This window comes from Notamacropus eugenii, chromosome 5 (genome assembly GCF_028372415.1).
Source record: "Notamacropus eugenii isolate mMacEug1 chromosome 5, mMacEug1.pri_v2, whole genome shotgun sequence".
NCBI classification, from domain to species: domain Eukaryota; kingdom Metazoa; phylum Chordata; class Mammalia; order Diprotodontia; family Macropodidae; genus Notamacropus; species Notamacropus eugenii.
Genome location: NC_092876.1, coordinates 58,225,878 through 58,514,235, shown reverse-complemented (window position 1 = coordinate 58,514,235; position 288,358 = coordinate 58,225,878). Strand labels below are relative to the sequence as shown.

At 44.2% G+C, this 288,358-nt stretch overlaps 1 protein-coding gene across 3 annotated transcripts; it reads right to left on the bottom strand.

Moving 5' to 3' along the window:
- Positions 1-71,612: 71,612 nt before the first annotated feature.
- On the bottom strand, positions 71,613-226,399 carry PAX7 (paired box 7). Of its 3 annotated transcripts, none has more exons than XM_072609087.1 (9): positions 226,016-226,399; positions 222,737-222,972; positions 221,350-221,479; positions 219,841-219,975; positions 146,791-146,990; positions 133,371-133,536; positions 132,197-132,399; positions 80,765-81,011; positions 71,613-71,908 (listed from the first exon to the last, which is right to left on the bottom strand). In XM_072609087.1, the coding sequence occupies exons 1-9, from the start codon at positions 226,098-226,100 to the stop codon at positions 71,793-71,795; spliced, it is 1,518 nt and encodes a 505-aa protein (XP_072465188.1). In that variant the 5' UTR covers positions 226,101-226,399; the 3' UTR covers positions 71,613-71,792. The 3 variants fall into 3 exon arrangements, with proteins under 3 accessions (XP_072465188.1, XP_072465190.1, XP_072465189.1); XM_072609089.1 differs by having other exon boundaries at positions 219,841-219,969; XM_072609088.1 differs by having other exon boundaries at positions 221,350-221,476; positions 226,016-226,180.
- Positions 226,400-288,358: the final 61,959 nt, after the last annotated feature.

Below are 288,358 nucleotides of genomic sequence, written 5' to 3'. Positions count from 1 at the left end.
TTCTGCTGCTCTAGAATTTGTTTAGAGCTATTTTTTTTGCAAGTATTTTATGGACTATGAGGATAGAGCTAGAGCAGGTCTGTCCTTCTACTCTGCCATCTTGGCTCCATCTCCTCCTTTCCTCTTTGTCCCATATTGAATTCTTACTATGGTGTTTAATAAATGCTTGTTGACTTCACTGCCTTTCCAGAGAGTGTACCCTGGAAGACTTAACTCTTTCACCTCTCAAACTGCTACTCCTGAGACTCTACTGTGCTGATCTGTGAGTGTCTTGTGAGGTCCACCCAGCCATATGCTTCCCTTTAGTTCCCAATCATCTTTTATCCATTCCCCACTTCTTGACTGCAACAATAATCTAGTCAGTCCTACCACAGCTACTGGAATGAATGTGTCAGTCTATTGCTCTCTGGCTCCCTTGTCATCTTCCAAACTAACAATCCCTTCTTGAGCTTCACTTTCCAATTTGCATTGTCTCCCTCTTTAGAGTATAAGTTCCATGAGATCAGAGACTGTCTTTGCTTTTATATTTCTTATATTTCTATCTCCAGCATTGGACACATAGTTAAGTGCTTAACAAATACTTTTTTCATCCATTCATCCATTTATCTATTTGTTCATTCTTCCATTCATTCTTTCACTCTTTGCTCTTGGGGCTCTAACCAGCCCTGAGAAGAAATGCCCATCCTCAGTGTGGGTTGGAATTGTCTGTAGGAATGGAAGCAGTCTGAAACATCCATCAGTGATGGCTGGTGTTGAAGGGGTTACAAAGAAGCTACCATTAACAGTTTGCATGACTATAACATGAAGCAGACTGGTCTTGTTGTAAGGTTGAGGGATTGGGAATCTAAGCCCCTGATTCAAATCCTATAGGTCACTTAACCTCTCTGGACCTCAGTCTCCTCATCTTTAAAATGAGGGAGTTGGATTTGTTCTTACTGTTGTACAGTCATGTCCAACACTTCATGATCTCATTTGAGATTTTTTTTTTTTTGGCAAAGATACTGGAATAGTTTGCCATTTCCTTCTCCAGTTCATTTTACAGATGAGAAAACTGATGTCCCTTCCAGCTGAAGTTCTATGATCCTGTGACAGCTGGGTGTTGTTCTGATCTATAAGAAAGGTTAAGAGGAAGACCTCTTTCTGAATAAGTTGGGTAGATCAGTTCTAGACAATATATGGAAAGATCATAGGTGTGCATACTTATCTAGTACATGTTCTATGTACTTCTATGGGAAATACATGGATCTAAGTGTCATGCAGTGAGAAAAGAATGGAAAGACCTTAGGCTTTAGAGCTGAAAAAAATCCTTATAGATTCATCTAGGCCTATCTCATCATTTTTTTTTTTACAGATGAGAAAACCGAAGCATGAGCATTGAAGAAACATACTTAAGATGACATAGGTAGGAAGTAGCCAAATCAGGATTTACATTCAGGCATTTTGTCTTCAAATCTAGTGCACTTTCTCCTAGACCAGGGATTCTTAACTTTTTTTTCTGTCATTGATCCCTTGATTCTGTATCCTTCCCCTCACTTTGGCATTCTATTTTTAAGTCTATGTTTTTAAACACATGAAAAATATAAGGGATGACAAAAAGGAACTAATTATATTGAAATACAGCTACCAAAATATTTTTTAAAAACAAATCCCAGGTTGTTTAGACTCTGAAACCATCTCAATGGGTTATGAGGGGCAACCCCTTTACCAATAAGATAATGAATCTACAGAAGTAAGAACATAGGCAGGTCCTCATAGGCTAGACATGCCAGTATGGTGGGGTAGAAGAAGCATAGCTAGAGTTAGAATCCAAAGACCTGAGCTGAACTCTAGCTCAGCCTCTTGCTAGCTGGGTAACTTTGGGTCACTTCCTTAACCTCTCTGGTTTTCCATTTCCTCCTCTTTAAAATAGACAATTTGAATTTGATAGTCTCGGAGGTCCCCTCCAGCTCTCAGACTTCTATGGTCACTCAACCAAAACATTTATTTTGTACTTACTATGTTCTGGGCACTGTGTTCCTATTACCTTTGATCTTAAATCCAGCTGAAAACCCTAACCCTCTGAACCAGGTCTGCTAAGAGGAAGGGAGGTGACCCACTTCAAAGGCAGGGGTAGTTGGAAGACCCTAGAAATTGAAACTGGGGGAGTTTGGAGGACCTCAGAGGCCAAGAATGGACTATTGACAGCCACAGCCACAGCCACAGTAAACTGGATGGAGCTACTTTCCAAAGAGTCTGGGATCAGTGAAGTCATAAGATCATAGAACTTATATCTGGGAAGAAGTTCAATGTCCATTGATTCCAACCTCCTCCTTTTACAAAGGAAGAAACTGAGGCCTGGGGAGGCTGAGTGATTTGCCAACATCCAATTGAAGATGATAGGACCCCAGATTTAGAATTGGAAAGAACTTTATAGATCATGTATGCCAAGTCCCTCATTTGACAGAGGATACACCGTAGAAGAAACCCCCTGGAAAGTCAAGGTTTGGCTAGTTTCCTCCCTGCCTGGTTTTCACTTCCTGCTAGCTTCCCTGCTTGCTCCAGCCCCTTCCTTAGCCTCAGAGTTCCTTGGGAAGAAGGCATTCAGTAGTCTGCTTGCCTCCTCATCTTTCCCCATATCTACATGTTTAAAATGTATCTAGGGCCGCATCTCCATCTCATCCTTCCCATCCCCGGGTGATAAGCCATCTGTGTGCATGCTTGAAGCCTGGGGAAAGTGCTTCCGATCTAAGCCCTGATCCTCCTCTATAACAGTGTTCCTTTCCCTCCCCAAATCAATTATTCATATTATCACAGTCTCAGGCCAGCCTCAGTGTTGGTTCCATCTAAGGTTTTCCTTTTTTCATCCCTTCTCTCTTTCCAGGCTGTGTGCATGTGAGCTGGCGAGGGCTGGTTGCCAATTTAAGATCACACACTTGACATTTCAGTGTCTGCTTCATCATGCCAGGCGGGCACCCAGCTCGAACAATCAATTCTCTCTGCATAATCTATCAGTGCCATCCGAAACATTTAATCAACCCAGATCAGCCCTTCTGGCTGCTTTCTCTTTCTTATGGCTCATGCTGGCTGTCTCACTTTCTCTCATTGACTCAGTCCACATTTATTGGGCACCTATTGTGTTCAGAGTCCTGTCCCTACCCTCATGGAGCTTACACAGAGGTAACTTGGATGGATCTATGATCGTGTTAATGTGAGTTCTCAAAATGGCCCCCATCTGAACCCATTCATATCTTGCCCATGACCTCTCATAAAGCTTTCATGGTGGGCTCACCTAGTGTTGGGGGGCGGGGGCAAGAATTCTCTCTGCATCTCTTGACATTTCATGGGCACTGAAATAGCCCATGGCTGACTGTTGCTCTCTTATCCTTTACTTTTGCTTCATGACCATCCCACTTCCTCTTGGCTTCCTTCAACAAATCCCAGATGAAGACCCACCTTCATCTACCTTCAGTCCCATCCTCCTTAGTGCTAGCTCTTACTCTCTGTTGATTATCTCAATTTATCCTGTTTTTAGATTGTATGGACATAGTTGTTTGCATGTTGACTCCCCCCATTAGACAGGGAGCTCCTTGGGAGCAGGGACTGCCTTTTGCCTTTCTTTGTATCTCTAGCATTTAGCACCGTGCCTGGCACATAATCCCTACTTAATCAATTCTCATTGATTCTCTGACTCGTGCTAATATTTCTCTTTGATGGTATAATTTTATAAATTTAATTTTTTTCAATTAGCATACACTTATTTTCTCTCATCCTCCCCCACAGGGGGACAAGGAGAAAAAAACCCTCTTAAAAACGTGCACAACAAATTCCCACATTTGTGATATCCAAAAATATTTGACTTATTCTGCATCTTGAGTCCCGATGACATCTTTTCATTGGTAATATGCTATGACCTACTTTTAAAGGTCATCAGAAGGATCCATGATTTTATCAGGACAGGGAACTTCTGGTGTGGGAATTCTCTTTTCTCCCATCAATGATATTTTATATATACAAATTGGGCAGCAAGGTGATGCAATGGATAGAGCACTGGGCCTGCAGTCGGGAAGGCATGAGTTCAGATATGGTTAACTGAAAAAAATAGAATTTATAAAATTATATCACTAAAGAGAAATTAACAGAAAAGGAACCAGTGAGTCAATGAGAAAGGATTAAGGAGGGACTATGTTCCAGGCGCTGTGGGATACAAAGAAAGGCAAAAGACAGCCCCTTGCTCTCTTGTATGTAAGGCTCTATGCAAGGGCTTGAAGAAATTCCTGAGATGAAATAAGACACTGGTTCCTATTTTCAAGTAGCATACAGACGAGATAGGGTTTATACACAGGTAAACATAATCTGCAGAGGGATGCAATAAATACCCCAGGTCCCATGAAAACATATTCATTAAGTGAACCCAAAAAAGGGAATGTGTTTGGGGGAAGTTCCACGGAGAAGGGACTTTTGCTCTTTCTGCTACACTGCATTAACTCTGAAACCCTTTCTGGTCCAAAAGTATAGACTACTTGAGCATAGTACAGTGCATGCTGATTTGCTTAAGGGCAGGAATCCATGGAACAGAGCACCTTACAAATAGCTGTTGCTTGAACAAACACACAAATGAATGAGAGGCAATGTGATGGAGGAAATAATGTACAGGATTGAGATTGGGAGACCTCAATTCAAATCCCATCTCAGTCACTTACTGTATGGTCAAAACTTCCATTTTCCTCATCTGTAAAATGGACTCAGCAGTACTTGTAACTACCTACTCCAAAAAAGTTATTCTGAGAGGACTATGGTACTGGATTTTAAATTTTATCTGAGGGGGGGGGAGGGTGGGACAACTAGGTAAATTTTTTTTAACATGAAGACAAAAACAGATGTTGGGTGTGTGTGTGTGCATAAAGTCTGGGATGTGGCAATGACAGATCAGATGTGTGTGTGTGTATGTGTGTGTGTGTGTGTATGAATAGTCTGACCACAAGTGCTGAGAATCCAGGGTAGAAGGTGATCTGTCTCCCCTCTCTCTTCCCCAATCCATCAATCAAGAATTATTTATGTCACCCCCTGCATGACAGGCACAGTGTTATCTATTGATACAAAGACTTAAATGAAACATTCCCCCATCTTCCACTAGATTGGGTCTTCTCTCCTTTGCCTTCCCTCTTCCCAATACCCCTAGAGGTACAGGCCTGTAGAGGACCAGGAGATGCAGGGACCACTATGAAAAAGATGTAGGCATTCAGGGAAAATGGCCTGGCCACCTTTCCTTAGTTGCAGGCAAGAGCAAGATTTTCAAGACATTTCAAATGCTTCTTTGATTGCCTTCCCCATGGATTACTCAGTAATTACAACCATAAGAAGAGGACCTCCCATTCCTTGTCTCATCACACCCTCACCATAATCCCTGTGGGTAAGTCAGGACAGTTTCATTATCTGGATTTTACAGATGGAGAAACTGAGGTTCAGAAAGGGAAGGGGACTTATCAAGATTCACACAGCTGGTTAATGGTGAAGTCGAGATTAGAACCCAGATATCTTGACTCCTAGACTAGTGGTCTGTAGTAAAAAGGGAATACTGTAGGTGACAGGATAATGCTTAACTTGGGATAAAATGAAGGGACTCACACAGTGATCCCAAGATATTTCTCCAGGATTCCAGGGATCTAGAGGGTTGGTGACAGGAAAGTTTGATGGGAAAAATTGGAAGTCTAGCCGAGAGAAATGAGGGCTCTCGGTGGGAAGAGTGCATGGGACAGACTGATATCTAATAGTAAGAAGAAACAGTTCCAGAATGGTAGAAATGGGACATTGGTGGGGGGAAATTGAGAGATCTCTGCGGGAGAAATTTGCAGGGGGTTGGGGAGAGAAGTGATAAGGGGACTAGGGGAGACTGAGAGAAGTAAGGGATAAAAGGGATGTTGAGGTCCTCTTGTGGGAGAAATGGGCAAGGGCCTTGGGGAAAAGTGGGGTGCCTGGAGGGAGAAGTGGAGGGAATTCTTGAGGGACAAGATGGGGAGGACTGGAGAAATTCGAGTGTCCTGGGGAAGGATGAAGGGGTTCTTGGGGAGAAGTGGGGGACTAAGGACAGAGGGGAGAGGGGGGAGGGAGGGAGGCTGGAGAGAGTGGAATGAGGGCGGGAGCCAAGCTGACATAAGGTCCTGAAGAATGCGCCAACCCCCTGGAGGGAGCCCTGTAATCCCGGTGAGGTCTGGGGATGTATGGAGACAGCTGTGCTGATCCAGCTCGGGCTGACTGGCTGACATCACAGACCTGCTATGAGAGGCCACTCCGGGAGCCTGGGCTCTGCTTCCTTCTCTTGCCTTTCCAGGGAGAGATGGCAGCCAACGGAGGGGGAGGACACGGAGGGAACAGAGTCATGCTATTAACTCCAACTTGGCCATGGTGTGAAGACAGAGGATGGCATTTTGAGGGCAATGAGCCAAGGGGCAGAAATGAGGAGGAGACGTCCCTTGAAAGTGGAAAGATGTGGAGCTTGAGTGTCTTCCACTGGTTTGTCTATGGGCTCAGAGGCTCACCTAGCCTCACACTTTCCCCAGGAGCAATCTAGCTCCAGGAAAGGGCTCAGGAACACATGTAGATGTTAGACAATTGGTCTGAGAGGCCCGTGGGGTAGCAGGGACCAGAAGCTATGGATTGGAACCTCCGATCTGTAACTGTAGGAGAGTGTTGACTTTGGGCAAGCCACTTCATATGGGGCTTCATTTCTTTATCTGTAAGTTGAAGAACTTGCAGTAGAAGACTTCTGAAGGCCCCTTAAGTTCTAGAGCTTTGATCCAACCCTCTGTAACTCACTACTTATGCTAAGCACGAGTCAGTAAGTCATTTAACTTCCTGAGTTGTGATTTCCTCCTTTGTAAAGAGAGAGAGAGTCTGATTCTAAAGCCTTCAATATTCCTTTAAGCTCTAAAGCTATGATCCCATGTAGTAAAAAGTAGAAGCACTTCTTCCTTCATCTCTCTTTCCACCCTAGAAGGAGAGACAAGAAAAAGAAAGGAAAGGAGGAGACTGAAGGGAAAGAAAATTAGGATGAGGAAGAGAGAGTTAAGACAGGAAGAAAGGAGAAAGAGGAGAAGGGATGGGCCAGGAGAAGAAAAGAGAGAGGAGGAAAGAAAAAGAGAGGAAAGGAGAGAAGGAGGAGAGAGGTGTGGAATAGGGGAGAAAAGAGAATAAGGAAAGAAGGAAACGAAGGAAAATGAGTGGTAAAAAGAAGGAAAAGATATTAGAAAAGGAGGACCGATTCAGAGAAGGAAATGGTGATGAGAGAAGAAGGCTAAAAGACAAGGAGGGAACTCTAGAGGACCATACAAAGCTATTTTCATCTCTTTAGCATCGTCGATTCAGAGCCAGAGGGGACCTAGAGATGGTGGTGAGGGTTTGCTGGTCCAATGCCCTCATTTTATAGAGGAAAAATGGAGACCTTGAGAGAGGGTGTGACCTGCACAAGGTCACACAGACAGGATGTAAGGAGCAGAGCTGGGGTTTGGTGGAGATGCTCTGACTCTAAGTTCAGTGCTCACACTAGGTTTCTTTCGTCTCTCTGCTCTCCCAAGCCTCCTGAAGTGTTGCAGCTGGAAAGAAAGAGAGCTCCCTCCCTCCATGGAGCCTGTGGCTAGTGGCCAGAGAATTTGCTAGTGTTTCTGGGCCACCCAGGCCAGAGAATGAAGACTCTCCTCTTTTCCCAAGGCCAGACAGGGCTATATGGCCCTCTCTTCACACCGAAGAGATATTGGATCCCTCTGCTCTAATTCTTTCTCCTTCCTGGGAAAAAGAGAAGTTTTGAAGTGCACCAAGTAGCCCCAGACACCGAACATGTATGTGAATTCTGAGGGGAAAGATTGGTCTGAGCTGCTGTGAAGTCGGAATGAGAGAAGCTGTAGAGTAATAAATACAGAATGTCAGAGCAAGGGGCAACTTAGAACCCAGAATGTCAGGGCTGGGAGGGATCCTAGAATAGAGAATGTTAGACCAAGAAAGGACTTTAGAACTAGAATTCCACAACTGGGAGGAACCATAGAACAAAGAATGTTGGGGCTGCTGAGGAGGCTCTTAGATCCAGAGCCACAGGTAGAGTCACTTTATTTAGAGGATTTCAATTAAGTCTAATTTAGAGGACTCAAAATTCAACACTTGTACTCCTTCAGAAAAAAACAACTGAACTTAGCATTTAGTTCACAAGAATAAATAGTTAAAACAAGCAGGCACCTCATTGGAGCATTGTTAGTGACACCCGTTATGATACCCTTTGTCTCAGTTATTTCTTTCATTGCTTTCATATCATGATTCAGCAAGCTGATTTGGTGGTATGCGTGCTCCTTGCCCCAGGCACCAAAATGTCTGGTTATGGTCCTGCTTAGAGCAGAGCTGGAAGTAAGCAGAGGCTCATAGATTTGTTTCTGGAAGGGGCCTTAGAGACTATCTAACTCATTTTACATATGTGGGAACTGAGGCTAAGAGAGGAGAAATGGATTGTATCGGAACACATAGTTAATCAAGGCAGTAAAAATATAATTTAATGCCTTTCAAGTACCACAACTGAGCATAGTCACTCAATTGAAGTTTGTGAGTCTTTGCCTAGTCCTTAATTCTAATGAATGTACTTTAGTGATCTGATAAGAAATAATTTTTCGTGAATATATAAACAGTTTGTAAACTGATATTTCTGGAGAGCTTGAAAAGCTTAGCTTGGGGAAGAAATTATGCTGTTGTGGAAAAGAGAGAACAATTTGGAATGAAAAGACCTGAGTTCAAATTCCAGCTCTTCTACGTATTTCTGGGTGACTTTGGTCAAGTCATTTCCAAGTCCCAAGTATTTTGGCATTCCTCCTGAAATCTTCTGTATACTATTAACTTCCCTATTTTTGAGGAAAGGGGTTGTTAAGCAAAGGTCAATCTTTAGTTTAACCTCTTTCTGAGACCAGATGGCTGTTGGCATCTCTTTCAACTCTCAAACTTTGTAATGTTTTGAGTCCTTGAATTATTAGAACTTCTAAAAGAATAGGTCCAGATCAAGACAGTTAAACTGCATTGTTTATCCAGAGTACAGATCTTTCAAGTGAATTCAATTCAGCCATCACCTAATAATAGACTACTGTGTGCCGGGCCCTGTGCTGAGGCATGCAGACACAAATACACAAATGAAGAGGCAGCCGCTTAATTAAGTAATGGTACGTGGATAAATAAATTCCCCTAAAATGCAAATTAAATACAGCCCAATTTTTGGAGGTGGGGATGGGATGGCACTAACCACTAAGGTCAGAATATGGCTCTTATAAACCCAAGGTGGTAAGAGGTTATTTCAGTACCCAGGCAGAGCCTCAGGTTAAGAGGTGGGACTTTCTTTCCCAGCTCCGCCACTCTCTTTAAGTGTTCGTTGGCTCAAGCCCCTTAATCTTTCTGGATCTCTGTTTCCCCACAGGTGAACTGAGGGGACCTTTAGAGGTCAGAGTGTGATCAATGTCAGAGCTCAGTCTGGGCCAAGGTTTAGTAAAAGGGAAGGAAAGCAAGGGATCTCAGCATCAATTTTTTCTTTCTTTTCCTGAGAAGCATTGTCTGGAGGTCCACCCTTTCATCTCTCCCTCCTCTCCCCCCAACCAAAGGAGGGGCTCCCTAGGGCAGCTACAGGGATCCTCCCTTTTTCCCCCTGCCACTAAATAAGAGCCTCTGTGTCTCACGGGCCACTCTGACCAGGCTCCAAGGCCAGCGGGGAGATTTATCAGGTAATGCATGTCAGCAGCAAGGAGCCTGGGTTGGGGGAGCAAGGTGCTGGCTGAATACAAAGCATTATTATCACAGACAAGGAAAATAGCCAACTCAGTATGAGCCCAAGGCTTGTGATTTCTAGTCTCTTATTATCACCAAGGCTCAGGGTACCCAGAGATGAATGTTCCAAAGCTGAAATGTCCCTGTCACTTTCCAATGAAGACACTACATGTGTCTTGTGGACGGGAGTCCTAAAGACATTTTGTCTGAAGTGGGGGGAGGGTGAAACCAAGCCTCCCTTTTAGAGATTCTGCCAAAGCCAATGTCCCTTGGAGGTAAGGAGAAAGGGCAAGCTGAGAATGTCTTCCATTACGCTTGCCATCCTTTGCCCTGGAGGCCAAGTCTCTGGGCCTCTACCCTCTGGGCTGATCACTCCTCCCCATGAAAGAGTCATCTGGCTAGGACTGATGGATTACCCCTTACAGATATAGATACTCATGTCATACGGAGTCATGAGCTATTAAACCTGAGAGGGACCTTAGAGTTGGGAGCCTAGTGGCCAGCTATAGCATCCCCCTGACCCTCGGACTGAAAAGCAGACAAAAATCTGGCTTGGGGAAGACCATGGAGCAGCTCTGTGCACTACCACAGCAGTAACAAAATCAAACAGAAATGGATTTCTGTTGGCTGCATATTGACTTAGAAAACCACAAATTGTCATTCTCTATGTTGTATTCCTATTTATTTTGCTGAACATTTCCCAGTTACATTTTAATGTGATTTGTTTGGACCCGTGAGTTTGACACATCTGGACTAGTATATGGGACAATAGGCTGATTGTATGTCATTGTTTATTCAAGAGGTGTGAAAAATATGGCGGAAATAGAATCTTTTTCAGTGCCCCTACAAGGATGGGTTGGTAAGAAAACCAGTCTGCAAGGCCATGGTATCAGATGGTTGAAGGATTAGCTCCTTCAGAAAGATTTTTCTTCATTGTCATAGAGCTTAGAACTTTAGAACTAGAAGGTACTCTTCGGTTCATTCAGTCTAATCTCTTCACTTTACAGTTGGGGAAATGGAGTCCCAGAGTGGGACAGGTGGTTGCCCAAAGTCTTAGAGCTTGTCAGTGGTAAGGCTGGGACTTGAATCCAGGTCTCCTGACTCTCTAGCCCAGGGCTTCTTCTGGCAAGAAGGAAAGCCTTTCAGGGAGGAGGAAAGAGTTGTGAGTTTCCTGTCTCTGGAGGATTAGGGCCTGAATCTCATTCTATTCTCATTGGAAGGCTGTAGTTAGTACCTCGGTGCATATTTTCTACCTCTGTCTCAGATCCTGGGAACAATAAAAAACTCTAATCTGCTGTTGACATTCTACGGGTGTTTGAGGCTGTGGGGATAGCTAGGGTTTCATTCCAGCCCATGTGATCATCGGGAGGCCCCATTACAGCCGACTCTGGGAAGAGCACTTGTTCTGTGTCACTCCGAAGTGGATTAGGCTCCATTGAGCAGGGGGGATTTGGTTTGGAGAAAGGAGGAATCAGATGGAGAATGTTCCAGGGCTGGGCGCTGGGTAAGGGCACAGGGCCAGAGTCCAACCTAACTCTCTTTCCTCCTCCTCTTATTCTGTGGCTATTTGAAGCATCAGCAAGGAGAAATCAGTGGAAAGGATGCCAGCTTTGAATTCAGTAGATCTGGGCTCATCTTGGAGAAATCATCACCCCTTCTCTGGACCTCAGTTTCCTTATTTGTAAAATGAGGGAGTTGATTTATAGCTCTGATATTATTAGCCCCTGTCCAGTGCTGACATTCTATGTTGTGGGTTTCTGACATTTTATGACCTAGGGCCTCTTCCAGCACTGACATTCTGTGTTCTAAGTTCTCTCTTTACTCTGACATTCTGGGTCCTAAGGCCCCTTCCAGCGCTGACATTCTCCATTCTCAGCTACATTGCAGCTCTAACATTCAACATTTTAAGGCCTCTCCCAATCCAATATTCTTTGATTCTGAGGCTCTGATTTTATCTGCATCCTACTGTGAAATGTGGAATGTGGTTGGATGAGGTGGATGGTTTAGATTGGCTCTAAACCTTGCTGGATCTCAGCTCCAGGGCTGGTCCACTCAGAGATGGCCATGCCACTCTGGTCACCTAAGCCTAGCTTGCTTCTGTGTCTCGTGCCCCAGATTGTGTCCTGGCTGCTGTTCTGCTGGTATGGTGGCTTCATGATGGGCTGGCTGCAGGTTTCTGCTGGGGGGGCGGGCTGGTGTCTAGCCATTCAACCCTTGAAAATCTGATCTTGCTGGGCCCATCGCCCTGATGGTTTCCCCAAGACCATCAATCAGCAGTGGAGACATGATCATATTTTATAGCTAGAAGGGAGGGTGAAACCTAAGCCCTGGGCTCAGGGTTCTGCTTGCTCAGGGGGATCAAGGCAAAGCTCCAGCTTGGTTTTTAACCCTTTGTGGTCAGACATTCCTCTCCTGACCCCACTGACTTTCTGCCATAGTTCTTCTGTATGAAGGGAATGGCCAGTGAAGCCAGGGGAGCACTTTAGGAATTGGGCCACTAGCAGCTTAATCTAGATGAGAGGGACCCAGCTCCCCTTGACTACCAGTCTTTGTAGCCTCCTTTCAGATAAAAACGTCAAGTGTTCCACATTGTTCCACATTCTGTGTTTTAGTATCCTTTGGAAACAGCAATTGGGGTGCCATAAAGGACAGTGGATTCTCTGCTACTGACTGGAGGTGGGTTGGGGCAAATCCTTCCTCTCTAGGCTTCAGTTTGCTCATTTGCAAAATGAAGGGGCTACTCTAGAAGAATTATAAGGTCCCTTCCAGTTCTAAGAGTCTATGGCTCCAGGGATCCGGTTTGGCTTCCTGGGAGAAGGTTCTTTATATCCTTGGGCTATGCTGAGGGTGTGGACCCTGTGGTTATGGCTGCTAAGAGTGAGAATATGTCATGGAAGGGCCCAGTCCTGGAATATCTAGAGTGCTTCAGCAGAAAACATTTTAAAATGCTCCATGGATCCAGTTGACTCTCTTCCGGGGTCAGACTTTCAGATCCCCAAAGGCAGTGATGGCAGGCTGCTCTGAGAGGGACTGGCAGCATTTAGACAGAGGCTAGATGTTCTCTCTCTCTCTCTCTCTCTCTCTCTCTCTCTCTCTCTCTCTCTCTCTCTCTCTCTCTCTCTCTCTCTTTTTTGTAAATTTTATTATTTATTTTAAACTTAAATGCAAAATGAGGAAAGAAAAAAATTGCCCTGTACACAGCAGGACATAAGAGAGGATTCAATATAAAACAACAAATTTCCATTTCAAGAAAGCCTATATAATAAATACTACACATTGTTTTCAAAGCTTCCCAGTTTCTTTGCTTCCTTGTAAGTTTTCCTCTGTTCTCTGCTGTGCACTTTGTACTCTGTTTTTTCCCTCCTTTCCTCACCCCCAAAGAATGCTACAATTAAGGGTGGAGATATATATGTACACTATATATACATACACATATACATAGATATCTATAAACATACACACAAACACTCATATACATATATGTAAGACCAAACTATGCTTACTTCCATCTGTCATCTGTTTCCCTGAAAGTGGATAGCATCTTCCTTCACAAGTCCAAGTCTTTCCATGTTTTTCTAAATCAACCAGCTCATCATTTCCTACATCACAACACTATTCCAACCCAATCACATCCTGTCTGAAAGACTGTCTATGAAAGTTTTCCTCCAATTTTCTGTGTTCCCATTCTTGGCTGGATAGGTTTTATTTATACAAGGAAATTTTAATTTAAAATAATCCACTTTATACTTCAACAATGCTCTCACCTTGTCATATAGCTTAGGGTCTAATATTGCTAACTGCTTCCTTTATATCTTTCCCCCTTTTCTTTGAAGTCCTTGACATTTTGTTCTTCCATGTGAACTTTGTTAATATTTTTTCTAACTCAGTAAGATAACTTTTTGGTAATTTAATGAGGATTGCATTGAATAAATAGATTAGTTGGGTAAAATTGCTTTTTTTGTTATATTGACTTTACCTACCCATGAATAATAAATATTACTTAAATATTTAGATCTGACTTTATTTGTATAAAAAGTGTTTTATGTTTACGTTCATATAGTTCCTCTGTCTGTTTTGGCAGGTATACTCTTAAGTATTTTATATTGTATAGTTATTTTAAATGGTCTAAAACAACATTAAATAATATTGCTGACACATAGTATAATTTCCTATTGTTCTCTTTTGATTAGATCTATTTTAGTTTTAACTTTGTCCTGAGATCATGATTACCACCCCTGCTTTTTTTTTACATAAAACTCTACTCCTGACCTTTATTTTATTTATGTGTGTATCTCTCATTTTTACAACATTTCCTGAAAGCAACATACTGTTGAATTCAAATTTTTAATCTGCTATCAGTTTCCATTTTATGGGTAAATCTATCCCATTCACATTCTAAACTAAATTTACTGGTGTATTTTCCTCCTTCATATTTTTTTTACTAGCCTTCTCATTCTCCTCACACTTCTGCTTTACTTCTGTCTGCTACCTTGCCCTCCTATTCCTTCACCTACTCACCTCTCTTTTACCCTCCCCCCTACCCTATCCCCTTGCCCTCTTATTTCTTTCTGTATTTAGAAGACTTACATATATGAGTGTGTGTATACCCTCCCCCTACTAGCTTTTTCTGTACAACTTTTTTCCTTTTATGCCTCATCTGAGATAATTACTTCTTTTTATCTCTCCTGACACAATTTTATTTTTTTTAGTTACCTCATCATACACAGCTCAGCCCAAGACTTTTTTTCAAACTACCCAAATAAAGATAGTCATAAGAGTACTGATAATATTTTCACACATAAAAAGTAAACAATTTGACCTCATTGTGTCTCTTATATAGGTCTCTGAGTCTTTAATATTCATCTCATATTTCTCCTGGATGTTATGTGTTGGATTTTCTCTTAAGTTCTGCTGTTTTTGTCACAAATACCTGAAAGTCAGTTCACTAAATGTCCTTTTTAAAATTCAGGATTATAGTTAAATTTGCTGGGTAAGTTATCCTTGATCATAACTCCAGCTCTTTTGCTTTATGAAATATATTATTCCAAGACCTATGGTACTTCAACATGGTAGCTGCTAGGTCTTATGTAATCCTTATTGCAGCTCCATGATATTTAAATTATTTTTTTGTTGTTTCCAATATTTTCTCCTTAACCTGGAAGCTATGAAGCTTGGCTATGCTATTCCTGTAAGTTTTCCTCTTGGGATCTCTTTCAGGTGGTGATTGGTGGATTTTTTCTGTTTCTCCTTTGCCTTTGTGTTTCTAGAAATTCAGGTCAATTTTCTTGGATAATTTCTTGTAATATTGTATCAAGATTTTTTAGAAGTAATTTTCAGGTAGTCTGACTATTCTTACATCATTTCTCCTTGATTGATTCTTCAGATCAGTTGTTTTTGTGATGAGATGTTTCACATTCTCTTCTATTTTTCCATTCCTTTGATTTTGTTTTAATATTTCTTGGTGTCTTATAAGGTCATTAGCTTCCTTTTGCCCAATTCTAGTTTTCAGAGAATCATTTTCTTAAGTTTCTGATTCTCTATTTCAAATTGGTTGATTTTCTTTTCATAATTTTCTTGATTTTTCTTGGATTTCTCTTATTTTTTTCTAATTTTTCCTCAATCTCTCAATTTGATTTTAAAGTCCTTTATAAGTTCCTCCAAGAACTTTTTTTGTGATTGGGGTCATTTGATGTTTCTCATTGAAATGAGCTTTTGCTCCATTATCTTCCTTTGAATATGAAAGCAGATCTTCTCTGTCCCCACAGTATCTATTTGTGGTTGAGTTCTTTCTCCTTTGATTACTCATTGTTTATTCACTCATTCATTCATTCATTTATTCGTTTGTCTGTATATCTATTCGTTCTTTTGTTTGTTTATGGCAGCTTTTAGTGTAGTCAAGTTGCAATCCCAAGGTGTGGGGAATGATGCCTCAAGCCTCTGGTCCTTCTTACTGTTATTTTCTGAGTTCTGTCTCAGGGGCTCTCCCCTCCACTCCTAAAGTCATGGCTAGGGCTCAAGGCCACACTGTCCCACAAATGATCTTGCTCCCTTCAGTCCCTCCCTCCCTTCAGGCTGAAGACTACCGCTGTACTCTCTGCCCTGGCCCTGAAACCAGGGACTCTGCTTTCCTGTAAATGCCTAGCTACTGCTGCTGCACTCACCATGTTTATGCTAGCTCCTTCTCCCTGTCAGCCACAGCCTGGGACGTGACTGGTCAGCACAGCTGTGCTTGGCGTCCCTTGACAGTGGAAGGTACTTCAATCTTCTCCTCCTTAGCCATCAGACCTCCCCACCCTGTCTGTGAGATGATAGTTTCTAAGACTGAGGCTGCCTCCCAACCCACCTGCCCCCAGGACTTGTTGTTTGATGATTTGGCTCTGGAGGTGTTTGCACTGGGCTGAAGAGATAGGGTTTTTCCTGGGGTCTTCTTAGGTTGTTTTGGAGCAGGGGTGGGGAACCTGTGGCTTCGAGGCCACATGTGACCTTATAGGTCCTCAGATGTGGCCCTTTGACTGAATCCAACCCTCACAGAACAAATTCCCTTAATAAAAGGATTCTCCTAAGACTTAGGAGAACAACTGCTTAACTTTCATTTTTGTTTATTTCCACTGCTCTACATTCCCTCTGAAGCAATGTTCTCTTTTTGTGTCGAGGAAATTTTTCTGATCTACTCTGCCATCTTTCCAGAATCATCTCCCCTATATATCTCTTTCTCAGGAATGGTGTAAGCAGAGGTGACCCTTGAATTGGAGGCTGGCTTAGATGGCCTTTAAGACCTAACAGTCTATTCTAGAATGTTCCTTCTAGCTCTGATAGTCTGTGTTTTCAAGTCACTGGTACCCATTTCTCCCCACACCAACCCCAGCTCTGACATTGTATGTTCTAAGCTCTTGGGGCCCAAGGTTGTGCATCCTCCCAATGTCTAATTTTCTCCTTGCCAATTTTCTCTTTCCTTAAATGACAATGATTATGGTAATTAGCAATCAATCAGATGCTGTGAAGCCCTCTTATTTGCCCCACCCCCCCCCAAGGCATTTTGCAGTCCCCTGGGGTCTCTAGCTTGAGAGTCCTGTTCTGTTCCCAATGGGCATTTCCATGCTTGAGACACCTTCCTCACCATAATCCAGGGAGCCTTCCCTGGACCCTTTAACCCTGACTCGTCCCCAGCCTCATGACTGGTTTCTGCTGGACCAAAGAACCATCAGTTACACTTAGACCTTCAAGGCCCTTATCTTTCAATAACCTCAGTTTATCCTCACACTCCTCACCTGAGACCTGGAAGGGCAGGCAGGAGTCTAGGCTCCTCATTTGACAGCTGGGCCCTTCTGATAGGGAGGAGGAGGGAATGGGTCCAAGGTCTCATGTTGACTTGATGGCCATTTGGCATGACAAGAACTTACCCTGACTCCTATCCCAGTGCTAGAACCCCTCCTCTCCTCTCTTCCCTTTCTTCACTCACATTACCCTCCAAATATCCTGCATATGGGGATCTCAGATTAATAGTAATAATAGCTCATATTTCCATAAAGTTTAGAAAGCATGACCTTGGGAGGCACAAAGGACAAGGATCTGATGGAATCCCATCTAATGGTTCTTCCTGCCTCTAGACTGTCCCCTTTCTGATCCATCCTCTACTCCACCACCACGGTGATCTTTTGGAAGTATAGGCTTAACCATGTCACTCCCCCTTGCTCAAGTTATCTCGTGTCGCTCCCTAGTACCACCAGGATCCAACAGAAAGTCCTTTGCTTGGCATTTAAAGTTCATAACCTGAAGGCCACTTTTCCGCTGTCCTTATTTTTTCTTGGTTCCCCATACACTGACCTCCTGGCTGTTCCTCACATAGGACAGACACTATCGTATTTGTGCTATTGATTCCCCACGCCATCAATACTCTCCTGTCTCACTTCTCTCTTAGCTTCCCCCTGAAATTCAAATCCCACCTTCTGTAGAAGGTTTTTCCAGGTCATTCCCCTCCTCACCCACTGCTAGAGCCTTCTCTCTGAGATGACCTCCCATCTACTCTCTATATATCTTGTACACCACTCATTATTTACATGAGGACAGGGATCAGTTTTTTGCCTTTCTTTGTAACCTCATTGTTTGGCACTTAGCAAAATGTTTAATAAATGCTTACAGACTGACTAGCAACACAGAAGAAGAAACTGAGTCTGAGAGTGATTTACCCATAGCCAGGAAGTGTCAGACAGGGCTAGGGCTTGGATCCAGATCTCCTGTCTCCAAGTTCAGGTAGAAGAAAAGATCCCTATTGATGAAGGCAAAGATGGAGGGGAGCAGATGCCCAGATGAAGTCTCTGGGCACTCATTTTCTAGTTCTTGTGTTATATCTTGGGTGTTGAACATCATTCCCCCTACCTAACCCTTCCTGCATTTGGGGCAGCCCTGAGTAGGAGAGTTCAAATTCCAAAGATGTGGATCCAGGTGGGGCATGAGCTCACAGTCATGATTTCATGGGATTCACAGCTAGAAAGATCCTTAGAGATCAATAGAGCATAGGATCTAAAGTTTGATTGAAATCCAGTTTCCTGACTTCAGAACCAATACTCTTTCCGTTCTTCCATCTTACCTCCCTATAATTGACAGTCTAGCCCTGCTATTTTACAAATAAGAAAACTGAGGCCCAAAGTGGTTAAAGGTCTTACTCCAGGTAGTAAGTAGCAGAATCAGAATTCAAACACAGGTCCTTTGATATCAAATCCAGTATCTTCCCCCTTGCTAGGCTGTCCAGGAAGAAGCTGCTGGATTGGTTATCCCCTTTTAGGGTCATCTAGTTGCCATGCTCCAAGAACCAAAGGGAACTTTCTTTTCTTTTTCTTTTTTTTTTAAATTTTTATTTTTTATTATTATTTTTAATGGTTTACAATCACTGCCATAAAATTAAGATTTTATCCCCCCCCACTACCCCCCTCCCCCTCCGCGACCACATACAATTCTGTATAGGTTCTACATATACTTTCCTATTGAGTACATTTTCACTATAGTCATGCTATGTAGTCGAACTAAAATAAATGGAAGAAATCATATAACAAATCAAAACATGATACACAAAAACATGCATACACACAAATATGATCTGCTACATTCTGCGAATGACTTCCATATTTCTTTCTCTGAGTGTGGAAGGCATTTTGCCTTAGAAATCCACCATTGGGATTTTTTTTTTTAAATAAGTTCTTGCATTTTTACGAAATTCCAAATCTACCAGAAAAAACTCTCACACACTATGGTCATTGTTGTGCACAAAGTTCTCCTGGTTCTGCTCCTTTCACTCAGCATCAGATCATATATGTCCTTCCAGGCCTCTCTGAAGTCTTCTTGTTCATCATTTCTTATGGCACAATAGTATTCCATTACATTCATATACCATAATTTATTCAGCCATTCCCCAATTGATGGGCATCCCCTTGACTTCCAGTTTTTGGCAACTACAAAGAGTGCTGCTATAAATATTTTTGTACATGTGGGACCCTTTCCCATTTTTATGATCTCTTGGGGATACAGTCCTAGTAGTGATATTGCTGGGTCAAAGGGTATGCACATTTTTGTAGCCCTTTGGGCATAGTTCCAAATTGCTCTCCAGAATGGTTGGATGAGCTCACAGCTCCACCAACAATGAATTAGTGTTCCAACTCTCCCACATCCTCTCCAGCATTTATCATTTTCTTGTTCTGTCATGTTTGCCAATCTTATAGGTTGAAGTGGTACCTCAGAGTTGTTTTGATTTGCATCTCTCTAATCAAAAGTGATTTAGAGCATTTTTTTCATATGATTATAGATATCTTTAATTTCTTCTTCCGAAAATTGCCTGTTCATATCCTTTGACCATTTATCAATTGGGGAATGACTTGTATGATTATACATTTGAGTCAGTTCTCTATATATTCTAGAAATGAGGCCTTTATCCCCGAGCTTAGCCATAAAAATTCTTTCCCAATTTACTACATTCCCTCCGAATTTTGCAAAGGGAACTTTCAAGAAGCAGGGCTTGCTAGAGGTAAGTTTCCCAGGCAGAAAATGGTCTTGTGGCATCTGGGAATCTTTGAACAACTCCATCACGCTGGACTGATGGATATCTGTTGGCCAGTCAAGAAATGTTTATTAAACATTTTAAAATTTTAAATTGTTTTAAATTTTTACATTAAATTTTCAATTAAATTAAATTTTAAAATTAAGCATTATTAAACATTTACTATCTACAGATGCTGGGCTAAGTATTGGAGATACAGAGAAAGGCAAAAACAAGAATGACAAGAGAGCCATTCTAATGCCATGTAAACAACCATGTACATACAAGATATATACATAGGGTAAATGTTGGTGATCTTGGAAGGAAGACACCAGCAGGGGTGTGACCTGGGAAATGCCTCCTACCTTAGAAAGATAGAAACTGAGTCTCAAGGATGTTTTGGACCTTAATAGTTTAATGGTTTCTCACATGTGCTATGTATAAAAATACTTCCATCACCCAAAGACCATAGGTTGTCAGAGCTGGTAGGGACCTGGAACACAAAATTTCAGGGTTGAGAAAGGCCTTTGAATATAGAACTTCAGAGCTGAAAGTTCTGAAGTTCTAGAAAGTGTCTAGAAAGACAGCGCTGGACTGAATCTTGGAACACACAATACCAGGGATGGGAGGAACCTCAGAACACAATCAGTTAGAAGGATTCTTAGAACCTAGTCAGAGCTAGGCTGCCTCTAGAGAAGATTTTCTGTTCTTGGAGATCATCTAATTTCACTTCCTAATTGATTTACAAATCTCTCATTTGATGATATGACAAATGAAATTCAAGAGAGAGGAAGGGCCTGTTCAGAGTCACATGACTAGCCAGTGAAGTTAATATTCATATCCAGGTTGCTGACTGCCAGACAGGGATCTTTGAATCTTTCAGTACCTAGCACAGAGCTGGGCACATAGTAGGTACCCAGCAAATACTTTTGCCTCATTTTCTTCCTCTCTCCTTCCTTTTTATCCATCCTTTGCAATGGAATTTTTAGAAACTATTAATGTTTTGCTTTTGATGATTTTAAAACACTTTAATAAATAGAAAATAGTAAATTTTCAGAACTCGAAAATTATTGGTTATTTTTGAAGGTCACTTCCAGCTCATTTTTGCAGATGTGGAAACTGGAGTCCAGAGAGTAAAGTAATTTGTCTAAGGCAACCCAGCACGCTAATTGCTCCACTGGGCTTAGAATAAAGCTGTTAACTCTGTCAAAGGGCCAACTATACCCTGTTGGCTCTTGGAATGGAAGGCGAGAAGAGGTTAGGGACAGCCGGGCTATGGGGATTTGGGCTGGTTTCTCACCATTTGAAAAATCCCTAGAATTCTCAGTCTGACTCTACAATTTGTTTATAGCTTCTTTCTTTCTTTCTTTTTTCCCTTTGGCTCAGGATGTAAAGTGCTCAGGGACAGAAGCCCTGGCTGAAGTCCTTCCCATTTATCTTATCCCAGCTGGAGGGCTCCACATGGGAACTGCTGACAGCCCTGGAGGGACGAGTCCACCTGTTACTCTCACTCACTCATGGATTTAGGGCACCGAAGGGCCATTCCAGTGCTGAGCCAGGAAATAGAGATCAGTCTAAATGTATTTGTAGATTTATGATATACTATTGTTATGGTATATGATATATTATAGAAAATATTGTAACATATGGTATATATCATATAATCAATATGGAATATATTTATATAGCATATTATTTTATACTGGTATACATCGAATATATTTAGACTATTATTTAGACTATTACACCTGATATATTTCTAATATATTTATACTACATCTATATAGAGTACCTATATCTATATACTATATCTCTATACACTATATATTATATCAAATATAATTTCTACTATTATTATATAATTATTTAGACTTATATCTAACATATTTTCTACTATAATATTTTACACTATAATATGTCTAATGCATAGTTAATTTGTCATATGTGAATGCATACGTGAGTATGTGTGCATGTATATTAGAATTATATTGCTGGGAGGACCTTTATAATCTAGAATGTTAGAACATGGGAGAGACCTTAGAACAATGACTGATCCTAGAGAGGCAGGATTTGATATCAGGAGACCGGGGCCTAAAATGTTACAGCTGAAGTTGAAAATCTGAGAACACAGGCTGTAAAAATGTTAGGCTACAGAACGGCGGATCTGGAAGGGGCCTTGGAGCATGTCAGATCTAGGAAGAACCTTAGAACACAGAATGTCTGAGGTGGGAAGGGTTTCAGAACATAGAACGTCAGAGAAAGATCTTCCATCTCAAGATTAATCCTCTCCTTTCATAGACTTCAGAGAAGTGACATAAAGCTGGAGGAGATGTGGAATCAAAGCCTTGGGCCTTAATGAACACAATCTGTCCATCATAACATAGCCTTCCCTTGTTTCTCGTCTAGCTCAAGGACCTCCCCTTCCAGGAAGCCTTTTGAGATTTATTTATCCCATTCTCTGAACCTACCCCCTTTCCCCTCTTTACTTTAAAAAATTTCATTGATTTTTTTCAGATTGTCAATTTTATTTATTTTTGTAAGTAGAGCATTACATAATTACATTTTCTCACTTTCTGACCTATAGATACCCTAAACAGAAATTTTTTTTCAAAATTATGTACATCCAAAATGCAACCATCACAGACAACAGTAATTCATAAAGTATCATTTACTAGGCCATATCCTAAAAATTTCAGAACAGTCAGTCAAGAGAAAATCCGACCAGTTTAGCAATCAAATATTAACATTTTCCAAAACAAACATGTCGATTATCTAAACTCCCAAGTCAGAAGCTTAGAAGATTAAAAAATTTTTTTCAGTGAATCAGTAGTTTGTCTGGGTTTCTGCCCTGCTCCCTGGGACCTAGGTTGGTCTTTTACATATGACAATCCTTCAGTAAATATATAGAGATGGTGATCCTGGCTCCTCTAACTTTTCTCATCTCCAAGCCTTATAATAACAAATTTAATATGGCATTTTAAAGTTCCCAAAATGATGTAAATGTTACCTCATTTGATCCTCAAACAGCATCTAAATGCTGGTATTGTCTCCAATTTACTGAAACTGAGGCTGAGTGACTTGCCTAGGGTCACACAACTAGAGTCTGCAGCAGCATTTGAATCCAGGTCTTCCTGATTCTAAGTATAATAGTCTATTCACGATACCATCATGGTAATATCAGCTGATTTTATGGAGTGTTTAATGTAGATTTTCTTCTTTGATCCTCACAATAACATTCCATTTTACAGAGAAGGAAACTGAGGCTCTAAAGTTAAGCAACTTGTCCAAGGTCATTCAGCCTCATGTCTAGATCCTTCAAAACTTATGCTTTTCCCATGTTGAGTCACTGGTGCCTTGTTCCATTTCCTTTCCCTAATACCTTCGAACCCTGAGCAGCCTCTTCGCTTAGATGGTAACCTACATGGGAGCCTATTTAGTAGCCCATTGATGCAACCTTTATGGTTCCGTCTTAGGGTTACAACACTTTCCATCCATTATCCCATTTGATATCTGCAGCAGCCCTGCAAGAGAGAGGCAGAATGGGAATGGTCCTCATTTTTTTTTATAGAAAGGGAAACTGAGGGTGAAAGTCAGGAGGATTAATGCTTCACCCAGGGTCTGATGCCTCATACAGAGCTCTTCCCACTGTGCTGTCAGGGTTCCTTATGCCCCCCTCAACCCCAGAACAAACCCAAAGAGACTTGTGGCAGGGGGTGGTTTGGGTTTTTGGCCACAGCAAGAGCAGCTGTACAGGCGGTGAGGTGTCATCTTTCGAGGCTGGGTCGGGAGGATCCTGTCATAACCTCTGAAGCCTTCGTTCTCATTCCCAGGACTAAGACTTTGGCACCACTTCAGACTTTCTCCCCTTTCCCTGGGAGAGATGGGCGCCAGCTGCGTGCCTGCTTTCAGCCTGGCCTGGGAAAATGCTTCGACATTTCCCAGAGACTCTGAAACCTGAGTGGCCCCTGAAGTAGCCCCCCCACCCAAACCCTGCCTCAAAAAAAACCTCACCCACAATTTTCTTCTCTCCCTCCTGTTCACCTTCTGTCTCTTCTCTTGCCTCTCTTTGTTTTTTCCTTTCTTTTCTTCTCCTTTTCCCTTTCCTCCCTTCTCTCTTTCTCCCTTTCCTCTCTATTTCTCTGTATTTAAAGTGAGGCACCTGAATTCAAATTTCTGGGCTGTCACTTACTTTTTGTGTCACCTTAGCCAAATGATTTTCCTCAGTTTCATCGTCTGCAAAATGGGTTGGACAAGATCATGTCTAAGGTCCTTTCCAACTCTAAAATTATGATCCTATGATTCCTCTTTCTTCTTCTTTACATCTCTCTCTTTCTTTCTTTCCTTCTCTCCCTCTTCATTTTCTTCCTCATCAATTTGAGGCCTTTATTTCCCAACAATTTACAGAGGAAGGGGATCTGTTGTTAATAACTGGAATTTTGAGAAACAGGCAGCAAGTCAAGTCAACAGACATTTAAAAAAATTATTTTTCTTTTCAGATCCAAATTGTCTTTCTCCCCCTGCTCCTCTTCCACCCATTGAGAAGGTAAGAAATATGATACCCACTATACATATACAATCATGCAAAACATATTTCTTCATTAACCACATTTAAAAAAACACAAAGAAAAATAAAGGGAAAAAACCTACATGCCTGAATCTGTACTTAGAGGCCATCAGTATTTTCTCTGGAGATAGCATGTTTCATCACGAGTCCTTTGAAACTGTCTTGGACCATTGGTAGCTGTCTTTCTAGTTGTTCATTGCTACAATATTTCTGTTACTATGTACAATATTCTCCTTGTTCTTCTCGATTCACTTTGTATCAGTTCATATAACTCTTCCCAGGTTTTTCTGAAACGAACTTCATCTTTCCTTACAGCATAATGATATTCCAACCCATTCATATTCCATGACTTATTCAGCCATTCTCCAATCAATGGACATTCCCCTCAGTTTCCAATTCTTTACCATCATAAGAAGAGCTGCTATAAATATTTTCCAATATATAAGTCCTGTTCCTTTTTCTCTTGATATATGGTGTGAGATGTTGGTCTGTACCTAGTTTCTTCCAGACAGCTTTCCAGTTTTCCTAACAACATAAGCATCTTAAACACTTAACTTTGTTCTGGGCAGTCAGGAAGACCTGAAATGGATTCCAGCCTTAGATATTTACTAGCTGTGTGACTCTATGCAAGTTACTTAATCTCTGACTGCCTCAATTTCCTCAGCTGTAAAGGGGTTAACATTGAAGAGTTGTTGTAAAGATAAAATGAGAAAATATTTGTAAAGTGCTTAGTTTACTTACTCTTTTCCTCCTTTTCTTCACTGGGAATACAACTATTAACAATAGAAGAAAGACAGCCCCAGCCCTCAAGGAGCTCATATTTTAATGACTGAGGACAATACATAAAAAAAGATGAAAATAAAGTGGGGAGAGGTACTGGTCCTGGGCAGGGTGAAGAAGGTGAGAGGGTCTGAGAGGTGAGAGTAGAATTAGGAAAAGAATGAAGGATGAATAGATTATTACTGTCAAAAGTCTGCCAAAGAATTCCCACTTATTTGACTTTCCACTGAAGTGAGAATGTTACTTGTACATCTATGAGGCCCTCCAGCTGGCATCTCCCATAGAAGACATTAAGTGGATGTTCTGTAGTCAAAAGACCTGGTCAACCCTGGTTAGCTGTGACATTGGTTGACTTATTTTTTTCTGCCTGGGCCTCAGTTTCTCATTTGTGAAGCAAAGGGACAGTCTTTGAGGACTCTGACATTCTATATTCTAAGGTTCCTTCTGGCTACTAGATTCTATAATCTTCTCTGTTCTAATATTCCTTTCTGTTCAGACATTGTATGCCCTAACAATCTGTATTCTGAGGTCTTCTCCAGTTCTGATAGTCTATGCTCTAAATTCTCTTATAGTTCTAAGGTTCTCTGTTCTGTCTGTGATTATCTTGCCCCACCCTAAGCCTTCCTCCAGTTAGCCTCTAGGAAACAGCTTACTGGACAGCTGCCAAGAGGCACCATTGGCGGAGGACATTCCTATACTTCTATACCTTGTCCTTCTGTCCCAAAGAGGTCTGTGGGATACAGGATTGCTTGGTATTTCAAGAGAGACCAGGAAATGGGTGTGAGCACAGCATTTTTGTCACACATACTGGGTCTGGGACATCTGGTCCTGCCTGCTGCCCTATTTCCTGGTCCTGGCTGTCAGAGTAGCGGCCAGTTAAGTCAATTTGATCCTCTCACCAGCTGCCTCCCTGAGTCACTGCCCAGCCAGGACAGTTTGTGTGTATGTGTGTATGTGTGTGTGTGTATGTTGTGTGTATACACTACATATGTATAACACTTGACAATTTAACGGGCTCACTGACATTATTTTATGACATCTTCACCTTAGCACCATAAAACAGGAAGGGCAGGAGTAATTATTTGACCTTTACAAGTGGGTAAACTGAAGCTCAGGGAATGAAGTCATTTGCCCTAAATCACACAGGGGATAGAGCTGGGACTTGGTTCCAATATCCTGTTGTTGTTCAGTTGTGTCCTACTCTTTGCTACTCCATTTGGGGTTTTCTTGGCAGAGATACTAGGGTGGTTTGCCATTTCCTTCTCCAGATCATTTTACAGGTGAGGAAATTGAGGTAAACAGGTTTAAGTGACTTTCCTAGGGTCACATAGCTAGTAAGTGATTGAGGCTGGATTTGAACTCAGGAAGATGAGTCTTCCCGACTCCAGGCTTGGTGCTCTATCCACTATGGCACTCCCTAGCTGCCCTGTCCAACTTATCAAGTTCCAGTTTCTCATCTCAGTCTTGTCCTCATCCTGAAAGTCAATTCTGTTCACCAGTATTGTTGAAATGCCTCCTACATCACACCCTCCACACACACATACTCAATAAACTTCAGTGGCTCCCTATTAGTTCAGATCAATTTTAAAATTGTGTTTGATAATTAGAACCCTGCACAGTCTACTTCCTTTCTCTTTCCAGGCTTCTCATACTTTGCTCCCTTTCATGTACTCTTCAGATCCACTGACACAGGTCTTCTCACCATCCCTCACGTATGACCCTCCATCCTGGATGTTGACCTGGGATGTTCTCCTTCCTACCGCTGACTCCTAGCTCCCCCCTGCTTCCTTCAAGACTCCGTGCCAATTCTCCCTTCTTTCTTTCCCCGACACCTTTAATGCTCATGCCTGTCCTCTGCTGATTATCTCCAATTTACCCCGCCTATCTCTTATATGTACATAATTGTTTTCATTGAACTAGGCGCTCCCTGAAGGCAGGGACTGTCTTTTGCCTTCCTTCACATCCCCCGCCCTTAGCTTGAGACTTGGTGTATGACAGGAGCTTAATGAATGTTTACTGACTGACTGCATTACATGCAAGTCACTGTGCTTGCAGGTGAGTTTGCAAAGATAAACTATTACCCACTTTGAGCCCTTAAAGGACTACAGGACTCTATTTAGCCCTAATACTAGGGAGATTCCTGCTTTGTTTGGTGATTTGGGCCAGAGAAGGAATTTTTTTCTTAATGCCTAGACCTAGGACGTACTTTAGAGACATGTAGCCCAACTCCTGACCTCTACGTGGAAAATGAGACTGAGACCCCAAGGGGCCAAGGAACTTAGAGCCTTAGGATTTAGAGTTGAAAGGGACCCTAGAGCTGGTTAAGCCTAATCTTTGGTTTCCATATATAGGACCCCTGGGGTCCAAAGAGGTTGAGATCACATTGCGAGTAAGGAAGTCCAGCTGTGCTCATGTCTAGGATCTTGGACCCCAAATCTGCCACAAATCTTTCCACTCTACGCCATGTTTCCATTTGTCCATTCATCTTCCTGATCCCTGCCCACCTTCTCCTGACAGACTTCCCATGTCCCATTTCCCATGCCCACTCTTGTTTGACTTTTCTTCCATGGTCTCTGAAATGGATGTTACATCTGGGACTTGGGCCCTTCCTTGAGGTATTAAGTCCCCTCCCTCCCACCTCTTCTCCCCTTAGCTGGCGCAGGGTTCTCCTCTAAGCCCCAGGCCTGGGAATGGCCCCTCTGGCCAGGGCAAGGACTTGCTACAGGCCCCAGCTGGCAAGGGGCTGGCCTAGCCTGGCAGGGGAACCTCGCAGGGGATTGATGGGAACACCACTTCCCTGCTTGGGCCCCAGTGTTGGAGCCAAGGACTGGCTGCCATGGGGCTGGGCTGTTCCCCAGCGCTTTCCAGGGGGAATAGAGGGTCTAGTGAGGAGGGGCAGTCAGCCAAGGTGGAATAAATAGCGAAACAGGAGACTAGAGAGGTTGGGACCATTTCTGGGAAACACCCTTTGAAAATCAATTCACAGTGTAAAGAACAAACACACAAAACCTTGGCCCTTTGGCTCTTGTGGCTTCTGATGCATTTCCCGCTTTGTACAAGCTGGTGTAAGAGAAAGAATACTGGATCTGGAGTCAAATGGCTTCAGTTTAAAGCTGAGTTTTGAGCTGTGTGACCCAGGGCTGGTCATTTTCTCTCTCTGGGTCTCATTCAGTTTCCTCATCTGGTTCCTTACAGAGGACATTCTATGCCCAAAAGTCTATGTAGTAGTTTTGACCTCCATTGTTCTAAGGTTCCTCTGCAGCTCTGACAGTGTGTTGTAAGAACTCTCCCATGTCTGACTTCCTGTGTTCTAAGGCCCCAGCTCTGACATTCTGTGTTCTAAGGGCCTTCCTAGCTCTGACATTCCCTGTTCTGATACCCCTCTCAACTCTGACATCCTGTATTCTAAGGTTCCTCCCCAGCTCTGATATTCTGTGCTCTAAGGCCTCTTCCAGTTCTGATATTCTGTGATCCCTCTCAGCTCTAAATCCGGTTAATCTAAACGTAAAAAAGATGTCCAGACAATGTGATTTTTAAAAACATCAAGGAAGGAAGAGGTTACTTTCTCTTAAAGTCATCTCAATTAATAAGCAGTTGTTGCATTCCTTCCTAGATGCTGGGCACAAGGATACAGCTGGAGCTAAGTTGCAGGTCTGACTGTCATTTCCCTACTCAAACCTTCGTCTTGCCACTAGGATAGAAATATATGCGCTTTAAGCCTGGCATTCAAGGCCCTCAATAATCTGGCTTCAAACTATTTTTCCAGCTTTATTCACCATCTTTCTCTGCACACCCATGATGTTCTAGGGAAACTGAGATTCTAACCAGTTCTCAAAGACCATGCACCACTTCTGTGTATTTATATGGGATCATTTCCTATGGACTTCCTTTTCCTCTGTGCCTTTCACCATTCTTAGCTTTCTTCAAGGCTCTGTTCATGAGCCTCCTCTACCACAAAACTTCCCCTGATTTCTCCCAATGGAAGCGCCCTCTTCCTTCTCAAATTTCCCTAGAGCTCTTAGTCTGCATTTGTCTTTTGGCCAATCACAGTCTCTCTTTTCTCAAACTTACCTGGATGGACTTGTGTAGTACTCTCTCTTACCCCAGCTAGTTTCCATAAGGGCAGATACCACAGAATGCCTTGTACATCAATTAACCAATCAACAAACATTTATCAGGTTTATTTATTAAGGCCTACTATGTGCCAGGCACTTTGCTAAATGTTGGGGATACAAAAAGAGTTCAAAGACAGGCCCTGCCTTCAAAGAACTTATAATCTGATGGGGGAGACAACATGCAAGGGAACACATACAAGGCAAGCTACATCCAGGATAAATAGGAAATAATTAAGAGAGGGAAGACGCTAGAAGAAGGGTTGGGGAAGGCTTCCAGGAGAAGGTGGGATTTTATTGATTGATTGATCATTTATATAAATATTATTTATTATTTATTATTTATTTTATTTGGGCCCCAAAGGAAACCATGGAGGTCAGTAGTTGGAGTGGAGGATATTCCAGGCATGAGGGACAGCTCTGGGTGCTTACTATTAGTTAAATTAAGTTGAACGGAAACTGGCTCCCAGAGAAGTTAAATGACCTACCCAAGATCATACAGCTAGTGAGTAGGTAAGTTGGGATTGGAATCCCAGTCTTATTGTAAATTTAGTGCTTTTTCTGATAAATAAGCCATTTACAAAGGGGAAAGGGCCTGTACTTGGGATTTTGTGAGAATGGGAAACTCCAGCGGAAAATAATGCAGATTGGCAACTTTTGGTCTTAAAAAGTTGCCCAGGGCACAGAGAACTTAAGCAATTTGTCCAAAGTCACAGCAAGTGTGTATCAAAGGCAGAACTCAAACCCAGGTCTTCCCAGCTCTTTTAGTCCTGTGATTTTAGTAGTTTTGGTGTCCCTTATGATCTTGGAGAACTGCCTCCAGGTTAAGTGACTTGTCCTGCGATACACAGTAAATAGGTGTCAGAAGCTGGATTTGAACCCAGGCCTTCTTGATTCTGAGGCTGGCTCTCTGTCCGCCAGACAGCGCTCTCCTCTGGCTTTTGGCTTTGTATACTCAGAGAAGACAAGGCAAAAGATGTGGACTGGGGGGCGGGGTTTGAGGAAGGACCTGGAAGGTAAGAATGGCAGTTTCTTCCACCCTCCACTCCTCAGATCCTATCTATAACTCTAGAGCTTCTGGAGGCCACACCGCCTCCTCCCTGTCACCATCTCATCCCTTCCAGCCAGCCACCTCCTTGGCAGTCATCCAAAGCTCTCCTCCCCACTCATTGATGACCCTAATGAAGGCTGATGGCTGAAAGGCCTGTCCATTAATTGGGGCTTAATGGGCGAACAGCTGGCCGGCAGCATAGGAGACATCAGCAGCCAAGGTCAGCTGGGGCATTCCACCCTGCCTCTGAGTCTCCCCCATTCCCTTAACCTTCCTTCAAGGACCCGAGTGGTCTTAGTTACTCCTCTCTCTTTCCTTGTGATGAAAGGTATGCAGGTGGGATGGTGGGGTCAGAAGGATGTCAGGAAACCTGGGTTCGGTCTTGCCTCTGTCCCTAACTTGGACTGACTTTGAATAGACCACCTCTCTCTCTGGGCCTTAGTTTCCTCATCTGTAAAAGGAAGGGCTGGGTCAAGGTTGCTTTCAGCTTGGCTAGTCTGTGATTCCAGCAGGTGAGGGTGGGGAGAAAGGTTGGAAGGACCTGGGGGAAGGCTTGGGTTTCATCTTTCCCCAGCTGGCTGGCTGCTAAGGAGGTGTGAAAAATATATCCGGAAGCCCCGTGGACTGCAAACATAGAAAACACTGGGGAGAAGGGGGGGAATGAGGCTTTCACACCTTCTGGCTAATTGAATTTATACCCGAACTGCTGTAGCCAATAAGCCCCTAGGCCGGAAGGACGTTTTTCATACAACGCTGTGCGCTGCCGAATGTTATAATAACTTTAGCAAAGTATTATATTTCCCGGGAGAGGGGAGCTAACCAGAGGTCCTGGAAAGGCCACTGTCAGGTGGGAGGGAGACAGAGGATCTGGGAAGGGACTGAACATTGGTGAAGAAATTGTGTGGGGGGGAAGGGAAGGGGGAAACTGAGCACATCCTGTGGGCACTACATACTATACTACACTTCCTTTTCCTCTACCTCTCCTTTAGCTCCTATTATCAGGGGACCCCAAATCTATGAAGGAAGACAAGGGTCTCTGCTCTCAGGACTCTCTCAACTTTTTGGATCTAGCACTGGAAGAGACAAGAGCCCTGCTTCTCAGAGTGCTCTGGGTCTGATCATGTCATCTCTTAACTCCTTAAACTCCAGAGACTTCCCATCATCTCTATAATCAAAAACTCTTCTGTTTTGCTTTTAAAATTCTTTCTAACCCAGCTCCCTCTTCATTTTCCTGCTCCCAGAAGCTCTATTGTCCAGCCAAATGGGCCAGCTTGCTATATCTCACATATCAGTGGTGGTGTGCTGGTGAATGTTTAACAGGCAGTTCTCTGAAAAAAAAGTATGACATGCTTTTAAGTTTGATTTCCATTATTAACATTTTCTCCATCACTTTCTTACTTCTAGAAGTCAACAATACAATAAATTAGCCCCTTATTTGTAATGTTTGCTGATTTCTGAGGTCAAAATTTAACAATCAGCTCTCCAAAGTCAGGTGGAGCTAGTTCCAGCACACATGCTTAAGACTATACAACTCTTCATCACATGCTTTTGCATAGGTTTTCTCTCATGCCTGGAAAGCTCTTCCCTCATCGCCTCCATCAAGAATCCCTGGTTTCCTTCAATACTCAGTTCAAATGCCTCCCTGTTGACCCAGATGCTGGTGTCTTTTCCCCAAGATTGTCATGATCTATTTTGCATGCTTAAATATAATTGTGTGGTAGTATATGGTTGTGATGGAATACTACTGTGCTATAAGAAATGATGAGCAGAAAAACCTGGGAAGACTTCAATGAACTGATGCAAAGCAAAAGGGTAGAACCAGGAGAACACAGGACCAGCATTATTGTATGACGATCAACTATGAAAGACAGCTATTCTCAGCAATATAATGATCCAAGGCAATTCCAAAGGATGCATGATAAAAAATACTATCTTCCTACAGAGAAAGAACTCATGGAGGCTAAATGCAGATTGAAGCATATTTTTTTCACTTTGTTAATTTTTCTTATTTTTGTTTTTGCAGCATAGCTAATATGGAAATATGTTCTGCATGACTTTGCTTATATAATGCATATCATATAGCTTGCCTTTTCAATGGGTAGGGGAGGGGCTGGGAGGAGGGAGAGAATTTGGAACTCAAATTTTTAAAAATTAATTTAAAAAATGTAACTATACGTATGTTGTTTTCAGCCTTACTGCCTAGACCCAGGACCCAGACTTCACAGGGCAGCCAAAGAGCAAAATGTCTGCTCATACTGCACAACATGGGTGGGAGTCATCAACTCTAATCCTTCAGGTGAGGTGATTGACCACCAGGCCTTACCTTCTGCCTTGACAGTGTATTATGAGCATCCTTCAGGCCTTCTCATCTTCTGAGATATTACACCCACATGCCCTGGGACATGGTCATCTGACCTTATGATATTCCCTAAGTAATGGGATTTTCATTCAGCCCTTTGCTCTACTCTCAGGACTTCTAGGCCTTTCCATTAACCCTGATGCCAATCTGTCTTTTATGTGTTGCCTCCCCAAGTGGAGTGTGGGCTTCTTGAGACACAGTGCTTAATAAATGCTTGTGATTGATTGGTCCCTCCCAGCTCTGACATCCTGCGTTCTAAGTGCCCTCACCTCTGACATCCTGTATTCTAAAGGTCTTCCCAGCTCTGACATTTTATGTCTTAAGTCCTTTCCAGATCTGACATTCTGTGTTCTAAGGTCCCTTCCAACTCTAACATTTTATGCTCTAAGGCCCTCTTAAGTTCTGACATTCTGTGTTCTAAGTCCTTTTCAGCTCTGACATTCCATGTTCTAAGACCCTCTTAGCTCTGACTTTCTGTGTTCTAAGGCCCTCCCAGCTCTGATATTCTATACTCTAAGTCCTTTCCAATTTGGTGATTCTAAAATTCTACTCATCGTTGAACCCAAGTCTTGTCCCTAGACATCATTTACATGGCAACCATTCTGTGTCCTTGCTGTAGGAGTGTGTGCATGTGTGTGTGTGCATGTGTGTGTGTGCTTGTCCCAGGGTCTGAGGTTTTGTAGGCCTCCACACCTGGCTCAGGGATCCAGGGCAGGGGAAAGATAACAAACACAGCAGAACAATGTATGTGACGTCCTGTGAATTAATCAGAGCTCAGGGCCAGCGCTCTGGGCAAACACGAGTTGGAATTGTATCTCTAACCTTGATTAAATTAGAAAGCTCTCCGGCGATGAACACAAACACCCGTCAGCAAACAGCCTGGAGTGGGGCTAATGAAGTGGATAAGTGGAGGGTTGACAAGTGAGGGGTGGTGGTAGGGAACAGACCCAAGGAGGGGGATGTGACTACAGAGACACAAGGCACAGAGAGGGGATGAAAGGCTCTTGTAGCTGGAAGAAGCCATGGGATGGTGGGTGTGTGTGTGTGTGTGTGTGTGTGTGTGTGTGTGTGTGTGTGCGTAGCGAGCAACAGCCCATCTTTGGCTACTATGTTCCCATCTGGGAAATGGGGACATTTGGTGAGAATTAGGTTCTTTCATGGAATGGAGCTCATGGCTTGGTTTTAGAGCTGGGAGGGATTGTAAGAAGATCTCCACCCTTTGTTAATTTAGAAAGCTTTCTATTGTTGAACACATCCATCAGTACAACCATTTCATTTTTCGGATAAGGAAACTGAGTCCCAGAGGGAAATTGTGCCTTACCCAAGATCAAACCAGGAATAAGCAACAAAGTCAGGATCTGAATCCTGGTGCTCTTATATGAAATCCTGTGTTTTTCCTACTATACATTCTTTATTATAGAATGTTACAGTCAGAGGGACCTAGGATACGAGAGTTGGAAGTGGCATTAGAACACAGAATGTCAGGGCTGGCAGGGCCTTAGAACACAAATTGTCAGAGCTGGGAGGTCCCTTAGAACACAGGATGACAGAGCTGGAAGGGCCCTTAGAACACAGAATATCATGGCTTAGAACTGTCAGAGCCAGACTTAAGAGATCATCTTACCGGTGATCCCAGAGAGGGAAAGTGTTTTTTTTTCAAAGTTACTCAGTGAGTCAGTAACTAAGCTGATTCTTTGTCATTGCCAAGGTTACTTAGCCTTTGTCTCTGGGTTCCTTAGGGGATCAGTTCCTACTGTGACTTTCAGTTGTCAGTTGTACTTTTCGGGTGTGGGATAAACAAAGATCCCCAAAAGCTGGATCCATCTTTCAAGGTGAATTGCCTTGGAGACAGTGGGATCATCCTGACCACAGCTGACCCTTGGGATAATCCTTTATTCACTGACCATGCAGATGTAGCCTTAGTATCATTGGTGTGCTTGACAAAATGCAGAGAACTTAGGCAGATGAGTCTTTCTGACTCCAGGCTCCTTAAGCTATTCATGGAGCCACCTAGCTGTTCTGATGTGGCAGCTAGGGGGTAGCACAGTGCTCAAAGCCCTGGCCCTGGAGTCAGGAAAACCCGAGTTCAAATCTAGCCTCAGACACGTTAGTTGCATGAACTCTGGGCAAGTTTGTTGTAGTTTAGTTGTTCAGTCACATCTGACTTTTCCTGACCTCATTTGGCATTTTCTTGGCAAAGATAATGAGTGATTAGCCATTACCTTTTACAGTTTATTTTGCAGATAAAGAACCTGAGAAAAACAGGGATAAGTGACTTGCCCAGGGTCACACAGTTAGTGTCTAAGGTTGTATTTGAACTCAGATTTTCCTGATTCCAGGCCCAGCACTCTATCTACTTCACTACCTACTGCCCCTGGGCAAGTTACTGAATGACTATTTGCCTCAGTTCCCTCAACTGTAAAATGAGGGTAACAATAACATGTACATCTCAGGGTTGTTGTGAGGATCAAATGAGATAACATTCATTTTATTATTTAGTTATGTACTTAGTCCAGTACTTAACACATAGTAGGTGATTAATAAATGCTTAAAAAATACCCAAGCTAATTCAATCTTAGGCTATATTCATAGATGTTTAATATCAGAAACAAGCGAGGTGACAGTCCCAGCATTCTCTGTGTTAGTCAAACCACAGCTAATGTGTGCTGTTCTGGATATCATATCTTTAAATTAATTTTATATCTTTCAAATAAAGATTTGGGTATCTGTCATATTGTAAAAGGGATTTTGTAAAGTTAAAGCATAGCCCTAGTTTGAGGACAGTGAACAAATGGGCCTTCAATCCACATCATTATAGGAATAGTTGAGAGAAATGTGTTTATACATATCCAAGAGAAAAAAATAAGATCTCCTTCTTCCTTACTGTAGTCTCAGGAAGATATCCTTATGCGTGACTGCAGAGTTATCTAGTAAAAGGGAAGGCAACAAGAATTTATTAAGCACTTACTGTATACCCATACAAATAAAGCAAAAAGAACAAGACAGAATTCCATTCTAATAGGGGAAGATGGCACATAAAAGGGAATGGAGGAGTTGGGTGGGGAGGTAACTGGCAGGGAGCATGGTGGTAAAGTATGGAAAGTCAGATGCTTAGTAAGAGGGGAATGAATCGTGACCTGCCTGAGTCCCTCCTCAAAATGGAGGCCCTTGGAAAGAACTCACCAGTGGGGAAAGGAGGAAGATGGGATGGCCTGCCATTACAGGGTGAAAAGACCCAAAGCACTGAGGAAAATTCCAAGGGGAGAAGGTACATGAGTCTTGGTGATTAAGTCTCGGACAGTGAGAGAATCAGAAATACAGCCAGGAGGGGAAGAAGAGGGACTGGAATAGTTAGGCTTGACCTATAAGGCCTAACTGGGAAGAAAATGTAGGAAATGAGAGAGAAGCAGATTTTAGTATGATATAAAGAATTTCTTATCTGAAAATGGAGAAATTCAGCTTGTCAGGAATTGAGTTCCCCATCTTTGAGAGTGTTCAAGAAGAGCATAGATGGGGGCAGTTAGGTGGCACAGTGGATAGAGTGCCAGCTTTGGAGTCAGGAAGACTTACCTGTGTTCAAATCTGGCCTTGGATGCTTACTAACTATGTGACCTTGGGCAAGCCACTTAACCCCAATTGCCTCCAAAAATAAAAGAAAGCTTAAATGGGTATCTGGTAGGAATGCTAGAGATTCCATCTTTGATAAGCAAATTCAGCCTTGATATAAGGAAATGTCTCCTATGAGAACTGTCCCAAAGTGGAGCAGGCTTCCTCAGGAGCCAGTGGCTTCTCCATCACTGGAGATCTCCTAGCAAAGGCTGAGTGGCCACTTGTTTAGACTATGGAAGAGGGTACTTTTTAAAAAAATTCAGGCATGAATTGAACCAGATGTCATCTAGGTCCCTTCTTATTTTGAAAATCTGTGCTTGCCAGGGTAGATCAAGAAACTGAGGTCTGGGAGGGGCACAAGAAAATATTCTGGGGTTATTGGGTCAGACAAGAACTGTTAGAGATTCAGGCTACCTCTCCTAATTATTAAAATAATTCTTATTTCTCTCAAATCCCAGTCAAATGAAAGAGGCACAATTCTTTCTTCCTGGAAGGCTATAGTCTGATTGAGAGACAGAACACATGTATCAGAAATTATAGGTTAATGGGAGATGGCAGAGGATGGCAGAATCGACTTGGGTTCAAATCCTGATTCTGGGACTTCTTAACTGTATGCGCCTGGCAAGTCACTCACCTCTCAGTTTCCTCATCTGTAAAATGGGGATAAGACTGTAGAGTTTGTCTTACAAGGTGGCTGGGAGACCCAAATGACATAACAACATATGTAGAGCAAACCTTGAAAAGCTACATCAATGTCAGTTGTCATAACTACATGAAATAGAAATATTCAACTGTTATCAAGAAGAACAGATTGAAAGACATCACGTGAGTGGCCTGGAGGTGGAGTTCTGCAACAGGCAAGTTAGGATTTGGAGAAGCAGAGGATTTAGAGTTAGTTACACAATTCTAAGACTCATCTTCCTGAGTTCAAATCCGGCTCTAGACACTTCCTAACTGTGTGACCCTAGGCAAGTCACTTAATCCTGTTTGCCTCTTCTGTAAAATGAATTGGAGAAGGAAATGGCAAACCACCCCAGGATCTTTGACACACACACAAACACACACACACACACACACACACACACACACACACTCCGCAAACCCAAATGGGTAGAACATGACTAAACAGCAAATAGCAACAGAGACACCATCTAGTCCATTTTACAGATGAGCAAACTGAGGCTAAGAAAACTGACTTACCCAAGGCCACATAACTCCTAAGTATGTAACAGAGTCAGTTATTCAATCAACTTTTATTAAGTGCCTACTATGTGCCAGATACTGAGCTAAGCACTGAGAATACAAAAAGAGACAAAAAACTAAAACCCCAAATCAGTCCCCGCCCTCAAGGAACTTACAATCTAATGAACTAGAATTTAAACCCTATGTCTTGGGACCATATAAATGGAACCAGGGGTGTGCTATTAAACTATTAACTTTTCAATGCGAATGCTTCCACTTTGGAAATCAGCCAGTGCTACAAATCAGGTCTTGATCTATTGTTTGTTGACTGTCTAGTCTTAAGAAAGTGTTGCAGAAAGTGTTAATAATGCATCTTAAACTTAAATCTTGAGTGACTTCTATGGATATTTTTTCTTTTCGGGAGAGGGGGTAGAGCTTGTTGCTAAACATTTATCAGCACACCTCTGAAGGGGGACCTTAAAGACCATTGAGTCCACACTGTCATTTTACAAATGAGGAAACTGAGGCTCACAGATGTTTAGCAATTAGCCCAAGGTCTTACCATTTATAACCCTGTTTAAGACAAGATTTGAATCTCAGTCTTCCGACTCCAAGCTGAGGGATTGCACTGTCCGATGTACTATCCTACTTTCTGACCACCCGTCCCCCTCAGGCCTGCCCTTCTTCCCCCCTTCATCCAATATTCATTTGATATGTCATGGAACTGAAATGTTGGTGTTGAGGAAGAGGAGACAGGACACTAGCAAGAGGAAGAGTACATGTGAAGGCTGGACCAGGCTTGGCTGAGGCCGAGTTTGGACCACAGATTAAGGAGCACCAGAGTGGGAGGAGTCAGAAGACAGACCAGCATAGTGAGGTGAGCTGGGGAAGCCAGGCTAGGATTGCCCATTTTCAGTGGCTGCAGCTTTCAAAGGTCTCCAGGCCTTAGGCTTGGCATCACTCACCTGGGCCTCCAGAGACATCTCCACCAGAATGGGGAGGGAGTCTCATTTTCTGTAATGGCTAGAGAAATCAACTATAGTCTGTCCCCTGACCCCTCCAAACTGGACCCTTTGACCCCAATTCATTCCTATGGCCATATTTACCCAGAATCTCAAGTCTAGTTTCCCAGTGGCTAAGGATGGCAGAGTTTTACAGCCCTTTACTAGCCTGATCTATGGCCAATTCTATGGTCATTTTCCCACACAAGGACTGGAAGCTACATCACTCTTTTCCTTCCATCCATCCTTCCTTCCTTCCTCCCTTCCTTTCCCTCCCTTCTTCTCTTCTTTCCTTTTCCCTTCCCCTCCCTCTCTTTCTTCCTGTCTTTCTTTCCTTCCTCCCTCCCTCCCTTCTTCCTTTCCTTTCTCTCTTTCATTTATTCATTCAGCTACTCATTTATTAACACATTCAATATTAATTCACTTATTCACAGCCATTCATTCATTCGTTTACCAATTTGTTCACCAATTTGTTCACCAATTCCCTCCCTTATCCTTTTGTTCCCTCATTTACTCATAAAAACAATGGATGTCGGTGCTAGAAGGGATTTTACCAGTGGCTATCTGACCTGGTTTCCTACGCTTGGACACTTCCAGTGACAAGAAGCTCACTCTCTGTTGAAGCAACCCTGAAATGGCTCTAGAAACCTACGATCCTGTAACTCCCAACCATGGTTCCTCATTCAGCCTTCTGGGCCAAGCAGAACAAATCTACCTCCTCCCTGCAACAGCCCTCTAGGTACTGGGAGACTGCCAAGATGTCTCTACCTCCTTCCTCCAACCCCCTTCTCTCTTTCTCTGTCTCTGTCTTTCTCCCTTTCTCTGTCTCTGTCTTTCTCCCTGGGTCTTTTTCTCTCCTCTCTGTGTCTCTCTGTCTCTGTGTCTGTCTCACTCTGTGTCTATGTCCCTCTGTCTCTGTCTGTCTGCCTGTCCTTTCCTTTCTCTTTCCCTCCCTCTCTTCCTCTCCTCTGAACCCCTTGTCTGTCCCTTTGCTCTCTAATTTCCCGGGACTCTTCGGCCCCCCCCCCCCAATCCTTCTTCTCCGCCGCCGCTCGCTCTACGGGGGCCTGGCCAGTATGGGGAGCTAGCCAGCACCCCCCTTCCATCCCAGCCTATTTCCCCGCCCCCCCGCCGGCCACGCTGCTGAATTTCCAATTTTCAGCTAATCTGGAGGTCGTGACAGAGGCACAGAGGCCCTGGTCGGACATAATGGCAGAAGAATTGTAAATGTCGCCTTTAGTGAATCCCCAATGAGGACGGACGGGGAGGGGAAATTTTCCATCCGAGGCTGAGCCCTGAATCAGGGAATACATTTTCTCTCGGAGTGTGTCGCATTAGATTTCCAGAGGTGGTAGGCACCAGGTACATGTCATTAGTAACAGTTTGGGGGATAATGAATCCTTTTATTTCTCATCCTCACAGCTCATGAATACATAAAGAGACCCAGCTCAGGAGCATCTGGTTCGACTGTAGGAGCCTCACATAACTTAATCTCATCGCCTCTCCAATATTGCAGCAGCCCAGCTGGGGCCCTCCTTAAAGGGGCCAGGAGCCCTTTTCCTGCCCTGCCAGGGGGTGGTCAAAGAAGGGGAACTGGAGTGGGGAGGCTCATAGGTATGGAAGGTACAGTCAGAAGGAAACTTGAAGATAGACTCCAAGTCCCTTATTTGGCAGAGGAGGAGACTGAGATCCAGAAAGGCAAATGAACTTGCCAAGGACATGGTGAGTGGCACAGCCAAGATCTGACCTTAATACCGTAGAAAGAAAACTGCCTTTGTAGTAAAAGGTCCCAAACTCAAATTCCATCTCTGACACCTACTACCTATGTAACTCTGGGGAAGTCATTAAACTTCTCTGGCCTCAGTTTCCTCATCTATAAAACGAGAGGGTTGTATTAGATGGCCTCTGAGGTCCCTTTTAGCTCTAGACTGTGAAGTCATTCTATGACTCCAAATTCAGGACCTTTTTCAATACTAGAACCCCACTGGATACTATGATGTCTTGCATGGTCAGTGACTCTATGATCCCATTCTGCTCCCCACTCCTCCAAGGCCAGGGGCAGAAAGGCTGGCAGGAAGAGTTGGTGAGACACAAAACTGAAGAGATGGTGAAAAAGGACGTAGTTGTGCTTAATGGACCATGGATGTTTCTTAAATGCTGCTTCTGACTTTGAAGCACCCAATGCTCTTTGATGTTTGGTGCCAGGTCCCAATGACCACTGATGGCAAGGGTCCCATGACCTCAGACACAGACCTATCCTAGAGAAATAAGATTGGACAGAAGGTGTTAAGGATTTAGTCTTTGTGACTCAGAATCATCACTGCCCAGCTTCCTGTCTGACTCTTAGCCCAAGCACAGTTTGATGGGGTTCCCTATAGGTATACCTGGAACAAAGAAAGGTAAACAGAAGAGATGCAGGAAAGCTACCCACATAGCCAGCCTGTCCAAGACTGCTGGCTTGGTCACAATGAGATCTCTTCTGTCAACACACTCAGGGCTATAGTCAAAATATGAAAGTCATCTTAGGGAATGTTAGTTCAAAAGCATAGAGCACCTCTGATGTTATAGCCTGCTTACAGACAACAAGAGAAAGGGGTAATTGATGGTAACTGATGATTTCACATCTCAATAGCCATATTTCCAAGGCTGAGATAACATTTGGGATCCAACTTAGAGCCCCTAAGGTGGGCCAATCATCACAGCTACCACCATCACCATCACTGGTCATCATCATCATCATTACCATCAACTCTGACCTATCCAGGAACCCAGGTGCATTCAGCCTGCTGGGAAAGAATTTAACTGTTCAGTGACCCAGAGATGATGTACCAATCCTGAGGTCTGTAGGCTACAGGACCAGGTTTCAACCACAGGTTTATTAGGTTATCACCATCTCCATCACCCTCTGCACCATTATTCTAATTGTCACCATGACTGTATTTCTGTCTTTAAGTATTTGGAGGGCTGTCATGTGGAAGAGCGATTATATGTGTCCTGTGTGGCCCTAGGAACAAAGAGGAGGATTTGTTGAATTCATTCATTTTCAGTCATGTCCAACTCTTTTTGACCGACCCTATTTGGGTTTTTCTTGGCAAAGATACAGGAGTGGTTGGCCGTTTCCTTCTCCAGAACATTTTACAGATGAGGAAACTGAGGCAAACAGGGTGAAGTGACTTGCCTAGGCTAGTAAGTGTCTGAGGCTGGATTTGAACTCAAGTCTTCCTGACTCCAGGCCTGGAGTTCTATTGACTGTACCATCTGGCTGTCCAAAAGGAAAGGTAGGGGGACAGAAGTGGGGAAATAACAAAGAGAACAACTGGGGGTCCATATAAGGGGAAAACTATAGTATTTAGGATTAGAAGGAACCTTAAAGATCATATAATCTAGTGCCCTAATTTTATACATGAGAAGTGAGATGGGATAATGGAAAAGGCTCTGACTTAGAATCCAGGGAGATGAGCTCAAATCCTGCCTCCAGTTCTTGCTAGCAGGATGACTCTGGGCAAGTCCATTAATTGCTCTGAACCTCAGTTTCCTCATTTGTAAAATGACTATGTGATCTGAACTGCAGCCCTGATCAGACAGGGTAGCTGGTGAGATAACATATGTTAAACAATTTATAAATTGTAAAGGAATATAGAAATACCTGTTATAATTGCTATTATAATTCCATTTGTTTTAGAAGGCAACTAAATGGTTCAGTGGATAGAGTGCTAAGCCTGGATTCAGGAAGATCTGAATCAAATCTGGCCTCAGACACTAACACTGTGACCCTGGGCAAGTCATTTCATCTCTGCCTGCCTCAGTTTCCCCCATTGCAAAATAGGGATAATAATAGCACCTACCTCCTAGAGTTGTTGTGAAGATCAAAGGAGATAATATTTGTACAGTGTTTAGCACAATGACTGGCACATGGTATGTATTATATAAATGTTAGATATAATAATAGTAACATTATTATTACTTTTCCAAAGTCATAAATAGAGGTAGTAAGTACCAGAATCAGCATCCCAAGCACAAAGTTCTCAGCCTCACTTTCTCTTCCTCAGTCATCCAAGTCCAGTGGCAAGATAAAGGTTAGGACAACTAGGAATGGCCCGGAATGCAGTGAATGACCTTGGTTTCTTTGATGTCTGACCAAGCTCTGAGCACTCTGCAGCTCCAGCTTCAGCCACCTTCTTGGCCATTGGAACAAATTGTTCTCATCTGCCTGTTCTGCTGGGGGAAGTCTTTACATGCTTGAGTAGACATCCCCCTAACTCACTGATGGGTTTGAGGCCTTGTTTGTAGGTTACTTTTAACCTGATGAAGCCCATCTGTCAAGATGGATTTTACCAGAGTGTGGCCACTGAGCATGTTACAGCTTCTTGGAGTCACGGATGAGAGATGGGTGACAAATGAACACCAAAAGTGGATGGGCAGTCTTGTACAGAGCCCAGGGCCCTTACACCAGAGATCCTGGTCCTCTCAGAACATCCCATCTGCCCCAAGCTGAGACTGGATGGCTGCTGTTCAGGGATGCTGTAGATAAGGTTCATGTCTGGGATATGAGTTTAACTATATAGATCTTAGACCTCATCTTAGATCTCTTTCAACTCTGAGATTCTGGGTTTTGAGGTCAAAGATGACCACCACCCTTAACATTACCACCATCATCCCAATTGTCACATTCTCTATCAATTATCATTATGGCCATCATCACACCATTATCACTGTTCGATGAAAATGATTCAAAGCATTTATGAAGTATCTCCTGTTGCTAGGTTCTGTTCTGGGGCTCGAGGATAAAATGACACAGAAAGGAAACATCCACTGACTTCAAGGAATGGATATCCTTATAGGGGAAGCAATATGTACCCAGATAAATGTAGAGAGTCAATACAAAATAATGTCAGGGTGTGTGTGTATGGGAGGACACTAATTACTGAGGAGATTAGGAAGGGCTTCCTATAGGAGATGGTACCTAAGCTGTGCTTTGGGAGAAGACACGAATTCTATGAAGTAGCAATGAAAGGGAGGGCAATGCTGTGTGCAAACAGCAACAAGTGAGCCTCTCTGGTCAAAACTAAGACTAGGACAGATGGATTGGAGCCAGACTGTGAAAGACATTTAATGCCAGACAGAAATTGATATCAAACCCTATAAGTAACAGGCAGACACTCATACTTCTTGAGTAGAGGAGGACTATGATGAGGCAATCTTTATCCCAGTATGATTTTCATCACTTCCACTACCATCACCGTCAACATCATCTTCATCTTACCAAAATTTTGGTCAAGTGCAAATAGACCAATATACCTAGGAAATACCATCGGTTCCTGACCCTGGAAGGTTCCGGCTAAGTTAGATGTTGATGAGGAGAGACCTATCATAGAAACACAGACCCCCCCCCCTACATCAAAGAAATAGTTAAGTGAAGCTTTTAGATCCTTCCTGGCTAGGTCACCGGTCAGAGAGTGAGAGTGGCCGGTCACCTATATTGGATTCTCTCCCTGACGTGCAGGCAGAACCTGCTACACACACGATCCCTGGTTGCACTTCTTTGAAAGCAACTCATGCTCTACTCCCATAGGAGGCCTTCATGGACTGATGGAGAGAAGGCTGCAAACACCCCCTGGCTTCTATTTTTTCTGACCATGCCCTTTGGCACAATATCTACCATCTATTAAAGGCTCATATCTGTTTGAGAAGTGTGTGGTTATGTATTCCTTATATTTCTGTTCTCAGTCAGTGATGGACTGAGAGGTACCCAAGCATAGAGAATGTCAGAGCTGGGAGGGGCCTTAGAACATAGGATGTCAGACCTGGGAGGGCCTTTAGAACATAAAATATCAGAGCTGGAGCTGGTTGGGAGAGGCTAGGGCATGGACTATTAGATTTGGAAGGTACTGTGGAGATGATGTAGTCTAATCCCTTCATCTTATGGATGAGAAAGCCAAGAAGAAGGAACTTTGACCAACTTAGCCAAAGTCAAACATCTAGCACATAACAGAGTCCAGGCTTGGTCTCTGGCCTCTTGCCTCCCAAACTAGGACTAGGCATCAGCTTCCCACTGTTTAAGGCTATCTTACTCCTCATTTGGCCTTTGGGATTGCTGTTCAAGAGTCCCATGTGCATTGGTTTTATCCAACTAGACAATTTTGGGGAGGGGGCATGCATCCAGGGGCTTGGCACACAGTGTCATTAAATTGCTGAATGTTAGAGCTGGAAGGACCTAGTCCAAGCTCCTCATTATGCAGATGAAGAAGGCCAGGTAAGAATACCATGGCCAGTATTGTCACAGTATATGACTTCCAGGTCAGTCAGCTAGCAAGGGGCAGAGACAGGATATGAACCTCAGATCTTCTTTTCCTGAATGAAGCTCTTGGTAAGGGTAAAATGAGTGAAGGAAAGACACCACAGTTAATTTCCAGAGCAGTGGCCATCATCCTTTCAGGAAGGGCCTTTGATGGCCACTGGGTGGGGGAAGGGTTTCTGACCTCAATTTATTGGGCTTTAGCTATTGACTTTGGCCCCACTCCCTCACCTTGCTGCCCGTGACGGTCCTGGAATGTCAAGCTGAATTTTATTTGACCTGTTCAACAGGCTGGCCCTTAAACCAAACCACATTTCCCATCACCCTCTCATCCACCAGCATCCTCATCCCCATCCCCAGGGGGAGCTCTAGCCAGGCCCTCTCCAGGCTGCAGGCCCTGGGGCCACATCAGCTAGCCTTTGCTAGAGGTGGGCCTCCCAAACTAATTTCATAATCCCTGGCCCTCCGCTCCATAAGGCTCTGGGCCTGTTCTCTACTGGCCAATCTTGATTCCACCTTCCTGCATGTGTCCTTGCCCCAGGTCTCTCCCTCTGTACCGCCCCCCCCCCCCCCAACCCCTTCCAGGATCCAGCTGAGGTGTTTCTGAAACTCATTTAGCCTCCTTGCTTGGACAGCCTCTCCCCCCCCCCCCCATACCCTATAATGAGAACCAGATGTTCCTGACCCTGCCTGAAAGTGCTTTTCTCCAGGTCCCCCATGTTAATCGGTTACAGCTATGGGCCAAGGGGAAGGTGAGTCACTCTGGGGGTGAGGAGGGGATTCAAATCCTGACTCTGATGCTTACTGGTCATGTAGCCTTGGGCAAATCATTTCCTCTCTCTGGGCCTCAGTTTCCTTATCTGTAAAACAAGGACTAAACAATCTCTAATCCTCTAAATGCTCTAAGCATTATAGGAATTGGATGGTGTAGAGGGAGGGGCAGTGCCCAGGAGCCAGATCTAGCTATAACCCAGATGTTTTCCACTTCTCATTTGGATGGGCTTTGATTCTTCCTTGACCTGGAAAGGCTCATAGATCTAGCCCAGGGAAAGGACCTAGGAGGCCAATCTCCCAGCCTCAATTCACAGATGAGGAAATAGAGGGTGAGGAAGATTAAGGGACTTGGTCCAATTCAAGTACATTATTGGAGCAGAATAGGAACCCAACTCCTCTGACTAGGGAGTGAGCATGCTTCCTACTATGTATGTAACTCCTTCCTATGGGGGAATGGACAGCTCCGGCCAGTGATCCTCTTTGGCTGTGCTCACCTTGGGAGGAGAGAGGTAGGTTGGTGACCACCAAAGGAGGAAGACATGAGGGTCCTTCCTTGGGGAATTGCTATTCTGGTGGTAGATCAACTTTGCATTAGGCAGCTTTTACTCTCTAGTGGGGGAAAACACAATTTCCACCTAAAGAAGCTCTCAGTTTTACTGGGGCAGGAGGGAGTGACCTTAGAGAATCCTGGTATAGCATAGCAGGAAGATCACTGGTATCGGTGTCAAAACACAGGTTCAAATCCCAACTGCCACATATGAGCAAGTCACTTTATCTTTGTAAGCCTCTAGTTTTCTCAGCTGTAAAAGGGGAATAATTATACTTACAGTACCTAACTCCTTTGGGAGTTGTAAAGAAATCTGTAAAAGTGAACTATTATTAAGTTGTTGAGTTGTTTCAGACTCTTCATGACCCCTTTAGGGATTTTCTTGGTAAAGATGGAGAGGTTTGCCATTTCTCTTTCCAACTCATTTTACAGATGAGGAAACTGGGGCAAACAGAGCTAAAGGACTTGCTCAGTGTCACACAGCTAATAAGTGTCTAAGGCCAGATCTGAACTCAGGAAGATAAGTCTTTCTGACTTTAGGCCCAGCTCTCATTCCTCTACATCACCTAGCTGCTCATTATTTTTAAGTAGACATACAAATGTTGAGAATCACTGATGAAAGATCCTATTTCTATAAGTTTTCTAGGTATTCAAGCAATGGGTCTACCCTCTATGGGTCTTTGTAGCAGCTGGTCTCAGAAACTTCCTAGCTGTATGACCCTGGGTAAGTCACTTCACTCTGTATACCTCAGTTTCCTCATCTGTATAATGACCTGGAGAAGGAAGTGGCAAACCACACCAGTAACTTTGCCAAGAAAATCCCAGCAGGGGTCATGAAGAGTTGGACACAACTGAGATGACTGAATAGATAGATAGAAAGATAGATAGAAAGATAGATAAGATACCCTGGGCTGTGCAGACATGGCTCAAGAAAAGACTTGATGCCCATTTATCATCTATATTCCCATGGCTGAGGGCAAGAGGATTTTGGCAATGAGGTGATGCAGTGGATAAAGTATTGGACCTGCAATCAGGAAGACCTGAGTTCAAATCTAGCCTCAAACACTTACTAGCTGTGTGATTCTGAGCAAGTCACTTCAGTTAGGTCAGCCTCAGTTGTCTCATCTGTACAAAGGGGATAATAATAGCACCTACCCTCCAGGGTGGTTGTGAGGTGAGGATCAAATGTGATAATATTTGTAAAGCACTTAGTACAATGCTTGGCACATAGTAGGAACTTAATAAGTGATCGCTTTCTGTCCCTTCTTGGTTTCTGAAGTCCCCTCTTAGCCTTAGTGGGGAGGAGAGGGGAGACTCAGGGTGACTTTCTTCTATGAGGTTTTAATTTCAGAGCAGAGAATTTGAGAGTTAGAAGGCATCTCATGGGTCCACACCTACAAGGAATTCTCACTCCACCGAGCCTGACATGGTTCCTCCAGTCTTTCTCTAAAGACCTCCAAAGAAGGGAAGATCCCTACCTCTGACAGTTCCAATTGTAAGAAAGTGTTTCCTATATCAAACCTAAATCTGCCTCCTTGCCATATCTACCTATAGTTCTTGGTTCTGTCCACAGGGCTAAGCAACATAAGGTTCATCCCTCTTCCACAAGACAGCTCTTCAAATCCTTAAAGAAAATGATCTTGTCTGCCTTGAGACTTCTCTTCTCTGTGTTAAACATATCAGGGTTCTAATAACAATCCCATCTCAATAGCAGAGAGGCACGATGATGGAGCTGATTTTGGTAACAGGAAGACTGGGTTCAAATGTTGTCTACAACACACACTCACTTAACCTCTCACTGCCCTAGGCAGCTCAATAGGACCATGAATTTCAGAGAAGGTACTGACCTGCATTGGTAGAGGAAATTTCCTTGACGGGATTCCCTTGTCCCAATACAGCAGAGGTCCAGCCTCTGCCTTTATTTCTATAGCATTTTCAGATTTCAAAAGACTTTCCTTCCAGAATACTGAGATAAGACAGGCAAGGTGATTTTTCCATGATCCCAAGAGAGTTAAGTCAAAAACCATTTATTAAGTGCCTACCATGTGCCAGGTACTGTTCCAATCACTGGGAATACTGAGAAAGGCAAAAGATGGTCCCTGTTTCAAGGTGTCTAAAGGGGGAGACAAGAGGCAAACAACTACATACAAAGAAGATATATACACTACACATTGGAAATAACAGAGGGAAGGCCCTGGAACTTATGAGGATAGGGAAGGCTTCTTCAGAAGGGTGAGGCTGGCATCTCATCAGGCTGCTTTTCTGAGAACTCTGACCTGATCTCCAATCACTGTTCCCAGGGACCTCTTCCCTGCTCCTCCTCTTGCCCAGGGAATTCCATGCAGATAGCAGCAACAGATTCTATGAGGCAGAAAGCTCCTGGACTGGGATGTCCCAGTCTACCTGACCATGAATGTCCCCCAGATGTGTACTGCACTGGAGTGCAGTGAGATGGTTACTAAGGGAGGCTGCCCATGGCACTGGGCCAAGGCTTTTCTTCCATGTGTCCATTCATGATTCTCTAGTCAACCAAGCATTTATTAAGCACCTACTGTGTGTCAGGCACTGTGATAATCTCTGGGGACACAAAGAAAGGCAAAAACTAGTTCCCCCCCTTTCCCAATACCTCTCAATTGTAGTGCCCTCTCTCTGCTAATAATTTTCTATTTATCCTGTACATAGTTTGCTTCATTTATATTTGTTTGCATGTTGTCTCCTTGAGAACCGGGACTGTCTTTTGAACCGTTTTTGGCATTCCCTCTGCTTAGTACAGTGTTTAACACATAGTTGACACTTAATACATGTTTACTGATGGATTGAACTGGTTGGGTACGGGCAGGGTGAGAGAAGATGAGGAGTCAAGGATGAAACCTTCCTTGGCTAAGAGTCTAGGTGACTGGGAGGATAGGATGGTGGAATCATCACAATTAAGCTAAAGAAGAGGGAAGGAAAAGGAGAGATATGGGAGGGGGGCAGGGGGAGATAATGAACTCCAGTCATGGACATGTTGAATTTAAGAATCCTTCATGACAACCAGTTAAGATGTCTAATAGGCAGCTGGAGCTGTGAGACTGAAGATCAGGAGGGAGGTGAGGGCTGGATGAATTGGTCAGTCATCGGTACAGAGATGATGACTGAGTCAGTGGGTGCTGAAGATGTTGCCAAGTGAAACATTATAAAAGGAGAAGAGAGTCCAGGTTGGAGCCTTGGAGAACCCACACCTCACTCCTCAGCTCATGGATGAAGATCCACAAAAGAGATACAAAAGGAGCTCTGAGGCAGGAGAGAACAATGCCAGAGAGTGAGTCAGGGAGAAGAAGGTGATGGATGGTATCAAAGGATGCAGAGGCTAGATTTAAACTCTGGTCTTTCTGAACTGAGGTCCAATGGTCCATCCACTGAGCTACCAAACTTCCTGATGTTTTAGGAGCAGCAATAATGAGTTGAAGAGTACCCAGAATAAGGTGACTGGTATCAGATTCTTCCCAACTCTGTGAGCTAGCTGTGACATTCTGTGTTCTAAGGGCCCTCCTAGCTCTGACATTCTGGTTTCTAAGACATCTCACAGCTCTGACATTCTCTCTTCTAAAGCCCCTCCCAGCTCTGATAATCTGTGTTCTAAGGGCCCACCCAGCTCCAACATTCTATATCTTCATGTTCAAAATTCTATCATTCTGTGTTCATATTTTGTAAGATGACAATGCTTAACCCAAAGCAACGCCTCAGTAATGGTGGGATTTCTACCATGTGCCAGTGGAGAGATTTGGGGGCAGAGGGTCCCTACCCTTAAATCACTCCTCCTGCATTGCAGGCCTTGGCAGGCTGGCTCAGCCTCTCTTCTCCTCACTTCCTCTGAGTCTCAAAGTTTCATATGCGCATACATAATTCCTGGAGCTGGAGCATGGAGCTGGTGACTGCCAAGCCCCCTTTTCTTCTCCTGCCGTAAAAATATGAGGGAATGAGAAAATAATTAAAAAATAAAAGCACAAGAGGGGAAAAGAGGGGAGGAGAAGATGAGGGGGAAGCCATTTTCAGAGAGGAAGGGGACAGAGGGTTAGTGGGGCGGGGGAGGGCGGGAAGATAGCCAACAGATGTGATTCCTCAGATAAGCGTAATAATTTAGATAAATCTCCAGGCTTTGGAGCTGGTCGCTTGCGTCCTCTCCCTCCATCTCTCCCTCCCTCTTTCTCTTTCTATGTCTGATTTTTTTTCTTTCAATTTTATCTCCAGAGCAGAGGGAGGGGATGGCGCGAGCTCTTGGGTAGGTGGGGGCTCTGAGGTTTGGGGCCGGGGGAACAAAGGGTTGGGGGAGAGCTTCATCTCTGGTCAGTTCCTCTTTGCTTTTTAATGTGTTTTTCCCAGAAGGTGGGAAATGCCAACACACTCACCCGAGCCCTGAGAAGGCGGCCTATGTTTTTTAAAAGGCGGCGGACAAAAATCAAAATATTTGAAAATGTATTTCATGGTAATTATGTCATATTTCATGGACTGGTGGCACTACTGAAAGAGAGGCTGAATGCCTTAATTTGTATAGAAATTGTAATCATTTGTTCATTTCAAGGTGAAAATTGCATTTTTTAATTTAAATTGTATCCTGCACGATAGTCTATTATCTAGTAAAATTGTCTCCATGTCTGAATGCCTTATATGCAGCTGCAATGCTTGTTACAAATCCACTTATGGTCATAAAAGCGGGTGGGCATCTCAGGAAATAGAAACAGCTTTCTTCTGGTATGTGCTTGTGTGTGTGTGTGTGTGTCTACTCTTCCTGGGTCTTTCCTCCCCCCCGCCCTACCTGTACTGGACTGCCCACCCCCACCCCCATATTCACATTTTCTCCAATATGACTTTCTGGATCCTATGAAAAAATTACAAATGGTGCAGATGAAGGAGATAGCATAGAGTGGTGGACAAGATGGTAATGTGAGAGTGAGAAGATCTAGGTTCTCGTGCAAGGTCTGCCACTGAGGGGCAGCTTGAATTTGGACATGCTTCTTCCTCCCTTTGGGTCTGTTTCCTCTTCCATTAAATGTGCAAGTTGGACCAGATTGTCTCTGAGGCCCTCTCCAACTCTAGCATTATGGAGTCTCCTAGCTTTGACCTCTGTTCTAAGAGCTTTCCTCCTATCAGACAGTCTAAGTTTTAAGGTCCTGCCCAACTCTGCCATTCCATATTATATGGACCTTCCTGACAATGCCACTCTATGAACTGAGGTCTGACCTTCTATATTCTTTATTTCCTATTCTGACAAAAGATGCTTTCCAGCTCTAACATTCTATGTTCTAAGGTCCATTCTATGTTCTAAGGTCCATTCTATGTTCTAAGGCTCATTCTAACTCTAACATTTCATGTTCTAAGGTCCTTTCCAGTTCTAACATCTCATGTTTTAAGGACTTTTCCAGCTCTAACATCCCAAGGTCCTTTCCAGCTCTAACATCTAGCTACCCTGGTTGAGTCAATAGTCTACTAAAATTCCCAAATATTTTTCAGGTAAATACTCTAACCATACTTCGTACTATCTGGTCTTTATGAAGTCACTTTAAAAAAAGCCCTCAAATGTAAAATTTTCCATTTGTCTCTATTACATCTCATCTTATTCAGTTGAGCCCAAGGGGCTACCACCTCAAAGTGTGTTTGGGTTCCTGATTCTGTTCTGTGATATGTTGGCTCTTTTTTTGGTTTTGCCTGGGAAACAGCATAGTATGATGGAAAAAGCTTGGCCCAGACCCCAAGTTTGGATCCTGTCTCTGACACATTCCCAATGTGGTATCAGGCAAGTCACTCAAGCTGTACAGTGAAGGGGTTGAGTCACATCAAATCAAGGGTTTAAGTTCAAGGGCACACAGGTAGAAAGTGGCAGAGATAGGATTTGATTTGAAAGGCACTTCAGAGGCTATATAGCCCAATCTGTACCTGAACAGAAATCTCCTGGATGATACCCCAGCATATGTTCATTCAAAAACTCATGGAGTTGTTCCTTTCTTAGCCGCAGCGTTTAGCATAGTGCTTGACATACAATAGATGATTAATAAACGCTTATTTATTGATTGACATCTCAGAGTAGTAACTTAATAAATACTTGTGGATTGGCAGCTCATAGTAAGCACTCAATAAACGCTTGCTGATTGATTGACAGACCTAATGAATAAAATTTTCTGTACATTAGGCCAGCATCTGTCTCTCTTCCCAGTTCTTCCCTCTTCACTGCAGTATAAAAGACTTATCTTCCTTCCACATACTTGCTATTCAGACCCTCGAAGGGAAGAATCAGGTCATTTCCAAATCTTCTCTTCTTCATGTCAAACATCTATATTTCCTTTAAGTAATGCTTTGATGGAATGGTCCTCCCCTCCCCTCCTCTCCCCTTCCCTCTTCTCTCTTCCCCTCCTTTCCCTTCTCCTCCTCTCCCTTCTCCTCCTCTTCCTTCCCCTCTTCTCCCTTCCTCTCCTCTCCTTTCACCTCCCCTCCTCTCCCTAACCCTCCCTTCCCCTTCTCTCCCTAACCCTCCCCTCCCCTTCTCTCTCTTCCCCAATTTTTCTCTTCTCTTCACTCCTCTTCTCTCCTGAGATTAAAGTATAAGATGAGCTCATTGTTCACCTCTAGGTCCTTACTTTGGCTTATTCAAGGATGAGAAAAGTCACACATGCCTAGCTGAATTCCAGGCAAGTAGCCATGGACTGACCCTGAATAGCCCTCAGATGTTAGAGGGCTGTTGGGTATTGATACTGAGGCAGACCAATGGAACCTGATGTTCTGATCTCCCTTCATAGACTACAGCTAGCTCTGTATATTCCAACCATAGACAGGTGAGATGAAGCTGCCAGGCCACCAGGTCTCATAGACTTCCTTGGTAGGTGGGAGTTAGGAACTGTACTCATAACCTCCAGGCACTCCAGTCATTTCTCTCCACAGGTTTCTCCTTAGCCCCTGGCTGAAAGGGCCTGATCTAACTGGCCCATATCATTTCAAGGAAACCAAGGCTCAGGGAAATAAAATGACTTATCCAGGGTCACATAGTTAATAAGTATCCAAGGCAGAATTTGAATCCAAGTCTTCCTGACTCCAAGTTCAGGGTTATGCTACTTTTCAAAAGTTTAGGCCCCATTGGCCCAATGACCAAGCAATCTTCACATGGGTTCTTTCTTGACATGCTTTCTACAGCAGATCCCATCCCAGGGTGGTTGGATCAGCAGCCTTGTCATAATTATACTGGCCAAAATTATCCAGCAGGGCTATTGTCCTTGATCACTGAGAGTATGCCTTTCCAAGGGTCTTCCCCAAAGTGAATGATCACTCCCATTCAGAAGAAGAAAGGACATGGCTTTTTTTATTTTATTGATTGAATGAATCAATCAATAAATATTTAGTTATTCTCCCAATTGTGTGACAAAGAGGAAGAAACAGAACCACCGAAAAGACCTAAAACTGGGGTGGGAGGAGGGAGAGAGGGGAGAATGGAAAGAAAGGGCACAGGAGATGGAAGAAGGGTTCAGAAACCGAGGGGAATGGATGAAGAGACATTCAAATGATTTACATCACCATTTTGCCCTTATCCCTGAGCTAGGGATTCAGGCCAGCGATGTTGGAGGAGCTCTAGATGAGGATACCAATCCCAGCTCTGCCTGGCAATGTCCAAGTGACTTCGGGCAAAGCTCTTAACTCCTCTGAACCTGTTTGCTCATACAGTGAGGGGATTGAACTAGATAACCTCTAAGGTTCTTTCCAGTGCTAGCTCTGTGAGCCTGTGTGCATGTATGTGCTAGAAAGAATCTCAAAAGATACAGTGTTAGATCTATGAAAAGTCTGAAAACATAAATATTAGGAGTGGAAGGAGCCTTAGAACATAGGATGTCAGAACTGATAGGGGCCTTAGAACACAAGAATGTCAGAGCTAGGAGGACCTTAGAAAAGAACATTAGAACTGGGAAGGTCCTAAGGATATAGAATATCAGATCTGGGAGAGGCTTTAGAATGCAAAATATCAGAGCTGGAAATGAACTTAGAACATGGAATGTCAGAACTGGGAAGGGAACTTAGAATATAGAATCAGAGAATTTTAGAGATGGAAGGGATCTAAATAGAGATCTAGCTAAATCCATACCAGTAAATCAGGGAGAACCCATTATCTCCTGTGCCTCTTTGGGATCACTCCAAGCCTTAAGAACATAGTTGTTACATCAAGTCTAAATTTGCTTCTCTTCATCTTCCATCCCTTGCTCCTGTTTCTGTCCTCTGGGTCCAAGTAGAACATATTTAATCTCTCTTCCAGGTGACAGCCCATCAAAGAATGTTAGAACAAAAAAGATGAGGTGGAAGAGAGTGTGTGTTCTAAAGCCCCTCCCAGCTCTGACATCCTCTGTTCTAAGAGTTTTTCAATATCTCCCATTCTATGTTCTTTTATATTTATAATATATATGTATTTAATATATATTTTCAGTTACATGTAAAAACAATTTTAACATTCCTATTTAAAATTTTTGAATGGCAAATTCTGATTTTCCCCCCATCGTTGAGAAGGCAAGACATTTGATATAGGTTATATATGTGCAGTCATACTAAAACATATTTTCATATTAGCCTTGTTGTGAAAGAAAACCCATACAAAAAACCCCAAGGAAATAAAGAAAGCTTTAAAACAGTTTGCTTCCATGTGCATTCAGACTCCATCAGTTCTTTCTCTGGAAGTGGATCACATTTTTCACCATAAGTCCTTCAGAGTCGTCATGGATAATTGTATTGCTGAGAACAGCTAAGTCATTCGCAGTAGGTCATTATACAATGTTGCTGTTACAGTTACAATGTTGCTGTTACTATGTACATTGTTCTCCTGGTTCTGTTCACTTCACTTTGTATCAGTTCACAAAAGTCTTTCCAAGTTTTTCTGAAAACATCCTGCTCATCATTTCTTATAGCACAATAGTATTCTATGATGACCATTTACCACAACTTGCTCAATCATCTCTTAATTCATAGGCATCACCTCAATTTCCAATTCTTTGCCACCACAAAAAGAGCTGCTGTAAATATTTTTGTACATATAGATCCTTTCCCTTTTTTCCCTTTTAAAATCTCTTTGAGAGATCATAAAAATGGGAAAGGGTCCCATATGTACAAAAACATTTATAGTAGGTCTCTGTGGTAGCCAAGAACTGGAAACTGAGGGGATGCCCATCAATTGGGGAATGGCTGAACAAGTTGTGGTATAGGAATTTAATGGAATACTATTGTGATATAAGAAATGATGAACAGGAATACTTCAGAGAGTCCTGGCAGGACCTGTATGAACTGATGCTGAGTGAAAGGAGCAGAACCAGGAAAACTTTGTAAACAGCAACAACTACAGTGTGTGAGGAATTTTTTCTGGTAGACTTAGCTCTTCACAGCAATGCAAGGACCTAAAAAATTCCCCATGGACTCTTGAGGCAAAATGCCTTCCACATTCAGAGAAAGAACTACGGAATTTGATTGCAGAATGAAGCAGACCATTTTCCCTTGTGTTATGTTTTGTTTTAATGGTTTCTCCCATTCATTTTAATTCTTCTATGCAACATGACTTAAGGTGAAAATATTTTTAATAAGAATGTATGTGTAAAACCTATATAAGGTTGCATGCCATCTCAGGGAGAGAGTGGGGAGGGAAGGGGGAAGACGGGGAAAGGAGAGGGGAAAAATCTAAGCTATATGGAAATGATTGTAGAAAACTGAAAACAAATTAATTAATTAATTAAAAAAATCTCTTTGGGATACTGACCCAGTAGTGATATTGCTGGGATAAAGAGTATATACAACTTGATAGCCCTTTGGGCATAGTTCCAAATTATTCTACAGAATGGTTGGATCAATTTACAACTTCAACAACACTGCATTAGAGTCCCAATTTTCTTCTTTTCTTTTCTTTCATTTGAATAATATCTCCCCCCAAAACATACAAAAACATTTTAACATTAATTTTTAAAAATTTTGAGTTCTGAATTCTCTCCCTTTTTACTTTTCTTCATTTCTCCCCAACAATAAGCAATATTATATAGGTTAAATACACATTCAATTATGCAAGACATATTTCCATATTAGCCAATCTGATAGATGTGAGGTAAAACCTCAGAGCTTTTTTAAATTTGCACTTCTCTGACTAATAGTGATGTAGGATTTTTTTTAATGCTTTGTATATTTATTAAGTATATTTATATATACTTTAAATAAATTTAAGGATATGGACTTAAGTTCACTTATATACACTTTAAGGTTAATCAATTCAACTCTACACTGTTTTCTTCTCTTGAATCCTTGGTCCCCTTATCATATTGTCAGTTATACCCAGCCATGCCTCAGCCTTGGATCACTCCTTCCACATTGCCTTTGTGTCTACACATGTGCTCCTGAATGAAAGTAGAGAAAGACATGTGATCTTTCTGACTGGATCCACTACAGATTTTTGTTATATAACCTCAAGTGGGCCCTCACTGCTGTTAGGCAATCCTACTATGCTTCCCTTATAGACTCACTATGTCACTCTTCACAACATCTCTTCCAAATCCTTTTATTCCTCCTAAAAGCCTCCATGGCTTCCCATCCCTCTACTCTCTTAGCTGAGAACCTTGCCACAATTTAGGATATATTTATGTGAATGTTGATAGATTTGGTTTCTTCATCTGAAAATTGCTTGTTCATATCTTTTGACCATTTATCAACTGGGAAGTGGCTTGTTTTCTTATAAATTTGGCTCATTTGTCTATATAAGTGAGAAATGAGGCCTTTCTTGGGTAACTTGCTGTAAAAAATATTCCTCCAGTTTTCTGTTTTTCTCCTAATCTTGCTTACATTAGTTTCATTTGTTCAAACCCTTTTTAATTTAATGTACTCAAAATGATCCATTTTACGTTTCTTAATGCTTTCTCTCTCTATTTGGTCATAAATTCTTCCCTTTTCCATGGATCTGAGAAGTAAATTATTCCTTGTTTTCTTAATTTATTTATAGTATTACTTTTTATGTCTAAATCATGCACCCATTTTGACCTTATCTTGGTATATGGTATAAGATGTTGGTCTATACCTAGATTCTGCCATAATGTTTTCCAGTTTTCCCAACAGTTTTTGTCAAAGAGTGAGTTCTTGTCCCAAAAACTTGGGTCTTTGAGTTTATTAACCACTAGATTAATCTGGCCATGTACTACTATGTATTGTGTACCTAATCTATTCCACTTATCCACCACTCTATTTCTTAGTACCAGATTGTTTTGATGATTATCATCTTGTAATATAATTTGAGATTTGGTACTGCTAGATCACTTTCCTTCACATTTTTTCCCATTGACTCCCTTAGTATTCTAGATCTTTTGCTCTTCCAGATGAATTTTATAATTATTTTTTTCTGGCACTATAAACTAATTTTTTCATAGCTTGGCATGACACTGGATAAATAAATTAGGCAGAATTGTCATTTTATTATATTGGGTTGGTCTATTCATGAGCAATTATTATTTTTCCAGTTGTAGAGATCTGACTTTATTCATGTGAAAAGTGTTTTGTAATTGTATTCATGGAGTTCCTGGGTTTTTCTTGGCAGATGGACTCCCAAGTATTTTATATTCTCTACAATTATTTTAAATGGAATTTTTCTATCTCTTGCTACTGAATTTTGTTAAAATATAGAAATTTTGATGACTTATGTGGGTTTATTTTAAATACTGAAACAGTGGAAGTTGTTAATGATTTCATTTAGTTTTTTTAGTTGTTTTTTTTTAGGATTATCTAAGCATGCCATCATATCATGTGCAAAGAGTGAGTTTTATTTCTCATTGTCTTTTCTAATTATTTCAATTTCTTTTTCTTCTCGTATTGCTGTAGCTAGCATTTCTGCTACAATATTGAATAATAACAGTGATGATGGGCATCCTTGCTTTGGCTCAAAATTTTTTGGGAAGGATTCTGGCTTATTCCCATTACAGAAAATGCTTACTGATGGTTTTAGATAGACACTACTTATCATTTTAAGGAAAGCTCCATGTTAGGCTTGTATTTTGTCAAAAGCTTTTTCTACCTATTGAGATGATCATATAGTTTTTGTTGGTTTTCTTACTGATATCATCAATTATGCTGATAGTTTTCCTAATATTAAACCAGATCTGCATTTTTGACATAAATCTCACCTGATGATAGCGTATGATCTATGTGATTTACTGCTGTAATCTCCTTACTAGTATTTTATTTAAAGTTTTGCATCAATATTCATTAGGGAAATTGGCCTATACTTTTTCTTCTCCTTTTGACTCTTCTTGATTTGAGTATCCGCACCTTATTTGTGTTGTAAAAGGAATCTTGTAGGACTTCTTTCCTATTTTTTCCAAATAGTTTGTATGGTACTTGAAATTAATTTTCTTTAAATGTTTGGTAGAATTCACTTGTGAATCCATCTGGTCCTGAAGATTTTTTTTAAGGAACTCATTGATGGCTTATTCAATTTCTTTTTCTAACATACGATTATTTTAGCATTGGATTCCCTTTTCTATTAATCTTGGAGATTTATATTTTGGCAAATACTCATCCATTTTAAGAAATTCTTTTCATTCATTTATTATAAATTGTTAGATTAATTGGCATATTATTGGGCAAAATAGCTTCTAATAATTACTTTAATTTCCTCTTCATTGATGGTGAATTCACCCCTTTCATTTGTGATTCTGGTAATTTGGCTTCTTTCTGTCATTCTTTTTTTTAAAAATCGAATTAGGCAGTGGTTTATCCATTTTATTGGGCTTTCCCCCCATAAAACCAACTCTTAGTTTTATCTGTTAGTTCAATGGTTTTCTTACTTTCAATTTTATTAATCTCTCCTTTGATTTTCAGGATATTCAATTTGTTTAACTGGGAATTTTAAAAATTGTTCTCATTCTAATAGTTTTTTTTGATCTGCTCTTTTGCCATCTGTATTGATGTGTTTTAGAGAAATAAAATTTCCCCTTAGTATTGCTTTGGTATTCTGTCATTCCCTTTAATGAAATCATTGATTGTTTCTGTGATTTGTCTTTGGTTCACTCATTCTTTAGGATTAGATTATTTAGTTTCCAATTAAATTTTAATCTATGTTTCCACGGCTCTTTGCTGAATGTAATTTTTATTGCATTATTAATTTTAAATGATATATTTAATTTTTATGCTTTTCTACATTTGATTGTGAGGTTTTATGCACTACTACATGGTTAATTTTTATTTAGGTGCCATGTACTGCTGAGAAAAAATGTATATTTCTTTCTATTCCCATTCAATTTTCTCCAGAGATCTGTCATATCTATTTTTTTTCTAAAATTCTATTCATCTCCTCTTTCTTTCTTTTTTTTGGTTATATTTATCTAGTTCTGAGAGGGGAAAGTTGAGGTCCCTCCCTAGTACAGTGTTACTGTCCATTTCCTTCTGCAACTCATATAACTTTTTCTTTAATAATTTGGATGCTATATGCTATGTGCACATATGCATAATATTGATTCATTGTCTATAGTACCTTTTAATAAAAATGTAGTTTCCCTGTCTATCTCTTTTAATGATGTCTATTTTTGCTTTTTCTTTGTCTGAAATCATGATTACTATTCTTGCTTGTTTTAATTTAGTTGAAGCACAATAGATTCTGCTCCAGCCCCTTATCTTTACTTTGTGTCTCTCTTTACTTCAAGTGTGTTTCTTGTAAACAACATATTGTTAAATTCTGTTTTTTAATCCCTCTGCTATCTGCTTCCATTTTATGGGTGAATTTATCCCATTCACATTCACAGTTATGATTACTAACTGTAATTCCTTTCATGTTATTTTGTCCCCCTATTTGTCCTCACCTCTCTCTTCTTTCACCCTTTCCCTTTTCAAAAATGTTTTACTTCTGACCACCACCTCTCCCAGTTTGCCCTCCATTCTATCAGCTCCCTGTGGGGTAAGATAGAAGTCTATACCCAACTGAATGTGTATATTATTTTCTCTTTAATCCCAATGACAGTAGGGTTCAAATGCTGCCTGTCATCCTGTGCATCTTCCCCTCTACTGTAAAAACTCTTCATTTTATGCCTCTTTGGTGTGAGATAACATACTCCATTCTGCCTCTCCCTTCCCTCTTCTCCCAGTACATTTCTCTTTCTCACCCCTTAGCTTTATTTTTTTGAAGCTCTCTTATTATAGTCAACTCACACCAGTACCCTTTGTTTATGCATATCACTTCTTACTGCCCTAATAATCATAAAATTTACAAGTAACTAGTATAATCTTACTGAATCCCTCTGTTTTACCTTTTTATGCTTCTCTTGAGTCTTATATTTGAAAGTCCATTTTTCTGTTCAGCTCTGTTCTTTTCATCAAGAATACTGGAAAGTCCTCTATTTCATTGAATATCCATTTCTCCCATGAAGGATTATACTCAGTTTTTCTGGGTATTTGTTTTTGGTTTTAATCCTTTCCCCTCCAGAAAATCACACTCCAAGTCCTCTGATTCTTTAATGTAAAAGCTGTTAAATCTTGTGTTATCCTGATTGTGGCTCCATGATATTTGGACTTTTTGTTTGCAATATTTTAGCCTTGAACTGGGAGCTCTGGAATTTGGCTATAATATTTGTGAGAATTTTCATTTTTGGCTCTCTTTTCAGAAGTGATCAGTATATTCTTTCCATTTTATTTTACTCTCTGTTTCTAGAATGTCAGGGCAGTTTCCCCTGATAATTTCTTGAAAGATACTATCCAGGCTTTTTAAAATCATAACTTTCAGGTAGTTCAATAATTCTTAAATGATATCTCCTCAATCTATTTTTCAGGTCATTTGTTTTTTCCCCCAATAAGATAGTCTACATTTTCTTTTTTTTATTATTCTTTTGATTTTGTTTTACTGTTTCTTGATGTCTCCTGGAGTTATTAGATTCCACTTGCCCAATTCTAATTTTTTAAGGAATTATTTTCTTCAATGAGATTTTGTGCCTCCTCCTATCCTCTATTTGGCCAATTCTGTTTTTTAAAGAGTTCCTCTCTTCAGTAGATTTTTATGCCTCTTTTGCCATTTGGTTAATTTGTTTTTTTTAAGTGTTCTTTCCTTCAGTATTTTTGTGCCTTCTTTATCAAGCTGTCGAATTTTTAAAAATGATTTTCCTCTCATTTCTTTTCCCAGTTTTTCCTCTACTTCTCTTATTTGATTTCTAAAATCCTTTTTGCGCTCTTTTAGGAATTTTTTGGGGGGTCTGTGACCAATTCATATTTTTCTTTGAGGCTTTGCATGTAGCTGTTTTGACTTCATTGTCTTCTTCTGAGTTTGTGTTTCAATCTTTCTTGTTACCTTATTAATTTTCTATGGTCATCTTCTTTGTTCTTGTTTGCTCATCTCCCCAGCCTATTTTTTGACTTTTAACTTCATATTAAAATTAGATTCTGGTCTTAGGGTGGAGGAAGCACTCTTTCAAGTTTCGGGTTTTTTGTGTTGCCATTTTCAGAGCTAGTTCTGAGGATCTGTAAATTTTTGGTTCTTCCATAGTGATATGATCTAAGGAGAGGTTGGTCACTGCTCTTCTGGTCTGTGCTCTGGTCTTTGAGTGACCACAAGCACTCTTTTCTGCCTTGGAACTGTGATCAGGGTTCCCACTCCCCTGGGGGCACCTGCTCTGGTGTGCTAGTGTTCCTCCTTGCCCTGGGACTGTGACCTAAAGCTGTGTATGAACAGAGTCCTGCACCCAGTGCCAGCAAAGAGCTCCCTATAATCTTTTGATCAGTTTTCTGGCCCTCTTACTGTTCATGGGCTGAGAGCTCTAGAAGTCTCTGTGACAGATGCAGATACCCCCCAGGCCTACTGTTGCCATGTAGAGTGTGATCTGTGCTGCCCTACATTCCACTCACACCAATGAGACAGACTTTTCCTGCTCATCTTCTAAACTGTCTTGGGATGGAAAACTGCTGCAATCCAACCTCTTGTTAGGTCTGCCACTCTAGGATTCTTTCTGAGGCAGTCATTTGGAGAGTAATTTGGGAAAGCTCAGGAGAGTCCCTGTCTTTACTCTGCCACCTTGGCTTTACCTCATCCTATTATATGTTCTAAGGGTCATTCCACCTCTTACATTCTGTATTCTAAGGATCCTCCCATTTCTGACATCCTGTAATTTCTAGGAGCAGTTATATTTTTTTTCCTGGACAAGGCTAGGTTGAACCTGATCTTCCTTAGAGGCATACCCTTGCTCTTTTTGGCTAAACCAAGTTGGGTTTCCTTCCTTTTTCTTGTTTTCATGACTTGCAGCTCTGGGGATGGCCCAAGCTGTGTTTTATTGGTTATATCGGTTTGTGAAAAGCGCATGTGACAAAATACACTGATAGTTTTCATCTTCACCAATAACAGGAATGAGGACTGGACTTGTGGTTTCATTGACATAGGGAAGTGAGCAAACTTTCTACACAAGAGAGTAGATATTTTGTCTTCAGTTTATAGTCTGAATGTGCTGCCTGAGACATTGAGAGGACTTTCTCAGGGTCACATGACCAGTGAGTGTGAGAGGCAGGACTTGAACCCAGGTCTTCCTGATTCTTTATCCATATATCTCCCTGGCTGGCACTTGATGCAGCTAACAATTCAGACAGTTGATTAGGAATTTGTTTGAAAAATCACTGTTTGATTATTTTGCTCAGATACCCACAGACCAAGGGATCCTTGATAACTCACTTTCCAAATTTGTAAAATGGAGCTAACCCTAGTTAGAACTCTAATTCTAACCTTTATTATTTCTGCTGTTGCAGTTCACTTGTGTCCAATTCCTTGTGACCCCATTTAGGTTTTTTTGGGCAAAGATGCTGGAGTGGTCTGCCATTTCCTTCTCTAGCTCATTTTTATAGATGAGGAAACTGAGGCAAACAGGGCTGTGACTTGCCCAGGGTCACATAGCTGAAAAGTGTCTGAAGAGGCCAGATTTGAACTCATGAAGATGGGTCTTCCTGACTTCAGGCCTGGCCCTCTATCCACTGTGCCATTTACCTTTAATGTAGACCCAGTTCTAATCCTTACTCTAAGGCTGAATCTAAGACTAACTCAAGAAGCAGTTGTTATCATGAGTGGAGAGCTGTCCTCATGGACAGAAGGTTCAAGACATCTCCACATATATTTGTTACGTGATCCTGGGCAGATCACTTAATACCTTGGTGCCTCAAGAAGACTAGAAACCGCAGATCAATCACTAATCTGTGCTGGTGTAGGGCTCCCTCAGCCAATGAAATATGATTCCTCCCCCCCAAAAAAGTCCTATAGCTTTTGCCCTGAAGCAGGTAGTACAAAAAATATCTTACCCCATTTGGCAGATTACCAGATAGCATGGGCTAGGACAAAGCATCAGAAGATTTGAATTCCATTCCTGAGTCTCCTACTTATAGGTTTGTGACTGTTGTAACCTTTCTTCTCTGATCTTTAGTTTTTTCATCTCTGAAATGGAAGACTTGGCTTGAGTTTTCTCCCAGTGTTAAATCATATGAGGAAAAGATGAAGTGACTTTTCTAAGTGAAATAGCTTTTAAATTCTACAGGAAGAACAAAAATTTGAATCTCCTGAGTCCAACCTTGGCATTGTTCTTGGCAGTACTGGGACTTCCAGTTCAACCCAGCTGTTGACAAGCTGTGTGACTTCAGGCAAGACATTCTGTGTCTCTGACTCTCATTTGCCTCATCTGCAAAATGGTAACTTTCCAGTACTAACTCAAGGATAATGGAAAGGAACCTTTCAGGACATCTAATTGAGCCCTGTCATTTTACACAGGAGAAAACTGGGTCTCAGAGAGATGAGGCGATGCCTAAGGTCACGTAGCTAAGAATTCACAGAGCTGGAATACAGACAGGTCGTCTGGCTTGGAGAGCTGGAAATTCCTAACACCCACTACCTTGTAATCTCTGACTCCTAAATCCTAACCCTTTACACAATCTGAAATCCAATCCTAACCCTTCTGCTAATCCTAAAAGTACCCTAGCCCCATCACTAGCCCAATGTCTAATCCTCACTCTCTCCTCAGTCTTAAATTTTCTCCCAATATTAATAACCCAGACCCTGTTCCCTTAATTCTCACCTTTGTTGTAACTTTAGCCTAACTCTGCCCCAGAACCTAACCCAAATCCCAACCCTTGCCCTAACCCTTCATTTTCCCATGAAGATGATTGAAACCAAACTTTTAATCCCCATGAAGGGCTCAGAGTTCATGACCATCATATCCCCCTTTGCTCCTGGCCATGGAAAGGGCCCCATCTGGATTTCCGGCCAGGCTAAGCTGTTGGAGTAGCAGCTCTAGCAGCCCCCAGATGCAAGGTTCTCATCTCTGCGCCTCCCCACCCCCCCAAGCCTCCCCTCTAAGCTCCAGAGACTGGCACCTTCTCAGCAGCAGCTGTCAGAGGAGGCATTTCTGTGTGGTTCCCAAAAGCCAGAGCTTGGTGGATGTTTTCAACAGTCCTCCAGAAACTCCACTGGGGGAGTGGAATGTGCTCACCCCCTGGGCTCTTTTCCAGCTTACAATCTGCTACTTCTTTGCTCTGGTTGACTGGAGGGGAGATGGGATCACCTCCTTCATTTTCAGGCAGCTGTTCTGGATATGAGTGCCTGAAAGGACAGAGGCAAAAACTCCCAGTGTTTTCCAGAACCTCTGAGATTGTCCTGAATTTTGTGCAACAGCCATGGAATAGAGAATACAAAAATAGGAAGGGACCTCAGAAAATAGAATGTGACATGAAATGTCACAGCTGTGATGTGCCCAAGAACATAGAATGTTAGTTTTCTAAGAGGGCTTAGAGCATAAAATATCAGAGCCAAGGCGGGGGGCGGGGGGGAGAGTCTTAGAGTATAGAATGTCAGATCTGGGAGGGCCCTCAGAACACAGAACGTCAGAGCTGGGAGGGCCCTCAGAACACAGAATGCCAGATCTGGGAGGGCCCTCAGAACACACAGCTGGGATGGCCTTGGAAAAGAAAATAGCAGCAGCCTGAATTTATCTAGCGGACCCATTACTTTCCCTATTACCAATTTTATCTTTTCCTCTACTTATACATCCCAGTCACCCAATGCTCCCCCTTCCCAGTATTGGATGGGTCATTAATTTCTTAGTGTGAATAAATTTAATGTAATAACAATGTCTATCTAGAAAGGAATCCAAAGGAACCGGACTAGAATGGCAGGACATGGTGTATGCTGGCCCTGAGTGGGGGGCATCTTTTCTGGCTGAGAGTGCTTTCCAGTGGTCCTCCAGCAGACCTAGGAAGACAATGACTCCTTTGGCCTTTGCTGGGGGCCAGTCCAGCTTCAATGAATACTCTTTTCCCATACCTGGAGCCATTTTCCCTCTTTTCTTGAATCATTTTCATTCGTGGTCCTCCCTCCCAATAAGAGAAGGTATTATAGCATGCCTTTTATTCTTTCCCCACATCTGTACAGTGAGGCTTCATGTACCTGATATCAATAGAGCCCAAACTGACCCACATAAGTGAATCTTTGAAACAGCCGAAGCTTACCCCATACAAGAGACAAAACTGTCCTTTTTAAAAACCAGGTTTGATGGAAGACATTAAAAAAATTGTATCTTATATTTCCCCTGCCTTCTCAAACAAAGACTATAGAACAGGGCTATACAGTAACCTTTTCTCTAAGACCCAAGGTCATCCTTATAAATATCTACTATTATTCTGTTTACTAAGACACAGCACAGTTCTATGTCTGCCTTTGAGCATGGTTGCTTCTTTTTCCCCTGCCCGGGTGCCAACTGTCACTTCTCAATGATTTATGCTGGCCCCTAAAAGCCCCTCCACCCTCCTACTTCGGTGTGTTGGGACACCAGATAACCAAATTCGTGGCTACATCTTAAGTGAGAGTGAGCATCTAAAAGCTTGACTTTGTCTCAGCATCTTCATGAGGAGATTGTGGTCTCCCCCCCCTTTCTGGTTTGGGGCTGTGTTCTGGAGAGACCTGACCCTACTTAGACCACTGGCCATATGAGTGAGGTGTTACTGAATTTCCTTGCTCTTTGCAGAATCTCGAACTTCCTTGAAGGTATTGCTTTCTCCACAAAGCTCTTCCCAGTTCCTGCAGTTATTAGCAAACTCTCCCTCTGGAAATAACTTTGTCTTCATTTTGTTCATACCTTGTAACAACTTCTGTGTGTATATGTTGTAAACCTCCCCCTTCTCCCCATTAGAACAAAAAGTTCCTTGAAGGTAGGGCTTCTGGCTTTTTTTTTTTTGAGGTGGGGGTTGTTGTCCTTAGAATCTTTTTTCAGTTCCCTTTTATGTGTTGACTTCCCCCATTAGAATCTAAGCTCCTTGGGTGAAGGAACTTTTTTATTTTTCTATTTGTATTTCCAGAACTCAGTGCAGTGCTGTGCACATAGTCAATGCTTTAATAAATACCTGTTGACTTTTTGGCCAGCACCTAGCTCAATCTACTATACATAGTAGACTGGTAGCAGACTGGCAATAAACTGCTGAATTTATACAAACTGAGTCTATCCTCTCTTGGGTATGCAAGAATGAGAGGAAGCAGAGTATCTTATTTTTAGGAACAGCAAAGTTGGTTTTGGTGAGACAGATTGGAGGTTGCCGCCCGATTTCTGACGCCAATACCATGTCCATGATCTCTCCCCATCTGTGGCAGGGTCCTTTTAATTAGGTCAGTGCCATGGGGTCACTATTTTTTTGCAACCATATTTCAGGGACCACATTAAATACACTGAGCCTTCAAAGTGGCTTTTAATTTATTTATTTTTAATGTATAACAGTTATGCCTGAGTTACAGGGAAACACCTACAGGCAGCAGGTAGGAAAGCAACCGGCAGCTTCTCTTACTAGTCTACTACTCCATATAGCTGAATAAATTATGGTGCGATTATATTTAAACACACACTCACCTGGACACACTTTCTGCACGCCTCCCGCGCACACGTGCACACACGTACTTGCTCTCACATGTAGGGAAATGGTTATGTCTCAAACACAGAAGCAAATGAAATTGGCAGATACTAGCAAGAAGGAATGTTCTCTATCACTAGCAGACATGTCCCGGGTAGGGGAGGTGGCTGTGTTAGAAGCATTAAATACACAAGTGTCTATGAGCAGCGAGGTGCCACTATTTAAAGGAGGTGGCTCGAGTCCCCCTCCCCCTCAATTTGGTTTTGGGTTGGCACCCCTAAAGGTGGGCAGAGAGAAGATATATCTGCTCCCCGGAATGTCCAAATGTGGGGGTAGAGAGTGTGGTCCGGAGAGAGAAGGCCCAGAGTGTCCTTGGGTTGTGAAAACATGATGCTTGAGGTTCCTGGGGCCATGAAAGGCTTTCAAGGGTCAGAACATATGTCCCATTTGGTCCTAAATGAGATTGGCTGCTGCTGAAGACAGACTGGGTGTCTGACATTCAGATCTTGTCCAGTCCCGACCTCACCATTCAGCCCCAAAATGGTCTTCTCATTTCTTCTCCTGGGCAAATCTCTGCACATCGCTTTCTCTCTTGTCTCCCCACTCTGCTCCCACCTCTGTCTCCCCGTTTCCTTCAGCCCCACTATGTTCCTTTGGTGAGGGAAGAGGAGAACAGGGCAATAGCAAATGGGCTTTTTTTTTTTTTAAACAAGCAAACAGTGCCTGGTTCTTCACATATGAATGTCTCTTTTTCTTTCTTTTTTGTAGCAAGGAAGGAAAATCAGAGGAAGGGAACAGGATGAAGACAATATAATCCCAACGGATCCTGGAATGTATCTTTTCAAACACACAATATGCAGATCTTTACAGGTGGCCCCGTGGTACTAGCACATCACTCACTGTGGGATGAGGTGGGGAGGGGGAGGGTTGTCTTTTCAGTATCAAAAACCAAACAAAAACCAAACAACAAAAACTTCCTATAAACGAACAGCACGGTCACCAAGTTTCGAGCTAATGTACAATGAGCCTCTGAGGGTTGACCTCAGAGGAAGGGTAAATAGCTAGTTTCGATCAGACAGGGGTATTTTCTTATTTCTCTAAGGACTCTATTTACAGCTATAGTTGGAGAGGGTGGCCTTTGGGGTTTTCCAAACCACCTAGAATACATGCCTTCATGTTAAGACTTCAATGAACCTGCTAGACAACTTGCCTCTGATCTTTAGAGGCCTTTTGCCTCTTCTCTTATAACTGCCCACTAATATGAGGGGCTGATTTACATAGAAGGGATCCCCAATTCTCCCTCCCCTTCTAAACATACACATACACAGGGCTTGATGAAAAACCAGATGGGAGTCAAAAGGAAAGGGCCTCTTGGGGATGTCTTTTGTCCCCATGAGAATAGATTTAGGGAGCTCTGGGGGAGTTGAATTCACTGAGAAATGGCTTATCTGGGATAATGGAGATGCTTTAGGTACTGGGCATTATGTTTTAAGGTTTGGGGAAGGGTTTTGTGGAGAAGTGAATTGGTCCTGGTAGTGGAATGTTACCTCTTGAAGGCTGGAGTTGGGGAAGCTTCAGGTGACCACATTTCTGAGAAAACACACAAAAGAACAGATCAGAAGTGGTCTCTGTAAACATAACCAAGCCATCGGCAGAATACAACCTCCAGGAGAAGGAATGCTTGTTCAGGAAACACCTCTGAAGATCAAAGTTAGGCCAAAGGAAGGACCTTCCAGTGGTGACAATTTTAAATCTTAGAATAGGTTGCCAAGGAAAGACATGGCATCTTCTCCCCCTGGTCTTGAAAGAAAAAGGCATCAGTAGGGATGTCAAGGGCTGGATGTTTTCCAGACCTAGAGTCTCACTGTGATTGCTGACCCTCAATGGAGCGATCTATCTGACTGTAACCAACCATCCTGGTGATACTCCTAGGTCAGGCTCCAAGGCTGAAGTTAGGAAGCCATTTCCTGTTCATCATGGTGGAAATACCCATAGGAGTACTCTTCCTGTCTTTCCTCCAACTTCCCAGGAATGGCCGCGGGCCTATATTTCAGCAGGATCTCTTGGTCTTATGGCCATTCTCTCTGGAAACTTCTCACTTAATACGGAGGAAGAGAAAGGAGCCCAAAGGAGAAGTGCTCAGAAAGCTTCTCATCATCCTGTTAGTCACCCAAGCCGGAGACAAGACAACTTGGGCCCAAGTCTTCTGGATACCATGACAGGACCTCCAGGCAACTTCAAAATGAAGATGACATAATGATAAAAATGAAGACAAAATAATTTCCATGTCTGTGGTGCTTTAGGGTTTGCAAAGCACCATTTCCTCACAACATCCCTGTGAGGTAGGTAGAATAAGTGTTATGATCCCCATTTTACAGATGGGATCCTAGGATCTGATTGAAGCTGGAAGGAACCTTAGGGGTCATTTAGTCCAAGCCTCTCCTTCTACAGATAAAGAAACTGAGCCCTAGAGCAGTTTAGCGACCCTGAGCCTCAGTCTCAGACAAGATGAAGGACTTGCTCCAGGTAACGCAGCAGAGGAGAGCTGGAGCTCCAATTTCTAAGTCCAAGTCTGCTACACCATAGTGAAGATTATGATAGTAGAAAATGGCAGGTGGAAGGTCAAAGCTAAAAATGGTAATGGTAATGCAGATGGTGATGATGCCAGAGAGGTCCAATGGAAGCCAGGAGCCTGAAATTTCTCCCCAAAGATTATAGTTTTCAAAGGAACAGGGTCTGGGGAGAACCTTTAGAAGACCCTGGAAGGCAGAGGGTCAACTTTTCCCTCATTCTTGGAGGCTAGGAGAATCCTACATCATCAATGCTAACTTTGCTTCACTCTAGCTCCAATGGTCTCAAACCACAGCTCTAGCAATGCTGAACCTGAGGAAGGTACCCAAGGGGTGCACTGGGCAGAGATGCCCTATGTTTGAATGGTGGACCTTTAGGCTCCCCACCCTCTTCATATTGGAAGTTGGGATTTGAACTTCAGGGTAGGGTAGGGATCCTATCCCCTTCCCATTGAAATGCTGAGAGAAACCAAGGACTGGGCTTCCTCAGGGACCACCATTCATTCAACAAAGAACACAGGAAAGAAAAGGGTTGCTAAAGAGTTAGTTTTAAAAATCTCTTTCATAGCCATTTTGAATCATCTCCAAACTCCCATCCATACCTGGTAAGCTGGACAAACCCCACAGGCAAGGCAACCTTTGAGTGGGAGTAGGAATCAAGAGAGCAAAAGAAGAAGGGTCTTTATGGGAAAAGGTGGGGGGTCCTGCTGAAATGGGATTGGTGGTTTGCTGAAGACAAGATGTGACCTCAGGTAAGCCCACTGAACTCTTGAGGCAGATTCAATAGTAACAAAGATCTTAGGATTTTCTCATCTGCCGTCACCCTCCCTGATTCCCTGCCCCATCCCCAGAAGAAGGAAGATAAGTCTAAAACCCAGAGTTCCCTTCTCAGCCCCCTGTTTGTGCACCTGCCCAGGTGGTCAGTCACCCTTGCATGATCAGGTCCAGCCTGGCCTGAAGAAATCAGGGTTCCCCTTTGCTGGAGGTGCTGAAGGGGTCTTTGTTCCTGAAAATGTCTCATAGAAATCAGCAAAGCAGCTTTGAAAAAGGACAAAATTGGAAGCTCAGAGCTTCAATCCAGAGCCCTTAACTTCTCACTTGTAGCTTCTGGGTGCAATGTCTCCAAGTACCAGTGACTTGAGTAAGGTCCTGCTCTCCTAAGTGCCTTTCACTTTCTGAATGGTCCCCTCTGTGGTAGGTCAGCACTTGCCTCGTCTGTCCCCATGGGACTGAATACTAGCCCACTGATTTTTCCAAAAGGTATTTCCTTTAGGCTCAAAGTCTCTCCTTAGCTTCCCTATCACCTGCCCCTGCATAGGGCATGTCCCAACATCCCACATTAGTCATAACCAGCCCAGGTCTCCTTCCTGAACTGGGCAGCTCCATCCCCTCAACCCATCCTAACCTCTCTGCCAAGGTCCTATTGTTGAAGGGTTAAAGGATTTGGGTTTTGGTCATGCTCATCCAGGTTATCAGCTTGGGAAAGAGAGAGCAGCATGTCCAGTTGGGGTCTAGATGCTCTCTCCCTTCACTCCCAAGACCTTCCTAGTCAAATGGCATTATCTCTATATGGCACAGTGCAACCTCAGGGACAGTTAACTTGTTATCTTCTTACTCTCATGTGGGGTCCAAAGGTTCATGGGATTTGGAACTAGAAGGGGATCTTAGAGGTCATCTGGTCTTGGTTCTTCACTTTTCAGATGATGAAGCTGAGACCCAGAGAGTAGAAATAACTTGACCAAAGTCATACAAATCATAAGTGGAAGTGTTGGGATTTGAACTCAGGGACTCTGACTCCAAATCTAGTGCTCTTTCCACCACACCAAGAGTTCTAGGATACTATCCCTTCAGAACTGTCTTGCCTGCTGCATCCTCTGTGATGGGAAGCATTCTAAAATCTATACATTTGAAGGAAGGGAAGGGACTTGAGTGAGAGAGAAATTTCATAGAAGTCATAATTCAGCTTGGGTTTTACCCATTGCTTAAAGCAAGATTGAGGGTGGGGGCAGGGGGTTAAATCAGTCCAGTAATCCAGCTGGGATCAGAATTGGGATCAAGAGGCAGAAGGGGATTGTGTCCCTCATAGTCTATGGTCACACATTTTTGCCAGAGGGTGGTGGCATGGGAAGAGACTGGGGTTTATTGGTCCTACTTCCTCAGAGGATGCATCAGAAGATGCATCTAGGGAGATGGTCTGGGCCTTGGGGTCAGAGAGGCACAGGGATGAGTGTGGGATAGGCTGGCAGGGATAGTGGGGATACAGGAGTCAAGGGTCTGGGATAGGGGACCCCAGGGATTTAGTATGCTTGACCCGTTTCCACAGGCAGGAGCCCCAGCACAGCTGAGTGCTCTCCCAATTTCATCCGACGCTGTGTGGACAGGCTCACGTTCTTTGCCAGATAGTCAACAGCAGCTAAGAAAAAAAGGGAGAGAGGTATATTTAGCAATTGATATTCTTATTTTATATCTTTATCCTTCTATTCGTCTAGTCTTCCATTTTCCAATTTGTCCAACCATCCATCTCTCCCCACACATCTTCATCTTTCCATCTATTTCTGCATTCATCCATCCATCCATCCATCCATCCATCCATCCATCCCTTTCTTCCTTCCACCCTCCACCAATTTCTCCATCCATCCATCCATCCATCCATCCATCCATCCATCCATCCATCAGTCTACGTATAGCACATAATAGATGTCATAAAATATTTGAAAGGCTAATACATGGATAAGGGATTGGCCTTGTTCTGCTTGGTCTCTAGAGGCATAACCAGGAACAATGAATAGTTGCCGAGAGTTAGATTAAGGCTTGATTGTCAGAGAAAATGTCCTAAACCATCTAAGAGGAGTAGGCTATCTCAGAAGGCAGTGGGTTCCTTTTTGCTAGAAGTTTTGCAGTCAACGTTGAGTAACTAATTGTTGAGTGTGGCATAGAGGAGATTGCATATGACCAACCATCCAACCATTCATCCAATTAACCATCCAACCATCTGACCATCCAACTATTATTCAATCCATCTGCTTGTCCATCTGTTCGTCCAGCCATCTCTCTCTCCATCCATCCATCCATCCATCCATCCATCTATCCATTCATACATCCATCTATCCACTCCTCCAGTCCTCTATCCAGCAAAAACTTATTGAATCCATAATCTATGTTAACTCTGTGCTAAACATGATGGAGAGTGCAAAAACAAACAAGTAAGAAAAAAAACCATGACAGGGTCCCTGCCCTCAGGAACTTTTCAATTTAATTAAGTAAACAAGATACACCCAGATGGAAAGTTAAATAATGATACAGTGAACTCTTAAGGCAGCCTATACAAAGAGACAATTGGTGGATGTAGAAATGCACAAGAAGGAGAGATCTTTGTGGCTGGAATGCTCCTAAGACCACTGGTGGAGAGAACTCATCTCAGAGGGCTTCGAAGAATGGCTGAGATTTGGATAGCTTTACAGCAGGCTGGCAAGCACTTCAGATACACTGTACCATGTGAATAAAAGTCTAGAGAAAATGATGAGCAGGGTGTTGGTGCTGTAGAGCCTTCTAGTTCAATCCCCACATTTTACAGAAGAGAACCTGAGGTTAAATGATTGGCTCAAGGTCACACATGTGGCAGAAGTCAGCTTGAACTTCACTTCTCTGACTCTAGATTCAGTGTTCTTTGCATAGTATCAAGCTGCCTTTCATCTTTTAAAATATTCAGGTATTCATAGGAGATGGAGATCCAAAAAAAGGAGTCATTAAACCCCGAGATCTTGAATGTCTATACACAAAGTATAGAGAATCAACAACACTAATTATGGGTCCTGATGCAAGGAGTCAAATTTGGCTACAGTCAGTCAACCAGGGTTTATTAAATGCCTACTATGTGCCAGGTACTATGCTTAGTGCTGAGCATACAAAGACAGGCAAAATATAAACCCTCCTCTCAAGGAGTTCCCAGACTAAGTCTCATAGTTATAACATGTTTGCTGGTATGAGACCAATGACTGGAATGTGACTCTGGAAGGAGGATATATCTTACTCCATGGTAAGAGGACAGGGAAAGGTGTAAGGTAAGGAGGAAGCAATGAGGTAGCATTATATATCCAAAAAGTATACTATGTGAGGAAATCCAAGAATTGGAGTGGTGGGGCATGTTGAAGAGTATTATGAAGGAGGAACAAACAAAAGTGATTTTATCATTAGAGTCTACTATAGACCACCAGGACAGAAAGAGAAAATAGATGAGAAGTTTGTGAAACTGATCACAAGTCTGGTATAGAGGTCTGGAACGATAAGGATAAGGGACTTCTATGATTCAAACCTCTGCTAAAGTTCCCTCCTAGTCAAAAGCAGAACAGCGAACAATTTCTTGACTTGTCTTAATAATGATCATTTCATCCTTCCAAACGTGGAATAACTTACAAAGAGAAATTTTATTTTTGACTTGATTTTCACCAAGATGAAGAAACTAGTTACTGGGATAGAAATGACAGGAGTATTAGAAGGGAGCGATCACTGCCTGCTAGAATTTGTGATAGAGGGAAAGGTTAGGCTTAGTCAGACTTTCACCGTGGATTTGGGAGAGAGAAGATTTCAAAGGGTTCAGCAGAAGAATAGTAGGAGCAGGTGGATGAAAATTCTATAAGGGTATGTTGGCTGAGAAGGTGTGAGAAATTGTTATTGTCAATATCAATTAATATTCTGAAGATACAAAAAGGAAACAATTGTGATGAGGAAGAAAAAGCCAGTGACAATCTAGAGATAGATGTGGTTGCACAGTGAACTCATCAACCAACCTTAGATCTTAGAAAGAGACCGATGTACAGAAAATGGAAATAAAGGCAAGTAACAGCCAATGAAAACAAAGGCATGACACTATTTGGTAAAAGTGATATCAGGACAGCTAAAGGTCGGAATGAACTTCAGCTGGAGAAGAGAGTTAAGGATGACAAAAAGTGGTTTTATGAAAGCAGGACTTTGACGAACCTCTAAGCCAAGAAGATCTGGCTTCATATCCTACCTTTGAAACAAAAGGATTATGTGTCCTTCAATAAGTCACTTGACTCTCTCAGAGCTCCAGGCATGTCTCCAAGACTAAGAGTTGGAGAGAAGGTACTGACCTACACTGGGAGAGGAGTTTTCTCATCTGAGAGATCTTCATACCAAAGGAATCACAATAGAGAAATTCTATATAGAGAAAACTGTGGGATTTAAGAAAGGACAGAGAATAGGGGCACCTACGTGGTGCAGTGGATAGAGCACCAGGTCTGCTGAGTTCAAATCCAGCCTTAGACAATTACTAGCTGTGTGACCCTAGGCAAGTCACTTCACCCTGTTTGCCTCTGTTTTTCCATCTGTAAAATGACCTGGAGAAGGAAATGGCAAACTGCTCCTCCTACATCTTTGCCAAGAAAACCCCAAATGGGGCCACAAAGTCAATGAACAATAACAAAGAGAATATGTAGATTAATGCAGGACTAGAGACAGGCAAAAAAGAGACCACAGCAGTGAGCTTGATTTTGATTCCAGGGAAAACCAATTCTTTCTGAAAAAATGCTTAATGAATATCTAGCAAGGGAAGCACTAATCATAAAGAATCAGCATGACTTCTTCCACAGCAGGTCATTTTCTTTTTGACAGAGTTACTGGTAAATAAGAGGAATGCCGTAGATATTTTAGCAAAGCATTTGATTAAATTAAAATTTGATTATTGTTAGGGGAAAATGGATCAATAGGGGCTACATGACAGTAGCTAAATTTGTACTGGTTAGATGGCTGGATTCAGAATACTCATTAATACTTCTGCTGAAACCAGGCATGGAGTCACCAGTGGAGGGCCCCAGGGATCTGTGCTTGGCCCTGTGGTGTCCAGTGGGCTTGGATAAAAGCATAGATGGGAGGCTCCTCAAATCTGTATTTGAGGTTAGAATTTTGTGTCTAACTGAACAAGACAAAATTGAATAGGCAGGAATATAAAGTCCTGACTCTGGGTTCAACATATTTATTTGACAAGAAGGAGGAGACATGACTAGACAGTAATTTGTCTGAAAAAGGTCTAGGGATTATAGTGGACTTCAATGTCATTATGCATTAGTAGGTTAAAAAAAATCTCAGGTGGCCTTGGTTGGATTGAGAGAGACATGACTCCCAAGAGTCTCAGCTATATTTTGCCCTGGTCAGACCACATATGGACCCATTATGGTCAGTTCTGAGCATTGCAATTTTAGAAAGGATTTTGGTAAGTCCGAGGAAGACAAGTAGAAGAATCGACCAAAGTAACCAGGAAGGCTTAGTGTGAGGTCATTATAGCTATGTTAAAGAACTCAAAAACTGTCTTATTCAACAGAGATTTGATTTGTTCTCATCAGAAGGCAGAACAAGGTTGAACCTACAGAGAGGCACACTGAAGCTAGAAAACTCTCCTTAACAATTGAGCTACCCCTGTGTGGGATGCACTGCCTTGAGAGTTGGTGGGTTCTCCCTTCCTGAATGGGGTCTTCAAGCAGAGTTTGAATGACCAAGTAGTCCATATGTTGCAGAGAGATTCTTGATCAGGAGTAGTCGCTCAGGTCACTTCCACCTCCGAGATCTTGTGGCTGTGATTCTGAGTTCAGTTTTGAACATGTTGAGTTTGGGCAAGAACCAGAACTTTCCAGTAACCAGTTGGTCAAGATCATATGAAAGCCCAGGGTAGGGGTGGGGGTGGGCAGACAGAACTAAAGGAGAAATTACAATGTCTCCTGCCCTCCTGTGTCTTCCCCCCTAAGCCAATCCTTTGAGGCCTACTCAAGATGCACTCAAGATGCCTGTGGAGGAAGCTTTTCCAGACTAAGCCCCCCTTTCTCCCCCATCAAGATCTCTCCCTGGCTCTAAATATTCTCCACATTCCTCAGTCTAGTCTATTTCTCCCTGATTCACACAGTGCTTAGCACCATGTTCTACACACAGTTGCGCATAATAAATATTATTTGAATGAATGAATCTTTTCATATTCTCCTCTGCTTGTTTCATGGGAGTTCCCCGAGAACAGGAACTCTGACTGATCCTTCTCTCTCATCCCAGACAGCACCTCCAGACCCACTCAAGGGGCTGGATTCATGTCCATTGAGCTGGAGTGACTTAGATGAACCTGACAACCAATGGACTTTTCCAAACCCTGGGCCAACTTGAAGGACAACTAATCCTGGACCCATGGTGTGTCTCCCCCTTGACAGGGACGACAGGAGGGGGACAGGAAGGGCAGGACTGTGACATTCCTCATTAGAGGCCTCAGTCAAACCTTCTCTCTGTCTCGTTGTCTCTCTATATGTCTCTTCCTCTGCCTCTCCCTCTTTCCCTGGCTATAAACGCCTCAAATTAGATTAATCAGGAGTTGGCAGGAGATGTGGAGGGCCGGTGCCAGTGAGTAAACAAATCTCAGCCGTCACTGCCTCGTCAGCCTCCGGCCCCAAAGGAGGTCCCTTCTAGACACAAATTCTTATTAGACTTGTCATATCTATTAAAATTCTTTTCACACTTCTGCGTTCTATCAGCAGCACCATTAGCTCGGCCCTGGCCTTTGGGAACTGCCAGGACTATATTAATCTGGCATCCGCCCCCTTCAACCCCCCCCCTGCCCCCCCCACTCCCTAGGAACTGGAGGATGGAGGAATGAAGGAATGGATGGACAGATCATCTCTGTATGTGTCTGGTAGAGAATGGGACAGCATTAAAAAGGGCAACCTTAGCTAGAATTTTGCCCTAGAACATACAAGGCTTTGTAGACATGTGTGAATTATGGAAGAGTACATGTGTGTACAAAGATACTTTAGTACACAAAATATCTGGGAGGGCCCTTAGAACACAGAAAGTCACAGCTGGGAGGGCCCTTAGAACACAGGATGTCAGGGCTGGGAGAGCCCTTAGAGCACAGAATGTCAGAGTTGGGAGGGCCTTTAGAACACAGGATATCAGAGCTGGGAGGGCCCTTAGAGCACAGAATGTCAGAGTTGGGAGGGCCTTTAGAACACAGGATGTCAGAGCTGGGAGGGCCCTTAAAGCACAGGATGTCAGAGCTGGGAGGGCCCTTAGAACACAGAAAGTCACAGCTGGGAGAGACCTTTGAAAACCACATCTGGTCTAAGCAGTTGGTTTCCTTTGGGGGAAAAGTGAGAAGTCTGGTTCAGAAGGTAACAGTTTTTGGATTGAAAGATGAATTCCCAGCTTTCATTGGAGGTTGGTATGAAGATTGGCATGGGAATGATGGCAAAGGATTGAAGTGGGGCATTCCTGCCTCAACCTTCCCCCAAATCTGTACCAGTGATAATAGAAGAATCTTATAGGATTTGAGATTCTGAAAGAGAAAGCAGTTGAGGCATTATTTTTTTAAGTGCCACTCTTCTGGGACTGGACTCTGTTTCAACTTATGGCTGGGAAGCCATGTGATCAAATGTGGGACTTGGGTTCACTTAACTCATTTGGGAAAGAAGATCACCTGGAGGGGTTGAGGACCTCACTGAAATTGAAAAATCAGACAAGGGGAGATGCTAGGGGGTAGTAGAAAAAGCATTTACTGGAGATTTATAGTGATGTAAATAAATTCAACGTTCTGAGACAAAGAAACTCAGGTCAAAGTCAGTGTTAATGGCCACTATTAAAAGAACATCGTCCCCTTTCTTTTAGCAATCAACAAACTAACTGGGTTTTTTATTTTTACTTTTTGATGGGGATGGAACATGCAGATGTATGCCCCCACCTCCTTTGTACAAATGAATGAAAAAATGTTAAAGAAGTACTTGCTAAATGCCAAGGTACCGTGCTACAGAAGTTACTTCAGATGTTTTCTAATTCTGTCAAAAAATAGATATCAATTTTTTAATTAAAAAAAGAGAAACTGTGCTGTCCTCTTAAGATAAAAGGTGGGGCTTAACTCCACCACTTAGCAGTGAGGTGACTTTGGGCAAACCCCTTCTCTGAAAACCTCAGTCTTGTCATCTGTAAAATGTGTGGATCAGACTACAATAGTCTCTAAAGTGCATCCCAGCTCTGATTTCTCCATTCTAAGCTACCTTTCAGCTTTGTCATTCCACATTCTTTAGAACACAAAGCCTCTCACATTTCTTACTGTCTGTGTTCCAAGGTTCCTCCCCATTCTGATATCCTTCCCAGCTCAGACACTGTGTTCCATGATCCCATTGGGTTCTGCATTATTCCTTCTAAGAGCCCTCAGAACTCTGACATTCTGGGTTCTAAGTCTCCCTTTTTCCCTCCCTGTGGCATTCTATGGTTCCTCTCAGATCTGACATTCTAAAGTCTCTCCCAGCCCTGTCGCTGTATGTTGTAAGGCACCACCTCCGTTCTAGCGGCCCGGTCCAGCTCTGGTATTCGGTAGTTCTCAAGCCCAGGAATGAGGGGACCACTTAGAGCTGAAAGGGATTAGGTAGAAAGCCCACACCCCCATTCTTGGAGACAAACCGGGAGTGGGAAAGACCGTCAAGAGCTGGATGAATACAACGGGGCAGGATTGAGGGGGGCGAGAGGGGCTCCCCTGGCCCACATTTCCCTAGGCAGTTTCTCTAAACCAAACAAATGCTCCTTTCTCCCCTGTTCCCCATTCTCCCCAGCCCGCATCCTTTCCCCTTTTGATCTCCTTGGATCCTTTCTTCCTCTTTCTCTCACTCCAATAAAGGGGGGAGGGGAGCTAATTTTATTTCCTACCCGGGCTTTATTTTTTGTGCCTCGGTCTGCGGGCACACACGGGGTGTGACTAACCCGGGCCGGGGGCGTCGGGGCCAGTCCTCGCTCTTGGAATTGGTTTCGGATCTTTATCATTAACATGTGTCCAGCTCCACACTCCCCTCGCCTTCCCCCACCCAGGACCGGGAGCAAGGGGAAGGTCAGGGGGTTGCCGCTCCAGCTCCCTCGGAAAAACCCCCACCACTACCCCCACCCCTAGGAGAACCGGGGTCGAAAGCTGCTATTGATCCCCCGGCAGCCGGTTCCCATTTAGCTAGAGAAATTAAGGACATTAAAGGGGCGTTGTGGGGTGTGTGTACGATTGGTGGGGTGGGGTGGAGGGAAAGGTGCAGTCCCGGGTCATTGAGGACAAGTTAAGGAGGGGGGTAGGGGAAGGATACACCTTTAACCCCAGCCGGGTCTCCCTGAGTTGCCACACGTCGTTCTGATTAGTTTGACACCAGCAGGTGAAGCTGCCTGGGCTGGGAAGGGATGGGGAGGGGACTGGGGGCTCTGGGGAAGGAAGGATAATCATTCCCATTTCTATAATGCTTTCGAGTTTACAAAGTAGTTTCCTCTCCAATAAGCCCAGGAAACGGATTTTTTTCTTCCTGTTTTACAGAAGTTCCCCACATTTCAGAAACTGGGGCTCAGAGGTAAAGTCAATGGTCCAGAGGAGACAGACCTGATCACATCATTGCCCTGAGTGAGGAAACTGAGGTCTAAGCAGGGAAGGCACTAGCTGCCCAAAGTCATGCGCTAAATCAACAAACCAGGTCTTCTTACTTTAAGACTCCTGTTAGATCCACCACATTATTCTTTACCCAAGGCTACCCAATGGGTAAAGAGCTGGGACTCAAGGCCAGATCCTAGGATTTCAAGTCCAATGCTCTCCTCATCATGCCAAAGGAGGGAAGGGATTTGGCCACGGTCATACAGCTAGGATTTGTTGACTCTGAGTCCAAATTACCCACTGAAGAACCTAACCCTACTTTGCTTGAGGCCTCTCTTTCCAATCTCCGAGTAGCCCCTGACATGGTCCTGATGGGTAGGGATGCCGGTGGGGTATACCTCAAGATTAGAGAACACCCTGTCACAGAAACTCAAGAAACCCAAGGGATTGAGGAGAAAATCAGGGGTCTGAGGTCAGATGGCTGGAGTGTGAAGACAGACTGTGAAGCAGAAATCTCCAGTATAGAAAGAGGGTGGCTGAGGGGAGACAAGAGGGAAATCTATAAAAACCCTCTAGGATGTGCTCTGGAGGACAAAGATCATGTATTATGGATCATTCTATCCCTCATCCTGCCCAGCAAGGGGACTTACGCAGAGTAAATGCTTAATAAATCTTTCTTAAATGAATGAAATGATTGAGTGAGTGAATGAATGAATGTTTCAGTGAATGAATGAATGAATGAGTAGTAGCAAGTACCCCTTTAAAGGGGTCCTAGGTTTAGGGAGATGGGAGTTAGAATGCCAGGGCATCACTGTAGCCCATTTTTCCACACCAAGTCAAGGATTGGAGTAATAGCCCCTGTAAGCAGAGCCAGGGAAGAGGTACACTCACTCTGTCCATACTGGCCATACTGGTAGCCAGCCACAGGGTCCACACTGTAGCCAGTGGTGCTGTAGGTGGGGGGGCAGTAGGACTGCGAAGTGGGGAGGCTGTCCACGGACTTGATAGAATCACTGCGCTGGCTGCAGCTGGCTGAGATGGAGTTGGCGGTGTCCAGACCCCCATGCAGTGGGGAGATTGAGAAGTCAGCCTGGGGCTGGGGGGGTACCCCACTTGGGTTGCTCAGGATACTCATCACCTGAAAGGGAAAGAAAGCTTGAGAATGAATGGAGACATGAAGGGGTGCCATGAAACTTACTAATATCACAGGGAGTCAGCTATAGGTCCCAGAGAGCTGGCATGATGCTTCCAAACATCCCATAGGGCAAAAGTCAGCAATCAAGGTATGAGAACCCAAATGACTTCTGAGATATGTGTGGAGGTCTGTTATTTTCTTTTTCTATCCATCCTTCTTGGAATGCCTTCCTCTCTCTCCGATCTACTTATCCTAAGAATGATAGTGACTATAGTAGTGGTCCTAAGGTCCTGTTGGTGGTGAGGATGATGATAAAAGAACTGATATTAAGGTTTTCTAAGTGATTTATATATGTGGACTCATTTTAGTTTCCTAACAATGGCATCAGGGATGTGCTGCAGGTATTATTATTCCCATTTTACAGATGAGAAAACTGTGGCTCAGTGACTTGACCAGAGTCACCCAAAGTTCCTAAGTATCAAAGGTTGCATTTGAATCCCAATCTTCCTGAATTCAAGTTCTATCTACTATGCCATATTGACACTTATTTTTATACTATTAGTAATAATCATGTTTATGCTGCTGATAAACATAGTGACCATGGTGATAGGGATGGTGATTGTGGCAGTGGTAGAGGATGTGATGGTGTTGGGGATGATGATGGTGGTCACAGAGACCAGAATAGTGACAGTAATGATGATAAGGGGTAATGGTGATGAGAGTGATGATAATGGTGATGGTGGTGATGGTGGTAGGGAATCGTAGAGACCAGGATAGTGGCAATAATGATGGTTAGGGTGATGTTGATGACAGAGATTGTGATGGTGATCATGGTGAAGATCATGGAGACTATGATAGTGGCAGTAATGATAATAAGGGTGATAGAGGTGATAGTGGTGATGATGGTGGTGATGTAGAGACCATGATAATGACAATAGTGGTGCTAAGGGTGATGGTGATGACAGTGATAGTGATACTGATGGTGAGGTGGTGATGGTGGTGATGATGGAGGTGAGTGGATAACAGTTGTGGTGATGACAATGATGGTGCTCATGGTAACAGAAGGTGACTTGCCCACATGCAAGTTAGTGAATTTTTGAGGTAGGACTCAAACCTGGGTCTTTCCAACTCCAAGACTAACACTCTATCCACTCAAACCAAGTTGCCTTTTTGAGTTGAGCAATAGGGTCAGGGATCAGGGGATTATCCTCATTTTCTCTGGTCCACTCTTCATTACCAGACAGACATATCTCTGTGGGATAGCTGATGGGGTTAAAAGGAATTGGGGGGGCGGGAGAGCAGTGTGGAGTAGTGGACAGAGTGCTGAATTGGGAGTCAGAAAGACCTGAGTCTGAATCCCATCTCTGACACTTCCTAGCCATGTGACTCTGGTCAAGTCACTCAATGTCTCTGAGCCTCAGTTTCCTCATCTGCAAAATGAGAAGAATAAGAGCTACAGGGATGTTATGAGAAAAATGTTTTGTGAATTTTAAAGCACTACACGAACCTGAAATAATGTAGGCAAAGTGAGGAGGTAAGAATGTATATATAGTGTGTGTGGGACTATCGAACAGGAAACTATGCTGAGGCCTTACTGGAGTGCAATGGCCCATGTCACAGGTGAGAGATTTCTCGTAAGCCACATGATCCTGGATAATCATCATGATCATATCTGGCATTTACACAGGGCTTTAAAATGTCAAATGGCATCACTTCTATAGGCCTTAGTTTCCCCATCTGTAAAATGAAGAGGTTGGACTTCTCAGACTATTTGAATGAGGTAGGAGTCACCAATTTTGTTCCTTCTGGTAAGATGGATGCCATCTAACCTCTTTTCTTCTTTCTTTCCCCCTTTGGGGACTTTACTTTTGTTTAATGTATTACTTCTCAGTACATTAACAACATTAACTCATAATCAATATCCTCTCTCCACCACCCTGCTGCTGCACCCTGAGGGCCTGGAGGTCTTACCATCTGCTCTCTCTGTGCCCTCCAGATCATTGGGCACTGTCATCTGATCTATGGCTACCACAGAAAACCCCCTGGGTCTTGCCCTGCTACAGAAACCTTAGGATTTCCAGGACTCTTCTTCCATCCATTTTATTATGAGATGCTCCTCCAATTAGGATGTGAGCTCCTTGAGGCCAGGGACTATCTGGATTTTTCTATTTGTAAATCAAGACCGTAGCATAGCACTTGGCTTAAGTAAACACTTAATAAATGTGTTTTTAAAAATTTAGTCATTCATTCATTAATGATTTCTAAAGTATCTCCCAGCTCTGAAAAAAATCAATATTCTAACACTGTATGTTCTATCCTCCCTTATTCTATGTCAAAAGTCCCTACTGGCTTTAATTGAGCTTGAATCCAATTCCTGGCAAAATTCTAGAACTTATTATTGAAAGGGCAGTTTGTCAGTATTTAGAAAGGGAAACAGTGATGGCTAAGAACTAGCACAGCTTTATCAAGAACAGATTATGTCAAAATAACTTCATTTTCCTTTTTGATATCTCCTTTTGGACTGGTAGATTGGAGTAATGTCATAGATTTGATGCCTAAATTTCTGCGAACTGCCTAGTTGTCTCTGGCATTCTCTTTCTAGAGTAAGGGAGTCTTCACGTGATTCTGTACTAGTTGGATGACTGGACCTACAGAAGACTCACTAATAAGGCTGAGGTTAACTTGCATTATTCTTAGGAATATGTGCTATGTCCCCCTTGGTGAATGGAAGCTCTTTGAAGGCAAGAACCATATCATTTTAAAAATCTTTTTATCTCCAACACATAGATATTATAGTGCCTAGCACACAGTAGGCACTTGTTGGAAGTTAACAGAAATTGGCAAAGGGCTTAGACTTATTCTGCCTCACCCCAGAAGGAAGAACTATGAGGAAGAGGCAGAATTTGCAGAAAGGGGGAGTTAGGCTCTGTTAGGATCAACTTTCTAATAAGTAGAACTGTCCAAAAGCTTCAGCATGAGCTGCCATGGGATGTAGGGGTTTCCCCTTTACCAAGTGTCTTCAAGCAGATGCTAGGTAACTGTTTTGTGGGTAGAGATTATAGAAAGGCTTCCTATTCAGGTTGGGCAGATGACCTCTGGGTCCCTTTCCACTCTAGTAGTCTGTGATTCTATGGTGTGAAGGATCCTCCCAGCTCTGACATTCTGTTCTAAAGGCCCTCTTGGCTCTGACATCCTATGTTCTAAGGGCCCTCCCAGCTCTGACATCCTGTGTTCTAAGGCCCAGCTCCATCATTCTAGGATCTCTTCTTCTGTTCTAAGGTCATGTGTGTGTATATCACACACCCCTGACAGCTGTAACCTGATCTTTAAAACAGGGAACAGGCAAGAAAGAGTGTCCTGACTGGATGATCAAACCTGAATCTCAAATACCAGCGAGAGGTGGGTCTGAGAGGAGGAAGCTGGCCATGGCTACCATTCTTGGCTTTGCCTCTTGCCCTCCATCCCCAAGAAGCTGTATCCTCTTTTCTCTAAAATCAAGAAAAGGTCTCCCCTAGGTCTGGGGTCTGAGTCTGCAGTGAGCAAACTTTTGAATTTAAGGAAGTCAAGGTCTGATGTGATAATCCCAACCCCCCCCTTAAGAATGCAAAGTCCTTTAACAGGGTGAGTTCTCTTCCGCCACCCCTCTTCCTTATTTTTTTTTTTTGTGACCTTGCTTTTGTCTAATGTATTACTTCTTGGTACATTACTGATGCTAACTCAAAATCAATATACTTTCCACATCTGTAAGATTTTATCTGAAGGCAAATCTCCAGGCTGTCCATCATAATGATTGACAGGCATCCCTTCCCCTCCTTTGCTCATTCATTACTCCCCCCCCCCCAAAGCCTCAACCTCCTCTGCTCCAAATCAGTCCCAGCTTCATCGTCAGGGTAAATCAATGAGTGCCCTCGTTTCCGCCAGTTAGAAACTTGTTTGTTAGTAGGGAATGGGGGCTGGGGGTGGGGAAGGCAGGGACAGAGTGTGTCATGGGGCTGTAATAATAGAGAAGGTGCTTTCTGTACTAAATCTGACCTTTCCTCTGTTCTCTCCCAGAATCACTGATTTTTAGAGCTGGAAGGGACTTAGAGATCTCCTAGGCTAATTTCTTCATTTTACAGTAGGGGAAACTGAGGCCCAGAGAGGGGGAAGTGAAGTCACAGAGCTAGGAAGCCGAAGAAGAGGGGACTCAAACCCACAGCTTTGGAATCGAACTCTGATACTCCTACACTGCTAGCCCTCACCTCCAGATCCCATTTCCACCTTCTCTACATCCCCCCTTCTTCCTCCTCTCCCCTCCCTTCCCCGGTCGTTCCATCACTCTCCCATACTTTAAAAGAAGGAGACGGAGAAAATGTAATTAATTCCCTCCGTCTCTGAGCTGGCCCTGAGGGCCTGTGGCCGAGGTGCCTGAGCTGGGGAGATCTGCACCCTCTGTGATAACCGAGCGGAGCTTTGGGAGCTCGCCTCCCAATTAGGAGGGGCCATCTGTACCATCAGGGCTCCGTGGCGGGGTTTACTGGAGGGAGGCTACGGGGGACAGCGGGGCTGGGAGGAGGGGCCCGCTGGGCGATGCAGCCCAGGGGAGGGGGCAGGGCCACTTTAAGGACTTGGGGATCGTAGTTAATGGGGCTGCTTTGAGCTGGAGTGCGGAATGCGGGGTGTATGAGGCTGGGGGGGAGGGGAGAGAGGGGTGACTTGTGGGAGGTTCTGACCCCAACCTTTCTGAAGGAAAGTTATAGAGCCAGGCAGAGGGCACTGGGGCGGGGTCCAAGAATCTGAGTTTGAATCCCGACATTGCCATTTAGCTTGGAACAAGTCAGTCGGCCTGTACGTCAGTTTCCTCATCTGTTAGATGAAGGGAGGGGAGTGTATGATATCTATCAGCCCACCCACAAAGAAGCCCTAATGAAGCACCTACTCAGTGCCAGGCATTGTTCTAGTTGCTGAGACTACAAATTAAAAGTGAAAGAGCTGGCTGGCCCTCAAGAACAGTCTATTCTACGAGGGACGAACCCATAAATTTAGGGAGGAGTATGCAAAAACAGCAGCTAGGGGGCGCCATAGTGCATAGAGCACTAGCCCTGAAGTCAGAAAGACTCATCTTCATGAGTTCAGATCAGGCCTTGGACAAATATTAGCTGTGTGACCCTGAGCCAGTCACTTCACCCTGTTTGCCTCAGTCTCCTCATCTGTAAAATGAGCTGGAAAAGGAAATGGCAAACCACTCCGGTATTTTTGCCAAGAAAATCCCAAATGGGTTAATGAAGAGTCAGACGTGATTAAAAACCAACTGAATGACAACAATATAAGAGGCACCCAACATTTAAATATAATGTGGTAATGGGAAAGACACAAGAAGCTTAGGGGAAACGGGAAGGGCTTCCTACAGAAAGTAGTGACTGAGCTTAGTCTTGAAGGAAATTAGGGATTCTAAGAAATAGAAGGAAGCAGTGCATACCAGGCAAGAGTGACAGTCAGGAAAAAGCCATGGTGATGGGAAATGATGCAGACAACACATGACTTGTCTGGAGCAATAGTAAGAAGGCCAAGTTAGGTTGGATTATACAATGTTTGAAGGAGAATAATTTGTAATAATGGTAGGTTAGAGTCAGGTTTAAATGCCAAAGAGAGAATTTATATTTAAATCTATGGCAATGGCAATGCTGGAACTTATTAAGGAGGGAAGTGATGCTGTCAAAATTGTGCTGTAGGAAAATCATTTTGGCAGCTATAAGGAGGATGGGAGACAAAGGAGGGTTCAAGTGAGGTGTGATAAGGGCCTGACCTTAGCAAGCAGCTGGGTGAATTGAGAGAAGGGGACAGATAAGAGAAATTTTATGACAGTGAAAAGGAAAAGATTTATCGGATGGTGTGAGTAAGAGAGAGAGATTGAGGATCACACTGGGATAGGTGGTGACCATAGGGGACTGGAAGGATAGTGGTGTCCTCTATACCTATAGGGAAATTAAGAAGTGGATTTTGGGGGAAAAAGAATGAGTTCTGTTTTGGACATCATAAGTCTGAGATGCCTGTGGGCCATCATGTAGGACTGGGGAGAGAGTAGGGCTGGAAATATAAATCTGTGAAGTATCTGCATAGATAATAATTATGGGAGTTGTTGAGGTCATAGAGTGAAAGAGTATATAGAGAGAAGAATGCCCCAGAAAGAGTCTTGGGGGACACCCAGGAATTTGCTGGAACCAGCTGAAACTGTCTCTCCCAAGAGCTGATTGTTAAATTTTCAGTGAGAACATTTACACTTCCGAAATCAGCAAATGCTACAAATTAGGACTTGATTTACTGTTTTGTTGATTGTCTAGACTTAAGAAAGTGATGGATAAAATGTTAATAACACAGGTTAAACTTAAAAACATGTCATGCTACAATCTTTTTTTCCTGCAGAGCTGGTTATCTACCAGCACACTCCTGGGGACACTCACAAATCATGTCCATATATCATGTTCCCTAATTATGTCATCAGGGGACATGATATAGATGACGATGCAGCAAAGGGGAATGAGAAGATGCTAACAGACACATAGGAAGAGAACCAAAAGAGACCAAGGAAGTGTTATGAAAACCTAGAGAAAAGGAAGTATCCAGGAGGAAAGGGTGGTCAAATGCAGCAGGGAAGCTAGGAATGAAGAGGCCATCTGATCTAGCAATTCAGAGACCCCTGGTAACTTTGGAAGAAACAGTTTCAGTTGAATGATGAAGTCAGAGGCTGGCCTGCAAAGAAATGAAAGCAAGAAGAGGCACTGGTGGCGATGAATATAGATAACATCTTCTACTAGTTTGACTAAGAAAGGAAAAAGAGGTTGGGGATGCTAGCTTAAGAAAATCATATGATTCTACATATTGCCAATGGGAAATATCCTTGAGTTTTAAAAGAAGGAAGTTTTGAGACATCTAGGGGCAGTTAGGTGTCACAATGTATAGAGTACCAGGCATGGAGTCAGGAACCTGAGTTTAAATCTAGCTTTAGAGACTTATTATCTGTGTGACCCTGGGCAAGTCACTTAACCACTGCCTGTTTCTTCATCTGTAAAATGGAAATAGTAATAATAGAGCCTACCTCCCAGGGCTGTTATAAGGATCGAATGAGATAATATTTGTGAATACCTAGTACAATGATTGCACATAGTAGGTGCTATAAAAAGAGCCAGTTATTATTATTTAGTCCAGTGGTTCTCAAACTTTTCCACAGTGATAGCACCCTTTAGTTTAAACAAAACGTTGACATTATCCTTGTAATAAAATCCTCTAAAATTATTATTTTTAATTCCTATTAACAAACAACATTTGGTTCATCTAAAAATCAATCAGACCTGTAGTGTTTCAAGATTCCTCCCAGCACAGTTTGACAAATTCTGGTCTCATCCAACTCAGAGACAGGAAGCAGACTGCTTACATACACACATCAAGCTAGTGGCACTTTCTGAGGTGAGCTACCCCAAAATAATTGCAATGACTAACATCTGTATGGGACTTTAAGGTTTGTAAAACACTTTACATGTTTTATATATAGATATATACATGTATATATATATTCATACACATGTGTATATCTCTATATATACATGTGTATGTATATACACACATACATACACCCCAGGAGATTAGTTCCATTATTATCCCCATTTTACAGATGAGGAAACTGAGGCAAACAGGTTAAATGATTTGCCCAAGGTCACACAGCTAGTGTCTGAGATGGAATTTGAACTTTCACATTAGTCTTCCTTCCACTGTAGCATGTTGTCCCCCTTTTTTAAGGTGAGTTGGGGCTCTTCTGTAGCTCTAATGTGCGGAAACTCATGATTTCTTATGGGTTTCAAATTTTTCTTTTTGGTGGTGCAGTGGATAGAGCATGGATTGAGTGGGTATTGAGTTCAAATAATGTCTTGCACACTTACTAGCTGTGTGACCCTGGGCAAGTCACTTCACTCTGTTGCCTCAGTTTTTTCATCTATAAAATGATCTGGAGAAGGACAAAACAAACCACTCCAGTATCTTTGCCAAGAAAACTCCAAATGAGGTCACAAAGAGAAGAACATGACTGAAATGACCCAACAAAAATTTTATTCAGAAGTTTGTACTGACATCAAGCCTCTATTTGCCTTTTTGTCATTTCTACCTGATCCTTCTGATTCTGTTCCTTGGGCCAAGCTGAACAAGTAGAGTTCCTCTTTCACCTGAGATTTCACATCTGCTTTAGATGCTAGGCTAAATGTCCCTATGTGGCCTTTCCTTATCCTGGTTGCTTATAAAGCTTGGAAACCATGTTGAAGACCAGGTGTCTGGATTTTCGCTGGCTCTGCTACTGTTCTCATTTTCCTAATCTGCAAAGTGTCTCATTTTTTTCTCCACAAAGGTTGTTGATGAAAATCTCTGCCCATTGATGCAACATGATTGGAACCCAGGGCAGTACCATTCACATGTTGCTGGGGGAGGGGTTTTGCTAGAAGGGAGGTCGGCTTCCCTCCCGGGGGAAGTGAAGCCTGGGGGAGGAGTGGAAGGAACAGGGATGGTACCCACCTCCAAGTTAGACTCTTCATGGCCAAGAAGACCATGCCCCCAATAAAGAAGACCTGGGTTCCTTTGCCTGACTCTCTTACTTGTAATCTCAAGGTACAGGAGATCTGCCTTCAACCTGGCTTTGCTGCCTTACTAGCTGTGTGTCCCTGGGCAGATCATTTCCCTTCCTGGACCTTCAGTTTCCTCATCTGTTAAAAAGAGAGATTAATATATGTAATTACTGACCTCACAGGGCTACTGTGTAGATTTAATGAGAGTCTGCAGGCAAAGCACTTTAGAATCCTCTGAGTGCCAAATAGATGCCTATAATGGCAAATATCTTTACTTCCTACTTCCTCCCAGGGCTGTGGTGAAGAAGGTATTTTATTAACATGATCATGTTAATTGGGAGCAGTTATTATCTGCTTCTCAGGTTCCCTTCCCATGGGGGAGGGATGGGTGTCACCCAGCTCCTCTCCTAACTCTCCTCCTCCTTTGCAACCATGAAGAGCTATGTTCTCTATTTGCATATGTACATCATTAGCTCAGTCTCATCTTTTTCAATAAAGCTCAGGGATAAATGGCACCAGGTCAAGTTGCTGTTCCGTGTATCTTTTTATGTTAAATATTCTATGCATTATATTGAACAGGTGGATGAAATAGCTATGTTTGTGGTATTACAGCATAAGCTTAATTAAGCAACAAGCATTTATTAAGAGCCAACTAGAGTTCAGACTATGTGCTAGGGACTGGGGCTAAAAACAAAAAGAATGAAACAAGCCCTATTCTGGAGGAACTTACCATAGTAATTATTATTATCATTATTTTTAATACTATAGGAAATTATAAGATCCTTGAGGATAGAGATCAATTGACTTTGCTTTTGTAAAGTACCTTGGACTATTTGTGCCTAATTTGTGGTAGAGCATTCCGAGCTTGTATTGGTCTGATCAGACACAGTGGGACACAATGAAACTTGACTTTATCATAGTGATATCATTTCGGTCCTCTTTGGGAATGAAGGACAACAACCACCCAACATACAGACACTTAATAAAGTTCTGTTGAATCAGCAGCAGCAGCAGTAGCTGCAGTAGCAGCAGCAATTGGGCCATTTAATTCCAGTGGGCTCATACATAGTAGATGCTTGACTATTATTTACGGAGTCCAGTAGTATATCTGGGATCTCTCCAACTCAAGGATTCTCAAATGTATAGTCAGGTTTTATTGTCTGAATCTTTCTGCAGCTTGGGGGTTTATGGCCCCAACTGCTGGGTTCTGTTCTTATCATGATATAAAGATGAGATTTCCCCCTCCTCCAGCAAGGAGATACAGTGGAGGATAACATGGTAGACCAGAGAAGCATTTAGAAAATGGAAAATTCTCTGTCGGAAACAGTTTGGGTTGTTACAAGATGAACATGTCTTTATTAAGGGCCTATTGTGTGCTTGGTACTTGGGGAAAAAAGGCAAACTAGAAATATGAATGACCAGAAGCTCTTCCTGAAGACCATGTTGTAAGAAACAACATGGCTTCCAGGACAGTGGGAGCTGAGGGTGATGAGGGAGAATTGGGTGAGAATCCAGGATAGACATCCTTCCTTTTATTAAGCTATAGAATGGCTAACAGAAAGAACCTGAGGCTGGTCTTTCCTCTAGAGATTTATTTATATGAATCCTGTCTGTCCAGCGGAGAGAATAAAGAGCTGATGGAAGACTCCAAAGATCCCAGTTCACTCTCAAGAAGCTTTCCTGCCATGTCCCTTGGTGAGAAGGAAAGTCATTGCCTCCCCACGGCCTGGGACAGCCCCCAGGCCAGTAAATGAACAGAGCAGGGACTGAACTGCATTGGTGGAGAGAAATTTCTTCCTTGGAAATGGAATCACAGATCTGATTGGAAAAACCAAACCTAAACTGTCTGTTATTGCTTGGCTAAAGCCTGCTGGAACACAGGGAGGTGGACATGACCGTCTTTGGCCCACATTTTGTAATTTGTACTTTCCCAAAGAATGACAGTTACAGAGGACAAGCCTTGAAGTCAGAATGACCTAGATTCAAATCCCTTGTAATAAATCCTTTGGACATACACTGTCTGTGGGACCCGAGGCAAGTGATTTAACCTTCTGTGGCCCTAAGCAAACCCTCTAAGACAAAAAAAAAAAAAAAGATACAGATCAATATTCAGTCTTATCAGACTCTTCCTGGGGTTTTCTTGGCAAAGATACTGGAATGATTTACCAGTTTCCTTTTCTTATTTTACTTGAGGGAACTATGGGAGACAGGGTTAAGTGACTTGCCCAAGGTCACACAGGTAGTAAGTATCTGAGGCTGGATTTGAACTCAGGCTTTCCTGATGCCAGGCCCATCATTTTATCCTCTGTGCCACCCACCTGCCCTATCAGTTGCTACCTGCATGAGTAGAAGGAGTACCTATATAGGGAGTTCACCCCATGGCTTAAGTCCAACGTCCAGACTGCCACCACTAATAATGATAACTACCATTTATGTGGTGCCTACTACATGCCTGGCACCAAGACAAATGTTATCTCATTTGATGCTCACCACAACCTGGAAGGTGGGTGCTATTATTATCCCCATTTTACAGATGAAGAAACTGAGGCAAGTAGAGGTTAAGTGACTTGCCCAGGATCAGACAAATAGGAAGTGTCTGAGGCTAGATTTGAACACTCGTCTTCCTGCCTCCAGGCCCCGAACTCTGTTCACCTATAGCACCAAATGCTACACAATGATAACAAAATTGAAATCTACACAATGCCAACATAACTGGAAACACTCTTTGTATTGTTGGGCCAGGGTCTCTTCCTTCCCCCTATACCCAACCATCCATCCCTTCACTATTTTTAGTTTTTTTTGGGGGGGGGGCATGGAGCGAGGGTGGGATAGGAACATGCTTTCTATAAGAGTGTAACCAAAAGAGTAGTGGTTCTTGGAGTCAGCTGACCTGAGATCCAATTTGACTTAGGGCTTATCAAATGTGCCTTTGTAATTCCTTTCCCCACTCTGGGCCTCCGTTTATTTCTCTGTAAAAAGAGTGTATTGGATTTCACGGCTTTCAAGGTCCCTTCTAGAGTTAAATCTAAGGCTCTCATTTCACTGAGGTTCAGGAGAAGGGAAAGGACTTACCCAAGGTCACTCAGCCTGGTCTCAGACTGCTCAGTCTGTGCCCTCTTCCCCCTGCCCTCCCAAGGCCCCTCCCTGCAGTTGGGGAGGTGGGGGGACGTCCCACCTCGCTGATGGCGAGATAAATGTTGGAAAGGGGATTAGCCCGACTTTCACAAGGGAGAGGAGAGACTGGGAAGGGGGCTGATCGCCGGTAAAGATATGACTATTTAAAGATAATGATTGCATAAATTTAATTAGCACATTTTCATGCGGCAAATGGCCGTTTTGTAATTAATGTATCTGGCCTCGCTAAGCATGGCAGATCCCATCTCCTCCTCCCTCCCCCCCCGCCCGGCCCCCACCCCCTCCCCTCCTAGTTAATGGAAGACAGAAAGCAGATGACAGAAACAATTTGTCAGGCGGTGCAGGTGTCAGGAGCCCAGTGGGGAGGAGGAAGGAGGGAGGGAGGGGATGGGATGGGAGGGCAGCGGCTCTCGGGCTCCCGGGGCCCCAGCCCCGATGGGGCCGGAGGGCGCAGGGGGAGGGGAGCAAGCACTAGCGCCTCATTAATTGGCGAAGATGAGGACGAAGATTAGCCTTGGCAGAGACTGGGCAGCGACACACGGGCCTCATTATTACCTGCGCAAACAAGCTGCCACGTCTCACAATGCGTTAAGGGACCAAGGCAGTGATCACTGGGCCTTGCCTAGCTTGGGCCTGGGGGTTGGAGTGGGAGAATGAGGGAAAGTCAAGGACTCTTAGGACCCATAGGTCTAGAGCTGCCAGGGACTGGGTGGTTATCCAATCCAATTCCCTTCCCCCCACTATTTTAATGGATTGGAAACTGAGTCCCAGAAAGAACTGTAAGGGACTTTAAGAGGCCAGTCTAACCCTAACCCTTATTTTACAGAAAGGGAAACTGAGGCCACACTGGTAGGAATGAGCAGACCTGGGATTCAAATTCAGACTCTATGCTAAGTCAAGAGATCTGTGTTCTAGTCCTAGCTAAGTCACAGAGCTCCATTAGCTTGGGAGGGGTGGAGAGTATACTGGTTAGGGGCCACAGAGGCCATCTTTCTCATTTCATAGAGAGGAAACTGAGATGCAGAGCATGTCAGTAATTGGCCCAACGTCACAGAGATAGGGGTGACAGCATAGGGATTTGAATCCACATCCTCTGATCCCAAATCCATGGCTTTTTCCACAGGCCCAGACTCTCTTCTGCCTTAGCTACTGAATAATATAGCTGACAGTTAGTTACATGGTACTTTGCATAGATTATCTCATTTAAATGCATCCCAAGGATGCTTTTGAGGTAGCATTATTATCCCTGTTTTGTAGATGAGGAAACAGGCTCAAATATGCCAAGTGCTCATAATTACTCCTCTATGTGATCTTTAGCCAATCATTTAAAATCTCTGGGCCTCAGTTTCCTTATCTGTAAAATGATACAATTAGACTAGATGACTCCTAAACTAGCTTTCCCCGTTCTCCCATTCTTGATGTTCCAAGGTCCCTTCGAAGGTCTCCCTCTAAGGTAAAGGATATTCTATATGACGCTGCATTATTCTATTCTCTATTCTGGTCTCAAGATTCTATAACTTGAAGATGTGGGTTTGAACTCCAATTTTGTCAACTAAATTTCTTCATCTGTAAAATAGGGAAGGGGAAAGTGCCCATATTAGTGGTGAGAGGCTGTTTACAGATGAAGCTCAGAGAAGGGGGAAGTTGGTGACAATAGGGAGACCCAGAACTTAGCCTGAGGCAGCTAGGTGACACCATAAGTGCATAGAGTGCCCAACTTGGAATCAAGAAGACCTGAGTTCAAATCCTGCCTCAGACACTTGGTAGTTGTATGACCCTGTGCCAGACATTTCAGCCTGTTTGCCTCAGTTTCCTCATCTGTCAAATGAGCTGGAGGAGGAAATGGTAAACCGCTCCAATATCTTTACTAAGAAAACCCCATAAGAGGTCATGAAAAGTCAAACAGGACTGAAATAACCAAACAGCCACAATAAGAATTTAGGGTTCCAGATTTGAGCTCACAGACCTTTCTTTACACCCTCTACCCTCCAATGGCTCATGAGTTCCTCTCTCAGACTGAAGCAGGAGGTCTGACGGTGAAATAAACGTAAAGAGAAGAGTATCTGACAAAACAGGAGGGGGATTAGAAGTCCTTGGTGGTACTCAACAGAATATTGACTGTCGGTAACAACTGGTTCTTACATATCTGATGTTTGCTATGTGCCCAGACCCCTCAGTACAGAGACACATACACACATACAGACACAGACACACAAACACACATTTTACAAATAGGAAAACAATGCTCAGAAAGGTCAGTTGAGTTGCCCCTTGGTCATATGGGGCTAATACATCTCAAAGGCAGGATATGAACTCAGGTCTTTTAGCCTCTAAGATTTCCATTCTTTCCACTAAACCCTAGCTATCTGGATAGCACTCTGAGGTGATAGAGGTTAGATGGGGCTCAGTAATTGTTTTATCATGGCTCTTCATCTAATAATGCTAATAATAATAATTAATATTTATGTAGCTCTTGCTATATGACAGGCACTGTTGTTAAGAACTTTATCAATATTACTATGTCGTTTGATCCTCACAACAACCCTGGAAGGTAGGTGCTGTTATTATTCCCATTTTATAGATGAGAAAACTGAGGCAGACATAGGTGAAGTGATTTGCCCACAGGTCAGGTCCCACAGGTAGGCAGTGACTAATGAGGAAACTGAGGCAAACAGGGTTAAATGACTTGCCCAGGGTCACAGTGCTAGGAAGTGTCTGAGGCTGGATTTGAACGCAGGTCTTCCTGACTCCAGATCCAGTGCTCTACCACTTCACCCACCTAGCTACCTTCATCTCTTTTTTGGGTCAAATGATATAACTAGACTTATCTGAGAAGACTCAACAGAAAGCACATTTCAGCTAAGGATCTGCTTAACTTTAAAGGATGGTCCTTTGTCCTAGATCCTGTGGGAGGGAGGCCATTCCTCAGGAGGCAGTTTGTAAAGTGCTTAGCATAGTGACCTAGAATAAATGTTTATTCTCCACCCTCCATAGAGAGCTGGGCCCAGTTGAGGCTGAGGAATCTACATTTCTAGGGGATGTCAGGCATCACTCTCAGGCTTCTGAACCCTCTGATGCTTCCTTAGGGAACAGTAAAAAGGGCAGGTCTCTTTTGCTATTTATAAACAGTCTGAAGGAACTGGGGAATTTTTGTCGGTAGAAGAGAAAACTTGGGGTGTGAGTAGGGAGAGGTATTTGAAAAGCTCACATGGAAGAGGAATTAGGCTTGTTCTGTTTGATTCCTGAGGGCAGAACTGGGGGCACAGGGGGAAAGCTGCGAAGAAGCCAGTTTAGGCTTCATTCAATGAAAAACTTCCTAAGACTAGGAGCTGTTCAGAGTGGGGACGGCTCTACCAGGGGGTGCTGGGTTCCCCCTCCTCGGAGCACCTCAAGCAGGAGCTGGAGGACCACTGGTTGAGTCAGCTTTAGTGGGCATTCCTTAAGGGTGTGATTGGCTCAGATGGCTCCCTCCCAACTGAAATTATGTGAAGGAAACATCAGAACAATTTTGACTTGTTTTCTGAATGCAAATCTGACATGTTCAGTCTGAGCTATCTTTCCAGAAGTAGGGATTGGTGCTACTGAGCTCTCTGGACTCTCTCATCCTGGATACTTTGTGAAAAGAAGTGTTATCTGTTCTGTTAATGACTGGAAGACAGGTGAGAGGTGGGTGGCTACAAGGACACGATGTTGCATATCTTATAAGAGGCAATTAACCGTATCAGACATGTTTGCTTGTTTTGTTTTGTCTTGTTTTTGGATACAAGGGAAGGTTCTCTTGAGAAGGGTGAATGGATAGATGGGGATGGATATTTCCAGAAATGACTATGAGGTAAAAACAAAAGAAACCAGTACAAATCAAAACAACAAACACCTGATTGTCATTTGGTTTGTATCTCTAGGGCTGGAGTCAAGGTTCAGGCTAGGGGCTAGGGTTAAGTCAAAGCCAAAGGTCCCTCCCTCCCTCCCTTCCTTCCTTCTCTCCTTCCTTCTGTCTCTTCTTTCCCTTTCTAGACATAATTCTAATCATTCCCTTTTGTGCAGTCTATGTTCCAGCCAATCAGCATTCCATCTCCTGCCTTTCTGCCTCTGCATAGGCTGTGTCTCCTGCCCAGAATGCCCTCTCTCCTTACTTTCCTTCACAGCTCAGCTCAAATGTTACCTCTTACAGGAAGCCTTTATTGATCCCTCCCCTCATCCCCTTCCACTTATTCTTATTTTCTGCCACATCAAATTATCTATTACTTATTTATCTGTTTACATGTTGACTATTTTTCCTTCTTGAGGGGGAAGATGTCTTTATGTCCCCAGCATTTATTTTCACGGGATTCAGTTGAATGAATTCACTCAACAAACAGCAGCAGGGCCAGAGCTCTTAGTGTGTGGCCAGGGCTCAGTCTGGGGTCCACAGACATTGTTTTTCACTGTGTGAAGCCAACTTATCCTTGTCCAGGGGTTGCAAACATAATTGTGGCCTCTAATTAGCTCTCGGATCTTGCCATTGAAGGAAGCTGTTCTGTGTGTGGTGGATTGTGACTTATTTTCTACCCTTTCCCCCTTCCTCACTGGTCCAAAACAGTGTTGGGTGGTCTCTCTGACTTTTCCTGTCCATGTACGAGCTTGCCTCCTCCTGCCCTGGATTTAGTCACAGAGTTTCTGGTCAAATATCTTTTTCTTACCACCTGTGTGATCTAGGGAAAATCAGAACCTCTCCAAGGTCTCCCCTTCCTCATGTATAAAATGATTTTAGGGGTCTCTTGTAGTTCCACATCTGTGAGCCAGTCTAAGCCAACTTAATACAATGAAGACTTCTTAAGCATCTACATGACAAAGCCCACTCACACCCCCCAAATCATCTTACAAAGAGGTTTCCTATATCTTAGGCCTGAACACATCATACCTCAACAATCTCTGGTGGCTCCCTATTGCTCCAGGATGGAATTGTTACTTAAAGCTCTTAACACCATGATCCCTCCCTCCCTACTTTTCTAGTCTTCTTATACTTTATTTATCAGCCCCCCTCTTTGCAATTTATCTTCCAGCCTTACTTACTTACTGTTCTGCACACACACGACGCTCCATCTCCTACCTCAAGACCTTTGTATTAGCGGTGCACCATGCCTGGAATATATTTCTTCCTCATCCTGCCTCTTGCAATCCCTGCTTTCTTTCAGGATTCCTTTCAAGCACCATGTTCTACACGAGGCCTTTCCTGATCCTTGGGGTGCCTACTGACTTTTAGCTCAGGGTTATCTTGTATCTTTTTTTTTGTTTGTTTTTTTTGGTAAGTGTTTTGTCTACACTTAACTGTAATTGGAAGTCTGAATGAAAACAAAATGCCACTTGAGAACATAAGTTCCCAGAAAGCAGGAACTGTTTTGCTTTTATCTTTTGCATATGTATCACTCAGCACAGGACCTAAGTACCCTAATGCACAGTAGGTGCCTCATAAAGTACTTGTGGATTGATTGACTTCCAATGCCCACCTGAGGATTTTGTACTTTTTCAGAGCCCCTAAAGGGCGCCCTCTTGAGGAGGGGATGGATCAGAGTTGGGTTTTATGATCCATTCTTCTCCCCATCCACGAAGGGTGAGCACCGATGTTCATGGTGTAGGTTTCTGGACAAGTGAGTGGATTCAAGGCTGCTTCAGGGGACAGCAGATGTTTCCTCCCTAAAAGTCTTCAAGCAAACAAAGTTGGGTGGCCATGGTAGGGGTAGGTTATAGATGGGGTTTTAATTCAAATTCAAGTTGGACTAGACAGCCTCTCACTCTGTCATTCTGTGTCTCTGACCTCTTCTGTCTCATCTCTGTTTATGATAGAGATCAGACTACATCTCGTCTCGACTTCTTTCCCAAACTTATCTTAGGTAGCCAGCAGGGACGGTAGATGACCCTGGATTCAGGAAGACCTGAGTTCCAAACCCACCCCAGAAACTTACTAGCTGAGCAAGTCACTGAATCTCTGTCAGCCTCAGTTTTCTCAACTAAAATGGGGATAATAACCACACCTACCTTCCAGGATTGTTGTGAGGATCAAAGGAGATAATGTTTATAAATTGCCTTGTGAGCCTGAAAGCGTTACCAGAATGCTAGCTATTCATTCCTTACTGTGTTTCATGTTGGAAATACCAAGATAGAAATGGATACAGTCCTTTACGCTTATTTGGGTGGATGCAATATGTACACAATTATGTGTGATAAAGAGAAAATGCTGAATGCATTGGAGGGTCAAGTCAGCAAGCATTTATTAAATGCTACTGTATGCCAGTTACTTGGATCACTTTTACCCAATAGGTTGTAAGCTCCTTGAGGTCAAAAAACCAAAACCATCTCTACCCTAAAAAGGATGACATTTTAAAAAAGTTATGGCTATTTGAAATTTTATAACACCTTTATTCTTTATTCCTCAGCATTTATCTCCTGACTTTTCTCCTGAGAGCCAGCCGTATAATAAAGAAGAAAAAAAAAGGTCATCAGCAAAACTAACCAACATATCCACAGAATCCAGCAGTATATGCAATGGTTCACACCAATAGACTCTTACCTCTGCAAGGAAAGGAGGGAGGTACATACTCATGGATGTGTATTATATTCTTATACCCTATGGAGTAAAAGCGGTCAGAATTGTTTTAGAGGTTCATAAAGGAAACAATCACCCCTGGCTGGGGCTAAGGGTAGAGGAAGCAGAGGTGCATCATGGAATGGATGTCATTGGAGCCTTAATAACAGTTCATATTCTAAGGCCCTTCCAGCTCTGACATCCTGTGTTTTAAGGGTCTTCCCAGCTCGGACATTCTATGTTCTAAGCTCCCTCCCAGCTCTGACATCCTGTGCTCTTAAGCTCCCTTCCATCTCTTACATTGTATCCCCTAAGGATCCTTCTGTCTCTCCCATTCTACATTCTTTGGTCTTATCCGGCACTGGCTCTGACATTCTGTATTCTAGGAAGGTAGATGTGGGGGGAGGACACCAGCTACTGACCTCCCTTCCCTGTTGCCATGGACAAAGGCAGCCACCAGCAAGTTGGGCACTGTGGGGAGATAGGCGACTGCAGGGGGCATTCAGGCCCGGCCCAAATTCAATTTCAAAGTTCAATGGGTCGCACAAGGGCTGCTGAGCCATCGCCAGCCTCAGCCTTGGCCTTGGCCTGGCTGGCTGAGCAGCTTCCATCCAGGCCACAGAGCTGGTGACTGTTGGGAGGAGGGGGGAGGGGAGTCTCAGCGCTGCCACGAGGGGGGCGGGGGCAGCAAGCGAGTGAAAAATGTCACAGCAAATTACTCTTGACAGAGTTAATATCTGCACCTCATCGCCATAATGACATGTAAATAAACAGTGAGTCTCACTCAGCTGGAGGCTCTTCGGTGAGGACAGATGCTACTAACCACCAGCTGGGGACCTCAAGCTCAGGGTTGTTGGGGGGGGCTCTTTTTCTCTTTCTCCTTCCTTCTTGGATTCTCCCTCCCCCAGCCTCTGCTCCCCAATCCCTCCTTGCCAAGGGGAACAGAGTTTCTCTGGCCATTTGAAAAGTCATGGAAAATGTAGCAAAAGAAAGAGTGAGTGGGGATATGGGCCCAAATCCAGATGTTTGAGTCCCTTGATGGTGTGCACTGGGATGTCGGGAAAGAGCCTGGCTGATCCCTTCTGTCTTCACCCCTTCCAGGTCCCACCCAGATATGTCGCCTCCAAAAAGAGCAGCACTAGGTTCCTTCCTTTCCCCAACCTCCTGAGGGATTTGGGGCAAGGGAAATTTCTTCCTGCCTTAGCTCTATTTCTAGTCAATCTGGAAAATGTGAACAGACACTGTTATTTGTGGCACCCCTAACAAAGGTAACTGGGGACGTGGCATCCTCCATCCCGGGAACAATGAAGGTAGAGACCTCCCAGTCCTTCTCCCTTCATGTTCCCTGTTCCACACAGCGGAGACAGGAGGCAAGAAAGGGACAGCGATTTGTCCAGCTCCCCACAGTACTTCAGGACAGAGGTGCAAGAAGACCGTCAGGGATTCTGAGGGTCTTCTACACTTCCAACTGTCTGACTGTAACAATTCTGCACCTAGGCCTGGAGTGATCCAAGGATCTCTCCCCTCAGTGACTGACCCCTGCTCCCAATTTCTTTTTTTTTTCTAGATGGAATAACTGAAACACTTTGAGGCTAGAACCCCAGACTGCCACAAATCTGGTTAAGTTCTAAATCCCAAAGTTCTTATGCTCAAACCTCTCTTCAATTTATAAGAATCATAGAATTTAGGTGTTGGAAGAGAACCACATTGAAATGGAATTGGGAGATACTTAAGAAAATAAATAAAAATACAACAAAAAATAGATAACATTACATTTTAAGACTAAGACAACGTGTCCTACAGGGATCCTTAGTGGATTGGTGGCCCAGGTTTTTATTTGAGTTTAACATCATTGCAGAATGTCAGGGTTGGAAAAAGCCTCAGAACATAGAATGTTAGGCATGGAACTGAGTTGGAACTGAGAACACAGAAGGTCAGAGCTGAGAGAGCCCTTAGAACACACTGTCAGAGCTGGGGTGGGGCCTTAGAATACAGGATGTCAGAGCTTACAACTGACAGTAGGCTCTTAGAACTTAGGCCCTTAGAACACAGAATGTTAGAACAGGGAGGCATCTTAGAATACAGAATACTGGAGCTAGAAAGGAAATTAGAGCAGTGAACTTCTCAGAAGAGAACTGAGAAGCTATTGAGTCCATCCCTTCATTTGACCAATGGGGAAACTGAGGCCCAGAGAGAGGAAGTGCCCCTCCCCCATGGTAGTTTTATTTCTGAGCCTCACATTCTGAACCACCTCCTTCTAGGTCAACAAGCTCCCCCAGCCCATCCCCACTCTAGTTGCTAAAATCCCCTGAGAGGGGGGCGGGACAGGGACCTCCTGGCTAGGGTCTGGCAGAGCCCTGGTTCACCCAGAACAGGGCAGCAAACGTGGCTCCATTCTTTGGGAAACAAACGTCTTCTTTAGCACGGCCCCCTCGTCAGACACCTTCTTGTTTAGCTCAACGACTAATCCACTTATCTCGGATAAAGCCGCCAGTGAATCCCCCGTTTGATAAAGGCAGCCACAAAATTAGCAAAAATTTGCCCAGGGCTCCGACACATGGAACAAACAAGAGGGATGAGCTGGAAAGGGGGGAGAAGGATTTCTCTTTTTTTCTGTCCCAGGTCCCCGGGAAAGATGTAAGCAAGATAACTGCTGTCTCTTTAACTTGCTGGCTTTGGGGAATGAGATTTCCGGGGGTAGTAGAGCCCCATTGGGGGTGGGTGGAAAAGGGGTTCCCATTATCCTTCCCCTACCCTGTCTCTTAACCCCATGGGAATGTGGAGCCAATCAAGTCATCCACAAAGAGTCAGGGAGAGGTAGTGGGATGGCATTCTAAGCTATGGAGGTAGCAAGTTTCAGAACCACAGGATGAAAGATTGGGAGCCCAGCCCTTTCATCTGACAGAAAAGGCAACTGAGGCTGCAGATGGGTTCAAGTGACTTGTCCAGAGTCACTCAGCTAGCTGGAGCTGAGAACTCAACCTATATCTTACTGTCACAAGTCTGAGTTCTCATCACTGCACCACTGGCTGGTTCTGGCTCTATCACTTCTCAGGGCCTCAGTTTTATTAGTATTAAAAGAAAGGTGTTGGACTTGGTGGTCTCTGAGAACAGAGATTGTTGTCTTTGTTAAAGCCTGGTATGTTGTAGGTGCTTAATAAGTGCGTGTTTTATGTGGTTAAATTTTTGAGGTCTCTTGGACAATCAAAAGTTGTATAACCTTGGGCAAATAACTTCTTTCTGGGTGAAAAGTCATGTAATACGAGGGAGCTAGAATAAGGTCTCTGGACCCTTTTCACTCTAATACTCTAGCTCTAAACCCAATTTTTTTTTTACGTTTCTGACATTCCATGTTCTAAGAACCCTTCCAGCTCTGATCTTTGCACTAAGGTCTCTTTCGGCAGTTATGTTCTCTACGGCCTCTCCCAGTTTTGATATTTTCTGTTTTAGATCCCTCCCCACTCTGTCATTCCTTGGTCTAAGGGCCTTCCCAGCTCTGACATCCTGTGATCTAAGGGCCTTCCCAGCTCTGACATCCTGGGTTCTAAGGGCCCTCCCAGCTCTGACATCCTGGGTTCTAAGGGCCCTCCCAGCTCTGACATCCTGGGTTCTAAGGGCCCTCCCAGCTCTGACATTCTCTGTTCTAAGATCCCTTTCAGCTTTGATATTCTACTTTCCCTTCTAGCTCTGGCATTATTCCGTCTAGGGCAGGCTTCTTCACATTTTTTACATGAAGTCCCCTCAGGCAGATTTTGGTGAAGCCTATGGATCTTTTCTCAGAATAGTCATTAAATGAATAAAGTAAGCCATATAAAATCACAGAGGAAATCAATCATAATGAAATAGTAAAATTTTAAAATTCACAGATTCTCTGTAACCTCTCCCCTTCGTGGTCTGCGGACCCCAGGTTAAGAATCCTTGCTTTACGGTCTCATGCAGTTCTAACATTTGATGATGGGGATGAGAACAACTAAGATATAGGGCTTACTATGTTCTAGGCACTGTGCCAGGAACTTTACAATCATGATCTCATTTGTTCTTTACAACGACCTGAGAGTAGGTCCTGTGACCATCCACACTTTACAGTTGAGGAAACTGAGGCAAACAGAGGTTAAGTGACTTGTCCAGGGTAACACAGCGAGGCAGTATCTGAGGCTGGATTTGAACTCTGATTTTCCTGACTCCAGGCCCAGTGCTCTACCCAACCCACTGTACCACTCGGCCATTCCTACGTTCTGAGTTCCCCTCCAGATTTAACATTATCTAACTCTGAATTGACATAAACATATGATAGGACCCTACTTTCATATGGCATCCAACCAATATCTACAACCAATGTCCACCAATAAGTCACAGAGATAAAGATATTTCCAGAATTGTACCTGGAGTCTGCAATTGGGAGCAGGGGTAATTTATTTAATTTCTTAGTGCCTCAGTTTGCTCATCTATAAAATGGGGCTAATAGCCGATGAACTATATGCTTCCCAGGGTTTTTGTGAGGGCAGTTGGTAAAGGATTCTAGGAATGAATTATCAGAGTTGTTGTATTCTGCCTGTGTTCCTTCGGTGTGATGAGGATGGCTACTGTGGTTTGGGCTGCTGTCAAGCTTGCTCCAAATGCCTCCTGACCCTTTGTGGCTCTGACGTTCACCCAAAGACAGAAAGGTCAACAGGTTTATAAATCCCACTGGGCAGATGAGAAAACAGAAGTTAGGACTGGGAAACTTGGCCACGGTCAGATGGAACACTTGCAGGGCGGAGACTGGGAAGAGTCCTAAAAATAGTTCCCTAGTATCCTGAATCCCAGTCTAGCCCCTCCATTCAGGGCTTGCCCAGTCAAGGCTGGGGTAGGGAGAGAGAAAGTACTTGGGCCTATGCAAGGAATTAATCACCGGGAAGCACCTGTCAGGTCGGCATCTGGAACTAAATAGAAGCACTTGCTGAAAGAGGGGACCTTTCACCTCTGGGTCTCTGGGCCTTTAAAGCTCTGGGACTAACCACTCTATCCCCTGTCCCTCATTCCCAGGAGCAAGAGCTCCCAGACTGGAAGGAGGTTCTTGGGGCCAGGTCCCAGGCCTCCCCCTTAGGGGGCCCTCCCGGCTGGTGTAACTTCCAAGGACAAAAACCTTACCGGACCCCTCAGCCCTTATAGCTAAGGCCTCTCTCCCTCACCCTACTTCACGTGGGTTTAGCAGAGAGAAACAAATCCAAGGGGATGAGGGAGGGGATTAGATTGAGGTGAGAGGGAGGGCAGGCTAGGTGCAAAGGCAGGAGGGGACAGTGCGACCAGAGGGGCAGGAAGGTTAACAGGCAATGAACCCTGGAGTCTTCAACCCAGTGACTCAGAAAGTGGACCCCCAGATTCCCAGGCAGAACTACAATGACTCCAGCCTTCATTGGTAATGAAACTGTAAGGATGGTGAGATATGGGAGCAGGGCAGGACTGGACTCAGTCAAGAAAAGCTGAGTTCAAATTCCTATCTCTCTCAGTTTCCTCATCTGTAAAATGGGGATAATAATTGTATCTAGCCCCTAGAGTTGTTGTGAGGATCAAATGAGATAATATTTGTAAAGTGCTTAAGAAAGTGCCTGCCACATAATAAATGCTTATTTTTTTCCTCCTGCCTAATATGTGTGTATATATGTATACATGTATGTATATATGCATGTACATATATACACATGTATATGTGCAGTGCATGCATGCACATATGGATGCAACATGTGTGCATGTGCATACATGCGTGTATGCATGTAAGAATGTGCGTGTGTATGCATGCTTACATTTATATGTGTGCATGTATGTATACACGTGTGTGTATGTGTGCATTTATTTCTTTATCTCCTCTTCTATTAGAACGTAACTCTTTGAAGACTACAGCTGCCTCTCTGTTTTCTTCATATTCCCAATACCTGGCAGAGTGCTCAGCATATAACAGGCTCTAAATAAAATCATAGTCATTGAGTGATTTAAAAAAAAGCTTACGCTTACATAACAGCTTAAGGTTTAAAACCCTTGTTTTACCAATGTCTCATTTGATTCTGATAGCAATCCTAAGCAATCCATACTATATTTAGCATGTTTAAATTAAGCGCCCACTATATCTAAAGCAGTTAGGTGGCTTGGTGGATAGAGAGGTCTGGAGTCAGGAAGACTCATCTTCCTGAGTTCAAATCTGACTCCAGACACTTACTAGCTGTGTGATCCTGAGCAAGTCACTTAACTTTGTTTGCTTCAGTTTCCTTGTCTGTAAAATGAGCTGCAGAAGAAAACAGCAAACCACTCCAGGATTTTTGCCAAAGAAACCCCAAACGGGGTCACAAAGAATCAGTCATTATTGAAAAACTACTGAATAACGTGTAAAATCAGTATGTTAATGTCTGAGGATATAAAGGAGAAAGGAAAGAAAGAAAGAAGGAAAGAAAGAAAAGAGCTCAACATTTCCAGACCCTTATATTCTCCTTAGAGTGATATCACCTTTAAACAAATCGGTAAACTGAATATCATTGGAGGAAGGAGGGAATACTAATAACTGGGGAGATCGGTAAAGGCTCTCTGTGAGAAATGGCACCTGAGTTGAGTTGAGCCTCAAAGGAAGCTAGTGATACTAAGAGGCAGAGGTGAAGAGGCAGTGCATTTTAGGCAGGAGGGGACAGCCTGCAGCAAAAGCTTGGAGGTAGGAGATGGAACACTGAGTTGGGAGAACACTAAAGTAGGTCAATTTGGCTGAAATAGATTGAAAATACTGAAGGGGAGTAATATGAAATAAGTCTAGAAAAATAGTCAGGAAAAAGATTTTGAAGAATTTAAAATGTCAGACTGTCTTTACTGGAAGTGGCTAAGGGAGACACTGAAGATTTTTGAATAGAAGAGTGAACTGGTCAGACCTACGTTGAGGGACCAGAGAAGGGGACAGACTGGAGGTAGGAAGCTCTTCCAATAGTCCAGGTGAGAAATGATGACCTTGTCCTGAGAAGTGGCCACGTGAGCAGAGAGAAGGGGAAGGATATGAGAGATGCTGTGAAGGGAGAATTGGTAAATCTTGGCAACTGACTGGTTCTGAGGAGCACAAGTAGATAGATTAGATAGATAGATAGATAGATAGATAGATAGATAGATAGATAGATAGATAGATAGATAGATGATAGATAGATAGAGACAGACAGAGAGACAGAGAAACAGAGACAGAGAGATAGAGAGATGGAGAGATAGATTATTTATCTATGTCTGTCTATGCCATCTACCTACCTACTAACCAACCTCTCTCTCTCTCTCTCTCTCTCTCTCTCTCTCTCTCTCTCTCTCTCTCTCTCCCTCCCTCTCTCCCATCTATCTATGACAGATAGGAAGAAAAAAACCAAACATTTATTTATTAAATGTCTACTCTGAAAGAACAAAGCCTGCCTGCCAGGTTGAAAACCTAAGTGATTAGAAGGATGGCAGTTTCCTCAGCTATGTAGTTCACTGGGCAGGGAGCTGAATTTGGGAATCAGGAAGACCTGAATTCAAATACTGTCTTGAACACTTCTTTGCTGTGTGACCCTGGGCAATTCACTTAACCTCTCTAAGTCTTAATTTCCCCAAGTGTAAAATGGGGATGATGATAACATCCCTGTCCATATAGGGCTGTTAGGTGGATCAAATGACACAATGGATGTAAAGTCCTTTGCAAAGCTTAAAGCACATGTAAATGCCAGATGTTATTATGATCATCCTTAAAGGGAAATTTGATGGAAAGGTAACTTTAACAGGGAAAGATGAGTTTTATTTTTGTTGGTTCTACTTGAGATCTCTCTATGGAGAGATCTAGCTGGGAAGATAGATTTGGGTGTTGTCTTCCCAGAGATGACAGGGGAGCCCATGGGAGCTGATGAGATCTCCAGAGCATGTAAGCATCAAAGAAAGTCAGTGAATGGCAGGTAGAGAGTTTGAGCCCTCCACCTCCTGATCTAAAGCCAGTGCTCTTTCCACTGTGCAACACTGCCTTTTGTTTCACACTTCTCTAGAAAGGGGAGGGGACCACCTCCAGTTGGCTTTCTCCAGCTATCCCTTTTTGACTAAAGCCATTTATGCAAGCAGATATAAAATTTTAGCTCTCTCTTAATAGCTCCTCTCCTCTTTTCTCCTTCTCCCTCTCTCTTTCCTCTCTTCTTCCTCTTCCTTTCCCTTGCTTCTCCCTCTCTTCTCTTGCCCACTCTCTCCTGTGTTAATTTTTCATCTTCTCTGCTACCTGCTTTTTTTTTTTTCAGCCAATCTGTTTTCATTTACTTCAGGTTCTTTCATTCCCTCTTTCTTACTTAGCTTCTGTTTCTTTTTAGCTCATCACCAGATAATGCCTGGCTGCCTGTTCCCTGCAGGATGCAATACTAGGTGCTGTGGAGGAATATATGAGATTTAGGCTCTACCCTCACGGAGCATCCAGGAACCAGCATAAGACATGGCATCTCCTTTTTTGTCTCTGACTTGAAATGCTGTTCAGTTCTCTCTCTGTCTCTTTCTCTCCCCTCTCCTCTCTCCCTCCATAACTTCTCCTCTCTGTCTGTCTCCCTGTCTATTTCTCCCTCTCTCTCTTTCCCATCCTCTCTCCCTAACTTCCCCTCTGTTTGTCTGATTCTCCCTTCCTCTCTTGCCCATCCTCTCTCCCTCCCTAACTTCCCCTCTGTCTGTCTGATTCTCCCTCCTTCTCTCACCCATCCTCTCTCCCTCCCTTCCTTCCCCTCTCTGTTTCTGTTCGTTTCTTTCTCTGTCTCTCTCTTCTCCTTGTCTCTCCCTGCCTCTATGTCTCCTTCTCTTAGACTCCCTCCTTGGGCGCATCAATGTGTCTCTGTCATTCTCCTTTGGTCTCGGGCTCTGTCTGTCTGTCTGTCTGTCCCCTCTCCCTGCCTAGTGGCATTCAGCTCCGGAGCGTCCCCAGCAGGGCTCACTTCTCGCATCAGCCAGAGGAGCTTAGAAGCTCCATCTCTTCGGATTTAGACTCAAATGTTGATTTTCTGCAGTGGTTAGATAATGTGGCAATCCTGCTCCCTGATCCTCGGCTGTTTATCAGCTCGGCACAGGACAGTTCTGGGTGGGAGAGGCTCCTAACCCATATCCCTCCTGCTCTTCCTCCTCGCTTCTTTGGGGGAGCATGACTCCCTCACCTAATCTCCTCTCTCCCCACCCAGAAAATTCCTCTTCTTGCCCTGCCCCCCAACTCATATAAACAAAGTTTCCACAAGGGGGCTTCAAATCAGAGAATGTCATTCAGGCCATCCCCCTGCTTCCAAAATAATCATAGGTAATTGGCTCCTCTCCCATTCTTAAAGCTCTCGGCACAATAACACAGGCTCTTTTGGCGGCTGGTCCAGGTGCTTAATCATCCCTCTTTCTGGGGATGGGGTGGGGGGGAAGTTCTTCCTTAGATCTGGCCTGAATTTCTCCTAGAGTTGTTTGATTTCATTTGTCCTAGTGTGGTCCTCAGGTTTTAGGATTCATACAAGTAAGTAGACTGAAATTCATTGTAGACTATGAGTTGAAACGGCCCTTAGAACACAGAGCATTAGCATGGAGAGAGATCTTGGAACAGAGAATGCTAGATGGCGAAGTGGATAGAGTGCCAGGCCTGGAGTCAGGAAGACTTAAATTCAAATCCAGCTTCAGATACTGACTGATTGTATGACTTTGGGCAAGTCACTTAACCTCTGTTTGTCTCAGATTCCTCTGTAAAATGGGGATAATAATAGCACCCACCTCCCAGGGCTGTTGTGAGAATCAAATGAGATATTTATAAAACACTTGAGACAATGTCTGTCTCATAGTGAGTGCTACATAGATGTTAGCTATTCATTGTTACTGTTATTGTAACTGTGAGCACTGAAAGGGAGCTTAGAATATAGAGGGTAAGGTCTAGAGGAGACCTTAGGCTATAGGAAGTCAGGACCAGAGGATTTTAAAGCATATATCAGAATTATGAGGTCCCTTAGAACACAGCATGTCAGAGCTGGAAGGGCCCTTAGAACACAGAATGTCAGAGCTGCGAGGACCCTTAGAACACAGAATGTCAGAGCTGGGAGGGCCCTTAGAACACGGCATGTCAGAGCTGGGAGGGCCCTTAGAACACAGCATGTCAGAGCTGGGAGGGATCTTAGAACAGAGAATGACAGAGCTAGAACGGACCTTAGAACAAGGAATGTCAGAGTTGGTGGGAACATTTTAGACCAACTATTCCAGGAGTTCTTAATTTTCTTGTGTCATGGACCTTTCTGGCAAGTCTGATGAAGCCTGTGGACGCCATTCTCAGAATAATATTGCTTGTTTATATTCATAATTGATACAGATGCTCATTTTTGGTCACAGGTCAGTGAAAACAAAGATATCCTTTGTCATCCAAGTTCACAGACCCCTTGGCAGGTTAAGAACCTTTTATCTAGTTGAGCTCTTCATTTCACCTCTGGGAAAGCCAAAGCCCAAAATGGTGGAGCTGCAACTGGTCCAAGGTCACATGGTGAGTGTGTTATATATCCTATGATGCCTGGATGACCAAACCCTCTGTAAATGAAGCTTCCTTTCAACAAAGTGACTCCAGTTTGAGGGCACTGAGGAACGTTCTCAGCTCCTCATCAGGGAGCCTACCTGGCACCATCTGGGCTTGGCTCCTATGGTCTCATGGATCATTTCCCTAAGACTGACCTCACCAGAGCCATTTTCTAACTGTGGGTTCCTGAATTTTCCTGGGACAGAAGAAAATACCAACAAGCTCCCCAGTCTCTACAGTGATAATGACCCACCTAACAATGTACAGATACCCTGAAGGAGGTAGAATACCCTATCAGGGAAAAGGGTCTGCTGTTATATCTGAATGAGGCAATGATGTTTCTGATGCCTAAGCACACCATAGAAACACATCTTTGTAACCAGAGGCCTATCATAAGCCACTGAACATAGAATTTAAGATGAAAGAAACCTTATAGTGGCTCAAGTGTCTCATTTTAAAGCAGGGGAAACTAAGGCCCATAAAACGAAATGACTTGTCAAAGCTTACACCAAGAAGAAGCAGTGGAGCTGGGATTTGAACCCAGGCTCTTGAATTCCAAATCTATTTTTCTTTCCCTTAATACCATAATTGAGGTCCTTAATCAGCCTCCCGACTTTCATCAGGGCTGGCTCTGAGGCTGAAGTCCTTACCAATGACCTCCTGGGAGTACCTTTCCAGCTGAATGTCAGTTTCTAATCCTCTACATACATACCTGGGCCAGGGTTTGGGACCTGTATAGTCTAGGGGTGGGTAGGTCCAAAACATCCTTGGAAAAATAGGTGAATGAATGAAAAAGAATTTATTAAATGCTTATAATGCATTAAGCTAGTCAAGCCCAACTTGTCTAAGAGACCCATAGAAATCCCAACAGGGTGGGCAGAGATGTGAGCTATCAGGAATGGACCTGCAGTCTAGGTTCCCCGCCCCCCTCCCCAGGGTTTGGAGGCAAGAGCCCTTCTTGTACTGGAGTCTTCATGAAATAATCACTGCATTGGTAGTCATGCTATGCTATCACCTGAGACTATACCTTTGTCTTTTCATTTGCCTCTAATTCCTTCATACCTCATCTTAAATGCCCCTGTCTACAGATGGTCTTTCCTAGTCTCATTCCACACCTCCTTTTCCCTCCTTCCTCCCTTTCATTTGAGAGTACCTCCCATTTACTCTGTATATATCTTGTATGTCTCTGGTTATTGGCATGTTTTCTCCTTCAGGGAAGGGAGGTTCTGCCTTAAAAAAATCCCCAGCGCTTAGCAAGCACTTAATAAACACTTGCTGACTGACTCACTCTGGGCTTCAGTTTCCTCCTCTGTAAAATGGGGATAGTACCAACCTCACTGCTCCTCCTCACAGCGTTGATGCAAAGAAGAAACTGCCTTCCATTGTGCTGTAGAAATGGGGAGGGAAAGAAGGGGGGCTCCATGAACAAAGTTGTCCTCAGGGGCTCGGGATTCTTAACTTCCACCTCTGGCTAGACGACTCTATTTCAATCTGGACATGTCCTCTGTATGATAAGGGCTTTGTCGAGCTCTCTCTCATGATCTTAATCCATAGCCTCAGGTCAGGGGGCCCTGTTCTGGGAAGTTCTAAAGAGCTGAATGGATTGGTTTGGCCTGGGGACTTTTCATTTTCAACTGATCCCAGGGCTGCTGGGGGTGCTGTATTCCTGAGCCTCTCCCTGGCCCTAGCCCCTCCCGCAACACCTCCCTCCCCAGCTCTCCCAGGAAGGGAGAGAACAAGTACTAATGGACCCTCTGCCTGAAACTCCTTCCCACCATTTTTGTTCGACTCACAGTAGAAAGTGTTTGACAGTGGAAAGGCACCTGAAGACATCATATTTTTTGGCTACTATTGTTGAATGCTTTTCAGTCATGACCCCTTTTGGGGGGTTTCTTGGCAAAGATGCTGGAGCATTGCCATTTCCTTCTCTAGACCATTTTACAGATAAGGAAACTGAGGCAGACAGGGTAAAGTGACTTACCCAAGGTCACACAGCCAGTAAGTGTCTGAGGCTAAATTTGAACTCAGGTCTTCTTGATTCCAGACTGGACACTCTATCCACTTCACTATCTACTTGTTATGTAGGTTACTAAGGAGGGAACTATGGGCCAGAGGGAAGGAATTTGCTCAAGGCCATAGACCTAGTGAGTGGCAAACTAGAACCAGAAGCTTCTTGGTTCCCAGTCCAATCATCTACTTAGTAAGTAGATGATTCTTTAGTTCTGCCCTTTTGAAACCACAGAAGATGAGTCTCCTCTCTCTTCCACATGACAACCCTTAGAATATTTCATTTACCTTGTTTATAGCTCCTTCGTTGTGCCCCCCTCCCACCCTCAGACTGGGAGCTCCCTGAGGGCAGGGCCTGGGTTTTGCCCTTTGTTGTAGCCTCATACAGCAAGCCCCTAATAAATGCTCATTGATTTGATTGCACAGGTATTTGTCTCCAGACCACAGAGGGATGTGATGTGGGCCCTGGGGGGGTGCGGGGCAGGGGTGGGGGAGAGGGGGGCTTGACTGATTCTGAGGAAAGTCTTTTTCCTGCTGCTTCTACACAAAGGGCTTACAATGTTCTTGAATCATAGAATTTAGCAACAGGACAAGACTTAGACTCCAGAATGTCAGAGCTGAGAGGGGCCTTAGAACACAGGTTGTCAGAGCTGAGAGGGCCTTAGAACACAGGATTTCGGAGCTGAAAGGGGCATTAGAAGATAGGATGTCACAGCTGGGGGGCCCTTAGAACACAGAATGTCAGAGCTGGGAGGGCCTTAGAACACAGGATGTCAGAGCTGGGAGGGCCCTTAGAACCCACAATTGTTAGAATGCAGAGTATGGGAGCCAGAAGAATCCTCAAAACAGAGAACATCAGGGGTGGAAGGGATCTTGGAACATAGATTGTTCAACCTGAAAGGATCTGTAGGGCATAAAATATTGGAATATGAATTTTAGTGCTGAAAGAATTCTGACTTCTCATTTTACAGATGGGAAAACTGAGGCTCAGAGAGTTGACATGCCTTGCTAAATATATCACTATTCAGGGGCAGTTGTGACTAGAAGCCAGGTCTGTTTCCTGGCTGTTAATAACAATGTCAACAATGATCAGTAGCTCATTAGATCAGGCCAGAGAGCACATACCTCCTTCCTTCCCCAGCAGCTGTATCTACACTCGACCCCCAAGAGGCCCGCTGAAAGGACAAGAGACACTGGCCCCCACTGAGGGAGGAGACACTGGCCTTCACATCCAGAGGCAGCATGGCACAGAGGTGTGGGTATGACCTGGTCCCCTACCGCTGATGGTGCCTGGCACCAGCAGCATTCTGACACGGGGGCCTTGAAGACAAACATAAAAGAGAAGAAGCAAACATGTGGGTAGGCTTCTAAAAGGCAGCCCCTCCCTCCAGAACCTGGGCCTCAGTGGGCGGGTGGGTCCCTTGTTCTCTGGGCAGGCAGGCAGCCTGGCTGCCAGCTTCATTCCTCTGGTTTCAAGTGACTCCGTTTCTTATGGAAAGAGAGAGAGAGGAGGTATTAAAAAAAAAAAAGCCCGCCAAGACACAGAGCGCATCCTTATCTCAGGGAGACAGTTGTCGGGAATCACTTTGACGGAGTCGTTTTTGTCTCCATGCCTTTTTCACTGTCAAGCAGGCCTCAGGACATGGATCAAAGGAGAGGCGCTGAGTGGCCCAGCTACTGCTGATCCCCCCACCCACCCAGCCAGGGAGGGAGCCCAGCCCCAGCTTGGCCCTGTCTGCCTGCCTAGCCAGCCCCAGCCCACCGGCAGAGGCAGGGACAGAGACACAGAGAGACCCACGCAGAGACAAAGGCAGACAGACAAAGAGACAGACAGCTTAGCAAGAGACAGTCAGAGGGACAGAGAAACAGAGTAGGGAAAAAGGCGACTGAAGGAGAGAAAGAACAGATGACAGAGATGTCAGGGAGGGAGAGAAAAGAGTGACAAAAGAAGAAACACACATACGGTCCGAGAGAGAATCGAAAGCACCAGGTATACAAGGGAGCAAGAAGGATGCCAGGTCCTCTCAGGGGGATGAGAGGGGCCAAAGCCGGGCAGGTGGAGAAAGATAATGAGCTTGGAAGGGAAGACAGGATGTGGGGGTGCACTTGGAGTGCTGATGAGCTCACACCAAGGAGTGCCAAGGCAGGAAAGAAGGTCCCTGATGACCCAAAGTCTGACCCATAGTCTCCTACCCCTGGCCCCTCCCTGGTATAAAGTCTTGGATGTCTGTGCTGGGAAAATGAGTATGCAGCCAAACTGGCCCCCATGACCCCTTGATGTTCTCAGGGAGAAGCAGGGAGGGTGTCAGAACCTCCCATCCCACTCCCATCCTGCACTCTGGGGGTTATGCCTCCCCTCCCTCCAAGCCCCCTCCCTCCAAACACCTGCTGTTATAAAGAGATCCATTTAGCTTCCCTTCTGCCAGCTTTAAGCAACGAGCCTGTACTTGGATTGGATTTTGTGCATTTTGTGTCTCAGCAAACTGACGCTCCCTGAGGGCAGTGTGCTCCCCCTCCCCCACTGGAGGATTACGGAAATCAGAGGCCATGTCTCTCCATCAGAGTTGTAGCTTCCTGCTGGCAGGGATTCTGTCACCAGGATCAAACTGAGACCTTACTGAGCGTCTCTTCGTTCTCTCCTTTCCTACCCACCCACTCCTCAAGTCATGGGGTGATAGATTTTAGAGCCAGACAGGACTTTCGAGACTATGTAATACAATAGTTTCATTTTCTAGATGAGAAAACTCAAAGACCAAACTCAAAGACTCTCTTTTCTATCAAACTGGAAGCTTCCTGAGGACCTAAAAGAATGTATAATTTTGAACTTTAGCACCAGAAAGGACCTCAGAGAGCATCTTGCAGGCCACCACCTCCCTTCTTGGGAAAGGAATTTGTGTAAGGTGAGTCAGAAGTAGAGGTGGGACTAGGACCTTTCTCCTTAGTTCTGAACAAACCTTCATGGGCAGGGCTGTCCTATCCATTTGCAGAAGATACTATGAAGTATCAATGAAAAATAGCAGTCATATTGCAGTGTTGTCTAATGGACAAAGGCATGACCCTGAAGTCAAGTCTTGCCTCCGTCCTTTATTGGTTGTGCAATTCTGGCCAAGTCATATAGCCTGTTAGCACCCCCAAACAACTCTCTACTTTTGTAATGTTGCAGGGCAGGTGACAACGAGGAGCTCCTTACAATAATGAAATCATAGGTCCAGTATAAAAAGGGCAGGAGAGCTAGGTAGAGAAGTGGATAGATAGATAGATAGATAGATAGATAGATAGATAGATAGATAGATAGAGTACTGGCCCTAGAGTCAGGAGGACCTGAGTTCAAATCCAGCCTTAGACATTTACTGGCTGTGTGACCCTGCGCAAGTCATTTTGACCCTTTAAGCCTTAGTTTGCTCATCTGTAAAATGGGGTAATGACAGCACTTCCTGGGGTTGTTTTGAGGATCAAATGACACAAAAATATGTAAAGTCTACCAGTCACTATTTATCACAGGAATGAGACAAAAAAGTGTGGCTGGCTGAGCACCATTCAACACCCCAGTGCTAAAGTAGTTTAAATTCCATGATTTAAGGTGGCTCAGGAGCAGTCCTTCATTCTTAAATCATCATGGAATCACACGATGGGAAGGATCTGAGAACCGAGTGTCTGAGCTGGCAGAGACCCGAAGATGCTGAATGTTAGGACTGAAATGGGCAGGCTTGCAGTGTTAGCCCTTCTTTGACCCAGCACTTAACCATGGGAAATTGGGGAGGGCTCAGGGGTTGGTCTCCTAATGCCCCTTTATGGTTCTAACCTAAGATTCTGAGATTCCAAAAGGGTCAGAAAAACCAGAATCTGGGAATTTCAGGTTCCTACAGTTCTATTATTTTAGGTTCCAAGAAAGTGGGATTTTGTTGTTCCAAATTTCTAGAATTGGATGATTCTAGTAATCAGAGACCAAGTAGTCCAAACATCTTCTTTTATAAACGAGGAAAATGATCCCCAGAGAAGGGGATATGGCTATTGTGAGTAACCCAGCTATGGTTCCAACTCAGTTCCCATACTGTCAAATTCAGTGATTTTCCCTTGTTTTACCAACCCAAGGTCACACCTGGCATGAGGAGCAGAGCTTGGATAGGAAAAGAAGAATGGAGGAGGGGATGGAAGAAAGTTCTTGGAGCCCCTTGGTGGTGGTGGTAAATATGGAGAGAAGGGGAGAGGAGAGAAGAGGAGACAGAGACAGACAGACAGACAGATGGAGAGGCAGACAGAGAGAAAGACAGACAGAGACAGAGAGACACATAGAGAGAGACAGAGACAGTGAGAGAGACAGAGACAGAGAGACACAGAGACAAAGACAGAGACATGGTGCGTGTGTGTGTGTATGTGTGTGTGTGTGTGTGTGTGTGTGTGTGTGTGTGTGTGTGTGTGTGTGTGTGTGTGTGTGTGTGTGTAAAGCCTAAAAGACAGGTAGTCAGGAAGAGGCTCAAGAGTCAAAGAGAGAAAATGAAAGAAAAAAGTGGGGGAGGGAGCAAGTACAGGGGGCACAGTGGAGTCATGAAGGTGTGAGACTTGAGGTCAGAAGATGTGGGTTTGAATCCTGGCTCTGCTCAGGATTAGCCCGTGAGACCTAGAGCTCTGACATCCTGTGTTCTAAGGCCCTCCCAGTTCTGACATCCTGGGTCCTAAGGGCCCTCCCAGCTCTGACATTCCATGTTTTCACATTCTACAGGCCAAAGTCCCTTCTAGCTCTAAACTGTTCCTAGGCAGACAGAATGGCAGACACAGACTTAGCATGTCCCCTGGAGGACAAGAGAGAAGCTCTGCTCTGTTCTCCCCTCCTACTGGCTTTGCCATCTTGGCCTTCCTAGATCTTCCTTCCACATCCCCCTGATCTCCCTGACTTGGTAGTCTCATGTTTTTTCTGGTCTCCCTGGCCCACGTCTCTTCTTCTCAGTTCTCAGACCTGAACCCTGAGCTTTCAGTGGCAGAGCCCTGATCCCCCTGGCTGCCTCCCTTGTACAAGGAATCCCCCAAGGGATGCACCTCCTTGGTTCTCACCCAGTCTGCCTGCTGTAATAATTACTAATCTCTCTCATTTTCTCCCCCTCTATCTGCTTGCCTTGCCTTGTCCTGAGCTCTCGTATTAATCAAAAAGAACAAATCCAGCATTTGCATGCTTAACTCACCAGGCTCCCCATATCAGTCATGATAAACCACCCCCAGACAGGAATTCTTGCCAAGCAAAGGGATCCCTCAAGGGATAAGGAGCAGAGAAAAGGGCAGCATGGAAGAGTCAACCCACGGTCTCCCTTGGTCTGGGAAGCTGTGTCACGCATCTGCATAGATTGCTGATATAGGAATCTGTGTTATGAATGTAAACTGTCATGAGTCTAGGAAAGTCCGATGTAGAAGGGTGCTACAGATCTGAGAAACTGAGTTACACATGTGTTTGATTTGGAAAACCTGTACAGATGCTGGACGCAGGAAATGGTCATCATCATCCTCTTCCTCATAGATAGTACTTATATATTACCTACTATCTGCTAGGAACTGTGCTAAGCACTTTATGAATATTATCTCATTTGATCCTCCTGACAACCCCAGGAGGTAGATGTAATTATTACTCCCACTTGTTAGTTGAGGAAACTGAGGCAAACAGAAATTAAGTGACTTGCCCAGGGTCACACAGCTGGTAAGTGTCTGAAGTAGGATTTGAACTCAGTCCCTCCTAACTCCAGGTCCAGAGCTCAATCCACCACACTACCTACCACAATGATTTGGCCAAGGACACACAGTTAGCAAATGCCACCAATGTGACTCAAATGTGGGACTCCCTGTTCCCAGTTTAGTATTCCTTTCTTTACTGGGAATTCTAGGTTGAGTCTGTGGCACCGGGAAGGGCGGGCGTGTCTCACTCTGAAAGTTATTTATACCCTTGATAGGATCAGAAATCTAACCCATAAATACAGTCAGCCTGGACTAGTTCAGCCTCAGTGGGTGGAATGGGCTAACCTGCTATAATTAGAGGCTGTTCCACTGTGTCTGGAATGCCTTGTCTTCCCCTCCACCCCTCCAAGGTTGCCTCATCCTTCCAAGGCTGAGTTCCAGCTCCCCTCCTCCATGAAGCTTTCCTTGGTCACCGAACCCCAATACAGTTGGTGATGGTGATGGGGGAGAGGTTGCTGTCATAGGGTTTAAAGGGACCTTAGAGATCCAGTGTAACTCCACCTCTCCCACCAACCCTCATATTACAGATGAATGAATTACATGAAAGGTGACTTGTCTAAGGGCAAAGAGGTAATTTTTGTTCTTGTTCCATCATTTTAGTTGTGTCCAACCCTTCATGACCCCATTTGGTGTTCTCTTGGCATTTGCCATTGCCTTCTCCAGATCATTTTACAGATGAGGAAACTGAGGCAAACAGAGTGAACTGACTTGCCCAGCGTCACACAGCTGGCATCTGAGGCCAAATTTAAACTCACGTCTTCCTGATTCTAAGCCCTGCACTCTACCCCACTGTAGCACTTAGTTACAGAGGTAATAATAAGCTGCAAAACTGGGATTTGAACCTCATTCCCCAACCCCCAAATCCAGGGCTCTTTCCATATCCCTTTCACTGCTAATTATATATATCATGTGATTGAGATACAGAGCCCCCACTGGATTGCGGACCCCTTGGGCATGGAGACAATGCTGTTAGTGTAGAAATGGCCCTGAACTTGAGATAATGGGGCTGGAGGTCAAAGCCCGGATCTCTCACTTTCTGCCTTTTGTAATGCTCTCGATGCCTCAGTTTCCATAAAGTGAGGGGATTGGGCTAAAGTTCTTTCCAGCTTCAGATCTCTGATCTCAGTCATTTTTGTAATCCCTACATGATGAGTGCTCGGTAAATCACTAATTGGCTGGATTTTGAAGAAATGTTATGCTATCGCCTTCGAGTACAGACTTGTTTTATTACTTTGCTGTGAGAACGGCTTCAGCACTTCTGGAAATCTGTGCATGAAATGCTGCAAATGCTGGAATTTCTAAAGCGAAACATCCCACTTTCTCCTCCCAGTTCCATCTACACTGACCCACTGGTTTAGCAAACCTCTTTGGTCATCAAGAATGGCAAAAGTTAGACTCCACTCTGTAGATTCTGAATTTGTGGGATCCCAATAAGTGAGGTTCTCCTGTACTATGGGTTTCCAGTGTCATCTCTTCTTTACTGAGCTCAAAGCACTTTATCCAGACACCATAAGGAGGCAGGGGTGAGTCTCCTAAAACTGCCTTTATAGTTCTAACCTGGGATTCTAAGAGGGTGAGAAGAACCAGGATTTGGGGATTTCAGGTTCCTAAGATTCTATTACTTTAAGTTCTAAGAAATCAGGATTTTATTCTTCCATCTTTCTAAAATTCAATGATTCTAAGAAACGATTCTGTGACACACACACACACACACACACACACACACACACACATTCACTCTCAAAAATCTTCTCCCCAAAGGATGCTGCTCTAGTGAAAGATTTTTGGATCCTGGCCAGCCCTTCTCCCCTCCTCAGGGTGGATTTTCCCTCTCTCCCTTGCCTCCACCCAGGAAAAAGTGAGAGAGGCAGAGAAATAAATGTGAGTCTGTTTTCACATGAGAATACCATTCCCCTCCCCCTCCCCTTGCTGCCCACAGCCTCAGAGTCTAATTGACATGAGCAGATGGTATTGTTTGGTGAAAAACTTGAGCAGGAGGGGAAAAACCTCGGCTTTTCAGGAGAATGTAGATTAAAAGTTCACAAAAGCGGGAGCTGATTTTGAGGGTGGGAGAGCGAGGGAAAATACCAAAGGCATCTTGGCAGAGGCTGTGTGGTCAGGTTTGGGAAAGGCCCAAGGGTGCCAGGACTAAAGGTTTCCACGCTTCCATGTCTCCACCTCCACCTAATACCTTCAGGCCTGACAATGGACACCAGGGCTCCAGCAAGGGGCTGAGAAGCACAGAGGGGAGCTTCAGTGTGGGTTAGAAGCTCAAAGACCTCTTCTTCTGATTTATTCCCCTCCACAGCCTCCAGGAGCCAGATAGGCTAGCCTTCTGGCTGTTCCCTCCATCTCCCACCTCAATGCCTTTGTAGTGGCTGTCTCTCATGCCTGAAATGCAGTCCCTCTTCACCTCCACCTCCTGGAACTCTGATCAACTTCCAAAGCTCAGTGTAAGAGCCATGAGGCCTTTCTTGATCTGTCCTCCTCACCCAGGTGTTAACACTCCCCACCTCACCCACTGTCTAATTACTTACTGCATTTCATCTGAACCTTTTTCATCTCTCCAGTAGAATATAAGCTTCTAGAAGGTAGAAAAGGTTTTGTTTTTGTCTTTGGGACCCCAGTCTCTGGTAGAGAGCCTAGTATAGAGTAGATACACAAGGAGTGGATTGAAAGTCATAAACTTATAGAATGATGGAATTTGAAAAGACCTTAGAATATGGAATGTCAGAGCTGGGAGGGACCTCAGAACACAGAATGTCAGAACTGGGCAGAATCTCCAAGGTGATCTCTGACCTCATTTTACAGATGAAGGAAGTGAGGGGCTGAAGCCTTCAGTGCTTTGCCCAAGGTGTCTACCATAACATTAGAGTGTTTAGAACCAGGGTTTTCTGATTCCTGGGGCAGTGCCCTTTATGCTTTGTAAATCCCATTATCTCACCATTCCTTGCCTTCTCAGGATGTAAGTTCAACCCACCTCTGTGGCTCATTCCTCTGACTGGCCAGTTCCTCCCAAGACCTCCATTTTAAGCCAAGTGCCCAGGACAGCCATGTCTTCATTCCTCTTTAGGGTTTGTTTCTGACTTTTCTAACTTTCTCCACCATATCCCGAAGCAAGAACCTTTCCCACTGCTTACTTTTCAGTTTCTTTTTATATGTTATCTTGTCCCTAACTGGGGGAAGCTCCTTAAAGGCAGGCACTATCTTTCTCTTTGTATACAAGCACTCAGCATTTAGGTGACTCACTTGATAGAGTCGCCTGGCCTGGAGTCAGGAAGACACATCTTTGTGGGTTCAAATCCCACCTCAGACACTTACTTAGCAGTGTGGTCCTGGACAAGTCATTTAACCCTGTTTGCCTCAGTTTCTTCAACTGTAAAATGAGCTGGAGAAGGAAATAACAAACCACTCCAGTGTCTCTACCAAAAAAACCCTAAAGGGGGTCATGAAGAGTTGGACGTGATAAACAACAACCATAATCTTATTTTCTAAGTTTACATTGATTTCTCCCAAATAGAAATAATAAACTCGTTGAGGGCAGGGACTGTTTTATTTTATATCTATATCCTCAATAGCTAGTACAGTGCCTAGCACTTAACAAATTCTTAATAAATGCTGGCTGAATGTTGAAGAGCAGTGCCCTATCATGTAGGGAGTAGGGCAATGGAGTGAGGGAAGGAGAGGAGAAGGTGAGGAAAGGGAGTTCAGCAGGGAAAGCTGGTCCATCCCTGGCAAAGACATGAACCTTGGATTCTTAGCATGTCACAGCTTAGAACATTGATATCAGAGCTGAGAGGGCTCTTAGAACACAGAATGTCAGAGCTGGGAAGGTCTTTAGAACACAGAGTGCCAGAGCCGGGAAGGTCCTTAGAACAGAGAATGTCAGAATTGGAAGGACCTTAGAATACAGGATGTCAGAGCTGGGAGAGACCTTAGAACATCCAATATCAGAGATGGAAGGGATATTAGAACATCTAATGTCAGAGGTGGGAGGAACCTTAGAACATAGAACATCAGACCTAGAAGGGACCTCAAAAGATATAATGGTAGAGCTGAGTGGAACTTGAATATAGAATGCAAGAGTCAGATGGACCCATAGTTATAGAGATTGTTATCAGAAGTGGCTGTGTCAATTTCACCAGGTTAAGAGATGAAGGTTTTGACTTGAAGTTCTCTCTATGTACCAGGCGTGGACACAATGTCCACCCCACCTTTGAGAGGGGTGGTAGCTCCTCTCCTGCCTACTTAAGGGTCGGCACAGGGCCTCTGCCCTCTGGTTACCTGTTGGCCAGGCAGATGATTGATTGAATCATAGGTATTATACATTTGACCCTTTAAAGACACCACATTGATCTAAGGATGAGAGAGTCAATGGGGAAAAACTTGAGAATGGACAGAGACTAGAGCTTAGAGAGGTTTTACTCTATAAGATTTAACTTGGATGCTTGGGAAGTAGGGACAGAGAGAGAGAGAGAGAGAGAGAGAGAGAGAGAGAGAGAGAGAGAGAGAGACAGGGACAGAGACAGAGAGAGACACAAAGAGAGACACAGAGAGACAGAGAGAGAGAGAGGAGATGGAGGGGGAGGAGGAGGAAGAAGGGAGATACTTGGATTAACAAGATGGTGCAAAACTCTAACTGAGAGAGGCTGAAGGACACAAGGGAAGCCAATGGGAGAAGGCTCAAGCAAGGAGACAAGGTGGAATAAAGATTTAGAGTCAGAGGCGCTGAGTTCTGATCTGAGTTCCACTTCCTACTGGCTGTATAAGCTTAGAGAAGTCACTCTTTCCCTTTGGACCTCAGTTTCCTCCAAAGTAAAATGAAAGGGTTGGATGAGATGATTTCTAAGGTCCCTTCCTGCTCTAAATCCTATGATCTGAAGAGATGACATTAGTCACAAGCCAAAAGAGAGACTTCCTGGAAGGGAGAAGAAAGGCTTTGGTGAGGACGAGAGAGAGAGATCAGCGGAGGCTCGAACCTGTGCAAAAGCTCTGTGTTCCTACAGACTGATAAGCTGGGGAAATGAATTCTGATCCCTCCAAAACCCAACCCTGGAAAATTTGTGAGAGAAGGGTCTCCTTTTCAGGCAAATGGGAAATCCTCAGCGCTTCCTCCAGCCGCCCCGGTAATGCCAGGATGTCCCCAATCTGCTTTGAGGGATGGAGAGATTAAGAATAATAAAAAAAATTGCAATAAAATATGTGTGAAGGAGGGGGTAATTGTGGACAAATGCAGCATTCAAATTCATTTTTCAGCTCTTTTACACACCATTTCAATCTTATTTTCTGCTTGTTAATGAGATCTTGTTGCTTGGGCTGGGCAAAGCCTTCCAATATCAGGAAGTAATTGCACATAATTTTCTCTCCTACTAGTGATTTGCATCTGTTTTTTTTTTTATATTCTGGGCTCTTTAACACCATCCCCTCCCCTCTCCCCCCTCCCCAGTTTCCTTATGACAAATCTTTCTCCTCCTTCTTACATTTTTCTGGTCCAGCACCACTTGTTTTAAATGCTCATTATAAACATGGTGTTATCAATAGAAATAAATAACAAACTAAAAGACAGAGGAGGGAGAGCCAGAGGAAGTCCCCACGGCCTGGCCAAGAGACACGTCCTCCGTCCCTAGTGTAGGCAGGTAGGAGGCGGCTACTGTCCGTTGGGAAAACACTGGTGGGAGCCTGGAGATCTGTCACCTCCCGAGTCTGCTGCTTACTAGCTGGGTGACCTTAGGAAGGCTACTTTTCCTCTCTGTTCCCCCATTTCCTCCTCGGAAAAATGAGGGGCTTGAATGAGATTATTCCTAAAGTATCCTTCCAGCTTGGGCATCTTCACAAGACTTAAATCATCCCATCTAGCCTTAATCGATCTGGTTCCTTACCCTTTGTGCTCTGTCTGCATCAATCATTGTTTGGTGTTCTATATGTCTGTAGACACATCTTTTGCCCCTACTAAGTTAGAAGTTCCTTGGAGACAAGGACCATGTCCTATTGAACTTTGTCTTCCCCTTGGCACCTAGCATAGCACATACACTATACAGAAGAGATGATTAATAAATATTCACTGAACAACAGATCACATTTGTACAGTGTTTTATGATAAGTAAAGCACTTTCCTCACAAAAACCCCTACGAAATAGGGAGTGCTGGTATTACCATTTTACAGATGAGAAAACTGAGTCTCAGATGTGAAGTGATTAGCGGAAAGCCTCGGGGCCAGGATTTAAGCCCAGATCTATTCCAACTGAATTCAACTTAATTCAACAGTTTATTAAGAATGTACTCTGTACAAGACACTGTGCTGGGTCTACTAGTTCAGTGCTCTTTGTATTACGTATGTTAAGAAGCTTCTCTCTCTGAAGGAAAGAAGAAAAGAAGGAAGAAGTGAATAAGGGAGAAAGGATAGAATTGAAGGAAGGTAGGAGGGAGGAAGAATGTCCTGGGAGGGCCCTTAGAACACAGAGTGTCAGAGCTGGAGAGATCTTTGAGCATAGACCACCTAAATTAAAGGGATCTCAGAACATAGAATGTTGAACCTAGGAGGAACCTTAGAACATTGACTGTTAAGAGTAAGGAGGGACCATGGAACAGAGAATGTCACAGGCAGTCATCTTTTGGGGACACTGGTTTCTCTGTCTTCTATATACGTCTTGGCCCTTGCTGTGGTCTCTCTCTATTGGAGAAGACGCTCAGTGTATGGCTCCCTGGGGTGCGGTCATGGAAACATCACATGCCTTGTTTATGGAGGGGTTGTAGAGGGAGGCAGACACCAGAAGCAATAAGCCAGAGATGAGCTGAATTCCTCCAGTCCCAGTCCCCTGCTGTTTGTCTGAAACTTCCTGCTGGGGGCTTCTCCTTTCCCCTGAGAACCACAGACACACTAGTGCCCACTGGACCAAATTCAAACCCCTAGAGAAAAGAAGACTTGGACAGGAGGTGAGGTGGGAAGGGAGAGAATGGGATGGCAAAAGCTGTTTTCATCATGTGAAGAGTCATTGTGTAGAATTTGGATTAGATATTCTGCTTGGCCACAGAAGGTAGGACCAGCAGCCATGAGACAGATATGGGTCCCATATAAGGAAGAATTTACTAACAGAGCTGTTCACCAGCAGAAAGAGATGTCTCAGGAGTTCTCTGTAACTGGGAGGACTTCAGATGAACAGACTTTTATTAAGCACCTACTGTGTGATCGGTGTAGGATCTTGATGGCTCACTGTCAAAAATGAACAGATATTTTACTTATATCTCATTTGATCTTTCAAACAATCCTATCAGGTAGGTGCTATTGTTATCCCCATTTTACAGATGAGGAAACTGAGGCAGACTGAGGTTATATAATTGCCCAGTGTCTATATGTTTCTGAGGCATCAATAAAACCTTTTTTTTTTAAATCACAAATTCTGTTCTCTCCATTTGTCAGAAGTATCTGGGTTGTACAGTGGATAGAGCCTGGAGTCAGAAAGAACCAAGTTCAAACCCTGGGCAGGTCACTTAGCCTTTTCCTGCCTCAGTTTTCTCATCTGTAACATGGGGATAATAATAACACCTGCTTTGAAGGGTTAAGTGAAATAGTATTTGTAAAAAGTGCTTAGTGCAGTAAAGCCTGACACATAGTAGGTGCTTGTTCCCTGCCAGAGGGAGGAAATTAAAGGATTTGCCCAAAGACTCACAGCTAATATTTGCCAGCTGGGACTAGAAGCTGGACTGGCTCTCCTGCTCCTTCCACTGATCCAAATGTTCTAATGTCTCTCTTCTAATTACTAAAGAATAAACAATGATGGACTATGTGTCTCTATGAGTCCTCAGTGATACTAACTTGCATTTAACTCCGAATAATATTCTCACATTCCTTTATATCCATCATCTTCCCATAACCACATGAGCTAGCTAGGGGCAACCAGTGGGGCAGGAGGAAGGTGGAAAGAACGCTGGAGATAAGTCAGAAGCCCTGAGTTCAGATTCTGCCTCTGACACTCTGGAGTGAAGGCTGTGCTGCTCCCTAGTCATGTGACCTTGGACAATGTCTTCTGGCCTCAGTCGTTATAAAATAAATGGGTTGACTTTTTGCAACTTGTGGATGTGGAATGTCAAAGAGAATGTCAGTTTCCAAGGATGGATTGTCTAGTTTTGGGGAATCACTTTTGTTCTCTCTCTTTTTTATTCTTTGTTGAATAAGGGGTGAATTGTTGGATGGAGGAAGATATGTTTGAAAATGAAAATGCTTTTTAAAGTAGTGGGATGGAGGGAAGAATTTATAAATCTGTTTCAGAGTAAAGACCATGCCTGTCTAATTAGAAGGAATAGATCTGAATTCTGATGGGAAAAAAGACAGAGTGGGGAAGAGTGGTGGGGCCTGAGCAACAAACCTTCCCCCTTCCTATCCCCCCACCCCCACCCCATGCCTGCTTGGTAAGCTCTGTCTGTGGCTGAGCAAGGAAGGGGGCTTTTACCCTCAGGGCAACAAGCCTGGCTGCAGGACTCTGGCTGAGAGAAGGTCACATCTGCTCATTCCCTTCCTAATCCTCTTTTCCTTTTGCAAGGCTGAAAAAAAAATACCCTTCCTATAGAATTTCAATAGCCAGGACAGATACTGTTGGGGCTCTTGCCAAGACACCCAATCCTGGGGTAACTGGACAGGGCAATAGAGCAGCAGCAAGGATGGATCGCCACTGCTGGGCACAGACTGTGCCCTCCTTCATTTCACCCTAGGTGAGGGGCAAAGAAATCCCCTCCTATTTGGGGCATCATCACAGAATCTCTTCCCTGGAAGGACCTAAGGAACCATCTAGTCCACTCCACACCTAAAGGAGGAATTCCTTGATGATCTCCTTGTTGGACAACTCTCATTGTTGAGAAATGGCACTGCATGGAAATGTCCCTCTCTGTAATTTGCCCTCTTGCATCCCCCAGCCCTCTGGGGCCAAGCAGAACAAGTCCAATCGTGAGAGTCCTTCAAACATGACTAGAAGACAGTGTTAATGCCCCTCTCCCCCAAACAGGCATCTTGAAGTCTTTTTTCTCTAGACTGAATATCCCTAGTTCATTCTGTCAATGCTTATATACGCAACTCTGGTGGGCTGGCCACACAGTTCAAATGATAAACGTAGGTTTGCCTAAAAGACTATTTTATGGAGAACTCACACAGGGCAAGTGCTCACATGGTGATCAGAAGAAGCAATACAAGGACACTCTCAAGGACTCTCTTAAGGACTTTGAGATTGATTGCATGCCATGGGAGACACTGACACAGGATGGCTCAGCATGGCGTGCCCTCATCAGAAATGGTGCTGTGCTCTATAAGCAAAGCAGAATTGTAGTAGCTCATATGAAATGTGAGATGCACAAATTTAGAGTTCACATGGCCTATTTGTGGCTGAGAGTATTTCGAGCTCATGTTGGTCTGATGGGCCACAGTTGGACACACTGTATCTTGACTCTAATTGGAACAACAGTAATTCATGATCTCCAGTGCTTCCACTGTCCTGGTCACCTCACCCTGGACTCACTCCAACCTGGCAATGTCTTTCATAAAATGTGGCCCATCCCCACTAATAAGAAGAAAAGTTGGAGCTGATACTGACCCCCCCCCCCAAAAAAAAGGAGAGAGAGATGGAGGTGGACATGATGGTGCATATTTATAACCCAACTAACAGGGAGGTTGAGACTGGCAGATCTCCTGACCTTGGGAGTTCTGTGCTAGAGTAGGCTAAGTCACTGGGTGTCTCCACTAAGTTGGGCATCAATATAGTTAGCCCCCAGGAGCAGGGGAGGCAGGGGCAGGGAGGGCATCATCTGGTTAACTAAGCAGAGGCAATTCAACCCGGGTTGGAAATGGAGTGGGTCAAAAAGGGTATATGTGAATTAGTGGTATTGGGTCTGTGAATAGCCTTGGCACAGGAAAGAAAAAAAGAAAGAGAGGAAGGAAAAAAAAGAGAGAGAAAGAAGGAAAAAGAAAGGAAGAAAGGAACAGTCAGAGGAAGGAAGAAACGAAAGAAAGGAAAGGAAAGGAAACACAGGAAGCAGAGATGGAGGTAGGAAAGAGGAAGGAGGGAAAGAAGGAAGGGAAGATAAAATAGAGAAAGGAAATATAGAGTGAGACATGAGTAGGTGACATTCCCCTGACTAAAGCCCAAACACCTACATCCCTATCAGCTTTGAGAATGTAATTTTTAGGAAAACTGAATAAAACTAGCTCTCAATGATCGACATCAATGGATGGTATCACCAACTGACACTAATGAATAATCCAGGATAATGGAAAAGCAACATGTTTCCTTGGTATTTGGCTTTGGAGCTCCTGTGCTCCATTTTAAAGGAACTAAACTCTAGGTGTTGTCTAACCAGAGCAGCAGGCATACTACCTTTGGACTCTTAAATTCCCATTAAGACAACTTATTGGAAGGGAAGATTATAAGCTCCTTGAAGGCAGGGATTGTTTTCCATTTTGTCTTTACATTTCCAAAGAATAGAGTAATGTAGTAGAAAGTTTCTCTTGGACCCAGAAAGACCTGGGTTCTAGTCCCACCTCTGATGCATCCTGGCTATGTGACCTTGGTTGTCCCTTCATCTTGCAGTGCTCTGGCAGCCCTCTAAGTTTCAGAGAAAGGGCCATCCTCCACTGATGGAGGGAGAATCCACATTCCTTCTTCCAATGAAAATTCAACTCTAGTCTTTATTCACCTCTACCTTTTGTATCCACAGAAGCTAGTACAATGTCTTGTACGTAGTAGGCATTTAATAAATGCTTGCTCCATTGTATCTAGTCCAACCTCTGTTGGAAGCATGAATCCCTTCTATGATACCCCTCAATAGGTGGTCCTTTAAAGCACTACTCCATCATCTTTAGTAACAAGGAACCAGATCGTGAAAGATGACAACTCAAGGGCAGGTATCTTGAATACTGTATTTGTCATTCAATTCAAACATTAATCAAGCACCTGCTGTGTACAAAGTGCTGAAAACTCCATACGTATTTAGTAAGTGCCTTATGTGAACAACGTTCTGCACTTACAATAAGGATATTCTGATTCTTTTAAATGAAAAGACTTCTTCCCTCAAGGAACTTTCTTTTCCTTTTTAAATTGGATCTATGATTTCATTGGTGTAAAAGGGCTCTTGGTAAGGAAGCTCCCTCTAACAATGCAGAGCAGTACCTGTTCTGTAACTTATAGTCTTAGAGACCTGACCAGAGTCAAACAAGCATATATGCCCGAGACAGGATTTGAACACAGGACAACTTTCTATCAACCTGATCACATTATCTCTTTTTAACATTCTACTACTGTTTAAAATTTGATTGCCTTGGCATCTGTTCTCATCAGAGAATTCTGGGAATCTGGCCTACAAGGTATCTGATGGGAAGCGTTTCTGTTTCTTGGCTTTTTTTTTTTAACTTTGATGAAATAACAAATCATAAACTGATGGGAGCAGAAGAAATGGAAAATGGCAAAGACTGTGGTTCTGGAGTCAGAGGACTTGTGTTCCAATCCCACATCTGACAATTACTGCCTAAAGATCCTCTGGCAATTCTCTTAACCTTTCTGGGCCTCAGTTTCCTCATCTGTAAAATGAGGGACTTGTCCAGGATCAAACAACTAGTAAGTATCTAAGGCTGGATTTTAAATCAGGTCTTCCCGACTCTAGGACTAGTGTTCTCTCTACTATACCACAAGCTGCCTCAAAATTAAAGTCACCTGGTTCACTGTTCATTCCCTCCTTATACTTAGGTCCCTTCTAGCTCTGACACCCTGTGTTCTAAGGGCCCTCTCAGCTCTGACATCCTGTGTTCTAAGGGCCTTCCCAGCTCTGACATTCTGTGTTTTAAGGTCCCTCCCAGCTCTGACATTTTGTATTCTAAGGCCTCCCAGTTCTGACATTCTGTGTTCTAAGGGCTTCCCCATTCCTCTCAGAGGAAATGTACCTTATTGATACCTCCTACATACTCACTTCTATCAACAAACATTATGTAGACCACCACTAACAGTTTCCTATAAGAAGCACAACCAATTTCCCCCAAACCCCTCCAACTTCTGGGTCTCTACAGCTTGCTCTCACCCATCCTTATTTGAGTTTCTGTTGTGTCTATCTACCTACTTCTAAAGGTTAACTCAGCTGGTTAGCCCTCAGGGCTAATGAGCCCAAGGTCATGGGTTCAATCCCCATTGGGGCCAATTAGCTTTCATCAGTAAAACTTAGCTCTACAGGCTATACCCCCTAATGTAAACTTTGAGTCTTGGGGTGAGAGGGTATGACTAACTTGGGGTGGCCTGGGCATCCCCACTGTCCAGATGTGAAATCAAAGCATAGGCCCTGTGGCTGCCATGCTGAAAGTGTCATTTAGGCATATAAAGGATAGGAATAAGGACTTATTGCTCTAGATGAAAACTAGGGAATTACATTCCTGAGAATGTTTAGAATATCACAATCAGGAAATCTGAAGTCTACTAAATTGTAATCATTCCCACTAATGAGGAGACATACAGTTGTACCCAAAATTGTGGATAACAAAAAAAAAAATTCAATATGTTTTTGGAAGTCCCATTTCTAGGGAAGTTGTGTACCTTGTGTTTTAGATTTTCCTTTCGCTGATATAAAAATGAGTTCACATTTCCTGACCTCTGATCAGTGGCCATTAAGGAGAGGATCCTTGGGAACATGTTGGCTGACAGGGAAAAACAACGCTGGAATTTTAAAAAATCTGTTGTTATATGTACAAAATACTGAGAGTAGTACTTTTTGTTGTAACCTAGAATTGGAATCTAAGGGGCGGTACCCTTCATTTCGAGAATGGCTGATCAAATTATGTTATATGAGTATGATGGAATACTATTATGTTATAAGAAATGATGAATGGAATGACTTCAGAGAAACCTGGTAAGACTTATATGAACTGATGCAAAGGGAAGTGAACAAGACCAGAAGAACAATGAAAAAATTAACATTGTAAAGACAAACAACTTTAAAAGACTTCAGAACTGTGATCAATTCAATGGCCAACCACAATTCCTCAGAAGACCAATGATAAAAAAATGTTACCCACCTCCTGAAAAAGAGGTGATGGACTATAGGGGTAGAATCTGACATACATTTTCAGACACAATTAATGTGTGAATACTTAGTTGTTACATGTTAGTTGTTACATGGTATGCTTTTATTTGCTGAGGGAAAAGTCTTGGGAGTGAGGAGCATAGGGTAGTAGTGATAGAGATAAAAAAAAGAGCAAAAAAGAAGCATCTATGAACCTATTCAAATACACAGAAAAGAGAAAAGGAAGGAGTTCAGGAAGGGATATAAACTAGGAGGGCAGCATTATTGGTACTCCTGGGTTACATTTAATGCATATTTAAAACCAAGTTGCCATAGAGATTCATGATTTCATAGATATTACTCTTTTTTGTTCTTTTGTACAGAAATATTCATATTTATTGATATTTGTAAAGTCCAAAATCAATAAAAGAAAATTTGTGGATACTGAAGAAATCACCATGGTAACCCAATATGGGCTTGGAAGTGCCTTCAAAGTCATCTATAACAACCTCTCCCTCCTAGCATCTAAAGCAACCCTGGGCTGTGACTAGGACATGTCATCCTCCAGGAGCAGATTCGAAGGTCCCTTGTAGTTCTCCCACCTCCCCTTCATTCAGAAAACCAATCATCATTCTCAACGGAGTCCGATTCCAAAAGGCAAGGTTAGGACAAAACTCCAGTTTTATGGATTCTTGTTTTATCGTCCCTCGGACAATGGGATACCCTGCACCATGCCTATTTGTTACTGGTAGACCGCTACTATGGCGTCAGGGGAAGGGGGATAAGTATAGATGGTTCTATTCCTAAATCCCAACCACAAGCAAAATTCTACGAGCAACATGGAGACCACTCCATCAGCTGATGAAATGACCTCACAAGGCCTTCTTTCCATTGGCTGACTGTTTAGGAGGTCAAGTAGAGCTGGACAAAATGAAACTGGCCCTTTGATGAGAGCTGTATGAGCAGGTTGGGCAAGAGGAATGTATTGATGGGATGGGGGTCTGCCCTTTGGTTCCTGACAAGACTTAGATTCAATTCATTCAATAATGTTTGCCGCTTGGCACCTGACTGACAGGAAGCACCATCTATTATGGACACTCTCTCTCCATGGGACCAAGAAAAACTAAAGGGAGACCAGGAGACAGTTGTCAACAACAAAATTAGACATAACTCATTGTGAAGGTTAAGGTAGCATTGAAGGCAAAAGGTGTAAGACACACAGTCTTCATTTCCTGAAGTTCAGATTGAAACTGCACAAGGACCTTACATGTCTGGGGAGAGCCTGTCCACCTCACAACCCCCCCCCCCCCACACACACACATAAGACTTTTGAATAGGGAGGGAGGTGAGAGGAGAAGCTTTTATACAGTACCTAATGCATGCTAAGCACTTCCCACAAATATCTCAACTGATCCTCACAACAGCCCGTAGAGGTTGGTGCTGTTATTATCCCCATTTTACAGATGGGAAATCTGAGGCAAACAGAGGTTCAGTGACTTGCCCAGGGTCACCCAACTAGTCATTTTCACCAGTCAACAGCATCCCTATGTCATTAGGAGGACAACTATGTTGTCCAAATGTAATGTCTTCCTTTCTGAATGGAACAAGGGTCACAATGTGGAAGTGATGGCGTATGGGTACATACCTGGGGAGATAGCCCGCTGCTGACTGCGTTCATGTGGTTGGTGGGAGCTCCTGGGTTCATGAAGCTGTCCGAGTAGCTGGAAAAGCCATGGCGGGCCCCATAGGCAGAGCTGGTGTCAGCAGCTGCAGCGGCTGCAGCCAAACCCCCCTGATGCATGGTGGAAGGTGGAAGGGGCTGGGGCCGGTGCACTGTGCTTCCCCCATCTGCCAAGAGACCAGGAAGATGCCTTAGAATTGTAGGAACAAGGAATGTGAGGAGGGGAAGAGGCCTTGGAAAGTAGAATTCTAGAGCTGGGAGGGATCTTAAAATACAGGATGTCAGAGCTCGGAGGAACTATAGATCAGAGAATATCAGATCTGGGTGGGCCCTTAGAACCCAAATGTCAGAGCTGGGAGGGCCCTTAGAACACAGAATGTCAGATCTGGGAGGGCCCTTAGAACACAGAATATCAGAGCTGGCAGTGATTAAATAATACAAGGTTTTAAAGGAGAAAGGTCTCTTAAAGATAATCTACTTTAACTACTTTATAATGAAGAAAATTAAGTCCGTGGAGAGTCAGTAAGTTATGCAAAGTAACAAAATATATAACAGAGCTGGGATTCAAAACCTGGAGTTCTAATTCCAATCCAGTAGAGACCCAGCAATGGAAAGGGAACCCTGCTTCCCTAAGCAGGTCAAACAAATTCTCATGAACCTAAAGCCACTGAGTGAACGAGATCTTCATCAAGATCCCAACCCAACTGGATTTAGTAAGCCAGAAGCCTTCTTTTTCTTGCACCTGTTACAGATGTGGGACTAAATGGTGCAGACAACTTGTCCCAGCCTTCCCATTCCTGTGCCCCTTCTCTAGGATGGGCCCAAGCTGTGTCTGTCCACAATGCCAAATTCCCAGATGAGAAATATTTCCATCCATTCCCCAGAGATTGGTCTGCTCTCTGCCAAAGAGCTAGATGCCCTGGAAACATGTGGAGGTTGGGCCAGGCCTTTAGTATTTCTTCCTCAGTGTGATTTGGCCCTGTGTGGCCACAGCTGCTGTCTGATGTCATGTTTCCGGGACAGGATCTGCCACAGCAGGTGCTGTTTCCTGGGGGATCTGAGGGAGGGGGAGCACAGGAGGAAGGCCAGAGGAGGAAGAGGGAAAAGGAGTACTTGACAACTCCTGGCCCTGACTCACCTTGGGAAATAGTGGTACTGGGATAGGTGGAGTCTGGCAGTTGATATGGTGGGATTGTGGGCATGCCTGTAGGTGGGAAGCCTCCTGGGAGAAGATGGTTGAATGCTGCAAGCTGATTGGCTCCTGCCTGCTTACGCCACCGTGCCCTGCGGTTGCTGAACCACACCTGGGAGGGAGAGAAGGGACAATGGATAAGTGGTATGGAGGGTGAGATGTGAGCATGAAAGAACCCGGCCCCACATCCAGCCCCCACCCCAGAGGTGCTTTGTTAGTATCCCAGACACTGAGCCAACACCAGCTGGTAACCAGAGCAAAGCATCCAGCTTTCCTTGCTGGCTATCCCCGAGTTGCGTGACTCTCCCTCCTGCAAGGTGGTGCTTACATTTACACAGCCTTTTATGGTCATCAGTCAATCAGCCAATCATTCGGTAAGCATTTGTTAAGCACTCACTAAGATCTAGGCACTGGGCTTGTGGAAACAGATGGGAACCAGTCCTTGTCTTCAAGGAGTTTTCATTCTATCAGGAAAGACAGTGCTCACACAGACAGGTTTACATCAAATCTACTTTATACAGGGGCAAGATAATTTGGGGCAGAAGACACTCGAATCTGGAGCAGGCAGGAAAGGCATCAGGAAGGAAGTAGTATTTAAAATGAACTTTGAAGATGAAGTATGGGAAGGGAAGGGTGGGGAGAGAGAGAGGGAAAGAGAGACACAGAGAGAGACAGTGAGACAGAGACAGACAGACAGATAGAAAGAGACATAGAGAGAGAGACATAGAGAGAGAAAAGGGAAAGAGTGAGAAAGGAAGAGGGAGATGAGAGAATGGGAAGAGACAAAGAAGGGAGATGGAAAGGTAGAGAGAAAAGAGAGACAAAGGAAAAGAGGGAAAGGAAGAGAGAGATGAAAGGAGACAGAGAAAGACAAAAAAGAGTGAAAGAAGAGAGAAAAGGGGAAAAGAGAAAGGGAGAGAGAGAAGAATGAGAAGAGGCAAAGGGGAGGAGAAAAAGAAAGAGAAAGGAAGAGACAAGAGAGAAAGAAGAGAGAAAGGGAGAGATAAAAAAGAGAGAGAGAAGAGAAAGAGAGGAAAAAGCAAAAGGAAAAAAGAGAGAAGAAAGATAAAGAAGAGAAGAGAGGAGAAAGAGAAGGAGGGAGGGATAGAGGGAGAGACAGAGAGAAGAAAGAAAAGAGAAAGAAATGAGAGAGAATGAGAGGGAAGAGACACATGAGGGAGAGCCAGTGGTGCTGAGAGATGGAAAGTCACATGTGAAAGAGGAAGGCTGATTGATCGATTGATCCATTAGAGCCTGGAAGCTCATTAGTGCTTCTTCAGTACTTGATGGTTGACTGAGGACTAAGATGGCCAGTCTGGCTGGACCAAGGAGAGTATAAAGGGGGCTGGATTCATTCTAAGCCTGGAAAGTTAGGCCAGAGCCAAGTTATGAATGGCTAGCTCTAAAATGTTTTACATCTATTATTGTATTTCTAGGACCATAGAATTTGGATATGGAAGAGTTCCTAAAGATAATTTCACCCTTTTCTCATTTTATAGATAAGAAAACTGAGCCTCCAGGGGGAGAAGTAATCTGCCTGTCATCATACATTTACCCAAATAGTAGAAGCAAGGTTTGAACCCAGGTACCCTGATTTCACATCCTATCTTGTGAGTTAGGTGGTGGGAATAACATCAGCCCCATTTAAAAGAAGAGGAACATGAAGCACAGAGAGGACCCCTAGCTAGCCAGGAGCAGAGCCAATCCTCAAATCCAAGGCTTCAGACTTCAGATTAATAGTTCTTTCCAAGACTCCATGTTGGATAGCTTCCCTCCCCTCCCCCTCATTCCCCATCATAACAAGAACATTGCATTTGGGGATATGCTTCACCCCTAATTGTACTGGTTCCTGAAGAGGCCTGGTTGGTTCAAGGTGACTCACCTACACTAACGAAAAAAAATTACCCAGATCTCTTGTGCAATTACTGAGCCAGGAAGAAGAATTGGCAGAGAAGTAGAGGACAAGGAAAAGGCCAAGAAAGGTCAAAGTCGGAGTTTAGAAGGTCAGAGCTGGGAGGATCCTTAGATCACAGATGTCAGAGCTGGGAGAGCTCTTAGAACACAGACTGTCTGAGCTGGGAGGGTCCTTAGAACACAGAATGTCAGAGCTGGGAGGGACTTTAGGAAAAACCTGTCATTGCTTTCCTCCCTATGAGGACCTTTTGTCATGCAGCTAACAAGTGATTGAGCCAATACTTGACCCAAAGTCTTGGAATTTCAAGCCCTCTGACCTCTCTGCTCTAGTGTTTTGGGGAAACCTTCCCCTGAGGGTCAGCCACCTATCTGAGACTAATTATGCCCACAAAATTCTGCCTGGAGGTCAGAAATTGTAGCATATAGCTGTAGTATCCTAGATTTAGACTGGATGTCCAGTTTAACCCCCTTAATTTTACAGATGAGAAAACTGAGGCTCAGTCAGGTGACTTACTCAATGTCACACAGCTAGTCAGGGACCCCAAAAGCTTCCAGCTCCTCCTCTCCATGCTTACTTCTGTGATGGAAGGCATGAGGGGATGGTCCTCGACTTTTTTCCCTCCACTAGGTGGGGAAACCCCTTCCTGCCCTATGACCCCCATCTATCTCCAAGGCCCTAGGTTTAGGGTTCCTCACTGATCCCCAGTATTTGTTTTATTCTACCTTATGGAGGGTGGGGGAGGAGGATAAGCTTTCAAACCAGATGAGAGAGCAGCTGCTGGGTTTGTCCAAGACAACGAGGCATGATCAGGTTTCACATCCAAGGCAGAGGGTGGCGGGAACCAGCTCCAGAGAGCAAACCAGGCAGTCAGAGGCCATGCTCTCCCCTCCCCCACCTTCCCACGGCCCTGAAGACCCCTCAGAATGATGCTGGGTGGGGGGCACAGAGGAGAATTGGGTTGGACCAACAGTGCCCAGGCAAAACCAGGGCAGCACCTGTACCTAGTGTCATTGAGTAGCCTAGGATTCTAACTGCACCATGGACCTCAACTCTGACTGGGGTCTCTGCCTCTCCATATGAAAAATGGACAGAATCTCCCTCAGGGGAGGGTAAAGAAAACCTTTCATTTCACCTTTGGACTGATAAGAATTTTCCTCTTTGCATCGATAAATACTTCAGATGCCCTTTAGGGACCTGCAATGATCCATTTTACATGAAGCCTTTTCTACTTCCTTAGTGTGGAAGGGATTTCATCCTTATTGGATCTCAAAGCACCTATCGTTCATGTGTATATCTATATCTATCTATATAGGTATACACATGTGTATATATGTCTATATGTGTATACACACATGCATGTATATGTGTATATGTATACATGTGTATATATACACACATACACATATATTTGTATTGTCTTCCCTCCCCCATCTTTCTTTTTCTCTCTCTCCTTCTTTCTCTTTCTTTCTCCCTTTCTGTCTCTCTCTTGGTCCCTGTCTTTCTCACCTTCTCTGTCTTTGTCTCTCTCCCTTTATTTCCCTTTCTCTTTCTTTCTGTATCTCTTACACACACACACACACACACACACACACACACACACAGACACCACTTGTACTAGAGACTCACAGGATGCTACCATGGACAGCGTATTGGGCCACGTAAACCTGAGTTCTAATCAAACCCTGCTTCTAACATTTCCTATCTGTGTGGCTGGAAGTTGTTTAACTAAGACCATGAATTACTGATGGATCATGATTTGCATCAGTGGAAGAGTTTCCTGAACCAGGGGTTCCTACATCAAGAAATCTCCAGATCTTCGATCCAGGGCTGAAACAGACCTCCAAACCATTTTACAGCTGAGGAAACTGAGGCCCAGGGAACTTGTGAACTGCCTAAGGTCCTACGGTAACAAGTGTCTCTTGATGTATTTGAGAGTAATAGAAACCATAAACTAATCCACCCATTTTGGAAAGCAGTCTGGAATTGTGTCTAAAGAATTATAAAATTGTATATGCCTTTTGACTATCAGGTCTGTTTCCAAAGGTGATCAGGGAAAAAGGAAAATAACCTATATGTTCTAAAATATTTGAAAGAGTTCTCTTTGTGATGACAAAGAACTAGAAATTGAGAGAATGCCCATCACTTGGGGAATGACTGAACAAGTTTTGGTATATGATCATAATGGAATATTACTGTGCTGTAAGAAAGGATGAGCAGTATGCTTTCAGAAAAACCTGGAAAGACTTACATGAACTGATGCAAAGTGAAGTGAGTAGAACCAGGAGAACATTATTCACACTAACAGCAATATCATATAACAACCAATTGTAGATGACTTAGCTCTTCTCAGCAATGCAATGATCCAAGACAATTCCAAAGGACTCGTGATGAAAAATGCAATCCACCTCCAGAGAAAGAATGGGTGGAGTCCGAATGTACATCAGAGCATACTATTTTTCAACTTTTTTTTTCACCTTTGGGTCTGTGTCTTCTTTCACAACATGACTATTATGGTAATAAATGAATGAATGGATAAACAGACAAATAAAGGAGGGGGTTACAAAGAGTGAAGACTTCCTTTCTTTACAGTTGTGCTTTTTTTTTAAATAGAGAAACTTGAACAGATGGTAGAGAAGACAGTCCTGTTCTCTCATTTTACATATGATGAAACTGAGACCCAAGGGGGAAATGACTGGCCCAAGATCATTTAGCTCTCTTCCTTTTTTCTTCTTCTACCTTCTCCCTTTTCTTCATTCTTTTTTCTTTCCCTTTTATCTCCTTCTCCTTGACAATTTACAATTCATACATCATTTATTAAGCAGTTACTGTAAGCAAAACACTGTACTTGACCCTCAGGGAGAAATGAAATTGACATTAAGACAAGATCCTAACCTGCCTGGATCTTTAGTAAGCTAGGGACAGCATGGTATATTGAGTTAGACCTGGTATCAGGAAGACTTGGGTTCGAATCCTGTCCCTGATATATGCTAGTTGTGTGACCCTGGACAAATCACTTAATCCCTCAGCACGGCAGATTTAGGAAGTGTCAGAGGCCAGACGCAAGGACAGCTGTCCTGATTCATTCCACCAACCTGGACTATTTCTCAATAATAATTAGTGATAATTATTTGTAAAATTAGATAAGTATATAATTAATAATAATAATAATAAAATCATCGACAGAGTACTCTAGGGTTTGTATAGAACTTTATAAATATAACCTCATTTGACCCTCACAATCACCCTGGGAGGTAGGTGCTATCATTTCCCCATTTTACAGATGAGGAAACTGAGGCAAATGGAGCTTAAGTGCTTATTCAGGGTCATACAACTAGTCACTGTCTGATGTAAGCTTTGAACTCAGCTCTTCCTCACTCCAAGTCTAGCGTTCAAGCCACTAAGCTATTTTTCACCTCCACAAGACCTGTTGGGTATCTTCGCCCTGGCATGTAACAACTAACTTCATCTCTGTTAGTTTTCAAAAGAAACTCAAGATGAGCAAAATTAGAGAATCCACCCTAAATGTTCACACGGCCTATTTGTGCACAACCTGTGGTAAAGCATTTGGAGCTCATACTGGCTTGATCAGCCATAGTGGGACTCATGGTAACTTGATACAAACATAGTGATGTCATTTTGGTCCTATTGGAGAAAGGAAGGCCAACAGCCTGCAGGCCAACAGGCCTCCCTCTTCTGTCCACATTTGCAGGGTCTGTTTCCTTGACATCCTAGGAAGGCCTGATTGCTATAGTAGTTGTCCGTCTTGCTTACTCTGCAGGTTCCAGAGGGCAGAATTCAGGGCAGTGAGGGGGCTGAGGCAGGGCAGGCAGGGTTACAGGGAAGCTAGTTTGGGTTTAATATAAGGAAGAGTTTAATAACCAAGGCTACCCAACAACACAAGCTTTGTTAAGTGCTGAGCTCTCCATCACTTGGATATAGGCAGCTAGCGAGCAGGTGTTCTACATTCAGATCTGACCCTGACACTTACTAGCTGTGCCACCCTGAGAAAGTCACTTGATTGCTGCCTAACGTGGTTTCCTCATTTGTAAAATGGGGATAATAATGGCACCCACCTCTTGGAGTTAACGTGAGGATAAAATGAGATGTTTGTAAAGTGATTTGCAACTCTTAAGGCACCATATAAAATGTTATCTTTTACTGTTTTTATTTTTATCTGCTCAGACATAGGCTGGAGAAATACATTTCAAGGATGTTGCTCAGTCAGTTTATTGCACTAGGGGGAGAGGTTTAATTAGATCACTTGAGCAGTCCTCCTTCTGACGTTCTATGCTCCAACATGCTAAATGCTTGTAGACCACTGACTGACTGACTGCCAGGTTCCAAATTTCTTTCCAGCTCTGTTCCAGTTCTTCTTTGTTCTAATGGTTGTCCCATCTCTGACATTTTCTGATTCTGATTCCTTCCCTGACTCTCTCCCTAAGCCTCTCTGATTTCTCAGCCCAGCTGATATTTATACCAGAACAACAGGACCTAAATTGGCACCTTCCCTACCAGCCACCCTGCCCCCAGTGTAAGTTCACCCCATTCCTTTTTGTAAAAACCCAGGCTTTCATAAATAATTGTTAGAGTTTCTGGAAAGCTTGCATTAGAAATTTCAATACAATGAATTCCAGTGAGTGAACATTTGTGGGGATAGGGGAGAATGGAGGTGCATTCCACCAAATACGGATCTACCGAACACTTAAAATATGAGTGAGGTCCACTTTAAGCAAATAAATTAAAGAGAATGATTCACCCTAGGATTCCTTAAATATGGAGTCCCATAATCGTATTTAGAAACACAAGTCCACAGACCTACAACTGAAAACCTCTGAGAGGCCATCTAGCCCACCCCCTAATTTTGCAAATGAGGAAACTAAGGCCCTGCCAGGGTAAGAGACACACCCAAGGTTGTAAATGAAAGTAGGACTTGGTTTATAAAAGTTGTTTGGAACCGTGGATGGTTATTAATCAAATCAAATTACTTTTACAAGCTGTTGTGTGCTACTGTTGACTAATCAATTAATCAATCAACAAGTGTTTATTAAGCACCTACTCTGTGACTGGAATAAGAATGGCATTTCTTCATGCTCAGCTAAGCACGTGAGGGCTGTTCACGTTGGCTTGGGATCAAATCAATCCCAAAGCCTCTGTTTCAACTGGAAACTCATAGAGACAGCCAACCAGTCACTCAGGATGAAGTTAGGTTTATTGTCCTTCAGGGAAGGTACACGCTAGGCAGTCCTCTAAGAAAATAAAAATTAAAACACCTTCTAGAGAAACAGGCTATTACAGCTACCATCATGAACCTTTCCCTCCTTGGCCCCTGTCTCTACCCTCCCCCCACCCCCTTCTCCCTTCCCCTAACCCCTTCCCACAGGTGGGTCAGGCTTCCTGCTGAGGGTAGGCATCCTTTTATTGGCATATCAGCCAAATCGAGGGGAAGGACCATGTAATGTGGGGCCGGCTTCAAAGGGAGGCCGCTCCTGCTGGGGCGTGGGTCAGGTCTGGCCAGCCCACAAGGAGCCCGTTTGTGAAAGGATCTCATTACCCTTGAGGTAGGGCTCCCATTGACCTAGAGGGATTGGGGGTTCAGGAAAGGGCAGGGACGGGGAAAGAGAAACCACATATCTACTAGTGTAGGTGAGACTAGCCACAGTTGGAATTTCTTAAAACAGGGCTAAGTATCCCCCTGGAACATTAGGACCCTGGAAACTTAGAATCGTAAAACCTCTAGAAGCGGAGAATCTTAGAATTACAGAAAGCACTGAATCGTAGGATTTTAGAATCATAAAATAAAGTCGGGTCTAACCAGATCACTCTTCTGCTCTAGTGTCTATCTGTTGTCAAGAGAATAAAACACCAACTTCTGTCTTTGGTCTTTACAGTGCTTCAGCCCTCCTTCCCAGGCTTAGAGCCTTTATGAGCTATTCATTCCAGTCAAATTTGCTTTCTTGCTGCTTTCTATATATGATATCCCATCTCCATGCCTTTGTGTAGGCTGTGCCCCTATGCTTGGAAGGCTCTCCCTCCCCTCCTCCATCTCACAGAGTCCCTACCCAGAACAGTTTCTCCTTATTCCTCACATTGCTAATCACTCCATCCAGAAATTACTTTGTATCTATCTTGTATTACATTTTCCCTTTGTGTGTATTACTTTCCTTTAAACCTGAGCACAAACCCCGCCGTAAGACACTTAATAGCTGTGTGACCCTGGACCAAGTCACTTAACTCCTATCTGCCTCAGTTTTCTAACCTGTAAAATGGGAATAGTAGTAGTGCCTGCATCTCTGGCTGTGATGAGGATCAAACTCAATAATATTTACAAAGTTCTTTGGAAACCTTAAAACTCTATACAAATACTGGTGTTGTTATCATTACATATTATGTTATTTCCACATAATATATTATATTTTGTAATACATTATTATAAGTATTTAATTATATGTCATATATAAGTATATATTTTATAGATAATTATTATTAGTAGAATGGTAGGCAGCTAGGTGGTGTACTAGATAGAGTACTGGGTCTTGAGTAAGGAAGATCTGAGTTGTAAGACCCTGGCCAAGTCACTTAATCTGTTTGTCTCAAGTTTCCTCATCTATAAAATGAGCTGGAGAAGGAAATGACAAACCATTCCAGTATCTCTGCTAAGACAACCCCAAATGAGGTCATGGAGAATTGGATACAACAGAACAGGAATGAATATTGGCTCACTGAGGACAAGAGCCAATTTCTTTTTCTCTTTGTATCTATCCCCTGTACCTGTCATTGAGTCTGACACACAGTATGTACTTAATAAATGCTTGCTGAACAAATGAAGAGAATTCCAGACTGGGAGGGACCTTGGAGAGCATCTTTTGTGGCTCCTGGACTCCTTTGACAGTCAGACTCAGGGAGCCTATGGGCCTCTTCTCTGAATCATGCTTTTAAATGCATAAAATAAAATCCAGAGGATGACAAAGGAAACCAATTCTATTAAAATACAGCAATCAAAATGTCTTTTTAAAAAACCCACCACCAAATCCACAGACTCCAGGTGAGAAATTCTTGATCTTGTCTGACATCTGCAATTTAGTTGTCAAGGAGTTTTCCATGCCTTGCCTCGGGGCACTCAGGTAGCTGCTCCCTAGGGAGCAAACCCCAGGTTTCCTGTCTCTATATCCAGTCCTCTTTCCCCACAACATCATAATAGAAGCTTCAGGTCATATAATCTAGTGTTGATCTGTTTTGCTGAATTTTTTCCACTTTTCTTCCTCCTTTTCTTTTTCAAATTCTTTGCTATAAGGAATGGTTCTCTGAGAGGGGAAAGGGTAGGATATAGGAAGAAATCTAGGCAGTGTAAAAATAAGATATCAATGAAAATCTATTTGAAAAAAATCTCATCATCTTAGAATCTCAAAATTGGGAAGGGACCAGGGAGAGTGTCTAGCTAGCTCAATGTCCTACTTAGTGCAAGAAATCTTTTCTCCAGCATTCTTGACAGGTGTTCCCCCAAGCTCTGCCCAATACTGGCATGTTGGGGAGTTTGTCCTCCAGTTCCTTTCCTTCAACCCCCACTCCCTTCCTTGCGTTGCCCCAGAACTTGATTGACACATGTTGTAGGCTCCCACAAGCCAATAAAAGATCCCTTCTGATAGCCAGAAAATTTTACAAGAGGCGGCAAGTCTTAAAAGTGGTGGGAAGCGTCGAAGGCTGCCAGGAGGCTAGGATGAGAAAGCCTCCAGGAATGTGCCCTGGAGAACAGCTGCTTGGAGGCTTCTGGCTGCTGAGTCCCAAGGGTCCGCCAAGGGCTAAGGGGTGGAGAGAGATGGAGGGGAGGGGGCCCTAGTGACTCAGATATCATACTCTGAGAGGAGGGGGCTTGTGATATGTTTTCTCCTTTCCCAATTGGGCTCCCCGCCAAAAGCAGAAAAATGTCCTCCAGAAGGAAATGGAAATCCATGGGGCAACTGGAGCCTCCTGGTTTGACTTGACCAGCAGCCTCTCTAGGAAAGCAATGTGATATAATGTGATAATGCAAAGAGCACTGGACTTTTGGGAGTTGGGAGGTCTGGGTTCTCATCCCAGCTGTGCCCACAGATTTGCTGTGTGACTGATCAACTCATCTAACCTCTCTGAGCCAAATGGGTCATAATCTACATCCTATACACTTCCCAAGGTAGTTTCCAGGATCAGATGAGATATCCACCTTCCCTACCCTTGACCTCAAAACCTTTCCTCCTCAAGGAATCCTGCCCTGACTCCCTTCATCCAACTCTGTAAATTCCATCACTCCATGTTCTTTTATTGGGTGTACAATTTTTATGTGCTTTCAAGTGATCTTACCATATTGGTCTCAGTATAGACCCTGCATCTTTCCCAAATCTGGCTTATATAAACTTGAGTGTAATCTATAATTTGTCATTTTTTGGGTGCAAAACTATATTTCAAAGATATCTCATTTTAGGGGGTGGCCTATATTTAGTAATAACTTTTATTTAGACTAGAGGCTTTTAACCTGGGGTGGTGAACTTTAAACAAAATTTTTTTTGGTGTGTGAACTTTTAAAATACATATGTATTTTTTTATAATTGTATTTCAATATAGTTAGTTTCCTTGGCAATCCTATGCATTTCATTTAATGCATTTAAAAGAGTTGTACTGAGAAGGGGCCCATAGGCTTTGTGTAACTATCAAAGGAGTCCATCACACACACACACACACACACACACACACACACACACACACACACACACACACACACACACACACACACACGGGAGGGAAGGGGGGGGAGAGATTAAGAGCTCCTGATTGAGATCAATAGAACACAAGTTTTAGGTGTGACTTCTAATTTTCCCTTTAAATGGGCGTTCCCTGCCTTAGAACAGATTTGAGCCTTCTCTGGACATTTCTCATAGAGTCTCCTATAGGGGGCAGACACAAGAGCAGCCCAGTCCATATTACTGACTGTTTTGACATTCTGATTCTTGTACTTGCTGTGTGACCTTTGTCAAATGATCACCTTTCTGAGTGTCACTTTTTCCATTCATAGAATGCCAGGGCAGCTAGGTGATGCAGTACACAGAATGCTGGACTTGGAATCAGGAAGACTCCTCTTCCTGAGTTCAAATCTGGCCTCAGACACTTCCTAGCTGTGTGACTCTTGGAAAGTCTCTTAACCCTATTTGCCTCAGTTTCTTTATCTGTAAAATGAACAGTAGAAGAAATGACAAACCATTCCTATATCTTTGCCAAGAAAACCTCAAATGGGGTCAGGAAGAGTTGGACATGACTGAAAATGACTGAACTATAGAAGCAGGGTCTCTTCCAACTCTGACATTCCATTGTGTGTACTAAGCACCCCCTCCCCCAGCTCTGATATTCTATCTTCTAATTTTTATTTGTTAATTTCTTTTTTAAACAATCACATCTTCTTGAAGCCTTAGAGCTTGTCAGGAATTATAAAGAGCACCTTTTCCAATTTTCTACTCATTGCAAGAAATCACTATAGTGTTCCAAAGGATTTCCTGTCTCCTATGTCCCCACTGTCTCTAACCTTCTGGTTGGACTCATCGAAACCTTAGTTCTAATTCCAACTGGGGAAGGCTTAGGTTTACATAACTGATGATCCAGTAACGTTAGCCTGCTTGCCGTTGCTGGAACAGCTCCCTTTGTCTTCAGACTCCATGGATCTGCATTTGGCCATTCCCATGACTGGAATGCTCTGACTAGTAGATTCCCTAACTTCCTCCAAGACTTAACTCAAATCCTACCTTTTGTAGGAGGCCTTCTTCTGCTAGTGGCAAGTTATTTCCTTCTAAGATTTCCTTCCATATGCTCTGTATATATCTTGCATGTAAACCACTATGCACATATTGTCTCCTATTAGAATAGGACCTTCTTGAGGGTAGGGACCATGATTTTGCCTCTCTGTATTCCAGTGCTTAGCATAGTTCCTGGCATAGAATGATGCTTAATAAATAATTGTTGATTGAGCTCATTGGAGAATACTTTCTTGGAGACTCTTTGGGGGCTTGTCCTCACTTTGGAGTCTCCATTATCCCCATTAAGGAATTCTTTTTTAAAAATTTAGTTTTTCCAATGAACAAAGATGTGTTTTCTCTCCCTCCTACCTCTATTTCCCTACTGAAAGAAAAAAGAAAACAAAATACTTGTAACAAGCATGCATAGTCAAGTAAAATATCTTCCCTCGTTGGACATGTCCAAGAAATATATGTCGCAAGTCCATCCCCCCTCCATCAGGATCCCCCTAATCAGTTCTTCATCTCTCTTGTCCACACACACACATGACTATCTCCCCATCAGCCCCACATCCCCTCTATTGTTAACACACTGCTGGCCTGACCACCCCCCACCCCATACACACAAGCACATATCCATAGAGGAGGTGGGGCCTATAGGCCGGAGTTCCCCAAAAGGGCTATTTATCATGACTTTGACCTAAGGCGGAGCCCCACCCCACCCCCCTTCTGCTTGGCTTTTCTAGCAAGGTCCCAGGAGACAGCAGACTTACACACTTTTCACATGGAGAATCTGCAGGCCTTGCAGAATGTGATATCTTAGCCCAGGAAGATTAAATGATCCCTTTCCATCCCCTCCTCCCACCACTCCACTCTGGGCCATATGGTGTAGGCCCTGTGCCTCTCCTTCCCTCTTTTATCCACATTCCTTTATATTCTCTTGAAGGTTCTGTCCTACCCACTCCCTCCTCCCTGCCCCAGGGACCACAGAATCACAGATGTGGAAACTAAGAGGGACCTTAAAGGTCCTAGGACGACCCTCTCATTTTATGTATGGGGAAACTGAGGGGCAGGGGGAAAGGGATTTGGCCAAGATCTCCTTGCTCATAAGTAGAGAAGTTGGGGATTTGGATCCAAGTTTTCTGACTGGTACTAACCAGTGATTTTTATACTACATCTTGATGCCTGACCTATGTTAGTCTATATCCTCCACCTCCAACTACTGTCTCCTACATATGGGGTACAGCACTGTGTTTCCTTTCCCTCACTCCACACACATATACATAGATGACAGATAATATGGCATAGGTGGATAAAAGTTGGACTTGGAATTAAGAAGATCTGGATTCAGATCCTGCATCTGATCTTGACCAGTTTTATCCATGAGCAAACTCCTTCTCCATTCTGAACCTCAGTTTCCTCATCTGGAAAAATGGATTAGATAGCTTCTGAGGTCCCTTCTAGCTCTAGGTTATGAATTGGTGAACCTCTCTGGGTACCAATGATCCCATGATCCTCTGGTAGGCCAAGGTCTCCATTCCCTAGGCTCTATTCTCCACGCCCACAGTAAGACTTGCTTCATTCCCTACAGAAGATGGAGGCTCAGACTGTTATACTTGGTCCCTGGACACCCTCCTCCCTCTGCCCCCAGCCCCAGCACAAGCTCCAGTTTCTTTCTGGGGCAGGCCCATCCCTTCCTTACTTGGACCCGGGCCTCTGTCAGCTTGGTCCTTTGGGCTAGCTCTTCCCGGGTATAGATGTCAGGGTAGTGGGTTCTCTCAAAAGCTTTCTCCAGTTCCTCCAGCTGCTCGGCTGTGAAGGTGGTCCTACTTCGGCGCTGCTTCCGCTTCAGTGGGAGGTCAGGCTCAGATTCCACATCAGAGCCTTCATCCAGTCGGTTTCCTATAGGGTGAGAGAAAGGAGAACAATAAGACTTACTTAGGGCTAAGACATCAGGGGCACACCTAGCACCACCCAGAAAGTGTCCACACTCCTAGGGAGGCAGCCCTGCTACTCTGAGGAGGCTGGACTCTTCTGGTAAATGGGGGCAGTTTGTGGAAAATCCATTGGCTGAGTCAGAAGATCTGAGTTCAAGTTTGGACTTTGTGATAGATTACCTGAATGACCTTTTGTAACCTCTCACCTTCAGATACTCATTGAATGAGGACCTTGAACCGTATGATCTCAAAGGTCTCTTCTAGCAGTAACATAAAGTGCTTTAAGGTTTTCCCAACCCTGATGCTCTGTGTTCTAAGGTCCCTCTAACTCTTAACGTTCCACGTTCTAAGTATCCTTCAAGCTCTTGAGACCAGAAGGCCTGGTCTGAATCTGAACTCTGATATTTATTACCTAGGAGACCTTGGGCAAGGCACTTACCCTGTCTGAGCTTCAGTTTTCACATCTGTAAAATGTTAGGGATGAATACACATTTTTTTCTAAGGCCTTTTTCTAGCTCTGACATTCTGAGTTCTAAGGGCCCTCCCAGCTCTGACATCCTGAGTTCTAAGGGCCCTCCCAGCTCTGACATTTTCTGTTCTAAGGGCCCTCCCAACTCTGACATCCTGTGTTCTCAGGGATCTCCCAGTTCTGACATTCCATGTTCTAAGTTCCCTTTTAGCTTTAACATTTTATGTTCTATCATTCGTTGGTCCCTTCCAGCTCTAAAAAAAAAAAAAGCCACAATTCTGGAACAGAAAACATCATATATCCCACATGTACTGAGCAATAACAACCTCAAAAAGTCACAGAGCAAAGATTCCTGGCAATGGCCAATGTTGGGTCTGGAAAATCTAGGGTGGCGCCTGGTTCCTTTCCCATGCTGTGGTAGGGCCAGGGGAAGATGACAGCTGGAGAATGCTTCATCATCTGGAGAACTCACCCATGTTTCCAGTTCAGTTTGCTGAACTGTCAGTGTGTGTGTGTGTGTGTGTGTGTGTGTGTGTGTGTGTGTGTGTGTGTGTGTGTGTGTGTGTGTGTGATGTTGGGATATGATAATGGTATAAAAAAAGGATAAAGCAATCAAATTTGCTTTTAAATATGATGGTTTTTGAGGGAGGCATGTATATGTTTGTGCAGGAGGGTTTGGGGCAGCCTCAGGAATCACGGGAGAGGCTGGGGTGGGGCGGGCTGGACCAGGGAGGGGGCAAGACTCCCTCCTTAATGCATTGACCATGATACCTTCTGAATGCTTCCTGAGCTCCACTTGTACGAAATAGGACCTTTCTTGGCCCAGCACAAGAGGCCTGAGAAGGCTGCCTGCCAGCTCATTTCTTGCTTGTGGACAGGACTATCATCTGTCAGGTTAAGAAGCTCCTCTTCCTTCCCTTCCCCTCCTCCTCCTCCAGTCCCCAGATCCTGGGAGCTCCCAGAAAAGGTCGGGCCAAACTCCTCAGCTGCTGGAGGGTGAGGAGGCTGCTCTGGCTCAGTGCTTTTCCCCAGCTACTGTTCTGGCTGTCTCCCCGGCCATCAATCTCGCCCAGCTCCCCTGGCACTGACCTGAAGCCAAGCCAAGCACCAGCTGGGTTCTCACTTAGTCCACGCCCTGAACCCACCCTCAGGGTGGGATAGACTCAGCCCAAGCTTTAGGAACCTTCCACCACAGAGAAGGGGAAGGGAGCTTTTCTTCCTACCATCTTTCTTCTTTTCTTTTGCTATTTTTATTTCCCTTCTTTCCTCATAGTTTTACCTTTCTTCCTCCCTCCTTCCCTCCCTCCCTCCCTCCCTCCCTTCCTTCCTTTCTCTTCTTTCTTGTTTCCTTCCTTCCCTCCTTCCCACCTTCTTTCCCTCCTTCCTTCTTTCCTTCCTTCTCTCCCTCCCTTCTTTTCTTCCTTGTTTCCTTCCCTCCCTCCTTCCTTCTCTCCTCCCCTTCCTCTTTCCTTTTCTCTCTCCCTTCCTTCTTTCCTTCCCTCCCTTCCTCCTTCCTTCCTTTCCTCCTTCCCACCTTCATTCTCTTCCTTCTTTCCTTTCTCCAAGTGTTAGGATCAGGGTTATATTTACTCAAGAAAGTTTTCATGGAAGGACTGAGTCTTAAATGAAGTGTTGCTCACTTTAAAAAGGAGAATGAATGTTGAAGACAGATAGGAGGGAGAGGCCAGGGACCTGCTCCAAAGCACATACATTTGGGGGAGGCTCTGTTCCCTGCCCCCATCATTGCACAGAGAGGAGGGAACCTCTCCAGAGGAGAGAGTGTATTTGGAGAAGACTGAGAGGTAAATTTGAACACTAAGGAAACGTCCTGGCAGTTGACAGCCTTGAACATCAAACTAAAGAATTCTGACTCATTTCTGAGCTGTGGCCTTAGCTAGCTTCAGAGCCAGCTTCAGTTTCTCCATCTTTAACAGGAGACCTTCAAGTCTCTTTGGACCTAAGAAGGCTCTCTTTACATGTATAAAATGGATAGAGAAACACATATGTCAAATTGAGATGTAGAAAGGCCCTTTGAGGTCATCTAGTACTAACTCTCTGTGAAAACTGAGACCCAGAAAGAGCGAATCACTTAGCCAACATCACACATAAGTAGCAGAGTTAGCCTTCAAACCAGGCCTGTTGCCTCAATTCCTAGCTGTGTGACCTTGGGAAAGTCATTTCAGGCTATCTCAAGGGCCTCAGTGTCCTCATCTATAAAATGAGAGAATTGGATGAATAGTCTGTAACAGCAGTGAAACACAGGGTGAGAAGCTCTCAAGTCACAGTCCCTGGGCTCAGATTTAACCAGGTTTCCTGACTGTGTGACTTTGTATAAGTAAGTCACTTGATATCCCCAGACCATGGCTTCCCCAACAGTAAAATGAGGGGGTGGGGTCAGATTGAACAAGATGGCCTCTGAATTCCTTTCCAGCACTGGGTCCATTTATGATCTAGAATGAAAATGGTATACTCTATTTCATTCTGTTTCCCTGCCCTGAGTATGAGGGAAGCTTCCAAATGGCTTATGGGGGAGAGGACAGTGTCTCCGGCTCAGGCCGCAGCTGCTCCGTCTTTACCCTTGAAAAAAGAGCAGGCTCCCCCAAAGATCCAGGGGCCAATGTCCCTCCTGCCCATCAATGAGTAAGAAGTGCCACGAGGTGGGAGGGGAGTGATTAGCTGATGTTTCCTGATTGGTTGGAAGAAGATACCAAACCAATTCAGGATATCCATATCACTTCCAAAGAACCAGTGATGGAGAAGCTTCTCTCATTCATGGCCACAGGCATTTTCTCCTATCCACTTGTCCCATTGTTTCCAAAGACTGGCTGATGGGGAAATCCAAGACGGGGGAATCTCCCTCACTCATTCCTACCATGTTGGGCCATTCTGGATGTGGAGGCCCCTTCTGGCCTGGGCTTGGGGCCAGATCCTCCTGCCACAGTCAGGGGGCTACAGCTGGCATCCCCCAGTGCCCTGTCTCCCCAAGGCACGTCAGAAGGCTGGGAGCCAAAGAAAACTAATCCCCAGGATTAGTTCCCTGGGTATTGGTAACACTGACAACACAGGTCTAATTTCCTGATTCAGGATCCCTGACATACACTGAGGATGATAGGGAGAGGAAAGAGGCCAAGAGATGGCACCAGAGGGAGGGAGGAGGGGGGTCTCCAAGGAAAGAAAGGACAGGGATTTTCTCTCTCTCCACCCTTTCTCCCTTGACAATCTCATTCATTCCTTTGGCTTTAACTACTGTTCTATGCAGATGTGGCTGCCATCTACAACTCTATGCCCAATTGCTTTGGAGCTTCAGTCTTGTTCCCAAGACCTCTCTGTGTCTCACTGGCACCTCAAGCTGACCATGCCTCCTCTTTTCCTCAGCAAGCTTGCTTTTCCTTCTAACCTAATTATGTCCGTCCATGGTGCCATATTCATCAGGCCTCTTCTGTTCAGAACTTTGAGATTGCCTCCTCCCTTTCCTCTCATATCCAATCACCAGACCTTACTGATTCCATTTCTTCTCTCTATCCCTTCCAGGGTGATAGACCACCTTCTCAGACTTAAAACCTCTTTCCATGGTCTTTCTCCCATCAAATCTACTTCAATTCAACTTTTACATCCTTACCAAAATAATTTTCTTTATACACACAAATTCTTCAAAGGCTCCCTATTGCTTTGAGAATAAAGTTTAAACTGTCTGCTTAGAGTCTAAGGCCTTCTGCCATCTGGTGACAGCAGCATTTCCTGTCCTATCGCATAGGCTGATGGATCTATAGCAGGAAGAGAGAGACCTCAGACTCTAACCTTCCCTCTCCTGCCTCATTTTACAGATGGAGAAACTGAGGTCCAAGACTGCCTACTCAGCAGGACTAGATGATTTCTGAGACTCCTTTCAGCTGTAAACCTCATGTTCTTTTAAGAATTTATCACTGCAATGAATACTAGAGATCCTGTCCCTGCCTTCATAGGAAGAATTTAATAATTAATAAAATAGTAATTAAATTAAAATTAATTAATTACATTTTTTAAAGAATATTCATCACAATAATTTTAACAGCATTTTGAGATTTACAAAACTCCTCCTGCATAAGCAACCCCATGAAAGGACTTAGTGAAAGGCATAGCAAGTATTATCATCTTTATTTTACAGAAGTGGAAACTGAGACTCAGAGAAAGGAAATGACTAGACCAGGATCACAGGAAAGTTGGTGGCTGAGCTGGGGCTTGAAGCTAGGTCTTCTGATGCTCCCTTCCCCTCCTGGCTGTGTTTCTGCCTCTCTAGACCTGGCTGGGATGATAAGGCTGACTTCTTCCCATGGAACATGCCTCCATCATGCTGGTTTCCTTCTCCAATTGATGAGCAGCTTTGAGAGCCCCCAATTTGGAGATGGGTCCAGGCCAGCCATGCTTTATTTTCTTCCCAGCTGGGTTTCTGGAGCTCTAGATTTTGTCTGCATGTTCCCCTCAGTTCCATGCTCTCTCCCTTTTGTGGTAACCTTCCCCCATTAGAATATAAGCCACTTGGGGACAGGGAGTGTTTTTTTTTTCTCTTGTACCTGTATGCCCAGTGCTTAACACAGTGACTGGCACACTGCTTGTTTTCTTACCAAAGACTTTCCTCCTGTCCAGTGATATTTCTGTTGTCCTAGGATGAGGGGATGAGGGAGTGGCACTGGACCTGGGTGTAAGAACCAAGTGAACCTAAGTAGAGAAGCCTAAGTACCCATCACAGTTAGAACGGGGAACATCCCCAAAGAAGTCAAAGCTTTCCCTCTTCCCAAACCAGCATCTTCTCTGTTCATAAACAGGAGCCAAAAAAAAGTGATTCGGGGGGTGGGGCGTTAAGTGGCAAAGTGGATAGAACACTAGCCCTGGAGTCCAAGGACCAGAGTTCAAATCCATCCTCAGATACTTCCAAGCATAGTGACCCTGGGCAAGTCAACCCTGATTGCTTTTAAAAAATGCGTGCGTGCGTGTGTGTGTGTGTGTGTGTGTGTGTGTGTGTGTATGTGCATACACATGCATTTATTTATTTTGGAAGGAAAAGATGCTGTAGTAGAAACAGCATTTGACTTGGAAATAGGAGACCTGTGTTCAAATTCTTCCCCTGATACTTCCTAACTCTGTAATCTTGGATGAATCAGAGCCATGTAGGATTATAAAATCATGGATTCTGATGAATGTGTGTCATTGGGCAAGTCACTTAACTGCTCCGTGCCTCAGTTTCCTCATCTGTAAAATGGGAATAATAATAGAACCCACCTCCCAGGGTTGTTTTGAGTCTCAAATGAAATAACACAGGTAAAGCATTTTGCAAACCTTAAGGCTTTTAAAAATCAGCGCTAGCTCTCATGACTATTAGAGATTTAGGAGCTAGAAGAAATCTCGGGGAAATCATCTAATTTAAGAGATAAGGTACATTTGCCCTGAGGAGGACAAATTATTGGACCAAGGTCAAAGAGGCAGAAGTGGGGTGTGAACCCAGGTCCTTAGATGCCAGTGCCCTTCTCCAACCAGACTTCTCTGAAAGGGACCTGAGAGATGATCAGCTCCAATTCCCTTATTTTACAGATGAGGAAAATAAGGCCCAGTGAGTGAAATGACTTGCCACAGGTCACTAGGCAGTAGAAGAGACCCAGGATTGGAAACCAGATCTTATGACTGAACTAACCACACAGCTCTCATGAAGCACCCCCGGTTGGTGACACTCTATTCCCCTCAGGGCCTTTCCTTCTCTGGGCCTCAATTATCTCTTCTATGAAAAGGGAATAACGCTACTTTTACTGCCTGTGTCCCTGGGCTATTGTGAGATTTGAACCCAAGACCAGGATGGTACAATATAAGCTTGACTATAAGCTATTGCCATTGGGAGGTGGGCAGTGGGCAGCAAGAGATAAGTACAGTTAAGGCTTATCAGGGGCCTGGAGCAAAAAGGCTCCGGGGGAAACTGGATGGTGCTGAGCCCACACCTTGCCTCCCTCTCCTCCAGCCTGGGGCCCATCCCCCTCCTCCCCAGGCTCCTGGTAGCCTCTTAGCCTGGGAGTTAAATTAATCAACAGGATTAGGTGGAATCGGCCACAGTGAGGCCCGGAGGATGAAGCTGAGCCCTTGACGCTCCTTGAGGACCTGCTGCCTCTGCGTGTGAAGCACCCAGAGGCTGGCCTTGGGGATGTGCTGGTAGGAGCGAGCATGGGAGTGCATTCATTAAAGCCCACTTGGGATGGGGAAGAGGGAGGGAGAGGGGAAGGGGGAGGGAGAGGGGAAGGATGGAGCCTGTGCCTTAGTGAACCTAGGGGTCAGCCCTCCCATCCTCCCTCCCTTGAGGCCTCACTTCTGGCCTATGTGATCCCAGATCTCCCTGTCTCTCTGTCTCTGTCTCTGTCTGTCTCTGTCTCTCTGTCTCAGTCTGTCTGTCTCTGTCTCTTTCTCTCTCTGTCTCAGTCTCTCCGTCTGTCTCTGTCTTAGTCTGTCTCTCTCCAATTCCTTCACTCCTTAATTCTCTCCCAAACAAGACAAGTCAGAGAGAATGGAGCAGGGAGGCTGGAGGAGGGTTGCCATTCTGGGCCATTGTGGGGGAGGGGAGAAAGAATTCAAGAGGCTGTGCATGGAATCCTGGAGGGTGCATTGTGCGGGTACCCTCAGAACATGTCCCTGTCCTCAGGGAGCCCCTAGTCTGATGAGGAGATTTAGGCTGATATGATGAAGAGGTTGAGGAGGATGGTGATGAAGGCAAGAAAACTTTATTTGTATTTGTGAGAGAAGACGAGACAGATTGGGTGGAGGGGGTTTCCAAGTGTTGTGAAGGAGGAAGGGGGTAGAAATGAGCCCCAAAGCTGGATGCTCCCACTGTTGAGCAAAGTCGTGTCCCTGATCCACCAGCCGTTCATCTCTAAAACTGACTCATTCTCTTGGCCAACAAGGCTGTCTCCTCCAGGAAGCCTTCCTTGATCACCTCAGTTAATGGAACTGAAGATTCACAGGACCATTCAGCCCAACTCCCTCATTTTACAGAGAAGGAAACTGAAGCTCAGAGAAGGAAAGGAATTTGCCCAAGGTCACACAGATCAGAGGTACCAAAGCAGGATTCAAACTCAGATCACCTCTGACTTCAGACCCATTGCTTTGTGTTATACTATGCTGCATTTTCCTCCAACTTCCTCACCCGGACGTGAGCTCTGAGCTCTTTGACTGGTGGGACCCAGGCAGGCCAGGGGAGGAGACCAGAGTTTGGCACCATATATCTAGAGCAGGAAGAACCTCAGAACCTCGGTGTTCCATGCCTCCCACTTTACAGATGAATTCGTTGCGGTCCAGAGACCTGCCCAAGATCATATTGAAAGTAAGTGTGGGAATGACAAACTTCTCCTGTAGAGCATTGTTCTCACATCAACGTCAAAGGCAATATCACTACCACTTTCATGACTCCTTTTGCGAGAAAGAAGAAGAAAAAGGGAGAGCAGGAATGATTCTGCTTCACAGAAAGGGAAACTGAGTCCCATGTGGGGAAACTGAGTCCAGAAAAAGAGAGGAAATAAAGTCAAGTGAGACTCATCTCCAGGTGATAACACAGAGCACATCTGCTGGGTTCATATGAATTGGGTTGACTGGGAAGACCCTGAGAAGGGACATCTATTGGCAACAATGAGATCCTATATCTGTCTTCTCTCCCACACACATGCAATGAACCCAGTGACTTTTCAGGAACACTCAAACTTCTCCCAAATGCCCAAGAGACTGTTGACCCCTTATTTCTATAGACTCAAGGATTATTGAAAGAAAGCAGGACAGAAAAGAGACAGCTGGGTTGCCCAGCCCTGATGCAATGAGGAAGACCTGAGTTGAAATCTGATTTCAGACATGTATTAGCTGTATGACCTTGGGCAAGTCACTTGACCCTATTTGCCTCAGTTTCCTCATCTGCAAAATGAGCTCAAGAAGGAAAATGGCAAACCACTCCAGTATCTCTGCCAAGAAAATCCCAAATGGGGTCACAGTCAGACACTGAACAGGGGGAAAGAAATTTGGAATCAGTAGACCTGGGTTTGAATCCTATTTCTTCATTTTAATGGCAGTGTGGCCATAATAAGGAAGACCCTTCCCTTCTGGGCCTCAGTCCCTTCATCTGCAAAATGGGAGTAGCCATACTCATGTTACCTACTCCACAGGGGTTTCTATGAGTAGTAAATCCTAGTGCATTGCTGAAAGAGGGGTCATTATTCTTTTTCTTCTTCTTTTTCTTTTTAACAAAGTTTATAACAGATAAAGCAATTCCAACTTTTGGTCAGGTGATACTTGCTTTTAAAGCACTTACAATACGGACCACAAAAGAATTTTTTTTTTAAACATAAGCCAACTGAGACACAGATAATATTTACGTTGCTAACTTCACAATCTCTTGATCTAATTGTCTCCTCAGTATTACTAAGAATAAAAAGACCCTAACTTAATGTTGTTGGTCTAAAGTCTTATGCCTAATAGCTTAATTGCAGGCAGCCTCGGATGTTCCTCTACCCATAATCTGTAATTGAATAGATCTGGTATTAAGCTTACAAACCTTTTGACTATAGGAAATTGCCACCAACAGTAGGGAAACAATATCTCCCCAACTTCATGTCAATTCCAGGCAGGAGTAGACTGCATTGTCAGGCTTAACGTCTGCCAGGTGTCATGGGGAAATTGAGTCAGGAGAATCCCACCTCAGCCCATGCTGAACAGCTGCTCTCCCACTCTTCCCTTGAGATCACCTATGCAGTTCATATCAGCATCTCATGAGCTTACTGGCGTCATGTAATGGAGGCTCGGATCGCCTTTCTTGCTTTCCATACCTGGAGTTAGACTCAGAAGAACAGTCACTTAGTAGTCCCACATCATCTAAAAATGGCAAGTTCCTATAACCAGGTTTAAAATATGATTATAGTTTCACTTTGGCTAAGGAACATCTTTTAGGCAAGTCTTAAGTGGCTTACATGTCTTTCTATACATGTTCTAGTTCCTGATTAAATGGCAATCATAAAATCAAATTTACCATTAAAACCTTGACTTTAGGGGTCATTATTCTTGAGGGACCTTAGAAATCTAGCCCAGGGCCCACATTTTACAGATGAGGAAACTGAGGCCCAGAGAAGGTCATAAGCAAGCAGGTGGAAAATGCTAGCTAGGATGGCTCTTGAAGCATCTGTGCCACCCTCCCACTCCCCAACATCTGGAACCCCCCTTCCCCCCACCCTCCGCCTCTCTCTCCCTTTTATTACAGTTAACTCAGGCCCTGGTGTGGAGCTGTCGTGGCAGAGAAGCGAATCGCATAATAGTTGATATGCGTTTTAATCAAGTAATTCGGGCCTAGCGGAGTGATGGGGAGTGTGGGCAGGGTGTCCCTGAATACCAAGCAGCCCAGGGAGCAGGGCTAGAAAAATAGAAAAATCATTTTGAGCTCAGCTGGGGACCGAGGGCTCTACCCAGTCCTCTCGCCAGGGCTTTCGGAGATGCGCTTTGTGGGGCTGATTTTTTTCAGACACCAAACTGGTCAACTGTAACCAAAGCTCGGCTCTCTGTAATGTCCCTGATGGACCTTACAACTTGGGAATCAACAGGGACAATAAGCTTGAGGAGGGGGGGAGGAAAGAAGGGGGCACAGAGGCGATGGTGGCAGCGGGGATAACCTGGGGAACCTAGCGGCTCCCTCTGTGTGGGAGGGATGGAGGGTCAACAGACAGAGATCGCAGCAGTAACAGCTCACATTATATGGCACTGGAAGCTAGACAAAGCCTTTTCCTACAATGCCCCCTCACAGGAGGAAGGAGAAGAGTGGATTAGTATCCCCATTTTATGGATAAAGAAACTGAGGCTCACTTAATCAAGTTAACCAAAGCTAGTCAGTGTGAGAGCTCAGTTTCAAACCTATCTCCCTGCCTCTCCACACTACCCCAGTCCTTTCCACCCTTCCCTGGGTTTCCAACCAGCCACCTCCTCCTGTCTTTGCTTGGACAGGGAACCTTTTTCTTTTGCCACTTGACATCCTGTGCTCACTTCATAGCACACATGAAGGTCATCTCCATTTAACAGTTTAACAAACCTGTGTTATGTGGCTCCTGTGTGCCTGGTACTGTGCTAAATGCTAAGGATACAGAGCTTGCCTTCTCACCCTCCAGGAAGCCTCCTGGTATCGATTTATTGTGACCTCCTTCCCATAGTTCCTAACTCTTCCCTTACTGCTTTGGTTTGGCAAGGATACAGTTCCCTTGAATTCACATGGATCTCCCTGATTTGACTCAAAAGGCAGGGCCCAAGTTCTATTCTGTATCATGCAAATCATTACTTAGCTACAGGACTTTTCAGAAGGTCATACCTTGGGGTGTGGGGAGACTCCTTACCTGTAAGATAAGGAATGGACAATCCAAGTTTGACATCCTAGGTTCTAAGGGCCCTCCCAACTCTGATCTTCTGTGTTCTAAGGGCCCTCCCAGCTCTGATCTTCTGTGTTCTAAGGGCCCTCCCAGCTCTGACATCTTGTATTCTAAAGGCCCTCCCACTTCTGACATTCTGTGTTGTAAGGACCTTCCCAGCTCTGACATTCTGTGTTCTAAGGGTACCCCCAGCTCTGACAGTCTGTGTTCTAAGTCCCCTTCCTGCTCTGACATCCTGGGTTCTAAGGGCTGTCCCAGCTCTGACATTCTATGTTCTAAGAGCCCTTCTAGCTCTGACATCTTGCGTTCTAAGGGCCCTCCCAGCCCTGACTTTCCTTGTTCTAAGGGCCCTCTGGTTGCAAATTCCATGCTCTAAATTAGAGGACTATGAGTCTAGCCTTTCAATAAATGTAGCCATTTCTATGGAGGGTTCAGAGGCAGTGTGGATGAGCCCAAGAAGGCTTCATGAGGCCGCCCCCCATCAACACCCTAGTCTGTATGGCCTCCTCTCTCCAACCTTGCTGCCCAGCTAGCTAAAAATATGCCCAGCCTCCTTCCTAGTGGTCTCTGACTATTGATCTTCAAAATCCCCCTCTCTAGGAAGGGGATGGTTGGCACCTGGGCAGCCTTGTGGCATGAGGAGGAGGTCTCAGTGCCATTTTTCCCCTGGCCATTTCTTTATCTCCCTTCATCACACTGTGAACACAATAGTAGCTGATTTTCACTTAGATTTTCATTGAGAATTACATACACTGTCTCATTTGAACCTCATGAAGGGGAGTGACAGTAGGCATTCCCATTTTACAGATGAAGACACTGAGACTGAGAAGATTAAGTAACTTCACCAGGAATCCTCCAGCTAGTGAGGGTTAGGAAATAGGATTTGGTCCTAGGTCTTCTTCCTCCAGATTCAGCATTTTTTAAATGACCCTATGTTACTGTCCTAGAATTTAACCCTCAGTGTTGTCTGAGATTAGCGGAGGGCACTCAAGGGTGTCACCAGAATTGTCACTCCTTCCTCTTAAGCCAATCCCTCCCTGTTCCCTTATCAGACTAGACACTGGGGATGGTGGGATATTGTCTTCAGAACCTGGAAACTGGAGCATTCTCTCCAGAGCATCGAACAGAAAGAAGGAATCACAGGAAGGCTGAGGGAGTTTGGGAGATGGGGCTTTCTGGGCTGGCTCCTATGACCTAAACCCTAGCAGATGGAATATCCATTAACTCCGCCCTCTCTGCTTCCCCGACACATTCCTACTGCATTTTCTTCCCCTCTCCTCTCCCCTCCACACACTCCTTTATTTTCCTGGATTCCATTTGGACTTTTAATGTACCCACAGGAATTGAGCTCCATCCTGAATGAACTGGACATTTTTGTAGTCCATCTAAAGGCCCTCTTCTCTTTGTTGCCCGGCATTCAATGCCTTCCACCATCTGGGCCTGTCTAACTTCCCACTGCTCCCCTCAATCCACTCTCCAATCCATTAAAATGCCCCACACTTTCTCTACCTGGAGTGAACTCTCCCCTTCCCTTCTCTATCCAAATTCTGTTCATCTTTCAAAGCCCATCTGGGGCCCCACATTCTCCAGAAAGCCATCCCTGATCACCCATTTCCCTACCTCAGTCACTTACTGTGTAAGTGGGCAAGACATCTCAACCTCAGTTTTCTCCTCAGGAAAATGGGAATAATGATGTCACCTTGCTCACAGAATTGTGAGACCCAGATGTGATAATATATGTAATGTGCTAATTTAATTTAGCAAACCTTAAAGCACCATATAAAAATATCAAGGTTGGGGGACAGAGCCAAGATGGCGGAGTAGAAAGACACACATACTCTAGCTCCGAACCCACAGCCCATAAAATATCTGTAAAAAAGAACTCCCAACAAACTCTGGAGCAGCAGAAGCCACAGAACAACGGAGCAGACGAGATTTCTGTTCCAGAGAGCCTGAAAACCTCTCTCAAAAGGTCCTTTACACTGCGGACCCGGAGCCAAGCCCAGCCCTGCCTTGGCTGCGCGGCACCGAGAGGAGCAGATCCAAGCAGGCTTCAGGGACAGAATCTCCAGTGACCGCGCGGGTCCCTCCACCCACGGGCCCCAAAGGTTGGTGAGAGGGTCTCTTTGGCTGGTCGAGAGGGGAGTGGGGTACCCCCATAACTCAGGCCCCCTCGGGAGGCAGCAGCAGACGTGGCAGCAGACAGGGGCTCCCCAAGCAGGCAGGAGCCAGGATCCATTGTTGAAGGTCTCTGTGTAAACCCCCTAAGGGAACTGAGCCCATGAGGTGACCCTGCTCTGACCTGAGCACCTGAACTTAATCTCACACTGAATAGCAGCCCTGCCCCCACCCAAAGCCCTGAGGCTGGGGAGCAGCATTTGAATCTCAGACCCCAAGGGCTGGCTGGGCAGATCTGGAGGCCAAGTGGGTGTGAAGAGAATATTCAGAAGTCAAGTCACTGGCTGGGAAAATGCCCAGAAAAGGGAAAAAAAATAAGACTATAGAAGATCACTTTCTTGGTGAACAGGTATTTCCTCCCTTCCTTTCTGATGAGGAAGAACAATGCTTACCATCAGGGAAAGACACAGAAGTCAAGGCTTCTGTATCCCAGCCCACTCAATGGGCTCAGGCCATGGAAGAGCTCAAAAAGGATTTTGAAAATCAAGTTAGAGAGGTGGAGGAAAAACTGGGAAGAGAAATGAGAGACATGCAAGCAAAGCATGAAAAACAAGTACACACCCTGCTAAAGGAGACCCAAAAAAGTGCTGAAGAAAATATCACCTTGAAAAATAGGCTAACTCAATTAGCAAAAGAGGTTCAAAAAGCCAATGAGGAGAAGAATGCTTTCAAAAGCAGAATTAACGAAATGGAAAAGGAGGTTCAAAAGCTCACTGAAGAAAATAGTCCTTTCAAAATTAGAATGGAACAGATGGAGGCTAATGACTTTATGAGAAACCAAGAAATCACAAAACAAAACCAAAAGAATGAAAAAATGGAAGATAATGTGAAATATCTCATTGGAAAAACAACTGACCTGCAAAATAGATCCAGGAGAGACAATTTAAAAATTATGGGACTACCTGAAAGCCATGATCACAAAAAGAGCCTAGATATCATCTTTCATGAAATTATCAAGGAAAACTGCCCTGACATTCTAGAACCAGAGGGCAAAATGAGTATTCAAGGAATCCACAGAACACCGCCTGAAAGAGATCCAAAAAGAGAAACTCCTAGAAACATTGTAGCCAAATTCCAGAGTTCCCAGGTCAAGGAGAAAATATTGCAAGCAGCTAGGAAGAAACAATTCAAGTATTGTGGAAATACAATCAGGATAACACAAGATCTAGCAGCTTCTACATTAAGGGATCGAAGGGTGTGGAATACGATATTCCAGAAGTCAAAGGAACTAGGACTAAAACCAAGAATCACCTACCCAGCAAAACTGAGTATAATACTTCAGGGGAAAAATTGGTCTTTCAATGAAATAGAGGACTTTCAAGCATTCTTGATGAAAAGACCAGAGCTGAAAAGAAAATTTGACTTTCAAACACAAGAATGAAGAGAAGCATGAAAAGGTAAACAGCAAAGAGAAGTCATAAGGGACTTATAAAAGTTGAACTGTTTACATTCCTACATGGAAAGACAATATTTGTAACTCTTGAAACTATTCAGTATCTGGGTACTGGGTGGGATTACACACACACACATGCAAACGCACACGCGCACACACATAGAGAAAGAGTGCACAGAGTGAATTGAAGAGGATAGGATCATATCTTAAAAAAATAAAATCAAGCAGTGAGAGAGAAATATATTGGGAAGAGAAAGGGAGAAATGGAATGGGGCAAATTATCTCTCATAAAAGAGGCAAGCAGAAGACTTATTAGTGGAGGGATAAAGAGGGGAGGTGAGAGAAAAACATGAAGTTTACTCTCATCACATTCCACTAAAGGAAGGAATAAAATCCACACTCATTTTGGCATGAAAACCTCTCTTACAATACAGGAAAGTGGGGGATAAGGGGATAAGCAGGGTGGGGGGGATGATGGAAGGGAGGGCATGGGGAGGTGGGAGCAATTTGAGGTCGACACTCATGGGGAGGGACAGGATCAAAAGAGAGAATAGAAGTAATGGGGGGGCAGGATAGGATGGAGGGAAATACAGTTAATCTTATACAACACGACTATTATGGAAGTCATTTGCAAAACTACACAGATTTAGCCTATATTGAATTGCTTGCCTTCCAAAGGGAATGGGTGGGGAGGGAGGGAGGAAGAGAAGTTGGAACTCAAAGTTTTAGGAACAACTGTCGAGTACTGTTCTTGCTACTAGGAAACAAGAAATACAGGTAAAGGGGTATAGAAAGTTATGTGGCCCTACAGGACAAAAGAGAAGATGGAGACATGGGCAGAGAGGGATGATAGAAGAGAGACCAGATTGGTGATAGAGGTAACTAGAATGCTCGGTGTTTTGGGGTGGGGGGAGGGGACAAAAGGGGAGAAAATTTGGAACCCAAAATTTTGTGAAAATGAATGTTAAAAGTTAAATTAATTAATCAAAAAAATATCAAGGTTTAGGACTCTGACGACACAAAACAGATACTAACCCATTAGTTAAGTCAGGCTCTGAATCTCACAGAGAATTTTTTAAAAAGTTCTTTTTCAGATATGGTTGGATGAGATGGTTATTGAACTTCTTTCCAGTGCTAATATATGCTGTGGGTTCCAGAGAGATGAAAAGACTTCCTAAAATCACACAGGCAGTAAGTGGCACAGCCAAGCCTTGAACCCTGGCCTTCTGGCTGGAGGCTATAGCTTGAGGCTCCATCTTCTGCTGGCCTACCCCCTCACTTCATACCCTCTGCCCAGCCTGGGGAAGGGGACTAAGGAAAGGAAAGCTAGGGGAGGACAGACCCCAAACAGAAAGGACAAAAGATTAAAAAAAGAGAGAGAGAGAGAGAGCCAGTGTGAATGGAGGGAATTTAAAGAAAGCGAGATATCAGTGGGTCCTGGGGCCTGACTGGGGCTCCATCCCACTCACACAAAATCTCAGGGCCTTTCGTAGCCCGGCTCACTCTGATGCTGGCAGCCACCCTAGGGGGCCAAGTGGAGCTGAATGCCGAGCTGACAGCCCCTTTGCCTGCAACTGTGATCTCAATAAAGTCCCCAATGTCAGCTCTTCAGTCCCGCTCCTGGGGAAGGGACGCCTTGAATATTAAAACCTGAGGCCGGGACCTAGAGAATAGGCGTGGGACGGGGGAAGGAGGACTGGAGGGTGGGGCCCAGCTGAGGCAGGAAGGAGGCCCAATGGGAGACCAGCTCCAGACAGGGTCATTAAGCAACTGGATGTGCTGATAATGGTCACAGAGGGACGACAGAGCACAGCTGGAAGGGACTTTAAAGGTCATCTTGGTAGAACCCCTTCATTTTACAGAAGGGGAAACTGAGGCACAGAGTGACTTCAGTCCAGGTTAAAGAGGTAGCAAGCACCCTAGAAAGGATTGGAACTCAGGTAATCTGACTCCAAACCAGTGGCTTTTTCACAAAAAGGTCATCTCTGAAGCTTTGTACAAGTGACTGGTCTGAGAGAGCTGGAGAAGGGAGGATGGAGGGGAGGGGGCAGGAAGAATGGGAAGGGCTCCCTGGCAATGGAGAAAAGACCACCACTTCTCAGGCCTCAAATCTACAACAACAGCATCCCACATTTATGCAGCAATTGAAGGGTTTACCAAGCGCTTTCTAACCATGGATTTGGTTTGTAATTCAGGCTGCTAGTATCCCAACATATAAATAAAGAAATCAAATCTCAACAGTGAAGTGATTTTCACAAGTTCACCTGGTTAATAAGTGTTCAGACCCAGGATTCAAACATAGGTCTCTGGATACAACTCCTCTTAATTCAAGTCAATTTGACAGAAGCTTGTTTGGAACCAATGTCCAGATACAGTGTGCAGACAAAAACTGGGGGAAGAAAAGTCCTACCTTCGAGGTGCTGACTACGTTCCACAGGAGAGATTTAATATGTTGTTGTTGGGTTTGTGATGCCATGTCTTGCCGTTGACTTTGAGTTGAGAGAGGGAGGGCTGTCCAGCCTCACTTTTTCCTCCTGAACCATTTGGGTCTAGTGACCAGATATTCATCAGGATGACTGGAGATGTCCCAGGATGCAATGGGAGACCCTGGCCCTTTTAGGATAAGGCCTTTTTAGGTACTCACTTAAAGGGAGGTAATGCCCCGGGTAAGGGTAATATCTGAACTGCTAAGAATATACCCACTACGCTGAAGAGGGAGATAACTTTAGGCACATATAAGATCACTGTGCTCTCTTGAATATATATATATATATAAAATCAAAGAATATCACAAAAGCACAAAACGATTGTTAAGAGGGATCTGAGAAATCCAACCCTTGTACCAAAGTGACATCTACTACAACATCTAGAAATGGTTGTTCAGCCTTTGCTGAAGACCTCTGAGACAAAGCCTTCACTCCACTGTGCCTGAGATCACCAAACTCCTCCCAATGCCTTTCTTTATAGAAGCTGAAGTCAGCTCACTTCACTTTGCATCTGCTATCCTGCCTGGTTTCAACTCCACAGAACAAGATGCTTTCAAACTATATATTCCCTGGTATCCTCTCCCTTGTATATAGATTGCAAACTCCTTGAAGGCAGAGACTGTCTTTTTATTAATCATACTCCCAGTACTTGGCACAATGCCTGGCCCACAGCAGGTGCTAAATAAATATTTCTTGGATTGGATAGGATGAAGGAACCCACCACCCAGAGGCCCCCATTCCACTTTTGGACCCCTTGTTGCTGCAAAAATTTTCCCGTCTAATTTTCAAGTCTAGATTAGGCTCTTGCCATTTCCACCCCAGTCCTCCTGTTTCTGCTAAACAGAAGACACCAAAATTCTCTCCTCCACAGGCTGACCTTTCAAATACTTGAAGACACCCTCATGGGTCTTCTCTTCTCCAGATGGAACATTCCTTATTTCATTCAACCCCTCTCCGAAAGCTCTTTGCCTTCCTAATGACACCTTTCTGGCCATTCTCCAATTTACCAATGTCCCTCTTCAATTATAGTACCCACTACTGAACATAACATTCCAGGTGAGGTCTGATAAGGGTGGAATGGAGAGTGACCGTCTCCTCCCTATTCCTGGAAGTTATGTCCATCGGGGCAACCCAAGATCACTTGGACTTTCCTTTTCACTGGCACATTACAGTGCTTGTTCATATATTGAGCTTAGCAGGCCACTCAAACCCCAGGTATTTTGGGATGCCTGTTGTCTAAGCATGGCTCCCCCATCTTTTACTCATAAAGTTGATTTACCAAAGGGTAAAGTTTTATGTTTATCCCTATGACATTCCAACTGGCTACCTATGCTTTACCCAGTCAAAATTCCATTGGATCATGATTCCATTATTGAGTATGTTTACAGTCCTTCCCAGACCCATGTCATCTGCAAGTTTGGTGAGCATATTATCTATGCATTTTCCAAGTCATTGATCGAAAAGAAAAAGGTTAAAATAGCATAGTTGTTTTTTCAGTTGTGTCTGACTCTTCATGTTGCCATTTGGGGTTTTCTTAGCAGAGATACTGAAGTGGTTTGTCATTTCCTTCTCTAGCTCATTTTATAGATGAAAAAACTGAGAAAAACAGGGTGAAGTGACTAGCCCAGGGTCACACAGCTAAATGTGTGAGGCCAGATTTGAACTCAAAAAGGACTCTTCCTGACTCTAGGCACTATGGTGTCCCCTAGCTGCCCAGAAAACAGCACAGGGCCAACCAAAAATCTCTGGGGCTATTCTACAGGGAAGTGTCCTGTTACTTTGATTGATGTTGGTCCATCATTCCCTAAGTCCAGCTTTCTGACCAGTTTTGAATCCTGCTCATTGTATTCTCATCTAACCCATATCTCTCCATCTTTTCCATAAGAACAGCATGAGAATTATTAAGCTTTGCTAAAATCTAGGAAAATACATTCGATGACATTTCCTTCATCTACTAGGGGCACATGGTGGCACAAAGGATGGAACACTGGGCATGGAGTCAGGAAGAACTTAATTCACATCCAGTCTCAGATACTTAGTAGCTGTGTGACCCTGGGCAAGTGACTTGACTGTTTGCCTCTGTTTCCCCATCTGTAAAATGAGCTGGAGAAGGAAATGGCAAACCACACCAGTATCTTTGCCAGGAAAACTCCAAAATGGTGTCACAAAGAGTTGGACATGACTGAAATATGACTGAACAACCACAACAAGTCTTGGGTATCCATTCCCTGTTAGTTGTTTTTGTTGTGCCATTTCCAAGGCAAAGGTCATTCTCCTTGGCAGAGAAAACAAGAATTATTTTGCTCTTTTGTCAGTTATTACTGTCCTGTCCACACTCGTCAAAAGTCCCATCCCCAGTCTGATCTTCCTCTTTCTGTCAATATTGCTGTAAAAGAAACAAACAAACAAACAAAAAAACAAGAACAAAAAGCTTTCATCCCTCCTGGAATGACTCTCTGTATAACATTTCAATACATGGGATCCTCCAAACCACTTGAACTCTGTTTTCCCCAGTCTAGGGTTTATGTCAGACTGGCTGAATTTCTTCCCCTCTTTCATAGTCTCTAAGAGAAGGGGGTTACTTCTCTCCTGAAATTCCCATCATTTCTACCCCAGAAATGAATACTTTGCTTTGAACAAGAATTAGATCCAGAATAATTTCTTCCCCTTGTTGATTTCTCCACTTTTTAAAGGATTAAATTCTTCCTAAGACAAGTCAAGAAACTATTAGCTTCTGCTTTTGACAGAAAGAGAAAGTCAGACAATGTCTGTATAGATGAATTCCTCCCATAACTACTATATAGCTTCTGTGCAGGTCTTGAGATCCACTTTCCTAACTCATCAGCTATTTTGTCTTTCTGTCCAGGTGGTCTGTAGTACATTCCAATGACAAAATCACTTCTGTTTCTCCCCCTATTGATCTTCACCCAAATTTGTCATACTCCTTCCTTTGGTTCCTGGATTTCTACCCATGAGATTACCTTTTTAACAGACAATTCAAAGTCGTGATACAGTCATGGAATTTATTTCAAATCTCAGTGATACCTGTGAGATCAAATTTATTTCCTTGAGTTAGGTCTTTTAATTCTTCTTGTTTGTTTGTACACACGATTCTTCTTTGTATACACAATTGGGCAATTGTATATAGATATTTGAGGTCATGGATCTACTACTGGTTCTTCTACTGTTCTTTTTCCCTCTAGGTAGCTACTCTGTCTATGGTATCTACCTTGGACAATGTATACACAGACAGTCATCTTCCTCCCCCATCCTTTTAAGTTTACAATCCTTTTGATTAGGTTTGTAAGACACCTGGAAGATACATTTTTACCAACCTTTATTAGATGTACTCTATCCCTGGCCAGGAGCCTGTCTCTTCTATCTTCTAAGTCATGTTCCAGAACTACAAATCCCATTCTCAGACACAACTTCCTTAGCTAGCTGTTTCCAAATCACTTTTTCTCTTCCCCATCCCTTGGCTTCATTGGATATTACTGTTCATCCTATGTTCTCAAAGAAGACTAATGAACGACAAGCATTACATCCCAAGCATGATGTCTTGAATTGCAAGTGAACTGGATTTGAGTGAGGCAGAGATGCATAAGGCTTTCACCTCAAGTCATCAGTGGGTGATAGAGAAAAAAACACAATCTTGCCTTTATTGTCTTCAGCTTTTTACTCAAGACTTCATAATCATTAGCAATACTCTCCAGGTTCCTTTTGGCAAAATCATTTGTCCTGACAAGACTCACCAGGAGATGGTAATTGTTATATTTTTGGATAAGTCTTGGAATATTTTCTGCTGTGTCTTGGATACATGCCCCAAGAAAGACAACAGAACCAGCTATTATTGTTGTTAGATCAACAAATAGCTGCCTGAGTCATCCAAGAAAAGAATCATCCACTTTTTTCTTCTTCTGACCCTTACTGGATGAAAATATGAACAAACAGTTCTCAAAAGAATTACAAACTGTCACCAACTGTATGAAAGATTGCACCAAATTACCAACAATAAGAGAAATGCAAATCAAAACAGCTCTAAGTTTCACCTCACACCCAGCAAACTGACAAAGATGACAAAAGAGGGAAATAATCCTTGTTGGAAGGGCTGTAGGTTGACACGTTTGCTAGTGCATTTTTGGTGGAGCTGCAAACTGTTCTAATAATTCTGGTAAACAACTTGAAATTATGATAAAACAGTGACAAAGAGAGCCCTATCTTTTGATTCAGAAGCTTCACTGTTAGGTATGGAGGTCAGACAAAAATAAAGGACTCACATAAACCAAAGTATTCATAGGTATGTTTTCTATGGTAGCAAAAATCTAGAAACAAGGGAAGAATCCACTAATTATTAGAAAAGCTAAATAAATTATGGCTGTAAAAAATGAATACAAAAAATTCAGAGATGGATAGGAAGACAGATGACCTGATGCAACATGAAGTAAGTAAACTAGGAAAACTCTCTCTTTCTCTCTCTGTATATATGTACATATATATAATGACTACAAAGGTAACAGAAAGAAAAATATGAAACCAGATACTGTATAATTATGACCAAGAAAAATAGTTGGGATGATTCAAATTTCTCCCTTCTTTATAGAGGCAGGGAACTATAAGGGCAGAACATTGTACACACTATTAGACTTGGTAGATATGTTGGCAAGTTTTGCTGATTCTCTCCTCCCTCCTTTCTTTTAAATATTTCTTTCTTTTTGAGGTTAGGTGACTTGCCCAGGGTCGCACAACTAGTAAATATCTGAGGCTGGATTTGAACTCAAGTCTTCCTGACTCCAGAGCCAAGGCTCTATCCACTGTGCTACCTAGCTGCCCTCCTTTTAAATATTTCTTGCAAGGGATGGCTCATTGATTAGGTAAAGAGAAGGCATAAATTAAAAATGAATGAAATACAAAAGGTCGATAAAAATAAGGTAATTTTTTAAAAAGCCAACTAAGGGGATCAAGAAAGTCTTTTTTTAAAAAAATAGGAGTTGACATGACTTGACTTTTGAAGGAAGCTATGTATTCTACAAGGCAAAAGTCATTTCAGGAATGGGGGAAAGAATGCTCAAATTGAGTAGTCTTCTACTTTGGTTAGGACATAAAGTAGGAGAAAAACGATTGAAGTCAGACTACCAAAAGGATTTAAGTGCCAAGCTGAGGATTATGTATTTTATCCCAGTGGCAACAGGGAATCACTGACTATTCTTGGGCAGGGAGTGGCATGATCAGAACTGTGCTTTGGGAAAGTGATTATGGTGGTGACATGGAGGAGAGAGAAGAGACTGCTTCTTCTACCATTCCACTGGAATGGAAAAATCAACTCTGGAAAAATCAGCTATTAAATACATCCCTGCTGGACAGGCAGGCTTCTCCTCTCCCACCATTTAAGCAGGTAATACCAAGTGTTGGCACCTGAAGTGCCCTCCCTTCCTCCCCAACTCCCTGGGGGCCAAGATGGAACCTCATCTGATCAGACTTTCTAGGTGGCTTCCTCTTCTCAGTCATTAGGTTCCCCCACTGAGTGAATAGCAGCGCTATTCAAGTCAATGACTGAGGTCATATCTTCTACAAAGCTCCCAACTCATGGGGACTTGACTATTTGTAATGATGCAGTATTTTCACTGGGCAATAGAGGGCACTGGCTTCTCAGACTGAGGGGAGGTAAACTCAGAGGAAGCAGGAGGCAGTCAATATTGTTTGGAATTATACCTGGTGGTTATGGCGATGCTAGATCATCCCTTTCCAAACTAATTTGGCTATAAAACACTTTGGAACTTAGATGTACTGATGGAGGAATACATAAATGGTGGTCATGGAGAATGGGGAGGAGCGGGGGTTCATTCACAATGTGTTAGGGGAGGAAGGAAAGGGCTCATTACCACAGCATTACACCAGGGGCTGGGGAAGAGGTGGGAGAGGGGTGAACTCCATTGCTTTGAAGTTCATGGTGCAGGACATTGATTTAGGGCCCTTCAGGTCCCTGGCCTTCATACAAGCCAATCCAAGGGCAAGGTTCATCTTGAAGATCCTGGGGTCTGCCCACCTATGTTGATGCTTCCCTTTGCCCTTAATCCCTCCTAGCTAGCCCTATTAAATCAAAACAGCAAGTATTAGGAGCTCCATCCCCTGGATGTATTCTCTATACTTGCTATATGACGACGGCTGTATCTCTACCTCTACAGCTTTCAGTATTCCCCTCAGGAAAGTGGATATAATATCTTTCCTGCCTCCCTCAGAGTGAGGTTGTGAGGATCAAATTGGATGTAGATATGAAATCCCTTTAAAAGTCCTATAAAAACACAAACATTATTGTTACAGGGTCATTCTTTCCTTTACGGAGGAGGAAGCTAAGATCAAGAGAAAGTGAAGGACTTGGCCTCAGTCACACAGCCCAAAGTAGCAGACATGGGATTTAACCCGGATCCCTTGATCTGAAATCTAGCACTTTAGAGTTAATCACATTATCATCATGATTGCACATATACTCCTGAGAACATACCTGCACTATGAGGGAAGAGAAGAATACTAAGTATCATAGATTCAGAGCTGGGAGGGCCCTTAGAACACAGAATGTCAGAGCTGGGAGGGTCCTTAGAACCCAGGATGTCAGAGCTGGAAGGGGCTTTACAACACAGGATGTCAGAAATGGGAGGGCCCTTAGAGCATAGAATGTCAGAATTTGGACAGGGTAGGTAGGGTGGATCTTGGAAGATAAATTGTCAAAGCTGAGAGGGACTTGAGGTCGTTCATTCCAACCACTTTATTTTCTTGATGAAGAAAGCAGCCTGTCTGGTGGCAAAGGTCACAGGATTGCACAGATGTCCCCTTACCTTCCAGAAGCTGCCCTGTCTCTGGCCCTGAGAAGGGTGGCCTGGGCTCCCATGAGGGTAAGATAATAGAGAACCAGGAACAAAACAAAGGTCAGCAGTGGGAGGAAGATGATCATTTGCAGGGAGCCTTTAGATCAGGGTGGGGGACATGGGCCTATATTCACTTTTCTTTCCAAGCCCAAGGAAACCTCCCTGAATGAAACACATACCCCAGAGAAATCACCCTTGCCCTGCTGCCTACCTTCCCTGGCCTCTTCAAAGCTGCAAGAATCTTTATCACTGGGAACTAAAGAGAGGGAAATAAAGTCGGGGAGGAGGAAGAGAAGAGAGGAAAGTTGCATTGGGGGTAAAGGGTTTCATGGAGTCTTCTTGACCCAATACTACAATTCAATTCAATTTATGGGATCATCAAGTGTCAGAGCTGGGAGGGCCTTAAAACACAGCTGGAAAGGACTTTAGATCATAAAATAATGGAGGTGGAAGAAACCTGAGGGAGACAGGCAGAAAGAGAGGCAGAAAAGGAGAGAGACAGACAGAAGCAGAGAGACAGACAGGGAAAGAGGCAAAAAATACAGGAACCTTGATCAGAGTATGTTCTCTTATAACAACAATCCCTGCCAGTGACTGTTCCAGTGAATACTGAGTACATTAGCTCTGCTCTGTCTGTCAGATTAGCTAGCTGCCACCTTATGCAAAGAAAAGACTCACAGTCTAGGCCAGTTTGGATGGGAGTGCCCAGGAGATCCACAGTATGAAATATATTGCTGAGAAGACATGGCTGAGGATGTTTTAGTGCAGACCACATGCCAAACACCCATATACTTCAAAAGCCAGGTCTGGGTCACTCCTCCTTGTCCTACAAATCAAAACACTGTTTTCACTTTTAAAGGAAATACCTCAGTGGTAATGAAAAGAGAATGGTGCTGGGAATCAGATAACTTGGGATATGAAAGCCCTAATCACTTGTTCCAAAAGAATTGGAGCAGGTAAATTCTAAGGGCCATCTTAGCTCTGACATCCTGTATTCTAAGGCCCCTCCCAGCTCTGACACTCTCTGTTCTAGCTTCCTTTTCAGCTCTGACATCCTGTGTTCTAAGGGCCCTCCCAGCTCTGATGTTCTGGGTTCTTTGATCCCTCTAGCTCTGATATCCTGTATTCTAATAAAGACCCTCCCAGCTCTGACATTCTGGGTTCTAAGGCCCCTCCCAGGTCTGACATCCTGTGTTCCAAGGGCCCTCCTAGCTCTGACAGTCTATGGTGCTGTGTCCTGTGTCCCCTGTCATATTGCTACACAATCAGCCATTGATTCTTGCCTCCTGTCACTGAGGGATGCCTTTCAGGTCATGTTTCCCCACCTCCCCCTTTCCCTTACTATGCTCCTCCTTCTCCTGCCACCCTCCCCCCCACCCCCCACCCCACCGCCTCGGTCTTCATGTAAGCCGGCCCTCTTCCAGCTGGCCCCTGTCAGGTCTGTTCCTCAGCAAGGCCAGCCCATAGTAGAAGGTGGTGGAAAAAATGTGGACAAATTTCTGATTTGCAACACTCTGGGAAAGAGTTTATTGCCATTGTTTGTGAGTCGATGTATAAATAAAGCCCAACGAAGACTGCAAGGAGAGGCCAATGAAAAGCAGAAAACGAGAAATTTTATGGCCCTAAGTAGCATAGGCTAATGGTGATTTTTGAGTCACTGGACCATGGTAGTTACTTAGCTAAATGATTGCTGTGAAGCTGGGCAAGAAGGCTTATTTCTTAATTACTGTTACACATTATGTCAGGCTGATGCAGCAAACCCTGCCCTGGGCCTGCAAAAGTTAGCCCATAGCCACAGAAGAGCTGAACTGGGGCTTGGTGTCAATCAGAAGGCAGGCTTCTGGGGTGGAGACCATGAGAAAGGGAGCAGGGCCACCTCCTAGGCCCTTGGTATGAGGGGGCGTCGGTCATCAATCATCGTTCTCAAAGAAGGCAAGGTTCTATTCTCAGTTCTAACCTTCTACCCACTATAGATAGCAAAACCACTTGAGGATGAATCAGGTGTTACAGCCATGGAGACAGAGTCAACTCACTATTTCAGGTTCAAAATTCTATAGAACATAGAATGACAGAGCTGGGAGGGCCCTTAGAACATTGAATGGCAGAGCTGGGAGAGGCCTTAGAACACAGAATGTCAGAGCTGGGAGAGCCCTTAGAACACTGAATGTCAGAGCTGGGAGAGCCCTTAGAACACAGAATGTCAGAGACAGGAGGTACCTTGAAACACATCATGTTAGAGCTAGAAAGGACTGTAAAACATAGAATTCAGAGGCAGAAGACACTTCAGAACAGTGTCAGAGATGAAAGAGACTTGAGATTAGCAATCTCAATAGCAGAGGAAACACAGAAGTTAGAGCTATGTCTACCACACTGTTGGTAAATTTATGAATTGGCCGTCAATTTGGAAAGTCATTTGGAAATATAGCCAAAATGTTATTTATCTGTCTATACCCTTTGACCCATTGATATCACTATTAGACCTATACCCTGAAGAGATCAAAGAAAGAGGATATATTCAAATATATTCATAACAGCTCTTTTTGTGGTGGCAAAGAAATGAGAAACTCCAAGGTTGACCATCAGTTAGGGAATGGCTAGATATGAATGTGATAGAACACTACGGAGTAATAAGAAATGACGAAGATGTCAGTTTCAGAGAAACCTTTGCAGACTTAGATGAACTGATACAGAGTGATATGGGCAGAGCAAGGAGATCAATTTCTGCAATGACAACAATATTATTTTAAACAAACAACTTTGAAAGACTTAAGAACTTTGAACTTTGCTATCCAACCACGACTTCAGAAGACTGGTGATGAAGCATGTGACCAGCAAAGGGGATAGAATAAATAAGGAGAAAGAGATCCATTTTCAGACATGTCCAACACAGGAGTTTGTTTTGGTTAATTCTGCATATTTGTCAACGCAGGTTTTGTTTTTCTTTCTTTTTCACTGGGGGTGAGGAGGTAGGAGAAGGAAAAAAATAAATGCTTGTGAGTTGAGAAATAAATATTTTAAATTAAAAAAAAAATAAACAGGCCCACAGAGGAACTGACGTGGTCAGCATCCATCATTCTCATCACTCCAAGCTAATGCTACTATAGATTAGACTTAATGAGGACACCAATCTCTTGCTCGCACTCTGAAGCTGTCTATAAGCAAGCAAATATATAAAGGAGAAGCTTGGTATAATGGGTAGAAAGCTAGATAGGTAGTTAGAAGACCCAAGTTCATAAATCTGACTCAGATATTAGCGATATGGCTCCGGGAACATAACATCTTGCAGCCTCAGTTTCTTCATCTGTAAACTGGAGGTAATAATGACACTTACCTCGCAGGGTTGCTGTGAGAATCAAATGAGATAACGTATGGAAAGTGTTTTGTGAACTTTAACAAACTATGTAAGTGTTAATTATTTTTGTATGTGTGTGTTCATCCTTCGTTGCAGAAGAAGACCATGCCATCAGAGAAATAATGATATGACTTGCACTTGACTTTGTTTTGAGTGAGGGAGGGCTGTGCAGGTCACCAGCCTCACTTCTCTTCCAGAACCATCTGAATCCAGTGACCAGATATTCATCAGGATGACTGGAGATGACCCAGGATGAGGCAAGTGGGGTTAAATAACTTGACCAAAGTCATACAGCTAGAATGTCAAGTATTTGAGGTGAGATTTGAACTCAGGTCCCCCTGACTCCTGCACTAGTCCTGTATCCACTGTACCACCTAGCTGCCCCTAACTATTTTTATAGTTATTATAAAATCAGAGAAAGTCCAATCAGACTATAGAACTTAATACATTCACAAAAGGGAAAGCAATAGAGTCAGGCGACATCTCGTTATACAAGGGCAGTGTGCCATGTTGGGGAGGAAGTATCTTCCTGGGAGATTTTCCCTAAATTCCTTCTTTCCATGAACATACCTTAGGAAAGCCTTATGCACCAGACTATGCTGTTAGCTATCCAAGGTCTTGTGCACAAAAAAAAAAACACAAAACATTGAAGAGCTTGGGCAATGTTGATTACCTGACAAAAGCTTAACAGTATCTGTGTCCTTAATACACTTTCTGAACTTCATGAGACCTTTGTAGTAAGACAGTGTGGGACCCTGACACCATCTTTATAAAGTTGGCTTTAAGGATAGGTTAGACACCTGTCTCAGATTCCCAGTCTTTACTCCATGGAGTTGTCATATTTCTGGGGACATGTTTATGTCATAATGAATCATATTATAATAAGAGTATACTATTTGGTGTTGTTTTACTTTGTCAAATCAACATAACTACTGAGGAGAATCTTGAGATAGAATCATTTTAGAAGTTTGTTAATTCAGCAGACATTCAGAACCTGGTGCTCCGACAGAAATCCATCCACCAGACACTTCTACATCTTCAGATATTTGGCATTTGAATTTTCAGCTTGGTCTTTGTCACCTCCTTGAGCTGTTGGCTGCTTTCTCATCTTGCCTCCCATCTCTTGCCTTTGTACATTCTCACAGGCTGCTCCCCCATCCTTGGAGTCTTCTCCTTTCACATCTTTGCTATTGTAGTGAAAGTTCTTCTCTTCCTTTGATATGTATCTCAGGAGATACCTCCTCCATGAAGCCTTGCCTGATGTCCTTTTCCATTCCCCCAATTGAAACTGATCTTTTTCTCTCCTCCGTTTTGTTTGGAGCACTGTATCCAGATCTCTCTTTTGCCCTCATCCTCTTCTACTGTGCATCATCTTTATTTGAGGACATATGCTAGGCTGGAAGCATTACTTTTTCATGATTGAATTATGGTACCTTGCATGTAGTAAGTGCTTGCTAAATATCTGTTAATATAATTGAATGGATTGCAAAAATCAACTGGGTGGCTCAGTCAGCTGGATGGCTCAGTGCATAGAGTGCTGGACCTGAAGTCAGAAAGATTCCTCTTCCTGAGTTCAAATTTGGTCGCAGACACTTACTAGCTAGATTTCTGGCAACTCACTTAGCCCTGTTTGCCTCAATTTCCTCATCTGTAAAATGAGCTGGAGAAGCATATGGCAAACCACTCTAGTGCCCTTGAAGAAAACCCCAAATGCAGTCGAAGAGTCAGATATGACTGAAACAACTCAACAACAAAATTCTTGTTGAATACAATTGAATGAAATGCAAGAATTCTCCCTAAAAGCTAGGTTTGAAGGTAAACTGGTGGGAATGGGAAGGAGGGAGAGAAGGATGAAGAGGGGATGAAAGGTGAGAAGAGAGTAATGGAGGAGGAGGAGGAAAGAGTGAAGGGAAATGTAATCTCTTTGAGGGTAGGAACTATTTTCTTATTTCAGTTTTGTATGGTATCTTGCACACAGTCATTGGTTCATTAACTATTTATTGAACTGAAGGAAGAAGAAAGACACTGAGAGGTTATAGGAAGGACGAACAGATGTGGAGAAGAGAGAGAAAGGAAAAAGAAGGAAGTCATGGAAATAGAAAAGTAGAGGAAAGAAAGGGGTGTTTGAACAGGGAAAGGAAAAAAATGTCTTAAAGTATTCAAAGTAATTTATAAACATACTTTGAACTTTGCCAAATGTCCAAATCATAAGGGTTCTGAGAACATAGATTGTCAGAACCCAGAATGTCAGAGATGGAAGGAGCCTTACAACAGAATATCTGAGCTAAGAGGGTCATTAGAAAATGGAATGTCAGAGCTATAGGGTTGGAGGAATGTCAAAACCTAGAATGTCAGAAGTAAGAGGGACCCTGGAGCACAACTCAAAGCTGAAGATCTCAGGGCTTAGAATATTGAAGCTGGAAGAGTCCTTAGAACTAGAAATGTGAGCGTTATGATGGACTTTAGATCACCAAATGCCAAGATTAGGAGAAACTCTGTGGATTATTAGAGTTTGAAAGAGCCTGTGAGCACAGCACGTCAGAGATGTGAGTGACCTTAGAATACAGAATGCTAGAACGGAAGAGATCAAAAGAACTTAAGAACCTAAAATTATCAGGCCTGAAAAGAACCTTAGAACTGATTTAGACTAGCTTTCTCATTTTGCAGGTGGGGAAACTGATGCCTCTTAAGAGATTACTTGCCAAATCCATCTATATTCTTAAACTTTTTGAGTAGAGAGCCCCTCTAAACAATGAAAAATTTCACAGAATATCCCCCTGCCCCCACCATGATTGGATTTTGCTAGTTAAATAAAGATCAAAATAAGAGTGCTTTGTATGCACATGAATCCTCCAACTTCTTGCAATAATTCTGTAGACCCTCAGGGCATTCTTGTCCCACAGCATAAGAACCACTAATGTAGAGTAAGTGGATAGGAATGACCCTGTCCTTGCTGAGCAGCCTAATAAGCAGGACCTGATTGATCTTGGGAACAGTGAGGGTCCTTCCAAGGCTTGAGAAAGAGAAAAGGAAGGGATGGCGTTTGTTAGGGTATTGGGGAAGAGAGAGAGAGAGAGAGAGAGAGAGAGAGAGAGAGAGAGAGAGAGAGAGAGAGAGAGAGAGAGAGAGAGAGAGAGAGATTTTGTTCAGCTTTAAGATTCGTTTACCTCCAAGAGAACTGGACAGTCTCCAGCACTTTTGAGGTAGGAAGCCGGGTAAGGTTGGAGCCTTTATTGGACGCATCAGGTTCCTGTTATATGTCAGGGGATAAATCATAAACAAATGGCCAACATTTACATTTCTGAAGTTGGTTCCAGGCCCCCCATTTCCCTCCCCACTTAAAGGTACATCCTCTTAAGTAGTGCCTGATGGGAAGAGGAGCCAGGTGGTTCCATCGGAATACAGGACACCCCTTTTACCTCTCTAGCCCCCTCCTCCCAATCCCCAGCCCAGAATCCTCCCTCCCCTTGGGTCCCTGGAGCAAGGCCAGCCAGAGGTTTCCCGTGTGAGTTGGTTGGCTTCAGTAGAAGCCCCTGAGGGCTACCAATCTGGGCCCTGACTCAACAGGTTTCTTGAATTAGGATGTGGCAACCCTGGCCCAATGGAGAGGCAAGAGGGTGGAGGGATGCTGAAGAAGGAGACTAGATCTTAGGGCTGTGCAGATGCCATTGGTGTTACAGCTGAAACTATTGGCTGTGTTGTGGGGAGAAGGATCCTGCTATCGCTTCTGGGCTCAAGGAGAAGACTCAAGGAGATTGTGGAGAATGATGTCAAACAACAGACCCAAGAATAAGCCCATGTGTGACCTTGCATGGTCTACATAGTCTTACAAATCTGGGTATTTTAGGCAAAACCAGTTTGATTTCGGTAGAAATAGAGTTGGGTTTGGAGTGAGAGAATTTGGATTAGATTCATGGTTCTGTTGCTTACTCCTGATGCGACCTTAGCCAAAATCTATCTTTTCTGTGCCTCAGGTTCCTGATCTATAAAAGGGAAGGTCTGGTCTCTGAGATGGTCTCCAACGTTCCTTCCAGCTCCAAATCTGGGATCCTGTAACCTGGGATATTGTGAGCCTTCCCATTTCTAAATCCATTATCAATCTCCACCTAGAATTCTCTGGGTTACTGAATCTGGGAGGCCTTTTTTTATTCTCCCAGCATGGGTGACTTCTGTCTTACCCCCTTCCCTATTACTACTACCTGCAATCAAGCTTTCAACCTTGGATCGTGGAGTGAGTGCCCATTCTGCTCCATCCCAAGGTCTCCAGGGCCTTCTCTTTGCCATTTACTCTTCTTCCTCAACTGAAATCTGGGGATCCCATCCCCCACCTAGGACTTTGATCTGTTCCACTGACAACAGGGCCTCCCTTAGGCTGGGTTCCACCTTACTGAGATTCCCTGGGGAAAAGGAATGCTTTGAACAATCACATTGGCCAAACTTCCAACACTTGTCATCAGTTCATTCTCAGGGTATGGGAGAAAATCTCTCTGGGGATCTCTGCCCACAATCAAACCTCAAAGCCAGAACAACACTGACATGGGTTCTAGTCTCAGCTCTGGCAATAGCACACTATATGACCTTGGACAAATTATATGAGCTTCCTGGGACTCAGTTTCCCCAATCTTAAAACTAGAAATTAAAACAGAAATTTTCTGTGAGCTCATTAAAAAAAGTCCTAAATCCTTCATTCTCTGATCCAATTATTCATATTACTGGAATAGGAATGAAGAAAACCTGGTCTCAGAGATTCCACTAGTAGGTTCATACTGCCATTGATAAAAGAAAGGCCCCATAGATACCAAATATTTTTGTAACTTTGTAACAGCAAAAAACTAAAAACAAAGTAACTGCCCATTAACAGGGGAAGAGCTAAATAAGTTGTGGCACATGAATGTAATAAAATGTTACCATGTTGTGTGCAGAAACAATGACTGTGAAAAGTACAGAGAAGTACAGAAGGCTCACATGAACTGATGCAGAGTGAAAAAAGCAAAGCCAAGAAAGCAATATATGAACAACCACAGCAATGTGAATATTGTGAATAACAGCCACAAAATGGAAAGTGAATGCTACAAAGTTACAAAGAACAAACTTGACCACAAAGAAGACACATGAAAAGATACATCCCTCCATTCCTTTGCAAAGGTGGTAGGGGGTCCACAGGTATGAACATAACATGTATTACTGGATTTTTAAAAACACATTTTTTTTTAATTTTTCTTCTTTTCTTTTAAAAAAATGTTCTATGGAATAGTTCTTTGGGAGGAGGAGAAGGAAGAAGAGGAAGGGAAACTGAGGTAATGAAAAACCAAAATATATCAACATTTTATGTTTAAAAGTTACTCATATTAAAAGAAAAACCTTGGTCCTAGTCTTCACTGAGCCATTTCACTAGGTGGATGACCCTGGGAAATCATTTCTACTGTTTCTTTAGTTCCTTATCACAAAAATTAGGGGTAAGAATCCTCATGTTTCTTATTACCAGTATTGTAAAAAACAAAACAAAACACACCACTTCTCTATACAATTAAAGCCCATGGAAGTGGGAGCTCTTATTATCCCTAATTCCCTGCATCTTGATAAGGGGACACCCAGTAGAGCTAAGATTACAAGCTAAATTTGGAGATGGGGGTTGGAGAAGAGGGGAAGGTTGCCACAAGGTCAGAAGTTTTCCCACCATGTCCAGATTCTGCACCCTCCCCCCAAAAAACATCCCTTAAGAACTACACAGAGTAGGGGCAGCTAGGTGGAACAGTAGATAGAGCACCAGCCCTGGAGTCAGAAGATATGAGTTCAAATGCAGCTTGTTCAGACACTTGACACTTACTAGCTGTGTGACCCTGGGCAAGTCACTTAATCCCAATTGCCTCTACAAAAATGAACAAGCCAAAGAACTACATGGGATGAGGGTGCTGGATGTCACTCCAAGAATAGAAGGAGGAGGGGCAGGGAACTAAAATAACAATATTAATAACTGACATTTATATAGCATCTTTCTGGTTTGCAAATCCCTTTGTGTAATGAACAAAATCTTGTGAGATAGGAAGTAGGTACTATAGGTATTATAAATCCCATTTTACAGATAAAGAAGCTGATTCTCAATGAAGTCAAGTGACTTCCCTAGGGTCTCACACTGACAATAAGTTTCAGAGATGAGATTTGACTGCAGGTCTCCCTGAAAGAGGACTGTACCAATTACACCACTCTACTTCTCCAAAAGGGACCTTCTACCAGAAGTAGTGTATTTAAGTGCCACCTTGAGAATCCCCCAGCTCTGCCCTGCCCCTCTAGCATGCCTGTCTCTAACACATCAGTCTCTCCCATCCACTGAGCAACTTGGTACCCCACCCCCCACCAACATACACTCTCGAGCACACACACACACACACACACCCTGCCCTGAAAGGTAAATGACACAGGTTCTTACCAGACCGACTTGGGTCTGGACATGTTGGGAGAGGAAACTCAAAGCAGATAAATGTGGAAAGACTTAGGACTCAGGGTGGCCAAGGAACCATCGGACTCTGGCCAACATACTGAGTCATTGTTTGCTGAAGGTTACCTAAGATGTGCTCCAACAAGACATAACCTCAACCCTTCTGACACTCACAGACACACACCCTGCTAACACTAGACTCAGGGAAATGGCATTGGGGGTAATGGGAGGGGGAGTGATGGCTCTGGGCACTTACTGGCCTTGGTTTCAAGAAACCTGAATTCTCATCTTGACTGTAATGCCGCTTCACTGAAAGACTCTGAGCAAGTCATTGCCCCTCTCCAGGGCGTGAGAGTGTGTGTGTGTGTGTGTGTGTGTGTGTGTGTGTGTGTGTGTGTGTGTGTGTGTGTGTGATATATGACAAGTATAATGGGGAGTAAGTATTGGACCATTCTCAACTTTTTTCAGTACTGTACATCCATAGCTTTCAGCAAATTTTCCCTACAGTTACCCTTTCCAATATGAAAGGAAATACATTTTAAAGCTTGTTATTCACAAACATTAAAAAATAAGTGACTGAGAATAAGACTGAGAATACTGAGTTATATAAATAAGGTGTTATAAACAGAATTAAGGCCTTTTAGAATGTTTCTGTAGAATCATATATTTATTTACCAAATATTTCTTGTAACCTCTTGACAAGCTCCTTGTAACCTGAGTGTGAGATCTTTGAGCCTTTTCCCAGCTCTAATATTGTATGTTCTAAAGTCCTTTCCAATTCCGACATTCTCTGGTCTAGGGCCCCTCCCAGCTCAGATAGTCTCTGTTCTAAGGGACCTCTTAGCTCTGACGTTCTGTGTTCTAAGGGCCCTCTCAGCTCTGACATTCTGTGTTCTAAGGGCCCTCCCAGCTCTGACATTCTGTCTTCTAAGGTCCCTCTCAGCTCTGACATTCTGTCTTCTAAGGTTCCTCCCAGTTCTGACTTTTATGTTCAAAGGGCCCTCTCCACTCTGACATCTTTGTGTTCTCAGGTCTCTCCTGAGTTCTGACCTTGTAGAGTTCTTTGATTCTAGTATATCTTATCCAGACTTTTCCAACACTGGTAAGAGGGCCGCAGGAACAAAGTCAGAAAGCTGAGGGCCAGAGAAGGTAAGGTAACCAGGGACTTGGTGTCAGGGAGATGAATGTGCTCTGTTGACATACTCTAGTCTAGCTATACTGCATCACAGCCATACTAGGTGCTTGATAAATTCTTGCTGACATACTGATTGAAAGAGGCAGGATCTGCTGAGCTCCCAATGTCTTTGCCTATGGCCTGATCTGCTCAGGATGGGCCCAGTTGTCTGGGGGAGGACATCCCTCTCTAAGTATTACCAGCCATGAAGTTGAATCTAGAAGGAGAAGGAGAAACTCCTTAAAGTGGATGAGGAAGACTACATAAGACTGATGATGAAAAAGGCTACCAACCTCCTGATAGAAAAATGATGGATTAAAAATGCGAATGAGATGAATTCTGGACGGGTCCAGTATGGGAATTTCTTTGCTTGACTATGAATATTTATTACAAAGATTTTATCTTTTTTTCCACTTGGAGAAGAGAGACAAGAAGGAGAAAAAAAAATGTTTCTTAATTGGAAAAATAAAAATTTAATTTAACAAAATGGATGGGCAGTCTCCAAAGTCATCTCTTCATTAAGAGGACTTGGGTTCAGTTCTCAGTTTAGCTATTTATGGCTTCTTTGACATTGGGCAGGGCCTCAGTTTGTTTACTCCACCCTAAAATGAAGGGGGATTGGGGATGGGACCACTTGATCTCCAAGGTCTCTTCCAACTGGAAGTGCTATGATTTTAAGATATAGTCAGTATCTCTAGATCTGGGCTCCTCTATGCCAAAGTCTTTTCTCAAAGAGGTATTCACCAAGCTATTGAGCCAATCAAGGGGTGGGCATGGGGGAGGGGAAGGATGGGTTCTGTTTATCAAGCTTTGCGAGTAGGTGAGTTTCCTCTATGACTATTCCAGTCCTTCTGACTTCATCTTTGCCAGCTTCCAACGGGAAGAATGTTTCCTCCTGTGACCAATGTTCCCTTTGTACTGACCAGAGGACTCAGCCTCCTCCTGGATCCAACCCCATTATGGGTGCCATGTCATTTTTAGATGTTCCCATGCTAATAGGATAATGAATTCCATTTTTCTAGCACTTAAAGATATACAAAATGCTTTCCTCCTTACAATCATTCTGAGAGGTCAGGAGCACAAGTATTATCAAACCATCTTTTTACAAACATGGAAACTGGGGCTCAGGGAGAGGAAGATGACCTGTCTAAAGTCACATAGATCTAGGACTCGAACTCAAGTCTCTGGAGTCCAACAGCAGCGCTTTCTCCACTGGATAATACTGCCATTCACAGTCATACTAGAACAGTAACCCAGAGACTTTAGACTCTCAGGAATGGGAGGGACCTTAGAGACTATCTAGCCTAACCTGCTTATGTTACAAAGGAGGAAACTGAGGCCCAAAGAAATGAAAGAATTTGATCTAAAATCACATAATAGACAAAGTACTGAAATGCAAGAAGCCTTGGAACATACAATGTCAGAACTGAGAGGGCTCTTAGAACAGAGAATGTCAGATCAAGGAGGAGTCTTAGATCATAGAATATTAGAGCTGGAAGGAATCTCCTTGTCAAGGAGATCTTAACATTTTTTTATGTCATGGGCCCCTTTGGCAGTTTGGTGAAACCAGACTCTTCTCAGAACAATGTAAAAGCAGAAAATAAAATGCAGAGTATTATAAAGGAAACCAATTATACCGAAATGCCACGTATTCAGCCACATATCTCTCCATTGTCTTTTGGGTGAAACAGAATTGAGACTTTAGAGACTCATGTGTTTCATAGCCATGTAACCTCATTATAAGAATGTTGCTAAAAAAGTTAGATTTTTGTTTTGAGAGAAATTTGGGGTCACTAAAGAAACACTATACAATTTTCCTAAGGCAAATAAAAAATACAGTTATCAAAATCTTTTAAAGTAAAAACAAGCTCCCAGACTCAAGTCAAGAACTCCTTATCTAGTGCAAACTCCTTCGAAAAACCCAAGGCACAGAGAAGGTAGCTGAACTGTCTAAGATCAGGTTGATAGTAAGCACCTGAGCTGGATTCAAACCCAGCTCTCTATTCTCTCTGGCTCTCTGTTCAGGCCTTTCCCCACTTGCACATTTCTTTTCTACCTGCCCCATCCTGGGCCCCATCACCACCTGTGTGAGTTTTTAACCAGGTGACTGCAAGGAAACTCAATCCTGCTTTCATTTTTCTCTCACTTTGCCCAAAGCATATTTGCCAAGAACACGTTGAAGGTTCAGATGCTTTGGGATCCTTATTTATACAACAAAAGAAAACAACCACCCAAAAATCCTTTTTTCCCCAAGCCTTTGATCTAGATGGAAAACTGCCATACCACAAGGAAAAGGGGGCCAGCACCTTTCCCTTTTTCCCTGGGGCCTTCCTCTTCCCCTTGACTAGCTGGTTGTCTGCTTCCCTTAGGCTTAGACTCAGTGGCTGCCCTACCTCATTCCCATTTGGGGTGTACTACCAGAGGAGACCCAATCTTCCCTACCAGTTTTTGAAACTCAAAATGATGAGCAGGGGTACTGCTTCCATGTCCAGTTACAAGGGTGCCCATTTTAGGAGGGTCTGCTAGATGAGAGAAGCCAACAAGGGCAGGTGTCCTTCCTCCTGCAGGATTTGGATCTGGTAATACCTGAGATCAGGGAGGGGGAACCTGTGATCTCAAAGCCATATATGACCTCAGAGTCCCCACCCCTGTGTCCAAACCCATCATTTGCCCAAGGTCTAACAGCTAACCAGTAGCACAGTTGGGATTAAACTGGAATATACTTACTTAGGAATCTTGCCATTGTCCCAGGCTGGCTTTAGAATATATCCCCACCCCAACCCCTAACTCTGCACCATTCAACCCCAAGCTCCTTTGGGGTAGACACTACTCTTTTTACATTGCCCCTAGTGACCACTACAGGGCCTAACAGAGAACAAACACAACGACATTTTGCAGAACTCAAGTCAAATTTTCACCATTTTCTCAGTGGGGAGAGAGGAGTAGTTCCTTTTGGTTGGTGGCCTCTACTCCAAATCACTCATTTTACAGAGGAAGAAACTGAGATCCAAAGAAATTAAGGAACTTATCATAAGATCACACATGAGGATGAATTAAAAAATGCATAGAGTCAAAATACAAGAAATCCTTGAAAGGGATAGGATCAGTTCAGAGCCATACAGGAAGGTATTTTCTTGTCTATTCCCATGAGTGAGACCTTCCTCCAAAAAGCACAATCAACGTCAGGGAGGCTAGAAATAAACTCTCCTGGTTTTGCTACAGCCACTTATTAACTAACTGTGTGACTGAACGAATCATTTTCTCTCTCAGTTTCCCTTTGTAGAAAGGGAGAGGACTGGTCTAGATGGTCTCAAAAATCCTAAGGCCTTCCCTTGTGAGCTGCAGGATGGAGGCTCTGAAAGAGCCATTCCCCTTCCTAGCCCAGCCTGTTCTACTTCTTTGGATCTATTAAGGGCCAGCCCAGATACAACCTCTCACATAAAGCCTTCCCTCAACTCATCATCCCAACTACAAATGATCTGTTTCTCCTGAGTCACCTCATTGCTTTGTGTTTCTTGTGGAACTTTCACATTCCACCTTGTGTTAGGAATACTTGTGTACATGTCTTATTCTCTGATACCAATCAACTTAAGAGCCAGAGGTTATGGTTCAAGAGACCTGGTACATGGCATTTACCCCTTCTGAACCTTAGTTTTCCCATCCATAAAATGTATATAATAGTCACACTCCCTCCCTCAAATAATGATTACCTACCTACCTCAACTATTCAATTGAATTGGAATTCAATTTTATAAATTGCAACATGCTAGGTCAAGGCTTATTATAACACTACTACTATTATTAATTTTTATTGTTATTTGCCTAGATCATAAGCTCCTCAAGGGACTGAGGTGCATTGTCGGTCAATAAACATTTATTAAATGCCTACTAATATGCCAAGTACTATGCTAAGCGTGGGGACATAAACACAAAAAGATAGTTCCTGTCCTCAGAGAGTCACAATCTAACTGGGAGGGAGGGATGACTTGTGCTAAGCTCTGGGGCACAAAGACAAACATAAAACATTCTTTGCCCTTGAGAAGTCTATGTTCTACAGGACAGTCCGTATTTTAAGGGCCCAATCAGCTCTAATGAGCTAGAATTTAAGCAGAGACCAGACTGTAAACCAAGGAATAAAAAGGGAAAGGGAATAATCAAACACCCCCTCCCCCAACTGAAAGCCTTCTCTTCCTCCCCCCACTTCCAACCCCCCCCCCCCCAAATCCTTTCATTCCATGACTGGGCAGAATATAAAAACAATTAAAGTTCCCTTGCCTGGTCAGCAATTAATTACACAGTCATTGAACCCTTTCCCCTCCTCATTCTCCTTTGACCCAGGCTACCTTAAGGCAAATTGCTGAGATAAGAGTTGTTCCACATTGTCCTGGAGTTAATTCATTGGAGTTTGGAGAGTTGAGCTCAGTTTTAAAATTCAAGCCTCCCACTGCAGTGGCAGATTTGGGTCCAGGCAATTGGAATCCCTGCTCTCCTCCCACACCTCCTCAAAGTTCTTCCTTCAGATAGATAATCCTATCTAGATGGATTTGGGAAACAAGAAGTCTGATACTTTATAGAACTTTTGTAGGGTCCTTAGCATATAGGATGTCAGAGCTGGGAGGACCCTTAGAACCCAGAATGTCAGAGTTGGGAGGGTTCTTAGAACACAGAATGTCAGAGCTAGGAGGGTCCTTGAAACACAGAATGTCAGAGCTGAGAAGGCCCTTAGAACACAGGATGTCAGGATTGGGAGGGCCCTTAGATCATCACACGACATCAAAAAAATCTCCCAACCTCTTGCTTCTGGACAAATGGCCTCCTCTATGTGCTGAGACTTATCTTTAGAGTCTTGGATCCAGGCAGACTGCCATCATTGTACTGCCCTACCCAGATACTAAGGAGTTCAGTGAGAGGAAACAAAGATTGCTAATGCTAGATGAATCTCAAAACAGGCTCAGACATCTGAGTTGTAACCTAGACTCTTCTGTCAAGGAAGAGTCCTTGCCTCACTGGGCCTCTCTCATACACTCTCTAACTCATCCTTTGTGTGCTCTTAGGCTCATCTTCTGTTAGTATACACCCATAGACTGACATAAATCTGGTCACTCTCTGTGTCAAAAATCTCCAGTGCTTTCTTTTGCCCAAGTAACATTTAAACTCTCAATGTGCATCAGGACTCACTGTGGTCCAGAGTCCTCTTCTGCTTTGCCTTGTATCACTCCCCTCTGTAACTTTCTGCTCTAAGCCAAACTGTACGCCTCTTTATGTTCCCAAACTCCCCTGGGTCCTCTCTCCTGCTCCCTTCTTCCCCTCTTTAATTATCTCCCATGCCTTGAAGTCCAATTTATAAGTCACCTCCTCCAGGAAGGCCTCCCTGCTTTCCTTCCTTCCTCTTTCTCCATTCCGACCTCATCTCGAACCACTAAAATGCACTCACCAAATAATATTGTATGTTACTATTATTCATTCTGTTGCCTTATCCTCAGACTGGACTGTAACCTCCATGAGGTTATGTTTTGTCAGGCAAGTAGGTGATTCAGCAGCTAGTATGTTGGACCCTTGAGTCTGGAAGGCCAGAGTTCAAATCCTTCTTCAAACACTTAATGTGTTCCTGGTTCTTGTCTCAGTCCTGCCCTGAACTACCTTTAATCTTGAGCGAGTAACTTCAATCAATTAATTAACCAATTTATAAAGCACCTACTATGTGCCAGGAAACTCTTTGAGGTGCTAATAAAAGCTCGTAAATCACTGAAGAGGTGATATAAATACAAACCTGATGGACCTTTCATTCTCCTCTTTTGTGGGCCTGTCTTCTCATCCATATAATGAAGAGGGCTGGACTAAATCATCTCCAGTGTTCTTTCTATCCCTGTCTCACATTTTATGTTCAAGCTTCCATTCTCATCCCTTTCTCTTCTGCCTCTGACACACAGCAGAGCCAAGAAGACAAGATGCCTGTCCCTGATTTTCAGGGCACCAGCAAGCTCTCCTCAAGCTTTGTGAGTGAAATTCTATTTGTTATTAGCTCAACTTCAGCCAGGGTCTGGTATTCTAGTCTACAATATGCCATTTGTTAGTACTGAGTTTGAGACATGCTATTTCACATGTCCTGACTTCAGTCTTTTTCATCAGGAAAATGGGGAGAATTAAGGCATATATATATACACACACACACACACACACATATATGTATACACACACATATACATATATATACACACACACACATATTATGTTCAGAGATTTTTAATATTTAAATTCAGAATAAAAATATTAAAATCAACAAAATACAGAGTCTTAGAGAGCCACCTAAGCACTAAGAGGTGAAGGGACTTGTCTGGAGTCACCAAGCCAGGATATGTCATGGAAGGGACTTGAATCCAGATCTTTCGGTCTTTGAAGTTAACTCTTTATCCTTTCCATGAGAAGTGTCAAACACTCAGCCAGCCAGTGACACTGATGTCCACCACCCTTCTGAGCACAAGGGGAATAAAATGTAATTGGACAATATTGAACATAATAGCTAAAAATACAATGGAACGTTAATGATGTTGCTACGTGCTTTTCTAAATCAATATGTGGCCCTTGGGGGTCCTTATGTACTTTAGTTATCTCATTTGATTCAATCACTAGTACAGATCATTGTCATTTTACAAATAAAGAAACTAAGTCACAAAGAGGTGATATGACATGTCCAAAGTCACCTAGTTAGGCAGATCTGAATCCAGATCTTTATGGTGCTTGGGTTCTTTCTACAAGTCCAATGAAAGCTCTAACCCCCTTCTTTTCCTCTCCAGCCTCGTGTTCCCTGGCACATACACTTCAGCTGGGAAGCTGGGCTGCTGGGGCCTGCCCCAATCCTCTGCTTTTTCACTCAGGACCATCTCTGGCTGGTTTGTTTATAACTCTGCCCTCCCAACTTAGGGCAGCTCTCCAGGGGTACCAGGGGCTTTTGAAAGTGCTAAGTACAGGTTACAGGGGTCAAAAGTCACGGAGCTCCCCTTGGGGGAAGTTCGGCTCTAGTCATCCATGAAATAGCAACTGGTCTGTTCAGAAGAGGGGGAGGGGGTGGGATTTTTAAAATTATAATGATTCTCCATTGACCTCCCAACCCACTCCCCCTCCTAAGTGGTATTGGCTCCAGTCATGGTAAACAGGACCCCATCTGGATTTCTAGTTTCTGTGTTTGCCCCTTCTCCCCTCTCAATCCAACGAGTTCATCCCAGAGCCCAAATGATGGGGCAAGACCTCAGGGAGGGAGATGTGTGTGAAGGGGAAGAAGGCAAGCCTCACTCGCTCATCGAGCCAGCCCTTCATCCTTCAAAATTAGGGAAGGGGAGAGAAACCTAAAGAGAGGGAAGCTCAGACTACTTCTGAAAGAGAAATTAGCCAGATGGCCCCTCCTCGGTGCAGTTCTGATCCCAAGGTTTAGGGCTGGAAAGAAACACTCCATGGGTGTTTGGGGACTCAGCCCCAAGACAGGGATAGAATCCTGGAAAGTCAGAGCTGAGAGGGCCCTGAGAACACAGAATGTCAGAGCTGGGAGGGTCCTAAGAACACAGAAATATCAGAACTGGGAGGGCCCTGAGAACACAGAATGTCAGAGCTGGGAGGGCCCTGAGAACACAGAATGTCAGAGCTGAGAGGGCCCTGAGAACACAGAAATATCAGAACTGGGAGGGCCCTTAGAACACAGAATGTCAGAGGTGGGAAGGCCCTTAGAGCACAAGATATCAAAGCTGGAAAGGGCCCTTAGAACACAGGATGTCAGAGATAGGGAGCCCTTAGGGCACAGAATGTCACAGCCTTAATCTAACTTCAATTAATTTTTAAGATCATGGTTTTAAGGCCTGGAAGGGTGTTCCCCACTTACCATGGGCTGGAAGAGGGAAGCCAAAGTTCATCCCTGTAATAAAACTACCTATTATTTGTACAACACTTAATATTTCCAGAGCACTTTCACATTTACTTGGGACTGTTGAAAAAATTTCATCCTACAAAGGTGTTAACAACTTGTCCAAGATCACCCATGAAACCTGGGGCTAAGCTAGGATCAGAACTTGGTGTCTCTTGAGTATCATACTTGGGAAGGATTTCAGGGTCATACCTTTTAAAATTATTATTTTTTTAACTTCCCTAACTCTCACTTTCGGGGAAAAAAATATGATGAAATAAATAGTCCTTGCCCTGAATGGAGGAGCTAAGGATGAGTGTTAGTGAATGTCACCCCACTGTCCTGGGGAGATTAACAATGGTGTGTGTGTATGTATGTGTGTGTGTGTGTGTGTTAGGCAGGGTAATATGTGAGTGTGTGGGGGGCTAGGATACAGTCACAACCCTGACTATGTGTACCCCCTAGCACAGCTGTGGCCAACTCCCTCCCACTGAACCATATGGCCAATCCCTCCCCCACCCCCAACTCCCACCCCCCAATCTGTCCCTCTCTTCCATGTGCCCCCCCCCTTCTTCCCCAGTAATGCCCATCCTGGCCTTCCTCAAAGACACGGGGTGCCTCCAAGCTGGCCGGGCCTCTGATCTGTAGCATATGGAGCGGGTGAGGCCCATAGACCAGGGGAAGGATGGAGAGATGAGAAGGAGATCCAGCCTTGGGGGGGGGGGGGGGGGGGGAGAGGAGAGGGAGGAGGCAGGTCAGAGAGGGGGTGGGGCAGGGGGAGGAAGGGCGCATTAAAAAAAAAAAACCTACAGAATCCCCACTGATTATTCCTCCCCCTGCAGATGTACATTAATGCAGGAGAAGGGGGGACAGAGCCTTTGGTTGGAAAAGAGAGGAGCAGCGCTCCCATTTCTTTTTAACATGCCGTTGTCTGGCTTGATCTTGTCACTCTGAAGAGGGCCATTGAAAGGTATTCAGGCCTCAGCCTGGGGGGGACAATAGGCCCCAGTATATAAACTGACTGTTCAGTTGCCTGCAGCCTTTGACTGCTTTTGTTTTCGATTCTCTTAATAAACTTTTAGGAAGAGTTCATCAATCCACTTCAATGGCTGATGTTCTCATTCTCAGAGAGGACAGGAAAATAGCAGAAAGGCTGGCTTCTTCTTCTTTTTAAAGGGGGCCTTTAAAAAAAAAGGGCGGGGGGGAATAGCGAGCAAGGAGGCTCTAGATACCCCCAATTAAAACATACACACACAAACCCCCTAAAAGGGATCCTAGACAAAACCCCCATTCATCAGGGGCCCCTGAAATCCACCAGTTGGGCAGCATTCAGAGGCCCAGCCAAAGCGGGTTTTATAGCTTTGGGGAGATTGGGGAGAAAAGAGGAATTGACTGAATGGGAGAGCCCTAGCTCCAGCCTGCTGGGAGCCGGACTTGGGAAGGTAAAACAGGCTTCTCTTTAGCCCGAAGATTTAAGGACCACAGAATTTGGATCTGGGAGGGGCCTTGGAATATTGTATGGTACAGCACAGAACAGGAGGGCAGTGGAAAGGGCTTAGAACATAGAATGTCAGGGTACTGAAGGCATGTAAGCTGGGGAGGGAGACCAGAAGATCCTCTGTTAGAGCCAAAAGGTACCTTGAATGTTGTAACAGTGAAGGCCTGCATAAGGGACTGTCAGAGCTGGGAGGGAGAGGAACCTTAGAGTACAGAAGGAGAAAGGACCTTAGAACATGAGGCAGGACAACATCAGATGTACCCAAATTGTTAAAGTGAACACGAAACGTTGAATACTAGCACTGAAAGAGACTTTGGAATGCAGAATGTCAGAGGTAGGAGGGCCCTTAGAACACAGAATGTCAGAGCTGGGAGGGCCCTTAGAACTCGGAACATCAAACCTGGGAGGGACATCATCTAATCCAATCCTTTCAGTTACACTGAAGTGGGGGTACTGGGGCTCCAAGAGATGAAGTATCTGTTAACTTAGTAAGAGCTAAATAAAAGCCTGTGGACTGACTGTCTTGCCCAAAGTGACATAGTGACTTCCTCAGCTAAAGGTTCTGCCAAACTAAACTTCCATCAGCTTCATCTTGGTGGGACAACCATTGAGGGCCAGAAGATGCAGGCCGTCTTCAGCAGCCAGTAGCCAGTCCCTGGGGCCCCAGTTTTCACGGCCTCTAAGTCTGCCTAGCCCTGCTGTTGAGGTGCTTGGAAATGCAGGTGGCTCAGGCCCTCTGCAGATGAAGGTGCCTAATTATCATGCTATCAATATGCAAACAAGTGCCAAACTGGCTTTTAATCCAGTTTCTATTTGGGTACCAGGCACTAGAGGAGGGGGAAGGTAATGAGCAGGGATGGCTGGGAGGAGAGTTGGAAAGGCCCAGGAAAAGGATTAGGGATAGTCCTACATGCACCCTTGGGCTATAAGAAAGTGAACCGGCCTCCTTGGGGCTGCCCCATGTCTGGACACTGGCACAGGGCCCAGGAGAGGCCTGGTGAACCCGGGGCTGATGGCTCCAGGCCCCCATGAGTGGTGAATGTTTTCAGAGCTGTCAGCTGAAGTTTGGCTGGCCTGTGCTAATGCATTTGACTCGGAAATTTCAACTTGACCGGGAACCCTCCTTCTGATTTAAAACAAACTCATTAAACTTGTCAACACTCATTAGGCCTGTAAAACGCTGAACTGGAGCCACTTGGGACAGAAGGCTGTGTGTGTGTGTGTGTGTGTGCGTGTGTGTGTGTGTGTGTGTGTGTGCGTGTGTGTGTGTGCTGAAACACATTAGATAGAGTCAAGAGGAGAAAACAGGCAGGAGTGAGGCAGATATGGTCCCTGAGAGACCAGCCTTGAGAAGAACTGGGAGAAGGGGGAAATTGGGATGTTACGGTAGAGGCAGGTTGGGAGAAAAGGTCTCTCTGTCCCTGCTGGGGGAGGGTGCAGTTGAAGCAAATGCCATTCCACTGAAAACTGCTCAGGCTGGTGAGAGGCCAACGCTTCTATGTATTGGTACAGAAGACAATGATGACAGTGATGATAAATCACTTTATTTATACCAGTTTAAAGTTTGCCAAGCATTTTTTATTCATTTTCTCATTCAATCCTCACAATAACTGTGGGGAGAAATACTCAGAGACATTCAGGGACCTGGCCAGGGTCACCCAGCCAGTACAGGAAACAGGAAGCCAGTACTGCAGAAACATCAAAGAAAAGGAGAGGTGGATGGGACTCTTGATAATCACCTTATCAATGATACTTTCAGGTAGCTGGTGCCTCACTTTAGCAGGAAGGCCCTGAGACGAGGGAGAAGGGAGGACAGATTGGCACTGCTGAAGTGTCTTATCACTCTGAGATTCAGGAATAATGTAGGGTTCTGGGGAACTCTAGGTTTCCCGGGTATGGTCCTCGTGATACAGCCTTGGGGTGGGAAATGGTGAAGGTTAGGGAAGAGAAGAGCCCAAAGTAGCTTTATAAAAGGATGTTGAGTGGGAGTGGGGAGAGGAGAGAAGCAAATTCTGCTTTGAGGATGATGAGGCACTATAGTTCAGTGAGAAAAGCCCTGGATTCAATCTGGAGTCAGACCTGACTTCTAGTCACTGTGTGGCTAATGTTGGACAAGTTATCACCACTCTCTGCACCTCAGTTTCTCCACCTGTAAAATGGGATTTAATGATCTCTGAGGCTCCCCCAGTTTATGACATCCTGTGTTCTAAGGGCCGTCCAAGCTCTGACATCCTGAGTTCTAGTGTCCCTCCCAGCCCTGATGTTCTTTATTCCATCAGTCCTAACTGGATTCTGTGAGTCCAGAAGTCTGCTTTTGCCTCTCCAACATGCATCCTCTCATTGTTCAAAGACATGGTAATATTGTCAAAATCATGACAGTATTCTTAGTGCTTTGGGGTTTATGAATCACTGTCTTCTCAATCGTCCTGTGAGGGAGGTAGCCTATGTCTACATAAAAATACTAACCCATGCAAAAACCGATGATTAGGGAGCTCTTGCAGAGGAGCTGAAGCCAAATCAGAGTGCCTGTTTAGAACTGCCGATTCCAAATACCCATTTTAGAGATTTCAAAAACTGAGGTCCAAGGAGGGGAAGGATCTCGACCAAGGTCATACAAGTAGTAAATGGCAAAGCTGAGATTCAAACCCAGGTCCTCATCCAAGCAAAGCTAATTCTCCTCCTGGGCAAATTCTGAGGAGAGGAAGGAGTGCCTTGTGAACACTTGTGTGTGTGTGTTCGTCCTTCATTGCCAAAGAAGACCATGCCATCAGAGAAATAATGACATGACTTGCACTTGACTTGGTTTCGAGTGAGGGAGGGCTGTGCAGGTCACCAGCCTCACTTGTCCTCCAGAGCCATCTGAACTCAGTGACCAGATATTCATCAGGATGACTGGAGATGACCCAGGATGAGGCAATTGGGGTTAAGTGACTTGCCCAAGGTCACACAGCTAGTGAGTGTCAAGTGTCTGAGGTGAGATTTGAACTCAGGTCCTCCTGACTCCTGCACTGGTGCCCTATCCACTGCACCACCTAGCTGCCCCTGTGAACACTTGGTGAACAATCGAAAGGACGATTTCACTTTATATAGTGCTCTTTTTGGGTTCAGAGCTTCCATTTCATTGGTTTGAGGAACTCCCACAGAAGAAAATCTCTCCACTAGTGCACAAGGCCACCCTTCTGCTACTTATTAATTGCTGGGGGGCCACCAAGAGATTAAAAGACTTACAGAGTCACTCAGTCAGTACTGTACATGCTAATAGTTAATATTTACATAGCCTTTATTGAGCACTACATCCTATACCAGGTTCTTTACAATTATCATCTCATTTGATTTTCACAATAGCCGAGGGAGGTGCTATCACTACCCCCATTTGATAGATGAAAAAACAGATTTAAACAGAGGCTAAGTGACTTACCCAGGGTCACACAGCCAACAAATGAAGCAGAATCTGAACTCAGGTCTTTTTGATTTCAGGTCCAGGGATCTGTGCCATTCTCTGTCAGCATTTCAAGGCTTATTAATTACTCTAGCTGTACAATCTCTGGTAAATCTCACCACAACCCTATGAGTTAAGCATTAGGGGCTTATTTTTTACAGAAAAGGAAACTGAGACTCAGAGAAAAAGAGCACTTTGTCTATAGTCACATGGAGGATAGGTGACTCAGATTTTCTGGACTCCAAGGCCATTGAGGATAGGTACCTGGAGTCAGGAAAACCTAAGTTCAAATTCAACCTCAGGCTTATTAGCTGGGTGACCCTGGACAAGTCACTTAACCTCGGTTAGCTCAGTTTCTTCATCTGTAAAATGAGAAAGGCCTGAGAATACAGAAAATGGGAGGGCCTGGGAGAAAGAAATGGAAAAGAACTCCAGTATTTTTGCCAGGAAAACCCCAAATGCGGTCACTAAGTGTTGGACACAACGGAAAAATGGCTGAACAACCATTTTTTACAGTATTGGGACTTGCCATTTATAGACCTGTAGATCCATTTCTCTTATCTGGGCATCAGTGTCTCAATACCTGCCTCATTACCAGGAGATTTTAATGTAACAACAAACATTTCTACCTAAATAAGGGACCATTATGAAATGCATTGACAACAGGGCCCATGCTATGCTAATCCTTAAAGCCAATTATTTTGAATTCTGATCAACAACATAAAAAGGCATGCAGCTTAATTCTCCATTCCTGAATACAAACTGTAAGAGTCCAATATGTCCATTTGAAAAGGAAGGGGAGGGAATAAACATTTATACAGGGCCTGCTAAATTCGAGACACTGTGCTAAGCAATCTACAAATATTATCTTAAATTTGATTCTTACATGCAAAGTAGGTTTTGTTAATATCTCTGTTTTTTAATTGACAAAACTGAGGCAGATAAAGGTTAAGTGACTTGCTCAGGGTCACACTGCTATTAAGTGTCTGAGGCTGGATTTGAACTTAGCTCTTTCTAACTTCAGGCCCAACACACATTGGGCCATATAGTTGCTCGAGTGGATTTCATTTGTCTTTTTTAGGAGAGATTTGTCCTTTCTTCCTCCCCAACAATCACTCTTACTTTCCACAGTCCTCCTTCCTTGCCAGAGTCACTCCCAAAGGGATTCAGAAACACAACTGGTAGCCTTTCCCCAAACTACTCAGATGTCTGCACTCCAAACAGTTTAGGTATGATTATTCTAGACTTCCAAATTAGAAGGGGCAGCCTATCAGCGTGCGCACACACACACATGTACATACGTACATATATACATACACATATGCATATATAGATCCATATATTTATTTATTTTTGCTTCCACTGAACTGTTCCTTCTGCTACTACAGCAAAGTCTACGGTTGTCATCCCTCCTTGTCAAGGAGATAGCACGGCATTGCTAGGAACTGTACCGGGCTGCTGGTCCCTGCTGGTCCTTACTTACTTCCTTCAATCTAGTCCTCAGTTTCTTTATCTGTAAAATAAGGGAAACAGACTAAATTGTCTCTGTGGTACCTTCCAGCTGCAACATTATGTGTTCTCATGTCCCTCCCAGCTCTGACTTTTGACCCTCTACAGGCCCTCCCATTTTCTGTATTCTCAGGCCTCTCTCAGCTCTGACATTCTATGGCTCCATGTCCTAAGATGGTACTTCTTCTTGGTGAGTGAGTCTTTATAGAGGTATTCCAGAGTTTTGTTCCTGGGCTGGCTAGATCTGGGTTGACTCTGCATTGCTGTCGTGGCCAGTGTTCCCCGATTTGGGGCAGCTCTTCTCCCTGGGACCAGGACTCCAGCCCTTCCCCCACAGCTCTGTCTCTCCCCCACGTATTCATGAGCCCCTTCCTTCCCTCAGTCTCACCCCTAATCTCTGGTCAAGGCTAGAAAAGGGGGCAGTGAGCCTTGTATGAAACTTTCTATTGAGAATTTCATTAATTGCCCAGTGTCCATTCCCCTGAGCACCTGCTCCTAAACTAGAAGGGGAAGTCACATTCACTCCAGCTCTCTAACTTGGTGAACTCCTCCCTGACTGGGGAGAAACTGGGGAGTTTTCTTTTCCAATTCTGCAGTTTTTCAGTCTTCCCATTATTACCACTCTCCTAAACTGCTCATATGAATCTGTCCTTGTTTGTAATTTAGAAGAAGATTCACACCCTGGAGGACTTGGTATGAGTCTGACTGTGAGGACCAGGGACCTGAGACTATGAAATGAGGAGGGGGAAAACACATGTGTTTGGTTGGGTCCACACTGAACAATCCTGTTTTCACTGTCTCCTGGTACTGCTACTTACATCCTTTATTGTTATTTAATATTTCAGGTGTTTACATACTGAACTGAGAAGAGCTGAGAATGTTGTTCAGTCATATCTGACCCTTTGTGACCCCATCTGGGGTTTTCTTGGCAAAGCCACTGGAGTAGTTTTGCCATTTCCTTCTCCAGCCCATTTTACAGATGAGGAAACTGAGACAAACAAGGTTAAGTGACTTGCCCAGGGTCACACAGGTAATAAGTATGAGGTCACATTTGAACTCAGGTTTTCCTGACCCCAGGCCTGCAGCTCTATCCACTGTGCCACCTATCGGTCCTTAGAGCTGAGAAACCTGAGTTCTGATCTCGTCTGCCACTAACAAGTTGTCTGGCCTTGGGTCTATCATACCAGTTTTCTAGGTGTCATATTCCTCAACTATAAGGGAGTTGAAAGAGGTGATGTCTAAAGTCTTCCCAGGTTTAACATTTTTTGCTCTAAGTTCTCTTCTAGTGCTAAGATTTTGTGTTCCATCACTCTTTCCAGCTCTAATATTCTCTGTTTTAAGGTCCTTCCCTGCTCTTACATGCTATGCTTCTGAAGTCCCTTCTCAGTCTCACATTCTATGTCCCAAGATTCAGCCTCACACACTTAATACTTGTGTGACCCTAAGCAAGTCAGTTAAACCTCTATTTGCCTCAGTTTCCTCAATTGTAAAATGTGGATAATTACAAAATCTACCTCCCAGCTCTGACATTCTGTGTTCTAAGGACTCTCCCAGCTCTGACGTCCTGTGTTCTAAAGGCCTTCCAAGGTCTGACAGCTTACGTTCTAAGGGCCCTCCCACCTCTATGTTCTAATGTCAAGTGTTTGAAGATCCTTTCTAGGGACAGCATTCTAGGTTCTACTTTCATCAGAATCTCAATATTGAATCCTCAGTATATATTCTAATTTCTTAAGTAGTTCTAACATTTCACGTTGTAACGTTCTTCTAGTTCTAACATTCTGTGTCCCTCTTCACTTTAAAACTCGATGTTCGATTTTAAATCCAAGTTTTCCTTTCCTCAAGAAGAGTAGATAAGTGGGTTGACTGAGCTAATATAATAAAAATGACAATTATACCTAAATTAATTTAGTTATTCAGTGCCATACCAAATCAAGCTCCTAGATAATTATCTTCCGGAGCTAGAAAAAAATAATATCAAAATTCCTCTGGAAAAACAAAAGGTCCAGAATATCAAGGGAATTAATGAAAAGAAATGCTAGGGAAGGTGACCTAGCTCTACCAGATCTCAAATTATATTATAAAGCAGCAATCATCAAAAACACTTGGTACTGGCTAAGAAACAGAAGGGTAGACCAGTGGAATATCCTAGGGACTCAAGACACAGTAGTCAATGAATATAGAAATCTACTGTTTGATAAGCCCAAGGACCCCAGCTTCTGGGATTAGAACTCACTGTTTGACAAAAATTGCTGGGAAAACTGGGTAACAGTGTAGCAGAAACTGGGCATAGACCAATGCCTGACACTGTACACAAGAACAAAGTTCAAACGGGTACATGATCTAGGTATAAAGACTGATACTATAAACAAATTAGGGGAGCAAGGAATAGTGTATTTGTCAGATTTATGGAGAATGGAGAAATTTTTGACCAAACAAGAGATAGAGAACACTATGAAGTGCAAAATGGATAATTTTGACTACATTAAATTGAAAATTATTTGTACAAACAAACCTAATGCAACCAAGATTAGGACAGAAGCAGAAAATTGGGAAAGAATTTCTGCAACTAGTGTCTGTGATAAAGGCCTCATTTCTAATATATACAGAGAACTGAGCCAAATGTACAGGAATACAAGTCAATCCCCAATTGATAAATGGTCAAAGGATATGATTTGTGGGTGTTATGGTTATTGGATGGTATGTGGGCAATGGAGGATAGAGGGGGAAAGAGGGAAGACGTTGGAAGGTGTCATTTTCATCAGAAAACACTGGCTTGACTGTGCATTCATCACACACAGTATGGTCGCATTATTGTTCAAGCCTCTAAATATCTTATCTCCTCTTCTTTTTTAAAATTATTTTGTTTTCAGTGTTCTACAATCACTTTCATGTATCTTAGATTTCTTTCCCCTTCTTCCTCCCCTTCCTTTCCCCCATCTCCTCACTCCCTCCCTGAGACGATATACAATCTTATATAGGTTGTACACATGCATTCCTATTAAATACATTTTCACCTTAGTCAGAGTTTTCAGAGGAAGAAATTAAAGCTATCTATAGTCATATGAAAAAAATGCTCCAAATCACTATTGATGAGAGAGATGCAAATCAAAACAACTCTGAGGTACTACATTACACCTATCAGATTGGCTAACATGACAAAACAGGAAGATGACAAATGTTGGAGAAGATGTGGGAGAGTTGAACACTAATTCGTTGTTGTTGGAGCTGTGAGCTGATCCAACCATACTGGAGAGCAATTTGGAACTATGCCCAAAATGTGCATACTCATTGACTCAGCAATATCGCTCCTGGGACTCTATCCCAAAGAGATCACAGAGATGGGAAAGGGTCCCACACGTACAAAAATATTTATAGCAGCTCTTTTTGTGGTGGCCAAAAACTGGAAATCAAGGTGATGCCCATCAATTGGGAAATGGCTGAACAAGTTGTAGTATATGAATGTAATGGAATACTATTGTGTTATAAGAAATGATGAACAGGAAGACTTCAGAGACGCCTGGAAGGACTTACATGAACTGATGCTGAGTGAAAGGAGCAGAACCAGGAGAATTTTATACACAGCGACAATCATAGTGTGTGAGGAATTTTTCTGGTAGACTGAGTACTTCATTGCAATGAAAGGACTTAAAAAATTCTCAAAGGACTCTTGAGGCAAAATGCCTTCCACATCCAGAGAAAGAACTATAGAATTGCATCGCAGGTAGAAGCAGACCATTTTCTTTTGTATTATGTTTTGTTTTGTTTTATGGTTTCTCCCATTCATTTTAATTCTTCAATGCAACATGACTAAGGTGAAAGTGTATTTAATAGAAATGGATGTGTAGAATCCATATAAGATTGCACGCTGTCTCAGGGAGGGAGTGGGGAGGCAGGGGGAAAGGAAGGGGAAGAAGGAGGGGAAGGAAGGGGAAAGAATCTAAGATATATGAAAGTGATTGTAGAACACTGAAAACAAGATAATTTTAAAAAAAGAAAAGGAGATAAGATATTTAGAGGCTTGAACAATAATGCGACCATATTGTGTATGACGAATACACAGTCAAGCCAGTGTTTTCTGATGAAAATGACACCTTCCAACATCTTCCCCCTTTCCCCCTCTATCCTCCATTGCCCACATACCATCCAAAAGTCCTCATCATTTTGTGGACAAGATGCCAAGGGGGTAGCTAAGGGTCCATAGGCCCAAAGGTCAGTAGAGATGCCTCCTGGGGCTGCCTTCTATGGGGCTTTATTCATGTGCCTGCTGGGTGGGGAGGAGGGAGTGTTTGCCCAGAGTAACTGCCAGGGAGTCTATCTGGCTAGCCGCCTGCCTGTTCTGGCTCCTGATTTGTTTTTATTGGTTTACTTAGGTGTTAATCCCTGAACAATTGGGCAAGCCTGACCGGAGAGTCCTGGCATTATTCTTGTTTACATCTCATTAAAAGGGCTAAAATGCCACTTCCCCTTTCAGAGCCTCCTGACTTGGAGATCCTGGGCCCAACCCTGGCCCTTTGAAACCTTTGCCCAGGACAGCCCCCGAAGGTTTGCAATGGGGCAGGTGCAGGCAGGAAGGGGGAGAGAGCCTAGCTGGATGGAGATGCTTACTCCGTCCACTCAGGAATGTGTGTGTGTGTGTGTGTGTGTGTGTGTGTGTGTTAGAAAAAAACAACTGGGGGGGGGGGGTTGCCGTGGCAAAGGCCTCAACCCAAAGAATGTCCATCTTGGTGTGGGAGGAAATTCGAAAGACAAGTGGATAGACAAATGTCTGGCAAGGAAATTGGAGGAATGGGCTCTCTTGTCTCTCTGGTGGGGGCCAGAAGAAGGACCCTAGGACTTGTGAAAGGTCTTAGTTCAGAGAGAGTTGGCAGAAAAAGTGAGACTAGTTACTAAGTTTTAAATTTCTAAAGGGCAGGAACCACATTTCATTAGAAGTCTCCTGTGACTAAGAATCAGAATTAGAGTCTAGTCTTGTCTTTCCCATCACCGTTTCTGTGATCCTGGACAGCTCACATCTGTCTTTCCCCCGCCCCAATTTCCTACTCACCTTAGTTTTCTAATTTGTAAAACGAGGTTTAAATGGATGATCTCCAAGCATCATTCTAGCTCTGACATTCTCTATTCTAACCTGGTCTTCTAAGACTGCTTCTGGCTCTGACATCTTCTAGCCTAACTTTCAGTCTTTTAAGCCCTCTTCTAGATTTGACATTTTATACCCTAAGGTTCTTATCAGCATTTATGTTCTAACACTTTATGTTCTGTGGAAGGTCCCTTCATTTTCTAATCTATATTTCAAGACCCCTTCCAGCTCTGATATTTTGTGTTCTAAGGGTCCTCCCAGCTCTGACATCCTCTGTTCTAAGGACTCTCTCAGCTCTGGCATTCTCTGTTTTAAGATCTTTTCCAGCTCTGACATCCTCTGTTCTACGGTGTTTTCTAGTTCTAATATTCCAAGAAGATAGTTTTGAATCATGAAATGAACACTGAATCAGAAAATTGGGGCTTGGCTTCCTGGTCTGCAATCTACCAGATTGTGTGATTTTAGGCAAATCTGTTAACACCTCTGAATCTGTTTCCATATATGTAAAATGAGGAGGTTGGACTTAAAATTTCTAAATGTTTTCCTACCTTTAAATGTAGCCTCTCTTCTGCCCCTCCCTAACTGTCCTCCCTGCCTTCTTCCCTTCTTCTATGGTCCCAAGTCCCATTCAGCTCAGAGAGTCTCTGGATTCTATATTAACCTTAACTGGTTTGCTTGAACTCTCCTCCAGGAAATGATTCTTAGGGGAGAGATTTAACTCTCTTCACTGTCCCTCTAAGGAAGGCATCCACCGCTCCATTTTTACCAAACAATTGAAGCACAGAGACCCCTCCAGGGTCCCACAGCAAGTCAAGGATTTAGCCTAAAAATAGCCCCCCAGTGACTTATTCCCAGCCGGTCGGGTCTCTATTAGAGCAGGCAGCCAAGAGCTAGAGTCATTCAGATTTAAAGCCAGGAGGGAGCTTAGAGATCTTTTAGTCCAAACCCCACGGGCCATCACATAATAGAAAGAAGGGAAAAGCAAGAGAAGAGGGATCATTTGCCACCAGATAAGCAATAGGCCCTTATCTCCAAAGTCCATTAACAGTGCCCCGGGGCTCTGATCCCAGGACTGGAGGAAGGAGGCCAGGCCCTCTTCCCACTGCTGATGGAAATAGGAGATTGTAGGCTCACCTCAGATCCTGGCTGACTGGGGTCCACTGAGGACAGCACCTGTGGGTCTATATCTTATCCTGCCTTCAGCGAAAAATGAACTTCTTTCTTTCATACATTTTCTTAGACTGTGCTCCCCGTTCCTACCTCTCCTCCCCCCCCCCCCCCCCCCCCCCCCCCCACCCCCGGCACAGAATTCAGAATTGGAAGGAACCTTTGACACTATCTGGTGTAATGCTTTCTTTTACAGAGAAAGAAACTGAGTTGAAGAGAGAACATGACTAGCCTAAAGTCATACAATGCTTCTGGGGAAAACTCAGATGTTCAAACGCTAACATTCTTCCAATTCAGTTTACAGGGGATTGCATCTCAACTTTCATTTAAGACTGTGAAAGGATCCTGCCAAGAGACAGAGGCACAGAGACCGAGACATGGAGAGAGAGAGAGAGAGAGAGAGAGAGAGAGAGAGAGAGAGAGAGAGAGAGAGAGAGAGGAGAGAGAGAGAGAGAGAGAGAGAGAGAGAGAGAGAAGAGACAGAGATAAAGACAGAGAGATAGAGACAGAGAGACAGGCAGAGAGATAGACAGAGATAAAGAGACAGAAGACACAGACAAAGAGGGACAGAGATGGGGGGGAGAAACAGAGAGAGAGAGACAAAGAGACACAGAGAGAGAGAGAGACACAGACAGAGGAGAGAAAGAGAAAGAGCTAGAGAGGAGAGACAGAAACAAAGAGAGAGAAGAGACAGACAGAAAGACAGAGGAAGAGAAACAGAGAGAGGGAAGGAGGGGGGGAGAGAGAGGGGGGGAGAGAGAGGGGGGGAGAGAGAGAGAGAGAGAGAGAGAGAGAGAGAGAGAGAGAGAGAGAGAGAGAGAGAGAATTTGGAAGTCAGTCTTAAAAATGAATGTTAAATTTAATAATACATTTGAAAAAAAAGAAGATTCCAAAGGGGTTAGTGGGGGCTCTCTGTGTACTCTTAAGGACATGAAACCTTTGGTAAGACAATAAACATTTATTGAATTCCTACTGTGTGCCAGGCGCTTCTGAACTAACCTGTGGAATCTTGGACCAAGAGGACAGTAGAATGTTAGATATGAAAGAGATCTTAGTTATTATCTACTCCAACCTCTCCACCTTCTGTTTCACAATTTGGGAAGCTGAGGCCCAGAGAGGTTAAAATGACTTGCCCAAAGTCACACAGCTAAATCACTTCACCTCTTTGGTGAGAAAGAGAATTGAAACTTCCCCTTAGGAGTTTCTAGTCTAAAACAGAGCCAGATTACAGAGCAGTTGTGGGCATCACCATCACTGTCATCACCATCCCAAGCACCTGACAGTTTTCTGAGCTCTTTCTTTGTGGTTTGGCTCTTGAGAAACTCCTGTCTGCCATTACTAGTTGTGTGACTGTGGGCAAGTCATTTTGCCTCAGTTTCCTTATTTGTACCATAAGCCTTTTGGGGCAATGTGTGCTCGGGATTCTCCTCTCCACTCAACCCCACCTCCACCCTAAACAGTTTCATCATTTATAAAACTCTTTCACAACTACTATCTCATTTAATCTTGACAACCACCGGGGAAGTAGGCTAGGCATTATTGTTCCCATTGGACAGATGAGGAAACTGAGATCTAGAGAAGAAAATTCTGGAATTGTAGAATGTTCCAATCAGAGATTCTTGCTCTCCAAAGAACTTGTGACATGGGTTCTCCTGGAATTGTTTTTGTCTTTAATTTTTTTCACCTTAAAGGAATTCTCTTTTAAGGGAAAGTATTTTTGAAAAGCCAAAGGAGAAGTTAATTTTAAAAATCATCTTTAGAAAGAATTTTACAAGCATCATATAGATTGTGAGCCAGCAAGACTTTGGTTAAGTTCCACCTGTGAAACTTACTAGCTTTATGACATTAAGCAAGTCCCTTAATGTCTAAGCAAATTCCTAGGATATTTCTACTGAGTCACTGACAATTCTACTCATATGAAACCCCAGATCTTTCCATTATTCTTTTGCTTTCCTATAAAAGAAAAAAAAATCAGGGCATCTAGGTAGTACAATAGATAGAGTGCAGGGTATGAAGTCAGGAAAGACCTGAGTTCAATTGGGCTTCAGACACTATGTGACCCTGGGCAAATCACTTAACGAAGTTTGCTTCAGTTTCCTCATCTGTAAAATGAGCTGGAAAAGGAAATGACAAACCATTCTAGAACCTTTCTAAGAAAACTCCAAATGAAGTCATGAAGAGTCTGAAACGACTAAATAATAACCTCAAAATCAAGGAAAATGTGTTCAATCACCGCTTAAAACCATTTTCAGAAGTTTACACAAGAAAACTTTAGACCATAGATTGCAGAAGTTGGGAGGAGTCTAAACTAGAAAGGAGTTTAGAACATAAGACACAGAATGTCAAAGTTGGAAGGGACATGAGAACACAGATCGGTCAGAGTTAAGAGGAACGTTAGTAGATAGATATCGAGGCTGGGAGAGATGTGAGAACACAGATCAAGAACTAGAAGGAATTTAGAATATAATGTCAGACCTGATAGGAACCTTAGAACCTCGGATCGTATAAGTCAGAACTGGAAGTGGCTTTAGAACACAGAATTTTAGAGCTAGGAAAGACGTTGGAATAAACAGTCAACTAGTATTTATTAAGTGTCTAAAATAAGATCTGGAAGAGATCAGTCCCTTCCATTTACAGATGAAGAAACTGAGGCCCAGAGAAGGGAAAGTGTATTCCCACTCCGAGCTCTTTCTCTGGAACTCCTGCTGACTGTGGCGTGGGCCAGGGTCGCCGACTTTCCCTCGGCTCCTCCTCCCGATGGCGATCCTCACGCCCCCTCCCCCCGGGTCTCCGAAGTGTCCACCTCTTGACTTTATCCACTAAGTCAATAGTTTTGTAGCGGCTCTCCTCCCCCACCCCTTTCCCCCTCCCTGTCCCCTCCCCCGGCCTGAGCAGGGAGCGCCCCGCGTCGCCTCCCGGTTTTCTTCTCGGGATAATGGGGTTTTTTTGTTGTCTAATCAGCCTCCTGAGGGGCCGGGAGGCCGGCAGAACTTCCCCGGCGCTTGTCGGCGAAACTGAAAACGGGATTAGACAGAGGCCGCTGCACACTCCATAGTTAGGCGCGAACAAGCATTCGGCTTTGGAGGGCCCCAGTCGGGCAGGGCCACTTCATCTCGCAAGTTGTTTGTATTTCTAAAGTGGCCACTGAGGCGCGAGGGCGGGGCGGGGGGGAGGGGGAGCAAGGGGAGGAAGGGACTACAGAGGTCGAGGGGGCTCACAAAACTGCGGGGGGAGGGGTAGGGGAGACTGGGGGAAGGGCGAGGGGAGGAGAAGCCGGAGCCTCGGGAGCTGGGGGGGAGAGAGGGAGCGAAGGAGGAGATCTCGGGCCCAGGAGCCCTGTCCAGGGAGCTACTTAGGAGTTTGGGGGGTCGGGTGGGGGGAATAAGGTAGACTGAAAAACCACAGATTTGAGGCCACAGACATTTCTGAATTACCCAAAAAGGCTCGGGGACCGAAATACAGAGCGCCAGGGTTGGGAACTTGGAATGAGCAGAGATGTTAGCGCTGTGGAATAGTCCTAGAACGTGAAATGTTACAAATGAGCACAGGGACCTCTCACCATCGAATGAATGTCAGAACTGGGAGGGCCCTTAGACAGCATGTGGGCAAACTTCCTTATTTGACAAATGACAAAGGAGGTGCTGAGAAGGGGAAGGTACTTCATCCCAGGTCACAGCTTAACCTCGCAAGTAAGTGGCCAGAGATCATATTGGAACCTGGGGCTCCTGCACCCCAAAAGCGTTAGATTTTCGCTCTTAAACACTTTTGCGGGCTATGAGGGGATGGTCAATACCAGTCAGAAACTTACTCCTACCCTCAGCTTCTTCTGTTGTTTCCTGCTGTGCCCCTCGGTCAACTATTTCTGCAGCCTCAATGGAAGTGGATTTCCTGCCCCTTTCCATTACCTGCAAAGTCGGCGTTGCGCCCCTAGGGAGACACTTTGGACTATGTGTACGGGGATGGGTTCGAGGCACATCTACCCTCCCCATCCCTAGCTCTGATGCTCGCTCTTCTCAGATGAAGTGGGGAGGCTGCGAGATGGAAGAATGAGAGGTCCTGAGAAAGAGCCCTCCTTGGTCAGAAGAATTGAGTCTCGAACTCAACCGCGCTAAGAAAAGCAATCTATGACTGCAATTGTAAGCGCATTACTTCACAAATCCGAGCCTCAATATTGTCATCTGAAAAATGGGAGTATTAGTATTTGTTCTGCTTACTTCACAATAAAGATCAAATTATACAGTGAAAGGCCCGATCAAGCTTAAATAGCTAGAAAGTTTGCATCTCAATGGACTGTCGGGAGTAAGCGTCAGTGACCAATTATTATTAACTGGCGGTCTGGGTCTTTCTTGCGGGTAGGGAAGGGGGTTACCCAGCTCTCTACCTAGCCTCTGCACTCTCAGACTCTGGCCATAGCCCAGGAGAGCTTCAGTAGTCTCGAAGCAGGTGACTTGGGGGAGAATGCTCAGGCCAGAAGATTTGAGCTGGTTCCCAGAGACCTACTCCAGAGACAAAGGAGAGACTGAGTCCGGATCTAGGCCAGGTCTTGGGGAAGGTTTGCCTCCTCGAAGTGCCAGGAAACAAGAGAAGGGAGAGGAAAAGATGTCTTCTGTGACCTCACCGAAATCTATTGTTTATTTACACACCCCCAGGCCGGCAGCTGCGGAGGGCAGGAGCTGTGCTCGCCTGGAGGTCAGGGACTCTTCAAGTTTAAATATAGTTTATGCACAGGAGGAGTTCGGGGTGGTGTTAGTGGTTGGGGAGGCTGTCTCAACGTTGGGGGGCGGGGGCACCGGACGACAGCCTCCCTCTCCCGGCTTAGCTCAGGGCCACTGGGACCAGGTCTTGGGGACCACAAAGAGTTCTTCTCTCTTGGACCTGTCTGGAAAGAGTTACGCTCCTGCCCTCTCCCATCCCCCTGCCAAGCTTCTTCGCTGGGAGATGCTCTCGATTTTTGGAGATACTGACGTTAGCATCAGTCTCCCCTCTCCTGGCAGTCCCAGGCCCGCTGTCGGGTAGGAGCCATAGGAAGGCCCCGCCGCTGGTTCTCGTCCTCCTATACCCGGCCCCACAAGAAGTTACAAATAAAATGGTGCGGATTATACCTCTAGCAAACAAACCCCAGTACAGCCAAGGCCTGGGGAAAATACCAGCACCACAACAAATCTGTAGGAAGAACGCAGACAGAACCAGAAAGGTTACAGAACACAACAAAAGAATCCATACAAAAATACAACACACAAACCACTACAGAGTTGGAAACAGGCACAAAGGGAGAAAAACAATAACCTGCACCCAAACGCCTAACACACACGCACACACTTCTCTAAAGCGTACTCTTTCCAGTCTCTTTCTTGAGCCCCTAGTCACTCCTAGGCAACATTAAAGGGGGACTCTGAGGAGAAATCAAGGGGTTCCCCTTGCCTCCTTGATTGTAGCTCCTTTAGGACCACAAAGAGTCTCACCTCCCTTGGCCTGGTGAAAACACAGAGTGGGTGAATTTTCAAGCTTATTCAGGGGTTCAATCCCACTCCCCTGAGTCCGAATCCCTTTTCTTCCCCCTCTCAGTGGAAGATCCTCAAAGCCTCCAATATCTGAGTAGCTTTGGAGTCACTGGAATTTTGGAAAGGAGGATGTGGTGGGACAGGAGAGAAGAATTTTCCAAAGTTGCCTCCTCCACATTGCTTTTTTGGGGTGTGGGGTGGGGTGGGAGGTAGATCTTGCCTGGGCCATAGAGACACCGGGAGAGTTCAGACCAGGGTTTTCAGAAAGTTTCTTGAGCTCTCCCGCTTCCCCACTCCTCCCCTTCTTTTTTTGTTGAGAAGGAAGGTCCAGTGTCTCTTTGATCTGCGATCTTTAGGCGCCTCAGACAAAGAGAGCACTGAAGGCGAAAGCCCCCCGGGAGCCTCTAGTACTCTGCCCCTCCTCCCCCCAGGCACCTCGGACCCCAGGCTGGAAGGACCCTGACCAACAGTGCTCTCTGGGGTCAAGCAGAGGGGCTTCCTTCCAATTTTAGACTCAACCCTAAACACACAGAGAGAGACCAAGAAGAAAACAATACTGGGGGTGGGTGTGAGGGAGAGTGGGTAGTAGTAGGACAGAGAACTAATCCCTTACTCATAAAGTTACCTACAAACTCTCCCCAGGGAATCGGCTCTGTCCCTCCCTAGGTCCAGTTAGGGAGAACCCTTGAGGTTCTTGGAGTGGAGAGGCCAAAAATATTCTGTTGTGGAGGCTTGGTCTCCTAAGTCCTGACTACTGATTCTAAGAAAGGCCATGAGGGTGGGGAGGATCCAAATTTGTCTCCTTTTCACCCTTGGAGTATCTGTCCTCCAGTCCCACTCCCATCTCTGCTGTGATGGGGGCCCTCAGAGGGGTTTACAATCCTCCCCAGAAAGCAACCTTTTTTTCTTCTTTTTCTTTTCATTCTTCTGAGTATGACTTCCTTCTTGTTTCTGGGGGTGGAGGAAGATCTCTTTGAAATACACCTGGTACAGATGAGACCACTGGGGGGGGGGGGGGGATGGAGAGAGCACACAATCTAGATTCAAATTTAATCACCCCTGTTTAAGCAACTGGCTGATGTGATGCCACTATAGCTGGCCAGCCTGGGGGAAAGACGAACCCCTTTCAAAGTAAAGGAAAGGAGATTCCTTCCTGAGCAAATCACTTATCCCTCCCTGTCTAAGATTTTTCCTTCAATTGTAAAAAGAGAGACGAGATGGTCTGCCTCAATATTCCTTTCCTGCTATTTCTATGTTCTAAATTCTTTCTTAGGTCTAACGTTCTATATTCTAAGCCCCTTCCTGCTCTGACAATCTGTTTTCTAAGGACCCTTCCAGCTCCAACATCCCATGCTTTAAGGGACCTGTCAGCTGTAATATTCCGTGTTCTTAAGGTCCCCTCCAGAACTAACATTCCATTTATCTGGATAAACGAAAACCTGGGGAGTTGGCTGTCAGGAGAAAGCCCTGGGTTCTATTTCTGCCCCCTTTCCTCCCATACAGATCTAGCCCCTTTGGGACCAGCAATTTCCCCACCCCCCAGGCTTGGGAACGATGATCCACGCTTCCTATCCCCCAGAAGGACAAGCGCATTCCAGTTTCAGTAAAGAACCCCGAGAAACGAAAAAACGAGGCCGCTGAAGCGACTCTTGGATCTGGGAAAGGTAAGCGATGACGTGTGGTCAAATCTTCAAGCCTCACTTATCACCCTTCAGCCCCTCCAGCCTCCCCCAGATCTTAGGTCTGTTTATTTATTGAATGAACCAGCTCTCCAGACTCCATCCCTAGCCGCCACTACTCCAGCCCCGGGAGGCGTCCAGCACCATCCCCTTCTTGGCTCATTCATACCATGGCCAGAGCTAGCGAAGCAAGTAATCGGGGAGCCTCAGATGTCCGCGCCCGCCCAGCCAGCCAGGGCTAGGCTCTAATTAATAGCCCGCGATCCCTGCGAGCCGCCCGGCCGTGCGGTAATATGATGAACTCCCTTTGTGCCGGTGTCACCGAAAATGTTTCTGATAAGGGGAAGCAAAGCGAGGATCAAAAGGCCCTCGCTCCTCGGCTTCCTCCAGTCCTGCCTCCACTTTCCCTTTGCCCCTCTCTCCCAGCCTCTCCTCCGCTCTCCTCTCCTGCCCTGTCCTCTCCTTACTCCTCCTCAGGCTCCTCTCCTCCCTTTTCCTCTCCTCAGCCTCTTCTGTCCTGTCTCCTCTGTTGTCTCTCTCTACGCTCTCTCCTTCTGTCTCTTTCCCATTCCTCAGCTATCTCCATGTATCTGCTGAGTCCCAGTCCCTATTTCTTTCCGCATTTCCGAGTCCCTCTAGTTAGCTTTCACGATTTTGCTCCGTCTTCCTGGTCTCGCTGGTCCCCATCTGTCTTTCTAAGGCTCTTTCTCACTGTGTGTGTCTGTCTCGCTGTTTGTGCGTCTCTCTTTCCTCTCCCTTTGGGGACCGGTTGAACTCCAGTGCCCAGCTGAAGCCATCACGTCACTGCCCCCGCTCCCAAAGTCCGGGTCCCGGCCCCCAGATCTGCAACCATCGACTAAAGGGAAAACATCTCCTTTCCCACTGGCCGAGAACACACTCAGGCCCACGCGGTCACAATCCAGAGAGTGCCAGGGAGACACATTCCAACCGGTCAGTACCGCCCCAGAGCTGTGTGCAAGTGTGTCTGCGGACACACTTGTACATCCGCAGAGTAAAAAGGCCAGACGTCCCCACGGAAGTACACTTTGTGTGGTTCCCAGTCCCAAGGGTAGCAACTACGGGGCAGGGGTGTCCTTGGCGGAGAACACACAAATAAATAACAAAAATAATAGTAGCTCCCTTTATATTATAAAACGCTCTGAGGTTTACAGAGGGTTGTGGTACACAGTGAATTATTCAATAAAAATAGATCGCAGCCCCACCCCTGTAGCTCCCTCTAGTGATCCCCCCGTTCCTAGGGTGGGGCTGGAACCTGGGGATGCCCCTGCTACTATTGCGAGAACACAAGACGCCGGGGTCTCTAGAGTCTTTACCACTGCCCAGGGACACCTGACGGCCTAAGTAGCCGCCTCTTTGATCTGATCTTTGGTCTGTCACTGCAGGGGTGAAGGGGAAAGATCTGCTTCCCCCCTTCCCTGCTTCCAATCCCTTCCTTTTTCTCCTGAGTCCTCCTCCCCTGTCTCCTTCCCTTCCTCCTCTTGTCCCTCTCCCCCTTCTCCCTGCCCCCCTCGCCTGTCTCCCCCTGACCCTTGACCTGCCTCTCCCTCCCCTTCTTTGTTTGAAGTTCAGGAGAGAACTTTCTATTAGCGACCATTTTCCCCCTCCCCTTCCCACCCCCCCACCCCCAGCCTTAGGTCACCGTTCTGCCTTGATTCGATTTGGGAGCTCCCTCCCCCTAGCTCGACCCTAGCCTGGGCCCACAGCCTCCGGAACAGCCCAAGGAAACACTGACCCCGCTTACACCTTTTTTTTTTTTCCAGCCAAAATTGTCTTGAAAGTTTTTTTTTTTGGGGGGGGGGAGTCAGCGAAGAGAGAATGCAAGAATGGAAACTGGGATGGAAAGTGGCTACATTAAACATGCCATTTCCACATTTAAAGAGAAGAATGTGGTAGAAATACACCCCGACATAAAACATTAATTGCAAACGATAAACTTACTGTCCTTTTAGAAACAAGAGACCAATAATTGATAAATGGAGGGATTTTGGTTCATGTTAAATTCAGTGAGAAAGGCAGTTAGATACAGAGTCAGATCCCTGGCTTGGGAAGCAAGCGACCTTGATTCTAGCTCTAACAGTCACCCAGTAGCAGTTTTAGAATTCTCCTTTAACGGCCTCCGGAATTCTAACATTCTGTGTTCTAAGGTCTCTCCCCAATTCTATGTTCTAAGCAGTCTCTCCCAACTCTGAGACTCTCTGCTCTAAGGTCCCTCCCAGTTCTAATAGTCTATTTATGTTCTAACGTCTCCTCCAGCTCTGGCATTGTATGTTCTAAGTTCTCTTCCAGCTATGGCATTCGGTGGTTCTAAGATGCTACTGATATCTCTTTTGTTTTTACCAATGCCTTCTTAGGAATGCCTGGAATGCTGTCCCCTCTTCCTCTTTACCCATCCTTCAAGGCTCAAGTCATGCCCATAATCCTGGTGATGCCTTCTCTTTGCACCTTAGACAAGTCAGTTTTTAAACATTAATAATAATAACATGAAATCACAACAGCAATCATAACTATTCATATGAGTTTTCTCACTCTCCTCATATGAGGAAGGGGTGGTGGTGATTTCCAAAGTCCCCTTCTACCCAATTATCTCAAAGTCCCTGATTTGAGTGGGGCAGAGCAGGGAATATTGTTCCTCTTTTACAGTGGAAGGAAAGTACTTTGCATGGCCTACTTCTCTAGCACTGATGATTGGCTTTTGACTCCCCTGACTTTTTTTTTTTTTTAACTTTGCCTGAGTCTTGTTTTCCCAATGAGATAGTGAACTCCTTGTGTTCTTAAGGAATGATTTTTTAAAAATTGTCCTTGTATTTCTAGGCCCAGCTGAACCAAATAATAGGTGTCCAATGAACAGATATATTCTGTTGGTGATAGAACTTTGGGGAAGAAACATCATGAGAGAATCTTTGTTTGCTTAGAGATTCTCCCTCCCTCCCTCCTTCCTTCCTTCCTTTTCTCTCTCCCTCTACCCCCCTTCCTCTCCCTCTCTCCATACCTATACAGAAATACTGTATGTGACAACTATCATATTCACAAAGACATAGTATGTATTTTTTTCAAGACCAAATAATCACCTTATCGCTTTAAGGCTAGTGTTATATGTGCTTTTAAATCCTTCCATGTAAATTCCACTGAAAATTTGGAAAGCTGAGGGCAGGGGGAGGGGAAAGGGAAGAGGGAGGGGGAGGTTAATCCGGGTTTAACGCTATGATGCAGTCACAGGACCAGGGTTAGCCTGATTGTGTTATCTCTCCCCAACATTTGAGGCTCCCATATTTCACCCAGCCAAATAGCTTCGAGAGAAGTGCAGATGGCGGCAGTCGGGCCCGCCTCAGGAAAATATGTTATTAATATCTAAATAACTTCCCAATATTGTCTGGTAAATCTCCCCTTCACCATTCCAAATGATGAATTCGTTTGAAGTCTTCCCCCGTCTCATCTTTTCAATGTCTCTCTCTCTCGCTCTTCCTCTTTTTCTTAACCAGGCTTATTTCAAACTGGTAAATATCTAATTCCTTTAACCACTGGGCCAACTGCCCAAGTCTCTTATGTACAATGCCTGGAAAACCTCTGTGTTTGGAGATGTCTTGAGATGGACACAGAGCAGATTGGTCCCCGTCTGATAATGCTTACAAGAGGTGACTTCAGGACGAACCAGGAAGCCAAATTTAGTATATAGCTTTCTTTCTTCCTTCCTTTCTTTTTACTTTCTTCTTTCCTTTCTTTTTCTTCCTTCCTTCTTTCTTTCAATGACAAAGCTCAAACAGTAATTCCCCCAGTAAAGTATGACCTTTTCTAAATCACTACACTTCTCTGGGCCTCAGTTTCCTCCTTTGTAAAATCAAGCCAATGAACTAGATGACTTCTCAGATCCCTTCCAGCTGTGACATTCTGTGTCCTAAAGTCTCCCAGCTGTAACATTCTATGTGCTCTTGGGTCTCTTGACTTGAACAGACACTATTCAAAAGTCCCTTCTAGTTCTGAAATTTTAAGTTCTAAGGTTTCTTCCAGCCCTGATACTGTGTTCTAAGAGCTATCCCACCTCTGCTTTTCAGTATTCTAAGACTCCTTCCAGCTCTGATGTTCTATGGATCCTCAAGGAGGTCCTTTCCAGCTCTGAGAGTCTGATTTTATAAGCTTATTCTGGACATTCTAGGAATTCCTGAAATGTATCTCCCTTTTCTCCTCTAATACTTTCCCCTTCCAGGCTCCCCCTTAGGAGCACAGGGTTGGGCTTCCCTGCCCTCTCCTGGGTGGATAATTACTCTCCCCTCCCTTGCTTCCCCTTGTTTAAAGTTTGCTTTTTAAAAATGTCTTGTATTCGATTATGCTGTTCATTCTCCCTCTAACCTTATCTCCTTCTGTCTCTTCTCTCCTTCCCGTCACACTTGATTTAGGAGGGAGTTTATCTTGCAAACATTTGCCTACTTTGTTTATTTACACCAGGTTCTGAGGCTACTAGCTAGCGAAAGCCTGTGTTTGCCTTTGTAATTGTTATCTCTCTTTATTGTTGTATTGCATTTGTCTCAGCTTCGTGTTCTGCTTTTTTTGGGAGGGGGGCGGAGGGGGTGGCTGTCAGCACCGGGGTGTTCTAACTCTCTAGAAATGGCCTTCTGTGCTGGGACTTTCTCACTCCTCTCAACCCTTCCACCCTCCTCCATCCCCATCCTCTCTCTCTCTCTCTCTCTCTCTCTCTCTCTCTCTCTCTCTCTCTCTCTCTCTCTCTCTCTCTCTCCCTCCCCCCTCTCTCCATCTCTCTCTCTCTCTCTCTCTCTCTCTCTCTCTCTCTCTCTCTCTCTCTCTCTCTCTCCACCCCTCCCTAGCCCCACTGAATATGCACGGAGGAGCCCAGGAGAAAGCCAGAGAATTGCCTGACACCTTCCTATCTTTCTGCTGGCCCCCATTATGCGAAGTTGATCCTTCTCTGAACAGGCACAAATCCAGCCTGGTCTCTGTTTGATTAGATTGCCAACCGGGGTAATCCTTTGATTTGGTGAAGTGTCGATTACCTCTCTTAAAACACACATTTACAGAGAAGGGAACTTGTTGGTTTAAATCAATGCAGATGGCTTCTGATAAATTGACTATCAGCTAGCATTCCCCCCACCCCCCACCTGCTCAGGCTCCCTTCCTCTCCTTGTTTTCTCTTCGACGAAGTCCCCTCCAACACACACACACACGCACGCGCACACACACACACACACACACACACACACAGAAAAGTACACACTTCTCTACCTCCCACCTTCTTCTCACTAGCCCAGTAAACAATGCCACTCCCAGGTGTGAAGCCGAAAATACGGCGGGGGCCGAAAGGAGCTGCTCCCCCTTCCCCTATTCACTCGCTCCCCCGGAGCCTAATTAAATTTGGCAGGTCCTTGTACGCACAATCAAAACAGCTTCCTCCAGTGTAGCAAGCCACAGAAAACGGCATTAGCAGAGTCGGCCAAATTAAATTGTTGCTACCTCCTCTTTTCAAGTGTCTAAATAGACCTTCTCCCCTCCCGCCCATGCTTGCCACTCCTGGACTACACCTGTAAATTCATCAGCCTCTTTCCGCACGCTTAAAATAAATGAGTAAAATAAAAAGGAAAACAAAGAGACACGACCTGGATCCGCCCACACACACTGCCCTAGACCCTTCCTAGGCCACCCGGAGCCCCAGCCGCATCCTCTCCAAGGTCCCCTGACTCCCAAAGAGACATTTCGGGAGTGGGGTTCTCAGATTTGGGGGTCAAGGGGGAAGACGGATTTCCTTCATTGGTTTGACCGAAATCGTTTCCCTTGTCCACGCTAGGTTTCTTTCCTAGCCCTGCTTTTCAGCTCCGACCTCACCAGTTTCAAATGTGACTTGGTCCGATTCAGGGCTGACCTCAATTTTGGCTGCACCTCGCCGAGTTTCGTGTGTGTATGTGTCTGTAGTATGTAAACGGTCTCACTCGTTTCCTAGTCCCACTAGTTAGCTTTTTTAGCGTCTACTCAGCCTGGGTTCCCTTTCCCCTGTTGTTTCCAACTTGTTTGCAAAGTCTGTCCCTCCTGGAATCAGTTGGGGAAGCTTCTTTTCCATCTTCACAAACAGTTCTTGGTCCCTCTTTTCTCCTTCTCCGATCCTTGGAGACTGGGGTAAGGAGGGACGGGACTAGAGTGGAGAGGAGAATGGAGAAAGAGACTGAGAGGAAAGGGGGACAAAGAGATGGCCCATCTTCGTCCTCAGGTAAGGAAGACAGTGCCGGCTAGAAGCTTGGATCTAGGGCGGTAGTATAACAATATCAGCAGCTTGGATAGTAATAACTCAAGTCTCACCAAGGACAGGAGTAGGAAGGGAATTGAAGAGGGAGGGAAGGAGGGACAGAGAGACAGAGACAGAGACAGAGAGACAGAGAGAGAGACAGAGAGACAGAGAGAGAGAGAGAGAGGAGAAAATGAGAGAGAGAAAAGAGAATGAGAGAAAGGAGAGAGAAGGAGGGAGGTGGGGAGAGAGGGAGGGAGAGAGAGAGAGAGAGAGAGAGAGAGAGAGAGAGAGAGAGAGAGAGAGAGAGAGAGAGAGAGAAATACGAACGGCTCATGAATATCAGCCCAAGGCAAGCAGGAGTGAGCTGTTCAAAGATGAAAGTGCAGAGAAATAAAAGCCCAATTTAATCTGCTTTAAAACCCTTCGACTTAACGTTTGTGCTTCAAACTCTGAGAGTGAGGACTGATTGCGGATAAATAGTTTCTTACCATGCCTCGAAGCTATTACACCCCTCTCCAACACAGTTCCCTATTCAGCAGCCCCACTTTTCATTACCAGCTCTAATAAGTCTTAGCATTATTAAATGCCAAGCAGACGATAGAAAGAAACTAGCGCAGGGAGGAATCTCTCCTTAGCTCTTAAAGAGGAGAGCTCTTAAGCCTCTTCTTTGTCGACTCCCCGCGAGGAGAGGAGCAACCCCCCGAGAGGGCATTTGTCACAAGAGAAGCCAAAACAAAGTTGTGGCTGTCTTTCCCCCCTACCCCCTGCGCCCTCCACGCACCCCTGGTGCCCTAGCTCTCCTTTCTGTCCAAGTCTTTTCCCCTCCGTCGCGGCCAAGTCAGAAGAAGGCCACAGATTTGGAACTGAACCCTGTAACTGACTGTGGGGAGGGGGAACCCCAAAATGGCCTAATCTGGCAGGGTTCAGAAATAAAGGGTTACAAATCCGGTCCACGCGCCGTGAGCCCTGGCTACGTCCAGACTCACTCACCTACTCAGAGCCAACGCACCAGCTCCCAGCCACTCGGACACACTCCGTTGCGCAGATCTGGCCCCACACTTGCTCCTTTCGTTAATAGGACAATTTATACGGGATTTGAGTTATCCCCACGGAATCGCCTGCCTTTCTTTCCAGATTCTTTCCTTCTCATACAAACAGAAAGGCAGGGTCCACCGTTCACCCCAAGCTCGAGATAAATGGACTCACCCCACCCCAGCACCTTTCCCCTCCCCCTAGCAACCTCAACTCTTTAAAGGTCTTTTAGGAGAAACCTCTGTCTAGCGAAGGTATTTCGGCAGTTGGTAGGCGGTTGCAACTCGAGGCCGCTTGGGCACTAAGAGGCCACCGACTCTCACACTGCTGAGTAGTCCCCGCTTTGGCTCCTTTGCCGGTCCGCGCGCCCCACAGCGAAGTGAAATCCTTGTACTAGGCGGACATTTGTGCCACCAACCTCGAGGTCCTCAAACCTGCTACCTGGGAACAACAGAGCCGGCCCGGGACCCAAGCACTCCCTCCCCCAAAGACTGCCTCTTGTTCAGACTTAAAAGATCCCTGACTTTTCAAACTGGGAAGATCTGCCTCATAAGCGGAGTAAGGGAGGACAAATGGGAAATGGATTTTTATTTCAGTTCAGAGTGGGGATTTTTTCCACCAGCAAGAAATACAAAGTTTTGGGTTTTTGTTTCTTTTTTTAAATCGGAGACACACGTATTCCTCTCACCTCCGCCCAATCCCCAGAAAAAACCAAAACAAAGCAAAAACAAAACCCAAACCTCACAGTCGACCCTTAGATACAGAGTGTGTCCAGGCCCTCCCTGGATACAATATTTCGCTGGGTCCGGGGCCTCAGGCTGGCGCCCGAGGGGCCTTAGAATATTCCCCTGCACTCGGAGAGCAGCGGGGAGCGGCCGAATAGCTTAGCTCCCTTTCTTCGCCTCTTCCCTGGCCCTTTGTCCAAGAGCTGCGCGGCTGCTCGCACGTTTTTGAATGTCAATAGCCCGCTCCTTCCCCCGCTCCCCTCCCCAGGCCTTGGGCCCTTTCCCTCCGTTCCCCAGTCGCCCTCCTTCTCGTACTGGGGCTGCTTTTGTGGGACAGGATCTGGGCTCGGGAGGCGGCAACAAGCTAGGGGGCTTTGTCTGTGAAGTTCATCTTCAAGGTTGGAAGGGAGAGTCAACAGCGGGCCTGGTGTGTTGGGGGCGGTTAGGGGAGCAGGGGACTGCTCAAAGCAGACGTCTGATCGAGGAGTTGAAAAGTTTTCTCCCTAATTCTTTTCTCTGACTTCCTCAAAGTCTCTCAGCAGCAACAGAGAAAGAGAAAAATCACAGTCTGCCTCCTTGTCTTGCCCGAGTTGTCTCTTCTGCCTTTTTTTTCTTTCCTCTAGTTCACCATTACTGATCTCTATTTTCTCCAGTTCACCATTACTGATCTCTTCTTTTCTAGACATTTTCACCATCTCTCTACCCACACACTCTAGTCTCACTCTAGTCTGTTACAGTCCCTTCTCTGCCTGGAAGAGGAATCTGGAATAGGACAGCTATTCTCCGCCCCTTCTACCCCTCAAATTCAACTCTCGTTTTCTTGTGAGCGCGTCTCCCAGGAAAAATCTTTCCCAATTCCCGCGCGACCCTGGGATGCCAGGAGGAAAACGGGCCACAGGGCTTGGAGTTGGCGCGTCGTTTTCTAACAAGCAAGCATTTGGAGTGAGGGGGACAGAACCTGGGATGGGGCCCCTAATGGGGGGGGCAATGCCCCTGAACTTAAGGGGATAATGCCTTTTCCCTTATCCCGGGACAGGGCCAGAAACTTCCACACAAGTCATTTTGTCCTTTTCACTTGCGGTGGGCCCACTCCAAACAGGTTTCTTCCCCGGGGAGGGGAGACTCGGGCTTTCCTCACCCCCCAGGCAGACCAGCAATCTGCTCAGCTCGGCCCCCGGCCAGGGAGAGGTACCGGATTCCCCCTCGCTTTCTAATTGATATTGATTGCACCGATCACTCAACTGTCAGGAGGAGTTTCAAGGGACCGTTTAGAGAGCAGTAGAAAAAGCTGTCGAACAAATTCATTTAGGGAACCGCGATACGCCCCCCCCCCTCCGGCTGCCCTCCCCTAGCCCTCCCTTCGTCTCCAGTTTCCTATAAATAATTGATCGAGATCCAACTACCCGCGAACATGCCAACGCCTTCCTGGACTTACGGCAGGGAAGGGGGATAGAGAAGGGATACCCTGAATGACTCCTACTTATATTCAATCTTCACAAAGCTCCCTGCAAACATAACTTCTTTCTGAATCCCTAACTGAAAAAAGACTGTAATAGGTGATAACAATAACAACGGTACTCTTGCCTTCATTCATTTCATACAATGACCAATAATCAGCGCAATAACATGATTCGTGTTGGGTAGGAGGAGAGAGAGAGCTCAATTTGCCAGATCCAAACATCCCCCCTCCCTCGACAATTTCTATCCTATACAATCCAGTTGCTTTAGCCCCAATCTCTCAATAACAATCCATCTCTTCTTAGCACTTTGGGGATACAAAGCACTTTCCATCCATTAACCATATCTGGCTTTTATATAGCCTTTACAATTTTTCAGTTACTATCTTTTCACATAACCTTAAGAGTTGGGTAGTAGAAGGAAACCCTTTTAAGGACAAGGAAGCCGAGGCTCTGAGAGGTTAAGTGACTTGCCTGCGGTCACCTAGCAAGCATTAGAGACCACATATGTTATATTCCAAGTCCAAGGGCTCTACCCATCACACCTTTGCCTATTTTATTCATTTAGGTCCTTTGATCTTCACAACAGGGGGACAGAGATGAGTGCTCTCATAACCCATTTTCCAGATAAGGAGAATGAGGTTCCAAGAGGGAAAGTGATTTGCCTGGGCTTACTTTGGCAATCTTTGGTGAGACTTGAACTCAAGATTCCTGACTTTCAGGTCAAGACAAGATGCTGAGTGCTCCCCTTCCCAATACTCTGCTGGACAAACAAGTCTCTCTCTCCATCCTCTCTTCCCAGACCTCAGGCGGCCGATGTCAAGGCCGCCCCAGGGGCCTTTTCCTACCTTTGTCGCCCAGAATGCCGTCAATGCTATGTTTAGCCTTCTTCTCGCCATCCTCCTCCTTCTTGTCACACTCGTCCTCTTCTTCTTTCTTCCCGAATTTGATTCTGAGCACACGGCTAATCGAACTCACTAAACCTCAGAAATTCAAAGGCAAAAGAGAAAGTATAAGTTGTGGAGAAAGTAAACGTTTCCCTTCCCCCCCTCCTGTCATGGCTAGGGGCCTGGCCTTTGGTGGTTTAGGAAAGAAGGGAGTCTCTCAACTGCCATCCCACAAGTGTCCCGGGGCCACCTGCACCCACAAAGAGCCTCCGAGAAAGTCATACACACCCAAATATGCAACTTACACACGCGTACACGTGAATACAGCCCCAGGTGCACCCCATGTCTTCCCAGTCACATACGCACTGTCACACATTCACATGCATCTAAAACTCACATTTACACCTATACAGTCATTCATAGGTACACATTTATCTACACCTACAGACACTCAGGCACCTACAACTCATTTATATCGACACACCTTTATGCACATACTCCTAAGCACACAATAAATATCGGTATCTTGACACACTTGCAAACACTTATACACACACATCCTCACACACTTATGTATACATTTACACACATATCTAAATTGATCCCTGACCTCCACTATCCTTAGCTGTCCCTAATCAAACACAGTTAAGCCACTGATGCTCCTAAGCCTAGCGTATCCGAGCACACGCATCCCCTGGGACGGAGATTCTGGCCTCTGGCCTTGGTTCTCTAACTCATCCCCAGGTCTGGATCCCAGACTTGCAGCACTGAGTTCAGGCCAGGTTGAGAGCGCAAGGGGAAGGCCAGAGTACGGGATCCAAGAGATTAAATCCGGAGGCTGTGACCCTTGCGTCCTGGAGCCAGCCGAGAGCCTGCAATGGGAGTGGAGCCTGCGGCTGACACGGGCCAGGATTTAGGTGCCGGAACCAAGATTCCAGCGTTCCGGAGAACAAGGTTACCCTGGTCAATTTCCCCGCAACCAGCAATTGAGCGCTATCACAACTTTCTTCCCCCACTAAGTTCACTTTGTTGTATAATAAAAGCTTTTGGGCTCATGGTTTCTATTCCCACTTTTCTCTCTGTTCTCCCCCTTTCTTCCTTACTCATCTTCTTTAGTTCTTTCAGTATCTCTATCCTCTTTTTCTTTCTGTCTTCTGCCCTTTCCAAACTTCTTTCTTCCTCTTCGTCAGAGGTTGTAGGTGCTATTTTTTCTGATTCATCCTTTCTCCTTTACCAATTCCTGTTTCTCTCTACCGTCCCTCTCCCTTCCGACAGAATTACCTTCTCTCTCCTAGCATGTTCTACCCTGCTCCCCCCCCCCCCATCTGTATATATTCCTCATCCTTTTGGCAGGGAAGTTCTGGAAATGGAGGGCAAGGGACCCTCGGTTGGTCCAGCTGGTACCCACAGGAGGCTGCATTTCCCCTGTGTCTGGGGCTCTCAGCCCAGCCAGCTCAGCTGCCTTCTCACCTGAGGGAACCGTGCTGCGGTCACAGTGTCCATCCTTGAGCAGTCGATCTCGGATTTCCCAGCTGAACATTCCAGGGTTTTCTCTTTTGTATTCCTCTATTTTCTTCTCCACGTCTGGAGTGGCTACCTGCTTTAGTGAGGGAATGTGGGGTAGTACAGGGGGAAAGAGTATGGAAAAAAAGGGAGGAGGAGAGAAATCACTTTCAATATAAACCTAAAATGTGGGCACTTAGATTATGAGGAAGGGGGTCTGGGATTCCCACCAAATCTTATATAGAAGAGAGAGGCAGTGACCCTAGTCATAGATAATCTGAGCTGGGAGGGTCCTTAGGGGTTCCTCTTGTTTCATAGAAGGAGCAATGGAGGCCCAGAGAGGACAGTGACTTATTCAAAGTGACATGGAGTAAGTAACAAAAGTAAGACTTGGAACTCAGGTTTCACAACTGTGAGTCCTAGCTCTTTCTACTGTCACAAAAGCATCAAAGGCAAGAAAACCTAGGTTCCTATCCACTTTCCTTCACTTGCTGTCCACTTCACTGGACCAGTTACTTGACCTCTTTCAGCCTCAATTTTCTCAACTATAAAATGAGGATGATGTAGGAAAAGAGTTTTGAAAATTGTAAAGTGCTGAATAAATACGTATGAGTTGTTTGCTATTGTTATTATCACTCCACCTCTATGGAAGTTCTCAGCTCCAAGGGAAGGAGTGGAGAGAGAGGAGGATGGGAAGGGTAAGCCACTAAGAGGAAAAAGCCTTATGACTCCTTGAACCTGGCCCAGAACATAGAGTAGGTGAGGGCTGGGGGTCACCTTGTTGCCCCAAAAGCCTAGCTCCCTCCAGGCTCCAGGAGGAAATTGGCAACTCGTAGAGGGTGGAAGTGCCCTTGTGCAGTCAAGGAGTTGTCTCCAGACTAGGAACTCTGGGAATGTTACTCATGTCCTTCTAGCAAGGGCTACCAGGCTTCAAGCTTGAGAAATCCCAACAAATTGTCCTCAGTTATCCAAATCGGGAAAGAAGTGGATTTTTGGAACCAGGATACCTAAGAATTACTTAAATATTTGAGGAGATTGTGGATTTAGGGGTTTCTGGAAGTGGAAATTTGGCCTTCATTTCCCTGAGGTGGGGTGAGGGAGATAGTATAAATTTTTTCTTTCCTGCTTTATCAAACTATCTTATAGAAAGGAAATTGGAGGTGGTATGGGTTCTTGGGGGTGACAAGGGGATTATTCTCTCCATCAGCACCCCGATATAATTCTCCCTATGTCAGTGTTTTGGTCAGGGACATGTAACCTTCAGGTCTTGTAACTCGAAGTAGGTTCTCTCTACTCAGATCCTTGAGCTGGGAGGATGGTGGCTGAAGAACTTAGGGCTCCCCAGGACACTCACCCTGGGTTTACTGCCCCCGATGGCCCCAGGCCGGATGGAGCCAGTCTCCTGGTAGCGGCATAGAATTTTGGAGACACAGCCGTGGGAGACACGGAGCTGGCGAGAGATGACGCAGGGCCGGATACCGTGGTGGGCCATCTCCACGATCTTGTGGCGGATGTGGTTGGGTAGGGGCCTACCGTTGATGAAGACCCCGCCAAGTTGATTCACCCGGCCCTGGCCAAGTGGGGTGGACACTGTGGGGAAGGTGGGAAGAGAGTCAGAAATATTACAAAGGTGGAAGGTGGGTAATTGGGGTGCAGTTATTCCCTAAGGTTCCTGGAGCAGGCGCCTGCCCATTAACTGTGAAAACGTATGCCCTGTCAAATCTGGAGGCCACTTCCTTGCGGGTCCTTAGTTGGATGCTGCCCTCTGCCCTGTCCAGCTGTTGCATCTTGACCTTTCCAGGTTCGGTTCCGAAGGGTGAAAAACATACCTCTTGTGTAGAGAGGCGTACATCTTATATGCCCCCAATTTCACTAACATGACCCCTCCATATCCACGGGCCAGGGTGTGTGTGTGTGTGCGTGTGTGCGCGCGCGTGTGTGCGTGTGTAGAACACAGGTGGGAGAATCGAATTCAACTTTAGGAGAGGATCGGTGGTGATGGCGGTAGGGTGGGGTGGAGTGGGTGGGGATCGTCGTGGATAAAGTTGAACGCGAGAGAAAGGTCCCAGACTCTTATCAGTGCCCGCCAGTACTTGACCTACACTCACAACAAATCCACTGGGCTGAGAATTGTGGATCTCTTACCCCACCGTCCACCCCCAACTCCCGTTTGGCTTGGCCCTGAACAACTCAGAGAGGAGGCCGATTTTTAATTTTTTTTTTTTTTTGAGCACGGAGAACGTCAGTCACGATACTTGAACCCAGAGGAATCCCCTGGGATCTTCTGTTCCAGATCGGGAGATGTGGACAAACCCGTTTGGGAGCGCGATGGTTGAGAAAGTTAAATAGTCTATACAGGCTATAGAGGTGTCCAGACTTCACGTGAGCCAAGCAAAACGCCGAAAGGAAAAGTAAGGACGAGGAGGCCGGGAGATCGTAGTATATCGCGATAGCCAGCAACCTCTGCTAGGGTTTCCCCAGAAGGGGCAGCCAGGGCCAGGCCTGGACCTCTGGGGCCTGCCTCTTCCCCCTGATTCGCTGCCCGAGGATTTATTTCGTTGTAGGTCAGCTTAGGGTTGAGAAAGGCAGGGGGGTGGGGTGGGTGGGTGGAGGGGGTTCTTGGATAAGACTTTCTGCCTTTCCCGAAACGTTTCTCTGCCCTCTCTCTGGTTTAGAAAAACCTACCGGCCTGCGGGGCTGTCCTAGGGCCTGGGTTGTGCTGGGGAGGGCAAGATCAGCGTCTTCCTGTCCCAGCACCAACACCAGCATGGGACTTGGGCTGTGCGTTTCGGGTGTGTGCGCGCTCCACGAGAGCTCCTTAACCGAGCTCTCGTTCAGCCGCTGGCACCCCTTTCTCCCAGAAGGGGAGGGGGGTGCTGCTCTAATCCGGACCCGAGCCCCCAGTGTGGGTACTGCATCGCCGCGGAAATCTAGCAGATTAATACAATTTCACAGCCGCCCGGATGGAGGAAGCTGGCTGCATAATTGGAAGGCAAGAAGGGGGTGGGGGTGGGAAGGAGGGGGAGAGAAGACTAGGGCTGCAGCAATGTCTCCCCCTTCCCCCGTGCTCCCCCCCTCCCTCCAGCCCCCACTCTTTGCCAAAGTCGGTGTCTGCAGCTACCTCCGCATTTAATCAGCCATCCCGCGCCGCAGCAGCGGAGTCACCCGGCTTCCGCGGCCCGCTATGCCATTAGCGGACGAGAGCTCTCGAGTGGCCAACTTTATATTCAAGAGCCTCTCCAACGGCCGCCACTTCTACCTTCTCTATATTCTCCGGCATGGTGTGCAAATATTGTCCTAATCCTCCGAGCCGTCCTTGCGCCGTCTGCTTCCTCGGCATCGCTAGAGCAAGGCACTCCACCAAATCCCCCCGGCGTGAAGGTTTTCCCGCCTGCGTGGCTTCCCACCACTTTTTCTCGCGCACTTGATCACGGAAACACTCACTCGCCTTCGTCTCCTTCGGGGACGGCGCCGCCTCCTCGCTCTCCCGATCTCGGGCGGGCTGCCCGGCTCATTCCTTCTGCCCAGCCCCCTTTTCCCCCTGATCAGAGATTCTTTCTCCCTTTTACTCTCCTCTTCCTCCTCAGGCACCCGGCGCATTCACAAAATCTCAAAATTGAAATTTCAGAGAGCTCCAAGCTGAAGTGGGGACACTCGAAATACTTCCGCAAGACACCCACCACTCCATTCCCAGAATGTGCCTGGCGTTAGTTTTCACTGACAAGTTTAGCTTCTTTAATTAGCTAAAATTGCATAAACACACACACACACACACACTCACTCACTCACTCACTCACTCACTCACTCACTCACTCAGTAACTCACACAGAACTCTCCTGACTGGATGAAGGCGCCTTACCGTGCTTTCCCCTTGCAAATTTGATTTTAAAGGGGGAACTTTGGGAAATGAATTCTTTGCTCCCTTTTCTCTAGGCAGCTACCGTCTCTCGTTCAAGGAGATAAAGGCGAGGGGTGGGGGCATCTCTCTGAAAACCCTGGAGTTTGGGAGTCCGACTGAAAAGTTTTTAAAAGAAATCGTTCTCCTTTCTTGTAGATTTGGGAGCAGGCCGACAAGGGAGAGCGTTTTCTAGGATTAATTTCTTTCGGGGAAGAAGTACCAAAGCCATCAGCTGTGTGATACTGCCCCCAGAACATTAGCTGTGGATAATCCCCTAAAATAAAATGTTTTGTAAGAGAATCTTCGTAGTCTAAATTAAAATCGAAAACCAACCTAGAGCGGGGTGACTGGGTCTGGTGAGGGCGGAGAACGTCCCAGGGAAAGTAAATGAAATTGGATAAAGAGGTGAAATTTACTAGCAGTTGAACCTTCCCAAGGTTGAGGAGCGGGGAAAGAAAGTCTGAGAGGGGAGGGGGAGTGAAACAGAAGCCCCCAGGGCAAGGAAACCGACTAGGACATTGACAAGTGGAGGTCCCGGGAAAGTTCCTAGGTCCAAGCGACTCCCGGGGACCGATGGAGAGGGGAGGCTCATTCCCTCCAGTGCCCGGAAAGTCTGGGGACGCCACCGGCTCTCAGCAGCCACCACCTCCGCGGTGTGCCCTTCGAGACAGTCGGTCCCCGAGGACGGGGAGAAATGGTGGGCTGTCCGAAAGGAACCGAAGCAAACGGCCTTACCTTCCAAGGGAAATCCGGTGCGAGGGTAGTTCTGTCCCGGAGCGGGTCTCATCATTCTCGGTACGGTGCCGGGGAGAGCCGCCATTCTGGGCACGCCAGGGACAGGTCCGGAGTCCTCAGAAATCCTTCCTGTCTTCGCTCTTTTCCCCTACTGGGAGCTCTTTCTTCCCGTCTCTCTCCCTTTCTCCTTTTTTTAAAAAACCTCTCCCCCCCTCCACTCCCACACACTCCCTACCCCCCACCCCACCCCCGGCTGCAGTCAAACGCGTCCAGAAGCTGGGAAACTGGGGGGGGGGGGGGTGAGGTGGGGGCGGGGGTGGTAAGGAAGTTAAAACAAACAAACCCGACCCAAGTCTCCCTCGGTCCTCTCCGCCAGAAGTTGTGGGGGCAGAGGTGGGGAGACAGAGCTGGAAGCCGGTGCTGTGGAGATGGGGGGAGGAGGAGGGGTGGAAATCCTGTCCCCACCCCCCCAGCCCCAGAAGAACTAAGGACACCGGTTCTCACACTAGGGGCTAAAGTTTCTGAGCTGAGACTGCAAAGAGTATTTCTTTGGGGTTATTTATTTATTTCTCTTCTCTTCTCTTCTCTTCTCTTCTCTTCTCTTCTCTTCTCTTCTCTTCTCTTCTCTCCTCTCCTCTCCTCTCCTCTCCTCTCCTCTCCTCTCCTCTCCCTCTCCCTCTCCGTCTCCCTCTCCCTCTCTCTCTCCCTCCCTCTCTCCCTCCTTCTCTCCCTCCTTCTCTCCCTCTCTCCTCTGTTCTCTTCTCCTCTCTCCCCTTCGCTTTCTCTTTCTATGACCCCCCCCCCCCCAACACGCGCGAACCACAACCCTTTCCCTTCCAAGAAGGGGTGATTGAAGGAGGAGGAAGGTGTCTAGTTGGTTTGGGGGGTGTAGGTGGGAGGAGAAGGGAGGTTATATAGGGAGACTTTTGGAGAGAAAGGGAGTAGAGAGGGTGGAGGGAGAGTGATTGTCTACGTAAGTTGTTTAAAGTACTTTACTTCTTGGAGGAGGAAGAAGAGGAGGAGGAGAGAAGCAGCGGTGACTGGGATCTGATAGGCTCTGACTTTTTCTTTTATTCATGAGGAGGAAAGGGGGCCCGGCGGAAGGGACCGAAGGGCCAATAGTGAAAAGAAATTTACAACGAAGATATCTGTATTTTAAAATCCGCGGTTTGGCCTGGTCAGGGAGAGAAACAGAACTACCCGTTAAAACCTAGAGCGAACGTAGCTGGGGTAAAGGAGAAAAGGCGGGGGCATTGAGGGGCCTGCAGAAGCTAGCCAAACTTTGTCCCAGTGTCTTCTTGGATGAATGGATTAGATCCACAGCAGATTTCTCTCCCCCACCCCCCACCCCCAAAGAAGTGGCGGCGGCCGTGCTCACCACCAGCCCAAAGGAATGCGCATTTCTCCCCTCCTCTCTCTCTTGCTTTCTGGGTGTCTTGGTGCTATCCCTCTGGCTCTTTCCCTATAAGACCCCTTTCCCATCAAAGTAGACGGAAAAGGGGTTCGGTTGTTCACCAATTTCATTCTCTTACTCGATTGCCTTTCCTCCTTTTTCAGGGGCTCGGCCGTCCAGGTCAAGAAATTTAAGAGAATTAAAAAGGGAAGAGATTTGGGAAAGGATTTTTGTACTGCCTTCGGGACAGTGACGCCACCTCATCTGCCAAGGCCTGTCCCGAGTCTCAAAGTGCCACCTGCTATAGCTCCCAGGCAGAGTAGGGAATGGGGGGCGTAATACTTGTAGATGGGGCCAGTTTTTGAATAGGCGAGTCTCATTCCCGTTTGCCAGGAGTCCTCCTCTGACCCTTCCCCTTAATTCTCCCCCCTCCGCAATTCTCACACGGAAATCTCTAGTCCTACCTAAATCGAGATGCCCAGCCCAAACCTTCCTCTGCAGGATTCTGCCTCCCTCAGCAGGTGGGTGTATCTCTCTGGGCTGAGGTTACCGTCAGTCCCTGCCACGGATCAGCGAGTCAGGCCCACTGAATACCGGGGACCAGGTGTCGGGGACAAGAAGGGTGGTGAGGTGTTGAGGGACCTGGGCAAGGATGTGAAGTGTGAAGGTGAGATTGCCTGAAACTTTCCAGGTCTGAGGGACTGAAGCCTGATATTGAGGTGAGTGCGGAGATGGAGTCGTAGTAGGGAGGGAGGGGTCCTCGAACACTTGGTCCAGGAGAGCGGAGTGACCGGAAGTCCTCGATTCAGGAAGAGATCTGAAGAGGGGAGGGGGGGGAACGCCCTCCCAGCGGGGCAGGACGCCAGGGCTGCTGGCCTTTTGTCTCCCCCCCCCCCCCCCCCCCCCCGGCTCCAGCGGATCTCGGGCTCTACCCTGGAGGCAAGATACAATAAAATGAACCCAGCCTCCAAACTTTGACCCCTTCTTCCATCTCTCCAGGCCGGAAGAAGATTGTCCTTCAGCCTGGCTCCACCAATTCCTAGAACTGATCAGACCAAAGCTTTTGCATGCTTTTTCTTCCCTTTTTTTTTTTTTACCCGCAAACTCCTTTTGCAAACTCAGCGTTTCATCTCTGAACCTCTCTCTCCCGTTCCCTCCAAGCCCCACTCCCAGTCCACAAAACTTTGCTCCTGAAACCTCCCCGGGGTCATCAGAAAGACGCAGGACGTCCGAGATAGGGAAACAAGGCAGGGAGGCAGTAAGCCGACGCTGAATCCGTTGCCCTCGACCTCCTCATGCTCTTGATGACTTTGCCTTCGCGGCCAGTCAGCTCAACCTCACCTAAATCTGCCTTCAAAATTCCACTGAAAATGACCCAATCCAAGAAATGGAGAGATGGGACCGGGGAGGGACGCCTAGGTGACCTTGGAGGTTCAACTCTGAAATTCTCGCCACTTCTCTCTCTAAACTAGGGAACTGAATTGACACCGGGAAAGAGAATAAAATCAATCTGGACCTCTTACTAAAAGGATATACCTGTATGGACCCAAGGACAGAAGGAAAGCGAATGCCAAGAAAGACCCAGGGTTCCTTCGCCTTATTGGCGCACTCAGTCCTTTCCCCAATATTCACTGATCCTCTGAGCAAGATTGCCGGGTGTCCTGGTCTTACTCGGGGCGGTGAAGAGGCCGGGAAAGTGAGATGGCTGCGCAGATCTGAGATACTGCACTCCCCCAGCTCCTAGACGTCTTTAGCAAAATCCCCCAGGCCCTGGGCCCAGCTGGAAGTCCTGAGCGGCTCCAGAGGGAGGCGCAATTCAATTTGGAGATCTGGAAGAGACCTTCGAGAAAGATTATGGTCTTAGATCTAAGCGAAGCTTAAAAAGCCACCTAGCCCAATCCCCTTAATTAACGGATGAGGAAACTGAGGCCCAAGGACTTTAAATAACTTGCCTAGGGTAGCCCTGGGATTAAATGGCAAAGGGCTGTGTGCTGGTCTCTTTCTGGCTGCCTTCTCACACTCTCGGGCCGCATCTCATTCTGGGACATCCCGTTGAACGCACCTTCAGGGCACTTATATGTGAGTTTGAGTATGTGAACCACCACCATGACATACGAAAAGCCCAGCGGTCTGGGATCTGGGGACACAGTCCACTTAGCAGGGGCCAAGACCCAGCTTGGGGGCCAGGGTGGGGGTGAGGGAGTAGAGGGCAGCACTGGGAGTTGGAGACTCAGCAGGAAACGTGTTTAAAGAATCTAATTTCCAAGCGGCCCAATCCCAATCAATTTTGGTTACTGCTTAAGAGTAGTAGGGCGAAGAGGCTCAGTCCGACCCTGTGGTGGGCCTGGACCAGAGTCGTTGTCACTTGGTAGCAAAAACAAGGTTCCCCAAACAACCAGGCTATTCCCCTTCCTCTCCCAGTTGCAGCCCCTTCCTACTTATTTATCTCCTCATGTGAATCATAAGTTCAGAGCGTCGTAAACTTAGAATTCGGAGGAACCTCAAGGGCCTTTATACTCCATCATTCTCATTTTTCAAAAGCAGAAACCGAGGTCCAGGAAACTTAAACAACCGGTTCTAGATCACCGAGCAGTAAGCTGCAGACGGCGGGGGTGGGGGGTGGAAGGGCGGGGGAATAGGGTCAGAGCTGGAAGTCACCTTAGAGGTCGTTGTCAGAACCCCTCATTTTACAGGTGGGGAAAACCGAAACTCAAAGTCATGGTATAGAGTAAGATTTAGAAACCAGACCTAGAAATTAAATATTCAACCAACAAACATTTATTAAGCTCCTACTATGTGCCAGAAGCTATTCCAGGCTCTTTCCAGTCTACTCCGCTGCATTTCTTGTGTGCAGAGTCCAAACACGCATACCACCCAAATAGCATCCCCCACACTTGGTCCTTATCAGAATTAAAAGGAAAAGCTTGGAACGGGGTTCGGAATCACGATAGGACTCCTCAGTCGCCTGTAAGTGGATGGGACCACATTCTGGTCCCTTTCTGCGGGGCCAGCCGCTCAGGTCAAGGGACAGCGTGGAGCTGGCTTCCTCCCCGGCCTCAAACAAATTAACTGGTTTTTTTCCGAAGGTGCAGAGTCCGTCCCACTCCCAACGCACCTTTTCTCCGACTCGGCCCGTGGTGCAGCGAAGCCACTGGAACCCTTCGTTTGCTGTTTGTTTGTTTGTTTGTTTTGGGAGCGGGGTGGAGATTTCCTAGGTCAGGAGCTGGTCAGCTCAGCAGGACAGGAAGGTGTGTGTGTGTGTGTGTGTGTGTGTGTGTGTGTGTGTGTGTGTGTGTGTGTGTGTGTGTGTGTGTGTGTGTGTGTGTGTGTGTGTGTGTGTGTGTGTAGGGGGAGGTGGGGGGAGTGAGGAGGCAGAGAGTAGGGGAACAGAGGCGGGAGACTGGGGGGCAGGGGATTGTCGGGCGGAATGAGCGTGGCGGTTCACTCCTGTTGGAGGCCAATTTCACAAATAATATTTGCAACAATTAAGCAGTGTGCAGGATGAAATGGCGATTTCACATCCAGGCCGCGGGTGGGGGCGGGGTGGGTGGCGAGAGTGAGCTGGGGAGGGATTTACCTGTTAACAGAGAGAGGGAGGAGCTTTCGCCTGGGCTTCCCCCTACCCAGTACTTCTCCCCATCTTTCGCTGACTTCGTTCGTCTGTCTGTCGGTTAGTCTGACAGTCTATCTCTCCCTCTTTCTGTGGTGTATCTCGGTTTCTCTGCTCTCCGAGTCTCTGAGTCTCTTGTCTCTTTCTCATTTACATCTGACTTTCCGTGTCTTTGCCTTATTTCTCAGCTTCTTATCTTTGCCTCTGTATCTGTCTTCCTGTCTCTGTGTTTCTCCGGGTCTTTGTCTTTAATTTCATTGTTTTTTCTCCGTGTCTGTCTGTCTTCTGCTTCTTTCTAGCTTTGTTTCTGTTATTTTCCTTTATCAATTTTTTTCTTTGACTTACCCCTCTTGGTCTCTGTGTCTTCGACTCTTCCATCCATTAAAACAAACATCATTCAACTCCCAGACTCCCCCGCCATCCCCATAAATAAAATAAGAAAATTCCTATTAACTAAGGGGCTGCATTTGAGGAAAAGGACTAGGAGCTTGTGTGATTCAGCCTCTGACCACCCTCTGCAATGTCTGTGTATATGTCATAGTACTTTGTTAAGGTACGTTTTTCGTTGATACATGGGTTGGATAAAGAAATGTTTAGGGAAATCAACTTCAAGACCCCCCCTCCCCCCGGGACACACACACGCACACCCCTCTCTTCTTGGGGTAGGGAAAGTGCTGGAGTTGGAGGGAAGATCGGAGAGAGAAAAAGGTATTAGAGGAGCAAGGCAGAGGTTTCATGGGAGTTAGAAAGAAACCAGTTTAGGGGCCCTGGAGAGAGGCAAGGCTTGGGAACTGAAGAGAAACAGGGTTTAGGGAAACCTGGAAAGACACAGTAATTATGGTAGATGACTCAAAAAAAGTGTTAGGGAAAGTCTGGAAGAAGGCAGGGATGTGTATGTGTGTGCTCAGGTGAACGAGTTCTTTCAGATCTAGGGAGTGGCTCGGGGAGCGGGCGGGTTGGGGGGAATGGGGGTGGTTTGAGTCAAACTTTGGATAAAGCTTTTGAAGCTGTTCCAATTGTCCAGGATAGTAGTTTCAGATCCATTAACAGGCTCTCCTTCCCCCTCTATCACACTCTTAAAAGCTTCCTAATTCGCCCTCCCCCCCCACTCCCAAGATAGTATTTGCCCATGACTATTATCCTTTTTAAGGGAAAATTAAAAAAAAAACAAAACAAACTAAAAACATCTTGTCGTGGTTTCCAAATAAAACCTCCCAAATCCAGTTAAAAAAAAAATCAGCCCAACTCCGTTCAGTTGCAGAGATATTACAGAAGAGGAAATGGAGGAGGGAGTTTCCTAGTGTAGGATTCTAGGTTTTACAACTGGAAGTGAGTGACCTCAGCAATCACCTAGTCCAATCCCATTTTACAGATGGAACCACTGTGGTCCACAGTGTGAATGACTTGTCCAATGATACCCAGCTAACAGCCATGACACAAGCCCAGGAGAAACCAGAGAAGAAATGGGCAAACTTAGTTTTCCACTCTATCCCTCAAGTCCTTCTCTTCTCCCTCTACTCCCCCCTCCTATGGGTTGTTTCAAAGTGTGAGGCTGAATTATGACTGAGGAGGGGAGGCTATATGGGAACAGACCTGGAATTACCAGATGATTACCAGGAGCAGCCGCTGAAAAAAGGTAGGCCTGCTCTTTTGAGTAGAGATCTCCCAGAAATGAGTATTTTCTTTTAAAGCTATTAACCAATAAATCTCCCTTTAAAGAGGTGACAAATCCACTCTGAAAACCGGAGGGTTTGCATTCGAAGGGACCTCTGCATTTTCACATAACTGGACCAGACTTTTTTCAACTACAAGAGCAGAACACCATTTTCTGCACTGCACTGCCTCACCATACATAATGATTTTGCCTTCAAATATTTTATAATGAGACAGAAGGAAGAAGTAGGTGGTGTTGGGGGGAGGGGAAAATGATAGAGAGATGAACAAAGGGAAGGCTCAAGGAGACTAACTCCTGGTACTAAGGCTGGAATTCTTCACTGAGAGAGTTTGAAAGGCACCCTTGAAAAATAACACATTTTTGGCAACCCCAAATCCAATTTTTCTTAGCCACTGGAGCTATTCCATGAATGACCTTGAAATGTAGGCTCAGAACTGAACAGGGAGGAGACACTGCTAGAGTGGTTTCCCTCAAATAGAGAAATCTTCCCCTCTACTATTTTTTCGAATGCTATATGTTCTGAATAATAATAATTAAGATGCTTCCGGTGAGCCTAAAAATAAGCTTTACATCCCAATACTTTTATTTCATTACAAAAAGCAGTTATTATATGTACCTATGCAATGATCTGCAAAGCTGTGTGGAACACTGGGGCAACGTGCTAGCTACGGAGTAAAAGGATTTGAATTCAAATACTGCCTTGGTCACTTTCTGCCTGCATGTTCTTGGGTAACTTCCATCATCACTTCATTTTCCTCCTCTGTACAATGAGGTAGGACTAGATTACCTCACCCGGTCCTTATTCTCTGCCATCGTCCCTTCCTCCATCAGAGGAAGAAATACAGTGACTCCCCAACCCTACTCCCTTCCCTCCAAGAATGGTCCCATCTCATTCAGACTGAGAGTGAAGTGACTTGCCCAGGACCACACAGCTAGTAAGCTTCTGGAGTTGGATTTGAACTCAGGAAGTTTTCCTTGCTCTAGGGTCTAGCTCTCTGTGCACTGTGGTGCCACCTAGCTGCAAAAAATCCCAAACCAACAAGTCCCCTCTCCCCCAAATAAAACAAACTTTAATGAACCACCACCATCACCACCAAACAAACCTTTGGCACATTATAAATGCACGAGACCAACAAATATAGACATATGTGTATTGTTGTGTGTATGAATCTAGAGATGTGTTCATGCACTATATTCATTAGTGAATCTCAAAGTTATTTTGTCTTTGTTTCAATATTTACTTACTTGAGCATATAATTGTTCCCTCCCAGTCAGTTGTGAGTTCCTGGTCTTTGTAGCCCCAAGGCCCTACCATAGAGGCTGCTGGCACACAGTAGGTGCTTACTGAATTGAATTTATATGTATGGAAAAATAGAATGAGAGAGTGAACAGAAATTTAGCTTTGGAGCCAGAAAGTTTTGACTCCGACACATACTATCAATAGGACCCAGAGGAAACCTCTGTCTGCCTCAATTTCCTCAACTGTAGAATGGAGATAGTTTTGGCACCCACCTTCTAGGGTCATCAAACGAGAGAATATTTGTAAATCTCTTAACACAGTAGGTGCCTGATAAATGTTTGCTTCCTTCCTATGGAAGATTATTTATCATGGATTCAGAGTAAAAAGGGATTTCAGAGGATTTTATTCTATCCCCTCCCCCATTTTCCAGAAAAGAAACCAAAGCCTAGGGAACCTAAATGGCTGCTCAAGGAGGCCCAGGTAGTAAGTGGAAGGGGAAGGATACTGTCCCAGGTTCTCTGTGCCCTGTACTTGGAAGTTGTTTCTTTGCTGTAAGCTTATTTCTATATATGTGTGTGTGTGTATGCGTACTCAAACGTGGCTATGTATTCTACAGGTTGGTAGCATAAGCCTCTGTGCCTTAAGTGAGTGCTGTTTATCTCCTAGGGTGTTAGGGCACAATGCCTTGCACAGAGTAGGGACTTAAAAATGCTGGCTGAATGAATGAATAAATGAATGTGTATGATGTAGGCATATGTATTTGTACCAGGGTTGAGCCATGGGAATTTCTTTTGGGAAGGGGCCTGTCTGCAGTGGGGAAGATAAGTGTTCTTGGGAGCTCCCAGCTCCCCAAACAAAAGACCAAGTGTCAAAGCTTGTGGCTATCTTCCCTGGGTCTCCTCGGATCAGCTCTCCAAGTTCCATTTGCACCAGGTCCAGCATTAATAGGATGTAAACTGCATCTTTGGACAATTACCTTATCAAAGCATAACATCTCTGGAATGGGCGAAGTATTTTCATTAAACAAACCAAAATAAGGAGGCTGGGCCCAGCAGTGACTAGCATGCTCTGGGCTTCCAAAGAAAACCAACAATCCCAGGTTCCTTTTCATCCCTAGCCCAGCTAGAGTTAGGGACTTCCAGAAGATAAAGCAATGTCTACTAATAGGTCTTCTTGGTGCTCGGGGGAGGTGGTCTTACTACAGCATTATTATTCTCTTCTTGCCCATTATCCCCCCTTAATTGATCTCCCTTTCCTCCTTCTTTATTTGGCTCTTTTGAGGGGCAGGAGCAGAAGGAGATGGGGATGGGAAGTGGAGTTGAGGCCACAGTCGGTGAGCCTGAGATCTGTGGAGAAGAAGAGAGAGCTGGAGACTAGGGAAACTGGGGAGATCTGAGTTTTGATCATGGTTCAATGATTTGTCATATGAGCTGGACAGATGACCTCTCTCAGCCTCATTTTCCACCGATTAGTCCTTTTGGTGACCTGTTCCAGCCCTGACATCCTGTGTTCTAAGGGCCCTCACAGCTCTGACATCCTGTGTTCTAAGGGCCCGCCCTGCTCTGACATTCTATGCTCTAATGTACTTTCCAATTAAGGCTCCCAGAAAGTCATCATATATGCCTCACACTTAGTGGGTGTTCAATAAATATCTGGGAATTGTTCAATCAAAGCAAAATAAAAAGAGCGTTGGTTTTGAAACTGGAAGACAGACAATGTATAAGTCTCAACTCTGATAGGTGTTCAGTACGTGTCTATGCACACATTAATGAGCCTCTCAAAAGACTCCCTAAGTTTTCTCCTCTGTCTAACGGGGAGGATCACACTTACCACATTGGATTTTCATGAGGAAAGCACTTTCTGAAGTTTGAAGCTGTAGGATCCCAAATCTGGAATGGAAAGAGGCCCAGGATTTAAGCAATTTGTCTAAGATCACATGAACATCAAAATCAGGTCCTTTGGTACCAAAGTCAACACTTTCTTCATCATTCTACATAGAATTACAAGATACATACACACACACGCGCACACACACACAGTCAGGAAGATCTGAAGTCCAATCCAGCCCCAGATATTTACTAGCTATGGAACCCTGAGCTAGTCATTTCTCCTGTCCTTGGCCCAGTTTCTGTAGAGTAGGGATGATTATATACCTACCTCCCAATGTCATTGAGGAATGTGTGAGATAATATTTATAAAGTGCTTTGAAACCTTTTAAGCTATTGCTATTATTAATTGTCTTACTCCAGTCCAATTCAATAATAGAAACATTGATTATGCACTTACTGTGTTTCAGGCACTGTACTTGGCTCTAGGGACACAGAGAAAATGAAACAGTCCCTGTCCTCCAGGGGTTCATATTCCATTGAGAGCATGCTCACTATATGTACAGAGTTGATGAAAGGTCACTTTAGGAGCATCTGGGGGAACACAGAAAGTCCTCTTGTAGGAAGTGTTTGAGCTGAGTTTTGAAGGAAGCTGGGCAATGTCAGTCAACAAACATTTGTGAAGCACCTACTATGCATCAGGCACTATGGTAAGCCCTGGGAACTCAAAGAAAGGCAGAAGACAAGGAGCTTGGACTAATGGAGGAAATGCTATGAATATGTGTGCTTCTAAATCATGTATGTATATATATATATATATGTAGTATCTGTGTGTGTGTGTGTGCGTGTGCGCTATAACTGTGATGTAAACCCTTCAATCCAGAGCTTTGATTTCATTAGTAGAGGGAATTCCTCTCATGGAAACTTTTTCTTAATGCAGATAAACCATCTATTTTGTGAGTTATGGTTTTGGAGATGTGTTCAGGGTACTAGTAGTGAGGGGCACTAAAACAGGGGATTCCAGAGTGATTGCAGGGTGGGAGGTACATCTGTTCTAAGCCTAGAATGGAGCTGGGGATTTGAAGGAGGTGAGGAAGGAGAGAATCAGAGGTATGGTGGGGCAGGGCTGGGGTCTTCATAAGGTTTGAGCAAGTTGATTTATGCCATGGTGTGTGTGTGTTTGTGTGTGTGTGTGTGTGTGTGTATGTGTGTGTAAGGATTCTGGCTGCGGAGGGCAGAAAGGACTCCCTTGGTAGCCTTCTTTTCGCTAGGAGGAGGGTGGTAGAAGGTGATGGTAGGTCTGGGGATGGGGTGGGCACCAAGGCGCTGCTCTTGAGGCGGCTGGCCTTCATTGAAATGTATGGGATTGGAGGGGAACTAGGCTGAGTATTTGTCTAGGTGAATTACAAGCACAATCCCCATTTCCCAGAGGGAGCAGTTGGTTCATATTTATACATTTAGTCTTACAGGTGTAAAATAGGTTTCCTTTATGCCTATATAATAATTTTTCATTTGAATTTCAAGGCTTTATTCCCTTCTTTGGATTCAAGTCTTCCACCTGAACCCGATTCTCTCCATCACCATTAATTCCTTCATCATAAAAATGAATTTCATTTAATTCTCTATACTAGCAGCCAGAGCAGATCAAAAAGGGGCATTTGCAGAGGGCTTTTTCCCCTTCCCTCCCCCATCATCCTTTTTAAAATTCACCTATATCTCCCCCCACCCCCCGCCCCCTATCCACCTACAAATGCTGAGTTTGGGGAAAATGGAGACTTGATCAGGATGGTTTCTTTATTAAGTCTGAGAAGCAGGGAAGCTATACTGCTCCTGGCCACCTGCTGATTTGCTTTGTGGGACCTTGTCTAAGTCACTTCCACACTGTGGGCCACAGTTTTCCAATCTGAGAGGTAGTAAACAAAATGATTCCAAAGGTACTGCTCAGCAGAGAGATTCTATGATATTTAGGGGTAATTGTGCATGTGTATATGTGAATACGTGCATGTGTAAACATATGTATACACACATGTATACACAAATGAGTATGTGTGTGTGAGTTTATGCCAGACCTGTCATTTCATCCAGGAAAGAAACTTCCCCTATCAATGTAGAAAAGTGCCTTCTCTATGATTTGGATATTTAAAAAGCTGTGTGGGCATACTCTCTTAAGTCTGTGTGTGTATGTGTGTGTGTGTGTGTGTGTGTGTGTGTGTGTGTAGGTATACACATATATTTTGTGAGTGCATATGCACATGTACTGAAAGCCATCAGCGAGCAATTATTAAGCACCTACTATATGCCTGGCCCTTCGTTAAACATGGCACCATGTGCTATACCATGGGGATTATGATATGATAGATGAAGTGATGTGATGTTCTACCAGACCACACAGATCAGACTAGACTGGGGTATATTATATAAGAGGCAGTGTGCTATAGCAGATGGATTTGAAGTGGGGAAGATCTTGGTTCATATCTTGCTTCTGACACACACTTGTTCTGCACTCTAGAATCTGGGCATGTTCTTTAATTTCCCAGTGCTCTCAAACAAAGTTTTAGGACTCTAAGTCACAGAAGAGCTGCTTATCGCCATTGGTGGAGGGAGTTTCCATCATGAGAGTTCCCAGCACTGATGAAATAAAAAATCTAGACTAGAAATAAAATATCTATCTCTACTATAAATCTGTCTGTCTGTCTGTCTGTCTATCTATCCATCCATCCATCCACCTTGGGGCAACTAAGTGGTGCAGTGGATAGAGCACCAGTGCAGGAGTCAGGAGGACCTGAGCTCAAATCTCACCTCAGACACTTGACACTCACTAGCTGTGTGACCTTGGGCAAGTCATTTAACCCCAATTGCCTCATCTTGGGTCATTTCCAGTCATCCTGATGAATATATGGTCACTAGATTTAGATGGCTGTGGAGGACAAGTGAGGCTGGTGACCTGCACAGCCCTCCCTCACTCAAAAAAAACAAAAACAAAAACAAAGTCGAGTGCAAGTCATGTCATCATTTCTCTGATGGCATAATCTTCTTTGGCAATGAAGGATGAACACATCCGTCCATCCATCCATCCATCCATCCATCCATCCATCCATCCATCCATCCATCTATCTATCTATCTATCTATCTATCTATCTATCTATCTATCTATCTATCTATCTATCTGTCTGTCTGTCTGTCTGTCTGTCTGTTTATCTATCACATCTATATCTGGCACATAAGTACTTCCTTGACCCATATACATTGCAGCCATTTATAAATGTTGAGGTTTGGAGCAGTAGAATGAGTTGCCTGTGATCACACAGCTAGCATTCAAAAAAGGTAGAATTTGAACCCAGTCTTTCTGACTCCAAGTCTAAGAGTTGCCACACACCATATTTGTCCTGGATATATGGGTATAATGTCCCTAACTCACTTCACTGCCAGTACGATGCCAATCAGTCAACAAGAATTTATTAAGCACCTACTATGTGCTAGGTTTGCTGAGTTATTTTTTCCCCTTCAACTGTGTGCTTGGGTTCCACTGAATTGTAGCTACCCAATTCCTTTTTGTGACCAGTGGTGTTGACTTAGGGTAAGGTGCCCTTGAGGGCTGTGGAACAGTTTTTTTTCTGAGTGAGGCTAATGGCCCAAGATGGGCATTGAACCCTTTCCCATTGTTAGCACTGGGCCCTCATCTGAGACATACACACACACACACACACACACACACACACACACACACACACACACACATACACACACACACACACATGCATGCACAGAGCTATATTTGAACATCAACCATCTATAAAACAAGTGAATTTTAAAACTCTGAATTTAACTTTTAAAAATGTTTTAAAAAATTGTTTTAACACATAATTGAGGGGAAAATAAAATGTATATAAAATTTCAGTAAATAAACAAATACAACTCCAAATTTAGTCAAATAGTCAAATTTCAATAAATAAATGTATAAAACTTCAAATTTAGTCAGATAGGCAATATCCATGTTGGAGGAAAAAAAGGCATTTTGTCATGCTGTTGAGACTTCACCAGTGGGCCTCTTTCGGGAAGGGGGTTCAAAGGCATTCTCCTTCTCCTTTCCTCCTTTCCTCCCCACCAGACCACCAGAGAGTGGAGTGGGAGCAGAGAAAGTCCTGAATCACTGTGTTCTCCATGTCCAGAGGGTGGAGATTGGAGATGCCATGCCATGGAGAAAAAAAAGAATTGATCCCCAGCCTCAGCTGCAGCCCCAATACTGCAGCAGCTCTGCCTCACACAGTCAAAGTGGGTTTATTTTTGACCATGGTTTTCCACACTAATGGATTTCTCTATAGAGATGTGGGAGAAATACAGATTTGAATAGGAAATCTTGAGGGATGTAGACATTTCTTTACTACAAAATATAGAAATACAGAAACTCCCCAACATACATGTGTATGTAACATGAGGGTAGGTATACACGTGGTCATGTGGGATATAAAATTTTGTGGGGATGTGTGGGACATGAGGATGTGAAGAACCTTGGCCTTGCTCTTTCTGACCTGTGTAACCTTCAAAACTCAACTCAAATGCCACCTTCCAAAGAGACTTTTTCCAGGTTGTGCCAGCTGCTCATGCCTGCCCTTCCAAGACTACCTTCCATCTTGTTTAAATGTCATTGTTTGAGAGTTGTCTCCCCCATTAGAATCGGGGCTCCTGAAAATCAGGGACTGCTTTGGCCTTTCTTTATATCCCAAATGCTTACCTCAGTGCCTGGAGCATAGTAGGTACTTAATAAATGCTTAGAAGGCATCGAAGTGATGCAAAGGATAGAGCGCCAGGCCTGGAGTCAGGAAGACTCCTCTTCCTGAGTTCAAATCTGGTCTCAGATACTTCCTAACTGTGTGACCCTGGGAAAGTCACTTCACCCTGTCTGCCTCTGTTTCCTCATCTGTAAAATGAATTGGAGAAGAAAATGGGGAATGTAAAACCACTCCAGTATCTCTGCCAAGAAAACTCCAAATAGGCTCATGACAGAGTTAGACATGACTGAAACAACTGAACAACCCCCCTCCCTTATAATAAACATGCAGAGTACAGCAAATCAAATCCCCACAAATATAGGTCTCCTTCTTGGGTTGTTGGTCTATCACCTACTCTGGTAGGAGGTGAGAGGCATGCTTCATTTTCATTTCTCTTGGAATCATGGTCTGTCATTGAGCTGTTCAGAATTCTTAAGTCTATTGAAATTGTTTTTCTTGATAATGTGGTGTAGATATTCACTTCACCCAGATCCAGTTCAGAGGAGCCTCCCCAGATTTGTAAAAAGCAACAATGTCCCATCACATTCATGTACCACAATTTGCTTAGTCATTCCACAATAGGTGGGTACCCTTTTGTGACTGATTTACAATGCCTCCAACAGGACACCCACATTTCTATTGTCCAGAAGTCACCCTCCCTTCACACTCAGACATTTTCCTCTTTGTCATTTTAGCTGATCTTATGGGGGAGAGTGTGAAATGGAAGCTCAAAATTTTAGGAATATGCCTGAGACCCATGGGTTCAAATCCTGCCTCAGATACTTACTGGCTGTGTGACCCCAGGCAAGATACTTAACCTCTCTGATAAAGTTTCCTCATCTGTATTTGACAGCATCTAAGGTCCTTTCCAGCTCAAAACCTGTCTGGATTCTATTATTAGTGCCTTTATATAAATTATGAATCTATTAAAGATACAGTGTGGAGCTAGCCATTAGAGAGATTTGGACTACATAAACAGGGGAAACAGCCTGGTTTCCAATACCATTAGCGCACTTATTTTAAGGGTAAATAAGAATGATATTGTTCAACCCATCCCTTCTTTTCCCTTCCCCCGATTTCCTCCAAAAGGACAAAGAATTCGTCCTGGATAATCTCAGGCTAGACTCACTTTGCAGGATTATTTTATCTGATGAGGGTTAATGGCCCAGGAGACACTGTCCATCCTGGAAGACACCCTCAAAGAAGCTGGACTCTCAAAACTCATTTCAGCCATCCTAAAGACAGAGCTTGGGTAATGAGCTGAGAGTCTCCGCTCTCCAAGCCTCCTGCCACCAAATGCTGCTGACAGCTGATTAACAGGCGAGGACTCTCCAAAGATTTCTTTACATATATTAGGTTAGCAAAGGCTTTGAAAAACTTTTGTAGCAATGAAGCCCCCCAAAGATTTCTTTCTGTTCTTTCTTCTCCCCCCAGCCCAGGGGAGTGGAGAGGTTGTACTGAATGCCTTGACATTTAGATAATAAACTTCATTGTTCTGTCTTTCCCAAAGAGCCCTGGGTTAGGAGTCAAGGGACGAGGGACTATTGCTGTCTCAGCTGTGTGACCTTGGGTGAATCAATTGACCTCTCTGGACCTCTGCTGTTCTCAAACTTTTGAGACTCAGGATCCCTTTTCATTCTTAAAAATTATTAAGGCTCCCAAAGAATTTTTGTTCATGTAGGTTGTGTCTGTTTAGATTTCCTTCATTAGAACTTCAAAATATTAGCATTCTTATGATAATTATTACATGCATGTGTACAGTAAGTATATAATAATAATTATTTTGATAAAAATTTTGGTTGCACGAACCTCCTGAAAGATTGGGGGAAAGTGGTATCCAAGGGTCCCTGGACCATACTTGGATAACTGTGGGCTCAGGTAATCTCTAAATACTCTACCCATGTTGTAAGATTCTTTTTAGCACTAATATTCTATTTTCTAAAGCACCTCTCAGCTATAATAACATTAATGATATAAGAGCCATACTTGTATAGTACTTTAAAATTTCCCTTCATCTCTCTAACATTCTATTTTCTAACATTCCATGAACTAAGGGGCCCTTATGAGCCTAGAATTCTGTGTTCTATGTTCCAAGATTCAGCTGTCATAGCTGATTATTCTAAGTAAATACCTCTATGCCCCAGGGGCTGGGTCTGGCAGGAAGACCCTCCTGTATCTGGGACCTGGGAAGGACTAGGGATGTATGTGGGGCGATAAGATTCTAAGAACATAGAATGTGAGAACTGGAAGGGACATCTAGTGCAATGGCAAGGGGATCTCATGGACAAGATATTTGCCCTGTCCTTCATAGACCCAGCATGGGAAGCAGCTTTCTCCTGTTCCCCTGTCCTCAGTGATCTCTCTCTCTCTTTCCAGTTCTCATTGTACCTTATTCAGGCTTCTCCAGGGCATTTAGTATTTTCTCCACCACACTGCAGATATTTACGAGTGTCTCCCACCATCCTGCATCTCTCAAACTATATGAGTTCCATCTCTGTGAGGTGATATGTTGCATATTTTGTATTTTAGTTAGGTGACACAGTGCACAGAGTGTTGGGTCTGGACTTGAGTTCCAGTCTGGCTTCATACACTTTCTAGTTGAGTGATTGGGGCAGCTAGGTGATGCAGCGGATAGAGCACCAGTGCAGGAGTCAGGAGGACCTGAGTTCAAATCTCACCTCAGACACTTGACACTCACTAGCTGCGTGACCTTGGGCAAGTCACTTAACCCCAATTGCCTCATCCTGGGTCATCTCCAGTCATCCTGATGAATATCTGGTCACTGGATGCAGATGGCTCTGGAGGAGAAGTGAGGCTGGTGACCTGCACAGCCCTCCGTCACTCAAAACAAAGTCAAATACAAGTCATGTCATTATTTCTCTGATGGCATGGTCTTCTTCAGCAACGAAGGATGAACACACAGTTGAATGATCCTGGGCAATTCATGTAACCTTTCAGTCTCAGTTTCCTCGTCTGTAAAATGCAGATATTCATAGGAACAGCACCCGCTGCCCAAAGCTGTGAGATAATACTTGTAAAGTACTTTGCAAACCTTAAACTGCTCAATGAATGCTCATTGCTTTTGTTTGTGTTCCAGAATCTGAGATCCTTGAGGACAGAAGATGTTAATTTTCATCCTTATCTTTCCTGCATGGAACAGGTGGAGAATCATTGTTGGTTAAAATAAAATGACTATTTCTGAACTCTCCAGACCTGGGACCTCCTCCATCCCTCACCCTTCATTAATGCTTCTTTGACTGCTCCTTTGTTGTCAGTGTTCAGTTAAGAAGTAACAGTCCTCCAGGAAAGACCTCCACAGGGCAAAATGGTCTCACCTTCAAATTCTGCTAGGTCTACTGGGACCCGCATTCCTAGGATATTTCTCTTAGTGTGAGGTGTTTCTGGGTTTTCAGATTGACTGTCCTGTGCATGGAAAGAAGGGCCTTTAGAACACAGATTGTCCGAGTTGGGCAGGCCCTTAGAACACAGAATGTCAGAGCTGCAGGTCCCTTAGAACACAGAATGTCAGAGCTGCAGGTCCCTTAGAACACAGAATGTCACAGCTAGAAAGGACCTTAAAATATAGAATGTTATAGTTTGAAGGAACTTTAGAGACTATCTAAGAACAAGACTCTCCTTTGACAGGAGAAAGTCTAGACCCAGAGTTAGGATGAGATAGCTTGAAGCTCATGCAGTTAATAGGCAGTGAAACCATAACTCAAATGAGGATGGAAAGGAGAAAAGCTTTTATTAAACACCTACTATGTGCCTGGTGTGGCACTAAGTGCTGAGGATATAAAGAGAAGCATGGAGCAGACCAGGGACCCCATGGCTCTCTCCTGCCTGAGCCCCCAAGTGGTCATCTCACTGTCTTACTCAGCTACTCTGTGTTTAAAGGCCTGGAATTTCCCAGAAAGCTTGTGGGTTCCCCCTGCTCTGAGCCAGTGATGTGAAACCCTCTTTGAGACCTTTTTTCCCCTCCCTTAACCAATTTGTAATTAATGGCTTGTGGAAGCCTCTCTCCCCCCTGCCTTTGCCACAGACCTGTAAAACCTGTATGAGGAGCACCAATTAGCTAGGAGCAGCTCACCCAGGGACTCTCCCTGGTTCTTTGGCACGGCTGGCTTCATGCAGACAGGAGCTTTGTGCCTTTGTTTGCTGGCTCCCCATTGAGGGGGGACCTCATCCCCTGACCCCTGGGGCCAGCTCCATTCCTGCAGGACCATCATTTGGTCCTGTTTCTAGGTTGTAATTTGGGGGTTGTTTGAGGTTGAGGCTGGGTTTACTAGGCTTGAGTTGCGGGAGGACTGGGGGGAGGGAGTAAAAAGAAGGGGAGGGGGCAAGGCTCTCTAGGGGGCCTCTATTTTCCCCTCCTTATTTTCCACATGTAGTCCCTAATAACAGCAAATTGAAAAGTTCAGGAGGTAAAAGAGGTGGGAGCTTAGCAAAGCAGGGTAGAAAATACTGGCACAAGAAGTCCGGGTGTCTCAGAAAAGCATCCACTAGAGCCTTGGACAGTGATTCCAGGTCTGAACTGCCTTTCATTTTCCGAAGGGACTTAGTCAAATCACTTTCCCTTTTGGGGACCTTAGTTTCCTCCTCTGTAAATGAAGTAGCTACATTAGATGATCTGCAAGGGCCCTCCCAGCTCTGACATCCTGTATTCTAAGGGCCCTCTCAACTCTAACATCTTGTGTTCTAAGGGTCCTCCCAGATCTCTGTCTCTTTCAGTACAAACATTTTCTCTTCTAGGTCTCTTCAATGCATCAGGGTCTCTTGCTCTTTCCGTCCTCTTGTTTCAGTAGAGGTCTTTCTTTGTCTTCTACTCAGCAGAGGAGACAGGACATTTGTATGCAAAGGACAAGATTTCAGAAAATTCCAACTTTGAAATTAGTGTGTTAGAGAAGACTGGGGACTTTGAACCTACCAGAATGGCAGCATGTAAAAGATTCCCAAGACCTCTGAGACCGTCTAGTTCAACACCCTCATTTCCATTTCATTTTTTAAGTTTCATTGATAATTTTTTCTTTTCTTTTCATTTTTTAACATCAATGTCATTTTCAAATGACTGTATCTCCTTCCCCTTGTTCCCTACACCCATGTAGCCCTCCTTTCCATACAGCTCAATTTAAAGATAAGGAAAGGGAAACCTAGAGAAATTAAATGGCTTGCCTAAGGTGACATGGATAGGAGAGTAAGTCGGCACAGCTAGAATCTGAAGCTGAGCCTTCTGAGTTCAAACCCAGCCCCGTTGCCCAGTCCTAGGCCCCTGCCCATTTCCTACATCTCCATAAAGTAACAAAATCCCCCTGTGTGACAGGGAGAGGAATTTGCTGGCATTAAACATATGCACAATTATGAAAAGTCACATAAAAAAGTGCTGTCCCTCCCTCACCCTTTGGTTGCTATATGTCATGGAGCCGTTTCCTGGTCTGCCCGAGTGCCCACTCTGATGGAAGACAGGGGGAGGAGTGGTGGTGGAAGGTATCCAATAAAGGACCAATACATTCCCTTTGGGCTCCAAGGTGGGGACAGGGCCTTACTTCCTGGAGAAGGTCCAATGTTTAATCAAAGAACTGTCGTCCACCCAGGCCCAGACAGCCCCAGAAACCAAGAAACCCTGGGGGATTCCTGAGAGTTTCCAGGCTCCAGCGGACATGCTGACTGTGGCAGAAAGAAATTCTCCTACTTCATATACTTTCCATCCAGATAGATCAGGGGTTTGAAGTCAGCTCTGAAATGGAAGACAATCTAGTTACTAATGCACCATAAAGTACAATAAATATTCCGCTGACAGGCTCTGAACCCAGGAAACAATTCAAAAACACTTTTTTTTTTAACTGAAAAAGTCAGTGTCTCATTTGGTGAGATTTCATTAAAAAGGGAAATTAAGCCAGGCTGTTTCCCTCCATTGTACTTTTATTTTGGGTCAAGGTCTTCCATGAGGTTATTAATCTTAAATTTTAAAACCTTGATGCCAGAGTGCCTCAGAAATGATTTGGGGGAAAAAAATCTCTTTATAAGATCATAGGACCATTAACTTCAAGCAGGAAGGGCCCTTTGAGATCATCTCTTAAGCACTCAACCTGGGGTCCATGAGCTTATTTTGAAAAAAAAAATTTTTTGATTATTGTTTTTAAATAATAGATAAAATGAGATAGTATTTGTAAAACACTTAGCACAATGTAGGCACTGTATATGCATTTATTTTTTTCCACTTTTCTTTTCTCTGAATTTCAATAAAATTGATTTCTTTAGTAATCCGGTATTATTGTTATGCATCAAGGACCATTTTTCTAGAAGGCTACACTGGTTTCATCATCAGACTGTCAAAAGATCCAGTACACACAAAAGCTAAGAACCTCTGATTCAAAAAAGCCATCCACTTTTTTAAGCATCTACCGTGTACTTAATAAATGTGTCAGTCACTCTTTTAGGCACTTGGGATACAAGTTCAAACACTTGCTACTCACTATTACTTACATTTACATAGGGAGTGTGACCCCCTTGCTTTAGACAGGAGGACACTCAGGTTCGGAGAGTGGCTGTTCCAGGGTCATGTAGGAACTTAAGCTGCAGAAGCAGGAGCTGAACTCAGATTCCTGGACACCAGATCCAGGGTGCCTGGCCTGCCATCCCACTGCTTTAAGTGATCCCAATGGAAGCGCCTTCCCAATGCCATCTGGGCTGAGAGATGCAGTTTCTTTTTTGCCCAAGTCTATCAACTCCCTCCAGTGGTAGGTTGGACTCCCCCCCACCTTATATTTTCAAAATGTTCTTTTTCATTAAATCTAGGAGTTGATAGGCAGGAAATAAATGACCTGGCTACTTATATTAATTTTTTTTAAATCATATAGTTCAATTTCCTTTGGAAGAGGGAGAATCTGCCAGGGAGGTGTGGGCTCTCCAACGTCTGCTGCATTTGAATGTTTGGTCTCGATAGGAGATAGGGACCCCGTGTGGAAAATTGTCTTTATCACCCCAATATGGAAAGGAAAGTTAGTGGCCATGCTTGGCATACCAATGGGGCAGCCAGCCCTTATCGTAATCCCAAGAGCCTTCCCCCTGCACCATCACCTCTGTTATTGAAGGCAAAAGTCTAACTATCTCCCCTGCTGTACGGAGCCAGATAGCTGAGGAGACGGGCTGGCGCAGCGGGCATAATAGGAGCTGAAAATTGCTCCCAAATAAAGTTTCAGAGGAATTAACTTCTGAAGGGCAGAAGGCAGCATGGGGCAAGAGTGGTGGACTGACTGGAGGAGGCGGCTAGCCAGTGAGCACCTGGGGCCTGGGGCTCATGGCAGACCAGGCTTGAGGGGCTCCTGGGTCCTGGGTGAGTGGGCAGATCTCCCCAGGACCCCAGACACCCCCGGGGGCAGGGGAGTGGGAGCTCTGGAGAGGCTAAAGAGATTTTGGATTCTTGCAGGGTTTGGTGGAGGTTGCTTGTATTCCCAGCTCTGAATCATTGTGTAATTGGGGATTGCCTTTGGCTGGGGGTGGGAGAGCTGGGCTCTTCTGGAACATGGGGCACTGCCTCTGTGAACGTTCTGCTTTCTGCTCTTCTTGATCTCTCTCTCTGTGTCTCTTTGTCCTTCTCTGTCTCTGTCTCTCTCTGTCTCTCTCCCCTTTGTCTCTTTGTCTCTGTCTGCCTGTCTCTCTTTTTCTCTGCCTTTCTGTCTCTTATCTCTCATTCTCTCTCTGTCTATGTCTCTCTCTGCTGTCTTTCTTTGTAGATAGCTGACCTGCAAGCTTCACCCCCAAAATGTGTATTTCCTAGGGAGCAGGGGTCAAAATTGAGTTCCTTTATCTGTTCTTTCTCTGCTCTCTGTCTGTCCATCTGTTTCTCTCTCTGTCTCTCATTTTCTCAAAGTTCCTTATGTCTTAGACTAGTTTGTGCCCTAACCAAGATCCTCTCTCTCTCTCTCTCTCTCTCTCTCTCTCTCTCTCTCTCTCTCTCTCTCTCTCTCTCTCTCTCTCTCTCTATATATATATATATATATATATATATATAAATAAATGCAAATATATAAATATACATACACACACACATCAGATGCCCATCTTCCTTTCTGTTACAACCCCTCAGCCTTTAGGGCTTAAAGTGACAGAACTTCCTGGATAATGAAGAAAAGGTCTGGTATATGGGGAAGTCAAATCAGGGGCTCCTAAGGGAGAGGGCCAGGAAAGAGCAGCATGGTGAGAACGAGATCACAAGAACATTACACCTCAGAACACACACACACACACACACACACACACACACACGCACACCACACACACACGTTTTTGTTGATGTCCCTCACCACCCTCAGAACTCTCCCTTGTAATGACTGTAGTTAAAACAAATAAATACGTTGGCCCTGTCTCATTCTGCGCCTGTGGACCACCACCTCTCTGCTGAGAAGCAAAGGGCAAGCATGCTTCACTTTCAAGCCTTTGAAGTCATAGCTGGTCACTGCATTATTAATCAGAATTCTGTTGTCTTTCAAGGTGATTTTCTTTTATGTACATTGTTTTCACAAAGCTGCTCATTTGGCTCCATCTAAGTTCTCCCCAGTGTCTACGAATTCTTCATATTCCCCATTTCTCATGGCACAATAAAAACTAGTCCAATATATTCCTAAATTTGTTCAGCCCCTCATCCATCGGTGGGCACTCCCTTTCCCTCTCAGCTCTTTGCTGCTATGAAAAGTCTGGAGTGGAGGTCTGTGGCTGCCACCTGAGGAGTGGCCTTGATTGATGCTGGTGGATAATGGCAGTGGAGAGACACACCTGGGGGAGAAGGATGCAGAAAGACAGTCACCTGAGAAAGGAGGAAGCTGCAGAGTGTGAGCACCGCTGCATCAGAGGGAGAGAGGGGCCACTGGATAGAAGATGAAGCTGTTTGATCAGAGCGCCCAGTGCCAAGGTAAAATGGCAAATACCCAGTTAGATACATAACAAACTGTTTGATGTCCCAATGCTGCTGGAGACAGCTAGAAGGTGCAGTGGATAGATTCATAAGACAGGAAGACCCAAGTTCAAATCCAGCCTAGTTGTATGACCCTGGGCAAGTCTCTTGACCTCTGCCTTTCTCAGTTTTCTCATCTGTAAAATGGGGATATTAATAGCACCCATCTCCCAGGGTTGTTGTGAGGAGCAAATGAGATGATATTTTCAAAGTACCTGGCACATAATATGTACTATGTAAATATTTGTTTCCTTCCTTATAACGAAATTCGGACATTAGCCACCTGGAAAATTGTACTTACAAATTAAGTTACCGAGTCTTATTTATGTTATTTTGATCTATACCATTATTTTTTTCATGGTTATCATTGCTTTCTACATAGGAACAAGTGACCTTATCTATACCTGGTTAATATTGTCCATTAACTTATTTATTTCCTACTCCCCTCTTTTTGGAGAGGGTCTAGACTTGAATCAAATAGTGATATTATCCTCTGCATTCTGGGGTGGGAATTTAGTAAGCCAATGGGTGTTAGAAAGGGGAGTCTAAATTAGAACCCAGTCTGCAAAACACAGTAACTGGTGTGGGACCTGGAGGAGCAGACACTTAGCCTTCGTGAAGCCCAGTCAAATGGTGCTTCTATTTAGAAGATATGTATATATGGGAACTTTCCATCTATTTTTGACTTCATTGATCAATCAGTTAATCAAACAGCTAGTCAATAAAAATCGGTATATTCTTAGTAGTGAAATGAAGTTTCTTCATCATAGAATGATTTTATTTTAGTGATTTTTATTTTAAGCCTATGGGTTGTTATGGGTTGACAGTTTGAGTCTAAACTTGAGTTGAGTACAAACTTGGAAAGTAGGTGTTCTAAGAGCACCCATCAGTGCACCTCCATCAGACAGAATCCATGCGCTAACCCATGGGAATACACTATAAAACTATATGCATTTATATATGTATATATATTCTATTATAGAGCAAGAAGAAATCTTAGAACAGAATTTTTTCCACTTAATAGTATTTTATTTTTCTCCCATTACATGCAAAGATAGTTTTCAACATTCACTTTTCCAAGATTTTGAGTTCCAAATTTTTTCCTGCCTGCCTGCTCCCCTCCCTCCTCTCCAAGACAGCATGCAATCTGATATAGACTGTACATGTGGTGTCATATTAAACATATTTCCATATGAGTCATGTTGTGAAAGAAGAATCGGGACAAAAGGGAAAAACCATGAGATAGAAAAAATGAAAAAAAAAGGAGAAAATAATATGCTTGAATCAGACACTATAGTTCTTTCTCTGGATGTGGATAATATTTTCCATCTTTAGTCTTTTGGAATTGTCTTAGATCATTGCATTGCTGAGAAGAGCTGAGTCAATCAAAGTAGATCATACTATAATGTTTCTGTTACTGTGTATAATATTGTCCTGGTTCTGCTCACTTCACTCGGCATCAACTCATGTAAGTCTTTCCAAATTTTTCTGAAGTTTGCCTGCTCATCATTTCTTATAGCACAATAGTATTCTGTTACATTCGTATACCACAACTTGTTCAGACATTCCCAGAATGGTGGGCATCCCCTCAATTTCCAATTCTTTGCCACCACAAAAAGAGATGCTAAAAATATCTTTGTACATGTGGGTCCTTTTCCCTTTGTATGATCTCTTTGGGATATAGATCTGGTAGTGGTATTGTTGGATTGAAGGATGTGGACAGTTTTATAGACCTTTGGCATAGTTCTAAATCGCTCTTAGAATGACTGGATCATTCCAATCTTCACAACTCCACCAACAAAGCATTAGTAGAAAATAGAATCTTAAAAAAAGAGAATCCATAGAATGTCAGAATTGGGAGAGACCTTAGAACATAGGACATCAGACCTGGGAAGGATCTTTAGAGAATTGAATACTATTACCTAGAATGTTAGAGCTGAAAGTGACTATAATCATAGAATATTGTTACACATGCAACACTTTGCTGGAGCTGCCTTTCATTACCCCTCAACCCCCATCCTGTGACTATGATTCTCAGGTTTAAAAGTTTACCCTGTGTATCTCTTTTCCTACAACTATAGGTCATGAGCCCCTACCATTATATTATCTATTAATAGTCAGCCAGTAGACACAATTAAAGAAAAATCTTAAAGAAAAGGCATTTACTAAGATGGCATTGTAGATATAAAACATTTCCCCAATAAACCTCGTATGCATTCTTCTACAAATACAGACAGTACCTGTGAGAAGAGTGGGTGCAGACTTGAAGTGAATATAAAATGTAGAGAGCTCATGTGAAGGCAACTCATGCTTTAGTACAGCAGAGCCCCGAGGTTCTTCCTGGACTTGAGGAGTCAATTATCAAGGCTAATTCTCTTTTCTGACAGGAATCATAGTTCTTGAAGTTTCTTCTGATCTCCAGTGACTATCTCTTTGTGTCTTTGTCAGTCTGAAGAATGTGTTTATGTTTCCTCAACTATGTCTTCTGCTACATCAAATTGACCATATTGGGGTGTTTCTTCTGAATTGAGTTGCTTCACTGCTAGGTACTGTGGCTGACTGTGGGGCATGGAGAGAAAAATTCCCCACCCTCAAGACAGAATGGTTATACTCTATCAAGATGCTTCTAGCCTGGATTTACCAGAAGTGACTTTACCCAAAATGATTTTTTTTAAAGGCTACCTAGGGGTATGGCCAATCATTTCTTACCCAATGTCCATGATCTCACTTAATTCAGTCAAGGAATGCGTTCACTCTTCATAAATGGAATTTTTTAAGTTAGCTTAACATCTCATTATCTCTCTCTTACTCTCTGTCATTCTTGGTTGGGGGTAGGGGGTTGGTAAAAGACCAAACCCCCTACTCAAAGAATGTTGGATCTGAGAGCAACTCTAGAACATCTGAATTCACATCAAATCTATCTATCCTGCTCTAATCCCTTTGCTAATCTCCAGTCTCACATCTCCAAGTGCCTTTCAGACATGTTGAACTGGATGTCCTGTAGACATCTTAAACTCAACACATCCAAATTAGAAGTCATCATCTTTCCCCCTAAACACCCCACCCCTCCTACCTTCCTTGCTACTGATGATGAAGGCAACATCATCTTCCCAGGCCCTCAGGCTCCCAACCTAGGTGTCATCCTCAGTCCCTTACCATGTTTTACCCCCCCTTCCCCTATCCAATCTTTTTGCCAAGACCTGTTGACTTTACCTTTGCAACAGCTCTCCAATACATCCCCTTCTTTTTTCTAACATTGCTACGACTCTGATACAGGTTCTTATTATCTTATGATTGGATTACTGCAATAACATGCTGGTAGTTCTGCCTGCCTCAAGTCTTTCCCCACTCCAGTGATTAAAGTGATTTTCCAAAAGTGCCCGTCCAATCATGTCACTTCTCCAATATTCAATAAACTCCTGTGGCTCCCTATTCCCTCCAGGATTAAATACAAAATCCTCTGATTGGCATTCAAAGCCCTTCCTAACCCAGTCTCCTCCTGCCTCTCTAGTCTTCTTATTCCTCCAGTGACACTGGCCACCTCGCTGTTCTTTGAATAAGTTACTCTCATCTTTTGGCTCCTGGCTGTCCCCATATCTGAAATACTCTCTCTCTTTATCATTGTCAGCATCCCTGGCTTCCTTTAAGAACAACTAAAATCTCCTCTTCTACAGGTAGCCTTTTCCAGCCCCTTTTAATACCAGTATCTTCCCTCTGTTGTCTATCTCTTCTTTAGAGCTTGTTTGTCTGTATTTGTTTGTTTGCTTCCCCCTCCCCCCATTAAACTGTGAACTTCTTGAGGGGAGGAACTATCTTTTGCCGCCTTTTGTATCCCCAGAAGTTAGCTCACTGTCTGATTCTAGGCTCTTAATTAATGTTTATCGGCAGAACCACATCCCTTGACTTCTCTGACTTTGAATATAGAATGTCGTTATGTCGGAACTGCGAGGGGCTTTAGAACACAGAGTGTCAGAGCTGGGAGGACCCTGAGAACATAGAATGTCAGAACTGGAAGGAACAGAGAAGATCAGGGTTAGGAGGGTGCTTAGAACACAATGTGTGTGTGTGTGTGTGTGTGTGTGTGTGTGTGTGTGTGTGTGTGTGTGTGTGAGACTTAGAACTTAGAATGTCGGAGCTGGGAGGGCCCTTGGAACACAGGATGTCAGAGCTGGGAGGGCCTTAGAACTAGGATGTCAGAGCTGGGAGGGCTCTTAGAACAAAGGATGTCAGAACTGGGAGGGCTCTTAGAACAAAGGATGTCAGAACTGGGAGGGCTCTTAGAACAAAAGATGTCAGAACTGGGAGGGGTCTTAGAGCATAGAATGTCAGAGCTGAGAGGGGCCTTAGAACACAGAATGTGTGTGTGTGTGTGTGTGTGTGCGTGTGTGCGCGTGCACACACATGTATAGTGGGGGCACTTAGAACACAGAATGTCAAAGCTAGGAGGGCCCTTAGAACACAGAATATTAGAGCTGGGGGGGACCTTACACAGTGTGTCAAAGCTGACAGATCCCCTAGAATGTTCAATATTGTTTTGTAGAATGTTAGAACTGGGAGAGATCTTAGAACTTGGAATTCCAAAGCCAGGACGGAATCTTAAAACAGAATGTTGGACCTTAGAACATAGAAAGTTGTTATACAGAATGTCAGAGTTAAGGTGGGTCTTAGAATGTTAGTTTTAGAAAAGATTTTTGAACTCATGCCATCTCTCCCCCTCATTATTGTGGAGGATGAAAGTGAGGCCCAGAAAGAAATAATTTGCCTGAAGGCATGAAGATAGTTGGGAGAAGCGAGGTCTTCTCCCCAGCAGTGTGGGGGCTTTTTGCTCCCAGCCCTCAGCCCTAGCCATCAGAGCCAGCATCCCCTCACTCTGAAGAGCAGAAGTCTGGATGGGGGAGGGTGATGCTGGTGATCTCCGCTGCAGGAGAGAGAGAGTCTTTCCCAAGAATAATTGGGCACTAATGCCATTATACCTCCCATTTCATACTTCCCACTTCCCCAGGGCACTCCCTTGGAGGATCTCAAAGCCCTTTACATGACAATGCCTCTGTTAACTCCTAAATCCTCCCCAGCCTGCTGGGAGAGAGGTGGGTGGTATGGGGTGGATGCTTAGGAATTAACCTCAATTATTTTCCTCTGATTCAGACTTAACTGAGCTGTTAGGCCCTGTGGTTTCTTCAGCTCCCAGTCAGATGGCTTCTCATTGTAGTTTAGCTCTACAAGCTGGGAGCAAAGTACAGAACTGGTCAGTGAACACAAGAGGGCCTTGGTGGTGGGACAGGCCCAAAGACACTTGTGACATCAACTTCTGTCTTCTACCATCTTTCTGAGTGACCTTGGGCCAGTTCTTGCCTGTCTCTGAGCCTGGATTGTTGGCTTAAGGTGCCCCCAAGGCCACTGGCATGGGCTTTATTCCACACTGGCTCAGTTGACTTTGCTCTGTTCCGCAGACGCTGGCTGGTCCACAGACAGTGACCACATTACAAAGGATTGGATGAACCAGGGCAACCCTCACCACTACTAAAGGCAACTTCTTATACTATACTTTTGTAGCATCTTTTGAATGCTCCTGGTATTGGAAGGGCTCTGGTATAAGCCCTCATCACTTTAAGCCTGGACTATTGAAGCAGCCATCAGGTTGGTTGGCCTCCCAGTCTCAGATGTCTCTGCACTCAGCTATTAAATCACAGGTGTCTCCTACTCTGTAAACTTATCGATAAACATCAGTGCTCCCCGTTAACTCCAAGATCTAGCATGAAATCCTCTGAGTAGGGTCCAACACCCTTCATAGCCTGCCACTCCCCACCTTTCCAGTCTTTTCTACACCTAACACCCCAACGAGTACTCTTGACTGTGCCTTCTGCTTGACTCTTTCTCTTTCTTCATTTCCACCTTTAACTTCCCATTATTCCTTCAGATCCCTAGCTAAAATCCCACCTCCTACAGGAAGTCTTTCCTGATTCCAGTTAATCCTGGTGCCTTTTCTATGTTGATAATTTCACATTTCCTCGTTGGTCGCTTGTACATATGTATAGTTGTTTGCATGTAGTATCCCCTATTAATTTGTGAGCTTCTTGAGGGCAGTGACTGTCGTTTACCTTTCTTTGTATGCCTAGTGATCTTAGCAAACAGTGCCTTGCACACACAAAGGGTTTCACAAATGTTTATTGATAAGGGGCTTGGAGTGTGTTTTTTTTTTCTTTCTACCTATGATATAAGGGAAATAATATTGGATTCAGGTCCGAGGAGTTGGATTGGAATCCCAGATCTGCCCTTTCCTAACTGCATGACCTTGGATGAATCAATTCAACTCTGAGGATTCACTCTCCTCATCTGTAAAATGGATTAAGTGATTTCTAAGGGCTGTGCTAGCGCCCAGTCCTAGGATTGTATGAGGCGGCATAGTGTGTCTGACTGATTCAGGGTTAGCTGTTGCCTCAGACATGTCCAGGCTTTCTGACTCAGTTTCCTTAGCTATAAAGTAAGAATAATGATAACCATCATATTTAGCATTCAGTCTTGCTAGGAGGTTCAAAGAAGGAAAGGCACATAAAAATTCTCTTTGCTAGGGCAAATGCCAGGTATTAATCTGACAAAGAGAGCTCTCTCTAGAGTTGGAAGAGAACTTCCGAGTCATCCTCCTCCTCCCTGCTCATCTCACAGATGAGGAAACTGAGGCCCAAAGAACTGAAGAGATTCAGTTCAAGGTAGGAAATGTCAGAGGTAGTATTTAAACCATGGTCCTTTCAGTCCAGAGCCAATGGTCTCTCCAATAGGAGATTTTCAGTGAGTGAAATACAGCAGGAAGAATGCCCTATTTGGAGTCAGAGGATCTAGATTTTAATTCCTGTTCTGTTATTTACTATTTCTGTGACTGTGGATACATAGCTCCCTCTCCTTCAGTCTCAGTTTCCTCTTTTGTTAAATGAGGCCATTGGAGAAGATGAACTTTCTACTCTAAATCTGGCATCCTGAGGCCCTGAGTGTTCCCCAAAGCTGTGCAGCCCCATGGTCAGTGCTACACTGGGCCACAAGGGTGGAGTGGAGTTGACCCCTTAGGATGCATCAGTGGCGTCCAGTTTGTAGGTTCCTACTCTACTGTCCAAAGGCTGGAGATGCTGTTGAGGGTATGGGGGTGGGGGAGAGACCGAGAGTTGGGTTTCATGTTCCTCCTTTGTTTCCTGCCTCAGATGACCCTGGGGTTTTGTTTGTGTGTGAAGACGGGCTGATTCTGTGGTCTGGTGAAGAATCATTTCCCGATTTTTATCCAGGAGCACAATTAGGGAGCTCAAATTTCAAGGCCAAGGCAGCTGTGAGCCAGCACGGGCTGGGGGGGTGGGAGGGGAAGGGAGGCTGATGACTGGGGGAGGGATACTCAGGGAAGAATCCTGGGCCTCCTCTTCCTCCCAACCCTCATAGACTCTGGAGAGGGAAGGGACCATCGGGATCATTCATCTACTTGTATGTACCCCCTCATTTTAAAATGTGGAAACTAAGGTGAAGTGATTTATCCAAGGTCACTCAGGTAGTAAACGGCAGGCCTGGTTCCCTGCCAACACTTTCCTGTCTTCAACCCCATCCTCTGCACAGATGCCCAATTGATCTTAATAAAGCACAGATCAAACCAGACCACTCTCTTGCTCACAAAGCTCAGTATTCCTGTATTACCTTTAGGATAAAGTACACGTTCCTCTATTTGCATTTAGCCTTCACAGCCTGGCTATAATCTACCTCCAAAGCCTTAATAAACATCACTTTTCTTCATATACCCTTTGGTTTGGCTAAACTGGCCCTGTTTGTGTTTCTCATTCATGAAATCCCATTTGCATAGGCTGACTCAGATGCCTGAAATGCACTCCCTTAACCTCTTAGAATTTTGACCTTCCTTCAAAGTTTGACTCAAGTACCATTTTCTGTGTGAAGCCTTTCCTGAGCCACCAGATGCTAGCATCGTCCCTCCCCAAAGTACTTTCTATTTACCTATACGTATCCAGATTGTTTCTCGCTCCCTGAGTTCATTTCTGTCTTTGTATCCCCAGTGTCCAGCACATGGTTAGCACTAAACAAATGCTTGTTGATTGATGGATTGATTGAATGATTCCAAATGTAGAGCTCTTTCTGTGATACAGGAGCAGCAGAATCCTGAGCCAAGGTCAAAAATGACATTCATGGCAGACCTGAAATTCAAACCAGAGTTCCTGATTTCTTGGCCAGCCCTCTTTCTACTACGCCATGTATCTCTTGGGCAGCATGTCTTACCTAAGTCAAAGTCACTTCATGTCTCCAGCCCTCATCTATAATACCTGCAAAATGGGAGACCAGTTCACAGACTGCTTCTCTCCCAGGAATTTTGTGAGGAGACAGGGGAAAAGGAAAAGAGTGAAATATCAATATACAACAGCAGCTGCCTGGGAACATTATCATCTTCATCATCCTCATCCTCATCCTCATCGTCAACTCAGAGTAGCTCCGTGATAACCCAAATCCCTTGAAGGCCTTCTCATTCAAGGAGCCATCATCTTTTCTCCTCTCTTTCTTCCTGCCTGGTTCGTTCCTCCCTTCTTTCTCTGGTTCTCCTCCCTATATGTCTCTCCTTAGCTCTCTGTGATTCTTTATGTGGACCTCACCTTCCCTCTGAATCTCTTGGTCCAGATGTCTCCCCCTGCCTCTTTCTGTGTTTTTTTTCCTCATTCATCTTTCTCCTCTCTTGTCTCTTCTCTGTCTCTCCCTATCATGTCTCTGTCTCATACCATCTTGCCCCCTCTTTTTTATTTCTGTTTTCCTCTTAGTGTTTCACCTTTCTATACCCCCCTTCTCTGTCTCTCTCCATTTCTCTGGATCCTTTTCAGCCTGTCTTCTGTTCTCTGGACTCTCCTTTTCTCCGTTTCTTCCTCCCTCCCTTCTTTTTCTCCCTCCTGTGCTCACTCTCATTTCCCTTCTGTTTCAGACTTGGTCTCTTTCTTTCTCTTCTTTCTTTTTACAAAGATCTGTTTGTCTGGGAGCCTTGCTGGCTCCCAACCCTGGCCTGATTCTAATCTTCTCAGCAGACTGTCCGAAATGTAATTTGTGAACATGTCTCCTTCCTTCTTTTGCAGCCTTGTGCTCTGCAGTCTGCCTACTCCTTGTTCAGACCCCAAGCATCCCAGGTCTGTTTAGGGTCAGCAGGGTGTGTCTTGTTTTGACTCTCTGCTCCTGGGGTATCTGTCCCTGCCCTATTTCCCCATCAGTGTGTGGATGGAGCCAGGGAATCACTGGGCATTTTAACTGGGCACAGATTGAATTTCCTTAACCAGCTGAGGCAGTGGGGAAACTTCCGTCCCAGAAACCTCTCCAAGATTCAGCCCTGGTATCACCACTAGTAATAGCAACCTTCCAGCTCTTAAGTCAGAGATTGCTGAAACCCCAAACATTGCATCTCCATATAATATTCACTTCAGCTAAGCTAACTGAAAACTTGACAGAGCCTTGTCATTCACCTTTTTGGGAAGGACAGATTAGTCCTATGGTCCTAGCCTGAGAGGGAAGAAGGGAATAAACATTTGTGTAGTCCTGCTATGTGCTTGGCACTATGCTAAGTGATTTATAAAATATCTCATTTCACCCTCACAACAAACCGGTGCTGGAATGAGGCAAGTATCATGTCCGCCTCTCTCCATGAACCTCTTCTGCCTGATGTGAGGATGAGGAGACTACAGAGATTTCCCAGCCCATCATGTTATGGATGAGAAAATTGAGATCTAGAGAGGAAATGACTTGACCAAAGTCACCAAGATAACAAAAAATAGAACTTATGTTCTCTAGTTCTAAGTTGACAGTGTCTACCCCTGCCAATTTAAATATCCCTGTGTCCTTGAAAGGGGGGCACAGTTGTGTAGTGGAAAGAGCTACTTGCCCCTTTGTGACCTCGGCCAACTTACTTAAGCTCTTTGGGCCTCAGTTTTCCCGTCTATAAGATGAAGCCAATTCTAAATCTTACGAACCCATATGGAAGACTGAGTGTTGTTTACAGGGCATAAAGGGAGGGCTAATCATAGAGGGCTTCCTGGAGGAGTAGGTTTTGCACAAGGTTGAAAGGCTAAAGGACAAATCCTTATGTGCCTGGGAAGGAACTAAGAAGTGGTGCATATAGGGCCAATAGCCTGCTTTATGGAACCCCTCACTTGGGGGACTGAAGTGATAGGTGGCATCACGCCAAGCCCACCATATATCTCACAGACTTCCCCTAGGCTCCACTCACCCAGCCACAGTTCTAGATAAGGTCTTTGATCATCTTTTAGTTGGACAATAAACTCCCAACTGGCCTCCTATGGAGATGCCAAAGTGATAGAGGCTGCTGGGTAGTGTAGTGGATAGAGCCCAGGGCCTGGAGTCAGAAAGACCTGAGTTCAAATCCAGCCTCAGACACTTATTAGCTGAGTGACTCTAGGCAAGTCACCTAACCTCTGTTTGCCGCAGTTTCCTCTTCTGCCAAATGGGGATTATAAGCACACTTACTTCCCAGGGTTGTTGTGAGGGTCAGTGGAGATAATAATTGTAAAGCTATTAGCATAGTGTCTGGCACGTAGTGAGCATTATATAAATGTTATTTATTGTTATTTTTATTATAACATTCCTGAAATGCAGGTCTGGCCATGTCACTCTTCTTGTCCAAGAAACTGCAGCATCCGCCTCTTGCCTCTAGGATAAAATGACAGTTTCCATTTGTCCCATAATGCCCTTCATGGTCTGGCTGGAACCCAGTTCTCCATCACAAACTCTGCATTCCCGCCAACCTGATCCAGGCCATGAAAGTCCATCTACAAGCTGTCCACATGCCTGGAATACTCATCCTCACCTCCACCTCTTAGAATACCCATTTCCTTCTGAAGCTGGCCTCACTGGGAAGCTTCTCTACTAAACCTGTGTGATTTCCTTCAATTACCAGTACCCTCCTCCAGGATATTACTTTGTATATTTTGCATATTTCCCTTTCTTCATACATATTGTTTTCCCCTAGTAGAGCAGAATGTCCTTGAGGGCTAGCATGATTTAATTTTTGTCTTTGTATTCTCTGTTCCTGACACGAAATAGTGAATCTGCATGGGTCTTAACTCCTTGCCTCCTGAAACACATTGGAAAAAGTGTGATGTGGCAATGACCATCATCCAAGCAGAGGAGCTGGTGAATCTGCACCCCAAGGAAGAATGTCTCAAAGGGTTACCTTACACTGGAAGTACAGCGGTACTGCCACCAACTCACTCTCTGATCTAAGGTCAGTTATACACCCCTTCCTCATGCCTTAGTTTCCCTATCTATGAAAAATAATAATACCTGATATTACAGGCCTTTCAAAATAGCCCCATAAGGTAGATGAGGTAGGGATAATTTCCCTACTTTAAAAAGGAGAGTTGGACTAGTTTATTTCTCATCTAAACATCAGGGAATAAAGATAAACTTAGAACTAGGAAATTTTAGGTTTCAATTCTGCTTCAGACACTGTGTAACTCTCCCTGGGTGAGTCATTTCTTTGACCTCAGTTTCCTCATCTGTAAAATAAGAATAACAATGACCCCTATTTCTTAGGATTGTTGTGAGGATCCAATGAGACAATATTTGTAAAAATGGCTTAGAATAATGTCCAGCGCACAGTAGGTGCTATAATCACTTTTATATGCAGACCATTATACAAATGATTGTTACATCATTTTTTACATTAAAAAAGATATTCCTTCCAAACAAGCTAACAAGCAAGAAGCAAATATTATGTTGCAGACACAGTGCAAACATTGAGGAAACAAAGGTAAATATAGTCTTTGCCCTCACAAAGCTTACATACTAATGAGGGGGTCAGGATGGAGCTGTATGTAAATAACTAAGTCCCTTCCAGTTATATACAGAGTATATATAACTTGTGAGCTAGAAAATTATTGTAAATAATTAATTTATGTATATTATTAATGCCAATTATGTATTCTTAAAGTATTAATGCATTATGTTGTTATATTCTATTAAATTCAATTCTATTGTGTTCATTATTGTTATTTTTATTATATGAAATTTATCTTATCCAATGACCCTTTCACATGCCTCCCACCTTCTTCTTGAGATATTAGGAGAATGGAGTGCAGGGGAAAGAGCCTGAGATTTGGAGGGTAGGCTTTGGTTCAAATCCTGTTTATGATCCTTATTCCCTATGTGAGGGCAAGCAAATCACTTCTGGTAAAATTAAGGGGTTAAACTAAACAATCCCTCAGGAAACTCCCACCTGTATAACTCTGCAGCCTTTCCATTAGTGGAAAAGGACAAAGGGAGGTATCTGACCTGAGGCTACCTCCGGTCTTTGACTGTTACTTGCTCCCTGCTGCCTGAGGTCCTTTGTCCATGCAGTTAGGGATTTAGAACTAGAAGGAACCTTAGAAATCACTAACTCCAACCCCTTCCCCCAATTTTGCAGAAAAGGAAAACTGAGTCACAGAGATGGAATTACCCAGGGTCACATAGCTAGTAAATATCTGGTGTAAGATTTGAACTCGGACATTTTTTTGGAGGGAGGAGGAGGGCCTTTTGTTTTGTTTTGGCTTTCTTTGTATCACCAGTACTTCAAACATGGTTGGTTGTTGTCCTTCATTTTCAAATAACATCACCATGATAAAGTGAAGTTTCAGTGTGTCCGACTGGCCAATCAGACCAATACGAGCTCGGAATGCTCTACCACAGGCTGGGCACAGATAGTCCGTGTGAACGTCTGGGGTGGACACTCCAAATTTGCCTATCCTCCATTTACTTTGTGCTGTCTCAATTCTGCTTTGCTCATAGAGCACAGCACCCTTTCTGATGGGGGCAAACCATGCTGAGCAGTCCAGTGCCAGTGACTCTCATGTTGCACAGTCAAATCCAAAGTTCATAGTTCAAAGTTCATTCGCACATAGTAGGGGCTTAATAAGTGCTTATTGACCAAATCCAGGGTCCTAAGCACTATGGCAGTGGTGACAAACTCAAATAGAAAAGGGGAATGGGAGATTAAACCATGCATAGGGATCCCTGCAGGCCACATATTGACTCAATTTTTAAATGCAATATTATTTATTTTAGTGTGTTTTTAATTTTGCATGGCTCAATGGATAATGCACTGGGCCTTGAGTCAGGAAGATTCTCCTTCCCAAACTCAAATCCAGTTTTAGACCAATCGAATGATGATGTTGGATCAACATAGTTTTTCAAGAATGTGTGTAATATGAGGAATTAGAATGTAAATTCCCTGTTTTTGTTCTTATTTAGCACATTGCCTGGCACCCTGCAAGTACTTAGAAGCTTCCTGACTTGAGTTGGACGATGGTTATTTTCATTAATGACCTAAAACTCTTTTTCTGGAGATGAATGCTGAGCAGAGTTTGGAAGGCCAGAATCCCCATGGCTTTGCAGAACGGACAGGGAAAGGCTTTCCTGGTGGAATCTGTTCCCTTGTCCAGTATCTCTAGGTTGACCCAAACTCCCCAATCCAGCAAATCATAACATCTTCACTGGGTAGGTGGACAGATGCTGCCACCTTGTGGTATTTATCACAAATAGTCTTCCCTTCAAAGAGAGCTACACCAAACTCCCTTTTGGGAGTGGGTGGAAGGGGAGAGTGCTTTACCCTTGGTTAAACATTGTGAAGCTGGCCATTGACCCTAACCATGACCCTCTGTGTCACATCCACCCCCTCCCCATATCCAACCAAACTGTTTCAGGAGAGAATCACAGAGAATGTAGGAGCCAGAGGAGATCCCAGGACAGAAAATGTCAGAGCTAGAAGGGATGCTAGAATATAGGATGTTAAAGTTGAAAGGGACCTGTGAGAGCTTGGAGGAACCCTAGGACACAGAATATTGGAACTGGGGTGGGTGGCATATCTTAGCATTTTGAATACCAGGGTTGGGAGGGGCCTTAGAACACAGAATGTCAGAAGAGCCTTAGAACACAGAATGTTAGAGCTGAGAAGAGTCTTAGAACACAGAATGTCAGAGCTGGGAGAGCCCTTAAAATACAGAATGTCGGGGATGGGAGGGACTCTAAAAAATACAGTGTCAGGACTAGAAAGAGTCTTAGGACTTGGAAAGTAAGGGCTAGAAAGAACTGTACTAATCATCTCAATTTGACAGATGAAGAAACTGAGTCCCAGAATGTGGCTATGCAGCTTGCCCTGAGGGACTGAGCATAGAGGACTATATTTTCCTGAGTCAGTTGATTAAACTTTTCTCTCTACCATGAGGTAGGCCAGAGCTGTTCCTGCACCTGTTTCCTCTATGTTAGAAAATAGATGTGGATCTTAGCTTTGTGAGCCTGGGCAAATCACATATCCCTTCTCAGTTTCTGTTTTCTCATCTCTAAAATGGGAATAAGATGAGCACCTGATTCATAGGCTGTTGTGAGGACCAGATGAGACAATACAATGAAGTCCTTTACAAACCTTGAAGCCCTGTAGAAAGCTAACTGATTATCATTCTCATTATTAACGTCATTATTGGTATTTTTGTATTATATTAGTCGTAGTAGTAGTGTAGTGTAGTGTTATTTACTACTGCTACTACTACTACTACTACTACTACTACTACTACTACTACTACTACTACTACTACTACTACTACTACTACTACTACTACTGTTACTAGTGGTGGTGGTATATTTTCTTCTTTCTCTCCCTTTCCTTGGATACATCATTTGCCAAAGGCCCAGGTTTCTCTGGCTCTGCGGAAACCCTCGAACTCAGAAGAGAACTGAGAAACACCTGATGGTGCAAATCCAGCACTAAGACTCATTCTCCCTTCCTTTTGCCTTCCTCCTATGGGGATGGCCTCCCAAGTCATTGGCCCTGGCTTGCCCAGTGACCTAGTACACACAGGCCCGGATGCCGTCTTGAGGTCCAGATCTCGGACAGAGATTCTCTCTGTTCTAAGCTAATTGCTCCATATCTGTGTGAGCTGGGCTTGTACAGAGTGGGCACAGCTGTGTTCTGCCTGCTTCCATGTCGGGAGTTTCCATCAGTAAGTGTTTGCTAAGTGTCTGCTGTGTACGTTCCTTGAGAGTTGTACGGGGAGGAATCTGACACAGTCTCTGCCCTGAAGGAACTTGAAGTTGGGTCCTGGAATAAGTTCTAGACATCAGTGAGTACAGCTTCCCTACTGGCCAAGGAATTGATGTCAGGGAGAGGGAGAGACTAGGGAATGGGGTCACTGAGGGGCATTTCGAGGGGATGTTGCCATCTCCAGCCTCAGTTCAGTTTCATCTGTAAAATGAGAGGCTTAGATGAGATGATCCTCTACTCCTTAAAGGTTTGCAGAGCTCTTAATTTACACAATTAATTTACATGAGAGCCTTTAATGTGCATGATTAATTTAAATGAGCCTTGTGGATAGAGCACCAGCTCAGGAGGATCTGAGTTCAAATCCTGCCTTAGACATTTACTAGCTGTGTGACCCTGAGCAAGTCACTTAACCCTGACTGCCTCTACCCCAAATTTACATGAGCCTCATGATGATCTTGTGAAGTGGATACTATAGAAACTATTAAGAGAGCCAGTATGGGGTGGTGGATAATTACCTGGCCTCAGAGTGAGGAAGATCTGGGTACAAGTCCTGCCTGTGGTGTCACTTACTGGCTATGTGACTTATAAGCAACTAACTTCACCTCTCAGAGCTCTAGGCAATCCTCTAATGTGATAAATTGAGAGAAGGTGGTGACGCATTGGAAGGAGTTTCCTTCCCTTGGAATTCTTTCTACAAATGAAATCATAGATATAGTCACTATTCTCATTTTATAGATGAGAAAACTGAGGTTTACTGAGATTGTCCATGGCCACACAGCTGGTAAGTACGTCTCAGGGTTCTCTATGAGCCACTCCACCTGGCTTGGAGGGCCTGTGGGCAGGGCTAAGCCCCACTGTCTTCCTTAGGAGTGTGAAATCGCCCACCAAAGACAAACCTCTGCTGTCATTTATCCTTGTCTGTGGAAAGACGATGGATGGGTGGGAAAGGGGAACTGACAGCAGGATCAGTAGCTGCTGCAAGGATGTGAGTAATGGGAAGCAGGCGCCCCCAGCTTTATGGGGCAGATTTCAGCAGGAGGCCAGCGGGCCTTTGGGCCCCCACAGGGCTGGGAATGCAGGGCGAGAGATTGGGAAAAGTGGGGACTACATGGGTCCCCTAAAGGCACCCCCAGAGGCTATCCTTCTTCCCTCATCTCCCCCACCCCCTGCCCCCAGGGGGAGAAACTGGCATCTGGCTTGCAGGCTAGCCTGGAGGAGATGTGTCCTTGCCAAGATTATATCAAAGTGAGTGAGTGTGAAAGCTGGAGGAGTCAGCAGAGGAATTGGAGACCTCACCTGCCGTGTCACGTCAGGGTCAGGAGGCAGGAAATCCACTTGTGTGAACAGGCTATTCAACAAGTTGGGGGCTGCCCCTCATGTTCAGGTCCTGTCACTCACTTGGCAGTGCTGGGGGTGGGGAGTCAGAGCTGTGTGTGTGTGTGTGTGTGTGTGTGTGTGTGTGTGTGTGTGTGTGTGTGTGTGTGTACACTCTCTCTAACGTTCAGTGTGCTAAAGGTGCATCCTAATTCTGACATTCTGTGCTTTAAAATGTCTCCCAGCTCTCACATTCTATCTTCTGAGGACCCTTCCAGCTCTGACATTCTGTGTTTTAAGGGCCCTCACAGCTCTGACAGTTTATGTTCTAAGGGCCCTCACAGCTCTGACAGTTTATGTTCTAAGGGCCCTTCCCAGCTCTGACATCCTGTGTTCTAAGGACCCTCCCAGCCCTAATATTTTGTATTCTAAGGTCCTTTCTAGTCCTGAAATTCTGTGCTGTAAGACCACTCCCAGTTCTGACATTCTGTGTTCTAAGGGCCCCTCCCAGTTCTGACAGTCTGTTTTGTAAGCTCCCTCTCAGCTCTGATAGTTAAGGTCCCTTCTGTGTCTCATACTCTATCACTATAGGGTAGCTGGGCAGTCTAATTACTGTCATATACAAATTAGGGGGAGCTCTTTTAGTGGCCAAGGCAGAGTGAGCTAGTTGAATTAGAGGGGAAGTCAGAGATAGCAATCATGGATGTTTCAATTTAGGTCTAGACAAGAGGCAGCATCCAGATTCCAAGGTCAATTCCTTGGGGGTTAAGTGGGTTTCAGGAGCCATTTGAAGATGAAGGAGAGATAAATAATTTTCAGGAGGAAAAAGTAAAACTATTAGTAAGAGACCTCAACTTTCCCCTCTCAGAATTAGGTGAATCTAACCTGAAAATAAGCAAGAAAGAAGCTAGGGAGATAAATAGAATTTTAGAAAATTTAGCTATGATAGACATCCAGAGACAATTGAATGGAAATGGAAGAGAATATACCTTTTTTTCCTCAGCTGTATATGGTACCTTTTGCAAAAATTATGTTAGGGCATAAGCACCTCGCAAACACATGCAGAAAACCAGAAATATTAAATGTACCCTTTTGTTACCATAATACAATAAAAATCACATACAATAAAAGACCTTGGAAGCATAAGTTAAAAATTAATTGGAAATTAAATAATCTAATCATAAAGAACGAATAGATAAAAAAATAAGTTATAGAAACAATTGATAATTTAATAAAAGATAATAATAAGATGACACAACAAACAAAAATTTGTGGGATGCAGCCACAGTAGTACTGGGGGAAAATTCATATGTCTTAATGTTTACATCAGTAAAAAAATAAAAAGAACAGATCAACAAATTGGGGATGCAATAAAAAAAACTAGAAAAAAAATTTAATTTTCCCGGTTGAATACCAAAATAGAAATCTTAAAAATCAAAGGAGAGATTAATAAGATTGAAAGTTAAAAAAAAAACAACTTTTTGAACTAACAAATAAAAAAAGGAGCTGATTTTATGAAAAATTTCAATAAATAATCAAAATATTGGCTAATTTGATCTTAAAAAGAAAACCAAATTATCAGTATAAAAATGAAAAGGATGAATGCATCCACAAATCAAGATGAAATTAAAGTCATTATAAGGAACTATTTTACCTAGTTACATGTGAATTAAACTGACAATCTCCGTGACACGGATGAATAGTTTCAAAAATATACATCGTCCAGATTAACAGAAGGGGAAATAGAATGCTTATCAATACTTATAATACTTAAACAAAACCCTATTTTGGAAAAAAAAGAAGTTGAACCATTAATAAGTGAACTCCCTAGGAAAAAATCTCCACGACTACATGGATTTTAAAGAAAATACAACACTCATTCCAATAAAAACACTAGAAAGCATAGGGATAAATGGAACTTTTCTTTACAAACAGTATCTATCTAATACTAAGAGCAAGCATTATCTGAAATGAGGATAAACTATAAGTCTTTCCAATAAGATCAAGGGTGAAGCAAGGATGCTCATCATCATCACTATTATTCAATATTATACTAGAAATGCTAGTTATAGACAAGAAAAAGAAATGGAAGGGATAAGAAAAGGCAATGAGAAAACAAACTACTGATCTTTGCCGATGATATGATGGTATACTTAGAGAATTCTGACAAATCAACTAAAAAACTAGTAGAAACAATTAACAACTTTAGCAAAATTGTAGAATATGAAATAAATCCACACAAGCACTTCTTTATATAATCAACAAAGCTCAGCAGCAAGAGATAGAAAGAGAAATTCCATTTAAAATAACTACAGACTATGTAAAATACAGCCTACCTGCCAAGATAATTCTAGGAACTATATGAACACAATCATAAAACACTTTTCACGCAAATAAAGACAGAGTTAAACAACTGGAGAAATACTAATGGCTCATGATTAGATAAAACCAATATAATAAAAATGACAATTCTACCTGATTTAATTTACTTGTTCAGTTCCATACCAATCAGACTACCAGGCACTTTAGTAGGTGGGAGGATAGAGATAAAGACAAAAAGGAAACAGTTCACCTCAGGGAATTTATATTCTGCCAGGGCAGATAATTTGTGTGTGTGTGTGTGTGTGTGTGTGTGTGTGTGTGTGTGTATGTGTGTGTGTGTGTGTATACACACACACACACATATAGATAGGGAAAAATTCCATCTTTATTTTCACTCACCTCTAATTCAAATTTAATATTTCTAATTTTAACAATTATTGCAAAGTTCCTTAGGCTTCACCAGCCTGCTAAAGGGGGTCCATGGCACAAAAAGGTTAAGGACTCTAGGACTAGAGAGAGAGAAAAACTCCCAAGAGTTATAGCAAGAAGGAGAGGAGAAATAATAGAGACTCAAGCATCCTGGGTCTCTGGTTCCCAACTGATGCATCAAAAATCGACAAACATTTATTAAACACATATTATTTGCCTGGCAACGTGCTTGACACTCGTGAGACAAAGATAAAAGTGAAGCAGTCCCTCATCTCTGGAGATTATGGGGGGGGTACGATGTAGCGCAGATTTGTAAGTAGTCAAAATAATTACAAAGCTATTAGGGAAGGAGAAGCCTTAGTAATTGGGGGAATCATGAAAGACCTTTTGAAAGAGATGATTTGGAAGGGAGTTAGGGGCTTCAAGAAGAGGAGGTGAGGAGAAATAGGATTCCAAGCTTGTGAGGGGGCAGCCTGGGCAAAGGCATGGGGGAAGGAGATGGAGTACGGTGTAGAGGCAGCATCCAATAGACCAGTTTGTAAAGGATGATAGGTGAATAATTTGTAATCAGCTTCTAAAGTTAGACAGGCATCAGATTATGAAGGCTTTAAATGCTTAACAGAACGATTAATAGAGGAAATGAGGAGCCACTCATGTTTCTTGTGTAATGGAGTAACATGATCAGGCCTATTCTTTAGGAATATTAATTAGAAATAATAACTAATTAATCAATATCAACTAAATTGGCTATTCAGAAGGTAGATTGGAGAGGCAATGGCCTGGAGGCAATGAATCGGCTATTGCAATAGTCCAGGTGAGAGGGGATGAAGGCTTGAATAGGATGGTTACTATGAGTAGAGAAGAAGGGATAGATGTAGGAGATATTGAGGAGGCAGAAAAGGCAAGACTTATACAAGACTGTATAAGGTGAGTTAGGTGAGGAGGGACATCTAGGTTCTGAATCTTGGTGAATGGAAGAATTGTATTGCTCTCAAAAAAATAAGGAAGGTAAAGCAAAGAATGAAAATAATGTTGTTATTGAGTCATTTCAGTTGTGTCTGACTCTTTGTGGTCCCATTTGGGGTTTTCTTGGCAGAGATACTGGAGCGATTTGCCATTTCCTTCTCCAGCTCATTTTACAGATGAAGAAACTGAAGCAAATAGGGTTAAGTGACTTGATCAGCTAGTAGGTGTCTGAGGTCAGATTTGAACTCATCAAGATAAGTCTTCCTGATTCCAAGACCAGTGTTCTATGCACTGTGGCACTTCGTTTCCTGTGAAAGACAATGAGTTCTATTTTAATGTGTGGAGTTTGAGATGCCTATGAAACATCCAGGCAGAGATGTCCAGCTGGCAGTTGGGTATGAAAGACTGGAGCTTAAGAGAGAGGTAAGGGATTAATGTGTTGATCTGGGAGTCATCTGCATAAAGATGATCCTCAAATCCTTGGGAGCTGATGGGAGCACCAAGAGAGAACATTAAGGGACAGAAAAGAGGAGTATAAAGGAAAGTACACTGACTCTGGAGTCAGAACTTGAGTTCAAATCCCACCACTGATGCTTAGCTGATGATATGTCTTTGGGTAAATCCCCTAACCCATCTTGGCCTCTCTTTCCTCCTACATAAATTGAAGTGGATGACCTCTGTGGGACTGCTACTGTCTAGGTGTCTGATCCTGTATGAGGACTCAGGCCTTGGTACCCCCATGAAAATGGCCTAAGAGATAAGGTAATGATCCTACAAAGAGGCTTGAGAGGCATCTCTCATAGGGAGGAGGAGAACGCAGATGGAGCAGCATGGTGGAAATCCCAGGAGGGGAAAGCACCCCCAAAGTGACAGGCTTTCCAGAGGTGAGGCTACAAGGTTCCATCCAGCTCATGTTAATGAGGGGGAGAGAGCTGTCCAGGGGCTCTGGAATCACCTGGTTCCTGGGCCAAGAAAACTCACAGCTCTCATGGATCTGCCCTGGCTGCTTTGCTGACACCCTGTGATAAGGTGCTGTGCTAAAAAGCCACTTCTGGGAGTGGGGAGGTTGCCCCACATCATTCTAGGAATCAAGAAACTGAGGCACTGGAAGGAAACATGAACTTATTAGACACTAAGTATGTGCCAGGAACTGTGGATACAAATACAAGCAGAAAAAAAGATAGTCCCTGCCTCTAGAAGCTTACGTTTTACTGTAAAAGGCAGCTGAAATGCAGGAGAGGTAGTGATGGATATTCCTGGCGTGGGGTCACGGTTTGAAGTCCAGAAAGTCCAGAAACAAGACTGGGAAATGAATGCAGGCAGACTTGCCTGGATCCTTCCATTACATGGAGGTGGAAATGTGCCAGGGGGAGCAGGAGGTGGGGATGGGAGGCTGTTCCAGGGATAGGAGACCCCATGCACTGAGAGAATAAGAATAGGAAAGTAATAGGAAAGGCAGGGTTCTGCCCATCAGAGCCAGGGCCTGGATCAGGGAAGGAGGAGAATGGAGGTAGGTTGGCCTGGGATCTTGGATCATGAAATCATCCATTCAAGGCTGCAAGGGATTCTGGAGACCGTCTAGTCCAAGCCCCTCATTTTAGAGATGGGGAAACTTGGGCTCAGGGAGGCAAAATCACCCAGCTGGACTTGAACTCCTGTCTTCCTGACTCCAGGCCCAGTTCTTTGTTCACTGTACCACCTAATTGCCTCAGTATGGTTCCTTGAAATCAAATGCAAACCAGATAGCATGAAATCAAAACAGGACACTTACTAAGCTGTACGATATTGAGAAAGTGTCTTTACCTCCACCTACCTCAGTTTCCTTATAGGCAAAATAAGGATAATAGTAGCACCTACCTCGAAGGGTTGTTGTGAGGATCAAATGAGATTATATTGGTAAAGTACTTAACCCAGGGCCTGGCACACAGTAGGTGCTTAATAAATACTTGTTTTCTTCTTTGCTATGTAAGATCATTACATAGATTTACCATATATATATAATAGGTTTATCTATACATTTTTGTATATCATATATAGCACAGATATAAAATTTGCAAATTGCTATATAAATACTAGCTATTCCTTTTCCTTATTTAGATGTCACAAGTTTAATTCTAATGGCCTGAGTTGGGGGAGACATTCAGAGGAAACCAGGAGCTCTTGACTAGCACTTTTGCATCGATGACCCATCCATCCTTAGTGTCATCGCCATGCTGCTGACTCAAGACTTGATGGGCACCACCTCTCTGACTCCTCTCCCTTCTGGCTGAAAAGCTAGAAGATGGAGTGCTGAACTCCTCCCAATGCCTTCCTTTATCCCCAGCGCTTAAGTAAGTGCTTAATAAATGTTTATTGGATTGGACTCAGTCATTTATTAAGTGCCCACTGTGTGCCAGTAGCTGAGGATACGAAGACAAAAATGACACAGTCGCTGCCCTTGAGAAGCTTATATTTTATGAGGGGAAAGGACAGGTACATAAATAAGTCTAACTGGAGGAATGCAACGTGTACATGTAGAGGTTTATATAAGCTGGGTACAAGGTGACCAGTGCAGGGAGGATGGGTAACTATAGCTGGGAGGTTCAGGAAAGCCTTCATGTAGAAGGTGGTACTTGAACTGACAGAACCTTGGTTAAAAAACAAACAATTAGACATTCATGAGATTCAAAGGGGAGAAAGCAGGACATTCCAGGCATGGGGGACAGCCAAGGCAAAGTCATGGAAGTAGGAAATGGAGTGATGTATATCAGGAATGACAAGGAGACAAGTTCAGAGACTGGAAGGCTGAGAAGACCACTTGGGGTCAGGTTGTGAAAGGCTTTAAGTGCCCCCAGTGAGGCTGATATATTTGATCCAGGAGGTCATAGGAAACCGTTGGAGTTCACCTATGTGGTCAGATTTGTGCTTTAGGAAAATCAGTTTGGCAGCTGAGGGAGAGTGGATCGAAGAAGGAGAGCCTTGAGGCGGCTGGTGGGCAGGATGGCAGTCCTCATGTGGGAGGTAGTGCCTGAGCTGAGCTTGGAAGGAAAGTGGGGATTCTGATCAGCGTCTAGGAACTCGGCTGTGACAGGAAGGCACCACAGTAGCCTTGGGGCTACTTTGCTTCTGGTACGAAAGAGGTGGTGCTGGTCCAGCTCTGATTGACTTTCCCCATTCAGGACCTGAGTCCACTCTCTTTGTCTGCTGTAGTAGCCTCCAAAGTGGGGGCTATGGTCTCCTGCGGGCTGTGACGTTAGCCCCAGGGGTGTATGAACAGCTGATCAGAGGGTGAGGAGGAGAGGGGGAGGATGGGTCACATCCCACCCTTGTGCTGATAACCACTCTTGGAGTCTTCTCCAACACAACCGTATTTACATTGATTCCCCTGCTCCCCATACTCATCCATCTTGTCCCCTCCCTCTGCTCTATTAGACTCCTACCTACCTCTCTCTGAGCTAGGTGTTGTCTTCAGAGTGGGTTCAATGGAAAAAGCACATAGTGGCTGCCTTAACTTTAAAATGGGGATAACAAAGCACCTACTTCTCAGGGTTGTTGTGAGGGTCAAATAAGATATTTTTAAAAAGCTTAGCACAGTGCTTGAAACATAGGAAGTGCTTAATAAGTCTTTCCTTCCTTCCTTCCTTCCTTCCTTCCTTCCTTCCTTCCTTCCTTCCTTCCTTCCTTCCTTCCTTCCTTCCTTCCTTCCTTCCTTCCTTTCTTTCCTGTCTCCCTCCTCCTTCCATACTGGCAGCCACTTAAGTCCTAAGGAAGTTATCAATCTAACCTTCTATCCAGGAATCCAAAGCAGCCACTACATGACTGGGTACCACTGGGAAATTCCCCACCCTCCCCCAGTTTATGTGCATCCCCTGCCTCCAAGATCATCCCATGGCTACACAAGGTGTCCTTGGGGGTGCAGCCAGGTGATGATGAGCTCTATTTCCCCTCCTCCTTTGCATTTTGAGTGGGACAGAAAGAATCACAAAGGATGAAGAGGCAAAAATGAACCGTGCTGGGCACTGCCATCTCCTTTACGTTGCCTCTGCCCTTCAGTCCTCCCTGATCGTCCTCTTTCTGCCGACGGTACTATCATACCTCCAGGCAGCCTGGTTCACTCACATCTCTGTTATCTCCTTCAGGTTCCTCACCCACTTCAAATCTGGTGCCCAATCTTGTCATTTCCACTTCACCCTCTGTCACTTTAGCTCCTCCCACGGACCCCACTCGGATTCAGATCCTCATAGATTCTTACCGGAGCCATGGCAGTGATCTTATTGGCCTCTCTGACCCACCCCCTATTCCAATCCATCCTCTGTTCAGCCGACAAAGATATTTCCTAAAGCAGAGGTCTCGTCACCCAAACTCCGATGGCTCCTTATTATCCCAAATCAAATGGCATTTATATATAATCTTTATCTATTATTCTTTGTTTTTAAAATGCACATTATCAGAACTGTTTTGAAATGAAAGTATGGAAATACATACTTAAAGCAAATGGTATAAGTAGAATTCATAGTTTCATAAACAGTCTCGTTTTTGCGTGTTTTGATTTATGTATAGAAATTCTCTTTATGGTGTTTAAACTTAGGAATAAATAAAAACAGTTATAATTCAAAATAAGTAAAATGTGCATTATCATTAGTACAGCAGAACTCATACAGGCAGTAGATCTTGTTCTTGTAGTACAGTGAAACTCTCTCCACCTGTGGATGCTGCTACCTTCTCTGTTGTCTCTGAGAATTAGTTGGAATAATGAGAGTAAGTGACTTACCCAGGATGACGCAATCACTATGTATTCAGAGTTGTTCAGTCATTTTCTGTTGTGTCCAACTCTTTGTGTCTCGATTTGGGGTTCTTTTTTGGTAAAGATACTGGAGTGGTTTGCTATTTCCTTCTCCAGCTCATTTTATAGATGAAGAAATGGAAGCCAGCAGGATGAAGTGACTTGCCCAGGGTCACACAACTAGGAAGTCTCTGGGGCTGGATTTGAACTCAGATAGATGAGTTTTCTGACTCTAGGCCCAAAGTTCTCTCTACTGTGCCACCTAGCTGCTCCTGTGTCAGGGTATTTGTATGTATTACTAAAAATAACCCTAATAGTATTTTGATAAAAGTAGCATTTACATAACACTTGGGAGTATGAAAAGAGTCCTACAAATATTATCACATTTTTTTTCTTCATAATAGCCCTGAGGAAGTAGGCGCCATTTTAAAGAGAAAGAAACAGGTCAAGTGACTTGTTTGGAGTCCCATAGTAATTAAGCGTCTGAGACAGAATTTGAACTCCTGACTTGTTTCAAGGCATTATCTATGGTGCCATCTAGTTGACAAATAAGTAAGTTTACACATATTGGGGTGCATGCTAACATTTTTTTTTTTTAACTGGAGTGTGTGATCAAAAGCGTTTGGAGATCATTAGCTTACTGGATGAAATTCAGCTACTCTGGGGGATTTCTGATATTCCATGAGCCCCCACTTTACTCTTGCTGCTGGTGTATGACGACTCCCATGAGCAGGAAATCTCATATGGTTGGGTTGAGCTGGTTGAGAGATCACTGAGTTCTCCTCGGGACCTGTGGTAGGAAGACAGAAAGTAGATCGGGGGAAGTAAGGTACATGCCTTTATGTTAGAAGACCAGGTTCCAAGACCTGGACCTTCCATTCATTATGACATTGAACAAGAGGCAGCTAAACTAGGAAGATCTCAGTTCAAATCTAACCTCAGATGCTGTGTGAGTCTGGGCATTTCATCTCTGTCTGCCTTAATTTTCTCATCTGTAAGATGGGGATAAAAATTGGAGTACCACATGCACGTTCATCTCTCTTGTAATAAATCTAGTTTCAACATGTGCCTTATGGAGTTGTGATTTTTGGTTAACAGTATCTACCCCCTAGGGTTGTTGTAAGAATTAAATAAGATAACATTTGTTAAGTGTCTAGCTGTTTTTAGTCATAGTTAAGCCTTTTCTCCACTCTGGACCTCAGTTTCCTTAGCTGTAAATAGAAGACTTTAGACTAGATGATTGGTGTTCCCTTCTAGCTTGACTTCTGCTAATTCTGCCTTGACAAAGAGTTTCCCAGCTGGTGATTAAAAGCTTCCTAATGGTTGGAACAAAGTAGCCAATCGACCAGGAGGCCAAGAAGAATGACAGACCTCCCAAAGAGCGAAGGATCTGCCTGAGAGTCTTGAAATAGAATCAATACTGTTGAAGGAGGTCTTTAGGAGAATGGAAGGACAGGATGGGGGAGAAGATGAAGTGGGGAGGATGTCTCCTCTACAAATACAGATGGGCAACCCTTCTGCAACTTTTGTTGTTGTTCAACTGTTTCAGTCATACCTAGTTTTTTTGTGACACCATTTTTTGTTTTGTTTTATTTTTTGCAGAGATACTGGAGTGGTTTGCCATTTCCTTCTCCAGTTCATTTTACAGATGAGGAAACTGAGGAGATAGGATTAAGTGACTTGTCCAGGGTCACACAGCTAGTAAGTGTCTGGGGCCAGATTTGAACTCAGGAAGATGAGTCTTCCTGACTCCACACCTGGCGCTCTATTCACTGTTACCTAGCTGCCCTGCAACTCATAGTCTTGGAAAATGACCTGGGTTGGGGAGAAGCATGACAAGCATGTTGACTTTGAAAGTTACAAGTTGAACTTAAAAAAAGGCAACCTACGGGGCCCAAGAGAGACTTGCCCAGGCTCACACTATTGATCAAAGGTCTCATATCTCCTGACTCCGACACCACATCTCTTCTAGGTCATCCTTTATACTTTTTGTTGAATTTGAATTTTAGGGAAAGTAAGAAACTTTGGTACCTGCTCTCCAGGAGTTTGTAGGCTCTTTGGAAGAATGTATGAATGAAGAACATAATTCTATATGTACTGTATTGGATCGGGAGGCAGGAGACTTGGCTGTTTGAACACACTGGTTGTGTGACCTTAGGCTAGTCCCTTAATGTATCAGTCTTCTCATCTGTAAAGTGGGTTGTGCTAACAGGGTTGCTGAGAGGGAGAAGCAAAAGATAGGTAAGTGATGATGAGGATGGTGATTAGTCTAATTGGGGGCTTGATTGTGAGGAAGAGACTTGTAAGTGTTGTAGGAGGTTGGAGAAGGGAGATACTATTGGGAACTAGGAGGTAATCAGGGAAGGCTTGGAGAAGGAGCTGGACCTTTTAGAATGCCACCCTCTCTCCCCTCCCCTGCCCTCCATCAGTCACAAAGGATTCCTCACACCCAGCATGACCTCATCCTCCCCTTTCCAAATAGTGCCCAGAGAGGAGAGAGCGAGGGAGCTATAGCGGGGATGAGGAACCCTTTTTGATTGATGGAGGGAGGGGAGAAAGGGTGATATTGCAAGGGGCCGTTCTGCAAATGTAACCTCTAGTCATCATTCCTGAGCAAGGGGACCAGCCTGGGAAGAAACAGCTCAGTAAAGGGAGCATGCGTGACAGCATTGACCACTAGGTGGCACCAAAGCACATGAAAACACAGGTGTGTGACTGGTCCTTCAGTACCTGAGATGCTCCCTGGGATGAAGGGGCCTGTAGCTAGCACTGAACTGGATAGAGCTGGCTCAGGCAGAAGGATGTCTCCTTGTCTGTTGAAAAGGCTCAGGGAAGGAGACTCTGAATAAGCCTTCTGTCAGAGCTGGGGGGGTCCTTAGAACACAGAGTGTCAGAGCTGACCTGGGAGTGGGGGTTCTTACAACAATAGAATTTCAGCACTGGAAGGGACTGGATTACATAGAAAAATAACAACACTGTATCTATAGAATTCTTTCTGAAGTATTTTCTTTACAACTAATCAAAAAGTAGCAGCATATAGAATATACCAGGAAAGTCCAGCCCTCGTAGAAGTGACCTAAAGCTAGTGAGAGCTGGCATTAGAACGCAGCTCTTCTGATTCTCTTAGCTCAATGCCCTTTCCGTGCCACCACAAGCAGTAAGTAGGGCCTGTCCCCAGTAAGGTCCTGGAAGAATTTTAATTGTCTGGTCCTGTCCTCACAGGAGGGAACAGGAAGGGTCTGTTCAGCTCCTGGATATTTGGGTTCATGTTTAAGCCTGTTGGTTACGGGAAAGGTGGCAGCATGGTACAATGGAAAGGAATCTCAGTTTGTAGTCCAAGGATCTGGGTTCAAGTCCTGCCTTTGCCCCTTTCTACCTTGTGTGACTTTGGTCAAGTCATTTAACTTTTCCAGGCTGATATTTCCTCTTCTATAACGTGAGAGGGCCAGACTCTCTGGCCCCTGAGGTCTTCTTTTTAAATCTCTGATCCTGTGAGCTGGGGATAATCCTGCTGCTCCTTCCCCTCCCTGGGCCCTGGAGGTGAAGGTCCTGAGCCCCTTCTCTCTGCCTCAGACTCCCAGCTTTGCCTAGCAATTCTTAGCCTTGGAGTGAGAAAGAGGACCAGGCCAGGTCCTAGGGCTCAGAGCAAAGATGAAACCCTGGAGACCATTGAATCAGTAGGAACAGAGAAAGCTCTGTGGCTCCCAAAGTCCTCTTGGGCTCCCTCAGCAGAGCAGGCCTAGCTGGTCCAGCTAAGGCTTCAAGTGACTTGGTGCATAGTATCCAAGGACCAGCCTAGCTGAGAACTGAGAGCTTCATTCCCTCAGAGATTGGCCCCCTAAGGAGGACAGATTTAAATTTTTTTGAGCCATAGCAATTCATAATGAAAATACCAACTCATTAAGGTTTATAAGATGTTCTACTCACAAGAATCCTGTGCCATAGGAAGTATAAATATAATTAACAAAGCTACTTGACAGGGAAAAAAGCAATTGGGAAGGTTAAATAATAGGTAGCGAAGTAGATAGAGCACCAGACCTTGTGGAGTCAGAAAGACCTGAGTTCAAATCCGGCCTCAGACACTTCCTAGCTGTGTGACCCTGAGCAAGTCACTTCACTCTGTTTGCCTCAGTTTCTTCATCTACAAAATGAGCTGGAGAAGGAAATGGCAAACCACTCCAGTATCTCTGCCAAGAAAACTCCAAAGGGAGTCAGGAAGAGTTGCACATGACTGAAACAGCCTGACAAAAACAATATTCCATAGTCACACAGCTAGGGTGTCCTGGAGTCAAGCTTTGAACCTGGGCCTGTCTCCCTCCTCCTTCCTCGTTTTCCAGTTCTTAGTAGTGTGCCATTTCCTGTGTTAGAATGGGGGAAGCGACTGCTTTGCTCGCTAAAATCCCATTTTGCACAGAATCCTTTCCCAACTCCTCTTAATTCTAGAGCCCTCCCTCTTTTAGTTATTTCCTGTTTGGAGTCTGTGGGGTGTTTAGGAAGACTGGCACCTCTGGTGTTAGGGCCGCTCATCTACCTCTGTGACTACCTGACTTACTCAGCTCTCACCTGCAGCTCCAAGAAGCTGGAGCATGGGCAGCAGCCCTTCCCTAGTGAAACCATCTTGGCAGATGGGTTAAACCAAGCTGATAGGAATTGACAGGCCTCACACCTCTTGGTGAATTAGGGAGGTGTCTGCCCCAAGCTTGTGAAGACTTTCGCTGGCAAAGTGGGTGGATAAGAACATTTTGTTCTAGTGACCATGAAAGTGGCTAAAGCAGGTGCTGAGGAGCACTCAGAGCTTGGTCAGACATCAAAGAAGTCAAGGTCACCCCCTGCATCCTGGTCCATCCCAGTCATCCTAATTTTTGTCTTGCCACTGGACTCCAATGACTATGGAAGAGAGAGTGAGGCTGACAACTGTGCAACTCTGCCTCACTTCAATCCAATTCACAGGCAAATCAAGACAGCACCCAGTGGTTACCATGGCCCTCTTTCAAACTGAAGGACAAGAAACGACATTTCCTATTTATCCTGCATAGTGTGTACTCTCTTATACTGGGAGCTCTGAAAGGTGAAGGCATGGACTACCTTTTGCTTATTTCTTATTTCCCAGCCCTTAACATAGGGCTCTCTCTCTCTCTCTCTCTCTCTCTCTCCTCTCTCTCTCCATCTATGCATCCATCCATCTCTCTGTCTATCTATGCATCCTTCTGTGCATCCATCCATCCATCTATCTTCATCATCATCATCATCATCATCATCATCATCATCATCATCATCATCATCATCTATCTGTCTCTATCTATGCATGAATCCATCTATCCATCATCCATCCATCCACCTACCTACCTATCTGTCCATCCACTCTCTCTATCTGTCTATCTATCTATCCATCCATCCATCCATCCATCCATCCATCCATCCATCCATCCATCCATCCATCCATCCATCCATCTATCCATCTATCTATCCATCCATCCATCCATCCATCCATCCATCTATCTATCTATCTATCTATCTATCTATCTATCTATCTATCTATCTATCTATCTATCTATCTAACCTCCAGTTCTAAAAGTCTTTCCCATAATACTGAGAGGAAGCATAGTTTAGTGAAAAGAGTATATTTGGGCTTAGTAAGGGCCTGGGTTCAAATTCTACCTCTGCCACTTTGCCTCTGTCTTGAAAAAATCATTTCACCTTTCTGGTCCTCAGTTTTCACATCTATAAAATGGAGATTATAATGGAAGTGTGTATAGAACTCATAGTGAGAATCAGGTGAGAGAATATATTGTGTGAAGTGCTTTGTAAACCTCAGAGATAGGTCGGGTTCTGCATTGATGGAGGAAAGGACAAGACCAGTACAATGAAGGAACTTTTGAAAAGTGGAAGAAGAAAGGACTTGGGATACCTGAGAGGAAACAGTAATGTGACCACAATTAGTGCAGTGCCCCAGGGAACATTTGACTCATATCTGTGTGACCTGCCCTCCAGCATCTGTGTGGTATTCATTTAACATCTGTCTGCTAACTTTTGTGCGATGTGAGCTTGGTGAAAGAGGAGTTAGGAGACCTGGATCCTGATCTGGACCCTTCTCTCTGAGCCTTTGTTTTCTGATCTGTAGAATCGGAATGGAAATAATCCTCACAGTGAGTGCCCCACGTGGTTGTGATGGGGAGAGCATTTGCAAGCCTTTAGGAACTGGAGAAAAGTGAGCTATGAAGCTATGAGCTATGAAGATAACCCCCAACCCCACATCTGTGGAACATCTGCACATCAGGCATGCTGCAGCTGTCTATGGTTCATCGGCATATATCATTCCACCAAAAGGATATTCATAGAATGCAGATCTGCAGTTTTGGTGGTTCCCTTTTGCCAATAGGACACCCCTGTTTGACAGGTAAAGTCCATCACAACCCTTCCATTCTTGTAGGACATCCATTTATCTGTTTCACATACTCCACATTATTGCCAAGCTGGCTCATTTACTGTTCCCCATATGTGACACCCCATCTCCACCCTTCAAGTGTTTACACAAGCTGTACCCCATGCTTAGTTCATTCTCCCTCCTCACTTCCATCTCTTAGGTAGAATCTCTATTTTGCCTTAGGGATTAACTCAAGTGCTACCTCCTACAAGTGTCCTCTCCTGATGCCCCTAATTCCTAGCCCCCACCCCTAATTTCTTTGTATTTATTTTGAAAAAAATTTGTTTAATATTTACTTTTCTGTATACATGTTATTTTCTCTGATAGAATGTAAACTCCTGAGGAGGGAACTGTTTTTGTTTTTGTCTTTGTCTCCACAGTACCTAGCTCAGTGCTCCACATATTGTGGGCATTCGTAAAACACTGATTGGATAAGTGAATGAGTCAGCAACATCCTTAAATTCTGGTCCTGGTCAAGACCACCTGAGAACTGGGTGATAAGAGTCCTTTTTCCAGCTTCATCCAGGCTCTTCACTCCTCTTATGGGAAACATTTTGGGGAGCAAAGATCAGGGCAACATTGTGTAGAAAGCAGGAAAGTGTGGATTTGGGCTCTGGCTGAATCACTAAGGGGTAGCAGAGGAAGAGGTGGTTTGACTCTGGACTAGGTCAGTCAAGAATGTTGTTTATTTGTTTCAGTCATGTATGATTCTTCCTGACCCCATTTGGGGTTTTCTTGGCAGACATACTGGAGTGGTTTTCCATTTCCTTCTCCAGTTCATTTTACGGATGAGGAAACTGAGGGAAACAAAGTGAAGTTTCTTGCCCAGGATCATATAGCTAGGAAGTGACTGAGACTGAATTTGGACTCAGGTCTTCCTGACACCAGGCCTGGTGTTGTATCCATTGTACTACCTAGCTGCCTCAAGTCAGGGGGGACTTGACCAATCTGTTCAAATCCTGAATCTGGGACTTACTAAATATGTAACTCTGGATCAATCACTTATTCCTCTCTAAGTGTCAATTTCTTCATCTGGGATAATACCATTTGTACCACCCGTCCATGAGGAAAGTACTTTGGAAACATCAAAGCCTGTATAAAATATGATCATTAATTATAGTAATTTTAAAAACCATAGCCATGTCCTGGGCCCAGGAATCCCCAGCTGAGGGCCAGGAAGGAGGGTCCATTCTCCCACCCATCTTGTATTACAAGGAGCAGCCTGATGGCATTGTCACCACCTACTCCCTCCTGGGGAGACCCATTTATCCTGGGCTAAAGGGGGCCCTGGTGTGTGGCTGCGACTGAGGCCTTTTTTATGTGTTTATAAACTGCGGAAGACATCACGGAGCTGTGCTCTGGGCTTTTTATGAGCCCATCAATTCACGCTCCAGCTCCGTTTTATGGGGCTGCGAGTGGACAGGTGGCTGCCCCCTTTATAGCCCTCCTGCTTGAGGCTGCCTTGCTCACATCATCCCCTGAATGCCAACAAAGGCTGAGGGGGGCATGGCAACCCCAGGGACCCTGGAACTGCTTAAGCAGGGCCCAATCACCCCAAGAGAAGAGCTAGGGGGACAAGGGGAGGGGGATTGGAGTGTGAAGGAAACTGTGCCCAGGCCGCTTTCTGAACCTACAGAGAGAGCATGATGAGGCAAAGCCAGGGGCTGCCACATGAACTGGCAGAGAGGAGGAGGGAACATTAGCGATGGGAGGGACCCTAGTTGGGGGACCTTAGAACATAGAATGTAGGATCTGAGAGGGAATTTATTTATTATTATTTTCTTTATTAATTAATTTATTCATTTTCAGTTTTCTATAATCACTTCCATAAATCTTAGATTTTCTCCCTCTTCCTCCCCTCTCCTTCCCCCCTGCCTTCCCCATCCCTCTCTGAGATGGCATGCAAACTTATATGGGTTCTACACATACATTCTTATTAAATACATTTTCACCTTAGTCATGTTGCATTGAAGAATTAAAATGAATTGGAGAAACCATGAGAAAAAACAAAACACAAGAGAAAATGATCTGTTTCATTCTGTGATCCAGTTGCATAGTTTTTTCTCTAGATGTGGAAGGCATTTTGTCTCAAGAGTCCTTTGAGAATTTTTTAGGTCTTTGCATTTCTGTGAAGGGCTAAGTCTACCAAAAAGTTCCTGGCACACTGCGGTTGTTGCTATGTACAAAGTTCTCCTGGTTCTGCTCCTTTCACTCAGTATCAGTTCATATAAGTCCTTCCAGGCCTCTCTGAAGTCTTTCCTATTCATCATTTCTTATAACAAAACAGTATTCCATTACATTCATATACCACAACTTGTTCAGCCATTCCTCAATTGATGGGCACCCCTTTGATTTCCAGTTTTTGGCCACCACAAAGAGAGCTGCTATAAATATTTTTGTACATCTTTCCCATTTTTATGATCTCTTTGGGATATAGTCCTAGAAAAAATATTGCTGGGTCAAAGGGTATGCACATTTTTGTAGCCTTTTGGGCATAGTTCCAAGTTGTTCTCCAGAATGGTCAGATCAGCTCACAGCTCCACCAACAATGAATTAGTGTTCCAACTCTCCCATATCTTCTCCAACATTTATTATCTTCTTGTTTTGTCATGTTAGCCAATCTGATAGGTGTGATGTAGTACCTCAGAGTTGTTTTGATTTGCATCTCTTTAATCAATAGTGATTTAGAGCATTTTTTCATATGACTATAGATTAATTTCTTCCTCTGAAAACTGCCTGTTCAAATCCTTTGACCATTTATCAACTGGGGAATGACTTGTATTCTTGTACATTTGACTCAGTTCTCTACATATTTTAGAAATGAGGCCTTTATCACAGACACTAATTGCAAAAATTCTTTCCCAGTTTTCTGCTTCCTTCCTAATCTTAGTTGCATTGAGTTTCTTTGTGCAAACCCTTTTTAATTTAATGTAATAAAAATTATCCATTTTGTACTTCATAATGTTCTCTATCTCTTGTTTGGGCAAAAATTTCTCCATTCTCCATAAATCTGACAAATACACTATTCCTTACCCCCCTAATTAGTTTATAGTATCAGTCTTTATACCTAGATCATGTACCTATTTGGACTTTATTCTTGTGTATGGTGTCAGGCATTTGTCAGTGCCCACTTTCTGCTACACTGTTATCCAGTTTTTCTAGCAGTTTTTGTTAAACAGTGAGTTCTTATCTCAGAAGCTGGGGTCCTTGGGCTTGTCAAACAGTAAATTGCTATGGTCATTGACTACTGTGTTTTGTGTACCTAACCTATTCCACTGATCTACCTCTCTGTTTCTTAGCCAGTACCAAGTGATTTGGATGATTGCTGTTCTATAATACAATCTGAGATTTGGTAAGGTTAGGCCACCTTCCCTAGCATTTTTTTCATTAATTCCCTTGATATTCTGAAACTTTTGTTCTTCCAGATGAATTTTGATATTATTTTTCCTAGCTTTAGAAAATAATTACCTGTTAGTTTGATTGGTATGGTGCTAAATAACTACATTAATTTAGGTAGAATTGTCATTTTTATTATATTATCTTGGCCTACCCATGAGCAGCTGATGTTTTTCCACTTACTTAGATCTGACTTTATTTGTGTGAAACGTGTTTTGTAATTGTGTTCATCTAGTCCCTGGGTTTGTTTTGGCAGGTAGACTCCCAGATATTTTATAGTGTCTACCCTAGCTTTAAATGAGTTTTCTCTTTTTATCTCTTTTTGTTGGGTTTTGTTAGTAATATACAGAAATGCAGATAATTTATGTGCATTTATTTTGTAACCTGCAACTTTGCCAAAGTTGTTTATTATTTCAAGCAGTTTTTCACTTGATTCTCTGGGATTCTCTAAGTATATCATCATATTATCTGCAAAGAGTGATTAATTTCTTCTTTGCCTGTTCTAATTCCTTCAATTTCTTTTTCTTCTCTTATTGCTAAAGCTAATATTTCTAGTGCCATATTGAATAACAGTGGTGATAATGGACATTCTTGTTTCACCCCTGATCTTACTGGAAATTCATCTAGCTTATCCCCATTATATATAATGCTTGCTGATGTTTTTAGTTATTTTATTGCTTATTAATAATAAGCTTATTATTTTATGGAAGGCTCCATTTATTCCTATGCTCTACAGTGTTTTCAATAGGAATGGGTGTTGTATTTTGTCTAAAGCTTTTTCTGCATCTATTGAGATAATCACATGGCTTCTGTTAGTTTTGTTGTTGATATGATCAATAATGCTCATAGTTTTCTTAATATTGAACTAGCCCTGCACTCCTGCTACCGGATCATAATATATTATTCTCGTGATAAGTTGCTGCATTCTTTTTGCCAATATCTTATTTAAAATTTTTGTATCTATATTCATTAGAGAAATTGGTCTATAATTTTCTTTCTCTGTTTTGTCTCTTTCTGGTTTAGGTGTCAGAACCATATTTGTATCATAAAAAGAATTTGGTAGGACTCCTTTTTCACCAATTTTTCCAAATACTGAGAGGGAATTTAGAACATGACATATCGGAGACAGGGAAGGCCCTTAGAAGCCAGAATGTCAGAACTGGGAGGGAGGTTAGAACACAGGATGTCAGAGCTGGGAGGGCTCTTAGGACACAGAATGTCAGGGCCGAGAGGGCCTGTAGCCTATCACAGTTGGATAAGGCCTTGAACCATTACAACTGTGTTTTAACTATAGACTTTTCAAAGATTGGTTCCCTGTGACTGTATGCCCTGTCTCCTTGTTTTCATTGGCTGAATAACTATCTCATCTTTAAAACCCATCTCAAATGCCCCCTCTTTCAATCTGCCTTCTTTGATTCTTCTCCCCATTTCCCTTTGTATGTCCCCTCCATAACACATTTATATAAAATTGTACATCACATTCTCTGTGCTTATGACACCTATTCTTGACTCTGACCTCCAGGAAGCAGGGTCTGAGTCTTCTTTGAACTTTGGGCTCCCTTACCTCTTATACTTTGCACACAGGAAACACTAAAGAAATGTTGTTTGAATGACTAAATGTTGGTTATAGAGTTTAAAGGGACCTTGGAGGCTCTCTTACTTATTCATCTCATTTCCTTTCTTCTTTCTCTCTTCTTGCTTTGATACTGCCTTTCTGTATTCTGCCTGAGTAATCACTTCCACAAATATTTATTAAATGGCTATTGTTTGAAGAGCACTGGGGGAGATAAAAAAAAAATAAAAATAAAAATAAAAAAAGTAAGAAACAGATAAGAAACAACTGTGTATTGTTTCACACTTCTCTCCCACCCCATTTTCCAAAGGAGGAAACCCAGGTTCAGAAGGGAAAGTGATTTGCCTGAAGGAACACAGCCAGTAAGGGGCAGAGTGGGGATTAGAACTCAGGTCTCCAGACTAATTTTCTGAGTCTTTTCATAGAAGACAGATGGAAAGCTGGTGGTGTGGTAGGGCCCACTGAGAGCTTCAAGCTACGTTTATTGGAGAAGCTGCCTAGACTAAGGAAGGAGGGGGTGGAAGAGACACATGGAATAGTCTTGGTCTGTGTCCTGGTTGACCAGGCAGGGATCTTGAGCCACAGGGGCAGTCCTCCATCTCAACCTCTGGAAATCTGACCAATGAAATCATGATAGATGTCCCAACATTTTCAAGTTTGCAAAGATTTCAGGATAGATAGCAAAGAACCCCAGAATCATAGAGTTCCAGAGCCAGAAGGGGCTCCAGGTATCATAAAGTCAAGCCCACCCCTGAGTGAACCTGCCTGGCAAGTGACCCTCGAGCCCTGGCCCAAGGGATCCATGAGTACCTAAGGCCACTCACCTCTGACTTCCAGGGAATGCTTCCTGATAGTCAGCCTACATTTGTCCCTTGGCACTTCCCACCCATGTTCTTGATGGAATCCTCTAGAACCAAACAGGAAAAAGTCTATACCATCTTCTATAGGGCAGACAGTCATCATGTACCACCCCAACCCAATTTCACCTCTTCTCTTCTGCAGAAGAAACATCGCCAGTTCTTTCCACCAACATCCCCAGATCTTTTTCAGAGAGATTGTGGTCTAGGATTTCCTAGACCTCTGTAAAATAAGGGTCTTGCACTGGCTTAAGGGGTCTTAAACCTTTTGTGTGTCCTGGGCCCCTTTGATTATCTGCCAAAACCTAGGGATTCTGGAGAAAGTTGATTCACTGGGAACCCCAACTCTATGCCAGCCAGTGTTAATCAATTTGATATGCTTCCATAGGGGTAGTGATTCTAAGTTCTGTATATCAGGCCCTAGAACTGTGAGCTGCAGATTGTAAAGCCACTTGCTTAATCATAGGAAGTTAACTAGAAGCCCCCCACCCTTGTTTTTCCTTGTCATGGGGGCCAAGCCCAGTGCAGTGGAGATTCAACTCCATGGAAAGTCACCTCTTTCTTGTCCATCACAAGCAGGTGACCATCTTCTGACTACTTAGTCAGTGGAGATGCCCCATGCTTCACCCAACCTGTGATTCTGATGATATATTATTTGCCTATGCATCATATGTCATCCAGTGGAATTATTCTGTATTTGGTAGAGCTATTCCTGAATGTCTAGATATCTAATCCTATAAAAATAGGGCCCTGGAAGCAGGAGGTATCTCAGATCATGAGGAAGATCTGGGGTCCACTTCATTAGAGTGAACCACAGAGATTTTGATAAGGTGCCATTGGCTCAGACCTCTGCCTCAGTTTCTCTTATTATAGGTTAAATAATTTTATCTCTACACTCCTCAGCATATCTTTCAATTTATAAAATAAAATTTATAGGATTACCAATTGTGTTGAAATCCAGTTGTCAGGATACATTTTTTAAAAGTTCATGAACCTTATTCCTTTCAGCCTTGCCAGCCCCTGTTCTAAGGTCCCTTCATTCTCAAACCCACCATCTTATCCTTCCTGTCACTGGCTTTGGGCAGCTGCTTTAGATTGGAAGGTTCCTGAGGCCAGGGATTTTATTACCATTGAACAAAACTATAGATACATTATACAGAGTGATGAAGTGGGGATATATTATTGATATAATAGGTACAAAGGAGTGCATAGCAGCTGGGTGCTATGGAAGGGCTTAGATTAGGCAGGCTTCCTGGAGGAACCAGGCTTTGAGTAGAAGTAGAAGGGACTCTGCATCAGGAAAGGCAAAAACTGGACTAGTCTTGGGAGGGGATGCATCAAGGATCAGAGATGAGTGAAGGAGGCATTTTCCTTTTTTGGGGTTAGGCCTGGAATTTCACTAGTATAAGGAACCTTTGGTAAGGGAACTCTTTTTAACAATGCTGACAGATAATTTCTTGGCAATTTATAGTCTTAGAGAGTTATCTGAGAAGAAATTAAGGAACTTGTCCAAGGTTACACAATTAAGATGTAGCAGCAGTGGGATTGGAATCTAGGTCCAAATGTCAAATTCAGTCTTTTTTTTTTTTTTTTTTACTATTTCACACTGAGCTGGGACCAAGTTCTTTTTGAAGGTGATAAATCCTATGAGATATTGGACAATGAATTTCTGAGCCTTAGTGAAACCCTGGTGCTCTGCTTTTTAAAAAAGAAAATTTCCATGTGATCAGGTTTCAAATTTTAAAAAATGACCCAGACAGACGGCAAATGATAACACACAGAGAAGCAAAAGAC

What these genes read in the sequence shown, in the direction of transcription:
- PAX7 (XM_072609087.1), bottom strand. Translation starts at nt 226,100, where the DNA reads ATGGCGGCTCTCCCCGGCACCGTACCGAGAATGATGAGACCCGCTCCG. An exon ending in CCGCAGCACGGTTCCCTCAG is followed by an intron (nt 219,976 to 221,349) that starts GTGAGAAGGCAG and finishes TGAATTTCTGAG; the next exon opens with GTTTAGTGAGTTCGATTAGC. An exon ending in GTATGGCCAGTATGGACAGA is followed by an intron (nt 71,909 to 80,764) that starts GTGAGTGTACCT and finishes TTTTTTTCTTAG; the next exon opens with CTGCTGTTGACTATCTGGCA.